This window comes from Pan troglodytes, chromosome 1 (assembly GCF_028858775.2).
Source record: "Pan troglodytes isolate AG18354 chromosome 1, NHGRI_mPanTro3-v2.0_pri, whole genome shotgun sequence".
Classification (NCBI taxonomy): domain Eukaryota; kingdom Metazoa; phylum Chordata; class Mammalia; order Primates; family Hominidae; genus Pan; species Pan troglodytes.
This window is the reverse complement of record NC_072398.2, coordinates 54809818-55098175: the sequence shown is the minus strand read 5'-3', so window position 1 is coordinate 55098175 and position 288358 is coordinate 54809818. Positions and strand designations below refer to the sequence as shown.

Below are 288358 nucleotides of genomic sequence, written 5' to 3'. Positions count from 1 at the left end.
GTAGAATACACACACACACACACACACACACACACACACGTTCTTTATCTCTCACTGACTTGCCCTACATTTTGAACTCTTTAAATTTGGAATTTCCTTAGTATCTATAGTGGCTTATTTCACATATATTAATAAATCCTATTGATAGTCTGCATGCATCCTTTACATGAATTTCTTATACATAAATGGTGCTTCGATTTATATTTAAGACTCACTGACCATGTGGTCTATTTAAGCAGGGTTACGTGTTGTAATCAATCATGGACCACTCTAAAAACATTTTATAAAAGCACTGCAAGTTCCCAGCATAGCAGAAACCAAGGAAAAAATGCCATCTCACTGTACAGTTTCAATTTGTACTTTATAGGCTTTACAAATGAAAGTTTAAAAGTGTTATTTAAAGATGTATATTTCAACTTGTAAGTGCATTTATCTCCTTTATGCTATGTATGTGGGGTTGCAGTGTAAACAATCACACATGACAGAATTCTTTTAGACTTTAGAGTTTTATTGAATAGTTTGCATCTCTAAAGGGAACACCAGCCATTGATGAAGTCTGCACAGCTGCAGCCTATTCAAACTACAAAGAAAAGTTTCATTGGTACAACTTTGGATTATCTATTTAAATACGATGCAGATGACTATTGGTATCGTAATATTGCTATTCTACTATAACACTATTTCCCTGTTCCACTATACCACTAATAGTGGTCTCAAACCACTCAACTGGGAAGAGGGGTATTAAAAACTCATTGTTGGGGCAGTGAATTGGCATCACATGTACTGGGTTCAATTCAGTTAAAGGTAATTTGATTTTTAAAAAACTTAAATTTCTTATTGTTCTGTATACATATATGTGGGCAATATGCACAGATATATAGAAATGTATCTTTCAAGATTAAAATGAGTCATTCTACTAGACTAGAGGAATGCTCACAGATGTATCTTTATAGAAGTCCTACTTTTACTTCTACTTTTCCTTTCATTAATGGCAGATAGCATTTATTGAGCACCTGCTCTGCTCAATTACACTTTATACTTATTATTAAAGTTAATTCTCACAATAATTCCATAAGATGGATCATTCTGTGCTCCTTTATAAATACATATTAGGATGTGGGAACATTTTGGCAAATTGCCAAGTTACATATTTATGCAGTGAAAGGTGAGCCTAGGTTTTGAACTCAGTTTTTCACATATCACAAAACCAGAAATCTTGTTACTATGTACAATATGGTCTAATAGTACTTAAATGTTAGTATAAAAGTTATTTTCTTTCTGGCAGGCACCATTTAATATGCCATCTTATCATTATAATTACTACTTAGGATGAGTATTGATATTCCTTTTCTTTTTATAGATGAGAAAACTGAAGTTACATCAAGTCAAGCAAATTATTCACACAGATTGTTAAGTGGCATAGTTGGGATTCAAACCAGATCTATCCAATTCTAAACACTGGGCTCTTCCAGATACATTACACATTGGATGATTTTTTTAGTACTTCCTATATTTCCAGGAACTATGCTAGTCCTTTAAGGATAATGTGTTATATTCGCTATACACATTTCTGTTTTCTTGAAAATAATCTAGTAAAAATAACAATCTATTGATGACACTAGTACCAAATCTTATTTAATTTGAATCTCAGGATGCCATCAGAAAACAAAGGCAAGGGGATTTGATTTTGTCTAACAGGGTATGCAAGAGCTTTTTTGATGAAGCTGTAGTTAATATAGATTCTGAAATATGTGTTTAAACTAGCCTTGCATAAAGGAAGGAAGGAAATCTATTCACTGTATATAGAGAAAAAAATGTCCATTGTGGGGCTTTAAAAACATCTAGCTTAGCTAGCATTTACGTAGCAAGGGAAAAGTGGTAAGAAGCAACCACAGAGAAGGAATTTGGGAACCAATTATTCAGGGTGTTTACAGGTCATGCTCACAATTTGAACTTTATTTTAAGAGCAATAGAAATGGATAAACTTTTGTCTCTGCATTTTAAAAACACAGATATGCCTAAAACATAGAGAACGGATTGTGGAAAAACAAAGTTGATGACTGGAATTACAATGAGACTAACAATTATTCCAGAATTCCACAAGAACATGAATGGTTTCTTGAACTGGTATGGTATGGTAGCAGTGGATATGCCTATAAATTGATAGATTGAATCTCTTTCTTCATTCAGTAATTATTTACAGAGAGTTAACTATGTACTAGGCATTATTCCAGGTGCTTGGAATATAGAAGTACATAGACAAAATCTCATTTTTATGACTTTTATTCTAGGTAATGTAGGAAGCCATCATCATTTGTGCAGATTAGTGACATATTTTTACAGAATCATTCTGAGTGTTTTGTAGGGAATATGGAAGCAAGTATAGAAACAGGAAGAGAGTTAGGAGACTATTTCAATAACACAGGCAGAGACCTTGGTGGCAGTATGGTGAGAAGTTGGCATATTTTGGATTGGTGATTCATGGTACATTGAGGAGTAAGTGAGGCAAAGAGATGCCAGAGATGACTCCTAAGACTGCCATGGTCAGGTGGGTAGATATTGGTGTCATTTACTAAATAAAAAATTGAATCTACAAAAGACTAATTTCAGAGAGGGAAATAATGAACTTTCTTTAACTTTGAAGTTCCAATATAATATTCAAAAATGGATTTTCAGGAAATATTTGGTTTTTATGATTTGGATTTCAGAAGAGTGCTTGGGACAAGCAATGAGATTTATGTTAGGTCCCATGGCATTGGGACTTGCTATGGTCTGAGTGTCCCCTCCAAACTTCATGTTGAAATTTTATTACCAAATTTAATTGCCTCTTCAGTATGAAGAAGTGGGACCATAAAGAGGTGATTAGACCATGAAGGATCAGCTCTCATGAATGGATTAATGGCATTATCATGGGAATGGCTTCATTGTAAAAGGGTGGGTTCAGCCCTTGCTCTCACTCTTGCCCTATCTTTGCCCTTCTGCCTCCCACCTTCTTTTATGGGGTGATGTAGACAGAAGGCCCTTGCCAGATGCCAGACTCTGGATCTTGAACTTCCCATCCTCCATAACTGTGAGGAAATAACTTTCTGTTCTTTAAAAATTACCCAGTCTGTGTTATTCTGTTATAGCATCACAAAATGGACTAAAACAGGACTGTATTTGAAACCACCATATAATCCTTGGGGTGTTCATTACATAGTATGATGGGGACAAAGACTGATTCGTAAGAAATGCCTAAGCTTGAGGATCAGGTAAAAAAGAGGACACATATTTTCAAAATTATTATTATTAAGTTATATGAGCTTTTTATATATTTATATATTCTAAATGCAAGCCCTTATCAGATACATGGCATGCCAAACTTCTCTCTCAGTTTGTGTATTTTCTTTTCACTTTCTTAATGGTATTTTTTCCTGTGATCATTTTTAAAAAGGATATATGAGTGTACCAGGCAATTGAGAATTCATGGATTACTCCTAAGCTAGTCCAGTGCAATCCACATTGTTAACTATTTATTCCTGATGTAGTAACAATCTGATGCTCATACAAATAAAGTTGCATTTACAAAATACACAAAGTAAACAGCACTGAAACTATTGCAGGGCCTTTGTATCTCCAAAATTTGATCACAGTAGCTCTGTGGTGTCACAAATGGGTACTTCACATGAACTCAGGAGTAGGCTACCTCATGTCCTTTATCCTTGGCCTCCTTATCATTATGTACTGTTCAGAATTCAATGGAGGGAGGATGGACTATATCACTGTCAGTGCTGCTAGTGTCCCCTATGAAAAGTGAGTTCTCTACCTACAATGTTGTCTCTCAATTTTTCTTTACTATTTAATGGAGAAATGAGGCAAATGCCTTAATAGCTTGATTATGTCAAGCTCAGTCTCAGCTAGGTCTCAGGTAGGAGTACAACTGCTACACTAAGTACACTATTCAAGGTGATTTGAGAAAATAGTGAAGCATTATAAAAAAGAATATCACAACAAATATTAATAGCATCCATGAGAAGAAAGTTTGAAGGCTCCACTTCTCACTCCATTGTTCAGAGTCTGAGAAAAAAGAACTTGAAAGTCAACATTTGAACATTCTTAGTAAAGTATCAACCCTGGACTCACTCAAGAGATAGCAATTTTGGTTCAGCTTGTCACTAAATTGTTTTAGGAATTTATGCAGGTGGCTTACATGTTTGTTTCGGTCTGCTCTTCTGTAAAGTAGCAGTAATGATTTTTCTAGTGAGAAGTGTTGGGACTTGGCACAACTGCCTGGAATGCCAGAGATTTGGACAATGAAATGAGTTGTGCTTGAAAGTAGGAACAGCCTTCTCTATGTGCATTAATTTATTTCTATTTATCAGCTCACCGCCTAACAGGAAATATGTCCTTCATGCTTAACAGATGCTATTGATATTGCTCTTACTAAGGTCTTGGCTTAACAAGAAGGTGCTTCTGAAACCATCTTTGTTTGTTTGTTTTTAATCTGAAGTTTTGGTTTCAGTAAGCTTGTTCAGAATGCATTTCAAAATGAGTTAATATGATTCAGTTCTAAATTTATAAAGCACTATCCAAACACCATGTTAGTGAACATATAAATATACTGTAACCATCAAAACCCAAACATGTGTAATTTATTTTCCTACTTCCTTTCTTATCCCGCTCAAATTCATTTCCCACACTTTTTCCAGCACAATCTTTCTGAACTAGAAGTCTGGTCATGTCAGATTTTAATATCACCCAAGAATTTACCATTGGCTGCTTGATAAAGCCCTGGCTCCTCCATATGGCAGGCACAAGCCCCTGAAATCAGCCTCTCTCTCCAGGCCTCTCTCTCCAGGCCTTTTTCTGGCTACTCTGAGCCACACATCTAATACACCAGCATTGAGAAACTGTTATTTAGCCTTTCCCCGCTCCCCTCCAACTCTTATTTCTTTCTCTGTGCTGGCTTTTCTCTGTGGAATGCCTTTTATTTTTGCTTCATTGATGACTTCTTATATTTTAAGACTTAACTCAAGGCTTGTTTCCTCCTGGGCCTCTTTTCTGAGTAAAACATGCCGAGTTTGATGCCCTGCTTTTGTGTTCACGTGATGCCCTATATGTGTCTCTAACTTTGCACTTACTCTGTTGTATTTAACTTCTATTTCTCTGCACTGTGAGTTCTTTGAGGGCAGAGGCAGTCTTATTCCCCTTTGTTCCCTCAGCTCCAAACATTGTTCCCACAAACATACCTGGCGTTTTATTAAGCACTTTATCTACATTTTGCCGTCTAATTTTCACAGTATCACGATAAAGCTGGTATTGGCATTTCAACTTTATTAATGAAGAAACTGAGATTTAGAGAGAAAAAACAATTGCCCAGGCTCATAAAGCTATCGCATGGCAAAGCCTGCTCTCCTCTGTTCCTCTGTCTCATTTCTGAGCCGGAACACTTACCAGATCTTTGTTCTACTTCTTCTCAAATATCATTTCAAATTAATTGGTGAAGTACTTTCTCAGTGATTTCACTAGTTTTACCTATAGATATGCTCTTTTGTGATCTGAAACTAAGTCTTTGCTATTTTAACTTTAAATCACCTGGGCCTTCTCTTTTCTTCATTTCTTAATGGATATCAGTATGGAATCCCTACTTCCTCCAGCTATTGTCATTTACCTCTCCCTCTGATTAGTCTAATTTATCAATGATCAAAATTGTCAAATCTGATAGCTCTTTTCAAGACAGCTTTGAACATACACGTGACAGTTCCTTTGCCAGCAATATCCTTTTCTTTCCATTATTCTAGAAAAATCTTCACACAACTCAAATACCACCTTTTCCATCTTGTATATTGTTTCAGAAAATTAGTTTTGATATTACTGTTTTAGTTATAACTATAGGTTAATATTGCTTAGAAAGTGTACTTATATGAGAACTTAGAGGTAGCTATCAGTTACCTCTTATAGAAGAGACAGTAAAAAAAAATGCTCAAATTTGAAGTTTGTTTGTTACCACTAGTCAGGTTGTTCAAAGAAAAAACAGATGCCAAAGGGAACTGAATTCAAATGTTCAGTATTCTGGTAAATCAACTCTGAAGACCTACAGCTTTCTTATGGTTCCATCTTTGTGTTGATAACACTACTTGATAGGTGATACTTGTGTGTTGTTGACAGTATGTCAATATTATATTAATTCCCTGGAAAACAAGTTTCATTGAGTAATCTAGGGAAAGGTATACCCATATTTATGCCATAGGGCTATTGTTAGAATTAAATTAGATACAATACAGAAAACATCTAACACTATTCCTGCCTCATACAATGAGTATCCTCAGTGGAAGTCTATTCTCTAGTAAGAAAGTGCCCTTATCCAGAAATCTTTCTCTTTCATTTTCATTATGAGAGAAACTATATTTCTGGACCCAAATCACAATTTTCTTATTACCTATGTTATCTTTGGTAAATAATAACCTACAGAAAAAGTTGTTTTGAGAAGTTGAGAAGTTGCTTGGTAGTCAGAAGATTAAGTGATTCACATATTGTTCTGCCCAGGAAATGATGCATAACATTTATATTAATAATTTTGATGACTATTTATCTGTGTATTTAAATTTATTTCACCTAGCCAGCAGACTTATGAAAAAGTTGAAAATGCAATTGAAAATGCTCTAGTTCATCATTGATAATTGAGTATTGAATTGCACACCTTCTTTTTACCTCTGCCAAGTTCAAAGAGATTGTCCCCACCTTGTACCCTATTTCTGGTACTGTTTACTTGCTCTACATTCCTGTGTCTTTTTCTTGTCTTTGCAGTTTTCTTTCCTGGTTCCTTAGCAACAGCCATCTTGTGCTGAGTCCTGAATCCCATTTCAAGGGTCCTGTTTCTTGCCCAGCACCTTGAATCACTGCATAATTCTGGCTGTCAGATTCTCAGTTGCCTAGTTCAGACTGTTTGAACAAGCCTATTATTGTGAATTGATCTTTTTGATTGTGACTACTCTCTGCATCATTTTTACCTGACTAAGGTGACTTTTGCTTTTCATTTGCAGGGGCAAGCTTAATTCCACTCAGTCTATTATTGTGCACTGGCACATGGATGGATGTGTGTGGACACACACACATGAGTACGCAAATCTGCCTGCATTCCCACCAAGTCTGACCACACAAACTTGTCTTACTTTTTGCACAGTAGCAGATGTCAGTACTTAATATTACTAAATCTAGATCCTTGCAGTGCAATACAAGCTTTTAAAATGCAAGTATGTTTTTTACATAAAGACTCTTTTATATTTACTTATGGAAACTCTTAATTAGAGATAAATGTACATGGTACCTAAGAATCTGGATTCTGGGACAAGGCTTTTCACATTCACATCCCAGCTCTATTACTTACAAGTTGTGATCGCTTAGCTAAATTATATAATTTTTCTGCACCTTAGCTTCATCATCTCTAAAACGAGGATGCTATATCTCTGTCATCATTAAACGAGTTAATGAATGCAAAGTTTAGAATGCTGTCTGGTGCACAATACATTCAATAAGTATAGGGTATTTTATTATTATATATTTATGCAAATGATCTTGCTTAAAACAAATTTTAACCTTGAAAAGATAATTCAGATTGTTATAATTATAGCAATATTTAATCTTTAGTTTTGACATGATCAAACAGCAATAGAGACTTGGAAGTATTACCGCATGGTTCTTGGAATCCAATGGAATTAATAAATTGGCTTCGGGGAGTTTATAAACCAAATTGAGAAAAACAAAGATTATTACATTTATTTCTGCTACTTAGAAACCATCTTTAAAAAATATTTGCAAATATGTTATGAAGTCATTATTTCTTCATGGTGGTACAATATACTATATTAAATGGTTATATAAGTATCATTATAATACCTCTAGAAAATGTGCATTGATAGTTAAAATATGATTTTTAATTTTTTATATTGCACCAATCCCAGTTTATAAAATGTCTAAGAAAAGAGAGAACAAAAAATTGTCTATATTATTTGATTTAACTTTCACCATAGAAGCCACCATTAATCTTGTACAGAAAGACACTAATGAACTCATACTGCAAAAATAATATAAAATGCTAAAATGGACAAATCAAACAAAACAGAGGTAATCACATAGCAATTATGTTGTTTGCATTCAAAATCCAACTGGGTGGAAACAGTGACCTTCTAGTTTTTAACAATTAGGTGTATATTGATGATGTCAAAGAATTCCCTTTTTAAAAAAAATCTACTGTTGAAATATTAAAAGGCTGTTGACATTTTCAAAATAGTGTCAAGATTCTTTGCTAATCAAATAACAATGGGAAAAGTCATGTACTTTGTAGTGTGATAGACAATTTTCAGTGTCTGCACACATTGAAACTATCTATTTATCTATCTATCTATCTATCTATCTTTCTATCTATCCATCCATCTATCTATCTCTGTATCTATATCTCTGTCTCTCTCTATATATATATTTTTGGGGGGGATGTAGGAGGTGTCCCCAGCACTACCATTGCTGAGAAATTTCTGCTGCTATATCTTTACTGATAGTTGGTGTTATCTTTTATTTCTTTCCTGAAGTTGGAATAAAATATTCTAGTATTTTATTAATATATATTTTTCCTTATCATTCAATTTCTTGTACATGTTATTTTCTACTAATATATTGGGCTGTTTGGCTTTTCCTTATGGATATGTAATTCTTTATATATTCAAGAGAGCAATTCAGTATTAATTATATGTTGCATATGTCTTATTTGAGTTTGTAGTTTCTGTTATTGTGTCTTTGGGGGATCATTTAATCAACATAAGTTCTTAATATAGTAAAATTTATTAATCTTTTTCTTCATTAATCTTTGTGCTTTGAGAAATTATTCTTTCTAAACAAATCTCTTTCTATCCCAGTTCCATAAATGTATTTTCTTTTATTAGGTTAGTGCAAAAGTTTTTGCCATTTGATTAAAAAAAGGCAAAAACCACAATTACTTTTGCACCAACCTAAATATCTTATTCTAAAAGTAGAGGTTTTTCTTTCACATTTAAAGATTTAATTTATTTGAGATTGATTTCTACTGGACTGTAAGATCGGCATCTAATTCTTTTATTTTTCCAATACGAATAACCAATAATTTCGGTACCATTTATTGAAAAATTCAAAAGTTCCCAAAGTACAATAATGCAAGCTGAGTCATGAATAAAATTTCCATCAATGTGTGGATTTCATTATGGTTTTTTTTGTTCTCTTCCAGTAGTTTATGTTTTTATGTAGCTGTACCAACATTGCACTACCTTTATTCCTGCTTAATTATAAATTCTGATATTTGTAAAGCAAATTCTCCCACTCAGGTCATCTGTCTTGGATGTACTTGGTCCTTTGTTACTCCATGTCAATTTTAGATTTGTAATGATTGTCATGTTTTACCAAATAAACAAACACACAGCTTTTATATATTAATTGCCATTGCACTATATCTAGTTGGGAAGAGTGGGTATGATTAAAATATTGGCTGGCATTATTTATGCAAATTTTTATATATCTATTGTCATAGCGTATGATGCTAGTGTACAGAAGTGTAATTGAAGCTGTATATGCTGATTATGTAACTCAGAAACAAAGTAAATTTATTCAGTAATTCTAATATTTATTTGTATGTTGCTTGTCATTATTTTTATGTAAACAATCATATTGTGTCATTCTTTCCAGTCATTTTAGTTACTTCTTCTCTTATCCTTAACTAAAAATTTTTAGAACACAGCTTAATAAAGTTTCTTATTTCAAAGGAATATCTTCAATGTTCACTATTAAATTGTTTGTGTGTGTGTGTTATGTATTTGTATATGTATATACATGCATACATACATATGGTTACTAAAGTTATCCTTCATTTATTATTTTTCCTTTAGTTTATTTTAATTCTATTAGAATGTGAGATAGGCATCTAATTCCATTTTATCCAGATTCTGTTTGATCAAATATTCGCTATTCTGTTTTTGTGTGTGTTTTAAAATTTTTTTTATGTTTTGCTTTAACCTGTTAATCTGCTAATGTGTAGATTACACTAAGTGCTTGTTTTAACAAACAACGTGGATACATTCAAACTTGTCTTGAACTGACCTTTATAAATTTTGATGAAGTCAGACTATTTATAACTTACTTTGCATTTTTTATCTACAGTGTGAATAAGACACTGATAGTTTTAATTCCTTAAATCTATGATTTAGTAGTTTTAGTTTCAAAGTTATACTGGCCCCACACAATGAAATGAGTTCTGGAGGCTGAGTGCGGTGGCTCATGCTTATAATCCCACCACTTTGGGAGGCTGAGGCAGGTGGATCACTTGAGGTCAAGAGTTCGAGACCAGCCTGGCCAACATGGTGAAACACCGTCTCTACCAAAAATACATAAATTAGCCGGGCATCGTGGTGGGCACCTGCAATTCCAGCTACTAGGGATGCTGAGGCAGGAGAATTGCTTGAACCTGAGAGGTGAAGGTTGCAGAGGGCCAAGATCGCACCACTGAACTCCAGCCTGAGCAACAGAACGAGAATCTGTCTCAAAAAAAAAAGAAAGAAAGAAAGAAAGAAAGAAAAAGTTATCTTTTCCTATTATCTGAAAGTGGTTTTGTAAAGTTGGAATTTTTTTTTTTCCCTTAACGTTTGGTAACTCACCAGAGAAAACATTTTGGCCCGAGATTTTAATTGTGAGATTTTTGACAATTCGATTTCTTTAAAAGTAATAGGAATATCCAGGCTTTCTCATTTTTCTGTGTCTCATTTATTTAATTATGTTGGGTAATTGTCTTCTGTGATCAAGGGAGTCAAATTTATCTTCAGCTCTACAATTTGTTTAGCCTGTGTAGTCATGACTCTTTTTCATTCTGAATATTATTTAATGTGACTTTTTTTTTAACAAATCTGTAACTATGTGGATGCCCTTCATTGTATGATTACTTTAATTTTCCTCTCCTTTATCCTTTCCTTCATTTTTTTTTTCTGGCCTGGCAGGGAGGTGTGGCTGATTATACAGGTGTTTTTGTTGTTGTTGTTGTTGTTGTTGTTGTTTTGTTTTTCTTGTCAGATTCTCATTTTAGAGATTTATTAATTTTAATCATTGTTTTAGTTTATAATTTCCTCTTATATAACATACCTTCTATCTAAAGTCACATTTATTCTATCTGAAGTGGATCATCTAACATTACCTTTAATAAAATGTTTGTGGAAAACACTTGCTTCAATATATATTTGCTGGCTCTAAATGCCCACAGTATAAAAGTTATTACTTTACTATATTTAGCTTCCCTTTTCCCCAAGTGTCCAGCATCCAGTACCAAGTCATGTATTCAGCTAATTTTAATTTATCTGGCTGCTTTTATGTAGTTCCTTCAGAATCTTTGTAGAGTTTTTATTTTTATTTTCTAATTGCTAGAAGTTTTACTTAGTACTTTAAAAATCAGCTTGGTTATTTATGATAGTTTCTTGCCCCTAACTCATACTTTCAAGTTTTTATTTTAACTTATTTTAGCATATTGAACTTACTTTTAATTTTCTGTATCTGAAAATGTTATCTAAATTATTTTCAGAGGCTCTGCCTACTTTTTAAAATTTTATTAAATTTTAGAGTATCACATACATATAAAAGGCACAAATATTTTAAGTATGCAGAAGGCTGAATTTTCACAAACTGAATTCATGCTTATAACCAGTGCCCTGATCAACAAATCAGGCATTACTAGCACCACAGAACCCTCTTGTACCCTCTTCTGGGCACTATCCAGTCTTTTATTAAGGAGATTATTTTCTTCAATGTTATACTGAAGGTCAATTTTGTCTATTTTTTATACAGTAATAACTATTTTGTTTCTGATTGTTTTCACCCTTTTTATTTCACAAGATTATTTTGTTTGCTGCAGTTGTGGCCCATTCATTTCCTTGGCTGAAGAATATTTTAAGTGTCTGTAGAATTCTATTCGCTGATAGGCATTTGCATAGTTTCTAGTTTGTGGCTATTCCAAACGCATTGCTATTTGTACAAGCATATCTTCATTTTGTATGGGTATGCCCTAGAAGAGGAATTACTGGGACATAGGACATATACATGCTCAGCTTTAATACACACTTCCAGTTTTCCAGGGCTTAAACCAATTCACACTTTCACCAGTGTCATAGGAAAGTTCCAGTTGCTGCACAACCTCACAAATATTTACTGTTTCCCATCATTTAATGTTATTATTTTTTAAATCAGCTTTTTAATTTTAGAATTTTTTTGATTGTAGGTAATTAGGATTATAGTCATGATTTATACATACTTCTCTGTCAGATTTCTTAAAGTTGTTTTCAGCAAGAAGGCCAGCAGGGAATCTAGTTCTGGCTAGGCAGGGAATTCTAGCAGAATGCAGTTCTGCTAGAAATAGAAGTTTAAATTCATTCTTCAATTCACTTCAATACAGGCTCAAACCCACCACAGTCTTGTTGCCCAATCCAGTGAAATGCCTTTCGTCTCCTATCTTCGACTTTACCTAACAGCAGCTTTTGCCAAAGTCATTTACTCTTTCATTTTGAAATACATTTATCCCTTCTCTTTCATCATTTTCTTTTTCCACTGGACACTCCTTGACAGACCCTTTTTACTTCTTCCATTTCCACAATCAGATCACTAAAATTTGGTTTGTATCATTTCTCACATGTTCATCCTGCTCCACGTTTTTAAATAGCTTGTATGGTAACGACTCTCAAACATCTGTATCAAGCACAGATCTCTTTGCTGAACTTCATATCTTTTATCCTAGTGCTTGCAACATTCTCACTTGAATATTTCCTAAACTTCTCAAAATTATTATATCCAAAAAGGGAACTCTTGATTTTTTCTGGTTTTCCAGGTTAGGACTTTACATGCACTTTCTCTCTTTTAGGAAAACTCTTGGTGTTTTTTTATCCTCATGTCTCATCTAAGACATTGCCTGCAAAGATTGGCTTTTCCCTACTTAAATAGCTTCCAAATCTGTAAACTCTATTTTATTACTATGCTTGTATTTTTTTTTTTAGCTGTTTTCACAGCCTGCTTTATTTTCATTATATATTGTCTTGCATATTTCTAAGTAAGCTCTATGGAAACAAAATTCACATATATCTTCATCATTGCTGTATCCTTAGCAGTTGTCACAATCACAATGAATAGCACTTGTAAACACTTACAAAATGTTTGTTGGGTGAATGCTACTCCTGGAGGTTTTTAAGTCTTCTAGAGGATATAATAAAGTATCAACGTCTTAATGACTTGGACAGCGGAATAAAAGAAAGAAAACTGCAGATTCTACTGAATATAATTTTATTAATGATCTCAATTCTTACAAATGCATTCCTTATCATGTCATGGCTATCTCAAAGACCTAGGTCTGGTCGATGATGACCTGTTATTTAAAATACATAAGAATTGGTGTGACTTGAATTCAACTCAAGGAATATTGAAAAAAATTTAATATTGCCTTGTAAAAGTCTATGCTGGAAAATAAGAGGTGTGATGAGGGCATGGATTCCACTTATTAATAAATACTCTTATAAGAAAACATTTTTTCTTATGTATTTCCATCAAAAATGATTTTAGAATGGACTGAATGTCAATGACAATATGTACATTGCCAGGTCAAAGACAAATTCAAAATATCCTTTTTGCATGCACAAGAAGTCTTTTATTGAAATTTAGTGTTTGAGCAGAATTGAAGATTACTTATTAATTTACTAACATATTTGCAATTTACTTAATTTTTTACAAGGTTGTTGTTCTTTAACCTGTATAATAAACAGCGATAGCCAGTCATTGTAAAAATTGGTTTTAAATTTTAGTTTATGTAGAAAATATTCTTCCAATGAAATAAAATAATTTTATTTCAATTTGCATTTTTCTGAAAGAAGAAAGGATAAGTGGATCGAACATGAAGTGGATTTGCAATTTTTTTAAAAAATGTGACTATCAGAGATATCTGTCAATCAAAAAAAGAATGGATACCACTATTATTAAACCACCACAGTGTATTTAGTCTTGCTTTTTACTATTAGTTTTGCTATATATCAGCACATTTTTTGCAGTCAGAAAACTGCCTTCAACAATTAAACATATTTTTTTCCTCCATGCCTGGTTCTGTGGGGAAAAAAGGCAACAACAGTTGTTCTTCCATCTACTTTTGGAGGTACTAATGTCAAAGTTAACTAAAGAATGGTGAAACACTAAGGCATCTTCAATAATCAATATTTGTATGTTAAATGCAAATTGAAATTATTTGTATTTGCTCTAAAACAATTATTTTAATCATAAACAAATCAGCTGGCAAATTCAACAATAATTTTAATCCCTTATTTACAAAGATTCTTTATTTTAATAAAATTTCATTGTTTATGAAAATTCTCAGACGAGTTCATGTAACCACATTTAATGCCTCATAATGCTTTGCTCAAATTGGCTACTTCTTTGTAAGATGTTGGCAAGCCACTATATAAACAACATGTCCATGCAGGCATTCAGAGGATGAAGATAATAAAATTCTGGTTTAATGTACTAATTAGAAATCTATTGGGGCTTTCCAATTCAATTGTAATAATCTAGCTGATAGGTCATACAGACAGAGTGTGCATATTTACATTAAAATACTTTCTATTATTATATTTATATGCAATGATTTGACTGAGCCCACTGATTTCCAAGCTCAAATGAGAACCTAAAACAAGATTAAATGAAGAAAGTGTGGTGTTAATATAAAAAATTATAAGAATTTAAATAAAAATTAAATTATTGCTATATTGTTGCCAGTTCCTTCTACATTGTTGTGTTAATCATGAAGTAATTTGCAATAATTATCATTTTATCCCATTTTAATATGACAACACCATGTACAAAATTGTCTTTGTAATTCAACAGTGATTAAAAAGATTATTATTTTCAAAACTCCAAATTTTTCAAAGAAAATTATGGCAAAATTGTTGATGTTTTTTATTCTCACAAAAGGGTAATTCAGTCACTTACTAAAACAACAAAAACTCATCATTTATGCATCCCTGACTCATATGACCATCTTATTATCTATTTTCCTTGTTTTGTATAATGACATGAATTCTGAGAATTTGGTGCGTAAATGGACTCATCATGTCCATCAAACGGCAAAGGATGTGACTTGATCCTCTTAGAACTCTGCCTTCATTTCTGAGAGCTACTCCCAAATAATCCACTGAACCTTATGTTCAGTGCCCCAAACATAAGCATGCACTTGCACACATGTACACATATACATTGAAGTTTTTTCTTTGGCATGAAAAAATGTCTTATATAGTCTTATATATATGTCATAGTCTTTTAAAACAAATATGATGATTTAGAATTAGGTTTACTGATGTGTGATAATAACAGATATCAGATTATTTTTAGCAACTTAAAATATTTTCTAGGATAAATAGAAAATGACAAAAATATTTGTGGGAAAGGGTGTATAATGTCTCACAATGAAATGCAGTTCAGGATTTTAGAGTAGAAAGAGAATTTAGAGATATTCTAGACTTGTCTATTCATTTTAAAAATGAGGAAATGTGGTCTACAGAAGTCAACTGATTTACTGAAGAATAGATAGCTATCTAAACGACCACCTCTCTTTCAGTTTGATATTATTTTAAAAATTGTTTCTCTCCTATGATTTATACATTTTTTATAGCTTGTGATGGTTAATTTTTATGTGTCAACATGATCATGCTAAGGGATTCCCGCACAGCTTCCCACACAGCTGATAAAACATTATTTCTGGCTGGGCACCGTGGCTCACGCCTGTAATCCCAGCATTTTGGGAGGCTGAGGCAGGAGGATCACTTGAGGTCAGGAGTTTGAGACCAGACTGGCTAACATGGTGAAACCCTGTCTCTACTAAAAATACAAAAAATACAAAAAATGAGCCAGATACTCGGGAGGCTGAGGCAGGAGAATCTATTGAACCCAGGAGGCAGAGGTTGCAGTAAGCTGAGATCATGCCATTGCACTCCAGCCTGGGCAACAAGAGCAAAACTCGTCTCAAAAAACAAAGCAAAACAAAATAAAACATTATTACTAGGTATGTCTGTGAGGGTTTTTCCAGAAGAGATTAGCATTAGAATCAGTAGTCTGAGTAAACATCTGTCCTCACCAACCTGGGCATGAATTATTCAATTCAGTTAGGGCACAAATAGAACAAAAAGGTGGGGGATGAAAAAAATTATCTCTCTCTTCCTGAACTGGGACATCCATCTTCTGAATTACACCACTGGCTTTCCTGAGTCTCCAGCTTGCAGATGGCAGATGATAGGACTTTTCAACTTCCACAGTCATTTGAGTCCTTCCTTCTAATAAATTTTACATACACACACACACACACACACACACACACACACACACACACACACACGCACATGCTATTGGCTCTGCTTCTCTAGAGAGCACTAATACTTAGCACTAACCCCAAATATTATGTCCACTCATTCATCCATCCATTCATTCGTTGATTCTGTGCCTATTTCTATTAGAATATAAGCTCTGTGAGGGCAGAATCTTCATCACTGTATTCTCATGGCTTGAACAGTGTTCAGCAAAAATCTGTGTATCTGTGTTCAATAAATGAATGCTGAATGAATGAATTAATTCATGACCACAACTTGCCATTTATGCCTTAAATGATTGTATTCCAACTTCTGTCCAAACCACTCTAGAGATAGCACTCTGGCAAAGTTTACAGTTAAACTTTATTTCAAAATGTAAATATGTTTTCTTAGATCTTTTCCCTAATCTTTGCATTATGTATTTCTTTTGAACTACAATTTGCATGCAGTAAAAATGCATGGGTTTTAACTATCTCTGAGTGACTTCTATAACCAACTCATTCAAAGTACAGAGCACTTCCATTACCTTAGCAGTTTTCCTTTTGCTTATTTTCAGTCATTCTCCCTGAAAAGTAACCACTGCTGTAATTTCTTTTATCATAAATTAGTTCCATTTGTTCTTGAACTTTATTTAAATTAAATCATAGAGTAGTATACTTTTTTATCTGAATTATTTTAATCACATCAATATTTTTTGAGCTATATCTATAGTGGGTTATGCTTCTGTCATTTTTCCCTTTTATTGCAATGTAATATATCATTGCATGCATATACCAAAATTTGTTTATTAACTCTCCTGTTCATGGACACTTGGGGTCTTTTGAATCTTGTGCTATGCACATTCTAATACAAATCTTTTGTATATATTGTATATGTTTCTATTTGGTGTTGTGGGCAAATGTATAAACAAAGAGTTGCTGGAGTATAAAGTAGTCTTATATTTATTTATTTGTTTGTTTTTATTTATTCTAATATTTGCCTTTCGTTGCTGGAATTCTCAACTGATCTTCCTGGGATGCAATGGAGGAAGAAGCATGTTCTAATAACATATCTTCGAGGTTAGTTTACAAAGGTGTTTGCTTGTCAAAATCTTCTATTCACTAAAATAAAACAGTTTGTGATGCATCTGAAAAAAGGCATGCCTACATTTTCTCTAATTGCTGGGTATCTTAACTTGTCTTAAAATGGCCTGATAAAGAATCATGTTCCTGTAACATATTCTCAAGGTGAGCTTACAACAGTAATTTTTTTCAAACATTTTCATTCATTCAAACACAACAGGTTGTGATGAATCTTTAACATGGTATGCTTACATTTGCTTTTTTTTGCTTCATATGTAAATTCATGGCATATGAACCAATATAGAAAGGAACATGTTCTAATGACATATTATCAATGTTTGCTTACAAAGGTTTTTCTCTGCCAAACACTTCCATTCACTGAAAGATATGAGTTTATGATGCATCCTAAAGAAAGCCTGCTTACATTTGCCTTTTATAGCTTTAATATATAAACCTGTGTAATATGAACAAATGGAGGAAAAAAACATGTTCTAATAACATATTCATAATGTTTGCTTGCACATTTTTTCTCTGAAAAAGTTTTCCATTCACTATTAGAAAACAGTTTATTATGCTTTATTATGCACTTCAAAAATATATTTTATGATGGATTCAAGGGGTACACGTGCAGACTTTGTTACATGGATATATTGCTTAATGGTAAGGTTTGAGCTTCTAGTATACCTAACACCCAAAAAGTGAACATTGTACCTAATAGGTAATTTTTCAACCCTCAACCCCCTCCCAACTTGCCTTCTTTTGGTGTCCCCAGTGTCTATTATCTCTTTATGTTTATGTGTACCCATTGTTTAGCTCCCACCTATAAGTGAGAACATGTGGTATGGTATTTGATTTTCTGTTTCTGAGTTATTTCACTTAGGAAAATGGCCTTCAGCACCACTCATGTTGCAGCAAAGAACATGATTTCCTTCCTTTAATTACTGCATTGTATTCCATGAAAAATATATATATTTATACATAGATTTATATTTATATAAATACATACAAATATATATTTATATAAATATATAAAAAAATATATTTATATAAATATATAAAAAATATATTTATATAAATATATAAAAAAATATATTTATATAAATATATAAAAATATATATTTATATAAATATATAAAAATATATATTTATATAAATATATAAAATATATTTATATAAATATATAAAAATATATATTTATATAAATATATAAAAATATTTATATAAATATATTAAAAAAATAAATATATAAAAATATATATTTATATAAATAAAAATATATATTTATATAAATAAAGAATATATATTTATATAAATATATAAATATATAAATATATATAAATATATATAAATATATAAATATATAAAAATATATATAAATATATATTTATATATCAATATATATTCTTTATTTATATAAATATATATTCTTTATATATATTTATTTATATATAAATATATATAAATATAAATATATATTTATATATAAATATATTTATATAAATATATATTTATATATAAATATATATAAATATATATTTATATATATAAATATATATTTATATATAAATATATTTATATAAATATATATATTTATATAAATATAAATAAATATACAAATATATTTATATATATTTGTATATTTATAAATATATATTCATTTATATATTTATATAAATATATAAATATATATTTATATAAATATATAAATATATATTTATATAAATATTATATAAATATATATTTATAAAATATTATATAAATATATATTTATATAATATTAATATAAATATATATTTATAAAATATTTTATAAATATATTTATATAAATATATAAATATATTAAATATATATTTATATAAATATATAAATATATTAAATATATATTTATATAAATATATAAATATATTAAATATATATTTAATATATTTATATATTTATATAAATATATATTTAATATATTTATATATTTATATAAATACATATATTTAATATATTTATATAAATACATATATTTAATATATTTATATATAAATACATATATTTCATATATCACATATATGATACATATATGCAATACATCTATACATATAGATAATACATATATTTCATATAATACATATTAATTATACATAGGTGTTATATTTTTTATAATATGTAATTTGCATTATATATAACACATGTATTATATATGTTTATATATGAAATATATGTATTATATATTCTATATGTATTTCATGGAATACTATACTATAATAACTATACCATACTATACTATGATACTATGCTATACTAAAATATATGTATAGGATACATATATTTCAAATATGTATTTCATATTCCATACATATATGAAATATATGTATCCTATATACCACATTTTAAAAACTCAATATTCTGTTGATGGAAATGTAGGTTGATTTTGTGACTTTGTTGTTAGGAATAGTGTTGCAATAAATATACAGGTGTAGATGTCTTTTTTATGTAAAGATTTCTTTTGCTTTGGGTAGATACCCATTAGTGGGATTGCTGCATCAAATGACAGTTCTATTTTTAGCTCTTTGAGGAATCTCCATTTTGGTTTTCATAGGGATTGTATTGATTCGTATTCCCATCAACAGTGTATAAGGATGTACCTTTTCCTACATCCTCACCAACATCTCTCATTTTTTGTCTTTAATAATAGCAATTTGGACTGGTGAGAGATGGTATCTCTTTGTGGTTTTAATTTGCATTTCCCTTATGATTAGTGATGATGAGCATTTTTTCATATGTTTGTTGGCCACTTGTATGTCTTCTTTTGAGAAATGTCTGTTCATGTCCTTTGCCCACTTTTTAATACAGTTGTTTTTTTCTTGTTGAGTTGTTTAAGAAACAACTTTTCATTTTGTTGATCCTTTGTACCCTTTTTGTGCTCTCAATCTCATTTAATTCTGCTTTGCTGTAATCTTTGTTAATACTTTTTTTTGGGGGTGGGGCTGGTTTTGGGTTTGGTTTATTCTTTTTTTATTTTTTTTGAGACGGAGTCTCGCTCTTTTGCCCAGGCTGGAGGGTGCAGTGGCGCGATCTCGGCTCACTGCAAGCTCCACCTCCCGGGTTCATGCCATTCTCCTGCCTCAGCCTCCTGAGTAGCTGGGACTACAGGCGCCCGCCACCACGCCCGGCTAATTTTTTGTATTTTTGGTAGAGACGGAGTTTCACCGTGTTAGCCAGGATGGTCTCGATCTCCTGACCCCGTGATCCAGCCGCCTCGGCCTCCCAAAGTGCTGGGATTACAGGCGTGAGCCACCGCGCCCAGCCTATTCTTGTTTTTCTAGTTCCTTGATGTGTGACATTAGGTTGTTAATTTGAGATCTTTCTATCTTGATGTAGGCATTTAACACTAACCATTTTTCTTTTACTACCGCTTTTGCTGTATCCCAGAGAGTTTGGTATGATGTATCTCTATTTTTATTCATTTGAAACAAATTTTTATTTCTTCCTTAATTTTCTTGTTTACCCAAAAATTATTCAGGAGCAGCTGTTTATTTTCCATGTATTTGTGTAGTTTTCAGATTTCCTTTTGGTTGTGATTTTTAATTTTATTCCACTGTGGTCTGAAAAGATACTTGATATGATTTTGATTTTTTTGAATTTATTGCTGCTTCCTTTATGGTAAAGTACATAGTCTCTTTTGGAGAATGTTTTATGTGCAGATTAGAAAAATCTATAATCCATGGTTGTTGGGTGGAATGTTCTGTAAGTGTTTATTCAGTCCATTCAGTTCAATCCAGTTTAAGTACAGTGTTTCTTTGTTGATTTTCTGCTTGGATGATCTGTCTAGCACTGTCATTGGGGTACTGAAGTTCGCTACTTCAATTATTATATTGCTCTCTATCTCTTCTTAGGTCTAGTAGTATTTGTTTAATGAATCTCAATGCGCTGGTGTTTGGTGCATGTATATTTAGGATAGTTATATCTTCTTGTTTAATTGAGCCCCTTGTAATTACATGATTTCCCTCTTTGTCTTTTTTTTCACTGTTGTTGATTTCAGGTCTTTTTTATCTGATATATATATAGCTACTCATACTCATTTTTGTTTTCTGCTCTCAAGCGATATCTTTTACCACCTCTTTACTCTGAGCCTGGAGACCCATTAGGTATGTTTCTTGAAGACAGCAGATGACTACATCATGTCTTTTAATGTTGTTTGCCAGTCTATATGTATTAAATTCAACATTTAGGCCATTCACATTCAAGGTTAATATTAATATATGGACTGTTGTACCTGTCATAATATTGTTAGTTGAATTCTAGTCTCAACTATGTAATTACTTTGTGGAATTTGTGAGCTTTGTAGTTATGTGTACTTATGTGTGCTTTTTTAGGATGGTGAGTATTGTGTTTTCCCTTCCATCTTAGGAACTCATTTGAGCATTCTTGTATGTTCATTCTAATAGTGACAAATTCTCTTAGCATTTTTTTGGGAAATAATTTATTTTGCCTTCATTTATGAAGCTTAGTTTGACTGGATATCAAATTCTTGGCTGGAATTTTGTTTTAAGGAGGCTTTAAATTGATCCCCAATCTTTTCTAACTTACAAGGTTTCTGCTGATAAGTCCACTGTTTGTTTAATGGGATTTCCTTTATAGATAATTTGATGCTTCTCTCTAGCTGCTTTTAACATTTTTTTCTTTCACATTGACCTTGGAAAGTCTGATGACTATATGATTTGGTAATATTCTTCTTGTGAAGTATCTTCCAGGTGTTCTCTGAACTTTTTGCATCTGCATTTCTACATCTGCAGCAAGATTAGGTAAATTTTTCTGAATTATTCCTTCAAATATATTTCCCAAACTTTTTACTTTCTCTTCTTCTTCCTCAGGAATACCTATAATCTGTAGGTTAAGGCACTTTACATAATTCCATATTTCTCAAAGCCTTTGTTCATTTTTAAATTTCATTTTTTTCTTTATTTTTGTCTGGGTTAATACCAAACACTGGTCTTCAAGTTCTGTAATTTTTTCTTCCATTTAGTCTGGAATATTATTAAATCTTTCAGCTGTATTTCAAAAGTCCCTCAGTGAATTTTATTGTCAGAAGTTCTATTTGTTATTGTCTTAAAAACTATCTATTTTTTAATGTTTTGGGTTTTTTTTTCTGATTTGTTTGTATTGGTTTGCAACCTTATTTCGGATCTCATTGAGCCTTCTTACAGTCTATATTTTGAATTCTTTATCTGTCATTTTAGAATTTTCATTGTGGTTAGAATCCATTGCCAGAGAGCTAGTCTGATCCTTTGGTGGGTGGTGTAACAAAACACTGTTTCTTCATGGTGCCAGAGTTCTTACACTTGTTCCTTCTCATCTAGAGAAATTGACACTTCTTATTTTTGAATTTATTTTCATTTCAGTGGTATTTTTTACCCTTTGAGGGTGTGACTGTAGTACATGTTGCTTAGGGTGTTTTGGCTTTGCTTTTATAGCCCGGTAATCTTCTGACAGCAGGTTTTATATTGGGTTGAGCTCTTCAAGCTCCAGGCCAGTAGGTGGCACTTACTGGTAACAGCTAGCTGTGGCAAAAGCAGATGAGTATGTACTTGATCCTTTTTTACTGGGATGTGCTCACTGTCATTTTGGGCGACAAACTGGTCTGTGGAATGCCCAGTTCCCTGAGTTCCCTGTTCAGCTATTTGGTGCAGGCAGACAGAGTTGAGCACAGCTGGACAACTAAGCTCTCCCACAACTACCTCAATGACCAGCGCAGGCATCAGCCCTAAGAGGGTGGCTGGGGGAGCGCCTAGTGAAATGCACCAAGCTCTCTACAGATGGGGAGGTGGCTGCACCAACCCATGTCCTAGAGAGGCAGGAATACAATCTGTTTCCCTATCACACCCTTGACCCAAGGTTCATGACTCCCAGTTCAGACACACACCATCATCCATCTCCAGTGTAGGCGACAGCCACAGAAAGCACCTGCCTTCTGGCTCTCTGTGAGGTGTTTTTGGCATGGAGCCTCTTCACTCAGCCCAGTACAGACATCTTTGTGTCTCGCTTGTTCTCTGATGTGGGATCACTGCTGCTGCATGTAGAGATGAGGAGGAGCTCCACCTTTCAACACCTGCAGGTGGGTGTCAGCTGTGGTGGTGTTGGCTGGTTGGGTTGGCCTGATGGTGGACCCCTGAGAGAGTGCTCAGATGCTAGCAGTAGTGGACTGGGCCAGATAAACCCCCAATCCCCAGGTCCCTATATGGTCCCTTGGACAATGGTGTCCCAGTCTAGGAGGGAATGGACCAGTAACAGGCTGGTCCCAACTCCACTGGGAGTTGCCCTCAGGCCCCCAGGGTTCAGGTGCCGGTTGTGGTAGGGAGGGGTGTGCTGGTCCCAAGGTCACCAACCATGCTTTCAGGTAGGTATAATCAGAATGCTCAGGCAGCAGCAGAATGCTCAGGCAGTGGGAGCCCCAGGGCTGATCATGGGCTCATGGGAGCTGGGCTTTCAGAAGGACTCTCAGCCTCAGTTTAAATGATCATGCAGGAGCAGAGCAACTGTACTGTGGGCCTGTCAGTGGGGAAGGCAGATCCCCTCAGTGGGAGCAGTGGAGACAAGCAGCTGATGGGTGCATGTCTCACTTGCACCTCCATCCCACAGGAGCAGTGGGGATATCCTTCATGGAGGTGTGTGAAGGTGTCCTGTCTCCCACTACTCCCCTGGCCCAGCAGCCGTAGTGATGGCAGCAGCAATGGCAGAGGTAGCCTCAGGAGATAATACAGGCCTCTAGGGCTTGGGTTCTCAGAAGGGCACTGGGCTGTAGCCAGAATCCTCAGGTGTGGGCAAGGTGGCTATGCTCCAGGACTAATTCTGGGGAGGGCAGGCCCCCTCAGCAGGATCTGTGGAGGCTGGAGCTGTGAGTCCCTTGGCATACTTGTGCTTCCCTCCTGCAGAAGCAGTAGTGTATTCTGCTATTAGAGTACATGAAGGTGCTCAGTCTTTTTGGTTCCTCTGTGGCCCAGTGGTAGCAATGGCAGCAGGAGCACTGACGGCAGTGGGAGCCCCAGGATAGACTGTAGGCCCCTGGGGCCTGGACTCTTAGAAGAATGCTGAGCTGCAGCCAAATGCTCAGATGGGGGCAGGGTGGGGGCCAGTTGTGCTGTGGACTTGAGGCCAGGGAAGGTGGACTCTGTCTAGTGGGAGGAGCAGAGGCAGCAGAACCATGGAAGTGCACTGTCTGCCTACTCCTCTTCTTGCAGCAGCAGCAGCAGCATTATCCATCTTTGGAGTGTGTGAAAGTGCTTCCTCTCCCCATTCCTTCCTTGGCAGTGGCAGTGGTGGTGGCAGCTGGCTCTGGGCTGTAGCTGCTCAGGGATCAAAATCCTGTGGGAGTCCACATGCACTCAAGCAGGAGTCCACATGCACTCAAGCAGTGCCTCTGCACAGTCTCCAGGCAGCTCCCTGTGTTAGCCTAGAGGTCCAGGGGCACTTAGGGAGGTCTCTCATGACTAGAATTGTAAAGGTCTTTGGCAGAAGTGTGAAACCCCAGGAGTCTCTCACCTACTCATCCCTTCCCCATGTGAGGGAGCATCTCTTGGATCCTCGCTGCTCCCAGCCCAGCAGGCTGCCCAGCTCTGCTCTCCTCTGCTTTCTGTGATTCCTGTCACTTCTCTGTTGAATTCCTATGTCCTCTCAGAGATGATCTACCTGAAGTCTTAATATTTACTCACTGTTTGGATTCCTCTCCGTGAGGGCAGTACCCACTAGCTGCTTCTAGTCAACTTGCACCAGAACTAGTTTTATATTTAAATTGAAAAGATATTACCACCGAGTTTTCCAGAAAGATTGTATCATTTTACTACCATATGAACAACATCATGGGAGTTATTCCATATTTTCTCCATTTCCTTTAAAAGCCTTTTCATTTTAGCCATTTGAGTTGGTGTATAGGGGCATCTGGTAGTTGTTTTAATTTGTATTACTTTAATGACAAATGCTGGAGAGCAACTTTTCTTTTGCTTATTGTTATTCCCCGGGCTTCCATATTTGGCCTGTACTCTGCATATTTTCCAGGCTTTAAAAACATCACAGCATAAGTATTCATTGCATCCAAATATCCTTCTTTTATCTCACTTCTTAACTTTCTATTAGTTATCACAATCATCTCTTGGATAACCTCTGTTGTATTTATGGTCCCTCAAATTTCTCGCTCTCTCTGGGACCAAAATCAGTGTCAAATAACCAGAAACTATTCTTGTGATTTCTGTTCTCTGGAATGGAACCTTTGATTATTAACCACTGCCAAGACACATTTCAAAATTTCTGTACTTTAAGGAGACAGGTGTGGGTTGGGAGGCATGTGTGGGATTTCTCTTTTGTCACAGAGGTATCTTAGTCTATGTCTTACTTCCTTGATTGCATTATAATTTTTTTCCAGGAGCATGAAATTCTAGACTCTTGAAGTCACAGAAGATTGCAAATTCTAGGAAAACAAGCTGTACTCAATTTGTTAACTATGATTTCAACCAGCAGTGTATAATGACACCTTCTCCATATATTGTGGAATCCTATTTCTGTAATACTCCTAATTAGATACCTGTTGTGTTTCATTCACATCTGTAATCATTTCCTATAGTAGGTACTCAATAGGTATTTCTTAATGTATTAATTTGTTTAATTCATTTACTTCATTAATATTAAATATTTATTGAGTATATTGTATATATTGTATAGATACCTGTACTATAACAATGGGAAAAAAGACAAAAATCTCTAATGGAATAAACATGATTTTATATATACCTGCATATATAACTGAACTTTAGCTTATTGGATTGCTTCTAATTTTTCAGTCATGCTGGCCTAAGTGTTTCTCTCTCTAATCACAACTTCCTCTGAATCTTGGATTTGTCCAACTGTCATGGCCATTATAAGCACGTTGTGCTTAAACATTTGCCTAAAGAGATAATTTTTACCCCCCCAAAATTCCATAATGATAATTTCTACCATATTAAGCCATATGCATATGATATTGCTAAATCCTAGTGATAGAATAAACATAAAAGAATTGCTTTTACAATTGGATTTCTCACAACTTGCATTTTGAATATTGTTTTCCAATTGTTTTGTGGTCTATACAATAATATTTGAAAAACAAAACAGCATAAAACATTTAGAAATATGTTAGGCCACTTTGAAAATGCATAATAGCCCTTGAAAATATATGTTTTGATATAGCATAATTTGTATGAGATTATATTTTGTAACAACACAGGTTAAAGAAACTATCTGAGTTTTTCTAATTTAAAAATAAGTTCTGTAAGGTTGATGACAGAAAATGGTAAGGCTAATTGGCAAGTCATATAATCAATAATCAAACATAGTCACTCCTTTAGAGTGAGGCAGCTTTAGACCTTTACAAGTTTAGCAGAATCATTCTTTTCCTACCACAAGATCCTTTGCTACAATGACTTGCCATTGCTTTTAAAAGAAGGAATAAGAGGCTGGGCGTGGTGTCTCACCTCTGTAATCCCAGCACTTTGGGAGGCCAAGGTGCGTGGATCACTTGAGGCGAGGAGTTGGAGACCAGCCTGGCCAACATGGTGAAACGCTGTCTCTACTAAAAATACAAAAATTAGCTGGGTGTGGACAGCAAGTCCCAACAACTACTTGGGAGGCTGAGGCATGAGAATCGCTTGAACCCGGGAGGCAGAGGTTGCAGTGAGCTGAGATTGCACCACTGCACTCCAGCCTGGGCAACACAGCAAGGCTCTGTCTAAAGAAATAAAAAGGAGAAGGAACATCAGTACAATTTTTTAAGGTAAAAGAAAGAAGTATAATAATAACAACTAATATTAGTCAAACACTTCTAGCACATTAAGAAAATTTCATGCTTTTCTTACTTTGCTAGTGGTTTAGAGAATGGGATTTTCTTTACTCTGCTGTTTCTTAACTGTGTGACTTTGGGCAGGTTTCATTGTTAAAGTGGGGCTAATGATGCTTTTAAAGAAAAATTTTGATGATTCTATTGAATGCCTGCAAGGCACAGTGCTATGCACATAGTTGGCACTCAATAATTGTTTAGTTTCTTTTATCATGAACTATAGTGAAGTAGGGTGTTATTTATCCTTATTGTGGATGAAAAGACTGAAGTTCCAGTACATTAGGTAATGGAAGCAAGCATATACAACTGTTAGTTAATAGAGTTGAAATTTACTCTAAATATTTCCACTCCTCATAGTTGCCTTCAATTACTAAAATGAAATCATGTTTTTTTTTTCCTACCTAATGTGAAAGGTGGAAATACTTATAGAGGAATGGGAAGACATTTAGATTTAACTAGTCTTATTTGATATGGTTAAGTTCTTTGTGACCAGGGAATTCAAACCTGGTCTAACATTAAAACACTCAGAGTCTGAAAATAAGCTTGCCACTGATAAATTTTGATATATGAATTATGCATATACCCAGACACACATACATATTTAATGTGGTCTCCATATGTGAGTAACAACTTAATTTCTTTCATTATATTTATAAAAAAAATTTCCACATCATCTTGAAGTTGGAATATAAAGTTCACTTAGTTACTCATATATTATTAATTGTATTGTAGACTGATAACGTCAGAAATTATGTTTTTATCCCTTAAATCTGTCAATTTCAGTTAAATTGATTAATTTTCAGAATGCATTGTGTGTCTTATTTATATCAAATAATAATAATTTTTCTCCACAGGTTATCACAAGCATTTTAGAGATCTCTTTTGGTTTTAACCCGTATCAAGAAAAGGAGGTATATTATGCCCCTATTTGCTACCAATTTTTAATAGAAAATACGAGTAAGAATCCTCATCAATCTTCCTGTCTGGACAGTTCATTGTAATACTTTTCTATTTGGTTCATGAGTGGCCCCATGTATTCATTTTTAAATTGCAATTTGGATGCTTCATACTAAATCATTTTGATAGCATATATTTTGTTCCCCTTTGGAGATTAAAGAACACATGTGTTGACTCAGTTTGAAGCAAATAATCCTCTTAATAAGAAGATGATCTCAGCCACAGTGTTTCTTTGATTCTTTTTGGTACAAGTGTGTTAATTAGAAATGAGTCAATGGTAGCAGGAAGAGTTGATACCCAATTTAATTACATTTCCTTGAAATAATACAAGTGGGTAACTGATACATTATATTTCTCAGATATACAGTAAGAACAGTTTGGTATTATTAGTAAGAATTTAAGATAGAGTAAGTAATAGTTTAACTTGCATTAGATGTATTTTTCTAGGTTTACTTTTAATTGAAGTATGATAAGAATAACATTCTTTCAGAATTTGTCTGATGCGTTTAAAACTTTTTCAGAAAATGAGAAATTTTTGGTTAAAACTATAAAGAATTTAATACAGAACAAATAGATTAGTAAATAGAGAGGCATCTTATTTTAACCCTAATTAGAAGAATAATCTTGAAACATTTTGAAAGTCTGAAGGTGACCTCTTCATGAGCTTTTTATACATGGCTTAAATAGGTGCTAAAATAATTATCCTTTCATATGTCCAAATATTATGTATACTCTGAATTACATTTAGATTGCCTTAGAGGAAGTAATCTAAGGTTTATATCAGGTATGAGTTTTTTCATATTTAAAACCTGTTGGAATATATCTGACTCTCTATCCCTAATTAGACTTTGTCAACATTGATAGACCCTCTATACTATAGCCATGGAACCACAATTTTGGGCAGTTAGTACAAAGTCTATTTCTCTGTTATACCGCCACTCAAATTCTAAGGATATAATTCTGTGAAATGAGTTACTTCCCTTTCTGATTAAATGGTCCAGGATAGATTTTATAATCTCTAAATGATCCACACTTGATATAAATGTAAATAATCCCTGATATGGGAATATTCAAAAAAACTATGGTATAATTATTCTACGGCAAATGATGCAGTATTAACAATAATGTATTAAATTTATAAGTTTTAAGATGAATATAGAAAATATGTTAACAATTTGCAGAACAATAAAACATATTTTATTTAAAAAAGCAATATTCAACAAAAATACAAAGCTGTGTGTATATGTATAAATCTTTGAAAAAATTCTTTTTTTTTTTTTTTTTTTTTTTTTGAGGCAGGGTCTCACTGTTTCCCAGGATGGAGTGCAGCAGCATAATCACAGCTCACTGGAGCCTTGACCACCCAGGCTCAAGCAATCCTCCCACCTTAGCCTCCTGAGTAGCTGGGATTATACGCATGCCTCATTATGCCAAGCTCACTTTTTAAAATTTTTTGTTGAGACAGGGTTTCACTTTGTTGCCCACACTGGTCTCCAACTCCTGGGCTCAAGCGATCATCCTGCCTCTTAAAGTGCTGGGATCACAGGTGTAAGTCTTTTGTTTGTTCTTTTTTTTTTTTTTTTTGAGACAGAGTCTCACTCTGTCGCCCAGGTTGGAGTGCAGTGGCAGGATCTCAGCTCACGGCAAGATTTGCCTCCCAGGTTCACGCCATTCTCCTGCCTCAGCCTCCCGAGTAGCTGGGACTACAGGCGCCTGCCACCACGCCCGGCTAAGTTTTTTGTATTTTTAGTAGAGACGGAGTTTCACTGTGTTAGCCAGGATGGTCTCGATCTCCTGACCTCGTGATCCCGCCGCCTCGGCCTCCCAAAGTGCTGGGATTACAGGTCTGAGTCACCGCGCCCCGCCCTGTTTTACTTTTTTATTTTTGTTGTTGCTTGTTTGTTTTTGGATAATGAATACTTCTGATTAGAGAGGTGGATTTTGAGGATTTTGAGAAAAGAGCATGAGAAATTTTGTGTTTTTTTCCCTCTAAACTTTCGTGATAGTTTTCATAGTAAATTCACCCAAAAATACTATTTGTGTTTAGTAACTTACACATTTAATATGCCATGAGAGATACCATATTGTACACAACCCCTTGCCATCTTTCTAGTACTTCCTTAATATCCCTCTCTCAACAATTTGTTTCACATATTACATTGTTAAATAGTTTTACCTCCTTTTCGAAAACCTTGTATCCTGACAACCTCACCAATCCCATAAAGACTTAGCTAACAAACATAGGCAAGTCCTGTAACTTTTGAGACCACCCATGAAGAGACTAAACCTCCTCCAATGGATGAGGATGGAAGGGAATCCCACTTAAAAATTATATTACTCCAATATACGTAGAAGTTCGGTACATTTTCTAGATCAAGATGAAGTTATTTTAGTGTATTTTGATTATTGTCAGGGATTTCTTCAAGGCCCAAGTATTTATTCGCAACTATATTGTAAGCATATTGAAGAATTCTTGGCACATGATAGATTGCTAATAAATATCTCATAATAAATTTCTGAAGGACTTAAACTGCCCCTTCTTTTGTGTCAAGATATTTATTTTCAGATCAAACACTCTCTGTGAGATGCTTCACCTATTAACTAATTAGGCACCCAGAGCTTTCCACATAGTACAGTGCCTGAACCATGGTAGTGCCTTTAACTATATAGTATATGAATTAATGAATTGATGGACAAATAGATTGATGAATGTTTCTTATAACCAAAACATTATTTACTCCAATGTCAAACTATCAAAAATAATGCTTCTGGTGACAAGTGACTAACCTCATGTGATATTTATTTCAACCTTCTTACTAATTGAAGCAAAATTATTTTGTTTTATTAGAACATATTTTTGGTAAAAAATCTTATTCTCCTATAATATTGACAAAAAATAGTATTTCTCTTGATCTATAATGATGATGGCAGCTATGGCTTATTTCACTGTTGAATAAGGCTCACTAGAGAAATTATCATTGAAGTTGCTCATACATTTCTGTTACTTTTGAATCTTAGAAAATACTGGGACTACAATGTAGAAGAATTACTTTTTCAACAAAGATCTTGTACATTTTATAAAAGAGTGGAAGAAATAATATTTTAAAAATGTATTGAAGTTTTTTAAAATTATTGTTTTGCCTTTTATCATAGGGGACCTATAACTTCTTTACTTTCAAAGGCACACATGTGTCTCTAAGGAATTACTGGATGGTTATTGGATAGTTTGAAATTGCAAAATTTAGTGTTCAGGAACTTGGAATCTGCATAGACAAACTCTGGAAAGTCTGACTTTGGTAAAACTATTCACATATCTTTTAACCCCTAAAAAATATAAAGCCATGACCTAAGGGACATCTAATTTCATTATAATCTCGAAAAAGGTTATGATTAGGAATACAGATATAGTGGATGGAAAATCTCTTCCAGAAAAGGAGGAGGAATACCTGAATAACTCTTAGATACTGTAGACTATGGGAAGAAGAAAGGAATTGGAGATAGGATAAGCAGGAGGAGGTAACACTTGTCAATAATTGCCTATCTTTCTGTAGTAGGATCCTCCATGGCTAGAACTGTTAGACACATTGAAGAGAAAACGAGATGCAGAAGTGTTTCATCACACTTGCTCTTTTTTTTTTTTTTTTTTTGACAGAATCTCACTCTGTCGCCCAGCCTGAAGTGCGGTGGCAAGATCTTGGCTCACTGCAACCTCTGCCTCCTGGGTTCAAGCGATTCTCCTGCCTCAGCCTCCCGAGTAGCTGGGATTACCGGTGCCTGCCACCACACCCAGCTAATTTCTTTTGTATTTTAGTAGAGATGGGGTTTCACCATGTTGCCCAGCCTGGTTTCGAACTCCTTACCTCAAGCTATCCACCCACCTTGGCCCCGCAAAGTGCTAGGATTACAGGTGTGAGCCACCACGCCCCACCCGCTTGTTCCTTTGAACCCTGGGAGAAGATGATTGTACAAGGAGTAATTTAGTAAAACACAGTGTGTGGAGGTACTGAATGCATCTGCAGTGGTGGGAGATGATCATCCAGATGAAACTTAGTCACTTCCACGTGACATTGAAGGGACTAAAAAGTTTCTCTAATTTAATGTGAAGCTGCAAAGGAGAGATTATATTGAATGTTACTGAGAATCTGGCTAAAGAACTTTCACAATGTTGCCAAAGAGGGCACACAATGGCCTTGCAATCAAATTCCTCAAGGCAGATTGTCTAGCATAGAAAGTCACAGTCAAACCTCAGAGCATCCTAGAAATGCTGAGACCAAAGCAGACTAACCAAAGCAGACCGAGTTTTTCAGGTACACACTTTAGGAGCAGAAACCTATACAATTCCCAGAGATAGAAGTATGCTAACCACACTTCAGGGAACACCAGCTGGCCCTCTCCTCGAAAACAGAACAGCCACAGCAGAGTCCAACAAATTGTCCCCAGGAGGCAGAAATTGTACGAAAGGGTAGAGGGAGAGCGGAATCTGATTCCGATCCTTTCATATTCTTTTTATATATCTTCAAATGAGAATATATGTTAAAGCTTGGAGAAGCTGAGATATGATTAAATAATAAATGTATATGCTGGGATAATTAGGTCACTTACAAAAATGAACTACTACTTCCTTACACATCTGAGTAGGACTATAAGAAAATTTCCAATTTTACTTCAAAAATGATAATAAAAATATGTTACTTTAAATACATATTTGGCTTTACATTCACAGTTTGTTGTCTGTTTATGTGTTTAAGTGGACCCTAAATAAAACCTTGTGGATAAGAAAATTAAAATTCTTTCAAGTAAATTTAGTAATTTTAAAACAGAACAAAAGAGATAGAAAAATCTTTTTATGATAGAAATTCTAGTGAATATGATATATATGATAAATTTAAAGAAAATCAATAATTATGGTTTCATATATATTTAAATGTATAGCAGCAAAACTACAATTTTAAACATAATCAAAATCTTATAAAATTACATTGTTTTAATTCATAACTTAAAGATTTAGTTTTGCTCTGTAATTTTGCTATCTATGCTTGAGACAATTGAGAACAATGGAAAACACAGACTGTGTAGCTAAAGCAAATGAGTCCATTTTTTACTAGTTATGTGAACTTGGCCATTGATTAAATTTTTGTTCTTCAATTTCCCCATATGTACAATGGTAACAGTACATACCTCACTGAATTATTTTGTGGACTAAAATTAGAAATTATTCTAAGCTTAGTAAAGTGATTCGAATCATGCCTGGCATATTGAATGTCCTGTCTGGGGCTTGACTTTATTATCTTCAACCAGTGGCCAGCAGAAAGAATCCTTAGAAAACATTAAATAATGCAAATTTCTGAAATATTAATGTCAAAATCAAATATATTTAAATATTATCTTTCTCATTTCTAACCTTAGAAATGTTTAAGATTACAATTTTATATGTATAATCACCAGGCCTATGCATCATTGTTCTAATTAAAATTCTCCTTCTGCGTGCTTTTAGCTGTGATTTTTGAAGCAGCTTATAAAAATAAAAATAAAAAGTCACAAATATTTTCGATAAGCTGTGATACATGTTTCCCAGAATTGTTGTTAAGCGTTTCTTGGAATTTCTCAAGAAGTTTGTGAAATATTTCCATGCATATAGTGTTAATTAAAAGGTAATATAAAAGTATCTTTAGCTCAGAGGCTTTACAAATATGGTTTCATGGTAATGGACAGACTCTGGAAACTGTTAGCCATAAAGGCTTATTTCAGCATATGGAAGCTTAGATCTCTCTGATAATTAAAAGTCAACAAATTCACATTAAAAAAATTATGCAGCAGAGACTGCTTGATTTTGTTGGTAAAGAAATGCTTTTCTTCAACAGGCCTGCTGTGTTTGGTTAAAATATCTTTAAAATTTTATGTATTGTTAATTTTTTTACACTTTGAAAGCTTCCACTTCTGCTAAGGAAGAAGACAATATAAGAGAACATCATTCTCGCTGTCAATCAGGGAAGTAAGATAACGTACAAAATTGTAGATTCTTAAAAATCCTCCAAGAGCTGAGGCCATGAAAAAGCATAAATAAGCAAAACCCAGTAAGTGAGAAGCCTTTCTAGGAGTTAAGAGACCCAAAGCTGCTTTTAACAGTGGTAGAGCACAGGGAAAAGGAAAAAAAGCCTCCATTGATGAGGGTAAGTAAAAGACAATTTAGAATTTCTAGGGGGTACTAGCCATAGAGTCTGTACCCAACCACCAGCTCTTTCCCAGAGGCTATCAATGCCCAGGTGGAATTCTGGGGACAGGGCAAGAAGCTCTCCCTGCCTGGGTAATCCAGCCCTCATGGCAGCAGCTACCTAGACTGGCATAAGAGCAGGAGAACTCACAGTGACCTGCGTTGAGATGCAGCCATGCTTGGCGAGCTGAGGGCAGGGCTGTAAAACTTCTGAGGCACATTACACACCAAAAGGGTACATGGCAGAGGCTACTACAGCTGGGCTGGGGCAGGAGTGCTGAGAAAAATTCCTGAGTTAGAGGCACAAGGGTTTCTGCTGAACCCTGAGGCCAGACAGAGAAATGAAAAAAAATCCTTTAGGTAGTCTGAGATTCCATTGTGTGGTAAGAGCCACTGCTGGTGGCTGGGCAAGGAGCAGAGGAGCTGAGAGAGATATAACCTGAGGTGCAGGCATGCAGGAGTGCCCATCGCTGAAATGGGACTGGAGAATGGAGAAAGGTCCTTCAGGCTCTCTAGGTCTGAGTACAAGAATGTGGCCTTCTGTGGTGGGGGAGCGGAGGTCGGGGGCGGTAAGGAAGACAGATGGAGACTCCTAAATACACACTTGACGTGTAGGTTCTCTGGGCCTGCTGCAGTCTGAGGACACAGCAGGAAAGCTGAGAGCACCTCCTCAGACACTCAGTTATTGAACCTTGCTGAAGGCTCTAATGCATATCTCTGAATGCATTTGGAGCCAGTGATAAACTAAATCACCGTAAGCAAAAGGAAGTCCAGATTCAGCTCCTTTAACAGATTAGATTGACTCAGCCATATTCACTAGCAGCCTTAAAGGAGAGTTTTGTTTTGTGGGTGCAACTAAAATTTTCTTCAGTCTCTCTCTCATGATTGCCCATTAATCTATTAACTCATTAACCCCTTAATCCATGAATGGATTAGTCAATTCATGAGGGCAAATCCTTTCTGATCCTATCACTTCTTAAAGATTTCACCTTTCAATATTGCATGGACCAATTCTGAGCCAAGAACTGTCATTAGTATTGGTGATAACACAATTTGAAGACAAAATTGTCTCCCTCAGTGGAATTGATGCCTAGGTTAATTGTATTTTGTGTGTTTTAAAATTATCATTCATTTTTTAAAAAATATATATTTTTAGGATTTTAAAATAAGTTATTCATTGACTATTTAAAATTTTGTAACTGTGCTACATAGATTATATTTTTTGAGGGTCGAAAGGTATTAATCACTTGGACATCTTCATATTCTCCCTATTTTTCTGGATATTTATCTATTCATATTTGAATGTTCTTACTGACATGTACCCAACATAACCACAAGGTTCATGTCAGGAGAAAAAGCATGCACACACACACACACACACACACACACACACACACATATACATAATTTTATGGGTTTCTATACAGAAATGCTGGATTTATCTTTTAAGTCTCTCCCTCTGGTAGGATTTCTTTCACACACAGTGCTCTAGCTTATCCTGTCTTTTGAGAGTTGACCTATCTCATCTCTCAAAATTGTAACAAAAAAGTAAAGCAAAAAGTGAATTTAATGAACCTGTAGGTTACTGGAGCAATTTTGTTCCATATCGTGCATAAATGTACACTATATGTAAAATGTGAAATTAAGAATTCTAAACATAAGTTTTGAGAAATAGAAAATAAACATAAAAATAAAATGAAATTTTACATACTGATAAATTCCCCTGTGAAATTCTGATTTCTTTGTTATTGATAATGAACTATTCTCTCATATAAATTGTATTTTTATTATGTTTTCAACTATACTTTTTTTCTCAAACAAGTACGAATTGAATAGAAACAGACAAATAGAAGTGGGTTATTATACTCTTGGAAATTAACTAAATATTCAAAAAAACAATTATTAATAAATGAGTCTTTAGCTCACATATTTCCCAATTTGTGAATAGATTAACCTCTGTGTGTTGGCTCAAATCTCAATTCAGTCCCCAAAGACTAGGCCATGTTGATTTGGGCCTGTCTCATGTGTGAGGTTCAGGGATTAGGATGAGATTTTGTAGCTTGCTCAAATGTCAGTTCAGCTCTCAAAGCTTATGCTATATGGACTTGAGTTTGTGCAAAGAATTTGTGATTTACACACTAGGCTGGGAATTTTATGACATTCTATACAGAAATGCTGAATTTGTCTTTTCAGTGTCTCCCTACTGTAGGATTTCTTTCACACACAGTGCTCTGGCCTATCCTGTCTTTTTTCCATTTTTCTTTTTTTTTTATTTTTTAATTATACTTTAAGTTTTAGGGTACATGTGCACAACATGCAGGTTAGTTACATATGTATACATGTGCCATGTTGGTGTGCTGCACCCAGTAACTCATCATTTAATATTAGGTATATCTCCAAATGCTATCCCTCCCCCCTCCCCTCACCTCACAACAGGCCCCAGTTTGTGGTGTTCCCCTTCCTGTGTCCATGTGTTCTCATTGTTCAATTCCCACCTATGAGTGAGAAAATGCAGTGTTTGGTTTTTTGTCCTTGCGATAGTTTGCTGAGAATGATGGTTTCCAGCTTCATCCATGTCCCTACAAAAGACACGAACTCATCATTTTTTATGGCTGCGTAGTATTCCATGGTGTATATGTGCCACATTTTCTTCATCCAGTCTATCATTGTTGGACATTTGGCTTGGTTCCAAGTCTTTGCTATTGTGAATAGTGCCACAATAAACAGACGTGTGCATGTGTCTTTATAGCAGCATGATTTATAATCCTTTGGGTATATATCCAATAATGGGATGGCTGGGTCAAATGCTATTTCTAGTTCTAGATCCTTGAGGAATTGCCACACTGACTTCCACAATAGTTGAACTAGTTTACAGTCCCACCAATAGTGTAAAAGTGTTCCTATTTCTCCACATCCTCTCCAGCACCTGTTGTTTCCTGACTTTTTAATGATTGCTATTCTAACTGGTGTGAGATGGTATCTCATTGTGGTTTTGATTTGCATTTCTCTGATGGCCAGTGATGATGAGCATTTTTTCATGTGTCTTTTGGCTGTCCAAAAGCAATGGCAACAAAAGCCAAAATTGACAAATGGGATCTAATTAAACTAAACAGCTTCTGCACAGCAAAAGAAACTACCATCAGAGTGAACAGGCATCCTACAGAATGGGAGAAAATTTTTGCAATCTACTCATCTGACAAAGGGCTAATATCCAGAATCTACAAGGAACTCCAACAAATTTACCAGAAAAAAACAAACAACCCCATCAAAAAGTGGGCAAAGGATATGAGCAGACATTTCTCCATTTTTCTTTTGCACAGATTCAAACTATATGTCAAAGTTTTAGCTGCAAATATTGAGCCACTGTGTGCCTGGTATTCACCTGGAGTGCAAATGAAACAGGAAAAGTTCCCTTGTCCCCCTCGCAGGGCACGCGATGCGGGGGGGCGTGGCTGGCTTCTTAGGTGCCCTGCTGCTCAAAACCCCTAGAGGGAGCAGGCAGATGGGCAGGTCATGGGGAGGGTGGGCTCTGACCCCACGGCAGCCTCTAGGGGTGACTGTTTACGGCTCCTGAGGCCAGTGGGCGTGTGTTACAGTGTGCTCTTTCAGTTTTGCCATCTGCAAGTCGGCTTGTGTTATCAGCTCAGTTACACCCTCTGCCTGATCACAAGGACAGAGGACTTTCTGTATCCTGGATCCTTTCCTTAGTGTACCGGAAAAATCGGATCATACATGGGCTTGGAGAATGTGTGCAAGGTATTTTATTGAGTGTTGGTAGCTCTCAGTGAGGTGGACGGGGAGGCAAGAAGAGGGATGGAGTGGGAAGGTAGTTTTCCCTTGGAGTGGGCTGCCCCGCGGCTAGGTTCTCCTCCGTCCGACCGGCCCCAGCTAAACTCTGCATCATTCAGCTGGTGGATGGCCTGCTGGCGTCTGCCGGTGCCGGTCGGTGTGCCCTTCCACCGGTATGTTCCTCTAGACGTCCAGCCGCTTGTGTGTTCCTCTGGTGTGTTTCTCTCAATGTCCACCCACTCGTGTTTCTACCCACTAGGGCGTCGGGGATTTATAGGCACAGGATGGGGGCGTGGAGGGCCAGAGTCGTCTTGGAAAGTGGAAGATTTGGGCACGAGAACAGAAATGCCCGTCCTCACCTAGGTCCGAGGGCACAGGCCAAGGGGTGGACCCCTAACCAGGGACCCACCCTTCTCTACCCAGCACTTACCTGGCCCCCTCCCATGTGGCAAAGCTAAAAGACAAGAAGAAACAAAAATAAAAACAGAAAATGCCCCTGTGACTGGATTGCTTCTCCAGGTTGTGAAGATGGCTATCTCCATGACCCATGAGCCTTTGTTTACTTTTCAGGGTTCTCAGGTGGTTTTTTGTTTCGTTTTCTTTGTAATTTATCCAAATTTTAGAATTACAATCAATAAGTGGGGTGGATCTTAGAAGCTCACATCATCATAGGCAGAATCGGTATTCCCACATGGCATACATTTTTGAAAAGTACATATTTCCTTTCTATAGTGAGATATTGAAGCTATTATCACCTACATTTTGAAAGATAATATGTTTGTAGCAATCTTTAAGTTGCATGTGATCAGTCAGTGGATGGTATAAGCTTCTGAACCTGTACTGGGTTCAGTACTAACTTGAATACACATAGCTATTAATTGCCACCAATTAGGTTGGTATGCCTTATGGCTGCCCAGCTGTTTGGCAGAAAGTAAGGTTGAGAAATCAACTTTCATGTTTGCTATTTAAAACTACCCATGTCTATTATTTTTGATTTTGAGCAGCTGCTATCTGTTCTCAAAATTGAAGAAACACATCTGTCTAAGTAAGCTGCTAGATTTAAACAATAAAAAAGGTTTCTGTTAAACATTTAAAAGATTAAATCTTGTTGCTACAGCTCTATCAGGCACTCTCATCCAACTTACTTCTTTAACTAGAAAATAATTTTACCCAAATTACATGCACTCTTATGCTTAGTAATTTATTACTAAGAGAATGCAAAGAGCATACAATTATCTATTAATTTGCTAATTTTTAGGTGGTAACTGCCATTGCCACATACATATTAATGTTTAGATTTCATTAAAAAAATGGTTTTATCTTCTTGCTGATGGCAGTAGGTCTGGCATCCTGAACATGGAACCTGTTGTTAAAACATTTTGAACCAGCAAAATATTTTAAAACACACAGCAGTGATACTTAGTGAATTATTCATGTTCATTCCCAGGATGAAGATGGGGAGAGAATCATGGCATCAATAAATACAGGATATGATTCTATTTTAGTAATCCTCTGAAGATCATCCCATAAGTTTGCAGCAATTTTCTGATAAATTCTGCCTTTATTTATCTGTTATGTCCCTTGTGTTAGGTAAATTGACAAGTAATTGACTTTAGTTTAATGCTATAACACCACACATTGACTTCTCTTCTTTCCTTATTCACATAAATTCTATCTTCATTTATTTTATAGTTTATTGATGCTCATGCTCTTAAATTTAATATATTATGTATAAACATTTTATAATTTTTGGAATCAAAATGGCACTTGCCATTTTTGTTTCCCAGGATGGGATGATGAAATGGAGGAATTATCTTTTTTTTCTGTGAAAGCAACACCATTTTCATTAAAAGAAACTTCTAAAATACAAATGGTTTAAACCTACAAATAAGCTTTAGAGTAAACTGCAAAAAGAGAGAAATGAAATGAAGATGGAATATATAACTAAAAAGGAAGCACAACTTAAAGAATTGGAAAATTCTCAGCTTAGTCATGTAAAGAATTAAGTCATATTTGGAAGAGAATACAAAAGGTGTGGCCAAATAAAGTTTAATAAGGAGATTAGTATGGACAGAAGGAAGCCAGATGCTATCCATCAAGACAATGAAAGAATGACCTCAAGGACATTTTTTGAAATCATTGAGGCTGCCACTTCCATTGGCTCAGAATGCCAAGGCTTTGAGGGCAAAACAGTTTCAAGGAAGGGGAATAAGGCACACCTGGAACTGCAGGGCTGATTTCTCAGGGCCACCTCAAGTCTCTGTTCCCTAAATTGTGTTGCAGTACTTCTTTGCCACCCCAGCTGTGGCTCAAGTTAGCCCAGGCATGGCTTGGGCTGCCCTTCTCAAAGGCAGTAAAAGTAGTAAACCTTGGCTGTGTCCATGTGGTGATAACCTTGCATATTAGCAGAGTGCGAGAGCTGTGGAGGCAGGACTACCTCCATTTAGATTTCACATGATGTCTCAGAGAGTCTTGGGACCCAGGCACAGAACTGCCACAGGAACATGGCTGCTGCAGAGTCCCCACTAGGGCAATGCCTAGTGAAGCCATGAGGACAGCTTCACCACTAAGACCTCAGAACTGTACAACCACCAACATGGAACTCCAGCCTGGGAGAGTGACAGACACTAGACTTCAACCCTGGAGAGCTCTGGTGTGGGCTTTGCCCCACAAAGCTATGAAGGCAGGATCCCCTGGAGCCCTGGAGATCTAACCACCATGCCAGCGTGTGAAAGCAGGACATGGAATCAAAGATTATTCTCAATAATTAAGAGTTAATGTTGTTTGCCATATTTGGCTTTGGATTCATTTGGGACATGTTACCCCTGTCTTCTTGCCCATTTCTTCTTTTGGGAATAGGAATGTCTATTCTATGTCTGTCCCACCTTTGTATTTTGGTAGCACATAATTGTTTAATTTCAAATGCTTGCAGCTAAAGGGGAATTTGCTTCAGGATGAATCATACCTTCAGTCTCACCTGTATCTGGTGGAGATGGTATTTAGGTGAAACTCTGGACTTTAAACTTTGGAGTTGATACTGAAATAAATTAAGATTTTTGAGGCTATTTGGATGAAATGAATTTATATTGCATGTGAGAAGGACATATATTTTTGGGGCAGAATGTTGTGGTTTGAATATGCTCCCTCTCAAATTCATGTTATCGAGACCTAATCCCCATTGTGGCGGTATGGGGAGATGGTGCCTTTTGGGAAGTGATTTATGTCATGAGGGCTCCAGTCTCATCAATAAATTAGTGTTTTGTAAAAGGGATACAGGGAATAACTCAGGCCCTCATTGCCCTTCTGTTTTTTTGTTCTACATGAGGGTACAACATTCTTCCTCTCCAAAGGATGCAGAAACAAGGCACCATCTTGGAAACAGATAAACGAGGCCCTCACAAGCCGGTGTTTTCATCTTAGGCTTCTCAGCCTCCAGAACCACGAGGAAATAAATTTTTACTGTTTCTAAATTACCCAGGGTGATATTTTATTGTAGCAGTACAAAGAAACTAAGACAGCTCCTGTGCCCATTTTAAAATTTGGTTATGTGTGTGTTTCGCTACTGAATTGTATGAGTGCTTTCTAAGTCCATTTTCTGTTACTGCAATAGAATATTACAGACTGTGTAATTTATAAAGAAAAGACATGTATTTCTCATAGTTCTGGAAAATCCAAGAGCATGGTGTTGATGTCTGGTAAAGACCTTCTTGCTGGGTTAGTTAGCCCATGGAAAACAGGCAGAAGGGCACACAAGCATACAAGGCACAGAGGTAAATGAGCTGAACTCCTCCTTTCTATTAGGAATCCATTCCTGGCATACCTAACCCACTCCTGAGATAATGGCATTAATCCCTTAATGAGGAAGGAAACCTCATGGCCTAATTACCTCTTAAGGCCCTGCCTCTTAACACTACCACAATGGCAACCAAGTTTCTAACAACTAAATTTTGGGGGAACACGTTGAAATCATAGCAAATTCCTTATGTATTTTGGATATTTTGTATATTAAATTCATATCAGATGTATAGTTTTCAAACAGTTTCTCTTCATTTATAGGTTGTCTTTTCTTTCTTTTCTATTTTTTATTTTATCTTTTTTGTTTGCTTTGCAGAAGCTTTTTAGTTTAATGCAATCCCACTTACGTAGTTTTGCTTTTGTTTTCTATGCTTTTGGTGCCATATAAAAAAATTATTACCAGGACCAAGGGCAAGGAAATATTTCCTATGTTTTCTCCTAGGAGTTTAATGGTCTCAGGTCTTAAATTTAATTCTCTAAGTTGTTTTCTGTGTATGGTATAAGATAAAGATCCCACTCATTGTTTTTCATGTAAATATCCAGTTTTTCCAACACCATTTGTTATAGAGACTAATAACCACATTGTATATTCTTTGTGCCCCTCTCAAAAATTAGTGGACTTTTCATGTGTGAGTTTATTTCTTGGCTCTTCATTTTGTTCCATTGGTCTGTATGACTGTTTTTAAGCCAGCACCATAATATTTTGAATACAATAGCTTTGTAATGTAATTTGAAATCAGGAAGTTAATTCCTTTAACTTTTTTCATTTTTCTTAAGATTGCTTTGGCTGTCTGCATTTGTGTGTGTGTGTGTGTGTGTGTGTGTGTGTCATTTCATACACATTTTAGAGGTTTTTTCACCTAATTTGGTAAAATATGACTGAAATTTTGATAGGGATTTTATTGAATGTATAATTTAATTTTGGTATTATGGCCTTTTTTCAATATTAATTCTTCCAATTCATAAATATGGGATATAATTCTCTTCATTTGTATCTTTTCCAATGTCTTTCATCACTGTATTATATTACACAAATCTTTCACCTTCTTGGTTAGCTTTATTCCTAAATATTTTGTTGATTTTGGTGCTATTGTAAATAGGATTATTTTCTTCATTTTCTTTGGAAATTTTGTTGATGTAAAAAAACACAACTGATTTTTGAATATTAATTCTGTATCCTACAGCTTTACTAAATTTGCTTATTAGTTAACAGTTTTTAATGGGGTCTTATAGGTTTTCTACAAATAGAATCATGTCATCTGCAAAAGTAATTTTACTTTTTCCTTTCTATTAATTTCTCATGTCTAATTTCTCTGGCTAGGAATTTCAGTACAGTGTTACACAAAAGTGGCAAGAGTAGGTACTTGCCTTGTATCAGAGTACAGAGGCAAAGTTTTCAGTTATTCCTAATGGATTATGATGTTAGCTATAAGCTTTTTATGAATGGTCTTTACTGTATTGAGGTAAGTTCCTTTGGTAACCAATTTTGTTTAGAATTTTTATCATGCATATATGTTGAACTTTGTCATTGTCAAATGTTTTGTCTACATTTATTTTATGATAGAAAAATGTAATCCATTTATGTTTAAAGTAATTATTAATAGGTAAGGACTTACTACTGCCATTTTGTTGTTTTCTGACTGTTTTGTAGTTTAATCTTTGTTTTATTCTTTCTCTCTTGTCTTCTTTTTAATGTGATTAATTTTTTGTAATGGTATGCTTTAATTCCTTTATCTTTTTTGTGTGGTACAGGCTTTTGCCTTTGTATGTTGTGGTTACTATGAGGCTTACATAGAATATCTTTTAGTTATGATATTCTATTTTAAGTTGATAACAATCTAACTTTTACTGCATACAAAACTCTACATTTTAACTTCCCCTCCACCAACTTTTATGTTATTGACGGCACAATTTACCTTTTACATATTAAGTTTCCATTGCCAAATTATTATAGCTAGTTCTTTTGAATACATTTGCCTTTTTACTTTAATACTAGAGTTAAAAGTTATTCATGCACCATCATTAGAGTATTAGAATATTCTGAATTTGAATATAGTTTTACCATTATAGTGAGTTTCATACTTTCATATGCATTGTTAGTTAGCATCCTTTTGTTTCAACTTGGAGAACTTCTTTATCATTGCTTGTAAGACAGATCTAATTGTGATGAACTATCACAGCTGATTTGTCTGAGAGAATAGAATTACATATTCACTAAGATAGACTGCACGTTTGGTCATAAAATAGATCTTCATCAATCTAAAAGGATTGAAAACCTGTGACTATGTTTTCTAACCAAAAACAAAATTCAATTAGAAATCAGCAATAAAACATCTAGGAAAATCCAAATATTTAGAAACAAGATGATGCGTATTTAAACAATTCACAAGTCAAAGATGGAATAAAAGTGATATTGGCAATTTTTTTAAGTGAATATCAAAAAAACTTGCACTTCAAAATTCATCAAATACAGCAAAGAAAGCAATTCATGAAGGGAAAGTTTAAATACCATCTTGAATACTTTTAAAGCCAGTGACTTAAGGATCTATATTAAGAAGCTAGTAAAAGAAAAGCAAAATGAGCTCAAATAAGTAAGAGGAAGGAAATAATAATGATAACAACAGAAATCAATTTTTAAAAAGCAGATGAACAATAGAGAAATTTAACAAACACAAAAATGTGTTCTTTAAAAAGATCAACAAAATTTACACATTCCTCTAAACACTGACCAGCAATAAAGGAAGAGAACACAAATCAATAATATTATAAATAAAAAACAAGGTCATCACAACAGAAAGAATACTTACAGTGTCATTATAAAAATAGTTTTGACCTCAAGGGCTGGGTATTTTTAGGTGTGATACACCCAGAGTATTTTTAGTCTTTATTTTGTCACATTACTGGTTTTAAAATTACCTTTTTTATAGCTTCTTAAAAATATTATTTTCAGATCAAATGAATCAACATTTATCTTGATGTTTGGAATGTTTATGGCCATTTTTCTTTCTACAGGTTGATTCAGTATGTTTTTTAATTTGCATGTTATTTTACGACTCCCAACTGTCCACTTTAAATAATTTTCTAGTTTATGAATAACGTACATTCAAATCCTTTAATTTTGCCCTAAAAAATGAAAACAACTATTTAAGAATAGTATTAACATTAAAGTAGGATTAAGCTTTTGGAATGCCTCATCTCCTCTCTATTATATTCACTCATTTAATTACTTCTGAGACCTATCAAAAACTAAGATGCTTCTAAAATCTTAATATTTTTTCCTAGAAATAAAACTATTAATCTTTATCTCTTCTCCTTCTCTAGAAAACTTGAATAGTCTATACCCAGATGTAAATATCATGGATTTTTTTTTACTCTCTTCTTCAAGCAAAAGACAAACCTCTTAAAAAAGATTAATATTGGCAAATTAAGGTATCGCCAGTAGGACATAAATAGAATTATTTTTAGTTTATACATGTGTTTGCAGACCAGTGTTTAGAGACTGTTTGGTGAAGTCAAACCCTTTAATTTTAAAAGCAAACATTTGTTGAATCAGTCAAACTTTAAACATTGTACTATGTCTATGATCTTTTCATCATATAACAAATTATAGCTCCTTTTTGTCTGCTTATGGCTCCTCCATGATACTGTGGAAACAACCCAAATTGCTTCTAACCCAAAAGATAAAAGTTCAGATTGTCCCCTCTTGTACTCTTTTAATGAAGATGAAACCAACCCTGTTACCCTATCTACAGATGACTGGGGCAATTATTTCTGAAGCTGTAAAGGTAATTACATATCAGCTAGCCAAAAGAAAGAGACCAACCAAGTCAAATCTGTGAAGCGCATACTTCCATATACGTTAGCCCACGGTGAGTAATGCAACTATAAATTGTAAGTGAAGAAGGAGAGTCTGCAATTTAAGAATACTCCTGGCTGGGCGCGGTGGCTCACTCCTGTAATCCCAGCACTTTGGGAGGCCAAGGCGGGTGAATCACGAGGTCAGGAGTTCGAGACCAGCCTGACCAACATGGTGAAACCCCATCTCTACTAAAATACAAAAATAAGCCAGGCATGGTGGTGTGCACCTGCAATTCCAGCTACCCAGGAGCCTGAGGCAGGAGAATCACTTGAACCTGGGAGGCGGAGGTTGAAGTGAGCCAAGATCATGCCATTGCACTCCATCCTGGACAATAGAGCAAGACTCTGTCTCAAAAAAAAAAAAAAAAAAAAGAATACCCCTTTGCACATTAACTTAATATTTTTGCTCTCTAGGACGCAAACAATAAACCTCAGAACATCTCAAACCCAAGGAGTCTGGGTGAGCGAGAAAGTTACTTTCTATACTACCTTTGTATTACTTTATTCTGTTAAGCCAGAATTCCTGGAGGTATTATTATTTTCTTCTATTTGGTAAACTTTGGATTATCTATCCATCTCACAGTAGCTTTCTCACTTGTGTAGAACTGTTTCTCACCCACAACAATGTGTTTTACCTGAAGTCAAAATTTGACTTAATAATTATGAGTGTTTATATTAAAAATTATAAGTTTATCATTGTTATTAAAACTGAAGTCACAATCAGAAATCCTTGGAATAATTAAAAACATCTGAGGCTAAGAGGCCTTGTAAGAAACTCAGATTCTGATACCCTAACTGAATTGTGTGAAGAATCTAGGTAGATAGATGAGGGTAATTGAATAGGTGCCAACAAGTAAATAACGTTGCAAGAAAACATTGATAAAATACTTATATTATATATGGCAGTAACTGTGTTAAATGCTTTATATTCAATTAATGTAATCCCCACAATATAATCTGGAAGTGGTTCTATTTTTACTTGAAAGAGGCATATCAACTTTCCCATGGTTATAATTACAATAACATTGAAACAAGTGTGCTAATCGTCATGCGGACTGACTTCAAAGTTTATAATTCCAAAGCCTATTTTAATATGTCCATGCATTATTTTCATCAAAAGCAACTGAGGAGCTCATTAAACATACAGATTTCTAGGATCCACATCAGACATTAAGAATTTTAATCTCTGAGTTCCAGTTAGGAAGTATAAATGCTTAATAGATAATGAGAATTCTGGGTGATTTTGTTACTGAGATTCATAGTAAGATACATAGGTTCTAGATAATGAGGCACCAAATCAAAGCCAAGGAGGGAAGCTTAAATGGAAACAGTTGGATAAGCCTGAGAAATAAAAACAAGTGACATTTTTGTTTGAGTGTGGCTCCACAAGGGAATCACTTGGAGAACTTTTAAAAACCTCCATGTCTTAACTCTACTCCAGACCCATGACATGTGGGTCCTTCACATCAGTACTTCAAAACTATTCCCAGATGATTTTTAGTAAGAAACCAGGTTTTTCATTAACATACAACTAAAACTAATTTTGGAAGGATTTCTCCTATTAAATGTGACAATTGAACAAATTAAAACTGCCTCTCTGATCTCTGTTATATGTAAGAGCAGATCATTGGAGGTCTTTAGAGAGTGCCATCTGACTATTCTTATTTATGGCAGTTTGCCAAGCATGTGTAATCTACACATATCTAATAATCTTATTGGTGTTCGGCAACATAACAGTTAATAATGACAAACTTTGTTTTCTATCTGAGTTTTGAGTTTATAAGAATAAATGATTCTAATTCATGTTACCTCACAAAGATTCCCATTGTAATTGCTTGTCATTGCTCAAATTCCTGATAAATAGTATGTTTTACACCTGAAAATTTAAATTATAACCAAAAGTTGATATAAGAATTTTAAGAGGAGCTAAGCTGTGGTAACAGCAAAACCACTCCATGCTTTCAAATCAATTTATATGCCTAGACCTAGGAAATACACTAAAATGTTCCCTTTCCTTTCCCTAGAATTTATAAACAACATTTATAATTTAGTTTAAAAAATTCTGTATCTCTATTATGATGGAGGGTAGTGGAAGTAGGAAAAAGTAAACTAAAGTAGCAAAATACACTTTAGAAATGAGTTTATTTAGAAATCTCACTAGTAAGGCATATGAAATAAGTAAACAGAATGTTACCAATGGTTCAAAATAATTTGGCTCTACCATACTTGAAATTCTGATGTATATTCAGTTTCATTGATTCCTTCTTAGAAAACAGAACTCTTAAGAAAATAAAAATGCTCTTTTAGATAAATATATCTTTACCTACCTAATATGACATGATTATTACTGGAAGAATATAATACCCTTCCTTTTTACTCCAATAAGTTGGTATATTTTAGCTTTATTTTTCTAAGTGCATTTTATTACCTGAAATTGACTGCAATTACTATATTTAGAAAGAAGATAATAAAACAGTGTGGCATCTTAAACTATTGATATTTTAAAATAACCAGAATCTAGAAAACTCATACATTTTTATACTTTATTAACTATTGTAACATCATTGGACCTGTTTCATAGAATGGCTGTGTCTAGAGACTCCCTAGAGAAAAATTTTTCTCTCTAGACAATCATTATCATCGCAGAGAGACTACTCATAACAAATGCTTTTCTAAATTTAATTGGTAACTTTGCTCTTGATATAGATCAAGGACCAACAATACCAAAGTTATATGCTGACTTGCATTTGTTTTTTCCGGAGAGATATGAAATTCTCTGTGATTAAACTGCAGCTGAAATTGCTTTCACATAAATACTTAGTAGTTTATTTTGCAATGGTAAAAGTAGTAACAAACCTCATATTTTCAAAGTTGAAGATGATATCAAAAATAACTTTTAAAATCTGTAAACAGAAAAGTTTAAGGACAGCTTTTAAAAACTGGGTTTGAAAAAGCAAATATAACACTCTAGATAATTCTCACTAGGAAAATATTTATCAGTTAGGATACCCAAATATTTTTATCTATATTCCATAATGCTACTTTATAGTTTGGATTCCCTTGGCTAATTTTCAAAATAAATCAACCACTGCTTGGCTTCTTCAGTATATTGCACATGGCATATTTTCAACTGATATTAGTTCTTTGGATGAATTCCAAGAGAAATAAGGCATTATTAATTGATCTATCTATAACTGATTTAGCAGTGCGTTTTTAGTGTTCAATCTATCATTATTTAACATTGTATACTTTACTACAATACACAAATCTGTAACTGTTTCTTTTTAATAATCATTTGCAACCTGATGTTCAGGTGCCCTAGTTTTGTAGGGTCCTTAACTTTTAATAAGTAGGGACCTGGCTTTAGGAGACCACTGACTCTGACTCTGATTTGTGACTCAATGAGCTTAAACTGTCAAATTGAAATTAATGTATAATTGAAACTAGTTATATTGGTTGTTAAATGACCTGGGTGAGCCTACCCCAACAAAACCTTCTTTTAAATACATTCAAGCATACATAAAATGTAGTTCATATTTATTAACTTCTTATATGCCAGGAACAAATGTAAATGCATTGTTTACAGTAATCACACCATAACATAATGATGCAAGTAATTAATTTTGCCCTTAACTTATTTTCATTTTATTTTGGTCTATATATATGGATATGTAATGGTTAATACATTGTAATAGTAGAAAATGTTAAAAGTATAAAAAGATATACAGAGAAAACAATCTCCCACCTTTGTCTCCCATTTATCCAGCTGCTATCTGCATCTACGTCTTGAGCCTAGTACTTTTTGAGGGAATGACTCCTTAAGAATAGTTTATGCTCCTTTGGAAATATGTCTGTTTAGATTTTTCTACCTCTGTATATGAGATTTATAAAATGTATCTTTTTATTTGTGGTGTTTTCATTTTTATTTCTTTTTTATTTCTTTATTTTAAAAATTATTCCAACAATGGAAATTCATTTTGGTTTCCAAATTTCCAAATGGAAGGAGGATTTTTCTTTCCAATATTGTCTTCAATTTCTCATTTCATTAAGTAGTGTTCAGAAAAGGTTTGTACTACTTCTAATTTTTTGGAATTACTGTATATACTTTATGCTGTAAAGTCAATTTTCATAACTATTGAATGAAAATCTAGAAAGATATACTCTTTTCAGGTTCTAAATTTGGATATTAATCAATCAGATATATCCAGTTAATTATATTTATTACCACTTCCACATCTTGTTTTTGTTGTATTCATTACTCATGAGCTAAAGTCTTTAACTTTTACCAATGAATTTTTTGTCTTTTTCTCCTTCATGAATGAGACAAAAAATTGCTTTTTAGTTATATTTTCTTTTTGAATACCAGTGAAATTGCATACTATCATATATGCTTACCAAGATTACACCTATTTTTGAGATGGAGTCCCACTCTCTCGCCCGGGCTGGAGTGCAGTGGCACGATCTTGGCTCACTGCAACCTCTGCCTTCTGGGTTCAAGCCATTTTCCTGCCTCAGCCTTCCAAGTAGCTGGGACTACAGGCATTAGCCGCCATGCCCAGCTAATTTGTGTCTTTTTTTTTGAGACGGAGTTTCGCTCTTGTTGCCCAGGATGGAGTGCAATGGCACGATCTCGGCTCACCACAACCTCCGCCTTCCGGGTTCAAGCGATTCACCTGCCTCAGCCTCCCAAGTAGCTGGGATTACAGGCATGTGCCACCACACCCAGGTTAATTTTGTATTTATAGTATAGACGGGGTTTCTCCATGTTAGTCAGGCTGGTCTCGAACTCCTGATCTCAAGTGATCTGCCTGCCCCGGCCTCCCAAAGTGCTGGGATTACAGGCGTGAGCCACCGCACCAGAAAATTACACCTATTCTATTATAAAGTAATTGCCCCTGCTTTATCAGTTTTCTATTCCACATAAGAAACCATATCAACCTTTATTTATTGTAAGATTCTGTGCACGGGCAGTTTTAGCTGGTTTCAACCACGGAAGGGCTTTTGCTGGTCTCAGACGGTGTCACTCATGCTTCTGCCCTTAGGTGCCAGATTTCCTTGAGACTGGCTGCTGTAGGAGGGCCTCACGTGGAGTTCTGGTGTCTTGTGTCTGCTCTCTAGGACTGGGAGTTGTCCAGTAGGCCAGCTCACTTCTTCATCAGACAATGTGCAGAAGTGTTCAAAGACTCATACATCTTTATAATGAGTGTTCTAATAGATTGGAGCTAGCACTACATTACTTTTGCACATTGTCTTGTCCCAAACATGTCTGAAGACCATTTCAGAATGAAGGGAAAGGGATATAGACTCACTGTTTACTGGGAGTAACTTCAAAGTCACATTGCAAAATACATGTCCCTAGAAAAGGGTTATGACCAATTTTATATCAATCCACAACTATTTTCCTTGTGTTTACATTGGCCTACCACTACTTTGCTCATTTTGTTTTTTTAATTCAAACTTTCTTACTTCCAGTATTCTTCCTTAGGGGAGCACAGCAGTCCTTCCCTTACTGCAGGGGGAGATGTTCCAAGATCCTTGGCCAAGGTCTAAAACCGTGGATAGTATCAAACCCTATATATACTATGTTTCTTTCCTATATCTACATATTTGTGATTAAATTTAATTTATAAATTAGGCAAAGTAAGAGAATAACAAAAATAACTAATAATTAATTAGAACAATTAAGTAAAATAAGGGTTACTTGAACACAAGGCACTGCAATGCCACAACAGTCATTCTGTAAACTGAGACAGCTACTAAGTGACTAATGGGCAGGTAGACAGTGTGGATCTGCTGGACAACAGGAAAATTCATGTCCTGGGAGGAATGGAGAAGACAGCACAGAATTTTATCATCATATTCAGAACAGTGCTCAATTTAACAAAGGAATTGTTTATTTCTGGTATTTTCAATTTAATGTTTTTGGACTGCAGTTGACCATAGGTAACTGAAACTGGAACATGAAACTGTGATTAAGGAGGGACTACTTTCTTTTACATACGGAGCGGACTTAACTTTGTGACTCAAAGTAAATATTAATATTTCTCTCTTGTTTGTAAATACAAGAATAAAGCCATTTACATTTGTCCATATGACAGATATTGATGGCTGTATTTGTCATTTTGTTTTGTCATCTTTTAAGGGTTTGTTAGGCATTGCAAAAAGTCTTTCCTAATAATTCATTTGTCCACTACCTCTTAAGCTAGTTATCTATTTACTGTCTACAGGAGCAATTGTAAAATTAATGTTATGTTTTCAATAATATTTTATTTCTAGTTTTAAATTTACTTTCCAAAATTTTAATTTGTACTGTGAATATTTTCATAATGCATTGAATGATTTCTTAGCTTTAAATAACATTTCTTTAGTCTAAATTGTTGCAGATAGAGTCATTATACTATCTTACGATCTTCCTCTCTCAAATTTTATTAGTTGTACTATTTCTATAGGGTTAAAACATACACTGTTTATATTTTTTCTTGATAACCCTAACTTCCATGCTTGATTTAGTCTTGTTTCTAGAATTCAATATAAGTGTACCTCAGAGCTATTGTGGGTTTGGTTCTAGACCGCCAAATAAAGCAAATAATGTAATAAAGCCACTCAGATGATTTTTTGGCTTCCCAATGCATACAAAATTTATGTTTACACAATGCTGGAGTCTATTAAGTGTGCAATAGAATTATACCTAAAAATAGGCTGGGTGCAGTGGCTCACGCCTGTAATCCCAGCACTTTGGGAGGCTGAGGCAGGTGGATCATGAGGTCAGGAGATCGAGACCATCCTGGCTAACATGGTGAAACCCCGTCTCTACTAAAAATATAAAAAATTAGCCAGGCGTGGTGGCGGGTGCCTGTAGTCTCAGCTACTTGGGAGGCAGGAGAATGGCGTGAACCCGGGAGGCTGAGTTTGCAGTGAGCCAAGATCGCGCCACTGCACTCCAGCCTGGGCGACAGAGCGAGACTCCATCTCAAAAAGAAAAAGAAAAAAAAAAGAATTATGCCTAAAAATCAATATACACACCTTATTAAAAGTATTTTATTGCTAAAAAATGCTAATGATCATCTGAGCCTTCAGCAAGTCATAATCTTTTTGTAGGTGGAAGGCCCTGTCTCAATATTGATAGCTGCTGACTAGGGCAGTGATGGCTGAAAATTGAGAAGTCTGTGGGAATTTCTTAAAATAAGACAACAATGAATTTTGCTGCATCAGTTGACACTTCCTTTCATGAAAGATCTCCTTGTAGTATTTCATGCTGTTCGATAACATTGTCCCCACAGTAGAACTTTGAAAACTGGCCTAAATCCTCTCAAAACCTGCTGCTGCTTTATCAGCTAAGTTTATGTAATATTTCAAATCCTTTGTTGTCACTTCAACAATGTTCACAGCATCTTCACCAGAAGTATACTGCATGTCAACAAACTATTTTCTTTGCTTATTTATAGAAGCAACTCTTCATCTGTTCAAGTTTTATCATGAGATTGTGGCAATTCAGTCTCCTCTTCAGGCTTCACTTTTAACTGTAATTCTCTTGCTGTTTTCACCAAATCTGCAGTGACTTCCTCCACTGAAGTTCTGAACCCCTCAAATTCATCCATGAGGGTTTGAATCAACTTCTATCAAACTTCCATTAAGGTAGATATTTTGGCCACCTGCCAATGAATCACAAGTGTTCTTAATGGCATTTAGAATGGTGAATGCTTTCCAGAAGGTTATCCATTTGCTTTGCCTAGATCCGTTAGAAGAATCACTATCTATGGCAATTATAGTTTTATGAAATGTATTTTTAACTAATAAGACTTGAAAGTCGATATGATCCATAGGTTCTTGATCCATGGGCTACAGAATGGATGTTGTGTTAGCAGGCATAAAAACACAATTCATCTCCAGGTACATCTCAGTTAGAGCTCTTGGGTAACCAGCTAAATTGTTTAAATTGTTAATGAGCAGTAATATTTTGAAAGGGTTTTTTTTTTTTTTTTTTTCTGAGCCGTGGGCCCCAAGAGTGGGCTAACGATGTTCAGTAAACCATGCTCTAAACAGATGTGCTGTCATCCAGACTTTCTTGTTCTATGTATAGAGCACAGGCAGAATAGATTTAGCACAGCGAATAGATTTAGCATTAATTCTTAAGGGTTCTAGGATTTTCAGAATAGTAAATAAGGATTGGCTTAAATTTATTATAAAATCACCAGCTGCATTAACTCCTAATAAGAGAGTCACCCTGTCTTGGAAGCTTTGAAATCAGGCACTGACCTCTCCTGTCTAGCTATGAATATCCTAGATGACATCTCATTCCAAAACAAGGCTATATGTCTACGTTGAAAATCTGTTGTGTAGCATAACCACCTCTATCAATTATCCTAGCTAGAGCTTATGGATAACTTGTTGCAGCTTCTACATCAGCACTTGCAGCTTTACATTGCACTTTTATGTTATGAATACACCTTATTTTCTTAAACTTTATTAACCAACCTCTGTTAGCTTCAGGCTTTTCTTCTGCAGCTTCCTCACCTCTATCAGCCATCATTAATTAAAGATAGTTAGAGGCTTGCTCTGAATGTGGTTTTGGCTTACAGGAATGTTGTGGATTGTATGATCTTCTATACAGACCACTAAAACTTTCTCCATATCAGCAACAAGGCTGTTTCACTTTCTTATCATTCGTTTAGTGAAATAGCACTTTCAATTTACTTCAAGAATTTTCCTTTTGCATTGACAACTTGAATAACTGCTGCACTAGGCCTACCTCTCAACCTGTTTTGGCTTTCAACTCGCCTTCCTCACTAAGCTTAATTATGCGTAGCTTTTAATTTGAACTGAGAGACTTGCCACTTTTCCTTTCACTTTAATGCATAGAAGGCTTAGAGGCCATTGTAGGATTATTAACTGGCCTAATTCCAATGTTGTTATGTCTTGGGGAATAGGGAGATCGAAAGAGAGGGCAAGATATGGGGGTGCTGGCCTGTGAAGAAGTCAGAATGCACACATTTATTGATTGTTTGCTCTCTTATATGGATGCTGTTTGTAGCACTCAAAACAATTACTGTAACATCAAAAATCACTGACCATAGATCACCATTACAGTTATAATAAAAATGAAGATATTTGAAATATTTCAGGAATTTCCAAAATTGTGACCCAGAGACTAAGTGAACACATGCTGTTGGAAAATTGGTGCCAATAGACTCTCTGGTCTCAGGGTTGTCACAAACATTCAATATGTAAAAATCACAGTATCTGTGAAGTGCAATGAAGCAAAGCACAGTAAAAGGAAATATATATGTATATTTAATGCATATTATTAGCGCTTACCTAATATGTTTCTTCATTATCTTGTGTTGTCTAAAATTTCTACTCTTAATTTCCTGGTGAATTATGCAAATATTTTTGCATTTGTGCATATTATGGTGTTTGGCTTTTGACTTTATTCCTAAAATATGTTTTCTTGGATTATAGTTTACTTTGCTTGTGGCTACACAAGTGTTTTTCACCTGTGTTCTAGTGTTAAAGGGAAAGATATACGACTAGAGTGCTTTTTGTCTGTAGAACTGATTTTGTTTTACTGCTTGGATACTAAAAACTCTTAATTTATATTTAAAATACAAAACCTTTAATAGAGCATCTTCCTGTTAACTATTAAAGTTCAAAATTCCCTATTGTGTTCCCTTTCTGTATGTGGAGTTCAATTATCTTTTATTTTAGGGAAATGTATTGAATTATAGCTTTAGTTTTTTAATTTAGATCTCTGTTTTTTGCATATGGAGCTTTTCCTTTGTCTATTCTTTCCCTACTATATTTTTTAGCTATTTTAAATTTCTATTTGTTCTTTTTCTTTCTTTGATTCTATGATTCTCTTTGTTTCTATCTTCTTTCTTTGTTATTTCACTTCTTTTCTATTTATATTTTTATATCCTTTGCTCTGATTTCCACAATGGCAATTATTCTTTCTTTTTTTTTCAATTTGATGTTTCTGTGACTATTTTAACTGTATTTATTACCTTAGTTCTCTCAGATTATATTTTATTGGCTTTTGTTTTCTTACCTTCTCTTGCCCGAGTTCCAATAGTTTTGTTTTGTTATGTTTAAGTACACAACTACTTTATTAAATTATATTTGTTTATCACGCAATTCTTATTAAACACACTTTTCTTTTTTTTTGAGACGGAGTTTTGTTCTTGTTTCCCAGGCTGGAGTGCAATGGCGCGATCTTGGCTCATTGCAACCTCCGCTTCCCAGGTTCAACTGATTCTCCTGCTTCAGCCTCCTGAGTAGCTGGGATTACAGGCGTGCGCCACCAGGCCCAGCTAATTTTGTATTTTTAGTACAGACGGGGTTTCGACATGTTGGTCAGGCTGGTGGCAAACTCCTGACCTTGTGATCCGCCCGCTTCGTCCTCCGAAAGTACTGGGATTACAGGAGTGAGCCATTGCACCCAGCCAACCACACTTATTTTTTGGCTATTTTTTGGTGAGTGTTCTTTAAATAGGTATAATTTTCTGATTTTTCCTTCATTTTTCTTATACTATCCTTCTAACTATGCTGTGCCACTTCATTTTTTGTTACTCATATTTGACAGTGTAAATTTTTCTGATTCAGCCATTTTTCCAAGTTTTCTTTAGAGAAAGAGTATTTTCTCCCAGGCTATCTGGTATGCACAATCCATAGTGTCTCTTCTCATTTGCTGCCTTAAATGCAGATGACATCAGTAAATATCCCTTATCCTATTTCCTTTTACAATTGACTGATTTCCAAGCTCCTCTCAAATTATAAAGATGACTCTATCTACTCAGTTTCTATATCTTTTATTACAAAAAATAAATATTTTTCATATGAGGGTCTTCCCTGTGCCTTTAGTATGTGTATTTTCATTGCATTTTTTTCTTATTGGATTCACTCTTAGCTCTCTTTTAATCTCCTTTCAGATTGCTTTTATTAACCTCACTTAACTGTGACACATTAAAATTGCAGAGTGTATAGGTTGACTATCACCTAGTTCCACAAAGTAACTAGAATAATGTACATATTCCTCAAAATATACTTTTTCATATTTTTGACTTTTTGTTACATTTATTTGCATTATACAAGTATCAAAAAAATTAAGTTTTGCATCAAGTTCCTATTGAAAATCAAGAAATGTACTATTCATAATCTTTGTTTTATAATGAGGAAATTAGAGCATATAGTATTTAAGCCATATGCAACCAATTAAGCAATCAGTAAGGAGAAGAGCTAGGTTTCCACTCAGAGAATCTGGCCCCAGAAACCATGCTCAGGAACGTATACAATATTTCTGAGAAATTTAAATATGATTCTAGTTCTAGGTTAACAACGAGTATACTAATTAGAGCAAAATATTTTCCCCAGATGAAATGGAAGATATGCACACAAAACCATAATTAATTTTCTTATTGCTCTTACCTGGAGGTTGAACTAATACTCAAGTAGTTGAATGCTACACACACACACACACACACACACACACACACACACACAGACAACATGTATATACACACATAAACACACATACACATAGTATAGCATTAAAAGGTATCTATGACTAGATGAATATAAATATTTTAATGCGTTTTAAATAAATTTAAATAATTGTTGACGATCTTAAACTGAAACAGGTGTGTGTATCTTTTGGAAATGCATGAACATTGTTTAAGTGTTTCCAAATGAAGTACTTTTTTTTTTGAGATGGAGTCTCGCTCTGTCGCCCAGGCTGGAGTGCAGTGGCGCGATCTCGGCTCACTGCAAGCTCCGCCTCCCGGGTTCACGCCATTCTCCTGCCTCAGCCTCCTGAGTAGCTGGGACTACAGGCGCCTGCCACCACGCCCGGCTAATTTTTTGTATTTTTAGTAGACACAGGGTTTCACTGTGTTGGCCAGGATAGTCTCAATCTCCTGACCTCATGATCTGCCCGCCTCAGCCTCCCAAAGTGCTGGGATTATAGGCGTGGACCACCGTGCTGGGCACAAAGGAAGTACATTTTTTTTTACTCCAGTATTATTTTGTACCCTTAATAATACCCTATTTTAAAAAATATTGCTCATATATTTATTAAACAAAAATTGTCACTAAAGTTTTTTTTATCTGTTTTGTATGTTCTACATGTTATATTCTCCCTCTGTTCTATTATGCAATTTATTTTTTGAATTCTCTCTTCCATGTGCTCTAAAAAGGTGGTTGAGATTTCTGTCACAAGTTTATGCTATTTTTTTTTAATTCACTCTTTTTTTGTTTACTGTTTACATTTATAGCTACTAGGAGAATGTGTTTCCATTTATTGCCTCTGATATTCAAGAATACAATTTTTGTTTAGTTCACTTTATTGTTACCTCTTTCTTCTTTCTATTTAGCTTTATTTCTTCTGACTGGATATCACCTGTGAGTTCTGTGACACAACTTTACATTTATTTATGTCCTACATCTCACTCTGCTACGACATTTTATTCTCTTAGGCTTTGCAATAGAACTCATCCTCATCATCAAACACAGAGTAAGTAAGTTGAGAACACTATTTTATACTTTTAAGATAAAAAGGAATTTAGTATTTTGAAGTTTTTTAAACTTCTTACACTCATATTTCTTATTTTACTTACTGTAGTGAAATATATAGTGGAATAACGAAAAATTCGAAGGGATTCGTTTAACCTAAGTTCCTTTTTCATATGTTAGATTGAATAATCTTCATACAACTTGAATAAATATTAAACAATTGACTGGCTTTTGTTAGTTCATTGTACATGCTAAACATTTTTTGAGAGGTTTTCATTGTTGGTTCATTACCTAAAAATGTAACATCTACTAGCAACATTGGTTTATTTATTATTCTCTTTGCTTATATGGTCTCATATATAAATTGGAAAATATTTTTATTTTCAAAGTCAACAAAATTATAATTTATGACAATTTTAATACCTATGTTTGAGTCATTACAAAACTAATTTTTTATTGAAAATGCCACAAATGTCATTACTGAAACAATTATATATATATAATTCAATCTGTGTGTAGAATATATATATATTCAATATATATTTAATCCGTGTGTAGAATATTATTTGGAGATTGGGATCACAGAAGTGTTAGAAATTGCACTGAGCTAATTTATACATACTTAATGGTAAGTGATTTTTTTATATGAGAAACTCCTAGAGCTGAGAAAGAAAAGACAGACCCTTCACCAGAGACATATGATGCATCAGAGATAGCCATTCATAAAAAGGGAGTTTTGAATTACATTTCTAAGTTAAAGAAAATACTCAAGATCATCTTAACTTAGTGGTGAGCAAACTTGTATTTTCCTTAAAAGAGAGTAAATCCAGTAAGAAGAATGATGATTATGGACCAAATTTTGTTTTATATGTAAATATTTATTTATTTAAAAATTAGGCATCTAAAATTGATATATGCATTATTTTATTCCCAATTACTTAAGAATTTATGTCCTGTGGTAACTGTGGTCATGGTAAGTGAAGTTTTAGCTATTATTTCAGGAACCATATAATTATCATGCATTGCCATTCCTGGTTGTAACACCAGGCTTTGGTACACATTTTTTAAATGAAAAAATATGTTCTCAATCAGAATATGGCTTACCTTCCTTTGGCTATATTATTAATTGATCAGTTAAAATAACTTGTTCCTTAATATAATTTTAAAATAGATGTTTTTTTCACGATAAAAGGTGAAGTTGTAAATTTTAAAGTTGATTTTGGGATTAAGAGGATTATTCACCTTGATTGAGATTTATCCCTGGCATGAAAGGATGGATAAGCATATGCAAATTAATAAATGTGATTCATCATATTAACAGAATAAGGATAAAACCGTATGATCCCCTCAATAGATGCAATAAAAAGCATTCAACAAAATTCAATATCTTTCCATTATAAACACTCAGCAAATTAGGTACAGAAGGAATGTTTCTCAACACAATCAAGGCCAGATATGACAAGCCCATAGCTAACATGATACTCATCAGTGACAAAATGAAAGTCTTTTTTTATTTTTTCTAAAATCAGGAGCAAGACAAGGGTGCCCACTCTCACCACTTCTATTGACATAGTACTGGAATTCCTAGCAAGAGTAAATAGTCAAGCAAAAAAATAAATAAAAGCATCCAATAGTAAAGAAAAAATGAACCTGTCTCTGTTTGCTGATGACATATTGTATACAAAATCTTAAAAGATTCCACAAAAAAACTGTTAAAATTGATAAAGAATTTCAGTAAAGTTTCAGGAGACAAAATAAGCTGACAAAAATTAGTAGCGTTTCTATACATTAACAGTGAACTATCTGAAAAAGAAATTAAGAAAATAATCCCATTTACATTAGTATCAAAAAATTACTTAGGAATAAATTTAACCAAGGACGTGACAGATCTGTATACTTAAAACTACAAAATATTGAGAAGGAAATTGAAGAAGACACAAATAAATGGAAAGACATCATATAGTCATGGATTGAAAGAATTACTATTGTTAAAATTTCCATACTATACAAAGTGATTTCTAGATTCAATGTAGTCTTTATCAAAATTCCCAAGTCTTTGTTAACAGCAATAGAAAAAAAAACTCAAAATGTGTATGGAACTATAAAGACCCCAAGTAGCTAAAGTTACCTTAACCAAAAAGAACAAAGTTCTAGGCATTATACATTACACAGATTTTAAAATACATTACAAAGCTATAGTAACCCAAACAGTGTGGTACTGTCATAAAAAAAGGCACATCAACCAATGGATTAGAATAGAGAGCTGCAAAATAAATCTGCACACCTACAGTCAATTGACGTCTAACAAAGGTGCCAAGAACACACAATGGGGAAAAGACATTTCTTTTCAGTAAATGGTGCTGAGAACCCCTTAAAATTCAAATCAAAATGGATTAAAAACTTAGATTTAAAACTTAGTAATGTAAAACTACTAGAAGAAACATCAGAGAAAACTCCTGACACATGTCTGGGCAGTGATTTCTTGGGTATGACCCCAAAAGCACAGGCAACAAGAACAAAAATAGACAAATGGGATTGAATCAAACAAAACAGTTGCTCTACAGCAAAGGAAACAATTAACAAAGTAAAATATAACACACAGATTGGAAAAAAATTGCAAATCACAAATCAAATAAGAGGGTAACAGTCAAAATATACAGGGAACTCAGTTTATACTCAATAATAAGGAAACAACCCTCTTACAAAATGGGCAAAGTCCCTGAGTGGACATTTCTTATAAGAAGACATACAAAGGCCAGCAGATATTAGGTTGGTGCAAAAGTAATTTTGGTATACATTATTTTTAACATCTCTAATCATAGAAATGCAGATTAAAATCACAATGCGGTGTCATCTCGTATGTGTTAGATGAGCTATTATCAAAAAATTAAAGATAACACATATTAGTGAGGATATAGAGTAAAGGGAACACTTGTACACTAACAGGGAGATATTCTGTGACAATAATCAAACATTGATCAACATATAGCAAGAAGCAGAACGTGTGGATAAACCAATAGTTATAAACAATTCAAATTATATGATAAATATACCCATATTTGTCCATTGACTCCTAGCAAAGGATTAGTCCAAAACTCTTCACAGGCCTAGTTAAAATAAAACATAAATTTTAAAACACAGTTTACTTCCAACTGTATTCAAAATGGGAACACTCTCATTTATTTTAAAAGATAAGATAATTTTGTTACGCACAAGTCATACTAGAAAAATGAGATAACTATAGGTCAATCTCATCTGTCAACAAACATGCAAAAACCTTAAAGGTATTACAGCAGAATAATAATACAAAAAAACAGTGTAGGAAAATCTCTTTAGGACTAAACAGATACCAGGATGGAATAAAACATTAGAATATATATGGATCCCCTAAATTAATGGATCAAATTCATACAATTTATGCCACATAGGAAATATATACACATATTAATAGATCTAAAAAATTCATAAGTAAAATTCAACAACATTAATTTAAAATAAAAAAAAAAGTCATTGAAAGGAATCCCCTAACCCTGAAAAAGTCTAGCATCCACCTCAATCAGGCACCATACTTACTGGCGAATCTTTAGAATCATTCCCATTATATCCTAACCATCAGTGAATGGATGTTCCCATTGTTCCAGAAATCGGATAAATATTTTTTAGCAGTAGTAGTGAACTTGCCTTTTTTTCAATCTGATAAATGTAGAATTCTCTCTCTTAGAATTTTATTTTGCATTTTCTGTATATACATTATATTAGGAATCTTTTCATAAGTTTATTTGCCATTTTGATTTATCTTTTGTGAAATACTGGTTCACAATTTTTGTCATTTTTCTGTTTTTTTCTTATGAGTTTATTATATACTTGTATGGTTATACATACATATATGTACATAAATATATTTTTATTTTCTCCCCACTTTCTCTCTCTCTCTCTGATCAATCCAATCTCTTTCCAATTTGTTGCAGATGTAATTTCCATATTGTAATTATACTTTTGACACTAATAATAGTGTAATTATACTTTTGATACTAATACATCTTTTGAGAATCAGTCTTATAAAATTTTAAAATAGTGGAATTTATCACTATTTTCCATTTTAGTTTGCATGTTTTGTGTTTTACATAAATAATAATTCATTATGCACATAATGATGCAGTGACTGGGAATTCAAAGCCAGTCAAATTGGCTTGAGTCCTCACTCATCCTGTTCATCAAAAGAAAGATTACTTGAATAGGGCTGACCTAAACAGGTGAGTCCTTAAAATAGATTGAATCCTTTCTGAAATTATAGAGAATGGAAGTGTGGGGACGCTTAGGCCTATGGAGGGGTCCTTAAGTTAGATGATTTAAAGTATGAGACGGCCTATGAAGGGGATCAGGGAGGGAACCCCTGAAAGTGGTTCAATTGCTAGCAAGACAATGGGGATTTCAGTTCTACACACGTGAGGAAATTGATTCTTCCAACAACTTGAAGAGTCCTGGGCTAGTTCTTTCCTATTTGATACTCCAGATGAAGACACAGCCAGCCAACACATTGATTTCAGCCTTGTGAGTCCCTGCGCAGAAAACTCATCTAAAGTGTTCTGCCTTCCCGACCCACAGAAACAGATAATAAACTGGTGTTGTTTTAAGCTGATAAATTGGTGGTTATTCGGCAATGGAAAGTAAATACCTCCTCTGTGACTTACTTCTTCACTTGTAAAATGAGGATAATATTAGTATCTTCCTCATAAAGTAGATTATTGAGAAGATCGAATAAGTAAATCAATATAAACTTTGGAAGTGCCAAGTAGTGCACAATGCTTGATTGAGTAAACACTATATAAATAATATAGTTTATTATGAAGAAGATAATCCTCCATGTTTTATTCTAAAGCTTTAAAGTTTTTTTACATTAAGTTTATAATCCAATTGATAATAATTTCTGCATAGTATCTGAGGTGGAGACCTACCTTCCTTCCTTCCTTCCTTCCTTCCTTCCTTCCTTCCTTCCTTCCTTCCTTCCTTCCTTCCTTCCTTCCATTCTTCTTTCCTTCCTTTCTGAAATGGAAAAGCTATAGTGCAGGTGCAGGTTCTATTGGATGTAAATTCCATTTTTTATTCATTGACCTAAAATACCATCTCTTTCACATGTAAAGTATTTATGTATGAGGGCTGTTTCTCTACTCTGTCTTGTGTTCCATTGATTTATTTCTTATTTCTTATAGCAATAATTCAGCTATTAACACAAGTTTTATTATCTGAAAGGAAAAATATTAACGTCTCACCCTTCATCAAATTTTCTCCCTTTTAATTTTTCTTTTGGAAGAACTAGATACATGTATTAACTTGTGTTAGTTAAGCTAATGTAACTGTATGAATAAAATATGTTTTACATGTATATACATCAGGGTAACCATCATCTAGACCAAGAGATAGAATAGTTTTGATACTTATGTTCCTTATGCACATTCCAAGTTAGTAAAACCCCTTCCCATCACAGAGGTAGCCATTATTTAAATTTCTAAAGCATGAATTTTTTTGCTTGTTTCGAAACTTTGTATAAATAGGATTATATGTATATATATATATATATATTTAGTTTTGTTTGCATGTTTGTAGTATTTTACTTGATACAATATTTTTGAAATCTATTTCTGTGTGTAGCAGGAATTATTTCAAGTTGTTATTGTGATAGTTCATTGTGTGACTGTACTACAGTTTGCTAATCAGTTTTCCTGGTAATAAGTATTTGGTTTCCAGTTTTTTACTATCTAAATAATGCCTCCGTGAACATTCTCTTACAGATATTTATATTGGTTTATGCACTCATTTACTTTGAATATATACAGAAAATGAGGAATCACTGGATCATAAAATAGGTATATGTTTAATTAGAAACTTCTAAACAGTTGTTCAAAATTGTAGCATAATTTTACGCTCGTAGTAGTAATGTATGAACATTCCAATTTCTTTACACTTACATAAATATTTAGTATAGGAAATAATTTTATCTTTAACAGTTCTATTTTGTTTTAGCCAGTTGTTCTCTCCTTACAGATGTTAATTGACCTTTTCTTGAGAGCAAGTTTTTATACACTTATTGGCCATTTTTGAGTATCTTTTTGATGAAATGTCTCTTTAGATATTTTGCCCATTTTTAATTGGGTTCTTTGCCTTTTTCTTACTGACTTGTGATTTGTTGAATATATATATATTTATATATATATAATTTATGAATATGTGAATTATACAGTTTATAAATTTATATTACTTATAAATTATATATAAAACTATGTTATATATAATTTATAGTGCTACAAATGATGTTATTGCAATAAAGGCTTTCATGCAAAAAACTTTAGAAAGCTCTTGATACATTTACTAAGCATGTATTGAGTGTATAACGACTGATGACCTAAACATTTGTTGAGCACTGGCTGCCAGGCACTGGGCTAGATACTGAGAATACAGCAGTGAAGAACATAAGCCCTGTATAATCTTTGATCTCAGGGAACATGAGATAACAGACAGTAAAAAAACAAAAAATTTAATACTCAATTGAAATTAGCATATGTGCTCAAACAAACAAAAACATATAGACTGTTCTTAGAGTGATTGTAACAGGTTAATGTATCCTAATTAAGGAGGTCAGGGCACGTGACCCTGAAGAAGGACAGTTTAAGGTGAGGTCTTAAGTGTGATCTCAACTTAAAAAAATATGGCACAGCATGCAAGATTTTTATAGTATAATGGAAAAGGCAAATACTAAACACATAGTTACAATACAGTATGATTAAATGTTAGGATAGTAGGAATCCATGTATTATGCAAACACATAGAAGGAGCACATAACTTAATTTGATAAGAAGTCTCATTGGGGAAATGATACCACAACTATTCTTAAAAGGATTTCAAACATTTTAAAGATAATTTCTGACGGTTGAAATTTTACTCTTATCTTACATTTTTACTATGCTGATTTATTTCCTCTTTATTTAGGAAATCTCAAGGTCCTTAAACTTTAGGGGTCTAGTATTATCTTTATGGTATATTAATACCTAACAACAAAAAATATTAAGCCCTTGGCTCAAGCACCTGGACTGAATTTAATGGATTTTTCAACTCGATAGACCAGTGTACCTTTGTAACAGACCATGGTAAAGCAATATTAACTGATATAATATAAATTTTATGAAAGATTTATTTACTTTACAGTTTTAACATAATTTATAGCATATTTGTGTCAGCCCTAACACTGATTTTTGAACAATTACAGCATTCTTATAAATAAGAGCCTCTATTTGAATGCCACCATCCCCCAAAGAAACTGTATACTCATATGACATGCAATCTAAATTAGTACCTCAATTAATCACTGGGGTAATGCAGAACTATTACCTTTTTTTCACACAAGGATGCATCATTAAAAACAGCCTCAATTTTCTTTTTTGATGTCTCACATGATTAATTGCAGTCTTGTGACTTGAAAAGGCAAATTATTTGCTGTTATGGAAATTGACATTTCTGGAGTTTTAAGGCTGTGCTCTTGCCCTTCATCTGGAAATTCTTCAGTTCAATAATATAAACTGAGAGTAGCTTTCAAAGAGGCCTTTCCTCCCTACTAAACATGTTTTACATCCAAACAGCGCTTGTTTCTGAAAGTAATATTTTCATTATGTGAGATTTCAAGTTATAAATGTATTTTTATCTTATCATGTACCAGAATGGAGTTAAAGTAAAGCTAATATTAAATGAAGAGAATCTTCATGTTCAAAATGAATAATACTACCTCCTCAATTTAACAACACTTTGAAATTATCAAATACTATTCTAACTTATTGAATGGTAAGATATTTTGTTCCAGGCCTATGAAATAAGTTTAACTTTGGGGGAAATAAATAAAATACATTTTCTTAAATTTTAAATATCTGCTATTCAATTTAAACCAGTAAATTATAACAAGCTTGAAACACAATTATGATTCCTTTGGTTACTTCTATTTTCAGTATGCATTGCTTGAATTTGACAGCTGATGCTATTTTACTATTTAAAGAAAGGTTATGTATAAAGTCCTTCTGCTGTTTATAAACCATTTGTTTTTATTACTCAATGGCAAATAATTATTTATTATGCCAAAATCAGTGCCGATGTTTTATATTAGTTTTGTCTGAGTTAGCTACAAATCATGAGTAAATATATGGAAACATCATTCAAGAAAATTGATCAGAATGAAAGTATCATTCTGCTTACCATATTTAGATGTATGTGACCAACACATAAATAAAGATATCAGCTGCAGGAACCCACAAGAAAAATATTTTTAATTCTGACTTCAGCAAACAGAGGGGCACCTGAAAGTGTTAGACCAGAAGATACCACTGAGGAAGGAATGTTTAAAGTGGAATGATACATTTCCAACAGAACATAAACAACAAAATACTTAATATGCAGTCCAGACTGAAATGTGTAATGAAAATAGTTGGATATTAAAGAATTCAAGAGTGAGAGGCATCAGCAAGGAGGACCTCCTCCTTATCATTGAAGTCAGATAAATTTGTTTTTTATCAAAATAAATTATCGCTAAGCAAAGCAGAGAAAACAATCTGTGATCCACTGCAGCCAGCAAAAGGCTTCCACAATTAGAAAAATATGAAAATGATGCATGCAAGTTAGATGGGTTCACCAAATGACAAAACAGATCTCAGGGGAGAAAAATAAAGATGAGGAAATATTCATTTTTACACAGGGACGTTATCAATTTTTGATAAAGAGGCCACACTTGGAGACAATATGTAACAATGTTGGTTGCAGGTGGAGACTGGCATTCACCTGCCAACATCCAAATCCATGCTTATCGACTTAGAGTCCTGAGATTTTTTTCTAGTAAGTCCAGTATATATAAGACACTTTTTCTTTGTAAAATAGGGTCACATATGTCTAAGTTATGTGTGTACCATGAATCTGAGAGGACATATACCTAGCCCATATTATATACCCAGATTCTGACATATGTTAGGCATTCAATGAATATTTGTTCAGTGAAAAATAAATGAGTTATATTTGTAAGTTTTCAGTAAATAATTTTATATTTATTCCTACTGAATTTTAGTTGTTCTACGTATTTGTCCTTTTGTTCCCAAATTCACTTAAGTAATCTATTAATCTAGCATACCATTCCAGTCTTAGCTCCCATTTTGTATATATATAGAATGTCTACTCATAATTCCTTGAATATACTTTACACTGTTAGTTTTTGCTTTAGCTCAACAAAAATGTCCTCCTTTCTTCTCATTCTGCCTAAAAATTTCTATTTATCTTTCAAATAAAATCTCACATACTTTTCCAACTGTCACTGAACACTTACTTTTCAATAATGATAATCATAATACTAAGATTGGATATGAAAGCATTTTAACATACAGTACATTCCTCTTAGTTCACATTACTTCTAATCATCATCTTCTTTAAGAAAAATCAGTAATGTGAAGCATGTGCTGAAAACAGAATTTCCTGTTTGTTTGTATTTGTTCTTGGTATTTTCTTCCATAGCATTTACTGCCATATGATAGTAGATACATATTTTTTTCTAGTATTTATTTTTGCCTCCCACCCTGTCCTGTAAGTTCCAACAGGATAGAAATCTTGTATTGTTTACTCCAAATGCTTAGAAAAAGTGCCTGACACATTCCCAACATACAGCAAATACTTAATAAAAAATGGTCTGAACATTCCTGCCTAAAGAGCCTGTGTTTCATGAATGAGATCCTTAAATGCAATTAGATGCTTAAATATTACCACACTGTGTTTGCAATGGGGGACCTGTTATCATATCCACTGTTACTGCTGATGTAGGACATAATTCATTCTTTCAGTAACCACCCTTTTTAAAAAAAGAAAGTCCAGAGCGAAATATTATTACATTATAAAACCACTTGATTCTAGAGGTAAAATGGAATCTGGTTTTATGCCACAATGTTTGACTCTTTAAACCCGTAAAGTGAGAGTCATTCATATATTATTCATATTGCTGTTTTTTAAAGCAGACTTCTTTTTATGATTTTTTGTCAATGATCATTTGGAGGTAGTCACTCTAAATTCTAATTTATCAAAATTTTACATAAACTATAATACAGGAATGATAGGTAATTCCATATTTCCATTGTAAGATAATTCAAGAAAATATGAGCAAATATTGTATTATAGGACCCTAATTTTGAAGAGTGGTTCAAAGATGTGAGTATGGTGATGTAATATTCGCCAGACCCTTTGAGACCTCATTACTGTAAGTGTAATTTTAAGATGATAATTTTTCTCTTCATCCAAATTGAGGTAGAAGTGCATTGTAAGTAAAATTTTTATTTTATGAAGAAAGATGAACGGCCAGGCATGGTGGCTTATGCCTGTAATCCCAGCACTTTGGGAGGCCGAGGCGTGCAGATCACCTGAGGTCAGGAGTTCAAGACCAGCCTGGCCAACATGGTGAAACCCTGTCTCTACTAAAAATACAAAAATTAGTTGGGCATGGTGGTGCACACCTGTAATCCCAGCTACTTGGGAGGTTGAGGCAGAAGAATGGCTTGAATCCAGGAGGCAGAGGTTGCAGTGGGCCAAGATAGCACCACTGCACTCCAGCCTGGGCCACCGAGCAAGACTGCATCTCAGGAAAAAAAAAAAAAAAAAAAAAAAAAAAGATGAACAAGAAAGTCAAGAAGTGTATAATCAAGGATACAATGTAGGTTGTTGACTTGATATTTCATACCATTTTGTGAACAACTTTAAATCTTCGTACAGTCTAAATTAACCATGAATCATCAGTAGAGACATTTAAAAATCTATGGTCCTTTACTGAAGTGTATTTTTAGGCTGCTGTCATTTCAAATACACACTCAAAAATCAGGATGCTGTGGAGACTCTAAAAAATATTTGTGTTCTTCTAGCTAGGACATCATTGTACATGCCAGAATGTTCTTTGAAACTTACCAAGAAAATTTCAACCTCTTTCATGTGTTTATAAATACCTTATTATTCTAAAACTTAGCATTCTGGCATTGCTTAGTCTCTCTTCCTCAGATAAATGAGGCAATTAATAAGTTAATATTATCCCTATGCTAATCTATGTATGAAGTAGAAAAGATTCTCTAAAGTTACACAATTTAAAACAATAATTTATATTGACTTTGTTTAGATTACAGGACCATTTAGTAACTGCCATTTCAAAAGTACTGGCAATTTTTAAAGGCCTTAATGGAAATAGAGCTAAAAGAACAGTCTTTTTTTTTTGTAATTATGACTAATAAAATTTCTGTTTGTAATCAACCTAATATAAATTCCACACACAATTAAGATTTAGGAATGTGTAACACCCCAAGGCTCTTAATTTTCAAAAGTCACAAAACTATGTTTACTCAAATGGTTTGACATTATTTAAAAATTGGATTCTATCTTATTCTCTTGAGGAAATTTTTGGGTAGTTAGAAGTTTTGACATAATTAATTTCTGAATATTTAACATTCATCTTTCAGATTTTCCTGACATCAATGTATCCTTTTGAGTATATTATCATATCTCTTAACATTTCTGTTTCATCCTTCACCTGGGACTTTTTTTTTTTTTTTAATCTTGAGATAATTCTTGGCTTTGTCAAGGCTACTGGTGACAAAAGCATTAGCAAGCAGGTAAGTTCTGACTTTTTTTGTACCTTAAGTTATTTTTTTTTCATTATTTTACTTCTTTTTTCTTTTTGGTGATTTGTTTTACAAAATTCAGATATTTCTACTTTCAGCAATAGACTCTGCAGGAGTCTTTCGGTTTCTCAAAATCTATTGTGATAATTTATGGAGGTGTTTTACAACACACATACATAAAATACTGTGTGGTTTTATTTGTCTTAATGTGCACTGACTTTGCTATAAAATATATTTAACTTTTATCATTAGCTACAGCAGTGTATCTCATAACATTCAATAGCCATGCATAAAACATCTGATGATTACGCTGTTTGAAATCTAGCTTCAAAGATTGCAATTTAAGTAATTAGAAAATTGGTGGAATATTTTTCTTGCATATCATTAAAATTTTTTTTCTCCAAACTACAAAAACACATTTCTGAAAAGTACTGTAATTGATTGCCACCAACACATACCAAGTGTCACTTCTGATTCTATTAAAACAGAGATTTCTGTTAGTCACTGTAATAAAATATTCTTATGTTCAGATTCTGTGCAAATGCAATGTTTACTTTGATAGAATAAGACAAGTGATATCAGTATATTGTCTATTGGATCTGATGTGTAATAACTCAGATGAAAGCTTAGCTCACATACCATGCTGCAGAAAAATGACAACCAAATTTGGAGAGTCTTGGGTTTTATGAAAAATTCTATCAATAACATGAGTCAGCTTGGAAGTGGATTTTTCTCTAATCTCAGATGAGAATATAGCAGTTGATAGTTTGATTTAATTCTAATGAGACCATGAACAGAGGACCCAGTTAATCTGTGGCAGATTGGGGACCCACAAACCTGAAATGATAAATTTGTATTGTTGTAAGCTGCTAAGTTTATTCTAGCAATTAAAAAAAAAAACCGAATGAGGGAACCAAGTATTTCCTCTATTCCTTATATTATGGATTTGATTAGACTTCTCACTATGCTTGACAGCTGTATAGCTGTAATCAGTTACTTAATTTATAAGACTGATTTTAATAATTTTGAAAGTCAAAATTAAGAGAAAGGACCACAAATTATTTTGTCAAAGAAGAATATTGAACAAATTAATTCACATATCAAACAGATATATAGAGGAGGACTATGGCAAACATTGCCTGCTTTGTGGTCCAATTCCAAAGCTACACATATCACCTCATAAGCAATGGTTGGGTCTTCCCTTTATATTTGTATTATGAAAGGATCTAATCGAAGTATCTAGAAGGCAGATATTGATTGTAAATTTCAGGATAGTAGTTTTTAGCTTCAAAATAGTCATAAGATTTTATGCTGCTTGATTTCTTATATCAGTTCTGGAAAAGTGTAAGATATCTTTTCAAATAGTCTTTGTTTCACTTTCTTTCTTCTCCATCTGGTACTACAATTGTTTCTGAGAAGATTGCAGTGCATCTCCTCAATGACTTTCTGTTGTTTTCATACTTTTTTTAACCACATTTTTGTTTGTCTCTTTGTATTTCATTCTCTTTATGTCCTTCCATTTATTTACCACCTAATACTTTTATTCAGCTGTAAATCCATACAGTAAGCCCTTAATTTCAGTTATTGTATTTTTTAGTTCCACTTTCCAATTGATTTAGTTTCCATTCTGTGGCCAATATTATAATTCTGTTTTTCATATTTCTGAATTGATTAAATGTAACCTTTTTTTTTTTTTTTTTGAGACAGAGTCTCTCTCTGTCCCCCAGGCTGGAGGCAGTGGTACAATCTTGGCCCACTGCAACCTCCACTTCCTGGGTTCAAGCAATTTTGTGCCTCAGCCTCCCGAGTAGCTGGGACTACAGGTGTGCATCACCATGACCAGCTAATTTTTGTATTTTTAGCAGAGACAGGGTTTCACCATGTTGGCCAGGCTGCTCTAGAACTCCTGGCCTCAAGTGATCTGCCCACCTGGGCCTCCCAAAGTGCTGGGATTACAGGGGTGAGCCACTGCAGCAGACCTGATTAAACATAACATTTTAAAATTGATATTTAATGGCTTCATTATTTGGATTATCTATGGGTCTATTTCTATTCTCCATTATTTCTCTTACGTTTGCATAATCTTATCTGGTTTTCATATGTATGTGCCTTTTTTTTTTTTTTTTACTAATTGTCAACTTTTATGAATAAATAGAGGCATCAAATTGTGTTATCTCCATCAAGACATCAAGAGAAAATTTTCATTCTCATAAACTGGATCACCATAATCCAACTGTAGAGATTAAAATAAATCAAAGCTGGGTTTACCTTCTATATTGACATGTCTGATTTTGGTTAATCCTGAAGCTGTAGTATCCCCTGTAGCTATCCAAACTAAAAGCCTGCGTAGAAAGGTTACCAATCCATCAACATACATTTTGGCAGGCTATGAGCCCCAATTTGGATCTCCCTACTCAGACAAGGCTATTCATCTCTTGAAACTTTTCTCTGAGTCTTCCTCTTTCAGCTGTCTCTTTTTGAATTGACAGAGAACCCTATGAGAAATGCATTACAAATCTTATATAACATCACTGACATTCCTCATACTTCTATATTGGATCATAAGAGATATATTTTTGCAGATTTTTACAGATTTTCTGGTTATATAAAAGATTATGATTTTAATTGCTTAGTCTGTCATCAGAGCAAAACTGGTCTAGTTTACACATGCTGTCTCTCTCTCACTCTCATGTATACCTACATATGCACTTATTTTATGCTTTTATGCTTATGAGGTATCTTTAATCATGGGTTAAATGAAAGTCCATAAGGTTACTTTTTGATATTTACCTAAGTGGTAGGTTATGCCAAGCATTTGTGATAGAATGATAAAATCTCGTAGTTGCTTATTTGAAATCTCTACTCTTTCTATACATTTCAGAGTCTTGAGATAGCTGGAATAAATTTAAAATGAATGGAAACCCACTGAATTAGAAATCCTGGAGTTAATAATGGTTGATTACTATTTCCAAAGTTTATTTGCAGCTTAGAGTGCATCTTGATTTAGCATTTACTTACTTATTTTTCAGTATTTTCCCTTAGTTTATTTCCAGTTATAGACATTTTGCATTACTAATTAAACTTGGTGTACAATACATACTGGGAAGAAAGGCAAGAATTTCATTTTTTAAAATAATTTAGCAAAATACATAGAATGTTTTGAATATTTACATTATCCAATAGAAAATAATGTTTACTCAATTTTTGTAGACCCAAATATGTGATCGATAGCTCTCTATAACAGTGGTGTTTTCTCAAACAAGTTTTGAAAGTAAAAACAAAAATGTGCATTCTTACAACAAACCCTTAGTATTCTAAAATAAACTCTCAAAACTTTATTGACAATCAACAATTAAATCATATATCTAATAGGATCCTCTTATTTGAACAAGATTGTTTAGAAACATTTTTTAAAAGAGTTTGTTGACAACAACAATATTGAGGAGATGAAAGGGAAAATTCTGTATGATGTTATAATTTTATAACTATAGGCATTCGCAATATATTCTTTTTGTAGAAATTTGAGTTGATATACTTTGAGATTTCTGACAGACCAAACCATGCCAAGAATCATCTTTTGCTAATAAATCTAGCATGTAGAATTTATATGTTCATAAATATTCATATATCTAAAACACATTTTTTCCAGGAATTATTCAGTGAAATTTTATTTCCTAAAACATTAATACTAAAATTCTTTCTGAGATGCAGTAAAGAGCTACTTCTAATTTTATAGCAAATAATTCTCATTTAACATATAATTTTAAAAATACTTGTAGCTCAGAACACAATAATACATATATAGGGTATATTTTATTTAAAAATACAAAAGAAAAACTGTGGTATTTTAGCATTATTTTAAATGTAAATTGATGTGTTTTTGTTAAACACCTTAAATTGAGTAATAACATTGAAAGTGGTTTTCCTTTATTATTTTATTGTTGGTCTATGAGACCAGATGGGAGGGTTATTGTTTGTTGTGTTTTCAGCTTTTTGGCTATATGATGGAGATTTAAATATATATATAAACATTAATAAATCTTATTATTGTAAGTTTGCAGTGTAGACTCATTTGATAATATAGGGTATAAAAATGATTTTTGGCCAGGCGCAGTGGCTCACGCCTGTAATCCCAACACCTTGGGAGGCCGAGGCCGGCAGATCACCTGAGGTCAGGAGTTGGAAACCAGCCTGGCCAACATGGTGAAACCCTGTCTCTACTAAACCTACAAAACTTAGCCAGGCATGGTGGCCCGCACCTATAATCCCCTACTTGGGAGGCTGAGACACAAGAATCGCTTGATCCCAGGAGGCGGAGGTTGCAGTGAACCGAGATCACGCCACTGCACTCCAGCCTGGGTGACACTGAGACTCCATTTAAAAAAAAAGAAAAAGAAAAAGAATTCCCTAAAATGGACCCTCCTTTGTCACTCAAAAAAGTCATCATTTTACAACAGCAACATTTTGTTTCCAGAATATTACGTATATTCCAAAAAAACAAAACACTGACACAATAACTCTATCTTTATAAATGATAGGAGTGATGTCAGCATCAGAGTGAGCAAATTCTGTCTCAATATTCAAGGTCATTTTGGGCTGAGGGAATACGGGCATTAGACAGATTCATTCAGCAAAAATATTTTTGCTTCTCTAATTCAGGCAAAGATAAGAACTGAAACATGATTATAGTTCAGATCATTTGCATTTCATTCAAATAAACACACCTTTTTCTCCTGAAAATAGGCTAATTTCAAAAAACAATTTTAGTATAGTTATAGGTAATTTACTCAGTTACTATTGAGTTAATATACACAGGATAACACGTTGATCCTTAGGGATGAATTATATTTCTCTAGTATGTAGTCTAGACTTACAATGTCTCCCTTCAATCGTCTTCCAAACTAAGTGTTTTTAATCAGAAAATGAACTGTTGACAGTATGTATAGCAATGTATTGATGCAAATACATCACTCAAGGGAAAGCAAGTCATGGTAGAGCAAAGGTAGAACCTTGTGATGCTATATACTTAGAAAATAAAATATATTCATTGTTACTGATGTTATCTATGACCTGAAATTTATAGTTTATAGAATAATATTCCCTCTACTTCGCTCCTATTTTACTAAAGAATATTAATGAGGGACCAAAACATCTTCAAATTGTCTGGAAAAAAATTAAAGGTCACAGGTTGTAGATATATAATCTTATTTTCTAAGAATTCAAGGTTAGTTGTAGTTGTTATTTGGAAACCCTTTCTAGGAATGTTTTAATGAAAATGATAGCTATGAAATAAATATTTATGTGAATTAAAAATGTTTAAATTTGACTATCAGTAACTTCCATTCAGTTCAGAAAACCTACTGTGAACCCACTTATCTTCCCTTTGAGAAGCTGTTTCTTAAATGGATTCACGTTATCCTGTGAACTTCGCTCAGCAGCGTTATAAACATTACCCTTAGTTTAAACAGAAAATGCCATTAGAAAAATACTAACAAAAGAGGATGATTCTGGTGGTATTATGTTACATATTTGTGTTAATGGAAAGAAAACTGAACTGGAAAACAAATACATATAGAAAAAAAATCAGTTCAATCAACCATAAAAAGATAAATTTGAAATTTCCCAAATATTTTATGCCATTAGATTGCTTAGAAATCTTATTCATTAGAAAAGTAGGATTTTCGTTAAAAGAAGTGGGTATGTTCTGATTGACTTTATTTCAAAGTAGTATTATATTCTATGTACTTATATACTAAAACTAATATAAAATTTACACTTGTGTGAAATTAGATACATACAAAACTAGCTGCTTTTCCACTTAGAGTGACATTAATTTTTAACAATTTTATTTGGATATAATTGATATACAAAGAACAGCACACATTTAATATATACAATTGATGCATTTGGACATATGTAAACATCCATGATACCATCATCACAGTAAAGATAATAGACCTGTCAACACCTCACAAAGTTTCTTTGTGTCCTCTGTTGTTGTTTTTTCTTTTGTAGTAAGAAAACTTACCATGAGATCTACTCTCTTGACAAATTTTAAAGTGCAAAACACCACATTTCTAACTATAGGCACTATGTTTAGAGTAGATCTCTAGAGCTTTTTCTTCACGTGTAACTGTCAATGTATAATCATTGAACAACTTCCCACTTCCCCCACTGCACAGCACCTGTCAACCACTATTGTATTCTCTGCTTCTGTATTCAAGCTTCTGTGAGTTTGACTATTATATAAGACTTACCTACCTGGATTGCAGTATTTGTCCTTCTGTGACTGGTGTATTTCACTTAGTATAATGTCCCTCAAGTCATTCACGTTGTCACATTTGGCAGGTTATCATTTTTAAGGCCGAAAAATAGTCCATTGTATATGTATACCATCGTTTCTTTATCCATTCATCTGTTGATGGGCATTTAGGTTGATTTCATATCTTGGCTATTGTGAATAATGCTTCAATAAACATGATAGTGTAAATATGGCTTCAAGATACTGATTCCAATTATTTTGGATATATACTTAAAAATGGGATTGCTGAATCATATAGAAGTTACGTTTTTAATTCTTTGAGGAGCCTTCACACTGTTTTCCATAGTTGCTGCACAATTTTACATTGTCACTAACAGTGTACAGGGTTCCAATTTCTCCACATTCTCACTAACATTTTTTTAAATAAATTAATGGCTCTCCTGACAGGTGTGAGGTGACTTATTTTGTAGTTTGATTTGCACTTCCTGAATCATTAGTGATGTTGAGTATCTTTTTATGTACCTGCTGGCCATTTATATGTCTTATTTGCACTTTGCAGAAATATCTATTCAAGTTCCTTGTGTTATTTTCATTGCATTTGTTTGTTTGTTTGTTTGAGACAGTCTCCTTCTGTCACTCAGGCTGCACTCCAGTGGTGTGATCTCTGCTCACTGCAATCTCCACCTCCCAGGTTTAAGTGATTCTCCTACCTCAGCCTCCTGAGTAGCTGGTATTACAGGTGCCCACCACCATGCCTGGCTAATTTTTGTATTTTTAGTAGAAATGGGGTTTCACCATGTTGGCCAGGCTTTAATCTATTTTGAATTGGTTTTGTGTATGGTGTAAAATAAGGGTCCAATTTCATTTGTTTGCATGTAGATACCTCATTTTTTTATTATACTTTAAGTTCTGGGATACATGTGCAGAACCTGCAGGTTTGTTACATAGGTATACATGGGCCATGGTGGTTTGCTGCACATATCAACCCATCATGTACATTAGGCATTTCTACTAATGCTATCCCTTTTCAGCCCCCAACCTGCTGACAGGCCCCGGTGCATGATGTTCCCCTCCTTGTGTCCATGTGTTCTTATTGTTCAAATCCCACTTATGAGTGAGAACATGTGGTGTTTGATTTTCTGTTTCTGTGTTAGTTTGCTGAGAATGACGGTTTCCAACTTCATCCCAGTCCCTGCAAAGGACATGAACTCATCATTTTTTATGGCTGCATAGTATTCCATGGTGTATATGTGCCACATTTTCTTTATCCAGTCTATCATTGATGGGCATTTGGGTTGTTTCCAAGTCTTTGCGATTGTGAATAGTGCTGCAATAAACATACGTGTCCATTTGTATTTATAGTAGGATGATTTATAATCCTTTGGGTATGTGCTCAGTAATGGGATTTTGCTGGGTCTAATGGTATTTCTGGTTCAAGATCCCTGAGGAATCGCCGCACTGTCTTCCACAATGGTTGAACTAATTTACACTCCCACCAACAGTGTAAAAGCGTTCCTATTTCTCCACAGCCTCTCCAGCATCTGTTGTTTCCTGACTTTTAATTATTGCCATTGGAACTGGCATGAGATGGTATCTCATTTTGGTTTTGATTTGCATTGCTCTAATAACCAGTGATGATGAGCTTTTTTTTTTTTCATGTTTTTTGGCTGCATAAATGTCTTCTTTTCAAAAGTGTCTTTCCATAGTCTTCACCCACTTTTTGATTTTTTTTTTCTTGTAAATTTGTTTAAGTTCCTTTTAGATTCTGGATATTAGCCCTTTGTCAGATGAATAGATTGCAAAAATTTTCTCCCATTCTGTAGGTTGCCTGTTCACTCTGATGATAATTTCTTTTGCTGTGCAGAAGCTCTTTAGTTTAATTAGATCCCATTTGTCAATTTTGGCTTTTGTTGCAATTGCTTTTGGTGTTTTAGTCATAAAGTCTTTGCCCGTGCCTATGTCCTGAATGGTATTGCCTGGGTTTTCTTCTAGGGCTTTTATGATTTTAGGTCTTAGGTTTAAGTCTTTAACCTGAAAACCAACAAACAGAAAGGAATAACATCAACATCATCAAAAAGGACATCCACACAAAAACCCCACCTGAAGGTCACCAGCATCAAAGACCAAAGGTAGATAAATCCATGAACATGAGGGAAAACCCACACAAAAAGGCTGAAAACTCCATGATACCTGATATTCTTCATGCCATTTGTTGAAGAGAGTATCCATTCCCTACTGTGTATTCTTGGCATCTGTGTTACAGGTCACTTGTCCATATATATGGGTTTATTTCTGGTCTCTCCATTCTGTTCTGTTTGTTTATATGTTTGTCTTTATGCTTGTACCATACTGTTTTATTACTGTAGCTCTATAATATATTTTGGAATCAGGAAGTGTGATACCTTCAGCTTTGTTCCTCTGTCTCAAGATTTCTGTGGCTGTTTTGGATCTTTTGTAGTTCCATATGAATTTCAAATTGCTTTTATATATTAAAAAATGCCATTGGGAATTTGATGGCAATAAATTTAAATCTGTAGATTACTTTGTTTAGTGTGGATACCCGATCAATATTGTCATTCAATCCATGAACATGGAGGAAGTTTTTTATTTATTTGTGTCTTTAATTTTTTTCATCAATGTTTTATAGTTATCAAGAAGCAAGTATTTCACTTTCTTGGTCACGTTTATTACCAAGCATTTTATTCTTTCTGACGCCATTGTACATGGGATTGTTTTCTTAATTTCCTTTTCAGATGCTTTACTTTTAGTGAATAGAAATGCAGTGGATTTGTGTACATTGATTTGGTATCCTGAAACCTTACTGAATTTGTTTATTTATTCTAAGTTTTTATTTGAGGAACCTTTAGGGTGGTTCAACGTCATATACAAATTAGCAAATGCAATATACCACATTAATAGAATGAAGGATAAAAATAACAAGATAATGTAAATAAATACAAAAAAAGTATTTGACAAAATTCAATACCTTTTCATGATAAAAACACACAACAGCTAGGTTTAGAAAGCAAGTACATCAACATAATAAAGTTCATGTATGACAAGCCCACAACAAACATCATCCTCAATGGAGAAAATGTGAAAGCTTTTCCTATAAGATGAGGAATAAGATGAGGATGCTTACCTTCACCTCTTCTATTCAGCATAGTACTGCAGAAGCCCTAGGAAGAGCAATTAGGCAAGAAAAATAAATGAAAGGCATAAAAACCAGAAAGGATGAGATAACATTTTCTCTGTTTATAGAATACATGAGGCTATATGTAAAAAAGATTGCGATTTGGCCTGGCAAGGTGGCTCATGCCTCTAATCCCAGCACTTTGGGAGGCCAAGGCAGGGGGATCACAAGGTCAGGAGATCGAGACCATCATGGCTAACATGGTGAAACCCTGTCTCTACTAAAAATACAAAAAAAAAAAAAATTAGCCGGGCATGGGTGGCGGGCACCTGTAGTCCCAGCTACCCGGGAGGCTGAGGCAGAGGAATGGCGTGAACCCGGGAGGCAGAGCTTGCAGTGAGCTGAGACCATGCCACTGCACTCCAGCCTGGGTGACAGAGCAAGACTCTGTCTTAATAATAATAATAATAATAATAATAATAATAGGATTGCCATTTAAGCAAAAGATGATATTCTGAAACTTCTACTCATTATACCAGAAAGCACTGAATTTTGATTTATTCATTAAATCTTTCTTTTATTTGTATAGGAGGTATTTATCTCCAACTATCTGTGCTGGACTCTGTGGCAGGCAAGGAAGATGCAGAGGCTCATGGATGAATATAAGAAATATGTAACCTCAAGGGTCTTCCATCTTTTTCAAAGAATTGGACATATAGATAAATAAAAACATAATACACATTACTAAATACAACCCTGGAAATGTTATTCATATGGTTTAATCTGAGAGGAGGGTCATTTAATTGATCTATGACCACCAAGAAAAGCTTACTAATAGAGGTATGGCTTGAGAGGACTAGTAAAACTTATTCCACAAGAGGTCACACCTTGTGAAAGTTATGGAGTGTGGAAAAACATGTAGTGAGAACAGCAGCCAATATGAGGTTGCTCAAGTGGGATCTGGGAATGGTGGGAAGTGAGAGCAGGCTGAAATGTGGTCAGGGAGAGGTGTCTTTTATGACACACTAAGGATCAGGAACTGTAGACTATAAACTGATAGAGCCTGTTTTTTTATGCCTCAAGCAAAATGTCAGGTAAAATTCAAAACTTCTGACACAATTTCATGCAACATAGAGACTATGAAAATTGCTGAAGGATTTTAAAACGAGTGACATGGGTCAATCAGCTATTCAGAAAGATCACTCTGGAAGTTATCATGAAGGATAGCTTGAGGAAAGTAAGACAAAAGGGAGAAGGACTAGAGTCTGTTGGCATTCCCTAGAAATATAGATCTTAGCCATGAAAGTGTTACAGTGACTCTTCATATTACTGCAATTATTATTAATAGCTACATTTATGTATGTTCAGTATATGTTAGGCACTGTGTTAATAGGTTAATATATTATCTCATAATAACGCCAAGAGCAAACCTATGAAGATTATATTAATATTCACCGTGTTAGTCCAGACTCTTAGCAAAGCAGACACCAAGAAAGGGCCATATCTGCAATGATTTTTCACTCCTACCACAAGCAAAATGCTTGTGTAAGAGAAAATAGGGAAGGCTCCAGAGGAGGATGAGAAAGACCATGATGTAAGATTAATCCAGAAGGAAGTAAAGGGGAGGGAAGGATGTGTGGCAGTGACTTAGATGGCAGTGGAGTCTAATGAAGCTTTGTCAAGGACAGCAGGGAGTTTGGCCCAAAGTCAGCAGTTGTAAGTGTCCCTTCTATCCCAAGAACAAGACTCACTCAATATTTCTGCCCTGCTTTGATACCTGCTGGGAGTAGCCCCCAGGAAGCATGGCCTCAGAGAGAATGTGGCAATGGGTTTTAGAGCATGGTGTCTAGAGCCCTTCTTCAGCTATACATTCCCTACTTAGAGGCCTGTAAGAATCATTCTCTTAGCAAGAACCAGCTATATAATATGTGGAGCCTAGTGCAGAATGACAATGTGAAACCCTTTGTTAAAAATTTTTAAATATTTCAATATGACAACGACAGAGCAGTAAACTGAGTGTGGGCCCTCCTAAGCACATGGCTGTGTGTGGCTGCACAGGGTGGCATACCCATGAAGTCAGCACTGCTCATAGCTACCACAGCCTAGATGAGAAACAAATGTTAAACTCTCAACATTGAAAAGCTAAGAAATTGTTGTCATTTTACAAATGCAAGTATTTGCACATTGAAATACCATTTTCCTGCACCTATTTTAAAAACAGTTTTTAAAAGGTGGGCTAAGTTGAAAAGACTTGAACAGTTGAAATTGATTGAACTTGGTGTATTATTTTTGTACAGGTTGAGGGATATTTTTATGTGTGCATGAAGGATGTGAGAGGAGATTCTTGCTGAACATAAATTGGTACCCTACAGCAGAGATAGATAATTCAGGAAAAGAAACAGGTTGGAGGCATGGATCCTGAGAATACTTTTGGACATGCTGATTTTGAAGTGCATTGGGACGTCTAACTCAAGATCTGAAGGACACAGCTGGGTGCATGAGTCAGAAGTTTGGGTGAGAGGCCTGGGCAGAAATGAAAAATGTGTACAATCAGCACATTACCAGTTTATTGACCCATCTGAAATAAGTGATGTACAAATCCAAAATGGTTTTATTTTTATCCAATTATTTCCTTTGAGAAAGAAAAGCAGCCCCTCAGCTGTCAGCTGAGAGCTGACCTTGCACTAACAGCTAGGCCATGGTATTCTCCTGACAAACTAAACCATTTCACAGAACACCAATATCAGACAAGGTCATTCTGTGACAATGACGGAGTGAGCTAAAAACAAGCCCCCTCCATAATCGTGACTGAGCACAGACAGATAAAACACCGTCCATACTACAAAAATGGCCAAACAACCCCCTCTCCAGACTAGCATGAGTTCCTGCTTCTCTGTTATTGATTATAACTTTTGCCCGGCTTTGTGTTCTCTGCCTCCTTTTTGTTTTCTTTTCTTCTTCTCTTTTTTTTTAAAGAGACACAGACTTGCTCTGTCATCCAGGATGGAGTGCACAATAGTGGCATGATCATAGTTCACTACAGCCTGCAGCCTAAGCAATCTTCCTGCCTCAGCCTCCCAAGTAGCTAGGACTGTAGCTCTCTGCTACATGTCTCTGACTTCTCCTCTGCCTGTCTCTGACTTCTCCTGTAGCAGCTAGAGAAAAAATTCTGCTTACAAGGAGTTCATTTGACTAGATCAGGTCCACTCAGGTTAATCTTCATTTTGCCATATATTTAACCACGGACATGATGTCTTATGTCTACAGGTTCCATCCAAACCCAATGGGATTACACAGATTATTTATATCAAGAGAAAATAATCTTAAGGCCAGTTCAGAATCCATAATGAGCTTTTTCATTCTTGAAGGAGTACCTTGGCCCTAAAGCATTGATGCTTTCTTTATGATATGAAATAGTTGAATCTAGATTCAGATCTTACTTAGTAGATTCATAACGGGAAATGTCCCTTCAAGGTTTTTTAAAGGCACTAAAGTGCTTAAAAATCAGTAAGAGAGATTACCTCACATTTGAAGAGTAAAGAGAAAGAAACATTAATCCACAACGTCAGCAGATATTTAAGGGATGGTGAAGGTAGTGAAGTAAATAGAGGATAGTCAGAGAATTTGAAGACGGGTAGAGGATGGTTCTCTGTCATGTCAAAGAAATCAAAGGAACAAAAGGTTTTAAGGTAGAAAATCTTTACAACACAGTCAAATGAAGGAAAAAGTTTGGATTTTTAGAAGAACCATTATCTTTGTCCATGAGTTAACAGAGTGATAAGTACGATCGTGTGATGGAGGCAAGATATATTTTAGAAAGAGGAAGCAGGGACAAATCTGTACATTGACTATTTGAATGAGGATGTGGTAGGAGATAATGGAAAACAAGATCAAAATATTTTGTATGGTTTTGTATTAAACTTTGCTGCTTATTCCTTTTTAGTATGAGAAAGACTTGAGATTATTTATAGCCATTGGGAAAGGAGCCAGTAAATAATTAATAGGTTTGAAAATCCACAAGAGGAAGGGCATAATTAATACAGTAGGAATCTACAAGAAAAAAGGAAAGATAGAATGAAGGATGACAGTGTAAATAAAACTCATCCTGGGATTCTTGCAGAAAGGGCAAAAGGATGGCTGTAAAAATACAAAGAAATACATCTTTAAAGTGAGTGGACAGGATATTGAAGGAGAAAGTACTCTAGTACTTTTAGTTTGCTAAATGAAACAAATTCAAAGATGCAACACCATTAACTGGGAGCAAGAGTTCCAGGCAATGAGTAAGAAACCTTATTAACCTAATCAGGGGGTTAATAAAATGCATTGAAATCATGAGATGATAAAAGCTAAATTAAAGAAGTGGTAGATGGGACCAACATACAGCTGGGATTAGGGATCAAAGTTTTATTGGCATCAGTTTACACACTTATGTAATGTTCCAAAGGAACAGTTGATCAAATTATATATATTAAAGAATGCAGTCTAACTGTAGTTTTGAGAAAGTGTTTATGCTTTGCTAGCACATGTAGGATTTTAGAGAGTAGGGTTACAGAGAACAGAAATCCCTATCTGTTTACTCTTTATTGTGTGAACAATGTAAAGCAAGGAAAGAAAAAGAGTCAAGGCTAGGACTGCTCACGGATAGAAGATACAAAGTTAGAAAAATTGGGCAAAAGTCAGGTGTGAAGAGACAACCTTGAATTTATCAAAGATGAGAACATTATTTACTTTTGTAGTAGTTTTTGTTAAGAAATTTTATGTAGAGTTTTATTTGTTTGTGTTATATTTGATCCATACCATGTTTTTATTTTTAACTAAATAGCAATCTAGTTTCTTTCCTAATATGACTATAAAATCTGAAGAATTACTAAATAGTCATTAAAATGTTCCCAAGGAACTGAGATAATGTGTAATTATCTATGCTTATGTGACCTTGAATATGAAGAAGCAGTTTTTAAAAATGCAAGGATAATAGTGTTTCTTTGCCAAATGAATAATTAAGAATTTTTTTAAAATGCCATTTTGTAGAAATGAAGTGCTGGTTCATAATATCAGTTTCTTCTTTGAATGGTCAATCTGGGGGGGGGGGGCTTTGAGAAAGGGAGGAGCCAGAGAGTGTGAATAAATTAGCAAGCTTCCAAAATCATTAAATGCTGCCTTTTCTTTATACAATGGCTTTCATACATTCTAAACCTGTATTTTATGTAGGGTCATCATTACAATTTTAGTGGAAACTCATAAAAATAGTGTATTTAGAAAATAGACACTGCAGTTAAAAAAAGAATATTAAAATATATTACAAATAACAAATTCTGATCCCAATTGGATAGTAGCACATTGAGAAAGCACGTTAACTCGTGGTATTGAAGAACAGTTTCATGGAAATTCCTAATGAAAAGCAAAATGGCTACATTTTATCTGGACTGTGGGGGCTTCATAAATGATAGTTATTTTGTAGTTCAGTGAACTTATGTCAAAGGACAACAGCAAATAAATTAAATGAAACAAAATCAAAATAAGATAATCTGGTTTCCAGAATATAAGCATCTATTGCTAATATGAAAGGAAGCATCTCTTATTCAAAAGCACATCAGTTTAATTTCACATGCTTGTTTTCTTTTCTAAACCAAGATGCACTTAACTTACTCTTCCACAATGAAAGCATATTTTGTTTGCAGTTATAGCAACCTCTATATTTTTTATGCTGATATCACAAATTTTCAAATAAAATATGATTTTTTCCAGCATCCTACATTTTATGGATGCATAATCTTTGTTCAAAGTTAAATCCAACTGACAGATTTACATTATATTTAATGGAATGTACAATGTTGACTTTTGAATTCAAAAATAAATGTACATAAATATTCCCTTATTTCCTAAATATGTTTATTTAGTGATAACAGAAACTTTCTCAAGAATGGAATCAACACAACAAACAACTGAAACAAATCTGTTACAAGATTCTGTTTTCTAGCACAATTATTACAGGGGCTTTTACTAAAAAAAGTGCATATTAATTTATTTTCTTGGCACAACATTATATTACAAAATGACTAGATTTTTAACATGCATGTTAAAGAACCAAACTGTATAAAAGGTTTACAACATTATAATTAAGTGAAAAACTCTAGTGCCTCATCCCATCTGTAATTCAACTCGAGTTAATTTTTTTACCCATTTTTGATTTTGGTACTCCTGATAACACCATGATAAGAAATTTGAAGCTTATCCCTCTTTTTTATTTGTAGTTTTTAGAGTCTCCTAATCTCCTTATGAAAGATAACATTTTTCTCACTCACAACATCTCAATTTCTACCCATTACCAAACAACTCATACAAATCCTTTAACTGGTTGCCATCAACCAGTTGCCATTGTGATATTAGTAGTCCTTCAATAACAATAATATTTTTAAAATTATGACTTAATGTTATTAAATATAAAATATTTCATATAATGAACAAAGAAATCGGAATAATAGAAAAAACATCCATTGATTTACAATTCACCTTTGAAAAATAATGCATAATAATATTCCTCCTCCCTCTAGAGAATAACACAATTAAGATATTTTGGAATTTACAATTATTGTAGACCTCTATGTACATTTACTGTATAAATTTAGTGAATATTAATACCTTTAATGTCTACAGTAGTTATCAAACTTTTCTTTATTTATTGGTATTTTTTAGACCTTGCTGAAGTTTGAGGAAAACATATGAAACATACTTTTTCAATTTTTCCTCAAGCTTTATTTCTATTTACTTTATTTCTACACTTGTATTTTGTGAATATGTTTACAGAGCATCCATGACATTTTCCCATTTGTGGCATGTTATATTAATAGCCAAAATTATGAAAAATGGGACATTTCTTATTTATTTTCATATATTAGAAAAGTCAGAATTTCAGAAGTTATAGAACTTCCACAAGTCTCATAATTAATAAATTGTACAATTGGGACTTGTGCTTAGATTTTTCTGCTTGAAATCTCTTGCACTTAACCAACGTACTGCTGTTTCTTATTAGATTATAGTTATTTATGTATTACTCTATAGCTTACTGTGTCTTTTAAGGAAGACTGACATTTCATACAATCTTATATTCCTGTGCTGAATATTGCCTGGTTTGAATAGGTATTTCATAAATGTTACTTCCTTCCATCTGCTATTCACATAAATGAATGACCTTCTCATGCTTTATGTTCAAAGGCTGAAGAAACGAATAATGCTATTAATCAGAATAGGACAGTCAGGTCACTCAAGAGTCCAACATTACTTGATAATAGATGTAGAATGTGTTGTCTGATTTGAGTTGGCAGACACTATACATCTTAACAGAGTCTAACTCTTTGGAATGGGAGGAAAAACTGTACAGCCATTTTTAAGACACATTTTACAAATTTCAGGTATGAAACATAAGAATTAGTCTTTAAAAATTATTTTATCAAAAAGAAAATAAACAAACATTTACTATATAGAACCAAACCATAAGCTATTTCTATATGATAAAAACATCAGTCAGAATATGAAACACTGCATTTATAATAAGAGTCGAATTATTCGACCAAAAGCCAGACAGGGAAAGACTTGAAACTTAATCTTTTAGAATACAGACTAATCAAGAGTGAGAGACTGCTTAAAAACATTTAGAGTCTTCACCCAGAAAAGTAACTGAGAAACTTAACTGTGTGAGATGAAAAGAAGGATGAAAAGAATTATGTAAAAATAGATGGATACCGAATGGATATTATCTAAGTACTTTTAACTAATACATAATGTTAAAAATATTTATTTTATGTAAATATAGAGTTTAATTTTATTTATACAATTTTACTGAAAATGTGGAAGGCCATTATGAAATAATAATGACTATAAAATATTAAATTAATTGTACTTTAATAATATAGATGTTAGAAAGGTTATATAACTTGCCCAATTTGCCCAAATGTTAAATGGTGGATCAAGGATTTAAACACTGAAACTTGACCCTAAAACCTGGGCTCATAATTACCAGATTAATTACTACAAGTCTTTCTCTGTATAGCCATTTTTTTAAAAATTTGGTCAAACATCTAATTATGTACACAGTGCATGATACGGATTGGCTGTGTCCCCACCCAAATCTCAACTTGTATTGTATCTCCCAGAATTCCCACTTGTTGTGGGATGGACCCAGCGGGAGGAAATTGAATCATGTGGTCACTTCTTTCCTGTGCTATTATGATAGTGAATGAGTCTCACCTGATCTGATGGGTTTATCAGGGTTTCCGCTTTTGCTTCTTCCTCATTTTCTCTTGCTGCCGCTATGTAAGAAGTGCTTTTTGCCTCCCACCATGTTTCTGAGGCCTCTCCAGCCATGTGGAACTGTAAGTCCAATTAAACCTCCTTTTCTTCTCAGTCTGGGGTATGTCTTTATCAGGAGCATGAAAATGGACTCATACAGTGCACAAGTGTCTACCAAGCTGTAGAAGATTTACAAGAGAGTAATTAATTCACCTTATTTGGACCACTTCATATCCTCAATCTTAATCCAGAAACCATCACATGTATGTCTTTTGCCAAGTCAATTTTCTATTATACAGTTATGGGACATGGTAAGCCTGCAGCATATATAAGAAAGTAATTATATAACATTTTATGTACCTTATCTAGAAAGCAACTTTGCTTTTGTTCTGAGAGAAGAAAACTATAGCTTTTTCTTTTTTTATATGGCAAATAGCAAATCAGCAAATGCCATACTTGTTAGTTGAAGAAACTTAAATATCTAAATCTCTTCTATGACATACTTTGGATATTTCTCATGTTAAACAATGCATATTTCTATTGAGTGACAGGAAAAAAATGACACAAAGCCTGGGAACAAAGTAATATTATTTAAAAAATCAAGTTCTGTGGTTTCTTAATGATCATCTAGTTTATTTTAAGTTACTACACTGGACCTAAACTAAACTAATTAATGAGCACAAACGTTAGGATTGCTGTTACTTGAAGCTGTGTATGGAAGAATCTATAAATCCCTTTTCCTAATGTCTGGTTTGTTAGCAGCCACTGTCATATCAGTAAAAAGCACCAAGAAGTATTTAATTACGTGGCTACTTCTGGACATTGGAAATGATACAAAGTTTGACTGTGGCTAGTACTCTATAATGAAAGTATTAGCATCTTTCCGCAGTGACATAAAAGCAGCCATGGTTTTAGCAACCCTTAGATCTCTACTTAGGCATTGCCTATTCCTGCAATTAGGGAACAAGTTATTCTGCCTGTGCTGATAGATTCCTCATGCTAAATAAATGTCTGGTACTTTAGGGAAGGGAAATCAGGAAAAATATTAATCTAAAAGCACACACTCTCACTTTCACATGTAATTCTGATACTGACCATGCCATTAACCTTTATATGGTCTGGGTGTTTAGGTGCTTCATATATTAAGCCCCAGGGTGAGAATATTAGGAGGTGGGACCTTTGGGAGGTGATTAGGTTATCAGGGCAGAGCCTTCATGAATGGGGTTAGTACCCTTATAAAAGTGGCCCGAGAGACCTCTCTCATCCCTTTGGTCATGTGAGGCTAGAGTAAGAAGATGACTGTCTAAGAGGAAGTTTAGCCTCATCAGACACTGAGTCTGATAGCACCTTAATCTTGGACTTCCCAGCCTGCTTCCAGAACTGTAAGAAATAAAGTTTTGTTGTTTATAAGCTTTATAAAGCTGCCAACATTATGGTATTTTGTTATATCAGACCAAATGGACAAAATACATCCCACCAGAGAACTTTAAACCATATCTTAAACAAAGCCCTAGTATAACTCTCCATAAATGTAAAGATAAAAGGGTTTTAACATATGAGATCCTATTTGTCATATAACCCTAATGTGAGTTACAGAATATGCAGTCAAAATACGTTAGAGACATTGAAAGACCATTGTTTAACCACTATGAATATATATAAAATCTTCATTATAAAAAATATTAACAATTTAATGGCTTTGTTGAAACCTAAAAAGACTTATGTGTACACACACACACACACAGCTTCACTAAATTAATTTAAAACTAGTGCTAATTACTGAAAATATCAAAACCATAAATGAATGCATGTTGAAAGCATTTTCATAAGTAATTATAACAATATTATTTAATCTTCTAAGATACTGGAAATATCCTAGATATTTCCTATGGATCTATATCATAGATCTTTGAGCTTAATTCATTTTGTGAAATATCTTGACTCCATAAAGTGAAGAGTATCATTATCTCTATTAAGAGAAGAATAAAATAAAACAAAAATCAATTTAGTTGCATGAGGTTGACTATGTAATGTGAATCACAGAACCTTATGCAATTTAAGAACTAGAAAACCACTTGGAGAGCAATGAATGCCTGTCAACTAATTCGAGGTGAATTCCTAGAGAAATAGCTGATGCCATTACCTAAAAGCCAATGAGTACATCACTGTGGTTCATACTTGTTTAGCCGGTCATATCAGTGGTTTTCAAATTTAGGTGTCCATCAGAATCACTTGGAGGGCTAATTAACACTGGACCCTACCCCAAAGTGTCGGATGGAGTAGATTCAGGACATCACCCGAGAATCTGGAGGTATTAAGTGTTTTCCTGGTGATAGTAATACCGCTGGCCAGAGGACAGCACTTTTATTTTTTCATTTTTTTCTTATTTTTTATTTTTATAGATACAGGAGATACATGTGCAGGTTTGTTATACGGATATATTGCCTAGTGGCGGGGTTTGGGTTTCTAGTGTATCTATCACTCAAATAGAAAATATTCTACCCAATAGGTAATTTTTTTAACCCTGACCCTCCTACCACCTTCCCCCCTTTTGGCAGCCCCAGTGTCTATTATTTCCTTCTGTATGTCCATATATACTCATTGTTTAGCTTTCACTTATAAGTGAGAACATTAAGTTTTTTATTTTCTGTTTCTGAGTTATTTCACTTAGGATAATAACCTGCAACTCCATCAATTTTGCTGCAAAAGACATTATTTTTATATAACTGTGTAGTATTCCAGGGTGTATATATACCACATTTTAAATCTAATCATTCACTTCTAGACACATAGGTTGACTTTACTGCTGTGAATCGTGCTGCTGTGAATTGTGCTGCAACAAATATGCAAGTGCAGATGTCTTTTTGGTGTAACAGTTTCTTTTCCTTTGAGTAGACGCCCAGAAGTGGGATTCCTGGGTCAAATAATAGTTCTATTTCTAGTTCTTTGTGAAATCTCCATACTGTTTTCCATAGATGTTGTACTAATTTATGATCTCAAAAAGAGTATATGAACATTACCTTTTCTTCACATCTGTTGTTTTTGACTTTTTAATAATAGCCATTCTGACTAGAGTGAGATTGTATCTCACTGTGTTTTTAATTTGCATTGCATTTCTCTGGTGATTAGTAGTGTTGATTTTTTTCATATGTTTGTGGGCCACTTGCATGTCTTTTTTAGAGAACTGTCTGTTCATGTTCTTTGCCCAGTTTTGAATGTAGTAATTTTCTTGTGTGTGTGTGTTGTTGTTGTTAAGTTCTTGTAGATTCTGATATTGGTCCTTTGTCATATGCATAGTTTGCAAATATCTTCTCCCATTCTGTAGGTTGTCGTTTACTCTGTTGGTTATTTCTTTTGCTGTGCAGAAGTTTTTAGTTAAAGTAAGTCTCATTTGTTTATTTTTTTTGTTTCAGTTGCATTTGCTTTTGAAGCCTTAGTCACAAGTTACTTGCCTAGGCCAATGTCTGGAAGAGTTTGTACTAGGTTCTCTTCTAGAATGTTTATAGTTTTGGGGCTTACATTTAAGTCTTTAATCAATTTTGAGTTAATTTTTGTATATGCTGAGTTATAGGGATCCAGTTTCTTTCTTCGACATATCATTAGCCAGTTTGTCCAGCACCATTTACTGAAGGGGGAGTCCTTTTCCCATTGTGCATTTTTGTCAACTTTATCAAAGATCTGTTGGTTGTAGGCATGTGGCTTCATTTCTGATCAGTGCATCTATTTTTGTACAAGTACCATGTTATTTTGATTACCATAGCCTTGTGGTATAATTTGAAGTTAGGTAATATGAGACCTCTAGCTTTGCTCTCTCTTTGCTTAGGTTTGCTTTGTCTATTCCGGCTCATTTTTGGTTCCATATTAATTTTAGAATTATTTTTCTAATTCTGTGGAAAACGACATTGGTAATTTGATAGGAGTTGCATTGGATCTCTGCATATTGCTTTTGGCAGTGTGGTCACTTTAATGATGTTTATACTTCCAATCCATTAACATGGGATGTTTTTCTGTTTTCTTTCCTTTCCTTTCCTTTTCTTTTTTTTTTTTAACAAGGTCATACACTGTTGCCCAGGCTGGAGTGCAGTGGCATGATCATGTCTCACTGCAGCCTCAACCTCTCAGGCTCAAATGCTCCAATCACCTCAGCATCCTGAGTAGCTAGAATCACAGGTATGTACCACCACACCTGGATAATTTTTAAAATTTTTAATAGAGATATCTCACTATGTAGAGGATCTCAGTACATTGCTCAGGCTTGTCTCAGACTCTTGGGATCAAGCAATCCTCCTGCCTCAACCTACCAACGTGTTGGGATTGCAGGCGTGAGCCTCATGCCTGGCATTTTTCCATTTGTTTGTGTCATCTATGATTTATTGTAGTGATTTGTAGTTCTTGTCATAGGGATCTTTTGCCTCCTTGGTTAACTGTTTTCCTGGGTATTTTATTTTCGTGTGTGTCTATTGTAAATGTGATTATTGATTTAGTTTTCAGTTTGAACTTTATTGGCATATAGTAATGCTACTGTTATTTTGTTGTGTCTATTGTAAATGTGATTGGGTTACTGATTTAGTTTTCAGCTTGAACATTATTGGTATATAGAAATGCTACTGATTTTTGTACATTGTTTTCGTATCCTGAAACTTTACTGAAGTCATTTATAAAGTCTAGGAGTCTTTTGGAGAAGTCTTTGGGGTTTTCTAAATATAAGATTATGTCATCAGGGAAGAAAGATAATTTAACTTTCTCTTTCATAATGTGGTAGCTTTTATTTATTTGTCTTCCTTTATTCCTCTGGCTAGGCCTAAGGACTGCATTTTTAGGATCACTAGTCAAAATTATTCTCTTCAAATTTACAGGAGAGCAAAAAACACACAGAATTTGTTTAATATGCTAATCCCATAGCTTTTCCCCTGTACAGTCTCTGTTATAAATGTGGGTTATCCTACCAATTTATATTTTTTTCCAAACGCTCCTAGTGATTCTTATGATGAAATAAGATTTTAGAAACAAATCTAAATACCTGGATGGAGAAAAGGAGAATAATGAAATGATTCACCCTATTTATTACAACTCCATATACCTGAAGCCACTGAAGCACAGATGGTAACACTTTTACTGTGCTGACACCTTTACAAATTGGACCATCCTCATTTATCTCATAGGCTTGCATTTCTGTCATAGTAGGGCTGTGGATTATTATTTGAAATGCGTGGATAAAAATTACTTAGGAATTCAGTCCTTGAACACTGAGCAATCAAAACAACGGCTGTAACTATTACTCATCTTTGAAGACAGAAGGTTTATGTTTTGGAAAAGGATGATTAACTTTGATGTTTTTAATTAGAACTGTCTATAGTCAATAAATTGGGATTTTTATCAAGAGAACACATATATTTCTTAGTGCAATTTTATTATAAGATACTCTTTAAATAAGCATTACCTACAATTGTTTAAATTATTTTCAGATTTCACACATCTTTCTCTATCAATAGAAAACCTTTAAAAATATTTTAATGCCATGCACCTGCATAGTCTCATTCATAAATATCAAGATTCTTATGTATTATTTTGCTTCCGATATGGATTGATCTAAGTGTATGATGAACAATGTTCATTTTGAAAATAACTCAAAGTTCAAAAGTAAAACTCTACCTACATATTACGTAACATGAAAGCATATTTTATTTCTTCTTGATATGTGAGAACTGAATGCCGATTAAGGAAGAAATTACTGCCCCAAAACTCTCACAAAATTACAATAAGGTAGAGGATTTAAAATTGATTTTAGAAGACTTATGGATCACAAACTGAAAGGAATAATGTACAGTGTCACTAAATATTTCCTCTATCAAAAAGCTTAAAATATGTATTATTTATATTTCCTCTTAGAGAAACTGCTGAACTTCATGATTCTAACAGCTGCTGTGTAATTCTTGTATTTTTGTCATTCCTAAACTTCATAATCTGCAGTGCCTAAGGCAATATCAACGTGGACAAATGGCAAATCTAATTAGATATGACTCTAATACAATGTTGCACAAGGTAAACTGAGTGTATTTTCTGTGTAAATGTAATATTTCCACAGCTCCTACAAGAATAAGTAGGCCCCAATATAATATAATACAATTTTTCTATGAAACAAGTGTGAGTTTCTGAAGGAATTTTTCATAATTCTCAGGAATGTCATTAGAGTCAGCAAACAGTTTCAAATAAGGGTGAATATCCATTTCTAGTAAAATAGCAGAATTGCAAAACTAGAGAAAAAACTCCGAAAAGCCCATAAATTTAACAGTATAACCTAGAGCAGTTTAAATACAAGATATTTTATCTACATGTGAATGTTTCAGACATAGTAGAGGTTTATTTATTGATATTTTAAAACCAATAGAAACATGGCAAAAATGCTTACATGTCAAATTAACGCATCTGAGAATGTGACCTCTAATAAATTAGAACAAAATTATGAATAAAAATAAAAAGTTAAATATTTGGATGAATAATATTACTAAGCACCTAAAACATAACCCTTGATATACTACTAAATCTTATTTGTTATTTTGATAGATTTTCACTAAAACACAAGAGTTTTGTTGCCTACATAAACAGTATATAATGAACGCCATTCATATCTTTAAGAATGTTTCATTATGACCATTTTGTAGACATGTTAAGAATGTTTCTCTGGACAGAGTATACAAGACTAGTATAGTCTAGGATTAAGTGAGAAAATAAGTTAGAGTAATTGAATTAAAATTTATCTTCAGCCATAATGGAGTTTTTGGCACTGAAAACTGGACAAAATATATTAAAATATATTAAATTTTTACTCAAGCAGAATAGAACTGCAATGCCTCAGAATAGAGAAACTCACAAAGTGATGGCCATGATTACTCTGTTTTCTGCTTATGGACAAACTGCAACACAGAGAGGTGGAACCTGAGCACAGAATGGTGGTTAGACTAAGCTCGGGAGGCAAAAATCAAAATTACAGGATAGCTGTAGATTTGGGGTATTTTTCCTTCACATAAGCAATAATTCGGACATTTTATACATCATCTGTTAATATCCTACACAACTAATATTTTTGGAAATTTACAGTGGAAAATGCTGGTATGTGATCATCTTTCTGGTTGGATTGTAATTTCACAGGATGCCCCATTGTTAAGCAGAGGGGCTTCTCTATTGTCCTCTAAGGAACAATTTCCTCCTCTGTGTATGGAAGTCTGTGTCTGCTTTGAATGCCACTGCATCTTCTGTTATCATAATTAGCAGTCCTCTCCCAAACTCAGATTAATCAAGTTCAAATTATCTCTATTTTTGGATCTCTAAGAATGAGCTACTTGTATTATTACCAATTTTCTCCTATTTATTGATAATTCTTATTATTTTTGAACTGATCTGAGACTGGAAATTTTTGAACTTCTGAACATTTTTAATTGCACAATCAGCCACTGTTTACCATGGCTATCCTCCTAAACCTGCCTTAATTCCAGGGTATATGTCTAATGGCACACCCTTTTATTTGTGTAACTTGACAAAAATAGCATATCTGAGTCAAGAATCCCAAGATTTTACAGCTCTTTCTCTTAGCTACTTTATTTATTTATTTATTTTTACTAATACTGTATGCTTCACGAATATTTTCCATATAAATTAATCATGGACACCAGATTTAACACAGGCCCTTCTGTTTTCATTTTCTATTACTTCCCTATTTTACCTTTATTCCTCTCATTATTCATTCCTTCTGTTTAAGTTTGAGATGGTCATTTTTGAAATAGATTTTACTTATGTGTAATAGATAAAGATTAGTTCTTTGCTAAGTGATTGATAGAGAGAATGGCAATGATTAACCTTGGAAACCACTCAGTCTAGGAAGGAGATATTCCTGCTTGTGGCCATGAGGTATGAATGGAATCCAGAAGTGTCTGTTGTCATTACAGAGCTTGTGAGAGGTATAAACATGCTACACATCCACAACTCTTCCTCTTACTTCCCCTCTTACAACTGCTTCCTTCCATCTACTGTCATAGGTCCTCATTGCCCCATTGGAAATCTCCTTTAGCCCTTGAATCTTAAGTATGGCAGTGTTAAAAGTGAAAAACTACTCATTTAGATAGTTTTACAAGATAACTCAGAAGAAGGTGGATACATTTCAGAATGTCTTATAATAATGTAGTTATTAAGTCTAGTTATGAAACAGAGATATGAAAAATCAGTACAGCAACTAATAGCAACTGCTATTCAGTCAGAACCTCCTTCATACTAAAGTGCAAGATAGCTTCTACTCAAGGAAACTAGTTCTAAATAGTCTGGCACAAAATTGGATCAATTTTGTATGAAAGCTTTTTCATATTTTCTCTGTTTTGCATCAGCACTCTGACCATTAAAGTTCATGATATAATATTCTATAAAGCAAATTTCTATTTTGGAGTTTGCCTCAAAATTTCTAATTTTATTTTTAAGTCTATACTTATTCTGCTCCTGTTTTCCTTACTAAAACACACAGAACTGTACAAAGAGTTAGGGGCAAGAGTAAAATTATTTGGATCATCTCTGTCTTTCAGCCAATATTATTGTCCGTTGTTGGTAAAAGATGTAGGATATGGGTTGACATATGTTGGGATAGACCACAGGACTAATACATACCATTAAATAGAATAGGCTTAGCCAGAAACAGCCCTCAGAATTTGTTGGTCAGGGCACAATCAGTGATCCATAGTTTGGACACTGAGGGATTACAGAATATGACCAAAACATTAAAATAGGCCATCCACGAAGGGGAAATACAGAGAGAAGTGCTAACAAACGTGGATCATAAACCTGAGCACCACCATGAAGCTCTTCTAATGGAGTAGCTTCGGAATGCAGAAACAAAAGGGAACTTAAAAAGAAAGAAAATGAAAAGGATGCAATTCCTCCCACATTCTTTGGCTCATGTGGTCTCTTTTCAGTCCTCTAGCTAGAAAGAGGAGACTTTCTTTTAGAGTTTTTGCTGTGTTCACCCCTGATGCAGTTCTGAGAATTGGCACCCCCTTTATGTCAAAATAGTAAGATAAAAGTGAGAAAAAGAGTTGTGATACTCAAAACTTTATGGTTCATTATTTTATATTTCACTTTCTTCCATGATCTGCCTGTTGTCAGCTTTTCATAGTCCTCTGGTAGATGCTCTTCATGTTATGTTCTGATATTTTAGTTGTAATAACTGTGAGAAACAGGCTCTAGGGATCTTTCTCCTGGCAAGGCTGCCAATCCCAAGATGAATGTATCAAATATAATAGCATTTGCATAGACCAGCAACACAAATAATAATATAAACTCATCTTGGTTTAATGACTTAGGAAAAACTAAATGGAGAAAAATAAAACTAAATTTGGAAAGCATGCCTTATATAAATATGAACTACAGATTAAATAAGACCTAATTGTGATTTACAAATCTGAAAACAGAATGAATAATAAGGGTGATATCATTGTGTCATAGGGTAGGAAAGTATTTCTATATACTCTGAAATTACAATCCCTAAACTAGCAACCAAAAAAAAATGAATATATCAAAACTAAGAATTTTTTAAAAACAAAACAAAGCACATTATGGACAGAAATATCAGAAAGGAACACTTTGATAAAATACTCTTATTGTGTAAAACTGAGAATGAATGAGAATATACAAGGGACTCCTGAAAAGTAACTAGAAAAATACTGGAACCACAATAGACAGGCAAAGAATATAATAGACAAGTTTTAGAAGAGGAACTCCAGAATGCTAAAAATCATATCAAGAGATGGTGAAATCCTTTCATAATCAGAGCAAAGCACAGTAAAATAATAATAGATTTTACTTACGCTTATTAGACTAGTAAAGATTAAAAATGTGATGAATTAAATAGTACGAATCTTCATGCACTGATGGAGCAGCTCTCCTGGAAAGTAACCTGGCAGTATTTATTTAAATTAAGAATATGCATGATTTATTTCATTACTCAGTATGTATTTCAAAGTAATTCTAACACTGGTCCACAAAAGGACCCAGTATTCTATATGGCATTCTTTGTGACATTGGAAGTTGCAGTTAATCAGTCCACTTTCAGAAGAGTATATGAGGTATACATAGAATATATGAAAAATGACTTATGAGGTGATTGAAAGAAATGTATTCAATGTACTTCAATCATATAATATGATTGAAGCATAGAAATATATTTGAGAAAAAATAAGGTATATGTTTTACACATACATCTAAATATATATATAATATATATAAAAAACCATATACACAAATTTGAAATTTAACACATTTCAAAATAACACACATAAAGTAAAATATTCAACATATTAGAACTATTGCCATTGGGCTCATGAGGAGCATGGGAAAGGAAGTGACATAGAATAAATAAATACATCCAGAAATATCTTAATAACACAAGCTACACATCATTTTATGGTTTCTCTTGCATTCTGAAACATAATTAGCTCAACCTTCAATACTGAAGAATTATAAATGCACAACAACAAACACACTTGTCATATGAATGTATAGTATTTTGGAGGAGAGAGGGTAATAATAGATGTTTACTTGACTTAGGGAACTCCTGTTAATCTTTCCTAGAGCATCTTTGATCTGTGTTTTGGATAAAAGAAAAACATATCATTGATGTGAGAAAATTTTCCAAAAAGAAATGTCTGAATGAATGATATAGTAGTTTTATTTCTTTTTTTGTAGCCTCTCCATATTATAGCATAAATTGATGCTGGTGTAATGCTGGTTGGACCAGGTGAATAAGAAATAGCAACAATTCTAGATGTATTGGTAAGTCATTTGTTTGAAGGAAGGTGGGAAATAAATCCAACAAGGGTTCAGAGACTTGCCACCATAGAAGCTTTCTGTAGATCCAGTGGTGAGGGGCTTGTGGAGATACCTTTCCTATGTGAGGAAGGAATTATTTTTCTCTTTTTTCCTGCCTTTCTGTGGGCTAGTGAACATTTGGTGGGGGTCAGTCTTGGTTTATTAACAGTATTTTTGACTGTATCTCTTTGTATACTTCCCATCACAGTTGCTTTGTATATCATTCACAGGTGACTTATAACATTCTATCAGTAACAATTACCATGTCAAGTGGAATGTGGAGACTTAATTTCTATTTAGGTACCTTTATTTTTCCTGAGACACTACTACTATCTCAGATAGTGTTAAAAATCTTTGTTTCAATCATCAAATACAATTATAAAACTAAAGAGGAAAATATAGTGTGTTATATGTATTCATATTTCCAAACTTTCTATCATCTTTTTTCCTTCCTTGATGTTCTAAGTAAACTTTTGTATCATATCATTCCTGAATGAAGAGCATTCTTTAGCCAATCATTAAAATTAGGACTCCCAGGGACAAATTATTTTAGCTTTCCTTAACCATAGAATGTAATTGCCACCTATGATAAGCCCATGGCCAATATGAGACTCAACAGTGAAAAACGAAAAGCTTCTTCTAACATCAAAAACAAAACCAGAATGCCCACTTTCTCTACTTCTATTCACTCAGGTACTGGAAGTCCTAGTGAGAGCAATTTGGCAAGAAAAAGAAATAAAAGGAATCCAAAGTGGAAAGAAAGCAACAAAATTATCTGTTTGCAGATGACATAAACATATAGTAAAAATCCTTAAAACTCCACAAAAAACTTAGAATAAACAAATTTAGTAAATTTTCACGATGCAAAATAAACATACAAAGTCAGTTGTATTTTTATATGCTAACAATGAAGTACCAGAAAATGAGATATTAAAAATTCCATTTACAATAGCATCAAAAAGAACAATATACTTAGGAATAAACTTAACCAAGGAGAAGAAAGACTTGTTCATTAGTTTATTTTTTATCACTTATATTTTTCTGTTAAGGTTTTCTAAGTTTTTCATTTATTTCAAGAAAACATGCAATTGAATTTTGAAGCATTTTTATGATGACTGCTTTAAAGTTGTGGTCAGATAATTCCAATATCTGATTTGTCTTCTTGTGTTAGTTGATTTCCTTTTCTCATTTAAACTGTAATGTTTTTGATTACTAGATATCATAAGTGATTGCTTATTGTGTCCTAGACATGTTTTTGATTATATTTAGAGACTCTGGATCCTATTTAAACATTTTATTTTGGGGAGAAGTCACACCTTTTAGGTTAGTATGTAAGTATTGGCCTGCTTTGCTATGATGTATTTCCAATGGCAGGTTTATTTTTACTATTTGCAATGTTACTTTGGTCTGCTTGGTTTATCTGGTGCTGCCGATGCTCTTGCTGGTACTGCTGATACTGCCTGGGAAGGTAGAATGCATTTCCCCTCATCAGGCTGCTTGGTGACTCTAGGTAGGAAGGGGTGTGGAGAGGTCCCATTATCAGTGCCCTCTGACTTCACCATGTCCCTGGGCATGTGAAGAGGCTCTCGTGCCCTTGGGGGGGAAAAAAAAAAACAGGTTGTCTGGGTCGTGCTGTTATTTACTGTTGAGTCTCATTTATCTTTTGCCTATTCCACTAACTTGTTAGGTATTTCTGGGAGGGTGAGGAGTTTCTCGAGCACACAGGGTGAAGAGGCTTCCTGGACTGGGCCATTTGTTGTAACTGGATCCCTTTTTCTAGTTCCAAAAGACTTCTCAGTATTTTTGAATGAGGGAGGAGAGTCTTGGAACATAAGGGTGAATAAACCCACACCCACAGTTATAGGAAATCCAATGAAGGCTAAGTAAAAAACATGAAGAAAACTATACCTAGTCTCATAAAAATAACTTCCTCAAAATCAAGGAGAAAATTTTAAAATGTGAAAAACTGGCTCTACTAGTTTTCCAGGGTTGCATTAATGAAGTACCACAGTCTGGGTGACTTAAACAATAGAAACTAATTTTTTCATAGTTCTGAAAAATAAAAGTCTGAGTTCAAGGTGTCAGCAGAAGTGATTTCATTCTGAGGCCCTTTTCCTTGGCCTATAGATGGCTGTCTTCTCTCTGTCTTCACATGGCCCTGTCTGTGTATTTCTGCTCCCAAATTTCTTCTTATAAGGATATCAGTCATACTGGATTAGAACCCATCGTGATGACCTCATTTAACCTTAATTAGTTCTTTAAAGATACTCCCTCCAAATACAGTCACCTTTTTAGGTACTGGGACCTAAAATATCAGCATATGAATTTTTAAGACACAATTCAACACATACACAAGGAGAACACAATCCAAAGGCAAAGGACATGTTATACAGAAAGGGACAAAAGGCAGAGGGAGATATCACTTGTCAGAAACAAGGTAAGCAAGGATGTAGAGGAGAAGCACTGGAGAAGCACCCTTAAAAAACTGAAAGCAAAAAGACAAAACAAAAACCATCACCATAAAATTCTATGCCTACCACAAGTATCATTTAAAATTGAAACAACAGAAATTTTTTTTTCAGAAATAAAAGAACTGAAATAATTTATCACCAGGAGATCCACATTAAGAAATGCTAACATCTTTCAGGCTGAAGAAAAATAATGAAAGATGGAAGTTTTGATATATATATATATATATAAAATGAAGGAGAGTGAACCAGAATGACATAAGAGATATATATATATACACACACACACACACACACATATTTATATATACACAAACACACATATGCATATGAGTTTATCATATAATTTAAATCTTTTTAAAAATTAAATAACTGCAGGCTGAAGAAAATATATTCTGGGATTTATAACAAATTAAAAAGTAAAGGTACTGCAGTAATAGCAATAGTGACAGGAGACAGACAAATTCCTAGGCAGACAGGGACAGGTCCCTGTTGAAACCTGACCTTCGAGCCAAAGACAGCCTGAAGCCTAAAATCCTAACTGCGAGTTCTGGATAGAGTCCATGACTGGAGTGAGAACTTCCATTCCTGCCTTACCCTCTCTTTCTCGATTTGTTTCTTCTGGATGATGCCTTTTATCCAAATGAATGGTGCTTTTTCCAAAGACTGCCTATGGACCAATCAGCATTCATTTCTCCATTGTAAGCTCATAAAAACCCTGGACTCAACCACACAGACTGCTACCCACTTTTGTGTCCCCTCTCACAACTGAGAGTGTTCCTTCTGTTGCTCAATAGAATTCTTCTCTGCCTTACGCACTCTCTGGTGTCCACACACTTTATTCCTCTTGGTTGTAGGACACAAACCTGAAACCTGCCGAGCTATGGGCAGTGGGAATAAAAGAGAGCTGTTAACATGCTCCTGTCCACCAGCCTATGGGAGATAGAGAGCTGTAACATGCTATCATTCACTGAAATACAGGAGAAAGAGAGCTGTAGCATGTTCACTGAGCTATGGAAGTGAAGAACAGTGACATCTCTTGGGGGCTCAGACCTCAGGACTCCCCAAGCAGAAGCTGCAACATTCCTTGGGGCTTTGCAATTGCTGGCATCTCCAAGGTTTTAGGCACCACCAGGCTCCTCTTGTCTACACACCAGTGCCCAATGCAGAAGCTGCTTGTAGCATGCCCGGTCCAGCTGCGGGCTGAGTACCAAGCCACTGCAGGTGCAAGATCTGAGCAAGTGCAAGCTCAGTTCAGCCTGCTGGGCTGAGCAGGCAGAGAGAACCCAGCCACAGAGATTTCCAGCTGGTGAAGCAGCACCAAAGGAATCCTGTAACAATAACATAAAGGTGGACAGGAGGAGAAATGGAAATATGAGTTTGTTTACTATAGGTAAATATAGACTTACCATATGATCCAGATATTTCACCTCTAGGTATTTATCCAAGATAAACAAAAACATATGTTATAAAAAGATTTGTACATGAACATGTATGTTCATATCATCTTTATTTGTAGTAGGATAAAACAATACCTAGAAACAACCCAAATGTCCAACAAAATATGAATGAATATAGCAATACAATGGAATACTACTCAACAATAAAAAATAATTAACTATGGATTTATAAGATGCCACAGACGAATCTCAATGTTTCAAAATAATTAAGGGGAGTAAAATAATTGAGCCACAATCATAATCTCTAATTGCATTCATATAAAAGTCTGGAAAATCCAAACCAATATATAGTGAAGAAAAGCTGACAGTGGTTGGAAAAAGGGATGGGTAAAGGCTGAAAGGAGGAATTAAATAGGCAAGATAAAACTTCCATGGGCAATGGATATATTTGGCAATGGATAATAGTTTCATGGACATATGCCAAAAGGCATAAATCCAGCACTTTAAATAAGTAGAGCTCATAAAACCATAGTAATTTGCTTTCAAAAAAAAAAAATGGAGCCTTATTTACCCACAATTGTCACTTGTACCAAATCAGCATATTTAAATATTATTTTAAAAATAATCTCAGCCTCTGATAAGTTTACAAATTCTTAATCACAAGCATCTGTGTATGGGTATTTAGGTGGATAATGCAGCTGATATGATATATTTATTAAGCCCAGTGAGCAATGTTAACAACAATTATACTCTTCATTTTAATAGAATGTTTATGTTTGATGTTTAAATAATTTCATTATCAAGATGAATAATAGGATTGACTTTGACAACTTTCTTAATTACTGATTTTGACAGGAAGCCAACGCTAATTAGAATTTCATTTTTAAAAAATGAATACATTGTTTGTAATCAGCCAAACATCCCTCAATTAAATCAGAGTTCTAATATTGCCCAAGTTGTCATTTTAATTACAGCATAATATATGTAGAGAATAAGTATGTATTTTAATTTTAAAATGTGACTTTTAAATGAACTAATTTATAGATGAATTTTTGGTAGTCTACTGCAATTTCTGCTATATGTGATAGAGATATAAAAATCATTTTAGCATTTAAGTTTCTAAAAATTAAACTTTTCTAATTGTATTTGAAATAAAAACGTTTTTCTTCCTATGGGAATAGGACATTACAATATGCACTACAAAAACCAAAAGCTTTTGTGATCCTCTATGTCTGACCCGTGGGTCACAAGTTGACAATGTTTCCAATTTTCACCCCTCCTCCTGCCAACCTGTAGACCCTAGGGTTCCTAGTTCATTTCAAATGGTTGAGTCTGGGCTTCATTTTTGAAGGAACTACTCATTTCAATCTGTTCTCTTCGTCCATGCCAACAGTTAGTTGACATTTCCTCATGATGAAACTGAGAATCAGAGTAACTCTTCTTGGAGGCCTCCGACAATTGTAAATAACCCTTTCTTTCCAGGAGTCCCTTTGTGTGCCATTGGGATTATATTTCTTATATTCGAAGCTGGGTATTAAGTTGCCTCCCCACCAAAAAACAGTGACTTTCACCTTAGGGTTGGTTGTAAGACTCCTTCTAGTGTTTAAGGAAATACTGTGTTAGTTCTGGAAGCTATCCGGATTAGGCAGTATTGGAATTGTCCTTGTTGTTGTCCATGGTGGTATCTAGGCGATCTTTAATGTAACCCACTGTACCTGTATTAATGCTTTGGACTTGGTAGAAAAGTTAATACAAAAACTACAGTAGAATGCCACCTGACTTTCTAAGGTAGACACTGTTAGCTTTATGGGGTTTATTCAACTGGGAATATGGAGGACAGTGCTGAAGTCAATAATTCATTTGGCTGTTAGGGGGTTCTGTTAATAGTAGCTTTAGTTAAATGCTGCATAACACAAATTAAACTGATTTAGCCCTAGCCCCTGGCAGTCATATCAATCAGAGTCAAAGTGGCAGGCAGATGGTACACTTGTGAGAAAATTCATCAGTAGTTAAATGGTATAGAAATGAGTGTCGGGTATTAATGGGAGACAATTTTCTATGAGTCTTTTTCATTTGTGCATGACTTTATCATACTGTGTTTTTGGACCGTCTTTTCAGTTATATTTGTAAGGTAAACAGCACTGGAAGATACAGTGGCTCATTCCAGGGTGGAGGATGCATGGATTTCCTGAGAAGTTTAACAAAGATATGTCATTCCAAGGCAAAGATTAGGTGGTTTGCAAGCACCCTGATTTGAAAGATTGGTGGTTTTTCATACTGTACCCTGAGTAATAAAGTTCCTTATAAGTGACCTAGGAGTCTCATGTTCTTTGCCAGAATTATGAAACTTTGTCAGGGTAACTATTTATTTTGCAAGCAGGGTAAAAATTTCAGACATTTTACATTTCTTAGCAACCTTCCCACAGTGTGTAATCAAAGCATTAATTCCTGAGGCCAGATTGGTGATTCTTTACACAAGGAAACAAAAGTGACTGGAAAGCAGTCATAGCTACTTATGTTTAATTGTACATTTGTTGTGTCAGGCCATGGAAACACTAACCCCCGTGGATCCAGAGTCTTTTTCACAAATCCAAAGTTTGACGTTTTCATTTCCTGTGTATACAGTCACTCTAACAAATAGCCATAAGTCCCCTGGGGGAAGGATGCAGGGAATCATCACAGTGTTTGTTTACCATGACTTTGTAGGTCCTTTTCTCTGGGGACCTGGTCATCTTTTGAGTCAATCAATTTAAGGTATGAAAACTCAGATCTGAATTGGCATAAAGCTTCTGACTTTAAATTGAGGTGTCTATCAATTGTACAGTCTCTTCCTTTATATAGATTAAGCAAACCCTTTGCCAATTTCTTCTCTATCTTGTCTCTATGGAAACCATATTACACTTACCATCCCTGGATATCTCTAAAGGTTAGTCACCTGCCTGTGACTAAGATCTTGCTACTCCTTGCAACAGTTGCAAACAGCTTGCTACTGATGGTTAAGCACTATCATTATCACCTCCTTTATGTCATGCCCTTTGCTATCTGGATGGTCACTTCTGTATTAGTATCTCCTTCCAAGTTGCCTGCAGACAACATCCTCCACTTCTCAATTAATTCCAGTACCTTTCTCACCCAGGTATCTCCTACCAACTATGATTTGTCTTCAGTAAACCATAGTCAGTTGGTAGGCTCTTGATGTTACATGGTATCCACTAAAACATGTTCAGTTTTGTATGGCTTTTTTTGAATATTTCTTCAACTTGCCACAATAGTTCTATTATTTCTGTTTACTTAGGGTGGATCATTACTTTCTCTAGGCTTCACAGGGATTTGCTAGCAGCATAATGATGCTATCTTCTGGCATCCTTATCAGGATGTTTATTTTCTTATCACAGGAGATTTCTTCCATGTTTATAAAATTCACCAAATTTTATGTTCTGCCCTTCTTGTTCTAGCTCTTACCAGATCCATTCTCTCCCAGCTCATACAAGTACATGTGGACTTACTCCTACAGATCTTTAATGATATAGTATCATTCCTCCTTCAGGTAACATAGCAATTTATTTATCAAGTTACGTTGTGAACAATCCTGTTTTGTTGATCTTCTGGCCATGAGGGGGAGCAGAGACTTATGCTGGGGGAGGCATGCTGTCTTGAGAGGCAGAGGAGTGGGCTGCTTCTGAAGATCCTATGAGGGAAACAAGTCTAGGTTTTCAAAATTTTCTAGTGCATCTACCCCAGTTTCTCAAGTTCATGTCTCAGGATCCCAGTCCTTCCGAATCAAAACCCTTACAATGGGATAAGCAGACTTGCTGTATTTGAAATTTTAATCTTATCTTTCTCTCCATTGCTCTGAAGGTAGATTGTGATAGAATGTGCAGGTCTTATGTTAACCTGGAATTAGAGATACAATTTAAAATAGGGGCAGGAGATACAAGTCAGTGTCTCCCCACACACTAATAGGAACTGTGGGAGATGGAGTTTGAGCATAGGCTTCTGAGGGAGGTGTCTGGTAATTAGATTCCAAGATGAATAGGGTTATAGCAAATAAATTTGGCTCATCTCCAGATATTGTAGATGTAAAATTTAAGCAGGTGGGAGCAGAGCTTATTTAGATTTTATTAGTAATTTGAGGAAGAGGGAAATACTTCAGTGTCACTGATGGAGGCCAAATTGTCAGAGACTGGGCTAGTCATTCTAGCCATTTGTTCCAAAATAAAGAGAAACAGTGAGATACAATTAGAGCACCAGCCAGTTTCCAAACATTGGACCAGCAGGAACAAAGCAGGAGCTCTTCTATTTCATTGTGGCTCCATTCTTCTTTTCTTCCCTTACTGCCTGCAGATCTTTTTTTTTTCTTTCTTTCTCTTTTTTCTCTTTTAGCTTCTTTGTTTCTGCAGTATGCTTTGATAGATAAAACATTTAGTTCACAAGATATATAGAATAAAAAAGGATAGCTACATTACATAGAAACTATGAGTGATTAATATTGGTCAGGTGAGGAATTAAAAACCATTATCACTAATTCCTACAGAGCTTCAATTTAGAAAACTGAATTTCTGTTGTTATTGTATCCAGATGGTATCTCATTGGTATGTGGAGAAGAATAGATTAGGCCGCAAGTGCCTAGCTGAACACCTATGAAAAACTGATGTCGGGCAAAAGTAGAACCAAGGGTAATAATCATTCACTTACTAACATGGAAAAATCTGCTCCACATCAAGGAGAATGATGGCTATGAATATTTTTACTGAAATATATTATCAGTAGAAGAAAGTGGATATGGACAATAGAAGAAGATATATGTGAGAGAATGCCAGAGACTCTAAAGGAACAATCATTTAATTTATTGTTTACTTATTAACATATTTAAGATAATTCAATGGAATTAGTTCCTTATTTGATCAAGAGGAGGATGTGAATAACAATGCTTTAAGATGAAAGAGATGTATGTTTAAACAATATTAGCAATTAAGCAAAATGTTCATATTAAAACCAATAGAGTTAGAAGTATATTTCCTTTATTCTTTTATTGACTTTCCCTCAGGAATAAACTAAGAACCATAAAGTCAGTAATTGCATGAACATTTCCATTTAATATCATAGGGGCTGTTGAATTCTCAGCAACTGGATTACCTTTCTGAAACTTGGAGAATAATATGGATATAAAGATGACTGTTTTCTCCTTATTGAGTATACACAAACTAACAATGTATTATTAATTTAGATGACTATTCTCATAAAGCAATTTCCTTTAAACTTTTTTTGTAGTCAAAGCATTTCCCAATAATCGGATCTTAGAATCTGATACAAATTTAGAAAAAGATTGTATGACACTTTAGAAAAATTATAAACTTTCAGAAATAAGTCAGAGTCAATTATTTTATTTGGGAAGATAGCATCTTATTACAGAAGGAAATGAAAATTTCACATTATGGAAACAAAGAAACTAACTCAAAAAGGATGTGTGTCATGCACTATTATCAATAATAAGTCTCTGGAAAATGCCTATATATAGAACCTAGTCTTGATGATGGAATTACAAATATACGAACCTCTCTCTAGAGGGAATTAATGTAGACTTCTATAAAAGCAACATCTGCTCAGTTTCAAGAGCAGGGTGCCAGTGTGGCTGGATCACAGCCATCCAGAAGGACAGCAGATTATGAGGCCTGAGAAGAATCCTATGGCCAGAACATGTATGGCATTTTGGAACACAGTAAAGATTTCTGATTTTACATGAAGTGTAAAGATTGATTGTAGACATTGAAGAGTCACCACCAATCTGCATTTTGAAATGATTAGATTGTTGTATTGATAATAGATTGTAGGGGAAATACACTGTAAAATGTAAAAAGGGAGACCAATATGGTAGCTACTACATAGTCAGAAAAGCGACAATGGTGGCTTGGATTAAGATAGGAACAGTGGAATTGTTGACAAGTGATCAGACCTGGCCTATATTCTAAAGGCAGATGACCAGATATTCTGTTGCATTATAAAAAAGAGCAGTTAGGATGCTTCCAAGATCTTTGTCCTGAGCAACTGTGTGATTGAGATTAACAAATAATGAAATAAAGAATTTGGGGATGGGGTAGAATGGGGTTGAGATATCAAGATTTCTGTTTGGACGTGAATGCTTAGTGTAAAGATATATGAGCCTACAGCTTGGGGAAATATTAGAATGAGATAAAAATTTGGATTCAGCAAGATATATGTGATATTATAAGTAATAGGATTATACCAATGATGGAAGCATTATTGATTCCAGGCAAATCACAGTATTAGAATGTAGTAGTGATGAGAATAATTTGTAAGACTAAGCTTTAAAGTGCTCTACCTTGAAAGGCTGGTCTGGAAGAGGAGAGGATCCAGCAGAAATCACAGGAGGAAGCCACAGGAAGCCAACGCAAACCCCACAACTCTCTATTGTATAGTATAGAAACTATTTTCGAGTGTCATTGAATAGACACTATTGAATAGTGTCTTTACCTTCACATGTTTATTATAATGTTCATTATATATTCAACTGTTCACATTCTTAATATGTACATTAAAATATAAATTCTTTGATGGTAGGGAGCATGTCTCTTTAGCTCACCGCCTTATAGGGTCTCATTCCTACTCTAGTGTCCAGCATACCTAGGTACTAAAAAATAATTGTCCCCCTTTTCCACAACGGGTTTGCCGCCAGAATAGAGGTGTCATGAAAACTACCCCTAAAAGCCAAAATGGGAAAGGAAAAGACTCACATCAACATTGTCATCATCGGACACGTAGATTTGGGCAAGTTTATCACTACTGGCCATCTGATCTAAAAATGCAGTGGCATCGACAAAAGAATCATGGAGAAATTTGAGAAGGAGGCTGCTGAGATGGGAAAGGGCTCCTTCAAGTATGCCTGGGTCTTGGATAAACTGAATGCTGAGCATGAACGTGGTATCACCATTGATATCTCCTTGTGGAAATTTGAGACCAGTAAGTACTATTTGACTATCATTGATGCCCCAGGACACAGAGACTTCATCAAAAACATGATTACAGGGACATCTCAGGCTGACTCTGCTGTCCTGATTGTTGCTGCTGGTGTTGGTGAATTTGAAGGTAGCATCCCCAGGAATGGGCAGACCCAAGAGCATGCCCTCTGGCTTACACACTGGGGGTGAAACAACTAATTGTTGGTGTTAACAAAATTGATTCCACTGAGCCACCCTACAGCTAGAAGAGATACGAGGCAATCAATTCAGCACCTTAAAAAAATTGGCTACAACCCCGACACAATAGCATTTGTGCCAATTTCTGGTTGGAATGGTGACAACATGTTGGAGCCAACTGCTAACATACCTTGGTTCAAGGGATGGAAAGTCACCCATAAGGATGGCAATGTCAGTGGAACCATGCTGCTTGAGGCTCTGGACTGCATCCTACCACCAAATCGTCCAACTAAAAAGCTCTTGTGCCTGCCTCCCCAGGATGTCTACAAAATTGGTGGTATTGGTACTGTTCCTGTTGGCCGAGTGGAGACTGGTGTTCTCAAACCTGGTATGGTGGTCACCTTTGCTCCAGTCAGTATTACAACTGAAGTAAAATCTGTCAAAATGCACCACGAAGCTTTGAGTGAAGCTCTTCCTGGGGACAGTGTGGGCTTCAATGTCAACAATGTGTCTGTCAAGGACGTTTGTTGTGGCAGTGTTGCTGGTGACAGCAAAAACGACCCACCAGTGGAAGCAGCTGGCTTCACTGCTCAGGTGATTATCCTGAACCATCCAGGCCAAATCAGCGCTGGCTGTGCCCCTGCACTGGATAGCCACATGGTTCACGTTGCATGCAAGTTTGCTGAGCTGAAGGAAAAGATTGATCGCCGTTCTGGTAAAAAGCTGGAAGATGGCCCTAAATTCTCGAAGTCTGGTGATGCTGCCATCATTGATATGGTTCCTGGCAAGCACATTTGTGTTGAGAGTTTCTCAGACTATCCACCTCTGGGTGGCTTTGCTGTTCATGATATGAGACAGACAATTGCTGTGGGTGTCATCAAAGTTGTGGACAAGAAGGCTGCTGGAGATGGCAAAGTCACCTAGTCTGCCCAGAAGGCTCAGAAGGCTAAATGAATATTATCCCTAATACCCGCCACCCCGGGTTTAATCAGTGGTGGAGGAATGGTATCAGGGCTGTTTGTTTAAACTGGCCATTTAAGTTTAATAGTAGAGGACTGGTTAATGATAACAATGCATCGTAAAATCTTCAGAAGGAAAGGAAAATGTTTTGAGTACCACTTTGATTCTCTTCTTTGCGTGTGGCAGTTTTAAGTTATTCGTTTGTAAAATCAGTATTTTTTTTCTTTTTTTTTAAATTATACTTTAAGTTCTGGGATACATGTGCAGAAAAGTGCAGGTTTTTTCCATAGGTATACACATACTTATTTATTTATTTATTTATTTATTTTGAGATGGAGTCTCCCTCTGTTGCCCAGGCTGGAGTGCAGTGACGCCATCTTGGCTCACCGCAAGCTCCGCCTCCTGGGTTCACGCCATTCTCCTGCCTCAGCCTCCCTAGTGGCTGGGACTACAGGTGCCCACCACCACGCCTGGCTCATTTTTTTGTATTTTTAAGTAGAGAGGGGGCTTCACTGTGTTAGTCAGGATGGTCTCCATCTCCCGACCTTGTGATCTGCCTGCCTCAGCCTCCCACAGTGCTGGGATTACAGGCGTGAGCCACCGCGCCCGGCCAGGTATGCACGTACTTTAATGGAAACAGCTTGAGCAAAAATCTGTCACAGAATTTTGAGACCCACTAAGAATGTTTAATGAGAAAAAAAATTATCCAATGATTAAATAAAATAAATACTTAGTAGAGTTTTTCATAAAAATATTTTTAAGTTTGTAATTTGAATGCTTTTAATATTTAACTTTTTTACAATGAATGTGAATATTTTATGTTAAAATATTTGTTCACACCTCCATTGGTTTCTTCAGTTCCATGTATTTTTTGATATTTAAAATTTTATGTACATTTATTATTTTCCATATATTTTTATTTTGTCTTGCTGAATTGTGTTTATTTTATTTTATTGTAAAAATTTACACAAACAGCTGGTATATTGGGACTTTATAAGTATTCTCTTTTTCATAGAGTTTTAATTATTTTACATTTATATAATTAATGTTTCTGGAGTACATCCTGAAGATAAATGTGTTATGAGAAGAAAAATGTGTTTTCTTTTTTCCTGTCAAAAAAAAAAAAAAAAAACCCTATCACCTTTGATACTTCTTTCTTCCAAGGTATGTATGAGTTTCAGACCTCTGATAACATTTTCAGAGGAAAATTATGTCATAAAGGAATAGATTTGAAAGCATGTAAGAATGTTATGAATCTTTGTGTTAGTGCCTAGGCTAAAAAGCTTCCCAAATAAAGAGGCTTTTGTTGGTTGATGTTCATTGGTTTGTGGTTGTTTCAACTTAGATTGACAGTTGTATACTGTCTGTGTGTGTGTGTGCGTGTGTGTGTATATATATATAATATATATATAATATGTATATAAATATACATTGTCATTATCCATTTTTGTTATTTTAATTTCAAGGATGCAAATATCAAAATTAAGCAATATATTTTCAGAATATTTGGTATATGTAAAAGATAGTGGCAGAAAAATTATACTGATAATTTTAAAGCCATCTTTGTTCATTTTAGGGAAAATTAAACTGTATACTGCTTTAAAATATATCCAGAAGTTTTCAACATCCAATGGAAGAACATATAATTAAGTATGATTTAGACTGTTTTAAACAATTAGTTTACAAGTATTGTTACTAAAAAGTTTATAAATTAATGATTCAATTTAATGTGAACATCCTTTGACTGTGTCAGAGTTGGGACACTACAAAATTCAGTTTATAATAATTTATGCAGTGTACGAAAAACACAAGTCACCTTTGCTTATTAGTAGGTCATTTTTCACTTTTTTAGATGAGCAAGAATAGCTTTAATGGATTTCCAAAATGCATAGTAGTTAGAGAAGCAAATTAGGTCATAATAAATAAATCAAGATTCTGATACTCTTATGATGTTTTCAAAGGTACAGATAACTCCTTATCCAGGGTTTTTAGGGGAAATGCAGCTGTTGATGAGTACTTTTTGGAAGATGTTATTACATAATTGCCACAATTATTAAAAGCCAAACAACCTAATAGTTAAGAGCCTAAAATCAAGGATGAGATAGCCTTCGTTCCGTTCCCAGTTCTGTCATTAGCTAGCTGCATAATTTGCAAAAATTACTGTGTCTCAGTTTCCTCATCTTTACAGATAAGGAAATAATAGTATCAGTTGACAGTGTTGATGCTGGGATTTAATTATTTTGTATGAGGGTGTTTAAATAGAACTATATGAGATTTTGCTACTATTAAAATTGAAATCAAATATTGAAATAATTTATGAAGAAGAAAAAAGATGTATTCACATTTAGATTCCATTTGGAAGAAATAACAAATTTCCTTTAATTGATTGTTAGTATGACTAAAAATTTATTTCACAAAGTTGCTGAAAACAAACATTTGTTAGAGTCTACAGTGTCATAGTGTTTGCTTTTTAAAATGTTAAGATTAAATCATATTCTTGATACTTTATTTTTTTCTAATTAATATTTTATATGAAGTGTTCTTCTATTAAATGGGTTGATGTCTTCACCATAAAATATGAATAGAATAGCTATCTTGTCATTTCTTTTTTTCCTTCCTTTTAGTTTTTAATGTTTATGGGTATATAGTAGATACATATATTTATGGGAAACATGGGGTATTTTGATAGCTATACACTGTGCAATAATCACATCATGATAAATGGGATATTCATCAACTCAAGCATTCATAATTTCTTAGTGTTACAAACATTCCCATGGTAGCCTCTCTGTTATTTTAAACTGTACAACAAATTTAGCCACTGCTTTCCTATCAATCACTATAGCCATGCTGTTTTCCTATCAAATACTAGGTCTTATTCGTTGTATCTAACTATATTTTTGTACCTATTAACCAAAACTCAGAGTCCTATAAATTTTTGTCCTATCCCAATCGATTTTTGAGTACTTTCTCATTTTTGCCATAGCAAGGTATTTCATGCTAATCTTTTATCATCCATGCTCTACCCCCTTGGAAGAGCAATTTCTTCAAGAAGCTTTATTTCCTTTAAGAAGAGAATAATATTTAGAAATCTAGATCTGGTATTTGTATTTTCTTTGCTACTGGGATGTCAATTTCTCTAGACCATCTCAGCAGACAAGTAATTACATATGTTTTTAAATGTTTTATTGGCACGTACTCTTTGTTCATATTTATGGGGTACGGGTGATATTTTGATACATGCAGAGAATGTGTAATCATCAAGTCAGGGTATTTAGGCTATTCATCACCTCCAGCATTTATCATAGTTTTGTGTTGTGAATATTTCAAATCCTCTCTTCTAGATTATTTTGAAATGTACAATATATTGTTGTTAACTTCAGTCACCCTACTGTGCTATTGAACATTAGAACTTATTCCTCCTATCTAATTATATATTTGTGCTCATTAGCCTGCCTCACTTCATCCCCCAAACTTCCCCCCAACACACCCTTCGCAGATTCTGGTATCTATTGTTCTACTATCTACCTCCAAGAGATCAAATTGTTTAGCTCCCACACGTGAGTGAGAACATGTGATATTTGTCTTTCTGTGTCCTGTTTATTTCACTTAATACTATTTAAATATATGTATTAAACACCATAGATTACATATTAAAATTATCCAATAGTATGAAGATTCATTCCAGGAGTTTACTTTTTCCATATTTTTAATTTCTTTCTTTGTCCAACAATGATAAACATATCCCCCATTAGCTATAATATTTTTATTTAATATTATAATACAAATGAAGTACATGATTTAGATTCTCTAACCCATACTACTATGAGAAATTAATCTGCTATCTAGACTTAAACGTAAGTTTACAGTTCTTTGATCGTTAACCTAAAGCACGAGCAATTTTCAAGCTACTGTATTACATTTTCTGATTTCTGTTGGTCAAGGCAAGGCAAATCCAATGTAAACGGGAAGGAAATTTCACAAGTGCATGGATACAGAGAAGTGTGATGCATTGAGTGGAGGTATTGCTGCAACAATCTAGCACAATGTGTTCCTGTACCCAGTGATTAACAACTCCTCATGGGGAATATATAGTCACCCCTTCCTAAGATACCTAAAGTTTTACTTAATCATGGCGTCAGTCTCACCATACGTGATTTTGTGAGTACATCAAGTCTGGATGTAGGTGAGGCACTTCTGAGGTAGCTACTTGATATGGTTTGGCTCTGTGTCCCTGCTCAAATCTCACATTGAATTGTAATCCCCACCTGTCAGGGCAGGGACCTGGGGGAGGTGACAGGATCATGGGGGTGGTTTCCCTTATGCTGTTCTCATGATAGTGAGTGAATTCTCATGAGATCTGATGGTTTAAAAGTGTGTGGCAGTTTTTCCCCTCTCATTCTCTCTCTCTCCTGCTCCTTCTCGGTAAGACATGCCTTGTTTCCCTTTTGCCTTCTGCCATGGCTGTAAGTTTCCTGAGGCCTCTTCAGCCATGGGGAACTGTGAGTCAATTAAACCTCTTTTCTTTATAAATTATCCAGTCTCAGGTGGTTCTTTATAGCAGTATGAAAATGAACTAATACACTATTTATTCAATGACCCATGAAGTAAAATGTCAAGTTATCCAGCCCACATATGCCCAAACAATGATCTCACTCTGTGGTAAGAAGGATTTTAAGATGGCCCGTAAGATTCCCACATCCTGGTATACATGCCCTAAATAATCCCCTCTCATTTCATGTAAATTGGACCTATGACTATGATGAACTATATCTCTTATGAATAAGTTATTCATCAATTAACTTTTAGTTAACTGAAAGGAATGTTACCCTGAGTGGATCTGGTCTAAACAGGTGAGACATTTAAATGACAGGGATGCATTGAAGAGACGCACTCCTGCTGACATAGAAGGAAGCAAACTATATTTGTAAAGAAGACTATGTAGCAGGAAATTATAACTCGCCTCTTGGAGTGAGGCCTTTCATTTTATGATATGAGAAACTGAATTCTGCCAACAAACAGTGATTGTGGAAGAGACAGCTGAGCCTCAGAAGAAACCCAAGCCCCAGCCAACACTTGAGTTTAGCCTGGTGAGACTCTGAGCAGAGGCCTCAGCTAGGTGGACACCCAGACTCCTAACCCATGGACAGTGTGAGAAAATAAATTGTTTTGTGTTAGGGCGATGGGTCTGTGGTAATTAGCCCAGCTTTCTCTGTCATTTTTTATTCTACCTTTGGGCCTTCCTTCATTTTTTATGACGTGGTTCATATTTTCAGGAAAGCAACCCTCTGAGTCTACAGTATGCATTTCAAAAGTGGGGCCAGAGGCCTCATTTAATTTGAATTTCCTCCGTCCCTTAGAGTCCAAGCTGGAAGGAGTTTTAGTATGACATTTATTTAAATAACTTTGTTTTTTCAGTGAATTTGGGGAGGATTCATTCTATGCTCCAAAAGTCACATCCATAATTCATTTTATGACAAACTTCTCTCCTTTAAGAGTGTCAGTTTAATGTGTGACAATATTCATATGATTTTTTAGGAGCCAGTTTGTTAAGCTGGGAAGATCTATCAGGCATAGCCTTAAATGGTTTTGAGGTTTGAAGAAAAGGCCTTACTCTGACATCCTTGCTTTAACCTTTAGCTTGAGACTACTTATAAGTTCCAGAGATATGCTGTAAAACATATTGCCTATAGTTAATATATGGTATTGTGCACTTAATTTGTTAAGAGGGTATGTATATCTCATGCTAAATGTTCTGACCACAAAACATACACAAAGAACATTTCGAGGTGATAGTGGTTTTTTTTTACCTTGGTTATGGTGATGGCATGAGTTTATGCATATGTCCAAACTCATCAATTTCTATACATTAAATATATGCAGATATTTGTATATCAGTCATACTCAGATAAAGACGTTTTGAAAATCATTGCCAGGTTGAGAGACTGAGGATGAAAAGCTTTATTTTCCAAACCAACAAGTCATTGCATAGCTAAAAGAAGCCACATGTTACTTTGCATTTCTGCCAGAACATGTCTTTAGTCAGATACACCAGTCATTAGGTACAGTTAATGTCATCCAAGGTCCTACTGCAGGAATTATGTTGGCCAATTGTTCTGCCTTTACACACATGGGTTCTCACCATCCCAGCCTCCAACAGTGGTTTCCCCACAGCTCTGACAGAGACAGTAACAGTTTGCTGCAATTCCACAGCCTCAGACTTTGGGTCTCCTCCCTGCTTTTCTTCTCTAATATCAGTCTCCTAGCTTTTCTTCCAGCCTCCATCTGCCAGCTGACCTCAAAGCAAAGTCGCATGTTCTAACTTTTTGTTATGACAGCACACCAAGGTACTATTTCTATTTCAGATGTGCATTTGTAATTACACACATACACATAACATACACACACCAAAATTTAGTAGCGGAAAACACGGACAACATTATTGTCTCGTGATTCTATGAGTCAGCAATTTGAGCTGGACTCAATTGGATGTTTCTACTGTTGCGCTCTACAAGAGGCTCTCACATAGCTGCAGTCATGTGGTGGCTTATTTGAAGCTCGATGGCCTGAGGTGGCCACACTTCCATAGTAGGTGGTTAATGTTAGATGTTATCTGAGTAAAATGTCTACAGCTTATTAGCCTGGACTTCTTCACCTGTTGGAAATGTTTTTAGGGAATAAGTAAGTAAGTCCCAATGCAAAAAGAGTTTTTTAACATCTATTTTTGTATTACATTTGATTTTGTTCTATTGGACAAAGCAAGTCACATGGTCAAACTCAGGTTCAATGGGGAAGTGACTAGACAGGACATACATCGATAGATATAGAAAGGGTCATTGGGGCCACTACTCTGACAGCTTTCAGAGTCTGGGAATAAATAGGAATACCCTTTAATGGTAAGATGATGAGTTGAAAATGCTATGGCTCCTAGTGACACTATATAAAATTTCTGGTACCATGCCTGGATTTGTTATTTGTGTCTTTCAATGCAAACTGGACCGTCTGATTACCCTCAAGGAGGTCACCTTTGTTACAAAATATTTTTTTCTAGACCACCACCAAGTCTGATCTAATTTTTATCCTGATTTCCTATTGGTTTGCATTACTGAGGTCCAGCAATTATATCATTTGATTCCGTGTGAATTTCTAGAGGTAATCTCATTCTTTTGTACAACACTTTATTCCAAGGATGTCCTGATGTAACTAACTTTCTTCTGTTCCCTCAGGTGCAGAGTGCTTTTTCCACCAAAGAAGAGACATTTTACTCTTTGGGGTTATATTAATGACTGTGAGTATCTTCCCCCAAATAATTTATATTCTCTTTAGAAAGAAAGATTTCTGAGCAACTTCATATGATAATAAACCTAATTTAACTTTAAGAATCATATTTTCGAATAAGTAGGCTTGAAAGTATCCTTTCCTATTTCTGCCATGATTTCCTAATAAAAATTCTGAGCTACTGACCTACTTATAAGAATTAACTTGTAACATAAATCAGTCCAATCAATTCATGTCCTCAGTGTATCTCAAACTAAGTCAGAATAAAGGAGCCACTTTTGTCTTTAGTAATGTAGGTATTAGAAAATAATCCTTGAAATTCCACTAGTCATATCATCTTCTCCACACTGAGTGATGATGAGAGTTTGAGCACACAGAAAAATAATGAAGATAATATAGAGAAAAGAAAATTCTAATGACTTTGGAGTCATTTGTTCTGTTCAATTCCAGGGGTTACTATTTTTTTCTAGATACATTTTTCTAATAATTACACTTTTATATATTTGGAAATGTATTTTTCTCTGTTACTTGCAATGAACATTGTTCTTGATTAATATAAAAGCCCAATAAAATCGTTAATTCCAGGGATAAAGAATTCCACTAGAGAGATTATAGCAAGAAAAGTTTGATTATAATTATATATTACCTAAAACTAATGACATTTTTATGGTATATAAAAGGTTTATGTTTTCACATGGTATGTTCATTCTCATTTCATACCCTTTTTGCAGAATTCACCTCTCTGTCCTCCTCAATGCCATCTGTCTTTTATTTGGTCTCCCTGATGTTAGTCACGACGTCTGCTTAGAAGGATTTGTGTCTTACTTGGATATAGGTTCTATACTCAATGCTAGGGAACAATCATTGGCAAGATGTGTCTCCTTTACTCAAAGAGGTTTTATTGGTCTATGTTTGGAAAAGAGACATACAGTCATTAGAATGCAATATTGTGAAAGTTGACAAGGGAAATTCTTGGGGTTATGGGAATCTTCAATATCTTTATTGAGAAATACAGATATATACATTTATCAAATCTCATAAAATGATGAATTTGTAGTATTTTATTGTGTATAAATTATGCCTCAATAAAAGTTCATTGTAATGTGCTGAAAGAATAAATGATAAAGAAGCATATGTTTTCTGATGACAGTTTTGCACCAATTCCTTTTTATTTTTACTTTTCCTCCCTTTAGGTTTCTTACTATGGCCTTCGATAAATCGTAACTCCAGGCTTAAATTTGATCAAATATTCTTCTAGTGGGTCATGAGGCTATTGAGTGTCACAACAAAAGATTTCCATTTAATTTTGTAATATGCCTGATTGATAATAAGGAAAAAATATATTAAAAATGAAAACTAGGAAAAGATGTAAAGTCAGTGAGTAATTTTGGGAGATAATACAGGAAATAATTGATAAATAGTAAATTGAGACTGAGGAAATAAGAGTCAGAAAAACTATACAGGTTAAACTTCATTCTGTAAGTGTTTAAACTTTAGCTTAGGCAGTCTGCATTTTTGTTTTTGATCTATTTTACAGATAATCCTTTGAAAATTTATCATGATCTTTCCTTTAATAAAATAAGTAGAACTCAGAATACAATAAAGTAACTCCAAGTTAAAACTACAGCAATTTAACCACCATCTGGAAAAGTGACCCTGTCTATGACCTCCACAGTTACACTTTACTATGCTCCATGCTCTTTGATGTGGAGCTAGAACCTCACACCAAGAAGTGATTTATATGCAGAAAAAATGATATCCACACATCTCTAGGGAACCATATTCATTTATTAATTCACTGTGCATGTTTCTTTAATAAGAAGTTCAATAAAATAAGTGTACAATACTTACATATTTATTTTCCAAATAATTTTTAGATGCAGATTTCAACTTTCCAATTTGTAGCAAGATTTAAGTACCAGAGCATAGATTTTAATTTTAGTTATTAAAGTATTGTTGACATCTTCAACACTATCTTTTAAAAGTACCTTATATTTTATTATAATATTTCTCTAGCACGGTTTTTGAACTTACTTATATTCATTTACATATTATTATTACCTCAAAAAAGCCATATGCAGGGCTTGCTGCAACTTTAAAAATGTTATATATGTGGAAATATATATATTTTAAATGGCTGCATTGAATTGGCAAACCCAAGCTTTCCTGTTCTCATTTGCCAATGCCAGCCTTTGCTTTAAGCAACCAAATGTCTAAGGCTGTCAAAATTAGAACAATGACAAGGCAAATGAATCTGGATTTTCAGTTCACCCTAGACAGCAACAGCAACTGCTTTTGGAAACATTTTATAGATTTGGGTGTGTAAGAATAGATCTTGAAAGATGCTTTTCTTCTTCATAAGAAATAATCCTGAAGTTGAAACTTGTCCCCAAAGACCTGATGCTTTCAATATTTCCTCTTCTATATACTTAAAGATAAAATAAATTTGAATAAAACAATATTATTTGTAAATTATTATGAAATAATCACCATACAGCTTCCATTTCCTTGTTTTTAATTTCTACTTGGAAAATTTTTGAACTTATTTGAGAAGCGTCTCATATTTTAATTGAACTCACAAAATGCAGATATTAAGTGATTTATCAAATCAGATTTGCTTATGCAATTACTGTTAGAATTTTTCAAAGTAATTTACTTAAAATATCTTAAGAAAAATGCAAAGTAATATAATATAATAAAAACAGACCAGAATTCCTCTCTCAAATTATTATTATATGGGAAAAAATAAATAGATTTTCTTTTTTTTAATTATACTTTAAGTTTTAGGGTACATGGGCACAACATGCAGGTCTGTTACATATGTATACATGTGCCATGTTGGTGTGCTGCAACCATTAACTCGTCATTTAACATTAGGTATACCTACTAATGCTATCCCTCCCCTAGCCCCCTACCCCACAATAGGCCCCAGTGTGTGATGTTCCCCTTCCTGTGGCCATGTGTTCTCACTGTTCAATTCCCACCTATGAGTGAGAAGATGTGGTGTTTGGTTTTTTTGTCCTTGTGATAGTTTGCTGAGAATGATGGTTTCCAGCTTCATCCATGTCCCTACAAAGGACATGAACTCTTCATTTTCTATGGCTGAGTAGTATTCCATGGTGTATATATGTGCCACATTTTCTTAATCCAGTCTATCATTGTTGGACATTTGGGTTGGTTCCAAGTCTTTGCTATTGTGAATAGTGCCGCAATAAACAGACGTGTGCATGTGTCTTTATAGCAGCATGATTTATAATCCTTTGGGTATATACCCAGTAATGGGATGGCTGGGTCAAATGCTATTTCTAGTTCTAGGTCCCTGAGGAATCGCCACACTGACTTCCACAATGGTTGAACTAATTTACAGTCCCACCAACAGTGTAAAAGTGTTCCTATTTCTCCACATACTCTCCAGCACCTGTTTCCTGACTTTGTAATGATTGCCATTCTAACGGGTGTGAGATGGTATCTCACTGTGGTTTTGATTTGCATTTCTCTGATGGCCAGTGATGATGAGCATTTTTTCATGTGTCTTTTGGCTGCATAAATGTCTTATTTTGGGAAGTGTCTGTTCATATCCTTTGCCTACTTTTTGATGGAGTTGTTTTTTTCTTGTAAATTTGTTTGAGTTCATTGTAGATTCTGGATATTAGTCCTTTGTCAGATGAGTAGGTTGCAAAAATTTTCTCTCATTCTATAGGTTGCCTGTTCACTCTGATGGTAGTTTCTTTTGCAGTGCAGAAACTCTTTAGTTTAATTAGATCCCATTTGTCAATTTTGGCTTTTGTTGCCATTGCTTTTGGTGTTTTAGACATGAAGTCCTTGTCCATGCCTATGTCCTGAATGGTATTGCCTAGGTTTTCTTCTAGGGTTTTTATGGTTTTAGGTTTAACATTTAAGTCTTTAATCTATCTTGAATTAATTTTTGTATAAGATGAAGGGATCCAGTTTCAGCTTTCTACATATGGCTAGCCAGTTTTCCCAGCACCATTTATTAAATAGGGAATCCTTTCCCCATTGCTTGCTTTTCTCAGGTTTGTCAAAGATCATATAGTTGTAGATATGTGGCATTATTTCTGAGGGCTCTGTTCTGTTCCATTGGTCTGTATCTCTGTTTTGGTACCAGTACCATACTCTTTTGGTTACTGTAGCCTTGTAGTAGAGTTTGAAGTCAGGTAGCATGATGCCTCCAGCTTTGTTCTTTTGGCTTAGGATTGACTTGGCAATGCGGGCTCTTTTTTGGTTCCATATGAACTTTACAGTAGTTTTTTCCAATTCTGTGAAGAAAGTCACTGGTAGCTTGATGGGAATGGCATTGAATCTATAAATTACCTTGGGCAGTATGGCCATTTTCATGATATTGATTCTTCCTACCCATGAGCATGGAATATTCTTCCATTTGTTTGTATCCTCTTTTATTTCATTGAGCAGTGGTCTGTAGTTCTCCTTGAAGAGGTCCTTCGCATCACTTGTAAGTTGGATTCTTAGGTATTTTATTCTCTTTGAAGCAATTGTAAATGGGAGTTGACTCATGATTTGGCTCTCTGTTTGTCTGTTATTGGTGTATAAGAATGCTTGTGATTTTTGCATGTTGATTTTGTATCCTGAGACTTTGCTGAAGTTGCTTATCAGCTTAAGGAGATTTGGGGCTGAAACGATGGGGTTTTCTAGATATACAATCATGTCATCTGCAAACAGGCACAAATTGACTTCCTCTTTTCCCAATTGAATAACTTTTATGTCTTTCTCCTGCCTGATTGCCCTGGCCAGAACTTCCAACACTATGTTGAATAGGAAAGAGTAAATGCTTCAGTTTACTTTATATCTAAAGTCTGTCCTCTGCAAGATTTTCAAAATCATTGCAACAGGGAGAATCAAAAGCAAATTGTGAAACAAAATAATTTCATGTGACTTTATAGACCAACCATTTTGCAAGTGATTGATTGGCTGAAATTTTTTGTAATATGTTTAAATCAACACTATTACAGAGTTAAGGGAAGGCTTATGGTGTTTTTATTTTACTTTAAAAGGGCAAATAATGTTTTTGGAATACTCTTTCATAATTTTTTACAAGTATTTATTTGCAAATGTATTGATTGCAGACAATTCTAAGTTGTATATATATTCTTCTATGATAGATAATGCTATATTATTTTGAAATAATATAACCAACAAATTTTGGTTGCTATCACTCAATTTGCTATTTTCTGGTGTTTGCAGTACCTGTCACTGTGTAACAAGCGACGCTAAAATTGAATGGTCTAAACCATTTTATTATTCTTATGGTATCTCTGAGTTACAGATTCAGAAATGGGACAGTGAAGACAGATCTTGTCACCTTCATAATGTTTGGGGCCTCAGCTGTAATCGCTGGTTAAAATACTTGCAGCTGGGCAATTCAATTCCATGTGGCTTATTTTACTTACTTACATGTTTGGCTCCTACTGGGATGGCTGAGGACAGGCGGTGTTGACTGGGGTATTCCAGCAAATAATGTGGATGCTGAAGAGTGTATATGACAAAGTTTCATTATTCAGCTTCTACAGTTTTGCTGGAATACTTTCTCTGGGAATACTTCCTGTTAGAGCCCTGAGACTGCCATACTGGGAGGCCACATACACTCCAGTCAATAGTCCCTACTGTACCCATTCTACAACCATCCCAGCTGATGATCCAAAGCACCATAGTGGATGCATCTTCAAAATAAAATGAAATCATCTATAACTGATAATGATATCTGAACAATTTGTAATGTGTATAATTATTGAAAAGATACTTCAAAAACTCAAGTCCTATTTGCTGTTATTGTCAACTATGTTAAAGCCATTAATTCAATAATTGTGATTGTTATTCCTTCTGATAAAGCAGATTATTACTAAAATTGTGAAACTATTGGGGGAAATTCAGCTAGATATCGGGCGAAATTCACCCCTGATATTTCATGTAGGTTCTTTTCTATATTCTCTAAGTGTCAGTCAGTCTGAGAAATAAAGGGACAGAGTACAAAAGAGAGAAATTTTAAAGCTGGGCGTCCAGGGGAGCCATCACCTGTCGGCAGGTTCCATGATGCCCCCTGAGCGGTAAAACCGCAAGTTTTTATTAGTGATTTTCAAAAGGGGAGGCAGTGTGTGAATAGGGTGTGGGTCACAGAGATCACATGCTTCACAAGGTAATAAGATATCACAAGGCAAATGGAGGCAGGGCGAGATCACGGGACCACAGGACAGGGGTGAAATTAAAATTGCTAATGGAGTTTCGGGTCTGCATTGTCATTGATAACATCTTGTCAGGAGACAGACAGGGTTTGAGAGCAGACAAGTGGTCTCACCAAAATTTATTAGGTGGGAATTTCCTCATCCTAATAAGCCTGGGAGTGCTATGGGAAACTGGGGCTTATTTCATCCCTATAGCTCGACCATAAAAGATGGCCGCCCACCGAAGCAGCCATTTCAGAGGCCTACCCTCAGGGATGCATTCTCTTTCTCAGGGATGTTCCTTGCTGAGAAAAATAATTCAGTGATATTTCTCCCATTTGCTTTTGAAAGAAGAGAAATATGGCTCTGTTCCGCCCGGCTCACCAGCAGTCAGAGTTTAAGGTTATCATCTCTCTTGTTCCCTGAACATTGCTGTTATCCTGTTCTTTTTTCAAGGTGCCCAGATTTCATACTGTTCAAACACACATGCTCTATAATTTGTGCAGTTAATCATCACAGGGTCCTGAGGCGACATACATCCTCCTCAGTTTACAAGATGACAGGATTAAGAGATTAAAGTAAAGATAGGCATAGGAAATCACAAGGGTATTGATTGGGGAAGTGATAAGTGTCCATAAAATCTTCACAATTTATGTTCAGAGATTGCAGTAAAGACAGGCATAAGAAATTATAAAAGTATTAATTTGGGGAACTAATAAATGTCCATGAAATCGTCACAATTTATGTTCTTCTGCCACGGCTTCAGCCGATCCCTCCGTTCGGGGTCCCTGACTTCCCACAACAGAAACTACTAATTTTTTAAATTTTATATTTTGTCCAAAAAATAATTAACAAACTTTTCATATTTTATGCTGTCTACCTTAATTATTTGTGTGGCTTAGACATTGCACTATTTTAGTATTGTTATTCTTTCTTCTTTCCAAATAGATACTACTCTGTTTCCTCTTTATCTTTCTTTTTAATTGTTGCCAGACAGAAAAGTTTTCTGTGGAATTTCCTTTTGAAGAAAATATCTGTTCTCTCATCTTCTCTTAAAAGGTATTTTTTTTAGTTTATTTCATTCTACAAATATCATTTTCATTTAAATACAAAATTTCCTTTTTGACAGGTAACAGTTGAATATTTTAAATAAGAAAGATATATGTATGGTATGGCTTGTCTGATGCTAAACTCAGGGATGAGGAGGTGCAACACATGTCACATTTCTGCAAAACCTGATGATGGCAAACAGAAGAAAGGTAGATGGTGTCCAAGATTCTCTTTTAGGAAGTGTTCAGACATGGCATCTCGTAAGTGTAGACAGGTTTTATTTGATATGTTAATTGATATTTTATAGAAATAATGCTTATAAGCTCATTCTAAAAGTGAAAATCACATGAAATAGTCCCCAAAAAGCCACAAAATGAAATGACCCCATTAGTTAGAAGATAAACAAAGGATTCTTCAGAAAATGAGTGATTTTAATAAATTCCTAGAAAAAAGAGATTGAGAGGACAATAATGAATGAAACAAAGCCATTCATAGCCTGAAATATGCTAATGAGGGGGCAGCAATGAGGGAAAAAACAAAAACAGAAACAAAAATTAATCTACACAATAAATCTTGAGTCTTCCTTTTTGAGATTTGGAGGTAAAATAAGAGTCAGTAGAGGGAAGTGGGCCTTAAAATAGGTCAGCTGACTAAAGATATGTACATGGAAAGCTAAGTCAGTATGATCCTTTTTCTCATTAAACTTTAATATCTGTCTTTAGCAGTTCTCGCATATTTTTGACATTTTCCCTATTAAAGTAAAAATCTCTTATTTCTTACCTTTCTGGTATGGAACTGTGCTATATCTTCTTGGCATATAATCATTCTTCTGTGTGTGTGTGTGTATGTGTGTGTGCATATGTGTGTGTGTCTCTCACACACACACATGCACACAAACACATACAGTCCCCATTATTCCCAATTATAGGAATACTGACTGTTCATGGCTCATAAGCCTCAGAGGCAGGGAACTGCCTCAACCAAGTTTATGTCCTTTGGATTGGGCAGTGCATAGCTCATAATTAGCTGATATGGAGGTACAAAGGCATGACCTCCTTCTTTCAATTCAGGACAACTCTGCCCACCCTCAATGTTCCCCAGGTTTGGATGTGCTTCATTGGAATCCTTAGTACTTTTCATTCCCTCTTTGTTCAGTCCTCATCTCCTGGAAAACATATCACTCAAGAGCACTTCACAATAGTCCCTTTAAAAACAGGATATTCTTATTCTTTTTAATTTTTTTTCACCTAAGGTGATTCTTGGAAGGTTGCCTCAGAGCCAGTGGGGTCTCCAAAGATCCTTTCAGAGGATTTGCAAGGTCAAAATATTTTCACAGCAATAGTAATCTCTTATATGTTCCTTTCACTCTTAACTTTCCAATTTATACTCCCATGTGGAGTTTTACAGAAGATACCTGAATTTATGCTTGTATACACTTGTGTTTTCTGAAACGTTTAAGCTAGTAGATTTATAGTATAACTATGTGATTTTTCAAAGATTAAACTCAGTTATCAGTATTTCAACTATGACCTATCTATCTATCATCTATCTAGGTAATCAGTTATCTATCCAATTATACCTGTTGCAATCCCTGTAAAATCATTATTATCCAATAAATTATTATTTTGTAATTCTAAAAATTCTCTTATTGTCTTGTTTCATCATAGTATTTTTTATACTTTTTAAAAAATGTCAAAAATCTTGTCTAAAATTTATCACTTTAGTAATGATTTATTCAACAATAAAATTCATTTTATTTTGGATGAATTAGGATGAATTATTAGCTTAATAAAATATTAGAAAAAGTACTTTCTCAACATATAGCTGTATCACTTATATCTAAAAATGCTAGAAAAAAAGATGAACTGATATAATACAGAATTCTCTGATGTATGGAAGGGAAATGCTGAAAAACTTCTAATAAATAGAAACAAAATTATTAACAAGATGGCTTTTCTTGTCATTGTAAATATTAATAATTTCCATGATTGTTTCTTATACAGCAGAATGCATTCAAATAATATATGGTGCTAAGTTTCAATGTCACATCAAATCCAATCATTTCAGTATTTAAAAATTTAAAAAAGAAAAATGATAAATGTAGATGTGATACGCTCTTAAATAACCAATAATTTTGATGAGAATTGCATTAAATTTGTAGATTGCTTTTGGCAATATGGTCATTTTCACAATATTGATGCTACCCATCTATGAGCATGGAATGTTTATCCATTTGTTTGTGTCATCTATGATTTCTTTCAGCAATGTTTTGTAGTTTTCCTTGTAGAGGTCTTTCACCTCCTTGTTTAGGTATATTCCTAAGTAGTTTCTTCTTCTTATATATATATTTCGCAGCTATTGTAACGGGGTTGAGTTCTTGATTTGATTATCAGCTTGGTCACTATTTGTGTATAGAAGAGCTACTGATTGGTGTACATTAATTTTGTATCCAGAAACTTTGCTGAATTCTTTTATCAGTTCTAGGAGCTTTCTGGAGGAGTCTTTAGTGTTTTCTAGGTAAACGATCATATCATCAGCAAACAGTGACAGTTTGACTTCCTCTTTACCTACTTGGATGCCCTCTCTTTCTTTTGTCTGATTGCTCTGGCTAGGACTTCCAGTACTATGTTGAAGAGGAGTGGTGAGAGTGGGCATCCTTGTCTTGTTCCAGTTCTCAGAGGGAATGCTTTCAACTCTTCCCCATTCACTATTATATTGGCTGTGGGTTTGTCATAGGTGGCTTTTATTAAATTGAAGTATGTCTCTAGTATGCCTATTTTGCTGAGAGTTTTAATCATAAAGGGATGTTAGATTTTGTCAAATGCTTTTTCTTTCCCATCAGCATACCACCATCATTCTTCACAGAATTAGAAGAAAACACTTCTAAAATTCATACGGAATCAAAAGAACCCTCATAGTCAAAGCAAGACTAAGCCAAAAGAACAAATCTGAAAGCATCACATTACCTGATTTCAAACTATACTATAAGGCCACAGCAACCCAAACAGCATGGTAGTAGCATAAAAATAGTCACAAAGACCAATGGAACAGAATAGATAACCCAGAAATAAACCCAAATACTTACAGCTGACTGATCTTTGACAACGTAAACAAAAATATAAAGTGGGTAAATGAAACCCATTTCAACATATGATGCTGGGATAATTGGCTAGCCACATGTAGGAGAATGAAACTCAATCCTTATCTCTCTCACCTTATAAAAATATCAACTCAAGATGGATTAAAGACTTAAACCTAAGACCTGAAGCTATAAATATTCTAAAGGTAATCTTGGAAAAAACCCTTCTAGACATTGGCTTAGGCAAGGATTTCATGACAAAAACCCAAAAGCAAATGTAATAAAAACAAAGATAATTTGCTGGGACTTAAATACATGTAAGAGCTTTTGCACAGCAAAAGGAACAGTAAGTGGAGTAAACAGACAACCCAAAGAGTGGGAAAAATCTTTACAATCTATACACCTGATAAAGGACTAATATCCAGAATCTACAATGAACTCAAACATATCAACAAGAAAAAAACAAACAATCCCATCAAAGAGTGAGCTAAGGACATCAATGGACAATTCTCAAAAGAAGATATGAGGCTGGGCGCAGTGGCTCACGCCTGTAATCCCAGCACTTTGGGAGGCCAAGGCAGGCAGATCATGAGGTCAAGAGATCAAGACCAGTCTGGCCACCATGGTAAAACCCTGTCTCTACTAAAAATGAAAAAATTAGCTGGGCATGGTGGCACACACCTGTAGTCCCAGCTACTCAGGAGGCTAAGGCAGGAGAATTGCTTGAACCAGAAGGTGGAGGTTGCAGTGAACCGAGATCACACCACTGCACTCCAGCCTGGCCACAGAGCAGGACTCCATCTCAGAACAACAACAACAATAGCAACAACAACAAAAAAGATATGCAAATGGCCAACAAACATAGGAAAAAATGCTCAACATCACTAATGATCAGGGAAATGCAAATCAAAACCACAGTGAGATACGACCTTACTCCTGCAAGAATTAAATAATAATTAAATTTTTTATTAAATAATAATTAATTATTTAATAATTAAATAAAATAAATAATTACTAAATTAAATAATAAAAATATTAGATGTCGGCATGGAACAGGGAACAGTTCTACACTGCTGGTGGGAATACAAACTCATACAAACACTATGGAAAACAGTGTGGAGATTTCTTAAACAACTAAAAGTAGAACTACTATTTGATCCAGCAATCCCACTACTGGGTGTCTACTCAGAGGAAAAAACGTTGTTATACAAAAAAGATACTTGCACACGCATGTTTACAGCAGCACAATTCACAATTGCAAAAATGTGGAACCAACCCTAATGCCCATCAATCAATGAGTGGATGAAGACACTGTGAGATATATATATAGTGTATATGTATACACTATATATGTATATATACACATATACATATACATAGTGTATATGTGTGTGTGTGTGTGTGTATATATATATATACACACACACACACACACACACACACACACACAATGGAATACTACTCAGCCATAAAAATAAATGAATTAATGGCATTCATAGCCACCTGGATGAGATTGGAGAATATTATCCTAAGTGAAGTAACTCAGGAATGGAAAACCAAACATCATATGTTTTCAGTCATAAGTGGGAGCTAATCTATGAGGATGCAAAGGCATAAGAATGACACAATGGACTTTGGGAACTTGAGGGAAAAGAGTGGGAAGGGAGTGAGGGATAAAAGACTACAAATAGGGATCAGTGTATACTACTCAGGGGATGGGTGCACCACACTCTCACAAATCACCACTAAAGGGCTTACTCATTTAACCAAACACCACCTGCTCCCCAATAACTTATGGAAATAAAAAATTAAAATACATTTAAAAACCCCAACAATTGTTTGTTACATATTTTCAACTACAAATTAAGGAGCCAGAAAAGCAGCTCAGAGAGTAAGTTGTCATTGGCTAGAGAAGCAACAAAATAGTTGAGAAACTATAATTTATTCCTTAGTTGACACAACAGAAACATTGCTGAATGAAAGAATCAGTAAAGCAAATCATAGCACTGCCACCACTTTTCAGTATTACAGTAGCTTGTCAATTTAACGATTTAGCTGCAAACAGCAAGTTAATATTTGATCTATGGATAGATTTACAAATATGGCTGGACTTGCTGTTTTGCTTGCTTCTTTCCATTCAGTGTCGGTCCCAAATTATCACTGAAGAAAATATATATGTGTATTGGTGTGTGTGGGGCATGGGATGCTGAGCAACAAGAACTAAAGACTGCTGACATAATCAAATGTTAAGTAGTTTTTTAATCTCCTGATTTATCCTAGGACCACTCTATTAACATTTGCTCTGATGGTGATAAAGCAATAGTGGTTAAACTGTTGATTCCTTTACACAAAACAAGACAGTGACACTGAACTGTATTAGGAGTCATTGTATTCCTTACTGCCACACATTGGCTGATTAAAAAGAAAAAAAAATCTAGTTTCACTTAAAAATGTCCCAAAAGAAAGTGAACATTACTACATTTTATTAAATTTAGACACTTGTTAGCATATGCCTATTTTTAATATGCCTACTGAGATTTAATTGCCATAGCATAAACTGCACATATTTAGAGCAGGCAGTTTAATAATTTTTGACATATATAAACCATCATAAAACCATTACTACAATAAAGACAATGAGCAAATCTATCAGCCCCAAAACTGTCCCCATGCTCTTGAGTAATCACTCTCACCTTTCCAAGCCACCTGTCCCTTTCCCAGTCCCCTGGCAACCAATGTTTTCTTCATTATAGTTTGCATTTTCTACAATTTCATGTAAATGTAATTTTATAGTATATGCTTTTTGCTTTTCTTACATGCAGAGTTATTTTTATATTCATGTTGTTGTGTGTGTCAACATTTCATTCAATTTTATTGCTGAGTATTCTGCTGTTGTATAATTATTTTACATTTTGTATATCCAGACACCTGTAATGGGGCATTTGATCATTTAATTTTTTTCTTTTACAAATAAAGCTGTTATGAAAGTTTATAAACACAATTTGATCGGCTATGTGCTTTTAATTTTTGCTGGGTAATACCTAGGAGTAGAATGGCTGGATCACATAGAAGGTGTATGGTTAACATTTTAGGAAACTGCCAAACTGTTTTTCCAGGGAATTGTATAGTTTTACATTCCCATTAATAATGTATAAGAGTTCCAATGCCTCTGCATCTTCACCAACACTTGGAAGTTCTTTAAAAATTAGACATTCAAGTAGGTGTTTAGGGGTTTCTCATATTGTACTTTTAATTTGCACATTGCTAATGAAGAATGTTGATGTTGTTGAGTATCTTTCCATGTGCTCATTTGCCATCTGTATATCTTCCACCAGTGAAGTAAATGCCCAAATCACTGACTATTTTTTATATGGTGATTTTGTTTCTTATAGAAGTTTGAGAGCTCTTAATATATTTTATATATAAATCTTTCATCAGATGGGTGACTTGAAATCATTTTCTATCAGTGTCTGGACTTTTTATCTTATTTATGATGTATTTTGAAAAACAGAATTTTTAAAATTTTGATGAAGACAAGTTTATCATTTCTCTTCTTTAAGAAACTGCCACTTGATGGCAAAGAACATGAACAGACAGACACTTTTCAAAAGAAGAGATACACACAGCCAACAAGCATATAAGAAGTGCTCAACGGCACTAATCATTAGAGAAATGCAAATCCAAACCACAATGAGTAACATCTTGAATCAGTCAGAGTGGATATTATTAAAAAGTTAAAAAGTGACAGATGCTGATAAGGCTGTGGAGAAAAGGAAATGCTTATACACTGCTGGTGGGAATGTAAATCGTTTCAGCCATTGTGGAAAGCTGTGTGATGATTTCTCTAAGAACCTAAAACACAAGTATCACCTAAGTCAGCAATCCCATTATTGGGTATATACTTTAAGGAATATAAATTGTTCTTCCATAAAGACACATAAACATGCATGCTTACTGCACCACTATTCACAATAGCAAAGACATGGAATCAACCTTAATGCCCATCAACAGTAGACTAGACTACAAAAAAAAAAAAAAAGTGGTGCATATACACTATAGAATACTACATAGCCATAAAAAAGAACAACATCATGTCCTTTGCAGCAACATGGATGGGGCTGAGGGCCACAATCCTATGCGAATTAACGGAGAAACAGAAAACCAAGTACCACTTATAGAGGAGGCCATTATCCTGGGCAAACTAACAAAGGAACCAAAAATCAAATATCACACGTTCTCACTTATAAGTCAGAGCTAAACATTAAATACAAACATGGATGCAAAACAGGGAACGGAATGACTGACAGATGTTGAGGCCTAACTGAGGGTGGAAGGTGGGAGAGGGGAGAGGATTGAAAAACTACCTGTTGGGTACTATACTTATTATCTGGGTGACAAAATAATCTGTACACCAAACCCTCATGACATGTAATCTACCTATATAAAAAACCTGCACATGTACCCCTGAACTTAAAAGTTAAAAAAAAAAAAACCTGCCACTTGATATACTTTGGTATATCACATCAAAAAACAATATCTAAAATTATATAAAAAGACTATTAAAATACTATGAGTTTCTTTATATACTTCAAACACAGCAAAATGTTAAATGTGGAAGCAGATACAAAAAGTCAGCTGTCTGTCTTCTATTAAGCTGGATGTTAAAGATACTTCCAAAAATGTAACTTAATGCCAATCTTCTCACTATTTCTTTGGAAAATACAGCTTTTTAAATAAAATATATCTTATATTAATACATAGCAGGCTTATTATTGTTTTAGATAAATTAAGACATACATATTTTTTAAATTTTCTCAGTTCAAATTACCAATGTGGTAAATATATATATATATATATTTCATATAAACAATATTTCTTAGTCTCAATAATTTTCAAATGTGTAAAGGATATTAAAATCAATAAGTTCAGGAAACAGTAACTTAAGACAAAAACCACATGGGATAGAGATATCATTGTTTCCCTTCTACTCATAAGGAAATTATCAGATAAGTGAAGGAATTTGTCTAGTGTCTTTCATCTAGAATGAGCTAGAGCTTGGATTTTAAACAAGACTTTGATTTAGAAAATAGTTTTAGCATGTACTAAAAAATTAAATATATAAAGAGAAAGAAAAATAGATTTAAAAAGTAATGGTATATTAAAATCTGATACTGAGGGAGAAGGGGAATAATAATATCAAATTATTAGACTATTTTTTGAGTGAAAGGCGCTTTCAGCAAAGGTCTATACTTTTTCATCCCAGCCTATTCTTCAGTAATTTCTGGAAGATTTTATTTTTATTGTTTTGGTTCTAATATTGATTTTGGAATTATTTTTCACTTTATTGTATGTTATTTCTAGGTTTCTCTGTCAAAGTTTCATTGAGAGAAGTTAAGACAGGATAATTTGCTTGAAGCTACTGATGGCTTCAGGAAATTTAAAGGGCCTTTTTCTTTACTGATGTTCTGTTATTTATTTTCTTCCATCAATTTCTCTTTCCTTTAAGCATTATTCTTTCATCTGGCACATTAAGTGCTCTTAGTTTTCTGAGGGCTTGCTATAGCAATTGTCTGGAAAACTTCAAATTCCTTCTCTAAGCTTCACTTTTCAACGTTATTTCTTTTCCTGATGACTTTAAATCTTGTTCTATTGTCTCAATATCCTTTCTTAGCTTGGGTATTAATAACTTGTCATTAATAATTTGTTACGGAAAACTGATAAAATGATTTCTGCCTCCTTCTAATACATGTATTTTGATACAAATTTTAGGTAATTTACATTTCTGAAATGAATGTGATTTTTGGATATCATTATAATTACCATAAATCTTGCCATTTACTAGTAGATTCTAGCATTCATTATGCTTATTTTTTGGTAAAATTTTTATTAAATTTAAAATCTATCTTTTTAAAAATGTGTGCTGAATTCTTAATGAATGCCAGACAGTGATCAAACATTGAAGAGACAATAGTAAAAGCAGCAGACTTTGATAGAGCTTACATTCAAATAATCATAGACAAAAACAATTAAATTAATTTAAAAAATTAAATAAATACTATTATTGTAGCTAGTCATAATTATAATATAATCAGAAAAGTAAAACAGAAAAAGTCATGTGGCTAAATGACAGTAAGCTATTCTTTTGTAGACAGGGGAAAAAAGGTCTTTCTGGGAAATTTTAAGTGAAAAGTAAACAGGGTGAAGGAGCCAGTTGAAGGGGAGAAAATCTTCCTAATCAGAGATCACAGTGCACAGGTCTATTTGCAAAACTAACTTGGATGCTCAAAGGCAAAAGGAAACTAATCTTGCCAGATTACAATTGCTAGAGTCAGGGGATAAATTCAATAGACGTATAACAGCTAGATCATATAGAGGCTGACCAAAATAAGAAATGTGGACTGTACTCTAAGTGCAACGGGAAGCCATGAGAGAGTTTAGAGAAAAAGTGACATGATTTAATTTGAAGCTATAAGGATTGCTCAAGCTTCTTTGTGGATAATAGACTGTAAAAAGGGAAGGGGAAAATCAGGAAGATCATTTAGGAGTGTAAACCAAAAGTATCTGAGATAGGTCTTGATCAATTTAGAAAGTTTATTTTGCCATGGTTGAGGACATGCCCATGACACAGCCTCAGGAGGTCCTAATGACACGTGCCCAAGTTTGATGGGGCACAGCTTGGTATTATACAGTTTAAGGAGACTTGAGACATCAATCAATACATGTAAAATGTACATTGATTCGGTCTGGAAAGGTGGCACAACTCAAAGAAGGGGCTTCCAGGCCATAGGTAGATTCGAAGATTTTCTGATTGGCAATTGATTGAGTTATTATGAATAAAAAGGAATGTCTGGATTATGATAAGGGGTTGTGGAGACCAAGTTTTTATCACGCAGATGAAACCTCCAGGTAGCAGGCTCCAGAGATAATCGATTACATTTACAATTGTAAATGTTTCTTATCAGATTTAAAGAGTCTGTTGTAATTCCAAAAGCGAGGAGGGTATAATGACGCATGTCTGGCTCCCCCTTCCCATCATGGCCTGAACCAGTTTTTCAGGTTAACTTTGGAATGCCCTTGTTGAGAGGAGTCTTCAGATGGTGAGAGGGCCTAGGATTTTATTTTTGGTTTGCAGAGGGATAAGTTCACTCCAGAGAAGATCTGCTGTTAGCTTGAATTAGGTTAGAAATAAAGAGAGCATAGTAGTGGAAATCAGGATATATTTTGCTCAAAGAAGCTTGTTGAGAATTGATTCAGACTGACAACATAGGGTTTTGGCCCTATGTATCTAGAGGAATGGTAATGCCATTAAATGGGATGGGAGAACTGGAGTTGCAGGCATTGAAAGCAGTGTTTGTTATTTAATCTAATCTATTAAGGCAGACATGACTATAGCAAGTACATTCAGAATTTACCCATATAATCAATTTAAAATGAAGAAAAAGCAGTACAGTTCCAAGTATGCTCATGTGAGCCTCTGCTAATTTTTATGGTATGTTGACATAACTTGCAATTTATGATAAATTATTTCACTTCTTTAAGATTTTGTTTTTGGTTAATTTTCAGTAAAATACTCAACTATCAGAATATAAGTTTTTTTAATGATTATTACATTTCAATTCTCACCCTTTAATGAAATAAACTTATTTCCCTTAAGAAAGATTAGACCATTTAGAATTTACAATTCATTCAATGACACATTTCTTTCAATATTAAGCTTAAGCTTCAAGATATATTTGATTCCTCAGTGAGCGGGTGTGACCGTTTTAAATGTACTTATCACTTGAAAACATTCCACATTTTCTTTTTATTTTTAATATAGTTACCATGGTAACCATAGCTGTTTCTTGATATTTTGCCTCAAAAAAACAGCCATGTCATTTTAGACAGACATGTTGGGGAACAGCATTTCTCAATCTCTCTACATCTTTTTCTCTTTATTATGATGATAATATAATGTAATGATAATTTTAAAATTCTGACTATATAATGTCAACTTTTCTTGCTCCTGGGTTTGTGGTATGTCTTTGTTCTATTTGCTTCATGTTGCTATAATGTAAATATTAAATAACTACCTGATTTTATCACTTAAGCAATAGTCATTCTATTAGAGTTGCGTGGTGTGAAAATTGACTACCAGTGTGAGCTAGAACCTTGGATCAAACTACATAATGAGTAGTTATATAAATTATTTGCAAAGCCTGTAACAATGGTGACAATTGTTGCTAAAATGCTCTGAATATTTAACAGTTGAACTGTGTAATGTGCTGTATATACAAGTCTAAACTTTTAAACTTTAAAATTTGTGTCCTGTTGCAAGATTTCCATTTTATCTGAATAATTTTCTATTTAAGCTAATTTTAGCTAAGTTTTAAATCCTTTTTTAACAGAAAACCTGTTACAGAAGACACCTGCTATTTGATTATTCAATATGTCTCTTACCTTTTAAGACTGAAACTTGATTTTCTTTAGAGTGGCATTATCCCAGCTTCTTTAGGACAGAAAGATTGCTAAGCTATAAGAGGCTGAGTTGTCAGTACTTCTAGGAAATATTCATAAAAGATCTTAACCCAACTCTGAGGTACACCTTTCTGCTATTTTCCTCTTCATCTTACATATGTTCTATGTCAATGGCCTCATGCCTCAGCAGCAACATTGGGCCATGTGGTCCTTTGAGCATAGAAACCTTGGGCTAAAGATGGCCAGAAATAAAGAAAACAGACTGAGTTCCTTATGTAACTCTGGAGCCCACATGGCAGCTCTGTACTATCTACCTCTGGATTTGATGGGATATATATATATTATATGTATAATATAAGCCTTCGTGGATTAAGTCATAAAGATTTCTTTTATTAGGTTGACACAAAAGTAATTGCGATTTTTGTCATTACTTGTAACATATGTTGGCAAATATAAATTGTTGTACCTTGTATAATAAATCCAGTTGTTTAGTGTATATGATTTTTTATATTCAGCATCTGGTGTTAATGTTAATAATTCTCTGTGAGGCTAGCTTTATTTTTATTCTATATGAGCTACCTTGAATATTTTCATTAAACCCTAACAGCTCTATGAAGCATATTATTATCTCAATTGTGGAGATGAAAGGAACAAAGCAATAGAGTGGTTAAGGATTTTTTTCCAGGTCATATGTCTTCTGGAATACTGAGTTGTCATTTGAATCCACCTAGCTTGACTAGCGGCCACATTCTCACCAAATGGTTTTACCTAATGCTGTTATGGATTAAATGTGTTCCCTAAATTGTATGTGTTGGAAATGTATCCCCAAATTTACATGTTGATTGGAAACGAGGCCTTTGGGAGGTAATTATTATTAGATAAGGACATCAGGGTGAGGTGCCCATGGTAGGACTGATGGCTTTATAAGAAAAGAAAGAGAGACATTGGATGACATACATGTTCTTGCTCTCTTGCCATCTGATATCTTCTGCCGTTTAGTGACACACCAAATAATAGCCTCTTGATCTTGAACTTCTCAGCCTCCCAAACTATAAGAAAAGAAATTATTTTCCTTATAAATTACCCAGTCTGTGGTATTCTGCTGTGGCAAAGAAAATGGACTAAGATGTATGCCTTCTAGACAGTTTTAGATTTGATTGAAATTAAGCCCCAAAATGAAGTTTTTAAAAGAGTATTTTCTTGCTAAAGAGAACTAGCTAAAAATTAAATTAATAAGATCACAATGATATGTAATGTTACTTAACAGCCTATTATTTTATTAACTAGTTCCACAAACATTTTTTTTATTGTTTAAAGTATAGTGATTCAAGAAAAGAAGCTGGTGAAAGAAAAATAAAAGAAAGTTTCTTCTCTTAATAGATTTACCATTAATTGTCTACAGATCAAAATAGCAAAGCAAAATTCGGTCACAAGAAGATTAAAACTAAAGAAAAATAATCATAACATTTTAAATCAAGAAATAAAATTTTAGAAACTCCTCTGACCATCTATGAGATTTAGCAAAATGGGTCCTTTGGTGTCAGAAATATTAACATTTCTTGAGTGAACACAGTCTACTGGAAGATAGGCTAAGTTCAGTATAGAAGTTATTAATTCAAACAACATTACGCCTAGGTGCAATGCTGTCTTCATTTATAGATGGAGACATTGAGAACTAACGGGATACTTCTTGTATTCAAATGCAGATTCCATAAGACTAGAAATACTCTCTTGTTTCATGCTATATTGCTTATCCTAAAATAGTATTTTTCACATAGTAAATATTCAATATCATCAGCTGTAAATAAAATCACATACCTGAGAAGAGATGGAGTTGCCTGAATAACTCTGGCTTGTCTAACTCTAAATGCAAGTTTTGTTTTGTTTTGTTTTGTTTTGTTTAATGGAGACGGAGTCTAGCACTGTCGCCCAGGCTGGAGTGCAGTGACGCGATCTCAGCTCACTGCAAGCTCCGCCCCCCGAGTTCACGCCATTCTCCTGCCTCAGCCTCCCAAGCAGTTGGGATTACAGGTGCCCACCACCATGCCCGGCTAATTTATTGTATTTTTAGTAGAGACAGGGTTTCACCGTGTTAGCCAGGATGGTCTCGATTTCCTGACCTCGTGATCCGCCCATCTCGGCCTCCCAAAGTGCTGGGATTACAGGCGTGAGCCACCGCGCCTGGCCTGTACAATGCAACTTCTAAATCACTATTCAATAGTTAAATTTGAGAGAAGTTAAAAATAGGATTCAGGAGAGACAGTTTAAAAATAGATACTAACATAATAGATAATTATCATGCCTAGATATTTCTTCTTGAGTAGGAACCCTTGACAATTAAAAGAAAGCCAGGAATTTTAATGCCAAGTTAATGTTGAACAAATTAGGCACACACATACATAACTTAGTCCACAGGTATAGACAGTGATGCACACACACACACACACACACATGCTCATACATATCTGCAGAGTTTTTGTGTTATTGTTTTAAAAAAATTGAAAGAGGATAATTATGAAGATTACCTTTTAAACTTGTGTTTCGCCTGTGACTCTGCCTTTTTTGCCTCTGTTAACAGAAATCTGAGAAATTAGAAATGCATTTGCTGAATTGAAGAACCCATTAGAGACTCTCAACAGGAGAATGGGTCTTGCTGAGGAGTCAGTGACCTCTCAGGCCAGCTATTTGAAAATACAAAGTCAGAGGAAAAAAACGAAAAAAAGAATGAAAATGAATTAAGACTGCCTACGAGATACAGAAAATTACCTCAAAAGACTAAATCTGAGTTATCAATGCTCAAAAGGGAATCAAACAAGAGCAAGTGGTAGAAAGTTTTTTCAAGGAAAGAATAACAGAAAACTTACCAACTCTTGAGATAGATATACATATCTAGGCACAGGAAGATCTGAGAGCACCAAGCAGATTCAACTCAAATAAGAATACCATAAGACACTGAATAATCAGACTGTCAAAGGTCAAGGACAAAGAGAGAATACTAAAGGCAGCAAGAGAAGAAAAGCAAATAACATATAAAGGAATTCCAATCCATCTGGCAGCAGATTTCACAATAGAAATCTTACAGGCCAGGGGGAAGTGGAACATGTTCAAAAGCTCAAAGAAGAAAACTGATATGAAAGAATACTGCATTCAGCAAAATTATCCTTCAGATATGAAGGAGAAATAAAGTTTTTCCAAGACAATCAAAAACTGAGAAAATTTACCATCGCCAGACCCATTGCAAGAAATACTAAAGGGAGTTCTTCAATCTGAAAGAACTGAAAAAAAAAAAAAAACTAATATGCAAAAAGAAAATTTTGCAATGTATAAAACACAATGGTAAGTTTAAGTATAGAGACAAACCCAGAATACTCTATTGCTGTAATTGTGGTGTGCATTCCACTCATAACTCTAGTATGAAGTTTAGAAGACAAATATATCAAAAACCATAGTAGGTTACAGCAACCTGTTAAGAGATAGATAACCAATAAATATGTAAATAGAGACAAGTAACCCAAAATATGAGTCACATAAAGTGTGTATATATATATATACACTTTATATATAAGTATATATATACACACTTTATAAGTAAATATATACACACTTTATATATAAGTATATATATATATATATATTTGTATTTTTACCTTTATATCTATTCTTAATTGTGATCTAAGACAAATTTTCATCTAATTGAAAAACATATCTATGAGATGTTTTTGTAAGCCTCATGGCAACAACAATGCAAAAACCTTTAATAGATTAAAAAAAGCAATAAATGAAAACATGTAACCAGAGAAAATCACTTAACCACAAAGAAATACAGGAAGAAAGGGGCCGGGCGCCGTGGCTCACACCTGTAATCCCAGTACTTTGGGAGGCAGAGGCAGGCAGATCACGAGGTCAGGAGATCGAGACCACCCTGGCTAACACGGTGAAACCCCATCTCTACTAAAAATACAAAAAATTAGCCGGCGTGGTGGCAGGAGCCTGTAGTCCCAGCTACTCGGGAGGCTGAGGCAGGAGAATGGCGTGAACCCGGGGGGCAGAGCTTGCAGTGAGCTGAGATCCTGCCACTGCACTCCAGCCTGGGCGACAGAGAGAGACTCCGTCTCAAAAAAAAAAAAAGAAGAAGAAATACAGGATGAAAGGAAGACAGGAAAAAAGAAAGAGAGGAGTAGAAATCGCAAATAAACCAGAATGCAAGCAACAAAATGGCAGTGGTGAGATCTTACTTATCAATAAGAATGCTGAATGTAAATGATCTGAATACCCTAAGTCAAAGGCGTGAAGTAGCTAAACAGATAAAGAAACATGACCCAACCATATTCTGGCTTCAAGAAAACCAATTCACCCTTAAAAACACACATAGTCTGAAAATGAAGGGATGAAAAAAATAGTCCATGCTACTGGAAACCAAAAAAGAGCAGGAGCAGCTATACATATATTGAATAAAATAGACTACAAAACTAATATTCCAGAAAGAGACAAGGTTAGAAAATGGTGATAAAGGAGTCAATTCATTAGGAGGTTATAATAATTACAAATATTTATGCACCCAACATCAGAGCTTCCAAGTACATAAAGCAAAAAATAATAGATCTAAAGGGAGAGATAGAGTGTAACGCAATAATATTGGGGGATTTTAATACCTCACTCTCAATAATGGACAGATCATTCAGACAGAAAATGAACAAGGAAAACTACACAATATATCTAATAGGCTTAACTGACATTTACAGAACATTTCACCCAATTGCTGCAGAATACACATTCTTTTCATCACCACATGGAACATTTTCTAGAATAGACCATATATCAGGCCATAAAACAAGACTAAGCAAATTCAAAAAATAGAAATTATATCTAGTGCCTTTTCTCACCAAAATGGAATAAAACTAGAAATCAGTTACAAGAAGAACCTTGATAAATAAGCTAATATATGGAAATTAAACAACATGCTCCTGAATGACTAAAGGGTGAATAAAAAAATTAAGAAGACAACTTCTTAAAATAGATTAGATTGAAAAAAGAAATGCAACATACCAAAACCATGTGTTACAGCAAAAGCAGTGCAGTAAGAAGTTTATAGCAATAAACAACTATATCAAATAAGTAGAAAGACTTCAAATAAAAAACTTAATAATGTACCTCAACCATTAGAAATACAAAAACAAAAAAAAAATCCAAAATTAGCAGAAGATAATAAATATCTGAGCAGAAATAAGTGAAATTGAGACTGAAATCAATACAGAAGCTTAATGAAACAAAAAGTTGGTTTTTTGAAAAGGTAAACAAAATTGACAAAACTTTGAACAAAGAGAAAAGAACCAAATAAATAAAATTAGAAATGAAAAAGGATGCATACCTGAGACCTCAAAAATATGAAGAGTTTTCAGAGACTGTTCTGAATAACTATATACCAACAAATTGGATAACCTAGAAGAAATAAGTTCCTGGAAACATACAACCTACATAGATTGAACCCTGAAGAAACTGAAAACCTCAACAAATTAATAACGAGTAACAAGATCTAAACTGCAGTAAAAAAAAAAAAAAAGCTTCCCATAAAAGTAAATCTCAGGACCTGATGGCTTCACTGCTGAATTTAAGCCATCATTTAAAGAACTAATACCAATCCTACTCAACTCAACAATAAATTAAAGAGAAGAGAATATTTCCAAACTCATTCTATGAGGCCATTACCACGATACCAAAACCAGACAAGAATACAACAAAAAAGAAAACTACAGGCCAATAACATTGATGAACACAGATGCAAATTCCTCAACAAAATACTAGCAAACCAAATTCATCAACACATTAAAAAGACAATTCACCATGGTCAAGTGAGATTTAGTCCAGGAATACAAGAACAGTTAAACATACACCAATCTGTAAATGTGACATTCCACATTAAGAGAATTAAGAACAAAAATCATATTATTATTTCAATAGGTAGACAAAACCCAGTTGATATAATTTAACATCGCTTTATTAAAAACCCTAATCAAAACGGTTATAGAAGAAACATATCTCAAAATAATAAAGGCCATACATGACAAACCCACAGTTAGTATTCTGAGCAGGGAAAAATTAAAGTCCCTTCTTCTAAGGACTGGAACAAGACAGGATGCCCACTTTCCCCATTTTTATTTCATGTAACACAGAAAGTCCTGGTTAGAATGATTAGGCAAGAGAAAGAAATAACAGTCATCTAAATTGGAAAAGAAGAAACCAAATTAGTCTTGTTTGCAGATGACATAGTCTTAAACCTAGAAAAACATGAAGACTATCACAAATTTTCTAGAATTGAGAAATGAGTTTACTAACGTTGCAGGATACAAAATCAACATACAAAAATCAGTAACATTTATATACATCAACAATAAATAATCTGAAAAGGAAACCAGTAAATCAATCCCTTTAGCAACAAAAATATAAAGTATCTAGGAATCCTTCTAATTAAAGGAGTGAAACATCTCTACAAGAAAAACTATAAAATTCTAATGAAAGAAATAGAAGGGAACACAAAAAAGTTGGAAAGATAGTCCATGCTCAAGGGTTAGAAAAATTAATGTTCAAATGACAATATCAACAAAAGCAATTTACAGATTTCATGCAACCCCAATCAAAATTTACTACCAAGCCATCAGAACCAAAAAGAGACATATAGACCAATGGAACAGAAAATAAAACCCAGATATAAATTCACACATCTACAGGTAACTCATTTTCAACGAAGATACCAAGAGCACACGATGGAGAAAGTATAGTCTTCTTAATAAATGGTAGCAGGAAAACTGGATAACTGTCTACTGAAGAATAAAACTAAATCCTTATCTCTCACCATACACGAAAATCAAATAAAAATGGATTAAGGATTTAAATCTAAGACCTGAAACTATGAAACTGCTAGAGAAAAAAAAAAACACCTGGGAAACATTCCAGGACACTGGTCTTGGAAAAGACTTTTTGAGTAAGACCTCAAAAGCACAGGCAACCAAAGCAAAAATAGGCAAATCCGACTAAATCAAGCTAAAAATGCTTCTGTACAGCAAAGGAAACAATAGATAAAATAAAGAGACAATTCACAGAAAGGGAGAAAATATTTGAAATCTATCCATCTGACAAGATTAATAACCATAATATATAATAAGCTCAAACAATTCAATAGCAAAATAAGAAGAAGAATCCAAAATGGTCAAAATAATTGAACAGACATTTCTCAAAAAAGACATAAAAATGGCCAACAGGTATATTACGAATTGCTCAACATCACTAATCATCAAATAAATGCAAATCAAACCACAATGAGATATTATCTTATACAAGTTAAAATGGCTTGTCTAAAAATTACAGACAGTAACAGATGCTGGCAAAGATGTGGAGAATGAGGAACCCTTGTACACTGTTGGTGGGGATGTAAATTATACATTTAAAATACAGTCACTGTGGGGAACAGTATGGAGGTTCCTCAAAAACTAAAAATAGAACTATCATATGATCCAGCCATTCTACTACTGGGTATATATATCCAAAAGAAAGGAAATCAGCATATGAAAGAGATATAGGCACTGCATAGTAGCAAAAATATGGTATCAAAGTAAGTGTGCATCAATGAATGAATGGATAAAGAAAATATGACATACATACACACAATGGAATATTATTCAACCATAAAAAAGAATGAAATCCTGTCATTTGCCACAACTTGGATGGAACTGAAGGCCATTATAGTAAATGAAATAAACCAAGCACAGACAGGTAAGTATTGCATGTTCTCACTCACATCTGGCAGCTAAAAATGTGGATGTCATGAAGATAGAGAGTAGAATGGTGATTACCACAGGCTGGGAATGGTAGGGGGAAGGGATATCAAAGGGAGGAAAAAGACACAAAATAAATCACAATGTGAGGACAGCTTCTCTTTATTGAATTAGAAATAAATATTAATTTGAATATAATAGTTTAAGATGAACACACTACACACATTTCCTCTTTTGGTTTTTAGATGTTTTTCCCTCTGATCCATTATTCTTGTACTTTAGTGGAGTGTTTAGGACAAGATTCTTATTGCGGTTATTGGGATAATTTTGATGGTACTTGTTATTTGATTCTTAAATAGGTGATTACATAGCTTATCTAAAATTTAGAGATTTTTGAGTAATGCTATTTCTTTGAAAGCACAATTACTTAATTTTGGATTGCTCATTATAATGAATTAATTGTAATCACATTAAAAAGGTATTGCTATGATAGACTCCTTAGGAAACATGGAAGCATCATATTATCAACTTCAAAAACAACTGAATCTAGATTTTGTAAAATCATCTTGCATGTATTAAGTTTGCCTTCTGCATATTTTAAGGAGGGCTCTGAGTCTAACAAATAGCGTAAATGTTTATTGGTTACTGTTTGAAAATTTTTCAAGAGACTCTGGAATGATACAACATACGAATATAGTCTATTTCACTAAGGATATTAAGATCAAACAGAAAATTCAATATGACAGTGAAGCATATGAGTTTAGTGTATAGACTTAGTGGGTCTGAAACTTAACAGTGCCGCGTACTTTATTTGAGACCCTGAACAAGTTACTTAAATTTACTGTGCCTCAATTTCTACAGATATATATATATATATTATATTATATAATATATATTAGGATTACATATATCCTACAGTCAGACATCTTTTCTATGCTCTTATAGTATCTTGCAGTTTATTATAATAACAATTAAGAAAAAATATTTTTGTTCATTATATATATTTACCTATACTTTATTGCTCTATGATTGCAGCAGTCATCCTTTTATGTTCATAGCTGTACTTCTTTGCCAAATACATGGCTATTACTTAGTGAGTATTAAGTAGTATCTTCCCATAATTAAATTATTATGTATAAATGTATATTTATATATTTGAATGCAAATTAAACTTTTATTAAACTAAATCCTTCCTAGACTGGTGGTCTCTAACACCACAAAAACGTAGTTCCCAGATAAATAACCTAGGCAACTGTCGAGTCAACTGGGCTAGTCAACTAAATACCTAGACCACCTAAACACCCTGGTCAACTGGAAATGCATATATTTCCAAAAGTAGATTAGAAAAAAATGAGAATAATTAATAATGAACTGAACAATACTAGAGTTTGATTTAGAGACAACAATGTGGAGAAGGAAAAGATTTTCACTACCTTGTTCTTGCTAAATATCTCTCACTTTGGAACTGTGATAACTTGGACAATCTCTCTGATTTGTAGTCCCAATCACAGTCTTAGGCTAGCTTTATTGCTACAATTAAGCTAATATGCATAAATATGATACATGAGCTATAAAATGCATCTCATTGCCAACATTCTCATCTCAGTTTTAAGCACAGGGCACAGAAACTTAAAGTGAAAACTCCACACTATATATCATATCAAAACATAACAGAGGCAAGTATTACAAAATTAAATTAATATTTTATACTATTGTATAATATAGAAATAGCTACATATGTATTATATACTACCAGGATTTTCACTTGTGAATGATATATTTTCCTCATCATTATAATAATGCTTAACCAAGCAATAGATGTTCATTTCGAGGAAGCTATTATTGTAACATAGATTGTTAAGGTTAGCATAGTGACAAAACCACAAACCGCTTACAGCCACGAGTCCTGCTTCTCCCAGTAGCACTATAGTTTAAATTTATCTTTCTTTGACCTAAATTCAATAAAAGGGGGAAAAAGAATCCCTGTGTCTTTAAAATACTGTTAAACCACCACAGATCAGTAATTTATTTGGCTTCAGCCTTTGCAAGCTAACTGTCTGTAGTTGCAACTTTACAGATTTTATGTATTCAGTTTGAAAAAAAAAAAAAGGCTTTTTTTCCCCCAAAAGCAGCTAGCTGTTAACAGAAAGAAGAGAAAAACAAGATTTATCTTATCCAGCTCCATCCAAAACAAGGTGCTATGCTTTCTGTGACTTCAATTTGACAAGTAAAGCCCTGGGCAGGCATGTAGTATCACTGCTTGTCACTATAAGGCAACAGACTGGAAAAGACATGAGATAGTGTAGAAATAAGCAAGTGTAGCAGGTAACTAATTAAGATTAGGAGTGCACGCTGGAAGATTTTCTAAATCCAAGACACCCAATCCTTCCATATCTACTGTAATACAAAACATATACAGCTGGCATGCAACAAGCTCATCTTGGAAAATGTATGCTTTTTGCTTTGTAAAATTTAAAGTAAAAATGGTAGATGAAATGAAAATCTGCAAGTGAGGCAAAATCTGTGTTGACTGCCTTTGTTGTAGAAGTTTGTCTCATTCTGAAATAAATCTTGATTTATTCCAAACTAGGAGATTTAAGTATTTCAATTTCCAATTTAAAAATAATTCCTTCTCTTTGTCTCTGGCAGTATATAATATGTATGTGTATAAACATATATTCACCTTAATATTTAATATGTGAATACCAAAATATTACATAGAATTATGTGTAGTCTTGTTTCGCCACTGTTCATTTTTTCTCATATTTAACTCATGAAAATTTCCCTCATTTTTTTGAGTGTTGTTTCTATCATTTTATTTCAGTCATTTCATTCTTTATTTTCTTCTATTTTTCCTTTGCTCTACAGTCATTTGGGGCATTGTTTTCTGTATCAAGATCTTTTTACACAGACTATATCGCATGGGAAGTCGGCATGCAAGAGTAATGATATGCAAGGTGATTTTTAAAATAAAATATGACAACTGTTGAAAAAGCATGTTTTATCTATTTCTCATTGTATTTTCTCTTTTTTGATACTGTATAGAATCATTAGGATAAACCAGTTGGCAATATACTCAGAATGAAGAAAACAGTGCAATCCCTGTCTTCCAGGAAATTATAACAGGTTAGGAAAAAGTCACAAAGTGCTTCACCGCATTTCTTTTCCTCATGTGTTATTCATCAGTATTTCCATGAACTTCCTCAGGTTACTTAGGATCCAAGATAGCATTACACTTACATCATTTATAACAATTGAAGCTCAGAACAAACAGATGTGAGGTTGAAAATGAATCACCTGAATAGCAGCAGTTAAGAATTCTTCACACTTCGCATACACAGTGACCTCCTAACAGAAAAGAGCAATTTTCAGCTGATTGATCACACTCATTTTCCTTTTTCTGAAATTATTATTCTAAAGAAATAATACTGACTGAGTTATTCTGGCCCTGTTTTCCATAATGTCTCCATTGTATTTCCATGTAGTTACCTTGAGTTTATGGAATTGTCTCTGTTGCAACTCAGAAGTCATGGTTCAGCTATTGAATCAGGAAATTCTGGATATTTTAGAGTTACTTGAAACTTTTTAGGTCTTATAGTTCATTTGGATGGAGCTGGAGGCTATTATCCTTAGCAAACTAATGCAAGAACAAAACCCCTCACTTGTAAGTGGGAGATAAATGATGAGAACACCTGGACACAAAGAGAAGAACAACAGACACAGGGGCCTACCTTAGGGTGGAGGGTGGGAGGAAGGCAAAGAGCAAATAAAAATGGGTACTAGGTTTAGTAGCTGGGTGACAAAGTAATCTGTACAAGAATCCCCAGTGACATGAGTTTACCTATATAACAAACCTGCACATGTACCCCTGAACCTAAAACGAAATTTTAAAAACAAACAAAAATCATAACAATGTCAACATGTGTCCATTTTTAATGGGATTCCATTAAGCTGTGTATATCTTGCCAATTGGCAACCTCTGAACTAGCTGGTGAGCATTTGTCAAAGTATTTTCTTAATTTCAGTTCCATTATTTTGCCAATTCAGTTTTGTAAACCAACTGGATCACAATGAAAACTGCTTAGGAAAGGTAAAAGCTGGCAGCAGATATTTCTTGTAATTTCCAAATATTACACTTAGTAAAAGAAATAAAACTAGTAGAAAATGTAAGCTAACAATTTAATGTTTTACAGTGCTTATAATCTTGTTACTTTCCTCCTTCATTACTATTTCTTGGTTTATCTAGACTTTTTTCAGGATTGTATATATTTTAACTCCCCTTGTCTGGTTGAAAAAAAAAAAAACTTAGCCTCCATCTTCATAGTTTCTGAGTAGTGCATTTTGTATATAATTGAAATACTTTTCCTCCTTTAACTTTCATATATAAAAAACTACAGCACAATGAGGAAACAGCCTGCTGGTCTCTGCACATAAATCCTATGACCCCAAGGAGGTTATAGCTCTCTTTTGTTACTATTCCTCTAATGACATAAGCCTGAAATATCCACCTGATCACATTCCTACTAACACACATAAAACCTCCAGGTCATCAAAGTTCATGATGCTGGATATAAAGTTACCCATTTCTTTTATTTTATTTTTAGCTGACATATTAATTATACACATTTATGATGTACATAGTGGTGTCTTGATATGTATAATGTATAGTGATCCGACCAGCATAATTAGCATCTCCATTATCTCAAACATTTATCATTTCTTTGTGTTGGGAACATTCAATATCTTCCTTCTAGCTATCTGAAACTATACAATATATTATTGTTTACTATAATCATATAAAAACCCATTTTAAAAATGAGTCATTGTATGTGATTGAGTGCTACTCATTTCAACAATTCATACTCAGATGTATATTTGGATTACAACATAGTAAATATGAGAGTGTGATTGTTCAGAGATTTTGCTCTCCTTCAAGAGAATGCTTGTGATGCAAAAACAAATAATTGAAAAGAAACTGAATTTTTCATCACATCAGCAAGCTCTGAATAAGTATAGTAGATGACAGTATACACCACTTCAATATGTAATGTTTACACTAACATGACTTTTCTCCTCATGGAAGAATGTGCCTCTTCCAGCACGTTCATAAGATTTAATTCCAACATGTGCCACCATATCATGTAAAACCACACAAAAAGCAAGATCATGTATTTTTATCCACTGTAATTTGTTAAGAAAATAAAAGATACAGTCAAGTCAAATAAATGTCATTGTATGAAAAACTTGAGAAATCTGAACATCAACCTTACCTGTGATCTCAGATTTCTACAGTGATTTGCTTACATATCATTTGTGTTTAATGATGCTGAATTTCTCCTACTACTTCAGGAAATCACAGAAATACATTTCCACTTCTAGGAGCATACTCTTCCACCAAAATTAACAAACAAATGAACAGGACTATTCACTCTAATCTTCTGTTAATATCTGCAGTAATTTCATGCTGCTTTAAACTAGTCTATTATAGACATTTTAATAACAATCATTTCTGAAGTAAGAGAGATTGAGTCATTGGGAAAATTGAATTTGCTAAAAAGATGTCAATGACTTGGATTTCTTTAAAAGTGAGCAATTTTTCTAGGAACACAGGAAATGGGTCAAATAAATACAATGCCTCCAGAATTTAAAAGAGTACCACAACACACTATATTTCTTTCTTAGTGATGTATAGTATCATAACTTACTCCCAGTCAGTAGACACCCAAAATGTCAGGCCTTTCTGTCTGCAGTAATTACTTCCCAGTCCCCTGCCAAACGTGTTCTTTCAGTGGGTCTAAAGGAGTGCCTACAAACTATTGATGGTAAAGGATTGTTACGGAAGCTTTGGGGTGTCAGTTTTCTTCCTGGAAACCTCGGTGGCCAGTGGTGCCTTTCTCGGCTTCTTGTCCTGCATCCAGAAGAATGAGGTATGCAGACATGTGAAGGGTGAACAGGATGAAGATGAGCTTTATAGAATGTTACAACAGCTCAGAGGAGACCTGCAGTGTGTACCTACTCTCTGCAGCAGGCCATCCATGGGCTTTTCAGTTCTCACCAGAGGAGGGTCTGGAGAGGGTGGCACCTGTCTGCTGGCATGTTGTTTCTGCAGCTCTCAGCAGAGAAGGTAGCTAGCTCCTCTCTGCTGAGAGCTGGTCATCCCAACATCTCCAGCTCTCAGCAGAGTGAGTATTCCTCTCTGCAGCTGGTATCCAATTGTCTCTCTGCCATCTTCATCCTCTGGCCATTATCTGCCCTACTCTGGCTGCGTCCAGGGCTTTTATGGACCTCAGAGGGGAGGAAGTGCCAATTGGTCCATGGGCGGCCATGGGCAGGTGGAAGAGGCACCAGGAGTCCCCACTCTGGTCCCCTGCCTGATAGCGTGGCCCCCAGCCTTCAGGCCCTCCCTGGCTTGAGGTGGGGCCTTACTGGAGACCCAACCCCTTCTGCCCAGGAATCAATTTAACTCCCACTGCCATTCATGGTTCCCGGGGCTCAGCCCCAACCCCCAATCTGAGACTGGGGCAGGCTAGGAGGGAAGAGAGGCCAGGCAGCAGGAGGAGACACCCCCAAGCCTGCAAGGTAGGGGAGGAGGGCTTCCCAGGCCCCAAGGGTGCAGGCTACAGAGACACCGTGTCCTGTACCTGGGAGGGCAGCGGCACCTGTACCTGGGAGGGTAGATCCTGCCTGTTCCCAGTCACCTGCCAAGAGCATAGGGAGGCTCAGATCCACAAACTGTGGGCCAGCCCAGGAGGGTGGGACTCCTGCCTGCTCCCTAGAGCAAAGGGTTTGGGTCTGCAGCCACAGATTGGGCAACTGGGTGGCTGCATCAGCACCCAGGGAGCTCCCACCCCAACTCAGAAGGGGCGGGGCTCCCACCTGCTCCATGGAGTGGGTATCCCCAGCCACGACTACCTGCCGCAGCTGGCATGATGGCAACAGCCACTGCCATCATTATCAGCTGATTATTGTTAATATTTTTTCTAACATGTTGTGGAACAATATTTTACACACAATAAATATGAAAAAGGAGAGTAACAAAGAATGCCAAACACATACGAAATATGGACACTTGAGTTCTATCTGCATATTCAGGAACTCTGGTAATTCTACAGTTGTAACTAGAGTTTATCAGTAAAACAATTCTTCATGTTAGATGCTTATAGGCACACTCTGAACAGAATCATCATAACACTTGGTATCATCAGTCATTTTTATTTTATCCATTCTAGTGGGTGGGTGTGTAATGGTCTCTCATAGTGATTTGAATTTTTCATTCATATCTTGCCCTCTTTTAGGCATAGCATATGCTGTGGCAAAATAGTAGATATACAAAAATATATTAATAAAATGAGAAAGATTTTCTAATATTAAAATTAATTACTTTTCTCTTTCATAGTGCTCTAATATAACTTGTTTTCAAAATCAGCATTATCTGTTTCATTTCCATAAATGAGGGTTATTAAAATGAATCAATGCATTTGTACCATGCATAATTCATGAATGAAATCTATAAATTACAAAATATAGATTATAGGCCCAACTGTCATAATTTTCATAATTGCTGTATTTTAACTTCTACAAATAATCTGATAAATATATTATCTCAAATTTTATGACATTACTGCTTATCTCCACTGTGTTCTAGGAATTCTGAAAAATAGAATATACAATTGGCCCCTGAACAACATGGATGTTAGGGGCACTGAACCTCATGTAAAGCTGAAAATCATATATATTAATAACATTTGACTCTCCAGAAACATAACTACTAATAGCCTTATTTATCTTATAACTTAATAACTTACTTATGTTATCCTACTGATAAGATAAACAATATTAACACAATACTGATAACATAAACCGTATTGATTCATGTCAGCCTTACTGATAACATGAACAATATTAACATGTATTTTGTATGCTATATGGACTATATACTGTATTCATATGATAAAGTGATCTACAGAAAAGAAAATGTCATTAAGAAAATCATAAGGAAGGGGAAATATATTTACTCTTCATTAAGTGGAGATGGATCATCATCAAGGTGCTCATCCTTGTCTTCATGTTGAGAAGGAGGAGAATGAGGAAGGGTTGGTCTTGTTGCCTCAGGGGTGGCAGAAGTGAAGAAAATTCATGTATAAGTGGACCCATACAATTCAAACCCATGTTGTTCAACAGTCAACTGTAATTAAGATATTTCTTGCTGTTCTCTATGAGCCACATATCAATAGAGAAACTGAAAACATTTTAATTACTGAAATGTAAGACACACTGTGATAATGCTATAATGCAGGAATCAAATTCTGTAGGAGATTATGGAACAATCCCGTGCTATCTGATGAAATAATCTTTCTATAGTTTAGTGCCAATAGACAGGTTACTTACACTTAAATATAGTTGGAGGGAGGAAATTGAGAAAAATCAAAGTTCTACAATCTTATTCTCATACATTTTTGGCTAGAATTTCCTGTTTATGGAATGGAGAATAGAACTGTTTGGAGAGAACATAGAATAGGCAGACAAGAGTTTGGGAATAGGATTTTGATATTGAGAAAGATTTTAAGAGGTATTATATACTAGGTACTCTGTGTGTGTGTGTGTATGTACCTGTGTGTATACATGTATACATATATAAATACATACATATATACATATACATACATACACACATACACAGAAAGAGAGAGCGATACAGAGACAGAAAGAGAGAGAGAAAGAGAGAGACAGCTTGGACCAATGTAGTGAATATAGAGAGAAATAAGAAAATGATTATAAAATAGCAGCAATATAATTTAATAATTGATAACATGTTGCTTGAAGATAATATTTTAAATAATTAAACTGAGAAGAGGTATGCTGACAAGGACCATGAAGTGCATGGCCTACGGAGACAGAGTGGAGTATAGATGTTTGGATATGCTCAGCTTGTGAAAGGCATGAGATGTCCAGTGGGAAGTTATACAAGGATATATGGAATTCAGATGGGAGGTGGATAAATGTGAGATTAGATGATAAAATATTAGTTGATGTTCTGAAAAAAAAGATCATTTAGGAAAAAAAATACATGTAATAAGCAAACAGAGATTTTGAGTGGAGTGCTTTGGTGCTGTTTATTTTAAGTGGCTGAGTAGGGACATGTGAGTCACTCAAGGAAACACAGAACAAATATAAAGGTTAGGTCAACTAAATGATTTAAACGGTATAGAAGCCAAGTTATTCAAGGGAATAAAAATTTAAAAAATAACATTTATTTCAGTTTTCTCTTTTTACAGTAAGTTATGATTCAGTGATTAATATTACCAGTTTATAGAGGAGGCTAAGAAACAGAGATATTAAGTATCTTTCCTAGGCTAAATGAGTAACAAAACTGGGATTTTACTAAAATCAGAAAATTAAAAAGAAAGAAGAGCTCTGGATAAAGCAAAAAAAAAATGTGTCATTGGTTTATTAGTCAGGATGAATCAAATTATGCTGAATTAAAAAATTAACCACGCTATCTCAGCAGCTTAATACAACAAAGATTTGTTTGGGTCTGCATATGTTTAGCACGTGTTAGGGTTGCAACTTGGAATGGTGGGCTCTGATCCACCTAGTCATTTTCATGTCTGATATAGCCTGTATCTCATGAAGTGGTAACATTTTTGGCAGAGAGAAAGATCAGTTGCAGATTTCTTTGCTGCTTTTTCTATCCATTGGTCCAGAAGTGACACATGTCACTTTCGTACACAGCCTATTGTGTAGAACCCACTTGCAAGCTCTGATTAACTGAAAAGGAGCTGGAAAATATGGGACAGCAAATGTTATATAGGAGGAGTTTCACTGCTTAACTAGATTGCAAAGTACCAATGAGGGAGTCAGGGAGCAATCAAGATGAAATGATAAGGGAGATTTACTATGTAAAGAGGAATCAAAGGAGGAAAGATTCTGAAGACACAAAAGAGGCAAGAATCTATTGATGAAATTAGGATCCAAATAAGACTTAAAAACAAAAGAAATTAATGTTTTAAATGATAATATTCAGTCTCAATAAAGTATCGAGTCTAAAATTTCAGATAATAAAAACTTCCCTAGCTCATATTAGATACTCAATAGTTACTTTTCAAATAAGTTAATGAATCATCTAATTAAGGTAAAAAGGGACTTAAAAACATATTTCCTATATAGCACTGTATAAAAAAAAAATCAGAACTTCAGGTATTTTGAAGCTTACCAAGAAAAAAAAATAAGTCTTAAGGGAATTGTTATTTATTCTAATGTGTGTTAATCATAATTTTTAGAAATGAGTTAAAATAGCTAATGAAATAGGGATCTCTAAGACTACATGTACAATAGCATACGTACTAAAGTTTAATGCTGTCTGGAGGACAAGGAATAGTTGTAATTCCTTAAAGCATTAATCAACCTTATTAGGCTTCCAGTAAAAATATGTTTTCATACCTTAATAACTTAAAAATTATTTTTAAAAAATAACAACATCCTACCTTATCCCAGTTTTTCTTCCTAGAGGGAATTATTGCTAATAATTTTGTGTATCATTTTCTAAAAATGTATAAAATATAGCAAGGTACATAGATCATACATACTTAACCAGATAATGTTATTTTTACTTAAGAAAGTAATATATACTCTTTGTTGAACCTTCTATTTGAATGTTATTTCATTTACAAAAGAAGTAAAATTATAAGCTAAAAATGATAAATAAAATATATGCTTTTCAAATATAAGTGTACTATATTAAGTCCAATTAATGTTGATTATCAAAAAACAATCTCATTTTTCAACTGTTTTAAGTTTATCATTTAAATAACGAATGGCTCTGGTCAGTTTTTATATGACACACTATTTTTCATTAGGCATTTATTACCAAATTATTATGTGCTCTACTAATTTATCTCACTATTTCATTGTATAATAATGCTTGAAATATTACATCACAGAAATGAATCTATGTATGCTTCTTTATTTAAATTGTAAAACTAATTTAGGTAGTAAATGATAAAATTCTTTTTTGAGGGATTTATATAATTATTAAAATATCTGTTGTTTTTATATAGGAAAAATATGTATTCATCAGTTTAAATTGTTTGTGAACCTGGATTGTCCTTCACATCTCTTGGCTAAAAGTCAATATCCAATGTATTCTTTATATATTACTCTATGATATATATCCAGTAAAATGCTATGTGGATACAAAAAGCAAAGTTAGGGGATGTATGGTATATGAGTCAGTGTATCAGTGGAGAATACCAGTGACTGACTAATAATTCACGTTAAATCTAATATGTGAAGACTGTTTGCTAGACAGTAAGCATCATGGTAAACTATGCTTTATTCATGTTTGTAGTCACAGTGTCTAGAATACTGTCTAATATCTATTTGGCTTTTGAGAGTTCAGTGAAAAATTGATGAAGGAATTTATCAATTAATGAGTAAATAGTGATCAAATAGTCATATAAAGTAATACTTCATGAAGAAACAGCATTGGGTTGGCATTTGGGAATTCCTATGATTTGGCACCCTAGGACTATAAATGATTTTATTTTTCGTATCTGCATATATTTTTATACTTAATTATTTGTTCTAATATATTTATTTAAAAATATAAGCAGTATAAAAACATGTATTAAATTTGAATTGAAACTATTGTTATAAGGAAAGGAAAAAATCCTCATATTGAAGTGAATTTTATCTTTAATGTTTAATATTTTCCACATGATATTTCAAAGGTTTATGTTATTATTTCTATTATTAAAACTTCAAATATATACAGAAAGCTTACTGAAAATACATTCTAAGTTTTTAATCATAAGTATATTTTTATAGAAGGCAATAAGGTACTAAAATACACTCTATTCTAGTGCTGGAACTGAAAGCTGTTAAAACACAGACCTGTTTGCCGTAAATATCCTCATCAATTGATAAAGCAACGGCCTACATACTTCAGAAAAAATGCCCAAGAATACAGACAAATGAACAAAACTTATAATTATGTATAATTTATAGTTTGCAGTTTTAAAAATAAATGTATTAAAATATCTGTACAAATATTTATTAACAACTTACTATTTATATTCAAAGTTTCCTTATCTTGAACATTTTTAAAGAAAAACAAAACTATAATGCTTACCCTGCTCAATTTAGAGAAATAAACTTATTAGCCACAATTCAACAAAAGGAAGTCTATTCCATCATTTTTAGTTCTGGGAATATCTTTTGGGGAAGATTCTAAAATAGTCTTCAGAGAATTATCTTCAAACGTACCAAAAAACTTCTCAGTAACATTTCCTTTTAATTCTGTAAGAAGCCTTAAAATCTAGGCACTAATTTTCAGAGGAGTCCTTCTGTGACACTCTTGCTTACAGCCATTGGCCAATACCTTATATGTAAGCATTCTATACCTCTAGTTATATAGTTTCCTTTCTATATTTCAAATGGTCACTAGACCCTGATTTTTTATATCTATATTCATCCCAATTCTTTTGTGATCATATGTTTTCTTAAATATTCAACCACTTCATAAAATGCTCTTTCTACTTCTAAGTCATAAACTGAGGATCATCACCTTTACTCCAAGAGACCTCTTCCCTCAAAGAGATTACCCATTCACAATCTTAGCTCATAGATCCTAATGGAAGTGGGTTGAATTGTATCCCCATAAAACATATGTCCAATTGGAATCAATCACATAATGTGACCTTTATGAAGTTAAGGTATTTGCAGTTGTAATCAAGACTGGGATCATTAAATTGAATGACTCCTGATTAGAATGAGTCCTAAATCCACTAGGAGGTATCCTCACAAGAGACAGAAAAGAACATCACATTACCTGACTTGAAAGTATACTACAAAGCTGTAGTAATCAAAACAGCAAGGTATTGGCAATAGAAACAGACACATAGACTAATGGAAAAGTATAGATAGCCCAGAAATAAATTATGTTATATATGGTGAGCTGATTTTTGACACAATGGGGAAAGGACAGTTTCTTCAATAGATGATGGTGGGACAACTGGATAGCCACCTACAGAAGAATGAAATTAGATCCTCATCTCACACCATATACAAAAATTAACAGAAAATCAATTAGAGACTCAAGTGTAAGACCTAAAATTAAAACTCCTCAAAGAGAAAGTAGAAGAAAAGCTCTATGACATTGGTCTGGGCAATTATTTTTTAGATATGAACCGAAAAGCACAGGTAACAAAGCCAAAAATAGACAAATGGATTACATTAAACTAAAAAGCTCTGAACAAAAAAGAAACAATAAACACAATGAAGAGACAAACTATAGAATGGAAGGAAATCTATTTGCAAACCCTACAACTAATAAAGTATTCATATCCAAAATATATAAGAAATTCAAACAATTCAATAGTAAGAAAACAAATAACCCAATTGAAAAATGGGCAAAGGATCTGAACAGCAATTTCTCAAAAGAAAACATGCCAAATGGCCAAAAGGTATAAGAAATAATGCTAAATATTATTAATCATTAGGTAAATGCAAATGAAAACTACAGTGAGATATCACCTCACACTGGTTAGAATGGCTATTACTAAAAAGGACAAAAGATAACAAATGTTGGAAAGAATATGGAGAAAAGGGAACTATTGCACACTGTCAATGGCAATGTAAATTAAAACACTCATTATGGAAAACAGTGTGGAAATTCCTCAAAAGATTAAAAATGGTATTACCATATGATCCAGCAACCCCACTACGGGGTACAGATCAAAAGGAACTGAAATCAGTATATTGAAGAGATATCTGGTCCCCTATGTTCACTGTAGTATTATTTATAAAATGCAGCATATATACACAAGGAAATACAACTATTTCTACCTTATAAAATGAAATTCTGTCATTTGTGACAAAATAAGTGAACCTGAAGGACATTATGTTAAATTAAGCCAGGCACAGAAGACAAATACTGCATGATGTCACTTACATGTGGATTTTAAGAAGTTGATCTCCTAGAAGTACAGTGTGGAATGGTAGTTACTAGAGGATGGGTGGGAGATTGAGGCAGTGAAGAGATATTGGTCAAGGGATTTACAATTTCAGTTAAGTAGGAGGAATAAGTACAAATGATCTATTGTACACATGGTGATTATAGTTAATAGCAATATACTGTATTCTTGAAAATTGCTGAAAGTAGATATAAAGTTTTCTCACTACAAAAAAAAATATAAGTATGTCAGATAATGTGTATGATAATTAGGTCAGTTTAGCCATTCCACAGTGTATACATATTTCAAAGCCACATGTTGTAAATTTTATTTATACACACACACACACACACACACATACACACATCATATAATTTTATGTTTTAATCTAATAAATAAATACATAAATTTTTAAGGGTGCAGAAAAAGAGGAGCCAGAGATACAGGAAAGAAGGCCAGAGATACAGGAATGAAGACGGAACCAAAATTGGAGTTTTGCTGCCACAAACAAAGGAACACCAGGAGGCACTAGATGCTGGAAGAGAAAAGAAACCATTGTAACCCTGGAGTGTGAGCCTGCTCATACCTTAATTTTAGACATCTGGTATCTAGAGCTATGAGAAGGAATTTCTGTTATTTTAAGCCATTGACTTTGAGGCCATTTCTTGTGGCAGCTATAGGAAACTAACACACCAGGTTAGAATCAACGTGGTAGTTTCTCAGTATCCACAGGTGGTTGGTTCTAGGACCCCCACCAATACCAAAATCTGAGGATGCTCAAAACTCTATTTATATAATATGGCATAGTATTTGCATATAACCTACACACATCTTCTCATATGCTTTAAATCACCTCTAGATTATCTACAATATGTAATACTATCTAAATTGTTGTTATACCATATTGTTTTTATTCATATTATTTTTTATAGTTGTACTGTTATTTCTTTTGTTTTGGAATATTTTTATACACGGTTGAATGTGCAGATACAAAGGGTCATCTGTATTATTCTAAAATTAAATAAAACTATATATTATTTGCCTTTTTGAATAAAGAAATTTTTGATCAGTTACATATGATAACTTGTATAACTGCAACTTTATCTTCAGTTACTGGATATAGAAATGTTAATTTATTATAGTATTTCTCAACCTTATTTTTACTACTGCCCCTCATTCCCCCATAGCCATTTCATACTTTTTAAATCACTTTTCCCAAAATATTTTAATATCACAGACATGCTGCATAGTTGTCTGTGTATGAGATGCATGCCGTTTGAGTGAGACTCAATGACATGTGTGAGATTTTTTCACCAACACCTAAGAACTTGTTGAGAATGTGAGATTTATGAGGTACTCCATACTCAGAGACGTTAAGTAACTTGCTTCAAGTCAAGCAAAATGAGCAGAGAAACAGATGAATTTATTCTAGCTAACTTCAAAAGCTAAGTGTTTAACTATTATAATATACCATTGCTGCTTTTTATACATGTAACAAAATGGAAACAGATTTAGTTTTTAGGTTTTAAGTTAATAATTATAAAATTATGGCAAAATAAAAAATATGTAAATAAATAAGTATACAAATATATAAGTAATTGAGCCACTTATTATTTTAGCTCCCCAGGAACACCATTCACATAGAACTTCTTCCTAAACATTTACACATGTACTTGCAATGAATAATTTAGGACTTTTTGGACGACTTACTTGAAAAAAACTGCTTCAGAAACAGACAGTCATTGGGTACAAATGATATATGTATACCAGAAATGTATTGAAATGTTATATTTTCCTTATTGATCCAATCCCAGAGGGCATTATAATTACAAAAGTGTTTGGGGTTCATCATTGTTCACACTTCCTAAATCTGTCATTATCTCCAAATCTATCTCTTACCTGGATATTTTAGTAAAAGATAAGGGAAGTGGACCAAGAAAAGAGTAATTGAATTCAAATACCCATCGAGAGTTTTTCCCTTCAAAAAATTATGGATGATTTTTCTTTATAAACTTTTTTAAGTTTCAGGCTTAGGTATTTATATATGTATATTTTATATATAATATGTATCTATTATATATACATATATGTAACATATACACACATATAAAATGATATAAATATATACATATATGTATATACACATATATAACTAAATTATATATTTAAACATACATATGATAATTGAGAATTTCAATATTATAAACTATATATTTAAATTTATTTTATATACATATATAAATATGTGTATATATATACACATATTTATATATCTATATATATATATATTTTTCCCAGTAATAAACTGGGAAAGGTATAAGGAGCTCTTCCTCTCTCACAGAAAACCCTTCTTTCTTTCACGCCACTCTTTAATCACAGGTGAATCACCTGATCCCCTTTAACATTTTCCCCAATACACCATTTCATTGTTCTTTGTTCTAAGACACATTCTGATGGCCAGGATCAAATATCCACAGTATCTGCTCTTATGCAAGCTCTATGAAGCAGTTCATATAGTGGTGCAAAAGAAAATCCAAACAAGTTCATTTTCCTTAACTTCAGTGGGTTGTTTAATACTTCCTAGTAACGGTGCCACAGATTAGATACTTATATCTATCCCTTGCTATACTTTTTTTAGTTGTAACCTTGCTTTCTACTTCATAAAGAAATCTATGAACATCCCCAAGCTTGCTCATATCAATAAATAAACCTCTGCATTTTCTCTTTACTCATTTTTTCTTCTGCAGTCTCCAAGGATGAGATGGACTATTACAGTTCAAGATTAATTTTCTCACCTAAACTTTTGATCTGATCTCCTGTCATCTTTAACCAGAAATTACACATTCAATTATTTGCTTCCACCTCTTTCCTGAGTTTTCAACATCTACTGTTTCCTTTTTCAAAAGTTATATCTATGCTCTTGTTTGAATTTGTTTTATTTAGGCTTTCAGAAGAATGCAAATACAGAGCAAAACAAAAAACTCTTCACTTTGTATTCTCTTTTAGTTATCACTCTTCTTAAAACTAATGTGTGTTGAATTTCTCCATAGTTGCCCTTTTGTGCTTCAATTTTACTTGTTCTTTTTATTATGTCAGAATAATTCTGAAAAAAGGTTTTAATGATGTCTTATTTAATTCAGAAAACCTTTAAATTTAAAAGTATATATTTTATTAATCAAATCTATAACTAATACTGACTCTCCCTCCTTGCATTTATTTTACAATGCCTTTGCATATGATATACCTTTATACCATGTTCAAATTTGAATGATCTGTAAATGACTAGAGAATCGTAGATTGACAGCTATTTTCCATCAGCACTTTGAAGATATAACAGTAGTCCATTATCTCTGGCCATTATTAGTGCAGCCACAAAATCTACTGTCAGTCAAATGATTGCTTCTCTGTGTAGTAATATGTCATTTCTCAGTTCTTTTTTATAATGAAAGTTTCTACTTTACATAAGAGTAGTAAAAATTTTATAATGAACACATACACCCATAACCCAGTTTTGAGAATTACATTTTTCCAATATTATAAAATCTAAAATATTAATTTATATTCTTTTGTTTAGTTAGAGCCAACATATTCCAGATGTTTCTTTATTTTACAAGTAAGTAGTTCAATGCGTATTACAAATGCATGAATTTTTTGTTTCGTGTTATAATCTCAATGTCACTATCAAGCTTACCACAATAAAAAAATAATATTAGGTTAACATATTTTAAGGCCTAGTTCATATTCAAATTTTTCAATTGACTAAAATGTCTGTTCAGAATTGATGCATTCAAATAGAAACAAAAACAAGGCCCATGATATGCATTTATGTGTTGTGTTTCTCAAAAGGTGTTATTCTGAACCAATCACCTTATTCTTTCCTCTTTCCTTTCCATTCCATGTAGTTTTGGAGAATTTGAATCCCTAGTATAGGCAGTTTCTGGATATATTTGATTTCTTCCTTCGAGAGTTCTTTATCTTGTAACTTTTCTTACTTGAAAAAATAAATTTGTAGTTAGATCTAGAGATAAGGCCATATTTTTGCGAGAATAATTCATAGGTGGTGCTCTGTACTCCCACTGCATCACATTAATATCCACAAATATATGTGATACATTTAAGCCATGCTAAGATTGATCAGCACATTCAGGTGTTATCAGCATGACTCAATGACTACAAAATTTCTCATCAAATTTTGCCCAATTCTTGTATCATCCACTTACAACAATTGACTAGATGTATTATTTCTTTAGATGATTAATTTTCTCTGTGTTTCTTATGCAGAAAAATATTTACAAGAGAAAGGGAGACTATAGGCTTAATTTTCCCCTTATTTATTAATTTTTAGAGGAAGAAGTTCATTCCTTAGAAACCAAAATAGATTTTAGATACTTGATATCTTTCAATAAATGTCAGTCTTTATACATTGTAATACTCAAATTGTTCCATTCTCGGTGAGCGTCCCTTCAAGTTTGCTCCTCTGTCCTTTTTGGCATGATCCCAGTGGCTTTCTATTTTCTTATATCACAAGATTCCTTAGCTGAGTGTTAACTTTTCAGCCTGATATTAGAAATGTTCCATTTCCCCCCACCAACCTTAATAGTTTTAGGGAAAAATGGTAGTTAGAGACGACAGTCTGGATTCTTGGCATGCAAATTAGTTTTACATCAGTTTCCAGCCCTTTTCAGTAGAGATCCAAAAAAATGTACATTTTTCTTAAAGAACTAGTAATTCAATATTTAATATTATAATGATTTACTTAGACTTTAAATAATGTTCTGTTTTTTGTTTTTATTTTTGAGACGGAGTCTCTCTCTGTCGCCCAGGCTGGAGTGCAGTGGTGTGATCTCGGCTCACTGCAAGCTCCACCTTCCGGGAGCTTCTCCTGCCTCAGCCTCCTGAGTAGCTGGGACTACAGGCGCCCGCCACCATGCCCGGCTAATTTTTTGTATTTTCAGTAGAGACGGGGTTTCACCATGTTAGCCAGGATGGTCTCGATCTGCTGACCTCATGGTCCGCCCACCTCGGCCTCCCAAAGTGCTGGGATTACAGGTGTGAGCCACCGTGCCCAGCCTCGTTTTATTTCTTATACTGAAAATCTTAGTTCTTAAAAACAGCCTATTGCCTTTTTGATTTATGCTACAATAGTATGTGTGTGAAACACAACGGTTTCAAATGGCAATACTAATGATAATATCAATGTTAAAATAAATGTCTTCAACGAAGTTTAACTTTTTTTCATGCTTATTTGTACTCTGTGCTAACGTTTACATTCAATATGCATGTCTTTTAAGATCACTTGTTATAATTAGCTTTGTTGCCAATTTGATATAGAACTAATTTGCTTTAGTTTTTATTCAAGTTTTAGATTTTTTTCTTTTTTCCCAATGTCTTTATGAAATATGTAAAATAGTTACATTGTTTCAAAGTAAAAACTGTAAGTCAAGTTACACACAGAGAATTCTTCTTTTCTTTTTCATCTCTTTAATCCTAGCCTATTTACTCTCTACCCAGTAATAACCATTTCATTATATTTTGTTTTTCTTCTCATTGTTGCTTTCTGAAATTGAATTTTTATAAATATATGAGATATAAATATATATTTTCCCAAGCTCACCTTGATATAGTACTAAAAATACTAGAAATGCTGGAGAAACTAGATTTCCATGTCAAATAACTGTGATTTTGTCTTTTGAGATCTTCAGTTTCACTCCAATCTTAAGTTTTAGATTATTTGTATAAATAGCCCTTGTTGGAACAGGTTTTATCCATTTCAACTCAAAGATTTTATTATTTAAATACTACTAAGCAATTTGCATTTGTCTTTTGCATTTTCTATTGAGATTTTAGTTTAATTACCACATTTTTATTTCTAGAATTTTTATGATACTGTTTTCAAATGTGCTTTTTTTCTTTTTTAAACAATTTGTTCGTTTTATCTGATTAAGTCTAATCCTTCACTTATCTCTTAACATTTTGGCATATATTTCAATGACTCACTGCATTTGGGAATGAAAGCAATGCTCCTTAGATAGTGGAAGCAATGGTTCCCACACAGGGATTGGGGTGGGCATATCCAGAACCAGTATGGCAGGCCATGCACAAAATTAGGGGGATCTTAAATAAGAAAATACATATTTGACCAAGTGCACGGATAGCTAGGAGCACTCTTAAGTCCCTGGCAAATGAGGTGTCCTGAAGTTTAAGCTTTCTAGTAGTTCTGCCTCTGGTCACACTCCAATGAAGACATTTCATAAAGTTCTTTAAATGCAAAGAAGTTCAGATACCTTCTTCAAATCCATTTCTCCATCTTAATCCTGGCCTTGAGTGTAAGAAAATATTTTTTCTCACTGGGCCATGTTTTATGACCCCATGAAGTGGGTAAAAGAATGGCCTCTCAAAAGATATCCATGTGCTAATTCCTGAATTTTTTATTGTTATTATCTACGGCAGAAAAAAAAAGATTTTTTCAGATGAGATTTAGTTAAGTATCTTGAAATGGGGAGATTATTCCACATAATACAGGTAGGCTCTAAGTAAGATCACATCTATCTTTATAAGAAGGAGACAGAAGATTTTAGATACACAGAGATTATGGTGATGTGAAGACAGAGCAGAGAAGGATTTACAGATGTTGGCCTTGAAGACGAGTCATGCAGTAACAAACCAAAGGAGGCTGGTGGCCACCAGAAGCTGGAGGAGGCAAGGAACATAATTTCTCTAGAGCCTCTGGAAGGAACAAGGGGCTACTGACTCCTTGATTTTGGCCCAGTGATACTGAAGTCAGACTTCCGGCTGCCAGAACTATCAAAGAACAATATCTGTTTTAAGCCACAAAGTTCATGTTAATTTATTACAGCACAGGAAACATACACTTCATGTAACAGGAATTGTATTCAGCCTCAGGATTCATCAAATGAGAATCAAATACCAAGAGATTTCTCTATCCAGAGCCCATGACCCACATGATAATATCTCCATGCTATGATTAAAAATTTTCTACCTTCATATTATGCACAGATATACCACAGACTTCTCCTTTGAGATTAGCTGGGATTATAGGCATGTGCCACCACACCCAGCTAATTTTTGTATTAGTGGAGATGGGGTTTTACCATGTTGACCAGGCTGGTCTTGAATTGCTGACCGCAGGTGATCCACCCGCCATGGCCTCCCAAAGTGCTAAGATTATAGGCGTGAGCTGTCGCGCCTGGCCATTTTTGTATTTTTAGTAGAGATGGGATTTCACCATGTTGGCCAGACTGGTCTTGAGCTCCTGACCTCAGGTGATCCACGCACTTCGGCCTCCCAAAGTGCTGGGATTACAGGCTGAGACACCGCGCCCAGCCTATATATTTTTAAAGTATCCATTGTCCGAAGGACATTTGCATAGAAATGCAATTTTTTATGTTATGGATTTATCAGGCTCCGATTAAAAGGTTGACTTGTCAAGTACAGTGATTAAGAAGTGATACTAAGCTTCAAGAAAAGCTTAGGAAAAATATCCTTTTAAGCATTCAATTAAGTGCCCATCTCCTCAACAGGAGATATTTCACTTTCTGAAAAGCAATAATAAAATACTTATAATATAATGCAATAGCCATAATATTTAAAGATCTCTTCTAATTACTGATATCTGAAAGTGGTATGAGGTAAGATTAATTCTAGTCCTTTGACACAGAAGAACAGTCTGAGGAAAGGCTTTAAAATATAATAACTGATGGGTCCTTGACTAGAAAACAATTACCTTTCATTACAGATGCCATAATTTATTGTCCCTGCAGTTTGAAGGGAACTCTATGCAATCATTATTATGTTTAATTTTTCTCCTGGATATAAGTTTAGTATTGAACATAAGTATATAATTAGGAACTTATAATTTAGAAACAAGATGAGGGCTTCTAAAATGCAAGTTTAATAGAATCTTTTGAATATGCTGCCAAGAAGAAGCTGATAATTCAAAAACATAAATATTATATGAGTAACAATAACTACAACAACAGCCTCCAAAACATGTTGCACATATACTTTCTATTTATCAGATCCTGGGGAAATATGAGAGCATAGTTAATCCAAAGTAAATAAGCAAATACCTTCCTGCACCTTTCTTCTCTTCTAAATTCCACTGGAAATAAATAACATAAAATAGGATGTCAGCAACATGGTGCACTAGGAAGTCCTAGGTGACATCCATCCACAAAAGCAATGATTTAACACCTATCTACTAAGGAAAATAGCTTTGGGAAAACCCTGAAGTACATCTCAGAAGCTGTAGCAACCCAAGGCAACACAAAAACTGAGGACAAATGCATAGACAAGGGTAGGAAATATTTTTACCGGTATTATGCTATCTTCTGCGCCAGCACAGCTCCACACCAAAAGAAATCTCTTTGGCCACAAGTGTAAATCAATTTAACTGTACACTGGTTACCAGCTTGTCTAAGTCCGGTAAGACAGAACACCCACACATACACCAAGTTACATGAAGTGGTTTGACTAATCACAGATAGGCAGCAAGGTATAGCAGAACCTTGGGACTCATTCCTCAAGGCTCAGGAAATTTGCCCAGAGTAGATGGAGTCTCATCTTCCCAGGTCCCACTTGCTCCACAGCTGAGCGACCCCAGAAGGTAGCCACATTGAATTTTGTATCCAAGGGGAACCTAACACCCTGGGCAACATGACACCATGGGCTAATGTGTTAAAGGACATCTTATTTCTAGGGAAACAAGGGATAGAAAGTGAACCAGAACGATTCCAGCCAGATTATCTCTCTCTCAGGTTGTTACATACCCAGCACATTCTACAGTCATTCTTGAGAACTAAAACTGTAGAGGAGGATGAGAGGGGAGAATTGCAGTTCTCCTGATAACCAGACCCAGATAGCTCCCTTAGCAAAGGTAGTACATTTTATATTACCACCAGCCTCCTCATACTTGAAGGAGGAGATTTGTTTCATTGGATCTATGTAACACCTTGACTGACACAATCTCAGGGCAACATCATTGAACTATAGCCAAAATATACTTCATTAGGCCCAGGAGGCTACCACCAGGATGATCAGGCCTGCCTGTAGCTGCAATCTAGCCCAAGGTCCTAGTGATATAAGTAAGATTGCTAAGGAGGTCAAAGAAGGATCCTTCAGCTAGCCCCACTGTCTGCAACTCGTGGGCATACTTCCAGATCTCCTTTGTTTGTATTTCTATAATCACTGAGGTGTTTATCCAGATACAGCAGGAGGTGTTGGCAATTGCACACACTACCCCAAATTAGGCAAAAAGAAAACCTAGAGCAATTATGTAGTCTAAAACAACTTTCCCAAGGGAGTTAGGTAATGTCTACTGGCTACCACAGCAGTGGCTGTTGAGGAAACGATATCTGTGTTGGTCAGGAAGAGGTTTCTTATTAAATTTTTATGAGCACTGACTCCCATATATGGTACCAAAGATTACATAAGGAACATAAATTCAGACTCAGTTATACCTCCTGGCAGGTCCCTAGTAAGACTAGTGCATAACTTTAGGTTTCTGGTCCATTGGTGCCTCTATTGCCATGTTTTCATGAAAAAAGCAGGACAGGTTATTGTCCCACCTTCAACCCCTCCATGGGTCTTAGATGTCCCCTATCTGTGTAAAAGTATCAAGATCATATCAAGTATCTTTTCCTCGCAAAATAGAATGAAACTAGAAACCAACAGCAGTAATGAACTAGAAAATTCGACAACTAACAAACACTCTTGAACAACCATTGTGTTAAAGAGGAAACGGAAAGGAATTATTTTTCAATCTTAAGATAAATAAAAACAAAAACATAACATACCAAAACCTATGGGACACTGTAAAAGCAGAACTTCAAGAAAATTATATAGTGAAAAATACATATTAAAAAAGAAGAAAGAGTTCAAATAAACAACCTGACATTACAAGTTAAGGAAATATAAAGAGAAGAACAAACTTACTCCAAAGTTAGCATAAGAAAGAAAACTGAAAATATTAGAGCAAAAAATCATTAATAGAAAAACAATACAAAAAAACCCAACAAAATTAAAAGTTGGTGTTTTGAAAGGTTAATTGGCAAACTCTTTGTTAGAGTACCTACAAAAGAAAAAAATGTAAAGTGACAGAAAAGGAGAAATAGAAGACTCAAAATCAGAAATGGAAGAGGAGATATTTCAATGCATGCCTCAAAAATAAAAGGATTATAAGGAATTATGAATAACTATATGTCAACAAATAGGATAACCTAGAATAAATTGATAAATTCCTAGAAATATATACTCTAGCAAGGCTGAATCAAGAAGAAATAGAGGCCAGGCATGGTGGCTCATGCCTGTAATCCTAGCACTTTGGGAGGCCGACACAGGTGGATCATGAGATCAGGAGATTGAGACCATCCTGGCTAACATGGTGAAACCCCGTCTCTACTAAAAATACAAAACATTAGCCAGGCGTGGTGGTGGGCGCCTGTAGTCCCAGCTACTCGGGAGGCTGAGGCAGGAGAATGGCATGAACCTGGGAGGCGGAGCTTGCAGTGAGCCGAGAACTCGCCACTGCACTCCAGCCTGGGTGACAGATCAAGACTCCATCTGAAAGAAAGAAAGAAAGAAAGAAAGAAAGAAAGAAAGAAAGAAAGAAAGAAAGGAAGGAAAGAAAAGAAAGAAAAGAAAGAAGGAAAGAAGGAAAGAAGGAAAGAAGGAAAGGAAGAAAGGAAGAAAGGAAGAAAGGAAGAAAGAAAGAAAGAAAAAGAAAGAAAAAGAAAGAAAGAAAGAAAGAAGAAATAGAGAGCCTGAACAGACCAATAAGAAATAAGCCATTTGGATCAGTAATCCAAAACCTCTCAACAAAGAAAAGCCCAGGACCAGATAGCTTCACTGCTGAATTCTATCAAACATTCAAGAATACCAATACTGTGATGGCTGATACTGTCAACTTGATTGGATTGAAGGATGCAAATTATTGATGCTGGGTATGTCTGTGAGGATGTTGCCAAAGGAGATTAACATTTGAGTCAGTGGGCTGGGAAAGGCAGACCCACCCTTAATCTGGGTGGGCACCATCTGATCAGCTGCCCATGCAGCCAGGACATAAAGCAAGCAGAAAAACGTGAAAAGGCTAGACTGCCTTAGCTTCTCAGCCTACATCTTTCTCCTGTGCTGGATGCTTCCTGCTCTTGAATATCAGACTACAGGTCTTCAGCTTTGGGATTCAGACTGGCTTTCTTTCTCCTTAGCTTGCAGATGGTCTATTTTGGGACCTTGTGATTGTGTCAGTTACTACTACTTAATAAGCTCCCCTTTATAAGTTCCCCTTAATAAGCTCCCGTATATATATCTCATTAGTTCTGTCACTCTAGATACTACAGATTAAATACTTTTTAAACTCTCCCCAAAAAACAGAACAAAAGGAATACATCCGAACTCTATGAGTCTAGCATCACCCCAATACCAAGGCCAAAGATACCACAAGAATGTAAAATGACAGGTCAATATCCCTGATGAACATACATGCATAAATACATAATAAAATACTTGCAAGTGAAATTCAATAGCATACTAAAAGGCTTATATACCGTGACCAACTGGAATTTATCACTGCAATGCAACGGTGGCTCGGTATATACATGTCAATCAATGTGATATACTACATTAGCAGAATGAAAGACAAAAGCTATGTGATCATCTCAAAAGATGGAGAAAAGCCATTTGACAACATTCAACACTGAGTCACAATAAAAATTCTCAAAAACAGATACACAAATAACTTACCTCAACACAATAAATGCCATATATGAGAAGCCCACAACTAACATTATAATCCATGAGGAAAATAAAGCCTTTTTTTTAAGATTCCATAAAAGCTGAAGATGCACATTCTCACTTTTATTTAATTTGAAGGCCTACCCAAAGCAATTAGCAAAATAAAATAAAATAAAATAAAATAAACTGAAAAACATCCAGCAGATCAGAAAGGAAAAAGTAAAATCATTTTTGTCTGCAGATGATATAATCTTATATGTAATAATTCTAAAATCTCATCAACAACAACAAACTATTAGAACTAATAAATTTTAAATTCAGTAAATTCAGTAAAGTTGCAGGATATAAAATCAACATATAAAAGTTGCTGGCATTCCTATACAATAAAAATGAACTTTATGAAAAACAAATTACGTAAGCACTCCTATTTGCAACAACAATTACAATAATAAAATACTTAGCGACAAATTTAACCAAAGTGGTGAAAGACTTGTACAATGAAAATTAAAAAACATTAATGAAGGAAATTAAAGATGACACAGATAAATGGAAAGACATCCAGTATTCATGGACAGGAAGAACAAATATATTTAAATGTTCACACTATCTATATTAGTCTGTTCTCACACTGTTAATAAGGACATACTAGAGACTAAGTAATTCATAAAGGGAAGAGTTTTAATTGACTTCCAGTTCCACATTGGCTGGGGAGGCCTCAGGAAACTTACAATCACAACAAAAGGGAAAGCAACACATTCTTCTTTACATGGTGGTGGGAGAGAGAAATGCCAAGCAAAAAGGGGGAAGCCCCTTATAAAACCATCAGATCTCGTGAGAGCTCACTCACTATCAGGAGAACAACATGAGAGTAAACACCCCCACGATTAAGTTACCTCCCAAGGGGTGCCTCTCACATCACATGGGGAGTATGGAAATCACAATTCAAGATGACATTTAGGTCAGGAAACAGCCAAATCGTATTACCACCCAATTCAGTTTATAGATTCAATGCAATTCCTATCAACATCTGATTGCATTATTTGCAAAAATAGAAAAGAAAATTCTAAAATTCATATGGATCACAATGATTCCGAATAGTTTAAGACATCTTGAGCAGGAAGAACAAAGCTGGAGGCATAACACCTCTGATTTCAAAATATGTTTCACAGGACAGTAATCAAAACAGTATGGTACTGGCATATAAACAGACATTTAATACTAATGGATGAGAAGAGATAGAGCAGAAATAAATCCACACATTTTTAGTCAACTGATCTTTGACAACATTGTCAAGCACACAAAATGGGAAAAGGGAGTCTCATCAATAAACAATGTTGTGAAAACTGGATATGCATATGCAGAAGAAGAAAATTGTATCTTTAATTTATACCATATACAAAAATAAACTAAACTGACTACAGACTTAAATGTAAGACCTGTAACTATAAAACTATTAGGAGAAATCCTAAGGAATAAGCTTCTTGATATTCATCTTGGAATTAATTTTTGGATATAATACCAAAAGCACAGATAATGAAAGAAAAAATAAGTGGGTTCGCATCAAACTAAATAGTTTCTGCGCAACAGGGTAGGCAATCAACAGAGTGTAAAGACAACTCACATAATGGAAGAAGGTATTTTTAATCCATCTATTTGATGAGAAGTTAATATCTAAATTATATAGGGAACTCATAAAAGTCAATAGAATAAGAGCAAATGACCCCAGTAGAAAATGGTTAAAAGACATACATAGACATTTCTCAAAAGAAGACATACAAATGGCACAGCTATGTGTAAAGATGCTCAACATCACTAATTATCAGGGAACTGCAAATTGAAACCACAATTAGATATTACCTAACATCTATTAGAATGGCTTTTATCCAAAAGGCAAAAGACAACAAATGTTGGTGAGGCTGTGGAGATAAGAGCACCCTTATGCACCAGTTTTTGGAATGTAAGTTATCACAGCCATTATAGAAAATGGTATGGAAGTTCTTCAGACAATTAAAAACAGAACTATCATATTATTCTGCATGGTGAAAATAAAGAGATGATCAAAGAATGATTTCAGGGAACACACGGTTTATTGCCAAACAGAAAGAATTTGTTTTCTTTTGTTCACAAGACTTAAAGAGGGGGAGAATAAAGAAAATAAGACCTCTCAGGAATACAATTTATAGATGAGGTATATTAGCTGCATAGTCAATGAGTTCCAAAATTACTAAAATTTACTTGCTCAGTTAGGATGGAAGCAGTCCTTTACTGGAAGTGAAGTCTAATTCAAGATTCAAATGTTTCTTTTTATGAGCAGTTTCTCAGGAGATACTGGCTTGACCAATAGAGCAGAGATCCATGAAGACACATTCCCTTGATACTAGGGGGTAGTTCCGATGTTCGTGGGTAAGGCTTCAAAGCCCCAAGACCTATCACAGCCTGAGCTCTAGCTATGTGGAGAAGCATCCAGCCAAGTGTAAGCCTGTCAAGGCCTAAGCTCTCAAAGTGTCAATCAAACTCTTGAGTTTATATATATTTTGAAATACAGTAGTTGAGGTCAGTTACTAACATACAAGGGCTGATGAAATGTGGGGTAACATTCCTGAGAAGAGGTGGAGTTTCTGAGAGGTGGGGGAGTAGCTTCAAGTTCTTACACATGGAGTCTGAAAAGTCTTTACATTCCAGAAGGAAGGGAAGAAAACACTGCTCATTCTCGTTACAGAAAAACGTATCACTGATGCAGCAAACTATGTAAATGTTTGGAATATTTCAAGGCTACATAACACATATGATCTGGCAATTCCACTTTGGTACAGATCCAAAGGAAATGAAATCAGTATGTTGAGAAAATATCTGCACTCCCATGTTTATTGCAGCACTATTCACCATAGTTAAGATATGGAACAATTTTAATGTCCATCAATAGATGCATGGAAAAAGAAAATGTTATATATATTATAAATGTATTATATATTTTTACACACACACACACACACACACACACACACACACACACAATGGGATACTATTTAGCCATAAAAAAGAATGAAATCCTGTCATTTGCAACAACATGGATGGAAATGTAGGTCATTATACTTAATATATAAGCCAAGCACAGAAAGACAAATACCACATAACCTCACTTACATGTGGAATCTAAAATAGTCAAACTCAGAAGCACAGAGTAGAATGGTGGTGGGCAGAGACTCAGAGGAGGGAGCAAGGAAAATACATTGGTCAAGAGGTGCTAATATTTAGTTATTTAGGTTGTAAAATAATAAGAAATACATGTATTTTTGTCCAGTTTCCTGGTACAATTTCTAGAATCCTTGGAATTTTTTAAATGATGTGTCTTCATGTATGCTAATAAGATGATGGAAGGTTAGGGGGCTCACTGGGGCTGGCAGGCCAGAACTGACCATGTGATTAGAGGACTGGAACTTTCAGCCCCACCCCTGAGCCTCAGAGGAAGAGGAGTTAAAAGTTGAGCTGACTGCTAATGACTGATGATTTAGGCATCATGCCTATGTAATGAATCCTACATTAATACCCACAAAAGAGGATTTAGAGAGCTTCTGGGTTGCTTAACATTTAGAGGTCCTGGGAAGGTGGTGGTGGATACGTGCCCAGAGAGGATATGGAAGCTCTGTGCCTGTTCCCCTATACTTGTCCTATGTACCTCTTTACCAGGCTGTTCATTTGTATCCATCGTAATACCGTTTATAAAAATCAGTAAATATAATTGTTTCCCTGAGTTCTGTGAGTTGCTCTAGCAATAACAGCACCCAGAGAGAGGGTCATGGGAACCTTCAATTTATAGCTGGTTGGTCTCAAGCATAGGTGATAACCTGGGGTTCGCAATTGGCATCACACATGGGGGCAGTCTTATGGGACTAATCTCTTAAACTGTGGTGTTTGTGCTAACTCTGATTAGATTCGGAAATGAATTGAACTGAATTATAGGACACCCTATAATTCTGGAACTGAATTATAAGACAGGTGGTTTGTACTGTAGAATTGCTCGGTGGGGGAAAAAGCTCCCATGCATCTGGTCACAAAAGTTTTTTTAAGTGTAGAGCATGATAAAAACAATTTGCCTTTTCCAATTTTATATGAAGATGTGTAAGTTCCCAAAATCTAATGTACAGCCTGTTAACTATAGTTAACAATACTGTATTGCATATTTGAAATTAGCTGAGAGTAGATCTTAAATGTTCTCACCTCACCACACACATACACACACACACATGCACACACACATAAATATTAACAATATGAGGAGATTGATATTTTAATTAGCTTGATTGTGGTGATCATTTCACCATCTATCTCTATATAATAAAACATCAAGTTGCATACCTTAAAAATATATAATTTTCTTCCTCAATTATACATTAGTAAAGCTGAATTAAAGGATATTAAAAAATATAAATTTCCAGCAATACTGCAAAGAAGAAAGGGTGCTTTCAGAAGTGACTGCTAAAATATCTCCACAAAACAACCTGATATTGTGCGCAGATGTGTGACTAGAAGTAGTCACTAGATCTGGGTGCAGAACAGGGAAGTATTAAAATGTTGCTGAAAAGCAGTGTTTCAATTCTGAGCACTGAGTAAGGATGCCAATGTTTTCCCCAAGGCTGGGGCCAAAAATAGCAGCTCTTTGAGGTGGGACACTTCTGAAGCAGGTGATGAGGCTTGAAAAAGCAAACAGAAACAGGGTGATTGTTTTGCCATTAGGAAAGCAAGGAGGCCCTTGATCAAATCAAGAAGGACTCCCTGTTGCTTCATCCACCATCTCCATACAACTACTGTGGCCAAGGTTTTAACAATTTTGTATAAATCAGTACTTGCTTTGGTTATATGCATCTAGCCACCAATATGTTCGAGTCCAGATGATTTAATATTCCCAGAGTACTAGAAATCATCCTTTAATTATGCCTTTAGCTTAAAAGTGAAAAGTTTTTTACAACAAAAAGTTGAAGAACAACAAAAGTTTAAAATAATAAAAACTATGTATATACAAAAATATTGTGTTGATTTAGAATATATTATCCATAATAAAAGTAGAGGCTTTGATACCTTTTTAAATTTAAAGAGGTTTTTGAAATGTAAAAGTACACAGTTTTAAAACTCAGTATTTGAACCTAACTGCACAAAAACCACAGCTACAGTTTGGACCACTGGAGATCAAATTTGAAGCAAACACATTTTAAAAGTAAAATGTCATAGGTATAGAATCAGAAGCCTCAAAACTTGGCTTACAGTAGTTTAGGAATACAAGTACAAAGAAAAGAGAGGTATACATTATCAAAGCACAGCATTTTAAAAAATGAGATTTTGGTTTACACACAGTGAAAATAATGAAATATGCCATATGCTTAAACACAAAATAATAAAGTAGAAGGACTCCAGTAATAAAATAATTAATTTTTTTTGAGAGAACAAAACAATAAAAACACCAAATAGGTAAATTCTTATATGAACATCTTTTATATTGGCCTCCAGTCTGTGCAAAATTGAGATAATAGTGCAAAATCTTAATAGCTCTGCAGAAAGAAAAAATGATCTTGAACATAGAACTATGTCAACAGTAAAGAAATAAAACTACTCAAGTTTAAAGACAAAATAAATAGGTTTTCATAAATGCAAGAAGTATTGATAGGATATAGTATATTAATATGAGAGAGCATTGGCTCTCTCATAATAAAATGTATAAAATAATAAAATGTAGTAATAATACAAATACATCTAATAATAAAACTGTAAAGGTTATTGTTTTTGCAACTTTGAGATATAATGTTTAAAAAGGTTTTAAATGATCTCACAACATATGGAAGATTACAGGGGAGAATGGATGCAGTGAATGCTTCCTATGACTGGGAAGAAATTATAAGAATTTTGTTCTCATCATTGGTAGAGAAAATAGCACTTAAATATTTGTCTTAAAGCATATGACTTTAGCTTTATTTCCTATTTATCCTCCCAGAATTTCAATGAAAATGAAAAAGAGCTTAAATCAACAAAATTATTAAGTCTATTCCAAGCCTGAGCACGAGGAATGAGAAACATCAGCAATCATTTTAGACACATTTGGAATGTGGAAAGAGTTATGTTGAAAAACAAAGAAGCAAATCTTCACACCAAAACTTTAACAATAAAAGACTAGAGCAAAGATGCAAGTGGTTCTTGTCACCATGACTCTGATGAATTTCTAAGATCATTGCAAGTGCAGAGAGCAAACATGAGCCTATGCGCACGGATCAGGTAATTGGAGGATGTACAGGGAGTTACTTCCAATTTTAGCAGCATCTGCACAAAAGACAAGAATAAGAATATTGGACACCAAGATGAAACCTGTAATGTGTTTTCTAAAGAAATTAAATAGCATGATTGAGGATGCTAGGGATTTTAGTGAAGATTGGTGCCTCTGGGCTGATTGGGTTAAGGGCACTCTCATGGCCTGCTTACCACCTAAACCCTCTAAAATGAGACTTGCAAGTAGATACATTCCTCCCACACATAACTAACCTACCAGTTCTGGGTGTGGACTATGTAAATACACCAGTACTATAGCAAAAGAGACTTGTATTAATTACAAACATAAATGGACAGCCAAGAACAAAATGAAAACGTTAGATGAATAAATTAATCCTATACGTTTCAAAAATACTATAGGGATTGTAAAATGATATAGGAATATTTACTTAGTGGATGTGATGATTAATTTTATGTGTCAACTTGACTAGGCCACTGGATGCCCAGGTATCTGGTTAAACATTATTATTTCTGGGTGTATCTGTGAGCTGAGCGTGTTTCCAGAAGAGATTAGCATTTGAACTGGTAGGCTGAGTAATGCAAGTGGCCCTCTCCAGTTCAGGTGGGCATCACCAAATCAATGAGGGCCTGAAGAGAACAAAAAGGTAGAGGAAGGTTGGATTCACCCTCCCTCTATTGTGACTGTTTGTTTGAGCTTGAACATTGGTCTTCTCCAGCCCTTTGACTAGGATTTAAATTATTAATATCAGCCCTCTGCCTTTGGACCGGAACAGGGACTTAAACCACTGGTTCTCCTGGTTCTCAGACTTGGACTAAAAGTATACCACAGGCTCTCCTGTATCTCCAGCTTGAAGACAGCAGATCTTGGGACTTCTCATCCCTCATAATTGCCTGAGTGGATTCTTCATAATACATCCCTTGATACATCTCCCATGGTTTCTGCTTCTCTGCAGAAACCTGACTAATACAGGGTTACCATGAATACTTTCAAGAAAATAGTGTACTTTTAAGAAAATAAGGGTACGTTAGCAAAAAAATGAGTTCTCAAAAATAATACAAAGACTGAAAAATACAATTAATTAAAATTATCTTAGAACACAGATATAAAAGCTAAACATAACAAAATAAAAGAGAAAAGTCATAATAGTACAGAGGAGGAATCCAGGAAATCCAAGTTATGGATTCAAAGAAGAAATTAGTGCATGGGGAGGGGCAAATATTCAGCAATGTAATAAAGAAAAATGTTTCAGAGCAGAAGAAAGAATGATTCGAAGTTGGAGAGATTTGATAAAATGTCTTGAACTATAAAATGTGTCAGAAAAATAATTTGAATTATCTCTGTGACAAAGTGTAAATATTTGCTTATTCATTTAAGAAAAGATATAAACTGAAGGCAATTATAATCCCTAGGAGAAAAATAAATAGCTGTAGAAAGAATCCTTAGAAGAAACAGGAGGCAAACTAAAATATGCTGTAATTTTGAACAAAGGATGAAATTTTAAAAAGGAAAGCGATTTGAACTTGAATTTTATAACATTTTCTGTTGAGTAGTGATATCTAGCGAAACAGAATCACATTTTTATTTCTATGGGTAGACGTTAGTTACTACTGTCTTATAATAAATACTTTTTTATTTGTAGACAACTTATAAACAAATCATAAGATATTTAATTATAATTGAAAAGAGTTTGAAATATAACAAACAAATAAAAATCATATTCAGTCAGTAGAAGCATGTAGATTAAAGACAAAATTCAGTGATGAAAGTTTAGTTTGTACATTTATTTTTTCTCATTTTACTGGAAATCAAATGAAACATTATTTATAACAAGAATTATAGTTACCAGTTAAACTTTGGAAACATTTTTATTTCAATCAGAATTTTAAAATGATGCTGCTGTGACTACTACATTGAACATGGTTCTGAAGGGCCTAGCTATTATTTAAAAAAAACTCAATAGGACATATATTAAGTAAAAGGAAAAATAAGTAAAAATTATTTGAAAATGATAAATTTCTATGTAGTAAATATAAACAACTCACACAACAAAATACCTGTTAGAATGAATAATATTTAATTACTGGGTATGTTGCATTTTTATTTGAAAATGATGTAATCCAGCATATAAACAGAACCAAAGACAAAAACCACGATTATCTCAATAGATGCAGAAAAGGCCTTTGACAAAATTCAACAACTCTTCATGCTAAAAACTCTCAATAAATTAGGTATTGATGGGACCTATTTCAAAATAATAAGAGCTGTCTATGACAAACCCACAGCCAATATCATACTGAATGGGCAAAAACTGGAAGCATTCCCTTTGCAAACTGGCACAAGACAGGGATGCCCTCTCTCACCACTGCTATTCAACATAGTGTTGGAAGTTCTGACCAGGGCAATTAGGCAGGAGAAGGAAATAAAGGGTATTCAATTAGGAAAAGAGGAAGTCAAATTGTCCCTGTTTGCAGACGACATGATTGTATAGCTAGAAAACCCCATTGTCTCAGCCCAAAATCTCCTTAAGCTGATAAGCAACTTCAGCAAAGTCTCAGGATACAAAATCAATGTACAAAAATCACAAGCATTCTTATACACCAACAACAGACAAACAGAGAGCCAAATCATGAGTGAACTCCCATTCACAATTGCTTCAAAGAGAATAAAATACCTAGGAATCCAACTTACAAGGGATATGAAGGAACTCTTCAAGGAGAACTACAAACCACTGCTCAAGGAAATAAAAGAGGAAACAAACAAATGGAAGAACATTCCATGCTCATCGGTAGGAAGAATCAATATCATGAAAATGGCCATACTGCCCAAGGTAATTTACAGATTCAGTGCCATCCCCATCAAGCTACCAATGACTTTCTTCACAGAATTGGAAAAAACTACTGTAAAGTTCATATGGAACCAAAAAAGAGCCCTCTTCACCAAGTCAATCCTAAGCCAAAAGAACAAAGCTGGAGGCATCACACTACCTGACTTCAAACTATACTACAAGGCTACAGTAACCAAAACAGCATGGTACTGGTACCAAAACAGAGATATTGATCAATGGAACAGAACAGAGCCCTCAGAAATAACGCCACATATCTACTAACTATCTGATCTTTGACAAACCTGAGAAAAACAAGCACTGGGGAAAGGATTCCCTATTTAATAAATGGTGCTGGGAAAACTGGCTAGCCATATCTAGAAAGCTGAAACTGGATCCCTTCCTTACACCTTATACAAAAATCAATTCAAGATGGATTAAAGACTTAAACTTAGACCTAAAACCATAAAAACCCTAGAAGAAAACCTAGGCTTTACCATTCAGGACATAGGCATGGGCAAGGACTTCATGTCTAAAACACCAAAAGCAATGGCAACAAAAGCCAAAATTGACAAATGGGATCTAATTAAACTAAAGAGCTTCTGCACAGCAAAAGAAACTACCATCAGAGTGAACAGGCAACCCACAAAATGGGAGAAATTTTTCACAACCTACTCATCTGACAAAGGGCTAATATCCAGAATCCACAATGAACTCAAACAAATTTACAAGAAAAAAACAAACAACCCCATCAAAAAGTGGGTGAAGGACATGAACAGACACTTCTCAAAAGAAGACATTTATGCAGCCAAAAAACACATGAAAAAATGCTCACCATCACTGGCCATCAGAGAAATGCAAATCAAAACCACAGTGAGATACCATCTCACACCAGTTAGAATGGCAATCCTTAAAAAGTCAGGAAACGACAGGTGCTGGAGAGGATGTGGAGAAATAGGAACACTTTTACACTGTTGGTGGGACTGTAAACTAGTTCAACCATTGTGGAAGTCAGTGTGGCGAGTCCTCAGGGATCTAGAACTAGAAATACCATTTGACCCAGACATCCCATTACTGGGTATATACCCAAAGGACTATAAATCATGCTGCTATAAAGACACATGCACACGTATGTTTATTGCGGCACTATTCACAATAGCAAAGACTTGGAACCAACCCAAATGTCCAACAATGATAGACTGGATTAAGAAAATGTGGCACATATACACCATGGAATACTATGCAGCCATAAAAAATGATGAGTTCATGTCCTTTGTAGGGACATGGATGAAATTGGAAATCATCATTCTCAGTAAACTATCACAAGAACAAAAAACCAAACACCGCATATTCTCACTCATAGGTGGGAATTGAACAATGAGAACACATGGACACAGGAAGGGGAACACCACACTCTGGGGCCTGTTGTTGGGGGGGGGCGGGAGGGAGGGAGGTATAGCATTGGGAGATATACCTAATGCTAGATGATGAGTTAGTGGGTACAGCATACCAGCATGGCACATGTATACATATGTAACTAACCTGCACATTGTGCACATGTACCCTAAAACTTAAAGTATAATAATAATAAAAAATAAATAAAAAAAAGAAAATGAGCAACAACTGTCATTTCTACAGATACCACTCCTATATTGCCTATCAAAATACTCATGAGGGTAAATTGTAGTTTTTCATACTGCATATATTTTTCTCTTTATGTGAACTCATCAAAAGGTAATTTTTAAAAAATTGTGTTTCCCTTGTTAAGATTCACAGATCAATGAAATTCTGTGCTGTGATAGGAACAGTCTACTTATAGACTACCCAATAGAATACCTGCTATCTATAGGTGGCTATTAAATACTTGAAATATGACTATTTCAACTGAGAAGGCAGAATATTAATTTAATTTAAATTTAAATTCAAATAATTATATGTGTCTGCATATTGAATTGGATATAGGGATCTAGAATATTTTTGGCATATATATGTAAATATTTACTTAGTAAGCTGTGAAAAAAATATATTTTGCCCAATATATTGTCTAACTACTCATTTTTTTTTCTGTAAGTATAAGAATTTATATCCTAATTGGGAAAAGAGTAAACCCTTTTTCCGATTAATCTTCTTGACTAGAAAAGCAAGTCATGGTATTTGAGATTTTTGACATAGTTTTTTAGTCTTGATTATTTAAGAAAAAAAAAATCAACAACCCAAGCAAGTCAAGTTACTTTGAATAATCGATGGAGAAAATGTGGCAAATGCTATCAGGGAAGTTAAAGGAAGCAAAATGTATTTTAATGACAGAAGCATAAAATAAGAAACTCTAATAGCCTTTAATATTCACTTTGAAAGGTGGTTTTCTGCCTTTAGACCTATTATTCCACACATATTCTCTTTAATCATAAGAAGAAGAGAGAGAATCAGTCCTTGTTTTGGCTAAAATAATAGAATGATGCTTGAATGATAAAATAAAATTATAGTTATGAGAATATTTTTTTCCCACAAATGAAAGTCCACAGGGGCCTAACTTATTGAGGGCGAATTTCTCTGTCTTTGGAAGACAAAATTCACTGTGACCAGGAAGAACGATATCTGAATAAAGAATATAGAACTGGAATATGAGTAGAGATTACTCCATTTAGACATAGAAAGTTTGAAATCAGAAGCAGGTCACAGTTTTCAATTAATTTCTCATGTTTTCTTTTATATGTCTTTCTCACCTGTAAGAACAATAATATTGTGGTTACATCATGGAAGTAAGAGACATATAAAACCTTTACAATGGAAATCTATATATATCTTGAGGGCATAAGATGAACAGATGATTATTATTCAATGTTTCAATAATTATTACATTCTAACATGTACGCTTTAAAAATCAATAAGGGTTTACAGAAAATGATATCATCAACCACACATATATTAAAAAAAAACTTGTAAAGAATGTCAATGCCCCTGCTATTGTGACCACGACTTAAACTTAATGATTAAGCCACTATCCATTTTGACAAATAAATAACAGTTGTTCAGACTTAGCTTATCTACAAGATAAACACAACCCTGCTACTATTAGATGAATGAATTTTCGAATGAAGTGTTGCACATATATGTCTACATAAAGGTAACAGATTTACATAGTTCCATTCTAAATCTTCAGACCATTACCATTACCTGTTTGAGACTGTAAAATTTCACTGATTACATTGACAACACTTGTAATATTTTTCATAATCTTAAAGAATACAAACATTCAGGAATATATATATATATATATATATGTAAAATCTATCTATATATAAAATCTTTATAACCTGTGAAGAGAGAGAGCATCACAAAAGAGAGTGAAGAGAAAAAGCAAATGTTATGAAAAATGACTATTAAATGTTATTAATTCTATCATTTAACCCACCAATCCTATTACTGAGTATATACCCAAAGGAAATTTCTAGTTCTACCATAAAAAGACGTGCACACATATGTTCATCACACCACTCTTCACAATAGCAAAGACATGGAAGTAACCTAGATGCCCACGAACAGTGGGCTGGAAAGAAAATGTACATATACAACATGGAGTACTATGCAGCCATAAAAACAACAAAATCATGTCTTTTACAACAACATGGATGGAGATGGAGGCCAGTATCCTAAGTGAATTAATACAGGAACAGAAAATCAAATACCATATGTTCAAATTTATAAGTGGGAGCTAATCATTGAGTATACCTGGATGTAAAAAAAGAGAACAACAGACGCCAAAGACTACTTGAGGATAGAGGGTAGGATGAGGTTTAGGCTTATAAAATTACCCATCAAGTGCTATGCTTATTACCTGGGTGACAAAATAATCTGTGCACCGCACCTGATATAGTTTGTCTGTGTCCCCAACCCAAAACTCAACTTAAATTCTATCTCCAAGAAATTGACATCTTGTGGGAGGGACCAAGGAGGAGGTAACTGAATTATGGGGTGGGCCTTTCTTGTGCTATTCTTGTGATAGTGAGTAAGTCTCAGGAGATCTGATGGATTTATCAGGGGTTTCTGCTTTTGCTTCTTCCTCATTTTCTCTTGCCACCACCATGTAAGAAGTGCCTTTCACCTCCCACTGTGATTCTGAGGCTTCCTCAGCCATGTGGAACTGTAAGTACAATTAAACCTCTTTTTTTTTTTTCCCCCCAGTAGCAGGTATGTCTTTATCAGCAGTGTGAAAATGGACTAATACAGTAAATTGCTACCAGTAGAGTGGAGTGTTGCTGGAAAGATAGCCGAAAATGTAGAAGTAACTTTGGAACTGGGTAACAGGCAAAAATCTGGAACAGTTTGGAGGGCTCAGAAGAAGACAGGAATACGTGGGAAAGCTTGGCACTTCCTAGAGACTTGTTGAATGGCTTTGCCCAAAATGCTGATAGTGATATGGACAATAAGGTCTAGGCTGAGGTGGTCTCAGATGGAGATGAGGAGCTTGTTGGGAACTGGATTAAAGGCAACTCTTGTTATGTTTTAGTAAAGAGACTGGTTGGGATTTTGCCACTGCCATAGAGATCTGTGGAACTTTGAACTTGACAAAGATGATTTAGGGTATCTGGCAGAAGAAATTTCTAAGCAGCAAAGCATTCAAGAATTGACTTGGGTACTGTTAAAGGCATTCAGTTTTATAAGGGAAGCAGAGCATAAAGTTTGGAAAATTTGCAGTCTGACTGTACGATAGAAAAGCAAAACCCATTTTCTTGGGAGAAATTCAATCCAGCTGCAGAAATTTGCATAAGCAGCAAGGATCCTAATGTTAATCCTCAAGACCATGGGGAAAATGCCTCCAGGCCATGTCAGAGATCTTCACAGCAGCCCCTCCTATCACAGGCCCAGAGGCCCAGGAGGAAAAAGTGGTTTTGTGGGCTGAACCATGGATCTCGTGCTGTGTGCAGCCTAGGGACTTGGTGCCCTGTGTCACAGCCACTCCAGCCATGGCTGAAAGGGGCCAATGTACAGCTTGGGATGCAGCTTCAGAGGGTGGAAGCCCTAAGCCTTGGCAGCTTCCATGTTGTGTTGAGTCTGTGGGGGCACAGAAGTCAAGAATCGAGGTTTAGGAACCTCTGCCTAGATTCCAGAAGATGTATGGAAATGCCTGGATGCCCAGGTAAAAGTTTGCTGTGAGGGCGAGGCCCTCATGGAGAACCTCTGCTAAGGCAGTGTGGAAGGGAAATGTGGGGTTGGAGACCCCATATAGAGTTGCTACTGGGCCACTGCCTAGTGGAGCTGTGAGAAGAGGGCCACCATCCTCCTGAACCCAGAATGGTGGATCCACGATAGCTTGCACCCTGCACCTGGAAAAGCCACAGATGTTCAATGCCTGCCTGTGAATGCAGCCAGTAGGGAGGCTGTATCCTGCAAAGGCACAGGGGTGGAGCTGCCCAAGAACATGGGAACCTACCTTTTGCATCAGTGTCACCTGGATGTGAGAGAAGTGAAAGGAGATCATTTTGGAGTTTTAAAATTTGACTGCCCTACTAGATTTTGGACTTGCATGGGCCTTGTAATCCCTTTGTTTTGACCAGTTTCTCCCAATTGGAAAGGCTTTATTTACCCAATACCTGTACCCTATTGTATCTAGGAAGTAACTTGCTTGCTTTTGATTTTACAGGCTCACAGGCATAAGGAACTTGCCTTGTCTCAGATAAGACTTTGGACTGTGGACTTTTAGGTTAATGTTGAAATAAGTAAAGACTTTGGTGGACTGTTGGCAAGGCATGATTGGTTTTGAAATGTGAGGACATGAGATATGGAGGGGCCAGGGGCACAATAATTTGGTTTGGCTGTGTCCCCATCCAAATCTCAACTTGAATTGTATCACCCGGAATTCCCATGTGTTGTAGGAGGGACCTGGGTCAGGTAATTGAATCATGGGGACTGTCTTTCCCATGCTATTCTCGTGATAGTGAATAAGTCTCACGAGATCTAGTGGGTTTTTCAGGTGTTTCTGCTTTTGCTTCTTTCTCATTTTTCTCTTGCTGTTGCCATGTAGGAAGTGCCTTTCACCTCCCGCCATGATTCTGAGGCCTTCCCAGCCATGTGAAACTGTAAGTCCAATTAAATTGCTTTTGGTTCCCATGTTTCAGGTATGTCTTTATCAGCAGTGTGAAAATGAACTAATACAAAACTGCTATTACATTCAATTTACCCATGTAACAAACCTGCACTTGTGCCCTCTGAACCTAAAATAAAAGTTGGAAAGAAAAACATGTATTGGTTTTGAAAGGCAAAAAATAGAGAGGTAATAAGAGAGACCTAAATCAGCATGGTGATGACCTATGGTTCCGAATAGAACACCATTTTGATAGGCAGTATTATTATTCTTCTATTTTATTAACTCCATTATTATTCATATAGCTGATGAATACCAAAATGATAATATAAAAACATTTTCAATGTTAATAAACATGACATTAAAAGAAAATTATTATTAAAGCTAGTTGGTACTTCTGAATTATTATCTTCCAAAGGAGGTCTAGGGGTCTGGGTCACATTTGACTACAAACTTTTTTTTCAGATATGGCAACCTGTGCCTTTTTAAATGTTTTTATCTTTCATACCCCCTTTCTATCTGAATCCTACCAAATGTTGGGGTCCAATCTTGATCCTACTACACACATCATCTTTCATAATTATTTTACTAACATTTATTGCACTTACTTGCACTTTACATTTACCATTTCTGTAATAATTTAATATTTTCTTATCTCCTTAATCATACCATATGTCACTGAATAAAAATGTCGTATTTTTTAGAATAATCAGTTGTAGTTCTGCAATTAGTAAATACTGTATTTTCCAGCAAGTGAAAATCCTCAAATTTCTCATTTATAAGATGAAGATTAGTTCCTAGATGTTTTACCCAATCAATGGTTTCCCCAGTATTTATTCTAAAATACTGGATGTCATATTCCTTTTGTATATCTCAACTTCTGCAAATTGAGAAAATTGAATTTCAGATGTGGAAAGGACTTAACTATTAATCTAATTCAATCTCTTTTTAACTATTGCAATGGCAAAATTGAAAACTGAATTAATATTACTGATTTATTTGCTCATCAAATATTTTTGAACACGTTTTATACCAGAAATTTTGCTAAATGTCAGGAAAATCAAGATGAATGATCAATCTTTTAGGTATGTACAATAAAGAGGAGGAAATTGAAAAATATGTACAAAATTACTATATTATGCAACATAGACACTGATAGAGCTATGAACAGAGAATTGTTGAAAGACAAAAAGTAGCTAAGGATGTCAGGAAAATCATTTCAGAAATAGTGGTGCCCGAATTGAATCATAAGGAATGTGGAAAAGGAATATTAAAAGTGAAGGAAACTTGGAGAAACAAAGAAATACATGGAAGCAAGATACAACATAATATGTGTGGGTAACTACAAACAGGTTTTGCTAGTGTGTAAAACTATGATGCAGGAATGATGATGAGCGGGTGGTTAGGAACAGTTTATGTATATTCTGCAAAAATGTTATAATACTGGAGCATGATATTTCTCAATGTATACTCTTTTGAGCTCCTATGTTAGAATTATATGGGTTGCTGGCTAAGCATGCAATTTTTGAATCCCATATTGGAGACAATAAATGAGAATTTCAGAGGGTTTGAGTCTGTGGGTATACATAGGTAACAACATGGTTATGCAATTTTTATGTATGCTTTAGTGTGTACACTTAAGATAAGGCTAAAAGATAGCAAAGAAGAGGCAAAGACTGGAATCATGGAACTTTAAAATGGCCCAACTATGAAATGTTGATACTAAGGAACTAAAGCAGTGGCAATTGAAATGGAGACTTAACGACAGAGGGAATAATATGGAGTGTACATGAGAAAAGTCAAGGAAACTCTAGTTTTAGAACAAAATTTCAGAGAATCCGATTCTACTATGCTTGTAGAATTATGTGAGGGAAAGGGCTCTTAACAACTATTAATTCAATTTCAATTAAGATCCTCAAAAGATTACGTAGTTGTATTCATAGACAACATGTTTAGATAGAACCATGAAAAGATAAGCATCAAGGAAAATCTCTAAAGAGACTGTAAAATTCTAAAAATGGTCCGTGTAAATTCTTTTCAAACATGTCATGCTTTTCTTTGAGCTGAAACAGATTTAAAGAAACCAGGAGAGTAATGCATCTTGTACAGAAGGACTTTGAAATAGTAGCATTTTAAGCAGTCAATAAATCAAAAGCTGGGCAAATGTCATTCAGGGAGAATGCCAGAACTTTAGACCCAGGTAGGCAAGCAAATGGGTCTTGATCTGAGCAAGGTCAATAAGGTCATGTAAAGATTAAGAAGAGCAAGTAGCAAGTAGCTTAACATCTACTAAGTTAAGCTTGAAGAACTCAATGTTTAAAAATACCCAGAGGGAAAGAAATCATTATATCAAAAAGATGCCTGAAGCAGTATATTTATAGCAGCAATATTCACAATACCAAAAATATGGAATCCACTTAAGTGTCCATCAGTGAATGATTGGATAAAGAAAATGTGATATACACACACACACCATGAAATACTACTCAGCCATAAAAAATAATGAAATAATACATTTTGCAGTGACATGTATGGAACTGGAGGCAATTGTCCTAAGTGAAATAACTCAGAAATTCTAATACTGGATGTTCTCACTTATAAGTGGGAGCTAAATAGTATGTACACATGAACAGAGAGTGTGGAATAATAGATAATGGAGACTGAGGAGGGTGGGAAGGTGGGGCTGGGTAAGGGATGAGAAATTACTTAATGGGCACAATGTACACTATTTGGGTGATGTTACACTAAAAGCTCAGATTATGCCACTACACAATATATTCCTATAAGAAAACTGTATTGTACCCCCTACATTTACACAAGTAAAAATCATAAAAGTAAAAGAGGTCCTCATACAACAGGACAGAAATGCTGGTTTTAAAATAACATTCACCTTGATCCTCACTGTAACTCAATAAATAAATAAATAAACAGGCCAAAGGCAGAGAGGAGAAATGATAACAGCAAAGCTTTAACTTCTGATCATAAAGCAGAGTCTACTTTCTCTTAGATTTGACTCTGCACTTTGATGGATGTAAGTATTTAAAAATCATACATGTTTGCATCTATGAAAGGCAGAGTCCTAGGGTGTTAATGGAAACACTGGATACTGGGTGTGGTGCATCAGTTCAGATAGGAATCATACAAAAAATAGCAGAATTTTAAATTAATGAATTTATGGATTCAAGAACTATCACTGACCTACCTTCAAAAACAAATTTTATACTGCTATTTCATCTTCTTCCTACACTGACAAAACAAGATTAGTGAAAAATAAAGCCTAAGAGCACTTTTCCAGCCAAGAAAAAAATACGCCAACATGTAGCTTATAATTCAATTTGCACATCTTACTTTCTATTCAAAACGATCTAATTTACCCAATAAAACCAAAGAAAGGAAGGAAGTTCAATAGCAACTGATAGTCTGATGAGGGGTGAGGAGCCATAGTAATGGTGCTGAGATGATTGTGAAACAAGAATTATTTTTACCTATGGATACAACAGAAATGTCCTCTGTGGAACACATATGTTTCTTCTACACGTAAGTAGTTTCCAAAGGTAAGAAACACTAGATTTAAACTTAGGAGGTTTCCTTTCTAGTTCCAACTCTGCCAATAAGTCTAATTTTTTTATTTGTAAAATAGAGCGGTTCAACTAAATGGCTTATAATGCTTCATTCAGTTCTAGTATTCTATGGAACATAATTTTTATTTAAAGATAGTGGAATAAAGTCTTATGAGTTCTCTCTTTTGTACCCCATGAAACACATACACACAAAGAAAACTAAAGAAAGTCTGGGAATTGCCCAATCTCAAAGGATGACTGGTATGCACATTTGCTAATGCTCCACTGCTGTGAACTCACAGCACTCTCTCTGACTGTTGGTTTAACTAGTTATAGATTATCCAGTAGTGAGTGTCATCCATATCAAATAATTTTGATTAAATGACAGTGTTTTGAACAAAAGTCAGTCTACTTTTTTTCAGTTAAGAAATAATCACACATAAACCAACAGCAGGAATATGTATTAACAGTCACTTTAAAAAAAGATAAACTGTACAAAGGATGAAATTAAAAGGCAGAAAATAGAAACCTCTCAAAAGACCTCGTTGAAACAAAGAAAGAGTTCATCAAAACCTGAGAGAGATTGTAACATAAGCTCTACTCTAAAAGCCGTATTAGAATTAGAACAGTTTAAAGAAGAACATTGATTTTGTATCCTGAGACTTTGCTGAAGTTGCTTATCAGCTTAAGGAGATTTTGGGCTGAGACGATGGGGTTTTCTAGGGGGGAGGGGGGAGGGATAGCATTGGGAGATATACCTAATGCTAGATGACGAGTTAGTGGGTGCAGTGCACCAGCATGGCACATGTATACATATGTAACTAACCTGCACAATGTGCACATGTACCCTAAAACTTAAAGTATAATAAAAAAAAAAAAAGAAGAACATAAAGCATCAGATATCCCAGGAAAGAAATGTAAGAGAAATTAATGTTAAACAACATTGAAAGTCCAATGATAAGTATCAAAACAAGAATAAAAATAACTGAGACAGTAACACAATCATTAGGTTGGAGGAAATTACACAGGATAAATGGAGAATATAATTATATAAGAATAGTTATCTTTTAGTTAATTATATAAATCACACAAATGAGATTTAAAATAGTATTTCTATAAAATTAAAAAATAAATGAGATTAAAGTTTTAACTTTCTAGGGGAAGAAAGGTTTACTTACATAAACAAAGATTTTGTTATAATGGATGTCTCATTGCGTATCAGAGAGAGAATAAGAACGACTCAAGTGAAGGCAATGAACTTAATCAGAAAGATGAAATTAGATGTGGGTCTAGGCAAAAATAAATAATAATAAATCAACTATACATGAAAAATCTATTAGGCCTCAGAATCTCTGTGGCAACATTCACTTCAGATATATGGAGCAATTTCAACAAAAATCACAGAAAAAGAATGGACCAAGAATATTGTAAATATGTAAATGATCTTTTACAGCTGATGGTAATAGACATTCATAACAGAATTCAAGAAATGGAGTACATTTAAACATTTGCGAAAAATTTTATTTGCCAATCAATTAATGGGACAGGATATGTTTCAAAATAAAACAAAATGGAGAATGTGTTGTAAAAAGATTTAATATAGGCATTAGATATATTTAATGTGGTAAAAAGACTAAAATTCTCAGAGAAAATAGAAGTTAAATGCTACAAATTTTATATTTTAAAATTAACACTAAGACTAACAAAGAAGAAGACCGAAGTTTGGAAGTTGGCATTATAATATATATTAATGTCCTCATTTTTTATAACAATAACTTAATAGACTCTAAAGTAAAAATTTTAAATGCAACACTATTCTCTTAATGTTTAAACTTTTATTTCTCAATTGTAAAGAATATTTGTCAATATGATATAAACATTTACAATAAATCCTCTAAGATTCACTTTAGTTTTTCTCTTTGATCAAGTCAACAGATATAATATTTCAATATTGCAAAAGATATATCCATTTCTTTTCTTCTTATTTTCTCTTTATAACTGACCATCTTCCTAAATAAATATCTAAAATTATATTCAGAAGATGTTCCTGGTGTTTTTTCATGTGTTGGGTTTGTTCATAATTACTCATTTAAAAAAAATTGTCTTAAATTAAAAATCTATTATAAATACTAACTGTAGATAGTTAACCATGTTATTGTATTTTTCACTTCAAATTTAGTCATAGAAGATACTCAATAACTATTAACCCTTCCTCTCAGTCGTTTCTGGATGTCAATATGCTTTAAAACTAATTTTTATTTTTTAAAAAGATTTTTACTGTGATCCATTACAATTCACATACACACGCAATTCTTTTCCTTAGAAACACATGGACTAGTATAACATAAGTGGGGGGAAAAAGAGCTATATTATATGAAAGATAGTTGTACAGATAAATTATTATGGTCAATCACTGTTAAAAGAGATATCTAATTTAGTTGCTTTGGAACAGAGGGGAAGGTTTAAAAAATTCTTGAAATGCTTTTTAAATTCACATTAGCTGTGTATTTTAAGCCATTTTCTAAGACGTTAATGTGACTGTGGAGCTGGAGTGCATAGACTAGACTGATCTCATCATAGTCCACCTTGGCATAAGTTGATCCAATCACATGGCTGGGAATGGGAGGTTTGTTCTTCCAGTGACTGTTGGGGAACTGTATCCCCACAAAGAGGATAACTGAGGCTGAGCGGCAAGCAACCCTGAGGCTTCCAACCTCACCTAATGGGATATTTTCCCTGTACAAATGACTGGAAATGAAATAAAATACAAAGTCAGACCTTTCAGCAGGTATGGTCCTCAATGAATCAAAATGAAAAATTGTTAGTTCTTTCTTTCTTAGTTTTAATTCCCCTGGTACCTGGGGAAGGGTTAGCTAGAGTGACATCCTAATGATGAAGCAATGGAGAAGCCACTAATCATTTAATCTCTGCTCCTAGGACAAAAAAAAAGTGTTAACTAAGAAGTTTTAAACTAGCTAATATAAAAATCCTAACACGTTAATTATAGCCCCATAATTTATCTTAAGTCTATGAGACTTGCCTCTCAACATTCCCTCCCGAACTCACTGTCTGAGTAACTTTTCAAATAAGCATATCTTTTTATATTTGTGCTTTACCTAAATCCCTTCAGTGTTTTTCAAACCCACTAGTTTTAGACAAGCCAAATCTTTTTAGCAAGGTGTTTTGTCATTTTGACAGATAATCAATTAACACCCGAAGCATCGTATTTTCAAGCACTCGCCTATTGCCAACTTAGATTTACAAAGAGATATTCAGTGGGTGTTTCATGTAAAAATAACTGTCTAAACTTTTCAGTTTTTTTTTAAGATTTTTGCTAAAACTTTTGCCTATCACACTAATTTGTAGGCCTGCTGACTTAAACCACTTGAGTTGACAAAGACTCACATTACTTAAGCAACAGGAAGTTCTAAAGACAATAGCAATTAATGCAGCAAAAGTCTGATATGACACCTTTGTCAGGCTAAAAGCTAAATCTCACCATTGCAATCTAGTAATTCTCCCCTTTTAACGAATGGCAAATGTAAAAAGAGTTTGCCAAGTTAATGAAGGAGTGCATTGCTGCAATGTTTAGTATAGATCTAATTCTAAGTTACTATTCCAATTATTACCAGAGAGACTAGTAAAGTCATGCAAAGCTGGAGACACCTGGCCCCGTTTATTTTATTGACCACTTGCCATATCAAGATCCCTAATTCCTGTAAATTGGCCCTCAATTCAGACCTATTTTTGAGACAAGATTTATGCTAAACTGGGGGGAGTCACTTGCTCACATTTCATCTCCCACAGGTAGGATATTTGTTCTACATTATCTGGCTTCCTAAAATGTCATTACTTCCTCTAGCTCTCTGTTCTCTACATTTAGTCAACATGAATTATTTGTAGTTATTCAGACTTTCTCTTGTGTTTCTCTGTTCTTCCTCTGCTTTTATTTTTAATGTCTCTTGCAATCCCTCTATTTTCACTTGGTCTGAATTAAGTAACCCAGTTCTAAATTCCTAGAACACTCGGGGATTATCTGCATCATACTTCAGTGTATCTGTTTCATTAGACTGTGTGGCCACTGGGGCCAAACATAGTGACTAAGGCAGTGTCCATAACTTGATGAGTACATAATAAAATGTTGGCATTTTAGCATATTTCAGAAGGTAATTAATTACAATCTCTGACTACAAAATATTTTTAAGGTATTTAACACAGATATATTTATTCAATGCAATAGCATATAGAAAGTTCTGCATTCACACATAGTAGCTAATCAGAGCCAGTACTGAATGGAGCATGATAGTTTAACATATTCGAACAAGCACCAAGTAAGAAAAGATAAAGGATAACTATAACCATGATATTGAGGTATACTGTCTAAGGAGTTATCCATATCTAGTATAATTTAATGTCTGGTGCTTATAGATTAAATATCTATTTAATACAAACAAACAAAAAGCTAATTTTAGGTGTTCCACGAATAAAATGTAATGAATCCATCTCCCACTATTGGGACTAATGTGGAAAACTGAGTAATGGAACAAAACAACTAAATTCTTTAAACAAATTTTTCTTGGTTTAGTATTTATAAACATTTAAGTAAATTATTGGAAAAGATGAAAATATGAAGATTTTAGAGTTAAAAGAAAAGGCATGTAAAGGCATTTAAAAATAAACACATTTCTTGATTTCTTACATTGATCCATATTATTGTATTTCAGCTCATTCAATATTAGTAATAAACAGGCAACGAGTTGCTGTATTTCTTTGAGAATGAATTGTAAACTTATGAAGTAACAAGACGAATCAGGAAGAAAAATTCCATTCAGAGAACAATCATTGAAATCAGAAAGAGATATATTTAAGTTATATCTGTATCACTTACTACCTCTGTAATTTTGGGTGAGTTATTTAGGTTATAAAAGCCTGATATCTACCTCAAAGTGTTGTAAGAATAAATAGTAATTATGCATGCAAAGGGGAAGCAAGGAGATTAACAAATAGTTAATGTTTCATTCATTTGCTGTCATTTACTATGACTTTTGTTAAGGAATTGTTTTTCATAAAACAAATTTTATTAAATAATCATATTTCCCATTAGCTTTCATATATAATTCGGAAATGTATTCTCAAGAATAACCAATGACATTATAACAAATAAGTTGTTGCTTCTCAATGTTTACCAAGCATGGAGTGAGTTATTGGATATCCACTATTCTCTAGATAATTAATTGATAGCATTAAATATGCCCAACTCTGGCCTTGTAACTTTAGAAAGTCCCATGAGTTAATTATGCTGTGTAGGTTTTGCTTCATAAGAAAACAATGTATTTTTAATACTATGGTGTTTGTTAGGTTAAAAGTTAATTGGAAAAATAAAATATTTCCACTCCAAGCAGAATTTGTTTTTCACCTGTGGCTAACATATGAAAATTATACACTTTCTTGGTGCTACATAGTACAATACAAAAATTGTGCTGCAAAACAAAAATTAAAAGATGTAAAGAATTTTGGTGTGACTTTCAGTGATCATGATATGCTTAAAATAATATGCATAATTGAAACAAAGGAAGGAATCTTTGAATATAAACCACAGAATAACTATTTCCAGGAAAAGCACATTAGCTTGTCTCAGTTAAATCTTCCAACCAAAAGCTAGAAAATTTGAGTAACTTCTTTTTATTAGTCACTTTAAAGCTTTCAAGTCCTGTAGGAACAAGATCCTGGACAGAGGAGAAGCAAAGAGGTGAATGTGGATTTCCTATGTGTGATTCTTCCATCTGGGGATATGACAATCCACATAAGGTGGTATGGAATTCAAGAAGTTGAACAAATATATTTTTTTAATCTCCCAGAGGTGGGATAAAATAAATTGAATGTAAGCCTGACGGGGAGGAGCACACAAATACTTTAGCCTTTTATTTGTGAGGCCTGAAGGAATATACTCTAAAAAAAACAGTAACTTAGTAACTGACTACCTGTCACAAACATTGAAATCCCACCAAGTATTAGCTCAATCACTAACTGAATTATGGTAATTTCCAATAACCTATACTGAATTCTAGACTCTGGAAACTGAAGATAGCTATGAGCAATTTACCAAGACTATGGAAGTATGGATTACAGTTCAGGGCTTGCAGAGGTGGAACAATTTTTATGAATACACTAGTCTTCCAGTTGCATGAAGACAAAATCAAGTAAGATGTAGACCAGATCTCATAATGATTTGTAATCAGTTTCAAATAAGCTTAATTTCATATTGGATTAAGGTGGTATGGCCCAAATTTAACTACGTGTGAAAAACGAAAGAAACTCTATAAAGAAAGACAAGCCAATGTGTTAAAATATTTCTAAATTTTTTTCTGCACAATTCCATTTAAAAAATTACATGTCATAGGCTGCGCGCGGTGGCTCACGCCTGTAATCCCAGCACTTTGGGAGGCCAAGGCGGGCAGATCACAAGGTCAGGAGATCTAGACCATCCTGGCTAACACGGTGAAACCCCGTCTCTACTAAAAATACAAAAAATTAGCCAGGCGCCGTGGCGGCCTCCTATAGTCCCAGCTACTTGGGAGGCTGAGGCAGGAGAATGGCATGAACCCAGGAGGCGGAGCTTGCAGTGAGCCCAGATAGTGCCACTGCACTCCGGCCTGGGCAAAAGAGCGAGACTCTGTCTCAAAAAAAAAAAAAAAAAAAAAAATTACATGTCATAGCAATGGGCAAAAATAAATGGTGGTGCTAATTATGGTGATCATGATGATAATAACAAAGATTAGAAAAGAAACAAAGAAATAGTTTCAGAGGAGTAATAGATTATGAGGATTTGAGACCTAAATTATAATATGAGACGAATTAATATTTTCAACCAAATAAAGATGAATTGGAATTTTTCATCAGGGAACTGGACTTTATAAAATGAGTTATGAGAAAATTAAAAGAATAGAAAATATGCTATATGTAAAATTAAGAAGTAAAGGGCTGTACTGAAAAACACATGAGAAACAGCAAAAGACAAGATTGGAGATCTGAACAGTAAAATAAATGAAAATATTTAGAGAGAATACAGAAAGAACAGAGATACCATGAATAGGTCTAATATATGTGCAAATGCAGTCCCATTAGAAATGAAAAAAAATTAGACAGGATAATTATTTGAATAAGTAATAGCTAACGATTTCTAAAAACTGATTACTGATATGAAGTCACAGATTTATGGAGATATATATATATATATATATATATAAAGTCAGGCCTTCCATAAATATATATACACACAAAAACTATATATGATATATATATCAATATCATATAGATATTATATATCTATATATAATATAAACATATAATCTATAGTATATAATAACACATAACACATTATAGTAAAGTATTTAAAATGTTGAATAGAAAGAGAAAATTTATAACCACCATCTGATTCAATGCTATTCCTGTCAAACTACCAATGATGCTTTCATAGAATTAGAAGAAACTATTCTAAAATTCGTATGGAACCAAAAAAAAAAAAAAAAGCCTGAATAGCCAAAGCAATCATATGCAAACAGTACAAAGCCAGAGGCATCACACTACCCAACTTCAAGCTATACAACAAGGCTACAGTAATCAAAACAGCATAGTACTGGTACAAAAATAGACACATAGACAAATGGATCACGGTGGAGAGCCTAGAAATAAAGCCACACACCTACCACCATCTGATATTTGACAGAAACAAGCAATGGGGAAAGGAATCGCTAGTCAATAAATAGTGCTTGCATAACTTTCTAGCCATAAGCAAAAGATTGAAACTGGACCTTTTCCTTTTATCATAAATTAAAATCAATTCAAAATGGATTAGAGATTTAAATGTAAAAGCCAGAACTATAAAAACCTGGAAATAACTAGGAAATACCATTCTGGAAATAGGCACTGGGAAATATTTTATTATAAAGACTCCAAAAGCAATTGCAACAAAAACAAAAATTAACAAGTGGGACTTAATTAAACTGAAGAGCTTCTGCACAGCAAAGGAAACTTTTAACAGAGTAAAGAGATGACCTATGAAATGGAAGAAAATATTTGCAAACTATGCATCTGACAAGGGCCTACTATCCAGAATCCATAAAGAACTTAAACAATTTAACAATAAAAAAAAACCCATTAAAAAATGGGCAAAAAATGTGAATGGACACTTCTCAAGAGAAGACATACACGTAACCAGTATGCACGTAAAAAAAAAAATGCTCAATATCACTAATCACTAGAGAAATGCAAATCAAAACCACAATGAGATACCATTTCACACCAGTCAGAATGGCTATTATTAAAAAGTCAAAAATTAACAGATGTTGGCAAGGTTTTGGAGAAAAGGTAATGCTTATACAGCACTGTTGAGAATGTAAATTAGTTCAGTCACCGTGGAAAGCATTTTCGAGGTTTCTCAAACAGCACACCAGCATGGCACATGTATACATATGTAACTAACCTGCACAATGTGCACATGTACCCTAAAACTTAAAGTATAATAAAAAAAAAATAAAAAAAAATAAAAAAAAATAAATAAATAAAATAAAAAATAAAATAAAATAAAAAAAAAAAAAAAGAACTTAAAACAGAACTACCATCCAACCGAGCAATCCCATTTCTGGGTATATACCCAGAGGAACAGAAATCATTCTACCATAAAGACATATGAATGTGTGTATTCATCATGGCACTATTCGCAATAACAAAGACATGGAATCAACCTAGATGCCCATCAACAGTGGACTGGATGAAGAAAATATGAAACATAGGAACAGAAAACCAAATATCACATGTTCTTACTTATAATTGGAGGTAAACATTGAATACATTTGAACACAAAGAAGGGAACAATAGACACCAGGCCTTTCTTGAAGGTGGAGGGTGGGAGAAGGGAGAGCAACAAAAAACTACCTATGGGGTACTATGCTCATTACCTGGGTGACCAAATAATCTGTACACCAAACCCCCACAACACACAATTTATCTATGTGACAAACCTGCCCATGTACCCTCTGAACCTACAATAAAGGTTGGAAAGAAAAATTTTTAAAATAAAAATAAAACCACTGTAGTAATTCGCTGTGACTGCCATAACAAAACACATAGACTGGGTAGCTCAACAACAGAAATTTATGTTCTCAGTTCTTGCGGGTAAGGAAATCCGAGACAAAGGTGCTGGACAATTTGGGTCCTGGTAAGAACTCTTCTCCTGGCTTCCAGGTGGCTGCCTTTTTGCCTCATATGACAGAGAGAGAGAGTGAGAGAAAGAGAGAAAAAGAAAGAGAAAGGAGAGAGTGAGAAAGAAGGGGAGAAACAGCTCTTCCTTTTTCTTCTTATGAGGCCACAGTCCTACGGAATTAGGGCCTCACCCATCTAACCCTATTTAGCCTAATTACCTTCTAAAGACCTATCTCTAAGTATAATAACATAGAAGCTTAAGGCATCGACATATGAATTTTAGAAAGACAAAATGCAGTCTCTTGCAAATAGTTAAATTTCTTCAAAAAACAATAATGAGATTAATAACTGGCCTGTTAACATAAATGATAAAAAAAAATGGTTTGATTTTTTTTCAAGGGCTGAAAAACTAAATAACACTTCCCAATAAAGAATTCTATAGGGGCCGGGCACGGTGGCTTATGCCTGTAATCCCAGCACTTTGGGAGGCTGAGGTGGGTGGATCATGAGGTCAGGAGTTTGAGACAAGCCTGGTCTATATGGTGAAACCCTGTCTCTACTGAAAATACAAAACTTAGCTGGGTGTGGTGGCAGGTGCCTGTAGTCCCAGCTACTCGGGAGGCTGAGGCAGGAGAGTTGCTTGAAGCCAAGAGGCGGAGGCTGCAGTGAGCCAAGATCGCGCCACTGCACTCCAGCCTGGGAGACAAAGTGAGAGTCCCATCTCAAAAAAAAAAAAAAGAAAGACATTCTATCATAGTAAAAAATGTCCTTCAAAAATTAAAGCAAAATAAACACAATTTTTAGACAAAAAAATTGAGAGGTTTCATCAGCAGCAGATTTTCAGTAAAGGGAATATAAAAGGACATTTCCAAACTATAATGACTCAATATGAACACAGGAAGGCATTATGAACAAGGGAAAAGAATATTATGTAGATAAATAAATTAATTTTTACTGCTTAAAAATCAAGGATGACTTCTGGGTTTAAAATATACACATGCACTACCTGACGACAATACCATGAAAGGCTGGGAGGGACGTAATGGAGTTAAAGTGTTCTAAAGCCCCTGCATTGTTTAGAAAATTGTAAAACAAGTAATTCATCTTAGACTATAATAAATGTAGAATGTACGTGAGTAGTGTGATAAATAATACGGTAAACACTGAAAGAATAATAAAACAACGAATACTTGAAAGCTGTAAAAAGGGAAACAATAAAGACTAACGAAATTATACTAAAAAACCAAGTAACCAAGTAAGGAATGCAAGAGGAACAGAGAATAACCGTGACAAGTAGAAAACAAATACTAAACATCTTTACTTCAGTTGTGCCTGAAGTGCAAATTCATCATATGCATCACTGGATATAATGGTAACAATGGGTAATTTTCTTCTCACTTCTTGGTTCTTGGTTCTATGAAACCTTCCTCTTAGAGGTACAGAAATACCATATACTAGGCATTGGCAAAATATATATATATATACACACACACACACACACACACATATGTATATATACACACATTTACAGTATGCATATATTTAAATATGCGTATATACCAATGAGGTGATATTTCCACACACACACACCTGCTCTTGTTTTCTTGATGGTGTTTTCTTTTGTAAGTCAAACAGTACTTTCTTTGGCTTTTCATTTATTTCAGCCTCAGGAATATAATAGTCAACTCCCTACCACCAGAGACCTCTATAGATCAAGGCCCCATGGATGCTACTTCAGCCTTGTGGCCCATTAGGATAATTGCATTCGGATAATTGCATCCACATGACCTCCCATGTTTAAGAGATGCTTCCTGACCTCCACTATGTTAGAATCCTATCATCTCCATCGACCTAGGACAGAGCTGAACAAACTTCATCTATTTGTTCTCACTTAAGAACTGGTTGGGCTGAAGGTCAGCTGAAGTGGAAAGAGAAGAGATATGATAAAATGTTTTATAGAATGGGGTCAACATTTTCCAATGTCTGAATTATTGGCCTTCACTGACAATTGACTGACCATAAAATATAAAACATGAAATGCCTCAAGGGGCCTGAAACCACAGTAGGTAACAGAGAACTATGAATATACTAAATTAAATATAAGATCTAAAGATCTTTCCTATTGTGCAAATTAACTCTCATAGAAAACAGGAAATCTTATAAAATAGTCAAATTGAAATCAGTTTATATTTTCAGAGGATCTTTCTTATGCTACTGTTTACATTTATACCTGAGCACCTGAAGTCTGTCATCCAACCCGAGTTATCAAGATGGTATTTTCTCAAAGTTCACTGATGTCCACCTTTATTGCTAATCTCCATAGCCCATTCTCAGTCCTCATTCTCTTCAACTTTTTCTGAAGCATTTAATTCTTTTGACAGCATCCTGCATATTTATTTTGTTTTCTTTCATGTCATTATTTTGTAAATCCTTTTTAGGTTTATCTTTCATAATAATCCCTTTCTAAATCTGCGATTATTTTTTCTAAGCACACGTTAGCAGCTCTTCTTTCTCCTCAGGTTAAAAATAAATAAATAAAAGAAGAGAAAGGAAAAACTATCTCCCAGGGATTATTTTTAGCCCTCTTTTATTCTTACTTTACACAGTCACTTTGGACTATCTAAATCACACGACAGCTTCAAAGACCAACTCCCTGACATGACTCTTAAATCTTCAATCCTCAACACATAAACCACTCACACTAAATCTTTCTCTGCTACTCCTTTTAAGAGGAACTTATGGTTCTTTCTTTCTAGATTTCTCACTCTTAATTGCTGCTCTATTTTCCACATTGAATTCCTATTCATTCTTTATTAAGAAAAAAATACAACACAAAATTTACCTACTCTATCAAGGCCTCTGTTACTTCCAGAGGAAGAAAAAGTATTTTCAATTTTCTATTTATACAGTGTATTACTGTATCTAGCACCCACTACCCTCTATTGTAATTTAAAAAATTATCTACCACATTACACTGTGAATTCTGTGAATAAAGGTCTTAATCTCATTCATTTTTATCTTTTCCATAGGATTTACCACTGTGCTTTTTGAACATAGAGAGCCCTTAATAAATGCTATCTGTTTTTCTTTGACAATAAAATCTTGAGTCTTCCTAAAACTTTATTGCCAACTATAAATAAACTGCTATGGTGTGATGTCTCTAAACACCGAAGAACAAGAATAAATTAGCTTTATTCTCCTTTTTTGTGAAGTATGTCATATCTAATTTTATGCTTTTCTTGGGAGATCTATAATCAGTGTTTTCTCTGGGACTATTTTATTGCAGATGCTCTTCCTGTTGCATAAGAGATTTACTCCTAATGGTGTAAGTGAAAATTGATTTTTGTTGCAAATTAAATATACATTTAAATACACTAGAATAATTTCTTATTTAGGCCTAAACTGAATACGCAGCATTAATTTTAATATTCCCAAATATACACTTAATACATTGGATCTTTTGTTTTGTTTGCTATCTTTAATTAGGTAAAACACAAACTTCTTTTCTTAATACAGATATTATGTACGTCTTTGTTCAGTACTGCTCCAAAAGCTCTATTATCACTTCTTTTAGAAATGATGAAATTCTTCCTATTTGTATTTACTTGCTTCTCTCTTAACTCTTAACTCTTTGTCCAACTTTAGAAGTATAAGGCTGTGAAGATAATTAAATGGAAAGCTGCTTATAAAATATTTTACATCACTAAATGAAATCCCATTAATCTGGTTCACTTTTACATAACACGTTAATTTAAACGTAAGCATGCTTTCTCAGTAGTATCATTTACAAACATTTAAAATCATTTAATTCAGTAAATTGATTTAAAATGATTACCATTACATATCTGGAAAGTTTACTCCATGGACATTTTTTTTTATAGAATAAGAAAGACAAAACACAGTTTAATATTTCATAGACATTTTTATTTCATTTAAAGGATTGGTCTATGTTGGCACATATCCCAAAGACCTAAAAGTGTCTCTGGCATTTAATAAGTCTTTAGTAAACATTTATGGAATGAATTAAAAAGTTATGACTTTTTTTCTTTTGTAGGTTAAATTTTATATTTTAAATAAAATTATATTAGATAACAACTCTTATTTTAATAGTCTTACTTGGTAAATGTTGTTAAATTTGTATCAATCCACAAAAGGATGCTTTGTTAGTCTATCAAATCCAAACGTCTAGAAACTATTAATTTAGAGAATAATTTTCTGCATGTAGTCACATTAATGTCTAAAATTTTTTTAGTTCCAACCCCCACCTTGTGCAACTTTTACTCCTCCACTATCTTGAAAGAAATATCGAAGTGGCTCAATATTCATTTCCGTTGGTGGTAAGGGTGGTGTGAAAACAGGAAAACAAAATGGATCAGCCAAGTAAAAGTCGTTTTGTAAAGTAAGACTAAAAAGAAAAACAAATAATACATGAATCCAGAAGCTCACATATTGTATTGTAGTTATAGATTCAAGTCAAGGTCAGACAGTCAGATGGAGTCAGTACTAAAGAAATGGGGGGGGCCGTGTGCGGTGGCTCATGCCTGTAATCTTGGCACTTTGGAAGGCTGAGGCAGGCGGATCAGGAGGTCAGGAGATCGAGACCATCCTGGCTAACACGGAGAAACCCCGCCTCTACTAAAAATACAAAAAATTAGCCGGGCATGGTGGCGGGCGCCTGTAGTCCCACCTACTCGGGAGGCTGAGGCAGGAGAATGGCATGAACCCGGGAGGCAGAGCTTGCAGTGAGCCGAGATCGCGCCACTGCACTCCAGCCTGGGCGACAGAGCGAGACTGTCACAGAAAAAAAAAAAAGAAAAGAAACGGGGACACAAGATAAGCAAGATGATCAGCTGGAATCTGAGGAAGGAGTCTTATAGCAATTTTCTTGAACATTACAAAGCATCTATGATTTATATTTATGAATAATCCGGGTAAATGGTTTAAAAGGTTTAAAGGATCTCAGGGCAGGAGAAAATATTCCCCCAAAAGCTATTTTTGGATTTGCTGTGACTGTGGCAGTATGAACACTTCTCCTAAATCAGTAGTTCTGAAACTTTGGTATAAACTGAGGAAGTTGTTGATGTTTTTATCCCTTAACGGTGTGATGGAAGAGGCCTAGGATTGTGACTGGTATAGGGAAAACCTGCATATCTGCAATTTAGCATGCAAGAGAGGGTAGCATTTCTTTGGCTATATTTTGAGAAGTACATTCCGTGTGAAACATTTTCTCTTCTTGTGAAATACAACAAGTTGTTCTGCCCATTCATACTAATTTATCCTCTAATATTTTAGACTAACAGGTACATGGCTATTTGTGCTGATTGGGACACCATTAAAACAGAGATATACATTTAAGACTTAAGAAAGATGCATTTCCTCAGTATTTAGAAACTAAATCTAGGAACAATAAAATTAAGAATATATATAGCTCAGAAAAGGTGAACGTAAGCAAAGCAATGACATGGGAAATAATGCCTAGTTTATTTTTTACGGCATTTAGAAAGACTGTTTTTTGATAGTCGTGTTTGAAATACATACTGAGTATTATCAGTTCTTTAGATGCAGTCGAGAAACTCAGAGGTTCTTAAACATTTTGTAAGGAAATCCTCAACCTTCGTAAGTATATTTCTGAAACTTTCTGATGTGTAATATTCTTATATGATAATTTTATTAAGGCCTATAATGGAAGTATCCGTTGATACTGTTAAGCCAAAATTTTATCTAGAATTTGGATTTTGTTACTATCAGCTGATAAAAATGTGGACATTCTTTGGTGAGCAAACTTTCAGTTTTGGCAGCTTCACTGTTGTGTTTGTGTGTGTGCATTTATTTCAGCAAGTAACTTCTACTATTACATTTTAGAAAAATAAAGAAAACATGGAAAAACCCATTGTAACTAATAATAGGTGTCCTTCTTATAAAATTATGGCAAAATTGCATTTTCTTCCATGCTTAATATGGCATAATTTGAACCTTAATAGGACATCACTACATTTCAACATGTAGGCTACAATTCAATTTTAAAAAAAGATATAATTGAAAAGCATATAGACTTACAGGCATAAAATAATGCTTAAAATTATGAATAGTTTTTTTAATTTTATTTTTAGTTGTTCTTTACAACAGTGCCATGACCATGACCCACATCTACACATAACCACAACTTTAAATCTGTTGAAATTTAACAGTTGGTTTTTTTCAGTTGCTTTCAGGAATAAATTATATGTAAAAGCAGTGGGCTGCCCAGCAAACATGAATACATAATCATAAATGTAATTATGCATTTCCACATATATGCATGTGTACATAGTCTTAATAATGTAGGAAAAATTCAAATTTGAACTTAATTGTATCTTGTTTGAAATAACTCATGATATTTTATGATGTGTTTAATAGTGGTACAAAATGCGTATGTTTCTTTGTATGAATTCTTTGTTTTTCCAAAACCTATTCTTTATTCTTATCTTTGGCACAGAATTGATTGTCAGTAAACATGTATTTGGAAAAAAAAAAAAAACAGACATTTATTGGATAAGTTCCTGTTGTTTCCCTTTGCTTCCCTGATAGTATAAGAATTTCAGCTTTATAAACCCTGCTTTTATTTTAAGAAGAAAACAAATTTGACATTCTCTCCATGAAGCATGTGTAGTCTTTAACCTGTTGTTCTGAAAAGTTTAGATAATAGAGTACATTGTATGTTCCAAGAACTACGTGTTTGATAACTTAATAAGTTCTGGTACTGACATTTGAAGGCCTTGCAGTTTAGTGTAAATTTTATTGTATTCACAGTCAAAATCACAACATCAATTTGATGTTCAAATGTTTTATTACTTCCTAAATGATTATTTTCGTACAATTAGATTTGAAGCTTCGTGAGAAAAATAAAATTATCTTTTGCTACTTCACAGATCAGTAATAATTTTTGATTCATCTCTTAAATTTCTAGTGAAATCCAGATAATAGGTCAAAACTCCAGATGAATCATCCTTGGTCTTCTGATTTCTTTCTCATCACATTTTCTGTCTATTACAAAATTATTTTGGCTTTGCCTTCAAAATATGTCTAGAATCTGACCAGTTTTCTTTACTTCCACTGCTACAGTACAGTTTAAACCACCAACATCTCGCACCTAAAATACTAGAGGAACCTTCAAAAAGGTCTCCTTTATTCTGCATTTTCATCTCACAAACCATTCCCAATATCACATCCAGAGTAATCTTGTTAAAATGTAAAGGAGGGAGGTCAAACCTCTGCTTAGAGCATTACAATGGTTCCTAATTTCACTTATAGCCTAAAATCTTCATAGTCACTTTCAACACTCTTTATTACCTAAAATACCCCTCCTTCTTTCCCCTCTTAACTTTAATTCTAACTATTTTTTCCCTCATCCACTCCATCCACATTGACCCCTTGCTAATGTAAAACATATGAAGACAATAGGTATTTGCTTTACCTGCTATCTCCACTACACAATGCAAATGCCCACCCCACCCCACCCCACACTCTCAATTTCCCTTACTTTGTACTAGTTTTTATTTTCATGGGCCTTATAAGCATCTTACTGGTATCTTATTGGTACTTATCTTGGTTCATTGGTATTTCTCATTAAAATGTAAGCTCTACAAAGCAGAAGTCTTTATACATTTATATTGTATATTTTTACAGAGATTTCTGCAGATAGATCTGTGATTAGAATAGAGCTTGGCAAATATTAGGTTATCATTAAGTTATTTTAATATGAATAATTAATAAATGAATGAAAAAGTGAGTGATTCTGAAAAGCAAAGTCCCAGAGTTATATTATTTAAACAATGTAGATATTTGAATTTTCAATCAGAAATCACAATAATCCTTACAATTTATTTTATTTTTTTTCAAGACAGAGTTTCGTTCTTGTTGCCTAGGCTGGAGTGCAATGGCGCCATCTTGGCTCACTGCAACTTCTGCCTTCTGGGTTCAAATGATTCTCCTGCCTCAGCCTCCTGAAAAGCTGGGATTACAGGCATGCACCACCACACCCAGCTAATTTTTTTGTATTTTTCATAGAGACAGCGTTTCTCCATGTTGGTCAGGCTAGTCTCGAACTCCCAACCTCAGGTGATTCACCTGCCTTGGCCTCCCAAAATGCTGGGATTACAAGCATGAGCCACCGTGCCGGACCAATCCTTACAACTTTAAGGATGTTTTTCATTCCTACATATTATTGAATTTATGTACCAGTTTAATGACAGAAGTAATTTTTTTTTTTTGAGATACAGTCTTGCTTTATTTCCCAGTCTGAAGTGCAGTGGCATGATCGTAGCTCACTGCAACTTCTGACCCCTGGGTTCAATTAACTCTCCTGGCCTCGGCCTCTGGAGTAGCTGGTACTACAGGTGTGCACCACTGCATCTGGCTGAGTTTTTGGTTTTTTGAAATTTTTGTGGAGACAGGGTCTTGCCATGTTGCCCAGGCTAGTCTCAAACTCCTGGCCTCAAGTGATACTCCCACCTCAGCCTCCCAAACTGCTGGGATTACAGATGGGAGCCACTGTGCTCATCCAGAAGTAATTTTTGAACTAAAACATGGTAGATCATTCCTGATTTGCCTTGAGAATTGCAAGACCTCTCCTCATAAAATATATGAGAATGGGAAAATAGCCACAATATGCCATTATGTACAGACAAATCCAAGAAGGAATTTATTCAGAGACCCAGAAACATGGAAAGTAGGTTGATTATACGGGGATAGATTTCAATAAAGAACATGAAAAAAGACTTGAGAAAAACACAAGAATCTATGTGGGAAGTCGAATATCATTCCTAATAATGCAATTTTTTAATTATTAAGTATCCAGAGTTGCAGTTACCCAATCCCAGTGTACTAGATAAATGGGAACTCAGAAATAGTGACAAAAGCAGGAAGAAAATCATAGTAATTGGGAAGAATAGGCTAGGAGTCGGATGTGTAAATCGCATTTCCTGACTGAGCACTGTGCAACGTGGCCATGCCACAGTAGAGGTGCAAAATGGTGGCTGCTCATTTGGCCTCTTCCCACTCCAACAGCATTCTTTTTTTATAGTGTCTATTTTGAATCATGTAGTTTTCATAACCTATACCCTGATATTAATTTAATGATATAAAATAATGCAAATTATTTTATAATTGCTCTAAGATGCATTTCTTTACAAAAGACAGTGGATTTGTAAAGACATCCATTTATATATTCTGTTGTCTTCACAAACCCACTCATGGCTACTGGTCAACATATCAATTAAAACCCTATAGGAAGAGCCAATAATTATGTTTACTTATATTCAGGGCAATGAAAATGTCAGCACATTCAGCATCCTTATACGATTACAACCTTCTGTATACTTCAGAACACACATGACAGGTAATTTAATATCTGGCATAGTGGAAAATTCCAGCAAATCTAACAACTCCCTAATGGCATCTTGCCACAGATGTTTAATAGGGGAAGAGAATGTATCAAATCTGTATTCCTATTTAAGTCCTAGAGAAATGAGCTTGTTTATTTATAGCAAAACAATGCTTTTACAGTAGCACTTAAAATATATTGCCTGTCAGTTTTAATATTTATTATGACATAAGTGACTGATAGAAACAGGAAGAAATAATATTTTAAAGACAGAAAGAGATACAGCTTTGTTGAATTCTTTCTGAGACTCAGGTTAAGAAAGCTGTAAGTGACAGCTACTTTGAAGGAAGAATATTACTTACTAGAATTTCAAATAATGAAAATAATAAAACAGATAAAAGAAAAGAAAACTATTATTTTCTTTCAGACTATAAATTTCCACTTCTATGTAGACGACAAATCACTCATCGCTCTCTAGCATGTATGCAAACAGATAGATTAAAAGCTAAGTAACCAAAGAAATGGAAAGATCAACTTTCTTGTGACAGAACATCCAAAAATGTCAAGAGGTAACTTTGGGAAAAGAGATTACAAGAGAAGACTGAGCACATTTCATTTCCTCCCTCCTTTCTTGAAGGAGATAATCAGTCATGAATATCATCGCTTTTTTTTTTCCATTTTCTCCTTTTACAATTTTGAGTTGATTTTGCCCTTTGAAATCACTTTCTCTAACCTCTCCAGTAAAAACCAATACCTAAACCAAAATAAAATAAAAAACTTAAAACAAACATTTATATTTAAATCCTTTTTAGTCCAAATTTGGGAAGAAGAGAAATAGCATAAAATAATGGCTTGTTACAGATGTATTTTTCTATTATTATTATTTTTTAAATTTATAACTTTTATTAACAAAACAAACTGAGGAAAAGGGCCAAAGAACACTGGTTTTGGAAGTTGGATGAATAAGTAAGTGATAGAAACAGGGTTAAAATATCAGTAAACATAATTTTCCCATGGGTAACTTCATAAATGACTAAGTAAGAACTGATTAAGTATTTTGGTTTGCATTGTTAAAGATTATGAAACTCAAAAAATTTACAAGCCTCTTGAAAATCTTAAACATACAATATTTAAAAATATGCAGCTGGTTCTTGGGGAAATATAGAAGTGTCATATAAATGCTCATTACAACATATTTCAAATTATAATAATGCTGATATTTCTAACAAAACACAAGGGCCCTTGTGACCTGCTTCTATCCAAGTGTGTCTTTAATCTCACTTACCTTTTTTATGTATGCAAGTGGTACGATGGAGATGTAGGGCTTCATGAGAGAGACAATGCATGCAGGAATGCACCTGCATCGCCCCTGTTATGCAGCTAGCAGATGGAAATATGGTTAAGAACTCCCTCTTATACCAGAATGTTTGCTCAGAAGGGACTGTCCCAACTTAGGCGCAGGTGTAATAAATCAACTAAATGTCCTTAACTTGACCCAAGCTCATTATAATATCATTAGCATGACATCTGCATTGTGGTTTCACCACCACCACCCCTACTACCCACTGGGCCTTTCTGTGGTGCTTATGCACCACAGATGGAATTACTGATGGAATTACAGATGGAATTATTAAGATGGAATAACTATGGACAAGAACGCATCTGGGCAGTAAGAACTGGGACCAGGAAGCAACTAGGAAGTAAAAGGTTGTGCAAGATGCAAATGAGAAACACACCCCTAGAAATGAGGTTTGTAATCCCCTGGGGCAACCCACTTTTGAGTCCCCTCTCCTTACTGAGCGCTTTCTGTCACTTAATAAAGTCTATTCTGCCATACTCACTCTCCTATGTCCATGTACCTCATTCATCGTGGTGGTGAGACAAGAACTCAGACCTCGCTAAGCTAAGGAGTAAGGCTTCTGCAACAGAACAAGCCAGAATTTCCTACATGAAATATTTATTTTCACATCTTTGTGATGTTTTGACAGTGTCCTGAAGGAAAATGACTTTTTTCCATTCTTTATTTTAAAATTTTTTATTTATTATTAAAGACTCATATTAAGTATTTCCTTTAAACTCCTTTCCTGGATCTCTGATATGAGTTGAATTTACCTCATTTACGATGGCAACCTAAACATATCATTATATCATCACTTAGTGTACTGTATAAAAATCTGTTTTCTATGGGTTACCTCTTCTACTAGGCTATAAGATCCCTATTTTGATTAACCTGGCTTTACTTACCTCTGCCTTTCAGTGTCTAGAATGTGCTAAAAATTTTTATCATAACATAATGAGGTCATTCTTAGTACTAGACAATTGGTAATAGGGTCCAGCCCCCTTGGTATCCATGGAATTAGCAGTTAACTTTTTGGCTCCCACAAGTAATGAGATTCATTGTACACCATCATCAAAATAATAAGTCTTAAAAAGGAGTATATCCTGCAGATGTAGAAACTTTACTACACATTATAACTACATCTTTTTGCCTCTGTTTATTCTGAAAGAAAAGCAATTTAACCTGATGTTTTAATGTCATGTGGTGCATACTATATAATATTAAAGCATGTAAATGGGGTGGTGGTGGTCAATGCCTTGATAAACTTAGTTAGTGGTTTTCTTTCAACAGGCAAAACCTCTAGGCTTAGTGTAAAGACGTTCTATGATATTTGTTCTAATCAGGACTAAGTCACTCCTTGTATTAGTAAGAAAATACTGTGGAAGACTAGAAACAAGGTGGTGGGGGTAGGGGTAAAAAGAAGAAAAGAAGGGGCGAGGATGAAAGGGAAGGAAGGGGAGAGGAAGAGAGGAGTAAGTGGAAGAGAGAGAGAGGAGAAATAAAGACACAGAAATAAAAAGAAAGGGAAATAGAAAAGATGCTTTCTTCTTCCTTCCTTGCTTGCTTGATTGCTATTTTGCTTGCTTGCTTTCTTTCTCTCCTTCTTTCTTTTTCTTTCTTTTTCTTTTTTCTTTCAATAAAAATGTATCATAGGAACAAATGTGGTGTTCCCTCTGAGACAACTACACTCCCACGTGCCTCTTCCAACACATTTTAGTTCTCTTTTTATCATGGCATAGACAATTGTCAGCACTGCTAAAAACTAAATACAGGAAAAGTTGGTTGAGGTTATACTATTCCTTTCATGCTACAATGATGTAACATCATTAAGATCAAAGGGAATTGTTAACTTTCCTCTAATAATAAAAAACACACAAAAATACTGAAACCTTGGATAGGCTTACGAACATTTTAAAAGGCAGAATAATTTTCCCTTACTCAGGATAAATTTTGCCTCTTATCTCTAAATATTATTCTACTGTTTGACAAGAAATAAAAAAATTACTAAATCTTTCACATCCCATATTTTACTGCTGTCTATATTTTACATTTGATATAAACATTTTACAGCAGGTATTGTACACTGAAATTTGGATTCATTTATCTCATAAAAAGGAATACAAATGATGGATTGAAACACCCTGGTATCTAAAATTCTAAAATCATTAATATTTTTATTGAAAGTTATAGATTATATTAACACCAGGGTATAGGCAGTGAAAATACTCCCTACAGTTTAGTGTCAATAGTCTGAACAGCAGTCAGTTTTCCATAAAACATGAAAGCCAACAAATTCTGTTATTGGGTAACAAGCTGATCTAAGCCTAATCTATAGTTATTTACTTGAATGGTACAAGTGGATAAAAACATGTAACATCTTTTAAATGCTTATAAAAAATTTAAAGATAAATGCTAGTTTAATTATAGTCATATGCAAATAGGTTTTATTGTTAATACTGAATATAAAGTATAAAAACATAAATTATAGTCTTATGATAGAGACAAATGTCAGCCTTAATTGATGACACTGTATAAGCAATTTTCTGTTTGTAACATTTGTTTTAATTTTCTCACACAAATAACAGAACTTGCATTCATATAATTAAACACACATGGACTATTAATATTTTTGACATCATCTAGGGAATTTACTTAATTATGCTTCACTCTTTAAAATGTGTATTTACTGTTAAATTCTGAAGTAAATAATAACATTCAACAATATTTTCTATATCTCTGGAATTATAAATCCAGGACTGAAAACAACCCATGGAAGCTTGATCGTCTCTCAGGAAAAATGTTCTGTAAGTCTGGAATATATACAAGTAATATTATCAATCACTAACTGCAAGTAAATAATTAATATTATTGTAAGGGCTATTATTTAATCTTTTAATCTACATATAGGATAGGTGTTTCATTTAACTTATAAAAATAATTATATAAAAATAAGAATTATTACTGCTTATACAAATTTTGAGGCTTTGCAATTCTGCTGCAGTAATATGGCTAAAAATAAATTGTACAAAGAAACACTTAAGGACATATAATGTGAAAGTATATGTGAATACAGTCAGAAATATTCTGGTAATGACTAGATATACGAATTTAGAAGATTGTTTTCCTCATCTTGTTAAGGTTTATTTGTTTATTTATCTTTATTTGTATTCAATAATCTTTAGTCCTAGAAAATTTTAGGGGAGAGTAAAAGAGAGTAAAGACATCCGTAAATTGTATGATTCATACTATGACCCAAAGACTGAGATCATCAGATATTGCAGAGAAAAAAAATCTTTTATTGAAACCCTCAAATAGTTTAGCCACAGTATAAACTGTAGAAGATGAAATGATGAACAAATATTCAATGCTCATACTCAAAAACAGGGGTTTTCAAGATTATTATGCTTCAGGATCACCCTGAGGGTGTGTTAACACACAGATCACTGGCCTTCACTCCATGCTCCCTCCTCCTGAGTGTCTGATTCAGTAGGTCTGTGATAGGGCCCAGGAATTTGCATTTCTAGTGAGTTACCAGTTGCTGCTAGGATAGAGACCACATGAGGGTCCTCCACCCAGGCTGTACAGTAACTCATCTCCGGAATATTTATCCCCTAAGTTCCTCGCATAATTTATTGTTGGGGAAAGCACTGTTGTTTTCTGAAGCTCTCCATATGAAAGGGCAGTCTCCAGGAATTATGTAAAACTTGAGTTGGGCATTGATATATAGATTGGGTCCACAAAGTTTTAAAAAAACACAAGAGGATATTTACTGATAACAATTACAGTTACATAGCATTTTCCACTTATAATGTATTTGCTTATGCTTTTTCTTGTTTAACTTTGGTCTTTACAACAATTCAATAAAGGAGGCAAGTATTATAATTTCTTTTCTTTAGAAAAGTGATCTGAAGCTCAGTAACATCCTTAGTTCATAACTTTTGCATGCATGTTTGCATAATTGAAATGAAAACATTCTGGCTGCAAGTTAAGTGATTATGGCTGTATACCCTATGCACCATATGCTTATTATGTCTATGAAACAGTAATGAGGCCAACATGGCCAGAAAGACTCCATTAGGCAGTAGTGAAAAAAATATGTAGGATATTTGGATAAAAGTAGATATGCGTAGGGTAGGACAAGACTATGGAATGTCTTAAAATCAAGTTAAGGAATTTGAAAGTTGTAGCAATCAATAAAATCAGTGTAAAATACTATCCTGCAACAGAAAGATGTGCAAATCATACACATATATAATATCTTACTATTTGGAATCTATTTTCTACTAACTTCAGGAATTAACTCACTCCAAAGCTGTAAAAAGAAAACAGAACATGTGTTTCTTCTAATTGGTACAGTCAGTCTCATTACAAATCCTGATCCCCAAAGTAGGAGGCTGGCGGGGGTAGAAAAGGAGAAGAGACACAACTAAATTCCATGCAAGTTTTCATTCCAAGACTATTTTCTCCTGCTCTTCATTTTCTCATTAGGCATTGAGAAAAAAGTGTGGTCTTCTTGGCTGTGGGAGGCAGCATGGCTGGATCTCATGCTGGTTGCTGTGCTTTCTCTGCTGTGCTGTCTGGCCCAGCCCATCTGAGACACTGAGAGCTGTTGCTGAGGGCCACTGGCCTAACCGCCACCTCTTCCCAGGCAAATGCACATTTGGACTGGTGTAACTTGTGGCCTGTTCTCTTTACATGAATAGTGCTGACCAACCCCTTCACTCATTCCTCATAGGTACTGTGGGCCCTACTAATGACTCTCTCACTTGGCTTACATAAGCTGCTCTCTAGCTTTTAGTAAAACATTACTATTCTTCATGGTAAAGACATCTGGTAATCGTCTCCATCAGAGAAGATGACATCTTCCTCTTTGTCTTTCAGGAGATGCGCTAGGTTATGTCCACTTAGGAAGCAGGACCCAACATAGCACTAGACATACAAAAGACTTCTTGGGGGAAACAACTGGTTGATGATAAAGAGGAGAGAGGCAGAGAAAGGAAGGTGAGCTTGCAGATCACGATGTGTAGGTCTGACCCCTGTGAAGGAGAAGGGAAGGAAGAGTTGGTGTGGAGAGTCTTAGACTGTAATGCGGTTCTAAGAAAATTTCTGCCAGTTATATAAAGAGTCATTGAGCAAAAGTCTTCCATTGGCAGAGTTGTGTGTCTCTCAGAAATTAGTCTGCATTATTACTACCAGCATGCCCAGTTGTTGGCTAGAAGGAGCCCAGGAAGGGTGGTCTCTCTTTGAAAATGATGGATCCGAGGAAGGCAGCAGCAGTGACTATCAATTTTACCCCAATAAGAGAGAACTGTGTGGTCTATTTTCTCGGCCACTGTAGGCGATGCTTCATACAACACAAATCTACTTCTATATGCAGGTTTTGGAAGCAGTTACTTATTGGGAGAGGCAGTTCACCATATCCCCCGAGCATTCCTGTATGTCCTTGTCAAGTGTGCCAAATTGCAAATGGCTAACCATTGTCTGACTGTGAACAGTTTCTGTATCTAATTATGTGGCAACCAAATAGGTGAAGACCAGCACAGCATGGCTACTGTATAACTGTCCACTCACTAGAAAGGAAACTGACATTTTTGCTGCCTGCCACAAAAGATGCTAGGTCTTTGGCCCTCAGTTCTTTAGCTGCATCACAATGCACTCTTTTAGTCTCATCTGGGATACTGAGATACCTTATGAGACTTGGAGAAGGGGAGAACTGATATAACCATGTTTATGTTTCTGCTGTGAGTATTAATATGCAGACTTCCTATTATTCACCAAGTCTCACTGGTGCCTTTGGAGTTGTGGCAAGCTTAGTCCTGCCTTTGTCTTTGAGGTTGGAGCACTTTCCTGACAGACACAAGGGGAGGGTTGTTGAGATATACAAACTTTTTTTTATTTTTCCAAGAGGAGAAAAGACAAGGGCCTTATGTGCCAGTTTCAGTGATATGAATTGCTCCTGCTCAAGTGTTGAAAGACAGTGGATGGGGCAGAATAAGTGGATCTTGAGTGCTGCACTAGTTAATAAATAGGAGTAAGTAAATAAATAGACTGAAAGGTAAGAGGTAGGATTGAAATAAGCAGCCCAAATGGTACCATGATTTTTGCTTGTTCTCCTATAAAAATGGAGACCGGGAAGTACTCTGGTCCAACATCAGGAAGGGAAATATAAACTACCTATGTCAAAAGGCAGGTGAATTTGCTTGATGTGTCTGGGGATTTACATAGGCTATGTCATAACAGAGGTTCCTCCATGGAGATTGGTCTCCTCCTACTGGAGGAACTGAGAAGTTAACTGGTTGCCCTAGGATAAATTAGCCTTTCAGCACCTCTCCTATCTGGCCCTGAACCACCACATCCTGATTTACTATCCTTTAGGGAGATTGTATAATAAAGGTAGATCCAAAGTCCCTCCAATTCCAGAGACCAAAAGTTTTAGTCATGGTAGGGACACAGTGGGGCAGGAGGGAAAGTGGAGTATACAAACATTTAAGGCTTTGTTTGGATAACAATGCTCAAGTGGCTGTATAATCCGGTTCTCTTGAGAGGACTGGACCACACATTCGATTTGCTATATTTGGAAAAAGAGGTATATGAGAGAATGGAAGTATCTGTATCTATATCCATCACATTTACTGTGCTGCTACAGGGAACTTGAAATGTCTTGTTATTGTGCCATTAATGAGTGGGTTAAGATGTGCAAGTGAGACTTCTTTCCGGGATGATTTGATGATATTATGATGATTGGCTCCACTAAAACCCAATAGTTCAGGGGTGACTCATTCATTCTGAGCCCTTGGCAATCACGTCTTTCTCAGGCTAGAGTTGTTACACATACTCATTCACAGTCATAAAGGAGCAAGGGACTACTAGGAGGCAGCCAAGTCAATCAACTGAAGTGCATACACTTTCCTTCCCGAGTCATCTTTAAAAACAGTCCTACCTTATTGTGGTGATCAAGGTTAATTACCTTGCCAAGATACTGACTCTTCTTTTTGAGTGCTGGTCCCAGAACCCAGGCAGTCAAAATTTCTCTGATTTGTCAAGACCTCAATGGCTTGTCCTTAATGAAACCTTTGCTGTGGTCCCTGGCAAGAATATGATCCAAGACCTTCAACCTTGCAGAATCAAGAAATATGAGGATAAAATCATGCAGTGAGTCATTGGGACTTACGGAAGTGGGGCTACTTCTATTCCTACTCCTTGCTTTCTGCAGTGATCTGTTCTTCCCATTGAGGACAGAACACTATATGGGCGGGTGGTGGGTGGAGTGTTCTTTGACTTAATGGATATGCACAAAGGATAAAAATCCATCCTTGGAGAGTGTTGCTTCTGAGTTGGTGCTCCAATTCTGCCTCTAGAAGAATACTTCAATGTTCTTGGAGGATAACTAGTGGAGTGTGTGGTACATGATATAACCAGTGGATCTCACAGTCACGGGCCAACTCACACACCTCTGCACCATGAAGTGGGTTGCCTGTTCAGATGCTATTTTGTGTAGGATTCCGTGACTGTGCATGAGGCATTCCATAAGCCACTGAATAGTGTGCTGACTGGGGTTCTTCAAGAAGGAATGTCAAATCCCCACACAAACTGCTGGCACATCAAAGACAGAAAGGTCCCAATGTAGCTGACTTGCTGCCAAGTGTCATTTTAGTTTCCTTGAAATATAATGTCATGTTGACATAGCTACATTGGTCTCTGTTGCTGACAGGTTGAATCTTTAGGAGCAGCAGAAGTTACTCAACCTTTATAAATGGGAATTAATGCTGATGGGCCTATCACTGCAACCAGGGCCATTTTATTGATGTGCCATTTCACCAGTTCCAGCGCAGCCAATGATGAAACCTGACTAATGTCAAGTAGTCAACACATTTGAATATTTCATCGTTGAGTGTCTCTTACGTAGTGAATGTTTTCTCATGGGTGTTAAAATGTGATACAAAAATCTTCACACTTTGTATACATTTCCATATGTCTGTTCATATGCTGCTACTCCAGACCTCCTTCATGTCTGGTCTCTCGATTGACATTACCATTGGGTATCTAGTAATCAATATAAATTCTCACCTTGGGCTACATATTTTTCTGAAAAAAAGTGAATGACCATTTGCCCTGGTTATCACTCTGTCTACAAGGAGGATTTTTCCTCACTGTTGTCTTTCAAGGCAATTTTTGGAAAAATGACATAATGAAGCAACAGTCCATTTTCAACTGATACCCACACATAGAGTCAATTAATGATAATACAAACGCAGGCCTTTTTTTTTTTTTTTTTTTTTTTTTTTTTTACCTAATCCACTTGATAACAAGATTTCTCTCTGCTCATAGGATAAGCCAGGGGAAAGGAACTGGGGCAATTGTGGTGGGTGGCATGGAGGTCTGGGCTACCTGTGATGTAGCCTATGAAGGAGAAGAAGAGGGAAGAAGGATTGGATGGAAGAGTCTTACATCAAAACGCAGTTCTAGGAATGGTTCAGCCATCCCCATAGGGAGTCCTTGAGTCAAAATTGCCTGTTAAAGAGTCTAACATTTCACAGAAATGGGCCTGTATTCATAGCCTCCATAGACATAGTCAGACTTTCAATTCTGCTTTTCACCACTTACGCTGCAATGTACAGGGAGCATTGCATCAGAATTGTGTATCTATATGTCACACTCTGGATGCTAGACTTGACTTGCTAGTGGTCTATCAGCCTCCATGATGGAATAAAGTCACCCTGCATAGCAGGCTCTTCCCAAGTTTACATACAGAAAGCAGGCTAACATCCATCCCTGTGCTCTCAGTTTTCCTTTCAGCCTTTGAACCCACTTCAGACTCTCAGTCCTCCAGGGATCAGCACACATATATCTCATGAGCTTGACCCTTTCTCCCTTCACAGTATCCTCTGGGACTATAAATTATTGGCTTTTTTTTTCTTTCTCTTATGATTGGGGCTTTTAATATTTCATATTAAATTGAATTCTTACTCAGCTTAACATCCTGGATTTATTAAATTTATATGACCTAATCAACAAAAAGTTTCTTTATATATCAATGGAAAGTGAAAGTTTTAAAATCTTCTGAATACGCTTGCTTTTCAAAACAATTGTCATGAGATGATACTCTAGCAATCCAAAGGTGAACCTATTTTTTTTTTACTTCTTTCTTTTTGTAGTCCTCCTGTAAATCCTATTTATCCCTGAAGCAAATAGTTGCCTCTGGCTGACTAAAGAATAATTCCAAGCAAAGGGAACCTAAAATATAAAAGTAAATATTTTTCAAAAAATATGATCTTCATTATGTAGTCCTGACAAATAAATGACAAAACAAAGCAAAGGATTATAAGTGTCAAAAGAGAAAGCAATCTAACTGGGGAAAGCAGTCAGAGAAAGATTAACAGCCCTACGAGTTTATGGTTTAAGTGATTGAAGACTGAAAATTTTAGCCTTCCTGTTGTTATTGTTGAAGGGGTCCCATTAGCCTGCTGAAGATGAAGTGTGTGTAAAGACAGTTGGTGAGCAATAGGAAAATCATATTTCAACCATATGTCCATGATGCACACAGCCTGGCTTGTACATCCCTGAGCCTGAATCTTGAGAATGGGTCTTCTTTGCTCAGGCGTTGTCACATGGAAGTATTTAACCTGTGGAATGAGCCCTTTTCAGGCTCCCTTTATTTTCCTGCATATACTTATCATTCTGGTTGTTCATATTCCTTTAACTTCTCCATTCCTTTAGTAGTTCCTCTTTCCTTCTTCTGTTTCTAGTCTAGGAACCTTTCTCTAACCCACTCTTTAGGCTTGTAAATATTCCAAAATCCACGGTTGGGATATTTTTTACCTGATTCCACTGCTGGATAAAGGGTGAAGTAAGCTTCAGTTTCTAAGCACAGAGAAACATAGAAAAGCGCCCATCTTGTCGTATTTCTGAGTGTAAAATGAACTCATTTCTGTATTTAAAAATAAAATCTGTATCTCTAAAGTTGCAAGAATAATTTTCTGCTGATTCTCAATTTTTTGGTAGAGGGTTGTAAATCTGGGCCAGGGGCATCATTTTGTTAAAATTTAATTTTATTGAACTTTGACAAATTATACTTGTAGATATTTATGAGATACAAAGTGATCCAATAATACGTGTAAGTGTGGAATGTTGAGTCAAACTAAGTAACATATCCACCATCTCAAATACTTATCATTTATTCCTCCAAGTATACACACACACACACACACAAACACACACACAATGGTGAAACCCCGTCTCTACTAAAAATACAAAAATTAGCCGAGTGTAGTGGTGCACACCTGTAATCCCAGCTAGTCAGGAGGCTGAGGCAGGAGAATCTCTTGAACCCAGGAGATGAAGGTTGCAGTGAGCCGAGATCACACCACTGCACTCCGGCCTGGACTACAGAGCGAGATTCCGAAAAAAAAAAAAAAAAAAAAAGACAGATATTCTGTCATTTGCAGAAGCATGGATGAATCTAGAGGACATTATGCTAAGTAAAATAAGCCAGGCACAGAAAGAAAAATACATATTCTTTCTTAAATGTGGAATCTAAAATAATTGAATTCATAGAGGTAGAGAGCACAATGACGGTTATGAGAAGATGAGAGGTGGGGGAAATGGGAAGATGGTCAATGGGAGTAACTTATCCTGAAATATAAATCAACCATTCCATCTGTGGTTAGAAAGATTATCCCAATACAAAAGAAATGAGTGTCAGTTCCAATGCAATTTACTTTGCTCTCCATGAGATCTGGTCATCAGGATGCTTAAAACTATCTCCAGCCCAGTGGTAAACACTGACCATACTCAGGGCATACGTATACCCTGCCAACCATGAGGAGCAACATGAGAAGAAATCAATCTCTCTTGCTTTCTCATTTCATTACCAACTGCCAAGCTCTCCTCTGTGCCATATTTCTCTTAGACTTTGTCCTTCATTGTCATGTCCCTATGACTAAGTTTCCTTCTAGGATTGAGCTCCTGCCAACTTTTATTAGTTTCCCTCCAAGTTACCAGAATGCATACCTTCTGCCTAAGTATAGAACATTTTCAACAAATATGCCTGATAGCCATTGCTTCCCAGGTTTGTTTTATCATCTACCCAATAATGTTTGTTTGTTTCTGTTGTTGTTGTTTTCTGATTTGAACAAACTATTGCTGTTTATTTGGAATGAGGACCTAGGTTGCTGACTCATTCGCTATGGTATCTATACTTCATTCTGAATATATAACATTCGTACTTGTAAATAGATCTCTACTCCAAATGGCAGTTCAATCTTAGGGACTGAATCCAGAACAGCACCTAGACAGACCTAAGCTTATTTATTTGAACATCTCCTATCATGAGCCATATGTCAGAAATTTTAGTTTAGGAAGCTGTGGTAGCTGAATGCTTTCCTGTAGCCCAGGACTATTATTCTCTAGAACTTGGCTGAGCATGAGAAGAAAAATAGAACAAGCAGATGGGCTTTGCCTTCGGGTATGGCAGCACACTTCATTCTTTAGAGTATAAGCTTGCTGCTCATGACACTACGGCAGAGCAGAGCCTAAGAGGCCACATAGAGATGAAAATTGCTGCCTTGGCCTCATTATTCAAAGTCTCACTACCCAGAATACAAGCTTAGAAAGGATTCTTCACTATTTTATTCCTATTCTTGCCTGTCAGGAGATATTGTTGAGCCTGTACACCATGTGAAACATCATTTAAAGTTCTATGGAGGATATATGAAAATATTTGGAAAACAGAACCACTCTCAACCCCCACAAAAAAAAACTGAAAAAAGAAATAAAATGTTTATTTTTTCTATGCAAAACAAATATGAAGTCTCCCCTCTCATTCAACAGTATTTCTGCCTCAAAAAATAAATAAAACATAATCAAAACACTTTAAATTCACTCTGACATGTATCAAAACTGTCACTGGAGATCTCCTGATTTGAGAAATCATAGGGTCTGCAAAACCATAGACTAAATATAATGCTAGACATTTATGTAAAATATTTCAGCAACAATATGAGTTGTATTATTAGGATGAACAATGATGGCCTTATGGTTAAATAAGCATATCTGAATACCTTATTTCTCAAACACACTGAAAATATGGGTTCTGCAAATGGTATCCCTCTTTGTCCCTAAACCTAGAGCAGTGCCCAAGAGAACAGAATACAGGGCCAAGTTTTATGTATTTAAATTCTGTTCTCCCACTTAAAGGTTCTGTTACTATAAAAAAAAAAAAAAGCAGTACTTGTTCTATGCTTCAGTTACCTTCTCTATCATAACAAGATAATGATTGCATCTATTCAAGGAGTTACCAAGAAAATAAAACAAATTTATATAAGAAAACATGAAGGCTAGTGTCTGCCAAATATTAAGTACTTAATGAGTTATTATTATCATAACTCTCTCTATATTACTCAATCAAGAAATATTCATTTAAACATGAAGCCATACCAGAGGTTATGTAGTGGGTTAATAACTGTATCGCTTTCCTATCCATAAGGGAGTCCTTGAGAAACAGCAGTTTGAGGGAGTGAAGAGTAGAAGAAGATACTAAAATTAGAGAGAAAGGCTAATATTTAATTAACACTTAAAATGTGTCTGAACTTCTGCATGCATTATCTGATTTTGCCCTCAAACCAACTCTTGTAACTAGCCCAGGTCTGCACAACCAGGAATGGCAGAACAGAAATTAGAACAAGTTCTTCTCTTATCAATGAATATGATGCTCTTGAGGAAAAAGCAAGAGACAAAAAGAAATCTGGTATTTTAAACATAGGATTATATAGCCAAAACTAATTTACCAAGTTTATTATACAATTGCTCAAAGTTTCGCTTTGCCCATATAGGCACTATCTACCCTTTTAATTCTCCCCATTGTTGATAAAACCATAAGTTGAATCAAAAAGAACCTCACTGTTTGAATATTATTTAGTACGTCAATGTTTTATTTTGTATATTGGTAAATTATTTGGTTATTTTCTGTTTCTAATAGTTTTTAAATAATTTTGAATTATAGAATGTGGTCTATTAATATAGAATTTTTAAAGTACATTTTGTGTATTGACCTTTTAAAACGAGAGGAGGCTTCCTTAAAGTGTCTTTTCACTGTTGTTAAATATACCAGCACATAAAATGTTAATGGAAATACTGCCCTTTAATGTTAGGTAGTGACCTTTATTATAAATGAATTTATCTCTAGAGTATATTTTTCAAAGTTAAAAGAAACCAATTAAAATGTTCTAACACTGAAGGAACAATAAACCTCAAAAAATATCTGAATATGGAATATAGTTCTTAATTTACTGTCTCTTCACATGCAACATACCCAGAAGGTGTGCTATTGACTTACTATTGTGTTTCTTGATAAGAAGCTTATAAAGTGTCTGCTTAACTTTTCCTTTTCAAATTAACAAGATAATACGAGCATGTAGGTAAGCCATTGGCAAGGGCTAGAGGATAGCCATTTAAAAACAGAAAATATATATTATTGTGTTTTTAATCACAATTTTCCTGGCTCAGAAATGAAAAAAAAAAAAAAACCTTAGACTTGGCCCAGTATGTAAATGATGCAGGAAGCCATGTCCCCTGTTTATCTCTCCAACCACATCTGCTTCTGTTCTCTAATATGCATATATTCTTACAGTACCATCTTCAGGGATTTCTTTGACTTTTATATGCCAGCTTCTTGCTTAGGATGTTTTTTCTTTCTCTCTTACACAATTGATAAATGCCTATTCATTCTTTAATATTATTTATTCATTCAAAAATTTATTGAGCACTATGTGATAGGAACTATTTTTAAGTTCTGGTAACACAGCAGCAAACAATATAGACAAAAGTCCTTTCTTTCATGGAGTTTATATTTCAGTATGAGAAAACAATATACAAGTAAATGTATATATATGTATACATATATAAACATATTTTTATATATTATATATTTGTACATATATAAATATATTTTTATATATTATATACTTGTACATATATATTTTTATATATTATATATTTATACATATATAAATATATTTTTATATATTATATATTTGTACATATATAAATATATTTTTATATATTATATATTTGTACATATATAAATATATATTATATATTATATATACATGTATAAATTTATTTTTATATTTTATATATATATATAAAGGAAAAAGATGCAAATCACATATATCACATATAGCCTGGTCGTTTATTGTAGGGACTTTTCCATTTGCTCTGGAAAAGCAGTGAACCAATGTGACAGTTTGGTAAAGAGAGGTTTCATGAACTTATTTATGTTTTAGTTGTATTTTTCTGGCTGCTGAATGGAAAATAGACATTACAGGGACAAGTGCAGATGTATCAATAATCCAGGTGAAAGATGATGTTGGCTCAGTGTAGAAAAAGTGGGTAGTAGGAAAATGGTAAGACATGGTCAGAAATTGAAGGTAGAAGCAAGAAAATGTACTAGCTGATTGGAAATAAAGTATGAGAGCAAGAGATAAATGAAAGACGACTGGAAAGATTTGGAAGAGACTCATCATATGGCATTCAGTTTTATCTTACTGTGCTCCCATGCCAAGTCACCCTCCTCTATACAAGCTAGAGTCTTGTACTCATCTCTAACACCAACCATAAGTATCTACTTTTAACACGGACTGTACAAAGTTTTATTTACACTATCTCATTTATTATTATACTGATACTGAAGGGAATACAATATTTTTACAATACAATACAGATATAATACGACATTTTATACATTAGCTCATACTCATCAAATCAAAGTGCCATAAACTGCTTATGCATTTGTCATTCCCAAAGTGATGTAACACATTTGAGGACAAGGACAATGATGTACTAATTTCTGTATGCCTAGCACCTGGAGAAATCTTTACTCAAAATTGCTGCCCATTACTGTGCTTTGAATGAAGGGAAGAAATGAATCATTGTTAAAGTTTTCTATAATAGTACAATTGGAAGGAGGGCAAAATTCCTTACTGCATCATCAAGTATTTGTCCTTATGTGATCTACGAATCTGCTTAAATTTCTTTCCATTAGCATTTTATGTTTATAATGCAATATAAAATGTAAATATAAACTCCAGATTATCAAACTATAGAATTCTTGGTCCTGTATCTTTTTGCCATTTTTTAATCAACTTATAGATACCAAGGATTTCCAATGTTTTATTTACCCATCTTCCCTCATCAATTGAATTGCTCTTTCAGCAGCTATGCAAGATTCATATACTAAAGATGACTGATGTAATATTTACAAAGGTCTTTAGAATTATTGAGTTCCTCAGACGAATTTATGTATGGCAAAGAGTTTAAAATGTCAGGAGTTCATACATGAAGCCACTGTGAGCTCCCTTGAGCTCTCCATAACGCTAACAAAGATAGGAACTCTGTCCTCTATGCTACCAGATGATCTCCTGCCTAGTGGTATTATTGAATTTATAATATTGCATTGTAAATGATTGCTTGCATGCTATATTTCCCCACTTCTGGAAGAGATTTTAACTCTTTGTCATTGTATCTCAATACTAACATCATTCTTAGTATAACATACGTACTTAGACAATCTTGAATACGTGCAAAAGAATGCTATGCAAATCATTTAAGCACTCAACTTCATTTTTGATGGTGCTAAATGATGCTATTCTAGCACAGTTGCTAAAGGTCTGCTTTGTTCAATTGTCTCTTGCGCTGCAAATTCCTAGTCTTAAACCATAACTTTTGATCTTGCCAATTCAAATCAATTCAGCAAACATACTAACCATCACTTATTTCAGAAAATGCAATGATGAAAAAGATGACCTTAAATAGCTTGCAATCTAAGAGCAGAAATAAACACAAATAGTATTGTAATGCATTCAGAATGTGAGAAGTGTTATACGATGTTTATTGCAAAATATCATATCAACGTAAAAGATAAAAATTATTTCTTCTCGAAAGCTAGTTGACGGAATTACGTAAGAGAAGAGAAAAGGAAATATTTCAAATATATAAACAGTATTTGATCAAAAAATTATCATAGAGGTCTAGTTCAGATGAAATACAGAAATATAAGTGGCTTCAAGAAAAAATGTGTGTGCATGAGTGCGTGTGTGTGTGTGAATGTTAAAATCAGTAAAACAGGCCATGGGCAACCTTGTGTATATTACAGACATTGACAATCAAAGTGACAATAGAGGTAGTAGTAGTAGTGAGGACATAAGGTAGCATAAACAAGTTTGAAATATCATGGAAATTAAACACAAAGACATAATGTCAGCACATAGCCTGTTGCTTTGCAAGTAAATGTAGTAATCATGGAAGAATAGAGAGAAAAGATAAGAAGTCTTAGGATAGAACTTTGTATAAGATACATTTAGGGGACAAAATACTATTTATATTTTGGAAATTTATGTTTATAACTATTGGTACATTTTACACTTTAAAATTTAATGTTTAATAAATAACACTATGGTTCAAAATAGTTAATTTGTATTTGTTAGGCTCTTTTAGGCTTTTTCCAATTTCTTCTCTACTCTATTTCTCTTTTCCAAGTGGAATTGTGAGTACTGAGCTTTTTAGAAGCCTATAGTTGTTAATTACTATACTAGCTTCTTTTGCAGTTTATAATTATCTTGCACCTGTCAATGAACTAAGTATAATTGACTCATCCCACACTTATTTATTTCATAGTATATGTACATATCTCCAGGTATTAATAAACTTTTAAAGTGATAGAATCAATGACTCTCATGAAAGCCATGGGAAATATATTACCCATAGTAACTCCATACTTTGTGAGCCTCCTGCACCTTATATCAAAACACTCATAAAACTGTGTCATCTTCTTCTTTCACTTTATTGCCACTTTGTGCTCAAGCCATTTAAAAGGGAACTTAAGATATTTCCTGAAAGTTAAGATATGATATTATTACTTATTTTTTAATATAACTTTTTGGTAATGTGTCCTGTAAGTTCCACTGCAATCGCTTCATAATAGCATTTATATTTATGTACAGATCAATTATCAAGCTAAAAGAAACTTGGCAAATAATATAGTTTATTTCTCTGCCTATAAGCAAATTTCTACTTAAACCATTTATGTAGTAAAGTGTTAAGAACCTAAGGGTTATTTACTTCTCTAGTAACCAATTTTTATATCTACTATGTGTTCTTACCCAAAGTCCTTCATTGGATTTAACTTTCCACAAATTTCAATGACTTTCACAGTTACTAGTAAAAGAAAAAAAGGAATCATCATCCTCATCCTCTACAATAAAACCCCCATATCTCTGAGCAGCAGCAGTAAGAATTCATCGAGCATTTCTTTTCCTACTTAAATATCTATTTATTTTTTCTTTTATTATATACTTTTAAATTATAGTTTTCTAAAGTATCATCCAAAGAAAAATGGTTTTATGAGTAATGTGCCTAATTAAACAGACTGTAACTAATGACTTACCTGGAAGATTTCTCAAGATATTTGATTTGAACAAGTGGACAGTATAGGATAGTTTGTCAGTTAAAAACCAGACATTCCTTATTTTACTACATAATTGCAAATATTTACATATGTTTTTTTGCTTTTTCTTTAAAACACCAATTCTCTGTATAGTTTGTGTCTGTCACCTCCCCACCCTAAGGGCAGTTTTTATATATTTTTTAGATATAAAGAGACTTTTTATTCAATAATAGACCACTATTGGACATGTTGTGTTGCAACCTTAACTGTTAATTTATATTTTTAATAACTATTACTAAGCTCCATCTCTGATACTGTCATCATTATTTCCTTAAAATTCTATTTCCTTCAAGCATTTTTCGAAAGCTTGTAGAGTCAAAGCTACTAGAAGTTGGTTCACTAAGCTGGTTTGAGCTGTGGACTTATAATTCCAAATGAAAATCGGAAGTGAAACTGTACATATTTTTATATATTCCTTTGAATAGAAAAACCAGTTACTTTTGCACCAACCTAATATGTTATAATTACAATAATTAAATTATACATGATATACTATCATCTGAAAATACACAACTTTTTAGTTTGTTAGGTAAGAAATTATCTATACTGATTAAATTTTAATGGTGCATATAATTAAAATTAAACTCATTAGATTCTGTCTTTATTCTAATGTAAAATATAATTTTAAAAACTTCTAGAGAAAATAAAAATGAAATAATTACTTCTAAATTCAGTCCTTTGATGGTTCATTTTATTTTCTGACCATCTCAACTCCTCCCTTTTCTGACATCCTCTAAGAAAAAAGCACGATGTGAAACTTGTCATTTTCCCATCACCCACTGTGATAAACACGTTTTATTCATTTGCACCTCAATTCTTCTGTGAAGCTGCTTAGGAAGATACGATGAGAAAAACAAGATATAATATACTGTTGAAAATAACATTTTATTTGCTCTTGCAAAAATAGAATGTCATTTTCAAAAAAAACAATTCAATTGATTAACTTTAATTAAAAATAATATGTTCTTTTGTGATAGTTATAAGATTATCTTATTTGAACATTGGGGCATGAAGCTACAAAAATAACATTATTAAGAACTACCAAAAGATGGTTTTTATTTCACTTAGTTTTCATAAAATCATTAGATCAAAAGCGGACAAAATATTAGAAGGTCCATATTTGATATTTTTAAGCAAAAATCTTAAAAGTCAAAGTGAATATTATGCAATTTTTTTGAAAAAAAAGATATACTTTTCTAACCAGATCTTAAATAATGACAAAACTGATATAAAAAATAGGCTCTTAGATTTATTGATTATTGCCATTGCAAAGCAATGAAAATATTGTTAAATCTAATGGGACAGCCAGGCGCAGTGGCTCATGCCTACAACCCTAGCACTTTCAGAGGTTGAGGCAGGTTGATCACTTGAGCCCAGTTGTTAGAGAGCAGCCTGGGCAACATGACAAAACTCTGTCTCTACAAAAAATACAAAACATTAGACGGGCGTGGTGGCTTGTGCCTATATTCCCAGTTACTTAGGAGGATGAGGTGAGAGGATCACCTGAACCTAGGAAGGTTGAGGTTGCAGTGAGCAATGATTGCACCAGTCCACTCCAGCAAGGGTGACAGAGAGATACTCTCACTCAAAAAAAGAAAAAAATCTATTGGGGAATGGGTGAAAAATGTTTAGTAATTAAATGTACTGAACACTGGACCACATGATTTATGTAACTTAGTTTTCATAAAGAATATATAATAGATATTATAACCAATTTTATGCATACAGAAAAAGAGAGGTTTAAAATATTTCCCCAGGGCACACATCTAATAAGCAGAGACCCTGATATTTGAAACTGTGTATATTTTACTATGGAACCATCTAATTTCCACCACAGAGCAAATATTAAGAGACACCCCAATATCAATTACTTACATTATATCAAACATGTAAGTACTTGGTATATTTTTGATTATTCAGTTAATTCATTTATAGTTTAAATTAACACTAATTCACTGAACACACATGACAGGATCAATTTTAGATGCAGAGGACATATTCAGTGACAATATCCTAACGCTGGAGATGTAAGACACGACAAAGTTTATAGCAAGTCCGTGCTGGAGATATTGGCTATTAGAAAGTACAGGATCTCACTGATTAAAACATGCCTATTTGCTGACTCACCGGCACAAACTAAACAAATAAAAACATAAGAGAAAAAGCCTTTTATTTGTGCCAGTTTGATATTTAACAAGTATTCTCAGATATTTGCTATTATTTGTTACAGAAAGAAGAGTCTGATCCATTTTTGTAATCATAATCCAAGGGAATATTGATAAAGTGCAGATTCACACAAGCAAAGTGCCTGAGGAAAGAGCCGAGGAGCTAGCTGGAGGTAAGAGATCCTATGTTGTGGTCAAATAAATTATTGGTCCTAATTCCTCTCTTTTCAGGATAGTATACATTTCCGGTCTTGCTCTGTCTGCTTATTGGTCAGAGTCTCCACTGCTGTCATTAGATTTTGGGCTTGGCCATGTGAATTTCACTGGCCAGTGAACTGCATGGTAAAGGATGTGATCTCAGTGGAAACCAAAAATGGTGTTCTGCCATAAGAAGATCACTTCCCAGGTAGACAATGCATCAGTATGGGTTACATAGAGCATACCATATGTTCTAGGAAACTCTGTTCCAAAGAGAAAAGGAAACAGAAAGAGCAGACTCCAACCCAACCTGAAGCTTGAAGGTTGGAATCTAGCCTACTCCAGACAAGTTGCAACTGTCACACAGAACACTAGACATGAGATTAAATTACTATTGTTTGAAATCATTACGTTTTGGTATTACTGTGGCAGCAGCAAACTAACACAATTGTTAATGATGCTTGGGATGGCTATGCTTGAGCATATTTTTAGAAACCCACACAATTGAGGTACAGGAAAACAGGGCTTCAAAGTGGCCATTTACTTTTTGGTACACAAAATAGTAAGACACTAAAAATAGCCCAAAAGGAAGAATACTAAAAGAATTAAATTCTGTGAGGTTTTACACGTGAAGATCAATAGATTTTCATTACATATTAGATGAATGTTTGCCATATGCTGGAAATTATGCTAGTGCAAGTAAAGAGGACTTAGACCCAGTCCTCACAGGACTTATAATTTAAATTCAATTACTTCTAAGATTTCAAGGACTCCTGGTCATAGATCTTTCTGAAATCACTTTTCAGAGTTTTTCAATACTCCCACATAACTTATAAATATCTATAACTTTGCTATTGTGGATGAAGCTGGAAACCATAATTCTCAGCAAACTATCGCAAAGACAAAAGACCAAACACCGCATGTTCTCACTCATAGGTGGGAATTGAACAATGAGAACACTTGGACACAGGAAGGGGAACATCACACACTGGGGCCTGTTGTGGGGTGGGGGGATGGGGGAGGGATAGTATTAGGAGATATACCTAATGTAAATGACGAGTTAATGGGTGTGGCATACCAACATGGCACATGTATACATATGTAACAAACCTGCACGTTGTGCAGATGTACCCTAGAACTTAAAGTATAATAAAAAATATAAAAAAAATCTTTGACTGTTCTACTCATAAAATAAATAAATAAATATGTATAACTTCAGATAGTTTATAGTTAAAATCAGCAGAAAATCTAAAATTTTGAATTCATGAATAGGAAATATAGGGAAGGCAGATAATTTTTTCCACATATTGCCTCATTCTTCTCCTTCTTTATATTTTTTGGGTTGGAAACTGGCAGTTCTCAAGCTAATTTTTAAATGTTTTCATTTCCTAGGAAACAACTACCTGGAAAAGTACTGGGAATTATCGCTGTTTCTTTTCCTACCTGCCTTAAAGTTTTCACCTAGTTCTCTAGATTCACTATCAAATTAATCCTCATGTATCTAATTTCTTCTTTGTCCAGAGATCATTTATTCTGTCTGCTCTCCATTAGTTCTTCCATTCCTAAGATTTTTCTCTCAAGTTTCCACCTCTTCTAATGGTGCAGGATTTTCCCTACCATAAGACGATTTAGGCCAAGTATTAATCTTTAATTACATTTGGTAGTGGCAAAAAAAAATGCATAGTCCTGTAGAATCTATCAGTTGAAATTTTATTTCTAGTCAACTTTATCCATTTTGTTGCAATTATGCTCCCTTAAACCTGGATTATCTCCCACTTAAAATATTGCTTTAGCTTTCTAACATGCATGCTCCCGTGGCTTTGAACCATCCTTTCTTTCCCTGCCGGATGAATCATCCTAAAATTGTGTAATTCTTTAAAAAGACACATATTTTCAATGGCTCTCGATAGTCTATCGAGGCTAGTATACAGACCATGCTTTGGCATTCAGGACAATTCATAATGTTGGTGAACCTGAGTATGAATTATCTCAGTTTAATTTGTATTTATCTTCATGACTGCAATACACTTTGTGATACTTGGTTTTGGAAGCCTACTATTACACTAGTCATCCAGTCTTTCCATATCTTACATTCTTCCCAATTTTGCAACGTATTTTAAACATTATGAATTTTCTACACAACCTCTGCTGTTTGCTCTAATAGTGCAGAGTGTTAATCCAGCAGAGTATGGTATATGGCGCCTTGTGACTGAACCACAATACCATTCATGGTATACAGGCAGATATTTCTCAGGTAATTAACATATGTCTTTAAAGGGCAAAGATGTTGCCTTATTAATTTAAAAAATATACTGAGCCCTCTATATTTGTTACAATTGTGTCTTATATTGTTATAGTTCATTGACTTGTTATTTAATTGAAATAAATTTAAAATATCACAGTAATTGTAACTCTAGGTAGAAGACTCTAGCTAGAATTTAAAAATAATGATAAAATAACTAATATTTGAGGGCTTACTGTGTGCCTGGCACTGTTCTAAATTGGAACAACCCTAACAGTTTGTTTATATCATTTAATCACTTTTGACAGATGAGGAGTCTGAGGCCCAGCAAGGTACATCTACCGGCCCAGGACTATGGTAAAGTGGTGATAGAAATGGAAGCTATCAGCCAGGCGCGGAAGCTCCCAGCACTTTGCGAGGCTGAGGCGCGGATCACGAGGTCAGGAGATCCAGACCATCCCGGCTAACACGGTGAAACCCCGTCTCTACTAAAAATACAAAAAATTAGCCGGGCGTGGTGGTGGGCGCCTGTAGTCCCAGCTACTCAGGAGGCTGAGGCAGGAGAATGGCATGAAGCCCGGAGGCGGAGTTTGCAGTGAGCCGAGATCGCGCCACTGCACTCCAGCCTGAGTGACAGAGCGAGATTCCGTCTCAAAAACAAAACACAACAAAACAAAAGAAATGGAAGCTATCTGGACCTACAGCCCATGATCTTCCTATTTCTCAGAACGTATGCCATGTTAAGTGACCCAAAGGAATTCATAAACTGATAAGGAAAGGTGTCTGGTTGCCTAGTTGTTGTTTATCAATTTAAAGTGACTAGGCATTGTGAATCAATGTAATGAGGCTAAGAAAATATGTATAGATTTGCAATTATGTGAAGAAAGTCATTGGTAGCTTGATGGGGATGGCATTAAATCTATAAATTACCTTGGGCAGTATGGCCATTTTCACGATATTGATTCTTCCTACCCATGAGCATGGAATGTTCTTCCATTTGTTTGTACCCTCTTTAATTTCATTGAGCAGTGGTTTGTAGTTCTCCTTGAAGAGGTCCTTCATGTCCCTTGTAAGTTGGATTCCTAAGTATTTTGTTCTCTTTGAAGCAATTGTGAATGGGAGTTCACTCATGATTTGGCTCTCCGTTTGTCTGTTACTGGTGTATAAGAATGCTTGTGATTTTTGTACATTGATTTTGTATCCTGAGACTTTGCTGAAGTTGCTTATCAGCTTAAGGAGATTTTGGGCTGAGACAATGGGGTTTTCTAGATATACAATCATATCATCTGCAAACAGGGACAATTTGACTTCCTCTTTTCCTAATTGAATACCTTTTATTTCCTTCTCCTGCCTAATTGCCCTGGCCAGAACTTCCAACACCATGTTGAATAGGTGTGGTGAGAGAGGGCATCCCTGTCTTGTGCCAGTTTTCAAAGGGGATGCTTCCAGTTTTTGCCCATTCAGTATGATATTGGCTGTGGGTTTGTCATAGATAGCTCTTATTGAGATACATCCCATCAATACCTAATTTATTGAGAGTTTTTAGCATGAAGTGTTGTTGAATTTTGTCAAAGGCCTTTTCTGCATCTATTGAGATAATCATGTGGTTTTTGTCTTTGGTTCTGTTTATGTGCTGGATTACATTGATTGATTTGCATATGTTGAACCAGCCTTGCATCCCAGGGATGAAGCCCACTTGATCATGGTGGATAAGCTTTTTGATGTGCTGCTGGATTCGGTTTGCCAGTATTTTATTGAGTATTTTTGCATCAATGTTCATCAAGGATATTGTTCTAAAATTCTCTTTTTTGGTTGTGTCTCTGCCCGGCTTTGGTATCAGGATGATGCTGGCCTCATAAAATGAGTTAGGGAGGATTCCCTCTTTTTCTATTGATTGGAATAGTTTCAGAAGGAATGGTACCAGTTCCTCCTTGTACCTCTGGTAGAATTCGGCTGTGAATCCATCTGGTCCTGGACTCTTTTTGGTGGGTAAGCTATTGATTATTGCCACAATTTCAGCTCCTGTTATTGGTCTATTCAGAGATTCAACTTCTTCCTGGTTTAGTCTTGGGAGAGTGTATGTGTCGAGGAATTTATCCATTTCTTCTAGATTTTCTAGTTTATTTGCGTAGAGGTGTTTGTAGTATTCTCTGATGGTAGTTTGTATTTCTGTGGGATCGGTGGTGATATCCCCTTTATCATTTTTTATTGTGTCTATTTGATTCTTCTCTCTTTTTTTCTTTATTAGTCTTGCTGGCAGTCTATCAATGTTGTTGATCCTTTCAAAAAACCAGCTCCTGGATTCATTAATTTTTTGAAGGGTTTTTTGTGTCTCTATTTCCTTCAGTTCTGCTCTGATTTTAGTTATTTCTTGCCTTCTGCTAGCTTTTGAATGTATTTGCTCTTGCTTTTCTAGTTCTTTTAAATTGTGATGTTAGGGTGTCAATTTTGGATCTTTCCTGCTTTCTCTTGTGGGCATTTCGTGCTGTAAATTTCCCTCTACACACTGCTTTGAATGTGTCCCAGAGATTCTGGTATGTTGTGTCTTTGTTCTCGTTGGTTTCAAAGAACATCTTTATTCCTGCCTTCAGTTCGTTATGTACCCAGTAGTCATTCAGGAGCAGGTTGTTCAGTTTCCATGTAGTTGAGCGGTTTTGAGTGAGTTTCTTAATCCTGAGTTCTAGTTTGATTGCACTGTGGTCTGAGAGATAGTTTGTTATAATTTCTGTTCTTTTACATTTGCTGAGGAGAGCTTTACTTCCAACTATGTGGTTAATTTTGGAATAGGTGTGGTGTGGTGCTGAAAAAAATGTATATTCTGTTGATTTGGGGTGGAGAGTTCTGTAGATGTCTATTAGGTCTGCTTGGTGCAGAGCTGAGTTCAATTCCTGGGTATCCTTGTTGACTTTCTGTCTCGTTGATCTGTCTAATGTTGACAGTGGGGTGTTAAACTCTCCCACCAATGACTTTCTTCACAGAATTGGAAAAAAAACTACCTTAAAGTTCATATGGAACCAAAAAACAGCCCGCATCGCCAAGTCAATCCTAAGCCAAAAGAAGAAAGCTGGGGGCATCACACTACCTGACTTCAAACTATACTACAAGGCTACAGTAACCAAAACAGCATGGTACTGGTACCAAAACAGAGATATTGATCAATGGAACAGAACAGAGCCCTCAGAAATAACGCCACATATCTACTAACTATCTGATCTTTGACAAACCTGAGAAAAACAAGCAATGGGGAAAGGATTCCCTATTTAATAAATGGTGCTGGGAAAACTGGCTAGCCATATGTAGAAAGCTGGAACTGGATCCCTTCCTTACATCTTATATAAAAATCAATTCAAGATGGATTAAAGACTTAAACTTAGACCTAAAACCATAAAAACCCTAGAAGAAAACCTAGGCTTTACCATTCAGGACATAGGCATGGGCAAGGACTTCATGTCTAAAACACCAAAAGCAATGGCAACAAAAGCCAAAATTGACAAATGGGATCTAATTAAACTAAAGAGCTTCTGCACAGCAAAACAAACTACCATCAGAGTGAACAGGCAACCTACAAAATGGGAGAAAATTTTCACAACCTACTCATCTGACAAAGGGCTAATATCCAGAATCTATAATGAACTCAAACAAATTTACAAGAAAAAAACAAACAACCCCATCAAAAAGTGGGTGAAGGACATGAACAGACACTTCTCAAAAGAAGACATTTATGCAGCCAAAAAACACATGAAAAAATGCTCACCATCACTGGCCATCAGAGAAATGCAAATCAAAACCACAATGAGATATCTTCTCACATCAGTTAGAATGGCAATCATTAAAAAGTCAGGAAACAACAGGTGCTGGAGAGGATGTGGAGAAATAGGAACACTTTTACACTGTTGGTGGGACTGTAAACTAGTTCAGCCACTGTGGAAGTCAGTGTGGTGATTCCTCAGGGATCTAGAACTAGAAATACCATTTGACCCAGACATCCCATTACTGGGTATATACCCAAAGGACTATAAATCATACTGCTATAAAGACACATGCACACGTATGTTTATTGCAGCACTCTTCACAATAGCAAAGACTTGGAACCAACCCAAATGTCCAACAGTGATAGACTGGAATAAGAAAATGTGGCACATATACACCATGGAATACTATGCAGCCATAAAAATGATGAGTTCATGTCCTTTGTAGGGACATGGATGAAATTGGAAATCATCATTCTCAGTAAACTATCTCAAGAACAAAAAACCAAACACCACATATTCTCACTCATAGGTGGGAATTGAACAATGGGAACACATGGACACAGGAGGGGGAACATCACACTCTGGGGACTGTTGTGGGGTGGGGGGAGGGGGGAGAGATAGCATTGGGAGATATACCTAATGCTAGATGATGAGTTAGTGGGTGCAGCGCACCAGCATGTCACATGTATACATATGTAACTAACCTGCACATTGTGCACATGTACCCTAAATCTTAAAGTATAATAATAAAAAAAAGAAAGAAAATATGTATAGATTTGGAAAAATTCTTCAGTTCTTTTACCTGGCATAAAGATTTTGCAAAAGTCACAAAGTAAGCATATATTTATTTGCATCTCATACAACTAATAAGAACTTATTTTATTATATATAGCATAGTGAAATTATCCTATTTTAGAGCATAGGTCAGCAAACTACAGTCCATGGACTTAAGTTCCTTTTCAATAAGTTGCAAAATATTAATAAAGAAGAATATGTAATAGAGATTATATGTGATGTAAAAAAAAAACTAAAAATAGTATTCGGCCTTCTGGAAAAAAAATGTTCATTAATTCCTGCTTTAGATTTAGTTCTAGGTAAAAAATGCTGTCACATATGTTAACTGCAATTTGATGAGCTTTGGTTACCTAATCTTTGATATAACAATAACAATATCTTAGTTAACTCACTGTGAAAATTTAAAATGTATGTGAAGTACAGGAAAATATAATGAGCTATCAGTAGAATGAGAGACAGTATAAAGAAGTGATTAACAGTCTATTCTAGGAATATTCTAATCAAGCCATGCCACTTGTTAGCTAAAACTCAGTGGAGAAGAGTAATATAAAACACTCTCATGGTTGTTGGAGGATTAAAGCAACAACCTACTATATACACAAAATGTCAGCTTTCAAAAATTACCATTCTTGCTATTCTCATCATCACTCTAAATTTAAGACACTTAGGTCATGATGAGAATAATTATGAAACATTTCGTATAGTAGGTACTCCATTTATATACATTTATTTACAAAAAAACTTGCACTTTGGAGACAATTAAAATAATTATAAAAGACAGCCCTAGGCTTCAAAGAATTGACATTCTAAGTTGTGAGAATATATATATGATCATATATATATATGAACAAGTTATCAATATACAATATCTCATCCTTTCATGTAATATTTATTACTTTTTAAAAAATACTTCCTAAAGTATTATAATTCGGATAATTTTGCAAATGAGTTTTCCTGGGACAGTACTGCTTTATATACCCATTCCCATGAATAGTGTTCTGTTCATTTTCAGCCTTGTCATCCCAATTTGGATAATAACCTATGTGGTCCCCAAGTTATAATGCAGAGTAGAGATGTGCCAAGTCAAGTAGAAAAAAAACAAGTTAACTATGACCAATGCTCACCAAAAACTATTAATTTTATATATTTTATAGTTTGGGTTACTTATAATTCATTGAAAGGGACAGTCGTGGGATATAATGATAAGCTAATATGTGAAGCTCATTGAAGGAAAAAGCAGTTGCCCAGAGGAACTAGATAAAGCACAGTACTTTTGACACATATGAGATCAGACTCAAAAATGTCTTACCAACATATCCTTGTGGTGACTGAGGCTACCATATTAGCAACTGGGTAAGGATTCTTCAAACTGAGAGAAGGAAATGCCAACTAGGATTATTTCATCTTTCTCCCATTAGTGTTTAAACTTAGAACCCTACTTTCATCCAGAAGTTGGTCTACCCTGTCTTACTCTGGTTCTTTACTGTCAGCAATGACAGAATGCAGGCAGTTCCAAATGCAACATGGTAAAACATATCAGATATTATGCACCAGAAATGTATAGAAATCATCATCAGCAAATGCCTCAAGGATCACAGTTCAATTTGAAACTAAAGGAGTGTGACTATCAAAAGAAGTGTTCCCATAGAAAGAATGGCTCTCTGAATTGTACACATGTGTATATATTTTGCACTAGCAACATAAATTTGCCTTTTACATCTCAATTGACTTTTTAAAAATAAATGGATAAATATATTTTCTGTATTTGTACACACCCATTGTAAAACCAATTTACATAAGATATTATGTTCAATGATTCATAAAATGCTGATACATACCATTTGTTTATGCATTTATAGTGATATTGATTGTATTGCTTTGCATTTATCAATTATTGATAATTCATTCTTATATTTATGAAAAATTTATATTCAATTGTAAAGTCAACTATTAAAACAGCTTCATTCAAAATATTGTTTTGTTAGTGAGTATTTAGGAAGAAATATATTGCATGGCCTTTATTTCCTAGTACCTTAATTAAATAGATATGTTTCAATTAAGGTAATGCGACACTTAATTACTGCACATGTGTCATAAAAACTATGTAGAAAATAACAAGTAGATTTCTTAGTTTAAATGCTATTCCTTATTTTATAAACCATATATGAACTTTTATGTTTTCTCCTTTCTGATAACCATGGAAATATGTTAAAACAAAACAGAAATAGAATCCTGACAAGAAAAAAACAATTCTCCAATGGAAGAATATGCCAATTGCTCACCTTCTGAATTTAATTTTGTGAACACTCGGTATTATACTGCTCTCAGTGTGACTTTAGGTGCTTGTGAAGAGCCAATAAAAATGTTATATTGTAAGCCATTGAGACTGAAACTCTAATCTGATTATACTGTCTACAGATCTTTAAAAGTTAGTATGAAAGACATCCAAATCTAATAAAATGTAATCTAAGCAGGAATTATTGAGTTTCCCAAATCCATTAAGAAACTAATGGTCATGGATTGTGAACTAAGGCAAATTTAGTAATCTAATGTTGCTTTTAAAATGAGCTAGTTTAGTGCTATCTTCAAAGATATCTCTTTAGATGTTAACTAAAAAAGCTACAATAGTAAGCATCATTACATTGAAAGAGTACTACAAGATTACTAAATCTTGGATCTTTGATTTAAAAAGAGACAATTGTAAACATACAGAGGCTATCCTCAATGACACACACAAGACTACAGTGGAACAGACTGCGTATTTGGTGTGAACCCACAAAGGAGGGTAAGACAAAAACAAATAATGTCAAATTTCCATAAATACCCATAAAGTATATTATTAAATTGAACAGTATTGGGCAGCATCTTAAATTGTGACAATGCTGAAGTCTCATTTTTGCATCTTTGTCACGAGGAAGTGGTAGTGAAGATGAAAGTTTTTTGTGGATATCTAACCAACAACATGTATTGATTACAGTTGTAGGCTGAAAAGCAAGAAGTTAAGCCTAATTATTCAAATTACTGTAAGAGGATGGCAGTATAACTCAATAGGGAGAAGAAAAGTCGCAGTATGAAGCAGCTGGTGCTCATTTTTTTTAACTAATGGTATGATTGTCAGAGTGTGAAATAACTGAAAACAATGAAAACAGCTTGAAAAGTGTGCATGTTTGTATGTTCAAGTGTAACATATGGAAACAGCAAAAAGTAATTATAAGAGATTCTGGTATTAGTGGGAATTGTTGTTGTAAGGTTTGCTTTCATAGCAAGTTAACTATGTAGTGTTTTAAAAACTGATGAAAGCATGCTATTTTCCTTCAACTACACATCAAATTTGATGCTAGGTAGAACACAGTTGTCTGACATAAAAATCAATCATATAGATCATGGGTACATAGTTATGTCTATTATGCATATGTTACATAGGAGCAGGATTGCTCCCTGCCCCTAACTCCTCCCTGACTTTACAGTGTGAAATATACACATCAGAATTTGCTTGTTGGTTTCCCATGGGATATATTAGGTTAACAAGAGTTGGGTTAGGCAGGGATATATGGAAATGTAAGAATAAGCTTTGAGATTGTTAAATAATAATGTTTTGTAATCCTAAATGTCTCCAAATGGAGTCACTTATGACAAGTGACTCAGCCTAGAGTGAAACTGATGACCCCTCAAAGTGATAACCATATGCATGGTGGACTGAGGTAATAATACCTGCAATGGTCAGGCATCCCCAAGACCTGACAAAAAGTGAAGTCAAAAGGGCAGCTGAGATAATGACCATGGACACTTGTGCAGGCCATGAAAACAGCAAAGAAACTGACCATGGCCAAGACGTCTGCAGAAGCTCTGCCTGTGAGAATTCTGTGGCCTTTTCTTGATCAAGAAATTCAGACCTTCCCCATCTGTCAGTTAGCACGCTGGTCTCCTGAGCTACTCGCCATGGTTTGTTTCCCCTCTTTGTTATTACTGCTTGTGTGTATGTTGAATATATTTGCATGATTGATGCTTTAGGAAAGTCTCATAGTGAACAGTGAATTTGAAAGCATTTAATTGGCCACTGATTCCTTTTGAAACCTCCTGACCACCTTGTCAGAGTTAGCACAACTAGGCTGATTCGAACCTCACACATTAGAAGTTCCCCTGCCTTCTTCTCTGTCTTACTCCATTTGTGTTGCTATAAAGGAATAGCGGAAGTAGGTGATTTGTAAAGAAAAGAGGCTTATTTGGCTTATAGTTCTGTAGGCTGTATAAGAAGCATGGCACCAACATCTGCATCTGGTGAGAACCTCAAGTATCTGCTTCTATTCATGGCAAAACGTCAAGGGAAGCTGCTGTAGGCAGCTCACATGGTGAGAAAGAGAAGAGAGGAGGTGCCAAAGTCTTTTAAACAACCAGCTCGAGGTAACTAGAAGTGAGAACTCACTCACTCGAGAATAGTATTGAGACATTCATGAGATCTGTTCCCACCTCTTACCAGGCTCCATCTCCAACAATGGGGATCAAATTTTAACATGAGACTTGGTGACTTGGCAGGGCCAAACAAACCATACCCAAATCATACCATTCTCAATATTCAACTATATAACATTATACTTAAATAATATCTCAATCCGGCCAAGCACAGTGGCTCATGCCTGTAATTCCAGCACTTTGGGAGGCTGAGGTGGGCAGATCACGAGGTCTGGAGATTGAGACCACCCTGGCTAATATGGTGAAACCCCATCTCTACTAAAAATACAAAAATATTAGCCGGGCATGGTGGCAGGTGCCTGTAGTCCCAGCTACTTGGGAGGTTGAGGCAGGAGAATCTCTGGAACCCAGGAGGCGGGAGGTTGCAGTGAGCCGAGATTGCGCCAATGCATTTAAGCCTGGTGACAGAGTGAGTGAGACCCCATCTCAAAAAAAAAAAGAAAAAAAAAAAAAGAAAATCCCAATCCCTGGAGCCCCCAAAAAGGCAGTACCCAGCATCTTCTTTTTCCAGGTATAAGTGAAAAATATTTTCAAATACAGAGAAATGAATTTTAAAACACTATCTCTGAATTACATAAGCATTTGAATTTATTTTAATGTATTTATTTATTTTTATTTTTCCTATAGTAAACAAAGATAAAAGTTTAACACAAAAACAACAGTTTTTAACTTATAAAATGGGAATCCTTTGAATCTAAAAATATTGCCTTAGTTATCATATGATAATATAGAATGTGAAAGAGGTAACTGTTTTAGTAAAAGGCAAAAGATTTATACAATCTGAAAAGAAACAGAGAAACAAGAGCATACAACTATATTTTAGAACACTAAAAAGTGCTATATTAAAAAAATAACTTCGCTTTAAATACTATTTCTTTTTATAATATGATTTCTTAAAAATTTAGCCCACAAAGAAGCAAATTCAAAGTCCAAAAGGAGTCCTAAGTTTCCTCAAAGATAATATGGTAATTAAATAATGTAAAACAATACTCTGTGTAAAATCATTTTGTTGGAACTGTACATTTCAGAAATGATTTTGGAGGAGTAATTGAAATTGAGTTAGTTGCTTGCTGTTTTCCCATGGAAGATATCAGGTTAATAAGAGTTGTGTTAGGAAGGAATATACAGAAACTAAGGATAAGTTTTGAAGTTTACTCTTTCCTTCTCTGCTACCCACACTGATGAAAAATTCACTGTGTCTAAGAATTTATACAGATTAAAGGAAGTGATTGTATTTTACCAAACATACAACTTAATCTAAGCATATGAAATATTTTAGAATATGATATTAAATGGTATATTTAATATTAGGCACATATGTAATCCATATGTTTATGTTTATGTTTATTTCTTTTTTTGTTATACATACATCTTTTAAAAATGAGTATAATCCATATTTACTTTTAAAACCAGTTATCCTTCTTTTATCATTAAAGAGCCTTATAAAATTATGATTAGCTACACGGCATTTCATGTTACATATATTCCATACTGTTCTTAGTAATCCCTTTATTATGGATTATAATTTTTCAATTTTCTCCAATAAAAGAAACTTTTTAATGAATTATCCTAAATATGCCTTCAATATGAGTCTTTGTGCTTAGCTATAATCTTTTTACAGGGAAAATTCCTAAAAATATAAAAACCAAGTTCTTAAGATGCTCTGAATTCTGCTCACCAGAAATACATATTAATTTATACATACAACCACAGGTGAATGAAGATACCCTTTTCAAAATGTGCTTACAAAAACTAAAAGATTTTCTTTCTTTCCCCTTTTACGTTTATGATTGTCAATTTTATAGTGGTAGAACTATTTACTTTTAAAGAAATAAAGAACAAAACCTGCAATGGCTGCAGGTTCTGGAAATCCACAAAGAAGGCATGGATAAGGATCTGCAGGTAGGTCAATTAGGGCTAGCACCGGGCACTTACTGTTGGCAGCAGCAGAAAGTCAGGTAATAACTTTAATGGAAATGGAAGAGTCTGGGTACTGTCATCAGACTCAGAGATTGACCCAAGGCATCACAATCTAAGGAAATGCCTGCAGTGAGTTCAAAGATTCACTTTTTCCTTAGTTCTACTAGAGAACATATTTTAAGTAATGGTTGATAATAGCGTACATTTAGTAAGTAAGTTTATGGAGGCATTTTTCTTTCCTTAAATGTTGAAAGTGTATACATTATCCACAAATACAAGCTGAAACAGTGTTTCTTCAATTTTGTGTCTGAAAATCATTCATAAATAATATCAAAACTTTATATTCTTAGTACATGTCAGTTGGAGATCCTACATGAATTATTTGGGGGAAGGTCAGGATAATGAACTACACAAAAAATGGTCAACAACTTTCCAAAATTAATAACACACAAACCCAGATACATATCAAGCAGAATAGACTAAAAATTATTGAACGATTAATTAATTAAATTACACTTTGGCATATCCTTTTGAACTGCAGAAAACAAAAAGACAAAGAAAATATTGAACAAAGTGAGACCAAAAAATTAAACAACCAAATAAATAAAAACTTTACCTACAGAGGAACAAGAATAATAATTATAGTAGACTTCTCATCAGAAACCTTGCAAGGAATGGGAGTACGATATTTAAAATGTTGAAAGAAGATAAACATCCTTTCACCTGAATTCTACACCCAGTGAAATTATCCTTTAAATGTAAAGGAAAAATGAAGACTCTTAGTTAAATAATTCTGGGAATTCAGTGCCATCAGACAAGCTCCACAAGAAATATTAAAATTAGTTTTTTAGGAAAAAAGAAAGAAAAATAATGTAGGTCGACACTTCAGTCTGCAAAAAAAGGTTACAGCATTAAGAAATTGAAAGTAAACAAAAAACAAACCAACAACAAATAAAAATGCTCCTTTTTATCTTATGCTTAATTGACCTAAGAAATAACTATGAAAGTAATAATAATAAAATATATTAATTAATTTATCCATATTTCATTTATGTAGATAAACGAAATAACAGTATCACAAGGGGCAGGAGGGAGGATTTGTTAAAGGGTGCCTGCGCTGCATGGGAATGTACATAGTGTTACTTGCAAACGGACTTACATTAATTAAAAATGTATACTGAAATCTCTAGGGCAACAACTAACAAATTTTTTAAATGTAGTTGATAGAATAATAAAAAATACTCAGTTAAAACCAGATAAGGCAAAAAAGAGAGGGATATAGAAACAAGGCACAAATATAGCAAATATAAACCAGTTACAGAAATGGTAAGTATTGACCTATAGATATTTATGGTCACTTTAAATGTGAGTGGTATAAATGCTTCAACTGAATACAGATATCCTCAAAATGAATTTTTAAAAATATCTAATTACATGTTGTCTAAAAGAAACCTTCATTAAATATAAATGTTTGGATACATTAAAACTAAAGGGATGGAAAAATAGACACCATGCTATTACGGAATGAATATTCTTGCAAAATTAATACTCTGAAGTTTTTACCCCATGTGTGACTATGTTGGGAGACAGGGTCTCTAAGGAAGTAATTAAGGTCAAGTGACATCAAAAAGCTGGGGCCCAGATTTGATAGGAGTAGTGCTGTTGTAGGAGACATGGTCTATTCCCATGCACCAAGGAAAGGCAATGTGAAGACATAGTGAGAAAGTGACCATCTAAACCCAGGAATTTGTCAGCATCTTGACCATGGACTTGCAGCCTCCAAAACTGTGAAAAATTAAATGTATTTGCTTAAGCCATCAGTTTGTTTTATTTTGTTATAACAGCCTAAGCAGACTAAAATATACAGAAAAATCAGATTTCAGAACAAGGAAACGTATCAAGGATCAAGGAGGGCACTGCATGATGATAAAGGGATGATTTCTGTAAGAAGACATAACAATCTTTAGCATGTATGCATCTAATAATAACACATTAAAATATATGAGGCTAAAATTGATAGAACTGTAAGGAAAAATAGCTAATGTCTGGGTAGTGGTGTTTTCTTACTATAATTTTTAAATCACCCAGGAATCCTTCGTAATAAATGGTGAACAATATGAACTATAAAGTTAGAAATTTTTTGGAAATAGCAACTTTATTCTCAAATACAACATTTTTAAATCTTAAAATCTGCCAAATAACACAAAGTAAGATGCTAGAAGCAATAAAAGTCATAATACATAAAGTCCCTCACTGAAAATGCATAAGAACATTTCACTGATGAAAGGGTATCCTGAAATTAGCTCATGACTTTGCTAAAAAAGAATTCCTTGCTAGTGTCGAAACAGGGAATTTCAAAACTCATTTATATATAAAAATTATTCAGACGAGTAACAGTGATTAGCTACTATTTTTAAAAATTTCCAACATTACATCAGAATCCAAATCTGGAAAACATTAATTATAAGACATACAGAAAATTTTAAGGATCAACTTTCATGCTTTCTATATCTTTTTACTTACAACATTAAACAGGCGCACACACACATGCACACACACACACACACACACACAAACTTGCCTTTCAGGGTCTGCTTTTTGTTCTTACACAAATAGAGTTCAACCCTTTTTAGTACAGTAAATGCAGTTAGCCTCCTTGTCCTATTTTTTGCGCCTTTGTTCATTATTTTTATTATTAAAATAAAAGAACTTGACCTCCCAGCAGTTTCTGAGCAGACAAAATGTCTTCCTAGAAGGTGAGGAGACTTGTACTGATGATACCAGAGCTGGGAGGGAGGAAGTTGACCACAATGACAATAGCAAGCAACATGCAGCTTTTTATTATTTAAAATTGAAAGCAAGTTTAGTTGTCATTTTACAGAAAAATAAAATAAAGCATATTTTGTTGTTGAGTCTGAATGATGAATGCCTCCTAACTTTTCATACTAGAAAGAAAATACATTGTTTTTCTTTTTTCTTCTTTTCCTTTTGGCAAAAAAAAAAAAAAATCATTCCAAAAAAGATATTGCTGGTCTTTCATACCCACATTTTCTCTTAACAATGGTAAATTATTGTAAACATTTTTTGTGTGAACATGTGAGGGCAAGAAATAATGTCAAATGGCATATTTTTAAGCATTTTATTTTATACTATGTTAATCAAATAATTTAACCCTTTCCTTCTTATCTCTGACTGTATTAAATCTCCATCTGCTCTTGTTTTCACCTTGAATTACATTCAATATACATGCATGCTTGTCCAACTCAAATACTTGGAGCTATTGTTTAGATGTGTATTCTTACAAACAATTCTGAAATCAAGTCCTATTTGTAGAATTCTATCATTTGTTAAGTTCCCAATGTTCTGAGGTGGGTTATGTCCTTAATATTAGTTTCTAATTCTCTAATTCTTTAAATTTGTAAAGTACTTAAAGAAATATTGACCTCAGAATATACATCAACCCCCTACAGAATTATAGCCTATTATAATTCGGTAATATGAGGAATAACATTCCTCAAGGTGGGTGGTGCTGCTCACTGGTTTTCTGGTGGTGATTGGTATTCTTTTTTTTTTTTTTTTTTTTTTTTGAGACAGAGTCTCACTCTGTCGCCCAGGCTGGAGTGCAGTGGCACAATCTTGGCTCACTGCAAGCTCTGCCTCCCGGGTTCACGCCATTCTCCTGCCTCAGCCTCCTGAGTAGCTGGGAATACAGGCTTCCGCCACCATGCCCGGCTAATTTTTTTTTAACTTTTCAGTAGAGACGGGGTTTCACCATGTTAGCCAGGTTGGTCTCGATCTCCTGACCTCGTGATCCACCCGCCTCGGCCTCCCAAAGTGCTGGGATTACAAGCATGAGCCACCACACCCAGCCAGTGATTGGTATTCTAACAGAATGTGGGGACCACTTTCCTTCACTGCCACTCTCAATTAGACATTCCTTCCTAGTTTAACAACCCCAGGGGTTAAAAAATTATCTTTATTCTTCACATCAGGAGAAACTTTATAAGTCTTTCTTATATCACATGCCTAACCCTGAATCAAATCCAATTTAATACTAGAAGCCTTAGCGCTGATCTGGAAAAAAAAATAAGATAATTTGAAAGTATAATTTTACTAATTGTGTTCATCAGAATATAATGTTATGTGTCTAGTTTATTTATATCATGACTCAAATGCTATATGTTCTAATATAGATGAACAAAAGACCATACAAATTATTGCATCTTTGCATTGTCCAATTAGGCCTCTGTTAATTATACCTTATGTCCTTTGATTCTAAAGAAACTGCATTTCAGTCATGACCCACTTTTTCCTCTGTTTTTAATTGCAACAGTGTTATTTTCTTTTAATTAAATTGCAGTCACAAAGTACCTGAGGTAGAAACCTAAATAATTTGTGTTAACCTGATTATAGATGGTTAGATATAGATATAGATATTTTGATGGTGATTTTTATTATTTTATAATTATAGATGGTTATAATTATAGATGGTTATAATTATAGATGGTTTTATAATTATAGATGGTTAGATATAGATTATAGATATTTTGATGGTGATTTTTATTATTTTATAATTTTGAATCATAAAAAAATGAGCAGAGCACCTTGATTATATACTGGAAAGATAGAAATATGTTCTCCTTATCACCTATCTCCATTAATTATCTTTCTCCATGCCTTCTCTCATGGGATGAAACACTACTAATATTGCAAGTATATACATATAGTCAATGGAAGTAAAAGCATATTTGTCAGAAGACAAATATATCACAAAATGAGCTAAATGTATTGAAAAGCAATTACAAAATACTGATATCTAGTAAACATGACAAAATATTTTCAAACACACTGTAATTAAAAGTATGTCTACATAACCAGTGAGCAGGTTTTTTAATAAAATAAGAATAAGTGGAGTGAATAAATGCAAAATTAACACCCTCATTCATGGCTTGAGAAATGGTATATAGATATAAATTTTTCTGATAAAAAATTTAAAATATATATCAAAACGTTTCAAAGTAATAAATTTTGCTCAATATTTTATGTTTATCATGAAAAATTAATTGAAGTATAATTAAATATACTTGAATAATACTTTTTTCCATGCTGTATATACATACAAGACACTCATACAACATGTATATACATATACATGTAAAGGGAAATAGATGACAAACTAGAGAAAAGGTTGAATCAATCAGAATACATCTACAGATAGGACACTATATGGCTACTTACAATAGGATTTTCTGACAAGAGTCACAGGAAAACTATCTTGGTTAAATTTAATTACCACTTTCAAGCTGCATACCATTCCAACATACGATCTCAGTTAAAAGATATTTGTATTCACATATTTTGATGGAGGAAAATGGTAGGAAATACATATGCATTGTATCAGTGTCTATCCCTAAATGAACAGCTTTTTTTTGGATGCTTTAAAAAATTGTTCTTATAAACTCATAGATTATGAAGTACTTTAAGAACCCGACATTAAAATTGTTAAAGAAAGTTAATAAAATATCAATAGGCTAGTAACATAGTCAGGGCCTTGCTTTCTGAACATCTTGAACTTTTGCTTCAATTAATGACAACCCTATCAAATGTATGCTTTGTTAACTTTTTTAGTTTTTATTTAGAACTTATAAGGTCTTTCAGGATATGTATATAACAATAGCATTACATACCTTTAGAAGAATAGTACAGTAATTAAAGAGTTGGTGTTGATTATTTAAAAGAGAATTAAAGTCCTTTCTATGACCTCCAGTATCTTGTTGAAACTTTCCAAGTCAGGTTAAAGTTAAACAACAGCACAGATCTCATCTCTTATGTTATTTATAAGATCTACCAAAGCATTGGGTAAAAAAATAAAAAAAGACATCCTATATATAGCCTAAGTAGTATTTAATTTCTGTTACAACAGCCTATGTTTGTTTTTCAAACCATGGTGCTCTGGTTCCATATATATGCTATTCAACTAACAAATTAACTTAAGGATGAATACATATGTATGAATAAATATATGTAGTAATCACTTTGGCATTCTCAATACACCTTTAATATATTAAAAGAGGTACAGGGCTATTTGAAACTATCTACTAAATGATAGTCCAAGTTTTCAGACATAAAGACCTATTTAAGTTACAAATAAAGTGGGATGTTTTATAACTACATTTCTAGGCCTCACAAAATGATTATTGATTGAATTTTATACCTCCAGGGATTTTATATGCTTTGTTTTATAATGAACATGTGGTACACATTATTTATATTTCATTGATGTCAGTGGCTCATTTCAAGTTACAAGAATCTCCTAAAACTATTGCTATTCTTACAAAATGATGTTTAAGCATAGTAAATAATTAATTTTAAAGCTATCTTTAAAATATATAGCTACAACTTAATAACAGTTTAGCAAGACATATTTTTTCTCTCCTTGATCTGTATGGACAAATTTTATTTATTATTAAAATTTTGTGTTTTAGAGTGTGATTCTTAAAAATAACCCACATAACATCTAATTCATGAAAACCATTATTGTTAGGAGAGTATTTCTGATGCAAGTTTGATAATTAATAATGTATCTTTATTATTAATATTAATTATTAATATTAATATTTTATTTTTATTATTAATATTAATATTAAAACCCTTAAGGGTTTTAAAGGAACAATTAAAAAGATACAATATAATTTTCTTTAACAATTTTCATCTTTAAAATATGCACCAGAAGAAAAGAAAACAGAGTGAGAAGTAAACCTTCATATTTACTGATGCTTATGAGTAGTTAAGTGATAAGCTGACTGAACCAAGGCTGGAGGACAGCAAAAGAGGGTCCTGCCTCAACAGATTCTGGGGCAAAGTCAGCAGAAATGAGAACTCTGTCGCCAACACTAATTAAGCAGTTCTTCATATGAAAAAGAAAATACATATAGTCTTTCTGATATGATGGAAAAACAGACTCAAGAGCCAAAGAGAAATAAAAGTGAGGCCCCTTTAGATTAAAGGAATTGCTAATGCTGATAATCATTGTTGAAAATGTAGTCTAAGACTTAAAAGACAAGCTTAAAAATATGAAGCAAAATAAAATGCAAGAAGGAATCAAATTGAAAATAGTATACATGGAAACAAGACAGATAGAAAAGATACAAAAATAATGTTCCAGAAAATGATAAGAGCAAACATTTTTAAACTATAAAATCAAATACAAAATTCAAGAAAAAATTATAGTAAAATACTAAAACCTAGTCACATGTAAAGGAAAATATTGCTGCGGATTAATTTGAGTTACACTCTAGAGTCACAAAGGACTGCAAAAATAAAGACATCTACTGGTATCTAGACAGAAAGTCACCTCTAAGAGGAAAAAGTAGCCTCATATCTTATGTTTTCTCAAAACAAACTATGGAAATATTGTCTTCAAATTCCTCAAGGCAAGTTAAGTGTGACCTAAGAAACTGTTGTCCAAGAATAGGCAAAATTAAATATTTTTTGTTATTCTAAAATATAGAAGGTACTATATGTGTGTAGATTTCCTCTTTTTGCATAATAGAAGATAAATAGCTATTTTTAAAAGTTGATAAACCCAATAACAGAATTATATAATTTAAAGATACAAAGTTGGGCTGGGCGTGGTGGCTCACGCCTGTAATCTCAGCACTTTGGGAGGCCAAGGTGGGTGGATCACGAGGTCAGGAGATCGAGACTATCCTGGCTAACACGGTGAAACCCCGTCTCTACTAAAAATACAAAAAATTAGCCGGGTGTGGTGGCAGGCGCCTGTATTCCCAGCTACTCGGGAGGCTGAGGCAGGAGAATGGCGTGAATCTGGGGGGCGGAGCTTGCAGTGAACCGAGATCACGCCACTGCACTCCAGCCTGGAAGACAGGGCGAGACTCTGTCTCAAAAAAAAAAAAAAAAAAAAAAAAAAAAAAAAAAAAAGATATAAACTTACCTACCATTTTAGAAGCATAATAATATTACTCAAATTAGAACTATAAATGGAGGAGTGAGGAGTGGAGGAAACAAGAAATAGAAGTGCTCTATTTTCTCTTCTTTTATCACAGCAATTTAGCAATTAAAATCCTATAAGGTTATATAACATTTCTAAATATTCCAAATAACTACAGGAACATTGACAAATTTATATTGCATAAATTTACAAAGGTAAACAGTACAAGAACTAAGTGGTTTATAATTATTCCAAATTACTACATGGAGAACTTCTACTAGCACGTACGAAAATAAACCATATGGCTAAATATATAATAACAATGGTTTCAAAATATAAATCATTACATAAAATAGGATTCAGAATTAAGAACATATATTTTATATCAATAAATAAATGTAGATCTCCACAATCAAAAGTCATGTCATAATGATTCAATGAACAGAATCCAAGCACAGGTGCTATTCAAGAATTAGGTAAACCAAAGTCATTTAGCAACAATGAAACTCAACCGTGAGATGAAACATGTCAGGTACAAATTGAAGGAAAGGAAAGGAAAAGAAAAGAGAGGAGAGGAGGAGAGGAGAGGGGAGAAGAGAAGAGAGGGGAGAGGAGAGAGGAGGGGAGATAGGAGGGGAGGGGCAAGAGGAAGGGAGAGAGGAGGGAAGGAAGGGAGGAAGAGAAAGAAAAAAGAAATCTTTAAAACAATAACAGCCAAAAGTGATTTTAGGGTCAACATTTTTGTGACCAAATAAATGCAATTTTCATTTTATATACTATATATTCCTCATGAAGTTCTTTCAAGAATATGTATGAAAGAACAGCAGAACATTGCTTTTAAGAAACAAAATCTGTGAGGAAATATACATTCTTCTCATTGAAGAGGCAATATTTTTTCATATTTTTTTCAGTTCTACTTCTATGTATGTGGGACTCAGTATGTTAAAGTTTTATTTAAAATTCAGGAAAACATTTTTTCTCTCTTGACAATCTGTAGAATAATTGTTTTTTCTTGCCAGGGTTAATGAGTCAACTTTAAGAATCAAATGAGTCATAAATTTGTTGCTCTAGTTTGGACCTAGCTGGTTCATTTTGAAAGCAATAAGCAAGGATACTTGAACATACATTTCTTTAATATATCCAAAGTACTCTCTTGGTTCCAATTAAGAACCTTACAACTTGACAACAGTTGATTAATAACTCCTTACGAATTGAAAGATATATATCATTTAGTAATGTACGTGAAAATACGAAATGACTTTCAGTCAAATGAAAAGTTGATTAAAAACTTTCATAATGGTCAATATTAGAAAGAGTTAGAAACAAAGAGAAATTCACATATTGTAAGTGCAATAGGAAATCAGTATGAAATTTGATCACTGAATCATAATTTGCTGATATTATTTTGCATTTATTTGACTCTGAAATCCACTTCAAGTATTTTCTCACAAACATATATGCACAAAGATGGATGATGTGTATGTTTTTGCAATATGGACCCTGAAGCAACTTAGTGTCCATCACTAATACTAAATAATGGTCTAATAATGAAGTATGCTATTATGTGGCTAACAAAAAGAATAAAATAGATCTAAATATGCAGAAATGAAAGAATCTTCAAGATATAAGCGAAAGAATGGTTCAAAAGAATGTTATTTTTCTCTTATTTCTATGTAAACATTGCACGTTTCTGGAAGGATGCGTACAAAACAAGGATAAGTAGTTGTCTCTCATAGGGGAAACTGCAGATCTTGGGTGGGAAGGAGACTTACTTTCCTCATTTTAACTATGAATACTATTTGTGTGATTGTATGTGTATATACACACATACACATACATACATCGGGGAAAATGAATATAATTTCAATTAATTTAACAAGGTAAAAAGTAAGTGCTTGACAAGAAACTATGAAGAATATTAAGTTACTTTATGATAATGTTTGAATATGAGTTTATATTCTTATAATCAACTATTAGCATATCACCATGGTCTTGAGGAAAGTTGTATTTATTTTAAACATTACATGAGACTCAGCCTTAGAATCATAAAATACCCCTTATATTGTAAAATAATTTTAAGTAGATTGATTTCACAAGCTCTGATTATATTCTTTGTGCTAAAGCTGATCATAATCAGCTTTCTGAGACATTTCATACTAATTTGAAATGTAAAAAAGATACATTTTTTCCTAATTTTTATATCTGTTTCCAAATTGAATGGAGTTGTATAATGTAATATTATTCTACATTTTGAAAAACAGAAAACTCTATTTAATTTGTAATTTATTTTTTATTTCCCACTGTAGCAATGTGCTAGCTAATTAAAAATAATAAAGAGTAACATTGTTTCACTCAACAATCAGCTTTCCGGCTATCTAATTGTCTCTCCACAATTTCACCCTTTTATAAGAAGTAGTTTTTAAAAATCTTACCACTCAGAATAATTCCCAGTTGACAATAGCTTTTACTGTGTAAGAGACAGAAAATACTGGGTATACAGTGTTAACTCTTAAAAGCAGGAATGGTGATGGCTGGAGACATGAGGATGACAATTTGACAAACAGATCAGAGATGAAAAATGTTGAAAGTCGTTACACAGTCAGTTCACTGAAAACTACAGTGACAAATGTTCCTAAGGAAGGCTAAAATATTGAATATGCCATTAAATCAGTCTTGATGGCTGTACTTAGAAAGAACATTACCTATAAAATTTGTGATGTATGTATAGCATAATAATTATTTTTAAAACGGCTTAGTGTTTGTAGAAATAAATGGTAGTTATCTGTGGTATTATATGGAATTTGTCCTAATATTAAAAGGATACTATTGTAAATAGAGACATTCAACCCCCAAAATGTAGCTTAAGTCACAATAGTAAAATAGAAATGTGCTTTAAAAGACTCAAAATTTAAATACTTGAAATAAACTGAAATACTAAAATGATTAAAGAAAAAAAACTTCTCAAAGAGCAATACTAGAGATGAATATAATCAGAATGTGCGTATACCCAAAGACTTTTATTATGAATTATGTGATATGACAACTAAAATCACACGATTTCTCTCTTATCTGCCCACACATAGCAATATCACTTTATATTGTTCTGTCTATGTATAGAGTTTTTACCTTTCTCTTTACTTCTTATCTTTTGTGGGTGAATTTCTGTATGTATCAGCTTTTGGAATTATCTCTTTATCTTTTTTCCTCTTGCTAACAGAGAAGGGATCTGTGGACTTTCCCTTTAAAACAAGAAATAACTCCTTTTCATAGCTATGCCCAAGTTTATCTTTTACTAATATTTTCCCTCCTTGAATCATGAGTGACAGCAGTAAAGGGTCTTACCCTTTCTGTTACCTCTGCAGTGTCCGCTTACAATTTGAAGGCTGTGTGAAGAATAGCAACTATGACCTTCTTGATCTTGGCCATATATCCTCCCCTTGGTTTGCTAGATATTTCCTAAGTGTGCTGAAGTTATATTTTTCTAAAGAAAAGTACTTCTTTGTTATCAAGTCAAAAAAAGATCTTTAAAAAATATGAGATGATAACCACACAAAACTGGGTAAGAATGTGGATATCTTAGATTACAAAATATTTTTTAAAACTCAAACCATAACATAAGTATATATACCATTAAATTGTACAAGGTTGGTGGGAAAGACTTATTTAGAATTTTGAAAATACTCGTATTAAATAACATTAATGTAATTATATGTAATCATAATATAAAATATAACTAATATACAATGTATATAATATATACTTATCTATATTATACATACTTGTTTAATATTACTTATAATTATAATTATTTAATATTATATATAATATCTATCACTTATATGTATTACTTATATATTATTATATATAATATAACATTAAATATTTTGGCTTACCTAGCAAGAAAATAAATTGGTTTTTAACTGTAAACTTATGAGGGGGTGTGTATGTGTTATAACTAGGATTATCCACAAACTTGAATGGGTATCCTAATGAGGTAGATAATTCCATCACATAAAGCTTTTTGTAATCATATATATGGGATATTGTAAAGTGCACTTCCATTTAGGGTTGAAAGTTGGGTAAGGACCTAATATCTTGCTCTGTTTCTGAAATTATATTTTCTTGTGAAATATTTGGAGAGATGTCACAAGTAAGCGAGAGTAAATCTGAATGAGGCTGAGACTCAATTAAGTAATAACTTATTAGAAATGAAGCACAACTTTCTGGGACTCAATAAGCATGTGTCAAAGAAAGGGAGTTAGACTATTCAATAATTATTAAATTAATACAATACTAAAAACTAACACAAATTACATTCAAATAGCTATATTTTATATAGCACCTTGTATGTACCGGTCATTGTTCTAAACATGTAAGTTACATGTTGCATATAACCTAAACCTCCCAACATCCACAAAATAAGTATTCCTGATATTATAATAATTTTTAAAATGAGGGGAATTAATTGCAGAGAGGCTAATATGCAGAAAAGCTGGATTCAAACCCCTGCTGTTGGGCTCCTTATTCCCCAGTTTTAACCACTACAACCACTACTAACTCACTCCTTTGCTTTCTTCTCCTCTACTTCCTGGAGTGAAATCCCTTTGTACCAGTTGAAGCCTTTCCTAAAAAATGAATACACTTATTACTGCTACGCATGCTCCACTTCCAAACTTTTCATTTTAGACTTTAAAACTTCCATATTTTATGTTCCATCTGGACATTTCCAATGTTAGTGCATATAGACATTTATTTCTATATATAAAATACTTTAAATGTGTTATTCTACCATCAAATTAAAAAAGTTAATATTTTGTAATCAAAATTGCTTTAATAAATTAAAAAAGTTCTAAAATTACATATTTAAAATCATCTAAGGAAAAGTTTTAAAAGACTTTCAATAATCACCGGTCTTAGAAATACATTAGTAAGTTTTTCAACATACTTGTGTCTTTGAGAAAGTGGGTTGTTATAGAAATTTCAATAGTATTATATACTTTGAAATTATTATAGGAAAATGTAAATTCCTTGCAATGCACTAATATATTAAAGACTATTATTAAGTAAATCTGCACACAGTATTTATTATAACTCTCGCTAGCAAACATAGTTTAAAAATGAGTTGTTCTTTGGAAATAAATACTCTGAAATACATCCACCAGGACACCAATATTGCCTACTTTATTTTAATCAGAATATTACATAAAAATGTCTAAAAAGTATTTAAAATAATGTATTGGATCAAAATATATATGCATACCAATTACTAGCAATAAGATTGTCACCTCTGTGAATGGTCTGCATTAAACAGTCATTTGTATATTCTGTTTTTTTCTTTGATTTTCACTTCATTGATGACTGGTGTGTTAATAAATTTTGCATTGCTGTAAAGGAATACTGAGGCTGGCTAATTTATAAAGAAAACAGGTTTATTTGGCTCACAGTTCTGCAGACTGAACAACAAGCATAGTGCCAGCATCTGCTTCTGGTGAGGCCTCAAAAAGCTTTTACTGATGGTGCAAGGTGAAGGGGTGACAGGTGTGTCACATGGCAAGAGAAGGAGCAAGAGAGAAGAGGGGGTGTACAGCTCCTTTAAACTATCATCTCTCTCACCATCTAACACAGTGAAAACTTGCTTATTACCAAGGGGATGGCCCCAAGCCATTTAGGGGAAATCTGTTCCCATGACCCAAACACCTCCCACTAGGCCCCACCTTCGATATTGGGGATCACATCTCCACACCCATGAGATATGGAGGGGACAAATATCCAAACCATATCACTTGGTAAAATTAAAAACATTTTTATATGTTTTTTGACAATATATGTACCCTTTCTTTCAAATTCCTATTTATGTGTTTTGCTTCCGTATCTCTTGTGAATTTTTCTTTGTCTATTTCCAAATTGTAATTTATCATCTTATTTTTTCCATTGGATTATAATTTTGTAATACACCTTTGATAAACAAAAGGTTTTACTCTTAATGTGGCAAACATATAAATAACATGTCCACTGTTTCGTAAAGAGAAAGAGAAGATTGCCATTATCAAGTCTTGGAAAATGTGGTAAATTGATATTCGATATAGCCATTTGGGAAATCCTTTTGAGAAAATATTTAAAAATTTGATCTTCTAATACCCTAAAGCCCTTAACATCCAAGATGATGTTCAAAATCAACTCTTACACATTTATACTGGGAAACATCTACAAGAATGTGTACAAAAATCCTGTTCATAATCACAATGTTGTATATCCCCTCAAAAAATATATTGCAGCTCTAAAAATTAATCAGCTGGAGCTACACACAAAACATGGATGAATCTTAGCAACATATTATTGAGCGAAAATCATTAGCACAATACAATTTTTAAAGGTTTTAAAGTAAAGATGACCAAGGACAGTCCCTAACTGATGATGCTGAATTTAGGATTTTTTTTAATTTATAATGTTTCAAACCCATCACAATTTCAACATAATATATGGTATTCAAATAATTACAAAAGATATTCAACACCTTATTTTAAAATAATCTTGGTGTTAGATGATAGGCTAATGTAAATGTTCTGAGAACATATAAGGTAAAATGGGAAAGAGCAAGAATTTACAATTGCAAGTTTTCTAAAGCAAATGCTCTGAGGAAGGAATGTCAGTGGCCTATAGTCAAGATCAAACTTATCTGAAGCTTTCTAAAGCTAAAGCAATATGATATAACTATTATATTAAGATATACATAAGTGCAATAAAAGATGAGAGTTCCATGAACTAATGATAACAATGAATCATAAACCATGGATTATAATTATTATGCAATATATTATATATTACTATTTTATGCACTTGAGATGCACAAAAATACATACAAGAGGATTTTAATATATTTATATGTCACTTTACTTATCTATTTGAATTAGATAAAAAAATTGCATTTGTCAAATAACTTATGGGCATTTTTTAAAGTAAAGGAAAAGTTGTGTATAATTGCTAGACTATTAAAAATTTTGAAGGAAATCTGTTATACACCCAACAATGATAGAGGAAAATGCCATTTTATATGTAATTTCATTATAGTTGAAAGAAACCTTTATACATAGACATTATAGAAACAAATTTGTCATAAGTATTTGAGTGAGTCACAATTTATAAAAGATAACTCCTCATTGATTTTAGCAATATTTATCTCCCTGAGAGTGTTCTTAAATATAGCTATATATATTGTTTTCCTAATAGTCTTTACTTGTGATATCCCTCTTATACACAAATACTCGGCTACCTCCTCAATCTAGGAATGTGCATTTTGTTTAGCACTGATATTTCATCTTTGAATCAGAGACCTACTTGCTCTTCTTTCTGCCCTAATTGCCATCCATTTAGAGGCTAAATATTGTTTGGGTGGAGTGGAGCCCTCCAACAGACATGACAAAGTAGCTTGCAATTTGCTCCAATTTTCAGTCCTTATCAAAATAATCTCCTATAGTAAGGGTAAATGTAAATCACTTTTTGTAAGTTCAGACAAACATGGAATGTCAATCAAGAAAAATTTAGCCCTGCCATTGTTTGATGAAAGATAATAAACTACATTGAGACAAATCAGACCTTGTTAAACAGACCATATGATTTAAGCAGTTGCAAGTCTGTGGTTTTTCAAATAGATCATTTTCTTTCTGCCTTTTCTGGGCTGTCATCCACTTCATTTATATAAATTCTTATGGGAGGATGGGCATTACAACAAAATTGATCATCAAGTTTCAATGAAAATAGTCTGTGGCTATAACCTTTTCCAACAATGCTTGAGAAACATGTCTAATAAAAGATCATTAAAAACAACACCCTGCTTTTCATGCTGAGGCAGTGTTTCCAAAAAGGGAGAAATTACTCATCACTGCCAGTGTCATCTCATTGTGAGTTTTCTTGTCCAATATGACCTAAAAACTTCTATAAACACATAGAACACATAGAAGAGCGCTGCATGCAGACTACCTTTTCTTAAAGGAAAATTAACACTTTCTTCATAGGTATTTAGCACTCAATGTATTTAATAATCCTATATTGTTGGAAAAGTAGTTTATTTTTCACACTATTACGTTATGCCAATCGCTATGTCTTTATAATACTACAAAGTTTGAAAGTTGAGAAAAAATCCAAAGAGAAAAACATCCAAGATTGAAAATTTGTCCGTAAAAGTACCAGAGAAGTATATGTATTATGTGAAAAGTAATTATAAAATTTCTTTTTACTGATAGGCAAGTAAGACTTAAGTAAAACGGTTTCCTCTTATCATACAATATTGCCTTAAGTCTACTGCAATCAAATTATTTCCTTGAAATTAATATTTAAGCAAAATCATTTCAGATTTTAAAATGTTCTTTAAATTCTTTAATTTTTCTAAAGTAATCAAAAAAGGAGAAGAAAGCTTGTTTTGGCTTATGGGCTCTCAACACCTTTTAATGACAAAGCAGCTCTGTAGAAATACCACAATCCATTATTCAGAGAAGAGAGGAAAGCATGTTACATTTTTAAAGGTTGAATCTAATCTAAATATTTGTTGAGAATACAGAGGAAGCAGAAGGATAAATCTTTGTCATCAATTTTCATGTATCTTGGAAAGATATACACCTGGCAGATTTTTTTTTTTAGATAAAAGTATTTAGTTTGCAAAGTAAACTCCAGAGGAAAGCAGACACACTTAGAAGGGGGAATGTGATAAGCATCCAATTGGACCTAACAGAGACAGAAGGAGAAATCAACACAGGGAAGGACAAAATGCATCTTAAAGCAATTATCCGCAAAATGGCAGCAGATGTTCAAGCTTTTGGATGATTGGGATTCTGAGAAGTCCAGATAGAAACATATGGTGTAGTTCATCACAAAACGATTTAAAGCTATTATTGTTCATGTTATATCTTTATGTTATTCTCAATGACAGTTAATAGGTACATAGATTTTTCTCTGGTATATCATGAATGTGTGATGTGTCTGAGGTCCACATTCATTTAACTGTGTCAGAGATAGGTTGTTCCTTAATAGTTCTATGCAAAAAAAAATGTAATCGACATGCACATAAAATAAGCCTATAATTTATATTAATATTTCATATGTATATACTACATATATCTATATGGCAGAGCATAAAGATTTATGCCATTACTTTTGGTCGTTCATGTAAAATTCAGTTAGTAAGAAGAGAAACCACTAAGTTTTAAAAAGCCATGTGGCATTTTTTTCTAAAAAAATATACACACACTGCATTCAGGAAAAAATAAGAAGTGTCCATTAGCACCTCCCACTTATTTGTGTGGGCCCAACAAAATTTTAACACTTACAAAAGGAAGTGTTAATGGTGACATTTAAAAACACTGCTTTCAAGAGGTGGGGAGACTTTATTTTAAAAAAAATTAGAACAAACACCTTTTTCTAGTTTGTGGAAAAGAAAAAATATATGTATAAGACAAAATTATCACTTATTAGAATAAAGAAATTATTGAAGTTATACTTAAAATTTACAAGGTGAATTTAAGTTAACTTGATATATATAATACAATCTGTTATGAATAAAGATTTCTACATAGTTTTTAATACTTAAGGCCCCAGTAACTTTCTAATCAATTAGAAGTGTTTAAGGCAACATTGTACAATTTAGATAAAGGTTGTTAAAACCATTTTTTTACACCTACAGTATAAGTCATTTTGTTTGTTTTGCTACTTGGGCTTCAGTTAAAAAATCAGGGTAAATTTTCAGAGTGAAGTTAAAAAGTAGAGAGAAGCATTTTGAATAGAAAAATGGGATGACCCACTGTGTGTGGAGATTTTCTTTATGGTCCCAGTTTTCCAGTGAGGAAATTCAACTTTATTTATTTACATACTTAAAAGGAAATAATAAATAATGACTTTGTTGCTAATATTTTATGAAAATGAATAATATGTAAAATGGCAATCATTTGTAGGTTTGAAAGATTTGTAATGAATTCACTCAAACTGGAGTGGGGGCTATATAGGTTATATAATAATTTATTAAAAATCCTAATGATTCACTCCTCATTCAAAAGTCTCACAGGATCTAATACTTCAAAACTAATTTCTAAACTTGTCAAAGCTGTTAAATTTCAAAACTATGTGGAAAATGAGGTATGCTAACATGAGCACAGATTTTGAGGAACAAGACCCTGCATAGTTTAAGTCAGAGTTCAATATTTTACAGGCTCAGTGACTTCATTGACTTTATTAATCAATTTCTGTGTTTCAGATTCTGGGGATATAAAATTAAGAAAGTAATAATGTCCACCCCATTAATTCGTAATAGGAAAAAAGAAAATAATTTATTCTAAATTATTTTTTAAACTGTAAATCCCCTTTATTATTGTTTTTCTGCATAGTTTCTAATACTTAAGGCCCCACTAACTTTCTAATCAGTTGAAAGTATTTAAGGCAACATTGTACAATTTAAAGATTGTTAAAACCATTTTTACACCTACAGTATAAGTCATTATACAGTACACATTTGAAATCCAGAACCACATAAGTAATTAAACTTCAATAAACTGAGTAACAGATGTTCAGCTAATGGGCAATTAAATCTATAGCCATTTTACCTAAAGTGAAGGAAGTTGATACAACGTGAAGTTTTACAAAGCCATACAAGCCTCTTACAACACTTATATTCAGCATTTATTGAATAGACAAGATCTACAGATTTAGAATACAAATTGTAGAAATTAATGTATAAATATGGAATATATGTGTATATATATATTTTTCTATCTCTTTCTCTACTTTAATTCTACTAGAAGCCTAAAAACACCCATACAATTGGCTGGGTCAAATTTGTAAGAGGGCTGAAACCTGAGGGCCATCTGACTGTACCTCCTGCCAAGATACTAGGCTGCTTGTAAGAGGTGGTGGCTGGGATAAACATCACAGCTATGGCTTCTAGGTTTGACTCTTGAGTCCTTTCATTCTATATTTTGATGTCTCACAGAAATCCTTCTAGTGATTTGTATGTGCAAGAAATTATTATAGAAAAGACATTTGTTTCCTTTGTGAAATTTCAGAAATTCAGTCAGCTAGAAACAAAATTAATGAGTCACAATATGATAAACAATGTTTAAACATCTTACTTGACATAGTCAAACAAAATACAAAATTAATCAAACTTATTTTAAAAATATTACATTTTCTAAATTTAAATCTGGCCGATGAAAAATCTAATTTGTATTTATAATCCATTGTCTGTTACTATATAACTAACGTATCTATTCAAGCATTTACTCAACATAGAATTTCACTAAATATATATAATTATATATATTTAAATAAAATGCCTTTTATATACGTAATGTATATTATACAATAACTATATTATATATTATATAATATATATTTAAAATATATGTAAATATATTTATATAATATAAAACAATGTATTATATATTTATGTATTATTATATAAAATAAGATTTATATATAATTATATATTATTGATACAGGAGGGTGGCAGGGAAGTGCTGTGTAGAGAAGGGCATGGTCCCTGGCTAGGGCTCCATCCCCAGGCCTGTGCCCATGAACCCAGGTGAGGACAGGCATTTCTGTTTTTGTGCCAAATGTTGCATTTATCAAGACCACCCTAGCCTGCCATGAACCCATCCTGTGCCTATAAAAGCCCCGAGACCCTAACGGGCAGAGACACAATTGGCTGAATGTTGACAGGAACACACCGATGGAAGAAGACAGCAGCAGACCCCAGCAGATGCTGGCAGGCCATCTACGGCAGGGCGACACGGATTTCAGTCAGGGCTGGTCAGAGGAATGCCCAGCTGCTGAGCAGCCTGACTCCAGGGGAAAACCACCTTATCACTCCATCCCCCTTCTGTCTCCCAATCCATCTACTAAGAGCTACTTCCACCATTCTATAAAAACTTGCACTCATTCTCCAAGCTCAGGTGTGATCCGATTTTTCTGATACACCAATGCAAGTACTGGGGGTACAGAAAGCCCTCTGTCCCTGTAATAAGGCAGAGGGTCTAATTGAGCTTATTAACACAAGCCGCCTATATACGGCTAAACTAAAAGAGCACACTGCAACATGCCCACTGGGGCTTCAGGAACTGTAAGCATTCACCCCTAGAGGCTGCTGTGGGGTCGGAGCCACACAGCCTGCCCGTCTGCATGCTCCCCCTAGAGGTTTGAGCAGTGGGACCTCAAAAGAGTAAGTAGCATCCCCATCACATGACCTACCGGGGGATAAAGGAACTTTTTCCATTTCATTATCATACAGAAATATTCCTTGAATTACGTAATATATTACACTACAAATATATATAAAAGGCATTTCATTTAAGTATTTTTAAGAACCCATATAACATATACGATCTTCCAAAATTTTTATGAAAATAAAATGTCCTGTTTATACAAAATCTTCATAATTTGTAAAATGTAATTACTTAGTTTCTCAATGCTAAGAACTCTAATAAATTCTCCTTGTTTTTGGCTGTTGACTGGTCAGGATTGACTGATTGGTTGCTGAAGGGTGGTGTGGCTGTGGCAATTTCTTAAAATAAGACAACAATGAAATTGGCCGCATTGATAGACTTTTCCTTTCATGAACAATTTTATTCATAATAGAACTTCTTTCAAAATTGGAGTCTATCTTTTCAAACTACTGGAGCTTTATTAATTAACTTGATATATTCTAAATTTATTTGTTCTCATTTCAATAATGTTAACGGCAACTTCAGCTGAAGTAGGTTCCATTTCAAGAAACCACTTTATTTTTTTCATCCACAAGAAGCCTTTTCTCATCTGATGAGGTTTTATCATGAGATTGCCACAATCCAGTCCCTTATTCAGGCTGCACTTCTCTTTCTATTTCTCTTGCCATTTCCATCACATTGGCAGTTACTGTCTTCACTGAAGTCTTAAACCCCTCAAAGCGATCCACGAGGGCTGGAATCAACTTGTTCCAAACTCTTTTTAATATTGATATTTTCACCTTATCTAATGAATCATAAATGTTCTTAATGAGATGTAGAATGGTGTATCTTTTCAAGATTTTCAATTTACTTAACACAAATCCGTGGTAAGACTCTAAATAAGACAAACAAGACTCGAAAGTCAAAATTACACCTTGATCTGTGGGCTATATAGAGGATCTTCTGTTAGCAGGCATGAAAATAGCATTAGTCTCCGTGCTCATCAGAGCTCTTGGGTGACTGGGTGTACAGATTATTGTTAAAGAACAATAATCTTTTGAAAGGAATATCCTTTTCTAAGCAATAGGTCTCAAAAGTGGGTTTAAAATATTCAGTAAACAGTACTGTAAATAGATATACTGTTATCCAGTCTTTGTTTTTCCATTTTTAGAGCACAGGCAGAATAGATTCAGCATAACTATTTAGGGCCCTAGGCTTCTTGCCATGGTAAATGAACATTGGCTTCAACTTAGTGATCAGCTACATTAGCCCCTACCAATGAAGTCCACCTGTCCTTTGAATGTCTGAAGCCAAGAATTCACTTCTTTCAAGCTATGAAAGTCATATTCTTCCAATAGAAGATGTCATATTCTTCCAATAGAAGGCTGTTTTGTCTACATTGAAAATCTATTGTTTTATTGTAGCCCTCTTCATCAGTGATCTAAGCTAGATCTTCTGGCTAACATGCTGCAGCTTCTCCATCAGCACTTACTGCTTCACCTTGCATGTTTATGTTATGGATCTGGCTCCTTTTCCTAAACCTCATGAACCAGCCTCTGCTAGTTTTCAACTTTTCTTCTATAGCTTCCTTACCACTCTCAGCTCTCAGCTGTCATAAAATTAAAGAGAGTTAGGGCCTTGAGCTGGGTTAGGCTTTGGCTTAAGGGAATGTGAGGGCTGGTTCTTCTATCCAGACAATTCAAAAGTTTTCCATATTATAATTAGGCTGTGTCCCTTTCTTATTATTTGCTTGTTCATTAGACTAGCACTTTTAATTCCCTTCAAGAACTTTCCCTTTGCATTCACAATGCAGCTAACTGTTTAGCAGAAGAAGCTTAACTTTTGGCCTACCTTGCTTTTTGACATGCCTTCCTCAGTAAACTGAATAATTTCTAGATTTAATTCGAGAGACAGGAGGATTTTCTCTTCACTTGAACACTTAGAGGTCCTTGTAGGGTTATTAATTTGCCTAATTTTAATAATGTTGTGTCTCAGAGAATAGGAAGGCCCAAAGAGAAGGAATATAAGATGTGGAAATGATTGGTGAGTGGAGCACTGAGAACATACAAAACATTTGTTGATTAAGTTTGTCATCTAATGTGGGCATGATTTGTAGCATCTCAAAACATTTACAATAGTAACATCAAAGATCACTGATCAACGATCACCAAAACAGAGTAATAATGACAGTTTGAAATATTGTGAGAATTACAAAAATGAGGCAAAAAGACATAAAACGAGCTTGTGCTATTGAAAAATAAAATGTTACCAGTAGACTTTCCCCCAACCTTCAATTTGTAAAATGGCAGTATCGGTGAAGTACGATAAAATGATATATGCCTATACACTGGAAAAATTCACTTGTCCTAATTCCCTTCTTGATTTTTTCCTATCCTATGTTACTCAACTTAGATTCCCAGACATGATAATGTAATGTAATGAGCAAATGTAATGACACAATTACATAATGAGTAATCCATCGTCTACTTCTATTAGCCGAGCTAGTATTTGATTGAGCACTTAATGTACATTAAGTACCTGATCTTATTTAATCTCCCCTGTAAAAGAAGCAATTTTAGAATAACCATTGTTGTAAACTGAATTAAGACAGTGAGATAAACACAACCTTGAAGCTACTTTTGGTTTAAAGTATAGTCATCAAAACTTTTGGTCCCATTAACATGTTACATATATCCAGCCATTTATTAAATGTGCATTCCTTAGTAAGGACACACATTACAGTTCATTCAGCTTCTCTTGGCTCTTTGTCTTGCTAGGTAATCCAATCAAATTTTGACCAAAATGTTTGCTCAAAGAGGATGCAATCATACTCTAGGAGCAGGGTTTTAGAATCTTATTTTTAGACAAATAACCCACTCCAACTTTCTCTCTCCCCATAATGGAACACAAGACCATTTAAAGATTAAACTTGGATTTCCTTGCTAAAGAGTACAAACTACAGGGCTTACCTTGTATAACAAAGTGTAAGGAATAATGTTAAAATATTCCAGTCAATCAATTTTCTTAAATACTGCTTATTTTACCCATAAAATATCATTTTAAATCTTTCAATATGCAAATCAACAAGTTACTAAATTTACCAGTGAAAATCTAAATTTTAATATTTATATTTCTTATGTTAAATAGAATGTCCTCAAATGTTGATTGCTAATAAAGATAGCTGAGCTGTTTCAATAACTGCCTTTGGAGAGGCCCTATAATAAAAGACTATCTGAATATATCTGAGGAATGAAATTCTAACCAGAACAAATAATGTTCCTTAGAATAAGGGCTTAAGACAATTAAAATACACATTGGTATCACGTTATGATACCCATCATAGCACCTATCTTAGAGATGAGAAGAGAGATACAGAGAAGTTTAGTAACTAGCTTGCTGTCACAAGTCTAATAAATACCAGGACCGTGAATTAGACCTAGAGCTCCTCGACTCAAGCTTGTACCAACTCCATTCAATCAGAGCGCCTTGTAGCAGCATAATCCAACTAATTTAAAAGTATGAAATTGTAAAAATACAAACTTCTTTTATTGGCAGGCTTCTGTAGAAATATATTTCTTCTCTTTAATAACAAACTTAAAACTGGACCACTAAACAAATTTTTAGTAAACTTAGAAACTGTAGGCCATATATCTGCCTTCTGCAATTTTCCTTTCATACTCAGCTAAGTGTCAGTTATGGTTAAATTCCATCTTTAGAACCTGATAAAATTATAATTTAATACCTTGACAGCCAGAAAGAAAAAAGAAAGAACTGAATTTCAAATCTTTCATGCAAAAGAAACTGGAAACATTTTCTAAGTTCCAGGACACTAAACAGATTTACAGGATTGTTATATTTATAGTTTAAATTCCAAAAAGTTTTGGGGACAAAGTGATCTATAACAGTAGCTTCTCCCATGAAAAAGATAATACCTACATTTATAATGCAGATAAGTTAACTAGGGAGGGGGTGTATAGGCATATTCTAGGGGAAGTAAAAGAAAAAACAATTTTTGTTTTAATGTTAGAAGATAATATTAAATCTAGGTCATGTAGCTATAGTCAACTGCCTGTAACATAAACACAAATTTGTGATATCGCTCTCTCTCAGCGATAAAATGGGACATTATGTTCCCCATGACCTTGTCAAAAATATCGGCTTTTTATTAGATTGACACCTATCTTAGGGAAAAGCTCTTGTAATACTAGTGTTTTAGAGCAAAACTTACAAGTTGTATCTCGTAGATGGAAAAGGCATTCTTCTGCTCTGACATCAGGTCTGTATTCACAGATCTATATATAGATCATTGATATATGAATTAGAGCCCATTGTGTGACTCACACTCCAGGGAATCCTTTTGTATTATTGTGCTCTTTGCATGATTTTCTTAAAACCTGAGGTGAGAAAGTAACATATTTTCTCCTGACCGTACCTCTCCATATTCAGGGATAGAAAATGCCACAGAATTCTAGCAATATTCACTAAAGTAACTTGAATATTCCTAGTCACTTTATCTTCAACATCTGTTTATCCTTAATATTTGTTAGTTATAGATGCCAGAACATAACGATCCAAATGCATTTATATATAGTAAACATAAGGTTATTATTTTTGCTCATGTAAGTAAAAAGACCAGTGATATGGTTTGGCTGTGTCCCCACCGAAATCTCAACTTGAATTGTATCTCCCAGAATTCCCACGTGTTGTGGCAGGGACCCAGTAGGAGGTGACTGAATCATGAAGGCCAGTCTTTCCCGTGCTATTCTCGTGCTAGTGAGTAAGTCTCATGAGAGCTGATGGGTTTATCAGGGGTTTCTGCCTTCGCTTCTTCCTCATTTTCTCGTTTCTGCCATGTAAGAAGTGTCTTTCACCTTTCGCCATGATTCTGAGGCCTCCTCATCCATGTGGATCTGTAAGTCCAATTAAACTTCTTTTTCTTTCCAATCTCAGGTATGTCTTTATCAGCAGCATGACAACAGACTAATACAGTAAATTGGTACCAGTAAGGTGGGGCATTGCTGAAAAGATACCCGAAAATGTGGAAGCAACTTTGCAACTGAGTAACAGGCAGAGACTGGAACAGTTTTGAGGACTCAGAAGAAGACAGGAAAATGTGGGAAAGTTTGGAACCTCCTAGAGACTTGTTGAATGGCTTTGCCCAAAATGCTGATAGCGATATGGAAAATAAGATCCAGGCTGAGGTGGTCTCAGGTGAATATGAGGAATTGTTGGGAACTGGAACAAACGTGACTCTGGTTATGTTTTAGCAAAGAGAATTGTGGCATTTTGCCCCTGCCCTAGAGATTTGTGGAAATTTGAACTTGAGAAAGATGATTTAGGGTATCTGGGGGAAGAAATTTCTAAGCAGCAAAGCATTCAAGAGGTGACTTGGGTGTTGTTAGAGGCATTCAGTTTTAAAAGGGAAACAGAGCATAAACTTTCAGATAATTTGCAGCCTGACTATGCTATAGAAAAGAAAAACCCATTTTCTCGGGAGAAATTCAAGCTGGCTGCAGAAATATGTATAAGTAGCAAGGAACCTAATGTTAATCCCTAAGACCAAGGGGAAAATGTCTCCAGAGCATGTCAGAGATTCTCACAGCAGCCCCTCCCATCACAGGCCCAGAGGCCCAGGAGGAAGAAGCAGTTTCACGGGCTGGGCCCAGGGTCCCTGAGCTGTGTGCAGCCTAGGGACTTGGTGCCCTGTGTCCCAGCTGCTCCAGCCGTGGCTGAAAGGGGCCAACAGGGAGCCTGGGCTATGGCTTCAGAGGGTGGAAGCCCCAAGTCTTGGCAGCTTCCATTTGTTGCTGAGCCTACGGGTGCAGAGAAGTCAAGAATTGAGGTTTGGGAACCTCTGCCTAGATTTCAGAAGATTTATGGAAATGCCTGGATGCTCAGGCAAAAGTTTGATGCAGGGGCGGGGCCCTCATACAGAACCTCTACTAGGGCAACGTGGAAGGGAGATGTAGGGTTGGAGCCCCTACAAAGAGTTCCTACTGGGGCACCACCTAGTAGAGCTGTGAGAAGAGGGCCACCATCCTCCTGACCCCAGAATGGTAGATCCACCAACCCCATGTGCCTGGAAAAGCCACAGACACTCAAGGTCAGCTGGTGAAAGCAGCTGGGAGGGAGGCTGTACAAAGCCACAGGGGTGGAGCTGCCCAAGACCATGGGAACCCACCTCTTACATCAGCGTGACCTGGATGTGAGATCTGGAGTCAAAGGAGATCATTTTGGAGCTTTAAGACTTGACTGCCCTGCCGGATTTCAGACTTGCATGGGCCCTGCAACCCCTTTGTTTTGGCCAATTTCTCCCATTTGAAACAGCTGTATTTACCCAATACCTGTACCGCCATTGTATTTAGGAAATAACTAACTTGCTTTTGATTTTACAGGCTCGTAGGCTAAAGGAACTTGGCTTGTCTCAGATGAGACTTTGGGCTGTGGACTTTTAGGTTAATGCTGAAATGAGTTAAGACTTTGGGGGACTGTTGAGAAGACATGATTGGTTTTGAAATGTGAGGCCATGAAATATGGAGGAGCCAGGTTGAAATGACATGGATTGGCTGAGTCCCCACCCAAATTTCAACTTGAATTTTATCTCCCAGAATTCCCATGTGTTGTGGGAGGGACACAGGAGGAGGTAATTGAATCATGGGGGCTGGTCTTTCCTGTGCTATTCTCATGATAGTAAATAAGTCTTATGAGATCTGATGGGTTTATCAGGGGGTTCCACTTTTGCTTTTTCCCCATTTTCTCTTGCTGCCATCATGTAAGAAGTGCCTTTCACCTCCCACTGTGATTCTGAGGCCTTCCCAGCCATGTGGAACTGAAAAGTCCAATTAAACCTCCTTTTCTTCCCAGTCTCAGATATGTCTTTATCAGCAGGGTGAAAAAGGACTCATACAATCAGGAATAATAATGTTTCAGGCATCCCAAAATTTTATCACCAGGAATAGGTTTCTCTATTATAATCCCATAATTCTTTTTTCTCCCTTTCAGGCCATATAGCCAAAAACCAAGGTAAAAAATAAAAATGTAAATTATGACCAAACTTCAAAATAGCTGTGGTTAATATGTTCAAGAAAATAGAAGAATTATAGAAATAAAGGTATAGAAATTTTTAATAAATGTTAGACTCTAGAAAACAGGATAAAATTGGTATTCTAGGATTGACAAATAAAATACCTGCTATTAATACCTCAGTAGATGGTTTCAAAAGTGTATTAGATACAACAGAAAAGATTACTGAGTTTGAAGATAGTCAATATCCAATATCAAAATAAAGCAGAGAGAATTAAGAGAAAGACAATACAGAAAGAAGTGTCTGAGTCATGTGAGCACAAAGGATTATTTATCATATGTTCAACCAGAATTCCAGAATTAGAGAAGACAAACAATGGGACATACACAATAGCTGAACAGTTAACCAGCAAAACAAAAGAGAAATCCTTAAAAGACATCAAATTTTCAATAAGCTGAGAGAATCACATGCAGTGGAAATACAATAACAACGCAAAAAATACCAATTTAAAAATTCCACCATGACCCATTTTAATCAAATTATAATGGCAATAATAATAATAATCCCAAAAGCAGCAAGAGGAAAGAAGCATAGTACCTTCAAAGCAGCAAAAGAAGACAGCTGACTTTTCAACAAAATTGACAATGGTCTAAAAACAACTGAAAAACATTTAAAAGATGCTGAAATGTAAAAATAGAAATAAAGAAAAAGTCTTTTCTGGAATTCTAAATCAAGCAAAAATGTCATTGAGTACTCAGACTGAATAGACATTTTCAGAAAAAAACGACAACTTATTTTATTTTGTTTCAACCCACAGAACCTGCACTGGAAAGATACTAAAGCAAGCTCTTCAAGGAAAGTAAAAATAGTCAACGGGAGTACAAGAGAAATACAGGAATAAACCTTGGCGTATTTTCCCGAGCATTAATGGGTTGACAGTGAAGATGAATCACCTGTCTCTAACATTCTACTATCAAAACCTGAGATCAGAAGTTCCATGTAAAAATGTATCAGCTGGCCACGGTGGCTCACGCCTATAATCCCAGCACTTTGGGAAGCTGAGGCAGGCAGATCACTTGAGGTCAGGAGTTCAAGACCAGCCAGACATTATCCTTACACATAGGTGAAAAAGTAAGGTAAAAAATTAGTAAGAAAATTGTCACTGGTTTATACAAAGTTAGTATTGGTGAGATAAGACTTAAGATCTCCCTATTTTCCCTTATTTCACTGATAATGGAATAGCTGATTGCTACCTATAACCAAATTGTGTCCTTGTTATATCAGTAAGTGTAATATTTTGTGTGTATTTTTCATATAAATATATGTTCATCTTCTTAATTCATTTCACACAGGTATTACACTAGACTATAACCACAATATTAGAGAGTCATTTGAAAGTTTGCCATGTCTATAAAGATAGAAAGTAGAAGAATCAAGATCAAAACGCAGAAGTACTGATTCCTTGCAAAGAAATCATTTTGTCCTCTCTCAAAATAGGAGAATGTAAAGTAAAATAGAAATAAGCTGAAAAAGTTAATTATTACTTGGATTAAGTGCCTGAGATACTCCAAATTATCTCATATGTTGTGATAATATATCTCTACACCTATAACTTATCTCCACCCTCTGATTCCATAGTTATGCCTAAATTGCTCCAAAGAACATTACAGTTTATGTCAGTACCAGAAGACTTCCAAATGTAATTTGGCAAAAGAAGATAGAACATTTTCATTCAGGAAATTGTTCTTCTTAATTGCTGTCTCATTTTATGTGTAATATCTTCTTCTGAAGAAATAATAGGCATTCCTTTATATGAACATGCAAACCATCAAGGCTTATGAAGTCCCAAGTTTTTGAATTTCCTGAAGATGATAAAGTAAAAGTTATTTCTTGTTACATGTAGTTTTGAATATATTTATATTACAAATCTGTTTCAAGGCTTTAAAAAAATATTTTAGCACTAAATTAAAATGTGTTAAGTAGAGAATGGATTTTATCCTTATTAAATGGGGACTGTACCATTTTGAGATAAGAGACCAGAGATGTTGATATTTTAACTACTGGGAACTTATTACAGTAACTAGTAGCATGGAAGGTAAGTATCTAACTAATAAAACAGAGCGTAGTGGAAACATATGAACTCTGAGTTTGACTGGGTTTTTTTTGTTTGTTTGTTTGTTTTGTTTTGTTTCGTTTTTGAGACCGAGTTCAGTGGCGCGATCTTGGCTTACTGTAACCTCTGCCTCCCAGGTTCAAGCGATTCTCCTGCCTCAGCCTCCAGAGTAGCTGGGATTAACCTGCCTCGGCCTCCCAAAGTGCTGAAATTACAGGCGTGAGCCACCACGCCTGGCTGAGTTTTGACACTTCAGCACTAAAACAGAAGTTGTACAAATATAAATGAATCTTGCCAAGGATGGAGAGAATTGCAACAAGCAAGCATACAGACAACTAAGTTATTTTTCTGTTGGGAGCAAGCCCCCCAAAATCCGGCCATAAACTGGCCCCAAGACTGGCCATAAACAAAATCTCTGCAGCACTGTAACATGTTCATAATGGCCCTAACGCCCAAGCTGGTAAGTTGTGGGTTTACGGGAATGAGGGCAAGGAACACCTGGCCCGCCCATGGCGGAAAACCACTTAAATGCATTCTTAAGCCATAAACAATGGCATGAATGATCTGTGTCTTAAGTGCATGTTCCTGCTGCAGTTAACTAGCCTAACCTATTCCTTTAATTCAGCCCATCCCTTCATTTCCCTTAAGGGATACTTTTAGTTAATGTAATATCTATAGACACAATTATAATGACTGGTTTGCTGTTAACAAATATGTGGGTAAATCTCTGTTTGTGGCTCTCAGCTCTGAAGGCTGTGAGACCCCTGATTTCCCACTTCACACCTCTATATTTCTGTGTGTGTCTTTTCTAGCGCTGCTGGATTAGGGTCTCCCCGACAGAGCTGGTCTCAGCATTTTTCACCCGACCGAGCTGGTCTCAGCATTTTTCACATTTATTTGGTATGTTGCTTTAATTTCTTTCATTTCCTTGCCAGTCACTGCTAACTTTGATCTCAGCCTACTTGATTCAGATTTTATACTTTCATATTGCTCAAATTTGGTGACTCTATTATTCCTCTAGCAGTTTTCCCAGATCAGCACATAGACACAACCCTTACCATTCACCATCACCACATACATCACACATGTTATCAGGCTGGAGTATTATCTTCCATTTTGCTATTTGCATATTATGACACAAACCAGACACTACCTCAATTATTGGGTCATGAATTTTTTTCCAATATAAGACGCACATTAAAAGAAAACATAAAAACTCCTTCAAATGAATAATTGACAAAACTCTACACTCTTAACCTGTCAGGAGATAAAAAGCCGAGATATTGCTTTGAAAGGCACTCTGGAAGTTCTATCCCTAAGGTGACTGAGATTTTTATCACAAGTAAAAAAATATGAACTCATATATGCCAGAATTTTTCAGATGAAATATAAATATTTCAAGAATTAACTTATATCGGTTAACTAGAGTTAACAAAGTTTATAAGGCAAAGATGAAAATCATTACTTTTAATCTGAGCGTGGCCCCATAGCAAGCAGAATCAAAGTTGTAATGGTAAGGAATAAGGAATAAGGAATTTTTAATAGTTTTGTCTATTCTGAAAGTATAGGTAGTCTATGGAATCAATAGCTTGGAGGCTGACACCATTGAGCAATTATGAACATCACGACTCTCTACTCTTCATCCTCTGACACACACCACTCCATGGGAAATTAGAGTGGCACTTCATTACTGCCAGGTTGGTGAGGTAACCTAAGTTTTCCCTCTTGTTTCCACTGGCATTGCAACGGGGAAACGCTTGTAAGCAACCAGTGAAGATGAAAACTCTGGATCTCTTTTTGGCCTCCTCTGACATCAGAGTTGGGTGCCTTGGTATAGCCTGGTAAGGGTGGAAGTCCAGGCTCACCACCTGGCCTTTGCCAGCACGAATGGAGGTAGTCTCACAGTTTCTGCTGGTGAGTTTAGCTAGAGTAGACCTGTTATTGTCCAAAAGATTTTCTGTCTTGCTAGACTGCTCCTTCTCTAGATAGAGTGGATTTTGTTGAGACTTTATTTTGCCTGTGCCTATTGGTATTTTTATGTTGCTGACTTCTTCTGTTCCAAGACTGGGTTATATGAGAACAAAAGGAAACCCAGGGATCTTACCTTCCTGTCCTTCTTCAGGCTGCAAGGTCCCTGGCTGGTCTGCCTGCTTTTCTTCATCTCTCAAAGTCCTCTTAAACTTGTTTTGTATGTAATTTGCAGGGGTTTTAGTTGTTCCTAGTGGGAAGAATAGTGAAAAGTACATACTTCAACTTCTCAGAAGTAGAAATTCCCTGCAGTCGTTTTAACTTTCTTAGAACTAAAAAGTGCTTATTTGTGTATCAGCCAAATGGAAAATATATTATTTCCTCCCTGAAGTCATTATTTCTACTATCCTTGTTCTACTAGCACAGAAAAAAATTTATATTAAAAAATAAAAACTCTATGTTATATTGACATAATTTCTCTATGTATCTACTTGGATTAATTAGTATTATAGAAACATATGTGGTAACAAAAGTCTAGTTTTTTTTTTTTTTCCATTCACTGGCTTAATACTTACTTACTTTAAGTTTTCACTACTTATTCCCAGGGATATTCAAAGGGGAAGTTTTATAAATGTTAATAGGATTAAGACCTTCTGATGCATTGCTCTTATAATACATTTTAAAACAGAAGAAACTGCATCATGTTTCTTCTACATAGATCAACAACTATATTCTTGGTGTTGGATTAGTTAATTACTATCAAAGTAATTACTTTCAATGGCAAAAACATCAATTACGTTTGCACCAACCTATAGTTACACTGCGAAAAGTGACTATGGTATATCATGATGGGGTATTCTAGAGTTCAGGAAATCTGTTTCCTCATCTGGAGTCTCATTGCATATGGTTGTTTAATATTATATGTAAATATTCATAAAAATGTGCATTTATGTTTTTGCACCACTTTTTTGTAAAGGTTAGACTTCATTAAAGGAATTACCAGATTATAATGAAGGTGTATCCCTGGGGAGCAGATGTGTGATGGGCTTAAATGACAACCAGCTAAAAGAGAATGAGATAAAAAAATTTGAATTGTTTTCAAGTGAAAAAAGCTAAGAAATGGTTAACTAAAGTTTATAAAACCTAATGTCATGTAAGAAATGCACTGCAGTCTTATGTTTCTGTACAGCTCAGCTTTGCTATTTATATAACCATCATAATATAAATGCAGAACATTGCTTGAATAAAATGATAACACTAAAATGTGAATATTAGAAGAGAAGTTCAGTGTGAACGTAGTTACAAAAGGCAAGAAATTCCCATTTTTTAAAATAAGAATGTAATACATAATTTCTAAAACTGAAAAATAAAAAAATAGGTATATGCTGTGGAGGAAAGTTCTCAAAAAGAATTAAGTGTATTAAAAATGAACTGAGAGAGACTATAATACCACGAAAGTGCATAATAATGAAGAAAAAAATAAAGTTTCCTCAGCTTTCAGGTGTATGTAAATCTTTTTATCTGAATGTAGAAATACTCACAAAAACTACCAGGAGACCATTTCTGAAAGTAGTCAATTATGTTTAAACATTTATCTCCTTAAAATATGCAAACCACCAAACTGAAGTTATGTTTTTAGTTGGTAATTGATTTTTTTTTTTTTTTTTTTTTGAGATGTCGCTTCACTCTTGTCCAGGCTGGAGTGCAGTGGCGCGATCCCGGCCCACTGCAACCTCTGCCTCCCAGGTTCAAGGGATTTACCTGCCTCCGCCTCCAGAGCAGCTGGGACCACAGGCGTGTACCACCATGCCTGGACAGTTTGTTTGTTTGTTTCTGTATTTTTAGTAGAGACTGGGCTTTGCCACCTTGTCCAGGCTAGTCTCGTATCCCCGACTTCAGGCTATCCACCAGCCTTGGCCTCCCAAAGTTCTGGGACCACAGGCATGACCCACCATGCCTGGCAATAATTGGTATCTCTTAACTCTCATTCTAGTTTTCTAGAATCAAAATTGTTAAGAATAAGGAGTTGAGACAAAGGTAGAAGAATCCACACTATAGTGTTCCAAACTGTTTTCAAAACTAACTCATTCCTTTGGTTCAAAGAGAAAAAAGGCTACCTCCTTTTAAAATCTAATATGAGTATGGCTGATGGAAATTAGACCAATCTTACAAATTATAAACCTACAGTAGCAACCATAAAATTTATGCTGTGCTAGGAAATGATAGAGCTATCCCTAGTGTGCTGTTTAGCATACAGAAAGTACTCCAAAATAATGACTGGGGCTGGGCGTGGTGGATCACGCCTGCAATCCCAGCACCTCGGGAGACCCAGGCAGGTGGATTATTTGAGTCAGGAGTTCGAGACCAGCCTGGCCAATACGGCGAAACCTCGTCTCTACTAAAAATGTAAAAATTAGCCAGGTGTGGTGGCGTGAGCCTGCAATCCCAGACACTTGGGAGGCTGAGACAAGAGAATTGTCCAAACCCGGGAGGCAGAGGCTGCAGCAAGCCAAGACCATGCCACTGCACTCCCGCCTGTCGGACAGAGCGAGATTGTGTCTCAATAAATAAATAAATAAAAATTAGTGGGTGAATGAAAAGGGATTTTGCAAAATTAGGCCTTGCAGAATGTTAGAAGTCATCCAGTCCAACTCATTCACAGCACTCCCTCCCCTGCAGTCCCATTTTAAAGACAGGAAACCCCAACCTGTAGTACTCACAGATTCTGCTGAGATTCATCTCCACCCACTAACTGGTAGCAATCACTTATTTTGGAGTGTGTGTGTGTGAATGTGTGTGTGTGTGTCTGACCAAAAGGTATAAATGAGGAGTAACATTTCTACACTGTTTATTCTGTACTTTTCTTTGGAGTTAATGCAACAACTCCTGTCACTTCGATTAGATTTAAAAGGAAACAGGAGAAATATGTCTAGTCACAAAGGGGTTGCTGTTAGGAAGTCAGACTTAAGATTGTGGATCTAAGAGTAGAATCCACTTCTCAGAGACTGGGAGTGTAAAATGACCACTCAGGTTAGAGTTTCTAACTGACAGCCAGGAGGAAAACTTATTCTAAAATTTTGTTTTGCCTAGTTTAAGTTACATTTTAAGTCACTGTTTAAGCTGTTACAGGATTACTGTAAAAAGTTTCAAAGTAATTTTTAGTCATTACCTACCCTAAAATTTGAAAGTCAACAGCATGCTTTATTCTAACTACCGTTAAAGCTCAAAACTATTTTTTTTAACAGATTATAATATTCCTCTTAGCTTTTCTTCTGGGCACTTAGACCTCTTCCTACTTTGTCTAGTATTTCTCCAGCACATGTACCTTTGTTTCTCTGACCATGTACATACCTCTGAAAGTTCAACAAAAAAAGTTATGAAAAAGCAGAGAGAACCCAAAATATTTCTTATACTGCCAAGTTCCCTTTAAGCCTTGAGTACTTGTTACACTACATGGTTGTATTAATGCTTACTGTGTCCGGAATTGGTGGGTTCTTGGTCTCACTGACTTCAAGAATGAAGCCGCAGACCCTTGCTTGCAGAGCCGCAGCTCTTAAGGTGGCGCGTCTGGAGTTTCTTCCTTCTGGTGTTCCCGCCCGGTTCGTGGTCTCCCTGGCTCAAGAGTGAAACTGCAGACCTTCGCCATATTACAGCACTTAAGGCATCGCGTCTGGAGTTGTTCGTTCCTCCCGGTAGGCTCGTGGTCTCGCTGGCTTCAATAGTGAAGCTGCAGACCTTCGCGGTGAGTGTTACAGCTCATAAAAGCAGCGTGGACCCAAGGAGTGAGCAGTAGCAAGATTTATTGCAAAGAGCGAAAGAACAAACCTTACACAGCACGAAAGGGGAACGGAACAGGCTGGCGCTGCTGGCTTAGGCAGCCTGCATTTATTCACTTATCTGGCCCCACCCACATACTGCTGATTGGTAGAGCCGAGTAGTCTGTTTTGACAGGGCGCTGATTGGTGCGTTTACAATCCCTGAGCTAGACACAAAGGTTCTCCACTTCCCCACCAGACTCAGGAGTCTAGTTGGCTTCACCCAGTGGATCCCACACCAGGGCTGCAGGTGGACCTGCCTGCCAGTCCCGGTGCCGTGCGCACGCACTCCTCAGCCCGTCGGTGGTCGATGGGACTGGGCGCCGTGGAGCAGGGGGCGGCGCTCATCGGGGAGGCTCGGGCGGCAAAGGAGCCCACGGAGGGGGTGGGAGGCTCAGGCATGGTGGCCTGCAGGTCCCAAGCCCTGCCCAGCGGGAAGGCAGCTAAGGCCCGGTGAGAAATCGAGCGCAGCGCCGGTGGGCTGGCACTGTTGGGGGACCCAGTACACCCTCTGCAGCCACTGGCCCGGGTGCTAAGCCCCTCATTGCCCGGGGCCGGCATGGCCGGCAGGCAGCTCCGAGTGTGGGGCCCGCCAAGCCCACGCCCACCCGGAACTCCAGCTGGCCGGCAAGCGCAGCGCGGAACTCCAGCTGGCCGGCAAGCGCAGCGCGGAACTCCAGCTGGCCGGCAAGCGCAGCGCGGAACTCCAGCTGGCCGGCAAGCGCAGCGCGGAACTCCAGCTGGCCGGCAAGCGCAGCGCGGAACTCCAGCTGGCCCGCAAGCGCAGCGCGGAACTCCAGCTGGCCCGCAAGCGCAGCGCGGAACTCCAGCTGGCCCGCAAGCGCAGCGCGGAACTCCAGCTGGCCCGCAAGCGCAGCGCGGAACTCCAGCTGGCCCGCAAGCGCAGCGCGGAACTCCAGCTGGCCCGCAAGCGCAGCGCGCAGCCCTGGTTCCCGCTCGTGCCTCTCCCTCCACACCTCTCTGCAAGCCGAGGGAGCCGGCTCCGGCCTTGGCCAGCCCAGAAAGGGGCTCCCACAGTGCAGCGGTGGGCTGAAGGGCTCCTCAAGTGCCACCAAAGTGGGAGCCCAGGCAGAGGAGGCACCAAGAGCGAGTGAGGGCTGTGAGGACTGCTAGCACTCTGTCACCTCTCATTACAACTAAGCTTTTGATGAATTAGACCAGTGTGTTCCATATTTTAAATGAAATTTAGGTATCTGAATCCTTCTGTTACAGCCAACAATAAAAACAGTTATTGAAAATGTTGAAAAGTATAAAATAGTAATTATAAAGTAGCAAATACCCAATTTAAAAAGGCAGTTTTCCTTATACAGTACAAGCAACAGTAATTCGAATATTATTCACTTTCAGCCACCATTTGCCCTAGATGTACTTTACTTATGACAAGCTTTTAAGCTTGTGTTTTTGGAGTGAAAATTTATATGGATACTAACAATTCTAATTTTTGTTATTTAACAGCATCTTTAATATAATAGCACAGAAAACATATTTTCTGAAATTTTCAGTTAAAGCCTTTGAATTATTTATCTTTGATTTAATATACAGCCAGCATTTTGCCCCATTCTAAATAATATTTAGCTGAACTGATTCATACATATTAATGACCATTATAGCAAGGGCCTACAAATGGTGTGGGAATCAGGGAAAAGCTGCCTCTTTGGTATCTCAACTGGTATTGATTATTGCTATCAACTATTCGGGTGAAAAAAATCAAAATTAAGCCCCGTCAAATCTTATAAGTACTATCTTTGGTCCTTCAAACACTTGAACATTTGTGAAAATGATGAGTTCATATCCTTTGTAGGGACATGGATGAAGCTGGAAACCATCATTCTCAGCAAACTATCTCAGGGACAAAAAACCAAACACCGCATGTTCTCACTCACAGGTGGGAATTGAACAATGAGAACACATGAACACAGGAAGGGGAACATCACGCACCAGGGACTGTTGTGTGGTGGGGGGAGGGGGGAGGGATAGCATTAGGAGATATACCTAATGCTAAATGACGAGTTAATGGGTGCAGCACACAAACATAGCACATGTATACATATGTAACAAACCTGCACGTTGTGCACGTGTACCCTAAAACTTAAAGTATAATAATAATAATTTAAAAAAAGAAAAATAAAGTTGAAGTTCAGGTCTTGCCATTGCCATTAAAAACAAATCAGACTGGAGACTTAGTTTACCTGGGAACAAATTTACTTGAATATTCAGTACCTGAAACTATGCCAAACCAAAGAGCAGCTGCAGTACATTAGTTATTTTAAATGTACAAGTTTACGAAGTTTATTTTCATCTTTACATAAGGATGATTTTTTAAAAAACCGTTTTTACATATTAGTGGTTATGATCCAATATGTCATGAGTGAATTTAGCTGTAAGGTGGCTTAAATCAAATATGCACTGTTTACTTGAATTGTATTTCTACTAGAAAGCAGATTTTGACTATGTTTACAGGACTGTTTAAATTAAGGATTATCAGGCATGTAAGATCTCCTTTCAGTTATCTTTAAAGCAGTTGTATATTAAGGGCTTAGATTTAGGGTCTACATATTCTGGGCATTGAATAGGCAGTATCTTACAAATAAGTTTTGCTTACCTTTTGTTCCAGGGGCTAGCACTGCTATCAGTGGAAAGTAATTTTAACTAATCTGTTATTAAGAAATTCATATTTTTGCATTTCAGCCAAAATAAAGACCGTATCTAATAATCTGTTAGAAACAGATAATATATGTCTGAAGTCCATATGTTTCATATGATCTAAACTGTATTTTCTGATTTAAATTAAAACTGTAATATAGATTCAGAAAGTTTCATATTTTTATAATGACTTCATTCTATATTATTTTGTTGGGTTGCATAAAGAAACAAGGAATTGTATTAAAAGATGAAGAAAGCTATTAGGTATATCTGTGCATGAGTGCAAATGAGTTTATGCCTGTTTAAAAGAAAAGATGAACACTATTTTAAAGTGAACTTTAATATGCTTTTATATAAAAATATTTGAAGTGCAATTTAGTTTGGTTGTGTTTATCTAACAAGTACCATACCCTTGTATTTATTCTCATTTGTATAATCCTAGCCCATGACTTAATGTTGACGCTTTGCTTTGTCTTTTGGATGGCCTAACCTACATTAACATGTATGCAGAACATTTTAAAACTTATTTTTTCAAAAATCATTATGAACTACTTTATTAATAAACAAATAAAGATAAAAATGTATTAAAATGATATTATGTAAAGAGCAGGAATTTATATTCAAGAACGATTAGACAGTGAACTGCTATTTTTTAGCCTAGCAGTAGTTATTAATCTCTAAATGATCTGTATGTATTACCTTTTTAAATAAATAGGAATGTATAAGACATATATCTGCAGAGAAGTCTAGTTGAATTATAAATTTAAAGTAACTCTTTAATCTATAATTTATTATGATTTTCAAAAATACTCTTCATGTTAAAATATTGTCATATTTGTTCTATCACGGCAATTAGCCCGAGTATGAGCTTTTTAAGAAGCTAGGGCAAAGATGTGCGTGTACTGTAAGTCAGTGAATGTAGATGTTTATTTCACTGGATTTGAGCTTTTTGAGAAAACAAAACTTACATAATGCTTCTTTTAAAAAGATAAGTAACATTTTAAATTGTTACCATAATTTTGCTGTCCCCAAGTAGTGTTAGAAGGGTGGCTAAAATCTGTATGGATTTTTAAGACATGTTTTCATGTAGAAACATATAAATTGTATATTGTGTGTATTTATTTATAGATATCTGATAACATGAGTTTTTTGGCATGCCAGAAGTTATGATGAAATAGTTATTTATGGAAGGTAGATTCTTTTACTTTTGTTTTGATGAATTGATAAATATCTGTTACATATTGGAAATAGTACATATGTTGCAATAATGTCTGAAAGGTACAAGATATTTTTATTACCAATATGCATACCATATTTAATGTACACATTCAATACTATATGTGTTTTGAATTATTATAGTAATATTCAGTCAAAAAAGTAAAAATGAATACATAAATCCTTTGTTAAATAACTCATGCCTCGAGATAAAAGTTACATTATATTATTCTTAATTCAAAGCCTACATTTGGTTAGAAGGAAAGCAGTAAGGCAGGATTGGCTTTAAGAAATACTGTGGTTGTTAAAATAAATGACTTGGAAACGAGTTTCCAGTAGCTTCATACAGGCTCTTGAGCCAGTTTGCTAAATATAGACACTTAATTCTGTTGCCTCTGCTAAAGGGCAATCTAGAGATAGCTAGGGGATTGTTTAAAAAATACTGCTTCTGTGCAGCCAAAATGGTCTAGTTAATTTTCACATATAGAGGAGCAGATTTTATACATATATATGTGTGTACCCACAGGTAGATATGGATATGGATATAGATATGGTATCACTGGTATTTGTTCATTCTATTTACTGTTTCTCAAATTGCTGAAATTGGACCAGTCATTGTATGAGACAAAAACAAAAACACAACACAACACAACAGAAAAGATGAATGAGGCATGACTTCACCTGACCTCAAGGAATTCACAAATTTAGGAGGGCAGAAAGAAATATAGATGCCCCAAATCACTGTATAGTTTTAATAAGATGAATTAAAAACATCCTATGAATGTACCAAAAAGAAGTGATTTAATACTAAATAATAGACCTGGTGAATTATTGAAACTGAAAAAAGGTTTCTGAAAAAGTAAAGATAGCCCTGATTTTTAAAGGAAGAACTTTTTTTTCTGGAAACTTTGAAAGAACAGAAACACATCAGGCACATGAGCACTCCAGGGGAACGCATGAGCATAGTCCTGTGGTAGAGGGTTTTGTCTGTGTGTGTTTGTAGGAGCAGAAGTAGAAAGTCGTAGTTTACTATTAATATTTCTTGTCCATAGAGCTCAGTAATTAGGAAGTGGCAGAAAACAAAGCTGAAAACGAGATAGGGGACAGTTCACAGATGTTCTTGAATTCATGGCTATTTTTTATTTTATCCTATGGGCACCTGCAAAGAGGACAATTCTGGCAGCAATAGAGAAGCTAATTTTGAGCACCACAAAACAAGCACAGAGAGCAATAGATGAGAGCTGTATCAAGAGCAATAGCAATAAGAATGGAGAGGATGGGGCAATTTGAGAAAGCTCTGAAGGACTATAGTTGATAAGATATGGGAACTAAAAAAGAATAAGAGAATACAAGATAAGTTTCAGGTGACTGGATCAGGCTGCTAACTGATGAAACAGACAAAAATAATAATAATGAAAAAAAGATGTTTAAAATATGGAAATTGCAAGTTCAATTTTGAACATATGAAGTTTTCGGGAAGAGGTTTTCAGCAGTCAACTCAGAAAAATGGTATAAGCTACAGGTATATATATGTAGATCAGTTTATGAGTAAAAGCGTATGCTAGATATGTTAAATCTATAAAAAGTGGATAAACTTTCATGTTGGGCAGATCCTAGAGAAATAAGCACTTTTTGGAAGATAAGACATACCCTTTTAATAAGGGATGAATAATCAGAAAAAAATGAGTAGAATTAGAGGATGAAAGGTTGCAGAGAGCAAGGGAAATTTTTAAATAGAATGGCATGATCAAAATATCTCGTGAAACAGAAAGGTACAGTAATGCAGGAATGGAAAATTGTTTAACAATCAGAAGCTCAATATTAGTGTAAGTGAGAGCTGTTTAAATAAAGGTATGAGAGGAGAAGGCAGGTTACATGTTATCCCTAGAAAACTGTAAATGCCTCCTACTGAAATTTAGTGTCTGCTTTATATTTGCCTTATTTATAACATTTAGAGCCCTCAATTTGCTCTTGACTATTGACATATTCTATCTATTACAGCAAATATGGCCTCCTCTTTTTCTCTATAGGAAATAATAGGTTATATTGGGTGTCAACAACTGTGAGAACTCTGAGTTTTTACCATACTGTAAGCTAGCAAGTTAGTCTGCCTCAATTATTTGGAAAATTGAAGAATATATATCACTCTCCTTGGTCGGAGAAAAAGGACTGCATTATTCTCACGCAAGAGAAATGGTCAGAGTGTCAGCACTTTTAGAGAGTTTCCCCAAGCCTCAGTAAGATGCATGATAGGAAAAGACACACAAGCTTAGGGGCCCACATATTTTATAATGGGTAGTAAGCCTGCCTGACCCTAGCTCTAGGGGAGATATTATATTTATTACATTGGATAGTAAATAAACTCGTCCTTTGTTTTGAAGAGAGACACTATCTCTGTATGTCAAGGCTGCTTGTTATAAAATCATCCTTAGAAAGATAGTCTGGAACAAAGGCAGCAAGTGTCTCTGCTCACAAGTTTGGAGATGTAACCGACCATGAAGAATTTTTGTTCAACAATATCTACTTCTTGTATCTACACTGTCTTGTTTTTTGGTGAATATTTCCATAAATATGCCACTTCATTGGCCACTCAACTTAATCTGACCAACGAAATCTGAAACAAATCCACTTATGTTTCCTTATACAGTATATAATTAAGGCTACTATCAACAGAATTTCAAGGAGCAACAGAAAGTCATTCTGAAGTATTGACCTCACTATGCCTCCAGGTTCCTGAATACAAATGTCAACTTTTGAACAAATGATTTAAACTTTTAAAATCTACCTTAGAAAGCCAGGTGGATTTCTCCAAAAGGTCTAGTATTAACCTTTATGTTCGCCTGAGGCTTTTGTTTAGGTACTGCATGATGTATCATGATGTATTATAGACTTACACATTGCACATTGTCCCACAAGGAGAAAGCCTAAGGTGATTCTATTATCCAGAACTGACTTGTCCAATGAGTTGAGAATGATCTAAATGCCTCTCATGGCTGAAATGATTAGCTGATTATTTCAGCTAAAGTCAGAAACAATTCAAGATTTCACAAAGCATTTGGTTGTCATGTCTTCTTAGACTCCCTGAATAAGTAACCATTCCTCAGTCTTTCCTTGCTTATTACAGACTTGAAACTTTTTAAAGAGTACTATCCAGTTATTTTAGAGTTTCTGTCAATTTTAGTTTGACAATATTTTCATAACTATATGGAAGTCATGCATTATTGGGTAGAATACCACATAAGTAATGAGTCTTTCTCAGTGCATGAGGCCAAAGGGAAATGATGCTAAGTCATTTTCTGGATAATGCAAACTTTGATCACTCAGTTGAGATGTTGAGTGTCAGCTTTCTCCATCATATTGTAACTACTATTCTCTTGGTAATTGTATTAGTCCATTTTCATGCTGCTGATAAAGACATACCAAAGACTGGGCTTCTTACAAAAGAAAAAGCTTTAATGGACTCACAGTTCCACAGGGCTGGGGAGGCATCACTATTATGGTGGAAGGTGAAAATACATTTCACATGGTGGCAGACCAGAGGAGAGAGCTTGTGTAGGGAAACACCCCTTTATAAAACCATTGGATCTTGTGAGACCAATTCACTATCATGAGAACAGCATGGGAAAGACCCACCCCCATGATCAATTAACTTCCACCAGGTTCCTCCCACAGCATATGGGAATTGTGGGACCTACAGTTCAAGATGAGATTTGGGTGGGAACACAGCCAAACCATATCAGTAATTTAAAAATATCTATTTGGGTGGACATGTTTTGAGAAGATGCACATATTCCCTTTTTTCTCTAACTTATGCTCACTGTTTTATTGCACAATGTTGATTCTTGCCTGCAGGAAATATTGCTATAGAGTTCTAATGGTGATTTTATATTCCCTTTATTCTTTATATATTTATTAATTGGAATTATTTTCTAAAAATTGTGCCTTCTCTTCATTTATATTATTCATTTATTATTTCTACCAGTATGGAGTCATGGAAATTTATTTTATTATCTGGGTAATAATCTAACACTATCTATTATTAATTCTAAGGTTGGTAAAATTGTTTCAGATATGGGGAGTACTTTAGATTAGCTCTTGTGCTCTTTTTAGAGGCACCAATACTTTTTCCTTTCCTTCTACCCTTTGTTTCCCCATTGGTACCCTCCTATCCTCAGCCATAAAATTTGATAGCACCAAACTTGCCCCTATCCGCTATGTGAATTAAGCTAATCAAATAATGTAACTCCTTGGTAGTAGTTTTTGGTTGAGGGATGAGAACTTAACCCAACTTTTTCCAATTCAAAGGAATGAAATGCAGAACTTCTACTTTATCTCTCAAAAGATACCCTCTATCTTCCCTTAGAAGATATAATGTTAATATATGATGTGTCAGAACAGTAAATATACTTATCTAATCACAAAGGAACATTTTAGCCACACTAAGTGGGGAAACAGTCACTCTGTTAAGCCTGATGATTTAATTGAAATATCAAAATGCAAAATATTTATGTGTGGGACTGAGGGAGCCCATGATGAGATCTATGTCTTCTCCAAAGTCAATGAATGTATTTTATAGTTGGGCCACATTGGAATTAATGCTTCTGTGTCCCTTTTAACTAAATCATTATTTCCTTAAATCAAGCAATATATCGATCCACCTGTTGAGTTACCATTCAGATGACTAGTGACTAGAAAGAATGCACTGACACTAGGACATGTTTTCATACTACATATCTTGCAGGCAATTTTTCAGCTCTTAATATCTTCCAGTTTTAATCATCATTATATCATTTCATTACATTTCTCCCCTAGCCATACAATTAAATAGCAGAAATGTTTTCTGTTGTTGTTATTTCCCTACCCCATGATCCATTCTCATGCTATGGCTGATCAATAGATGATCTTTAGAGTAAACTCCAATAGCGATGTGTTATATGTTCCTTTTATCAAGGAGCAAAATTATATATATATATACACATACATACACAAGAATAGACAATGGGTAACAAGAGATAAGTCTGAATTGAATCTGTCTTCTGGTTTATCTTTGAGCATGTTCCGATCGCAGTCCTCAATTCTACCCATTTCCAGGCCTTCAGTTAATCAAATGAGGCAGTAAGAAATAGGTGACATAAAGCATTACTCCTCCATCTGTTTAGTCATATGGATGACAAAAAGCTTATTACTCTGAGGACTTAAATGATTCCTCATTCTTTGAAAGCTGATTGACCATCATATATTGACTCATCTCCATAAAAAACTATGTTCATTCCAGAGGCTGCACCCACTCACTCATCTCTACCCTTTCCCATTTTATAACTTTGCATTGCTTATTTGCATTGAAAGGGACTGAAAAATCCCAAGTCATCATTCTTGCTAACCTCTAGATTCCTATTAGGCATAGTCATCTTGCCTTTCAGGGCTTTAATAAATAAGAAGGTAACCAAATGTACAACATTATGACTCCTATTACTGCTGTCTACGCAGGTTTGCCCTGTCTTCCTCAAGCTTTCCTGTCATTGTGATATGGAGGATATAGTGGCAAAGAACTGAAAATATATAAAAGCAAGACTAACATTGTCATAAAGAGAATGAGAACAGCAGATAAACATCTGTGAACCAAAACCCAGCCCCTAAAAAATAATCCACAGTATGCCAGGACTTTCTACTAGGAGAACCTGGGAAATTCTAGGCACCTAAAGGGTAGCCTAAGAGAAGACCGTGGTCCTTCATACCTTTTACCAGCAGCATTCCCCAAATACTTTACTGCCTATTCACCTCATAAAAGAAACTACAGCAAATATCATTTTCAGTTTAATTCCTCTAGACAACATTCACCACGCTTCTTGCAAAGTGTTTAGCTTTGATTCAATTTTCAGCTGCTCTGGATTCTTGACTCTGTGATGACCTTGAACTCAGAGGTTTTTAGGTCCTCTATCCAAGTTAAGTGTTTGAAATAATGGTTCGATAACATCAAGATACATTTTTAAGTTGATCTATCTGTTTTATCTTGTAACAAAGCAAAATTTTTGACAACTTAGAGTATGAGAAACATCATAATGGCAATGATAGCATTTTATGTGCCTGCAAATTGAGAATAATACTAAATTTCACAGAACATTTTGGCATAGATTTTCATCAAATGACATAACTTCATTTTTTCCTACAACTAATTAGGATGACAAATGAGATCTTTGTTTTGTAATGTAATTATCATAATCAGGAGGTGACAGAGTGGTAGTTTTTTGTTTGCTCTAGTCTCAAAACATTTCAAACTAATATAAGTATAGCAGCACATGTGTCCAGAATGATTTGACATGCTCCCTAGCTTTAATGGGTGTGAAATCTATTTCAGTAAAATTTCATTTAGCATAGGTTCTGACAAACCATGATCTTTTTTCCCATGTGCATATGAAAATTATGACTCCATTTTCTCTATTATGATTTATAAGAAGTAGAAATAGCACTTCAATTATTACTGCAACACTGATTCAGCATATCGTTCCCATCAATGATGATTTGATTACAGCAGATACCTTGTAGTCACACACATAGGAAACTACATAAATATCTTCATCAGAAGAGAATGATATTCTGGTTAGGTCATTTCAGCTTTTTAAAATTCAAATAATGTTCCCCGAAAACATTATATAATAAAAACATGAGTTAAAGACATTTTAAAATTAATTTTATTACTTCTGTGTTTTACTTTATTTTATTTTATTTTTTGAGACGGAGTCTCGCTCTGTCGCCCAGGCTGGAGTGTAGTGGCGCGATCTCAGCTCACCGCAACCTCCACCTCCCAGGTTCAAGCAATTCTCCTGCCTCAGCCTCCCAAATAGCTGGGACTACAGGCACGCGCCACCACACCCAGCTAATTTTTGTATTTTTAGTAGAGACGGGGTTTCACCATGTTGGCCAGGATGGTCTGGATCTCTTGACCTCGTGATCCACCCACCTCAGCCTCCCAAAGTCCTGGGATTACAGGCGTGAGCCACTACGCCCGGCCTAGGACAGGATACAATTTTACCAAGGTCTGTAAGTTAAAACTTTATGTAAAAATCACGTAATGTAAATTTAACCTTTTAAACTGAACAAGTAAGTGGCATTTCGTACAATAATAATATCGTACTGTTGTAGAACCACCTCTATCTAGTTCCAAAATGTGTTCATCACTCCAAAATAAAACCCTGTATTTATTATAAAGTCACTCCCTGTTTCCCCTTCCTCTATTACCTGGCAACTCCCAATCTGTGTTTTGTCTTTATGGATGTATCTATTCTGGATATTTTATGTAAATAGAATCATAGAAAATGTCATCTCTAATGTCTGGTTTGTTTCATTTAGCATAGTAATTTTAAGGGATATCCACATTTTAGTATGTATCACTGTCATTCCTTTTTATGGGTAAATAATGTTCTGTTGTGTGTATGTACCACAATTTGTTTATCCTTTCATCCATTCATGGACGTTTGTGTTGTTTCCACTTTTGTCAGTTTTCAATAGTGCTGCTATGAACATTCATATTCAAGATTCTGTTTGAATATCTGTTTTCAATTATTTTGTGTGTGTACCTAGTCATGGAGTTGCTGGGAACATGGTAGTTTTTTGAGGAATCACCAAATTATTTTCCACAGAGGCTGACCT

The 288358-nt window shown here is 34.6% G+C and overlaps 1 long non-coding RNA gene and 1 pseudogene across 1 annotated transcript; one reads left to right on the top strand and one right to left on the bottom strand.

Annotated features, from left to right (window-relative positions):
* Positions 1–85334: 85334 nt before the first annotated feature.
* On the bottom strand, positions 85335–276858 carry LOC134808458 (uncharacterized). The gene is made up of 3 exons (XR_010151417.1): positions 276491–276858; positions 273154–273267; positions 85335–87921 (listed from the first exon to the last, which is right to left on the bottom strand). It is a non-coding gene; the product is annotated as an uncharacterized LOC134808458 (long non-coding RNA).
* LOC457599 (putative elongation factor 1-alpha-like 3) lies at positions 109112–110578 on the top strand (annotated as a pseudogene).
* Positions 276859–288358: the final 11500 nt, after the last annotated feature.